The 223,060-nt window shown below is 30.7% G+C and overlaps 1 protein-coding gene across 10 annotated transcripts; it reads left to right on the forward strand.

The window, feature by feature from the left end:
• The first annotated feature begins 14,238 nt into the window (after positions 1 to 14,238).
• On the forward strand, positions 14,239 to 215,836 carry LOC130896033 (myocyte-specific enhancer factor 2). Of its 10 annotated transcripts, none has more exons than XM_057803836.1 (11): positions 14,239 to 14,747; positions 41,488 to 41,534; positions 91,455 to 91,489; positions 134,211 to 134,246; positions 167,586 to 167,611; positions 192,723 to 192,893; positions 199,715 to 199,918; positions 203,468 to 203,614; positions 204,058 to 204,423; positions 204,730 to 205,031; positions 205,271 to 215,836. In XM_057803836.1, the coding sequence occupies exons 6-11, from the start codon at positions 192,840 to 192,842 to the stop codon at positions 205,431 to 205,433; spliced, it is 1,236 nt and encodes a 411-aa protein (XP_057659819.1). In that variant the 5' UTR covers positions 14,239 to 14,747; positions 41,488 to 41,534; positions 91,455 to 91,489; positions 134,211 to 134,246; positions 167,586 to 167,611; positions 192,723 to 192,839; the 3' UTR covers positions 205,434 to 215,836. The 10 variants fall into 10 exon arrangements, with proteins under 10 accessions (XP_057659819.1, XP_057659765.1, XP_057659800.1 ...); XM_057803782.1 differs by having other exon boundaries at positions 14,529 to 14,747; positions 203,456 to 203,614; XM_057803817.1 differs by lacking the exon at positions 167,586 to 167,611 and having other exon boundaries at positions 14,529 to 14,747; positions 203,456 to 203,614.
• The last annotated feature ends 7,224 nt before the right edge of the window (positions 215,837 to 223,060 follow it).

Consider the following 223,060-nt stretch of genomic DNA (forward strand, 5'->3'; position numbering starts at 1 on the left):
TGTTTTATACTGTGAGATCAAAAGAAATGGCTACGCTTTTCATGTATTTTCAATTCTTGTTTAATTTTGTAATTATATTGTAAAATTAAATTAATTTTCCCCATTGAATGAACCACATTCTGTTGATATTTGTAATTTTTTTATTTAGGATTGAGCTTTTCAATCATCTAACTTATTTGGTCTATTTAACTACATTATAATTTCAAATATCTTCTTCAATGTTCATTTTTTTCTTCTAAAATGTGTTATTTTTATATAAAAAACATTGCTTAGAGGGTTTTCTGCATATATCATCATTGTTTGTAAGTTAGCATTGTTTTAATCAAGTGTATATATGTAAGCTATTTCCAAGGAAATAGTGAAAGTAAAAAGTTTTACTAGTTTTTTAAGGGTAAGGAGAGAGAATGTTGGATTTGTATATTTTAATTGATATATTGGAATTCAAATTTTCTTTATCATTGCAACTTGAAAGTTTCTTTTAATGATATTTTTGTACTGACTAAAACGAAACCAGTGCTAACACTCGTCAAATAATTAATGGTATTCTTTTCCTAATTTTTAATATGTTCATTTACTAACAAACGATTCTCAAAATAATTACTGACAGTATTAAATGTGTGAATATTTATTTATTTTTTCTTTAAGTATAAGATTATTATCAATAGAGAGTACAAAAATTTACTACCTACATTCTAATTTTTCATAAACCTATTGACCTTTACTCGAACTTCAAATTTTTAACTTTTAGTATACTATTCAAGGGAAACTCGATAAATCATTATTTGTTTTTAAATATTACACACAACACAGAGTATGAATTTGAATTTGAATAGGAAAATTGATGTTACTTATAAACACATTACTTAAGGACTAACAAATATAAAAGCTTTTAAACCTTCCAATAACACAAATAGATTCCTCTTTTTTTGTTTTTAAATTCGAAATACATTATTCTCAACTTGCTTTAAAAATATTCTTAAATTTAATCAATGTAAGGCAAAAAATTCAAATTCCTACATTACCTGCAAAACAATCTTGCAAAAGTTTATCTATTAATATTTATAGATAGTTTTATAATCACTTTTATGTGTATTATATTTTTATTGAAGGCTTCTAAACATTGTAATTATTGTATTTGTTATTGTATATATACATGTATTTATTAGCTTTAATAATTTCAGTTCGCTTGCTTTAGCATTGATCCTAACTCTGGCCCTAATATTTGATGAATAGTCTGATTTTTAGAGATAACTGTTGTAATTTATTAGGAGAAAGTACTTACAGTGATTCATACTAACACTAATATGAGAAATACAGTGCTCTAGATTTATACACTATATATTACAAAGATATTCATTTAATAATGCCGTGATTTGATTAAGAATAGTGACTCAAATTAATCTATTATACTCTATAAGAAACAATGTGCCAGAAGTACAAATTATTGAAACAGGGCAGTTTTTTAGCTACCTTTTATTTTTTGTCGCACTCTGATTTCCAAAATTTGAAAACAAAATATTCAGATTGCTTTTTAATAAGCATTTCTCTTGGAATGAGCACTCTGCTTATTACTCCTACGCCAACACACAATTACACTGTTTAATGCCTGCTAGATAGATTATTTGTGTTGGTGTAGTTGTAGTTAACAGTATTCAGAAAGGAGGTGTAAGAATAATTTTTTCTCTCCTTTTATTGGTGGTACTTCCACTTAAAGGCACTGTCGATAACTGTTATATGTCTAGGAGGACATTGTCTGTGAGTAGTGCACTTCTTTACTAATCTAGATATTTTCTGGTTCTGCTATTTTTTCTGGTTTGTGTAGATTTCCAGATTCGTTTTTCGATTTATCATATATAAGGATATATTAAAAAACTACTCCAACTTTTTACACTGACATCTCTATAGATGGATTAAAGTTAAACTGAGTTTTTAGATTTTTTTAATTGCAATAGAAAAGTGGAAAGGTAAATTTTAGAGTTTGTATATATTTATATGTATTTTATCAGTATTATTAATTTAAAACACTTATTATACTTTATGTAGGAACTTAATTAATGACTTAAGAAAGCGAATCAGCTTTAATTTCAGTTTTGACAAATATTCTACTTATGTATTTTTCTTAGTATGAATGACTGACATATTTCCTTATAATTTTTTTATTTTTCATTCTCGCTCAATGTTCCTAACAGAAATGTGATCCTATATCAAATCAATTCCACATTTTCCACTGGGAAATGTTAGAGTTTTCTGGTACTATAATAATTTTCAGGTAGTAATTAAGAAAAACATATTGTTTCTTATCATATTTAAACAATTTGTCAAATTTTTGAGATTTGACTACTAATAGCTGTAATTTTCTGTACAGTGTTATTCATTAAAAGTAGGAGCAACTTAATTTATTCAAGCCTAATATATTTTTCCAAAACATTGTCGTTTTTTCTCATCTCACACTTGATATTTTTAGAGCACTAGATTTTTTAACGAGGTTATAGAAAGTAGAGCCATTTAAAGGTATCAGACATACGTTAAGAGATGCTTTTATTGTTACTGAACCACTCGTATTACATTATTAATTATTGCGTGCAAAAATATATGTTAATAAAAATGTTTTGTATATATTTTGTGTCAGTATATGAACTTTATAAGAATATATTAGTATAAACGAAAGTGTTTTAAATACTAAAGAAATATATAAAATATATATTTTAGAGATTTTAAAAATTGAATAACAAAATTCCGTCCTCATTTGGCAACTATTAAAGAAATATTTCAATAAAAGATTAACAAACCGCATTAAAATATCTAAATCAGCCATGTATTCAATTTTTTTTGTAAATTTTACTTTGCTGCTTTGTAATTTTTAAAGAAGTCATTGACTGATGACTTGAATTGCCTTGATTTCATAGGCTAGAAACGTGACAGATGTCTTCTAATAAATAATATGGCCCATCCTCCTTTCAAACAAATATGTTTTATATATATATATATATATTATATATTATACATGAGTTTGTTTGAAGTCGAATTGAGGTGAATATGAATATAAAATTAGTGCTTTATGTCATGTGTCTTCAATACACGTAAAACTGCATTAGTATAGCGTTATTACGATAGAGGCCTTTTAGATTAAGAATATATTACTACTTTACTACATAGACTATTTTTTGAAATGTATAAGACCATTCATATTCTTGAAGTATACCAGTGTTGTAAATTTGCAAACTATTTTGCTAAGAACATCTTTCAATCAAAATTAATAAACTTTACAAATTTGAAATCATAACCCGCATTATTTCATTAACAAGAAAAAGTTCTCGACTAAATATGAATAGTTCAAAGTGTTATAACTTGTCCGGTATTGCACTAACATAGTTAAAGAAGCATAGTTAGTGTTTCAAACTGTAAAAATCGTAATTGTCCATTTTCTGTTTTTTCTTAGAAATCCCTGCTGAACACACTGTTTACACTACCAATTCACACTCACAATTACACTGTCTGACGCGCGTTTCGATAACGAAGTTATCGACTTCAGATACTGAAGGTAAAATAAAATCTATTAACTTGGCTTTCCTGTTTTATACTAAATCTTCACATTTATTTCTTGACTTCTAAACTGTAGAGTGGGCTGTAAGGAATTTGATTAAGAAAAGCACTAATAAGGACAAATGGCGAATTCCTTACAACCCACTTTTATAGTTCAGTAGTCAAGGAATAAATGTGAAGATTCCCGCCAAGGAGGTGGGAAAATTTAGTATAAAAGTTAATAGGTTTTAGTTTACTTTCAGTATCTAAGTCGATAAATTGGTTATCGAAACGCGCGTCAGATTGTGTAATTGTGAGTGTTGGTGTAGTGGCAGTGTAAACAGCGTGTTCACTATGAATGTCACCAACGGTTCCAAAAATTCCAACTTAATTAGAAACCCCTTACTAAGTGAGAATTTTCGAAACCTTTGGTGATATTCATACTGAAAATACTGCTTACTACTACTACACCAACACTCACATATTCATACAGTGTGAGTGTTATCCTAATGATAGTAAGCTGTGTATTCAGTACCCTTTAGAGATTTGTTAAAATTAGAACGATTAATTAACTCTATACTATTTTGCTATCCGTATCATTGAGTGGAAGCTGCCCATTTTATAGGAAGAAGCAACCAGGATATATTTGCATTTAACAGTGATTATTCATTTGAAATTTGAACCGAACCTATTTGTAATTACTAATGGAATATCATCTGTCCATTATAAACGAATTTTGTATTTGGAATTAATTCCTGTTTCTATGTAAGCAATTCAACTTTACTACCAATTACAAAAATTACTATATTTGCTATAAAAACCTATCTTATTTGATTTTATGTTTTCAACTGCTTGCCTCTCATGTATAGAATGGAATTTTGGGAGATGAAGATACATGTTATGAGATGGAGTAAGTTTATTATACTTCTGCTCCTTCAAATTATATACATAAAATCGTGATAAAAAATACCTTCTTAGCAAAAAACGAACGTGGTAGAACCAAAAATATTCTAACTCCTCAATCATTATGTATCAAAGAGTTTTGTTTTATGAATTACTTCTAGTTTTGTACATATTTAGGAAACATTACTTGGTAGTAATGCGGGTTGTATCAGTTTTTAATTAGTTTACATTAAATTGATGATGTGTTTCTTTTTATTTTGAACTTATTTCTAAAAATGTTGAAGACTAGTGTCTAAATAAATTGCAAACAAAATTCAAACCTGAATTTCATTATTGTGTGTTATATTTTCAAATAATTTATACCAAAAATATGCATCTGGCGGTTTTTTTCTCTCTTTTTTTTATTTATTTCCATTTGTTATAAAACAAAATTAAACTTTAGGGCTGTCAATCTAAACATACATATTCTATTGTACTAAATAATCCCTGAAACTACATTGAATTGCACAAGCTTAAGTAGACAAAGCTATTCATGTACAGTGACTATACGCCTAGCTTTTTTGTTTTAATGTAAGAATAACAACTAAGATCGAGCTGTACTCAACATTGGGTATCCAAATCTAATCTGAAAAACTTGATGGGAAATTAGAAAATCCTAGAACTAGAACTTTACATAGCTGCTGTACAATAAATGATCAAGGTATTAATTTAATTAAACTTTAAATATTAGAAATAAAGAAGAAAACCCCAAATTTATGCAATCAAACCTATTAATTTCAATTATTTTGCAAAGTATATTATACTAAGTTATAAATTTGTAACATTTGAACTACTGCGGTTGATGAAAACGGGAAATACTTTAAGTTTGATCAGTATTTGCTCAAAATCTTCAATAGCTTTCGATACTTCTGTAAATAATACAATAATTTTAGTTCATTATTTCACTTTCTTGACTGTTTCAAGATTTTTAATTAGTAATTCTGACTAGTATTTTGTGATATTTATAATGAATTATACTTTTGTTAACTAATGTTTATTTTAAATAGCAATACGTAATCATAACAAAATACTTTTGCTTCAATTTTATTCATAAACCTACATAGTTTTAAATACTCAATTCTATACAGTGTGTCTTAGTAAATTGGAATTGAGCGGTCAACTTGTATTTTGGGTTTATGAAACACACAACTTTTTTCTACAATTGTTAATAAAAAAAATCATTATTACAAATTTGACTTGTAGTACTTGTTCAGGATTCTAATTTAGCTCCAACTGTTAAAAATAGAATTGTTTAACTTTTGGAAAATCTAGTTCACTATATGAAACTGATAAAGATATATATATCGATTAAGACAAAACTTATCTAATAAAATTGAAGAGCACCAAACTACCAACCTCAATATACATCATTGTTAAATCATTTATTTGGATATGTTATGATTGTTTTTTGCTGTTTGAAGTAGAATCCTATTGAATATAGATTTAGTTGTTTGATATTTTTAAAATTATTAATGCACAAATATATTGTGAAACATAAGTTTTAGTGTATTTGTACTTTTAGTATGATGGAATATACTGAGTTGTCTGTACTTGTGTGTTTGTGGCTACATGATATTATAATTTATTAATAATATCTGTATTAACTCTAGTTTATTTATTTAATCGGTAGGGTAAAAAGTATTTTTGATTTAAATTTTCACTATAATAGTATTATTAAGTATACCTCATTAATACTAAATATTTTATGTTCGAAAAATACATTTTATGTAAAAAAATTGGTTTTTATCTACCATTGTACCAATTTTATATTTCAGGTTATCACTTACGATATCGGTTAAGTAAAATTAATAATAAATGAATTTGAATCAAATCAATGTAATTCTCAAAGATTTTTCTAAATGCCTATGCATTTCACCTATACTAAAGAAAACTTTTTTTATTTGATAAATAATGGTACATTTAGATCAAGTGCCAAATACGAAAGTTAAAGATCTGCATATGTTCGTAATATTGATTCAATCAATATAAAGGAGAAAATTTGAGAACATTAAAAAGTAAAGATACGGTTTTAACTTCGGTAAACTGTCTAGAGTTTCTGAGTACGAAACCGAGGTTTATAAAGGCTGGACCAATGATAATATAATTACGCTCAACAAAGTTTAATATACTATCAAACGTAACACCAACATCTTTGAACGTTGCAGATGTTTTAAGCACATTATTAGAAATGCGATAATTAAAATGAAAGGTGTTAAGTTTTCTAATGAAAGATATCACATTTTGAAATATTGAGAGGAAGTGCATTTTTATCGCACCAATCACAAATTGTATCTATATCAGATTGGCGTATCATCAATATTCGATATGGAATGATATAGCTTCAGATCATTTGCATTGATAATACGCATAGACCGCCAGAGATTATTAGCGTCATTAAGGTTTAAAAATAATGTTTTATACGTAAAATTTATTTATATATAAATGATTTTTAGAGCATCCATCGATTTTAAAAACTCTTTTAAATTATGCACATCACATGAGGATCCTAGAAGGTATAATAGTTCGCCAAAAGTAAGTGAGTCTGTTATTATTTCATTGTCTATTTCGGACATTGAGTAAGTAAATGTTTCATAGGAAGTATTTCATTACAATAGCTGCATTTTGGTTTAGGATTCTTGCTGATGAGATAGCCGGGTGTGTGGCCAGTGCAATTTTTGAGGATTAAGGCTTGATAAAGTGTATACAGTTCTGCTGAGTAAATAGATCTAGTTAAAAAAAGCTTGACCATAAGAATCGAGGCTGATTTCACTATAGCTACTCCGTCTTTATTGGAGAACTTTGAAGCGTCATTGTAAATGTAAGAGTAATTTAATTTGGGAACTTTTCAAGTATGCTTATAAGCATAGATTTTATGTTATGGTTCACAGAGTATTTGTCGATTTGCCAGGGTGCTATGGGCTGAGCTCTTTAGGATAGCATTCTGGAAAAGAGTTCTAGTTCAGTCGTTCTCCTCGATGTATTTCAAGCATTGGACAAGGTTTGGCACATGGACGTAAGTGTGTATGGAGCAATGTTATATCTCTTGTATACAGCAGATTCTCTTATCATTAAGAGAGAGAGAGAGGGATAAGCTTTATTGTCACAAGAAAATTCTACAATTTTATGGACAAAACGATAAAATTTTATATTAGATAATATAAGGTAACAATTTGGTGTAATAATTATTATAACACAAAATTAATATCTTACTCCTTACTGAATATTGAATTACAATAGTCTATGGTAGATTGTAGAATTCTGCCACAGAATAATAAGGTCTTTAAGCCTTTTCAATCTCCGGAACTTATTAAATGTGTTTGACACTTTTAATTTTGAGGATTGAATAATTTTTAAGCATTGAAGGTGATGGAATTTTTTACCAGATCAGAAGTGGATATTGTTAAATAAATATCTAAATTTTTTCTTCTAGTAGGGTTATGAATTGGTGTCTCAGTTGAATTGTGAAAGTGATGCGAATTAAACTCACGGGTTCTTGAATGAAAAGAGCGGGAAGAGTTAAAATTATATTTAATCGATACTGTAAACCTGCCTCAAGAAACCATCAAATATGATTTAGCAAAGGCGAATACGGATAGTTTCTTGTGTGGACGAAATTTTTCTTAAAAAATACTTGGCTTTTTATAGAGTGTGGCTCTAGAGATACATTTTTACTACGTCATTAGAAATATAAACTAAAAAACCTGCTCCTAATTAATAAGTGTCTAAATAGTCATTAGCAGTAGAGGTTTAAAAAAAAAAGATGTCATTTTAATTTGAATTTTGTTAAGAAATTTCTAAACTTTTCCAAAGCATTTCAACTCCTAAGATTGGTTATTACACATTTAGTAAGAAATAGTTTTGTTTTTAATGTATTTAACTGGTTAGTTGCATATACATTTTGAAGAATTTAATAAAAAGTTGTATGTATATATAGTTTTTATGTCTCCTGAAACAAAAATTAATTAATTATTATAAGGAACTTAAAAAGTGATTAATCGTTAGGAATTAATCAATTAGCTTGCTGAAGACATTTCATATCCATTTTTCTTTTTGATAAACAATATGTCTACTAGTAAATACTGCCCACTTCACATTTTATAAAAAAGGGAAAAACCACTTACTTATACAGAAATTCTTGAAATATGTATAAAAAATTAGTATACTTTAGGCCTTAAGGTACAGTTCTTAGACTGTTAGTATGCCCAGTATGTATCAATTATTTACTATCCTTTAACAATACCAATAAAAATTATAATGCTTCTCCGAGGAAATAATGACCGTAAAATTTTATAAATCTCCATTTTCTTAATTAATTTTAAATTAATTCCTTATAATATTCAGGTGTTTAAATTCCATCGACGTTGGAATTGACATAGCGCAAACTAGGTGCTTATTATATAAATTTGAATATTGAAAATATATTATTTCAACTGCATATTCTAGACAATCGAAATTATATTATTGCAATTATTCATATTTCATCAATTAATGTATTGCAAAACAAGATATTGAAATTAATTCAAGGGGTAAAATTTCGGGATATTCGACAACTGTATATCTTCAATATTATGGTTTGATATATATATATATATATATATATATATATATATATATATATATATATATATATATATATATATATATATATATAAATATGAAATTGAATTAATCTTTTCGGGAAGTTTTGAAAGAAACATTATTATTATTAGCACTGGTAAGATTAGAACAGTGTGTAGTGTGTGTGAAATGAGGAGATATTTCTAGGTGTGGAGGAATTTGTAACAGACAAATGTTCCTTTGACCTGACGACGAAACTACGTCGATTGGTTTTGTCTATGTAAGAACGGGAGCAATTCAAGTAAGATATGTTATTCATTGAGAATTTTATCTTTAACATATCTGATTAGGTGGGAGAGTTTCTGTCGGAGTTTGAAGATTGTGGGAATACCCCGAGGGGGTATATTCTGTAAATTCTGGCTATCACACCTTTGATATGACGGCGGGATATTTTTAATTGAGTATCTAAATAAATTGAGACGGGTAATGGAGTTGGGTATGGTCGATGCTACTAGTGATTTGGAGTTTGTTGTAACTATTTTGAATCAATTTTTGTTTCAAAAAGTTGATCTCTGATAGTCTGGATTCATCAGGCAGTTAGAAGGAACGTGATACGAGTGTATTAATGGTGGAATTAGGTTTGGGTGGATGTTGATGGGACTGGACATGGTCGAAACATAAACCGCATGGAAAAAGTTATTTGATCATGCTGTCAAGAAGTGGTAGATATGAGTCTTCCTCCAATTCCATTCAGATAGAGTAGGAAGGAATCTAAAGTATCTCTTCCGTGGAATGAAATTTTATTAACATCTCATAACTAACATACAATCTTCAAAGATATTTCGTTATCAGCAAAGACAGATTCATGTTTCACGACAAAAATGATATTGCCAATATGGCTGTTAACAAGCCGGAACGCGTTTAAACTTGTCACTGCGTGTTTCAGCTCATGAGGGTATAAGACATATCAGTTGAAATAGATTCAGCGTAAGTAACTTCTAGTATATATTTATTATATCCTTGCCAATAAAACTGCAGCTAATTATGTTGTGAAAGTATACGGAATAGGAAATACCACCATTGAAAAATTGTTTGAGTATATATTAAAAAGAGGTGCAGTTTAAAATAAAGTTTTTTTCTGTTGTGTATGTATGAAAAAAAAAAGAATAATATAAGATGAGGCTTTGCATTCCTTATACTTACTCTTTTGAAACCTTTGTTTATGTTTATAGAATCACGTTCTTATTTAAATCCAGTTTGTTGAACTCGTCGCATAATTTTGAAATATAGGTGTGATTGATTAAAAAATTTTACTTCATATGTTCTAGTTGTAGCACATGCAATCTCATTATACGCTCCTATACATATCAATTGATTCGTATAATAACATTTAATTTTTAAAACAATTGTAAAAAATTTTTATAGTAATAATGACAGAATTCAAAGACCTGATCATAAGTGATTGAAATCACTATATCTACCAATTATAGTCAATTTAGATATTGGTTTTTATCAATAACCCAAAAACGAAAGACAAACCACAAAATTGGTATTCTTACGATTTAGCTTTGTAACAGATTTGGAATAGGTGACACCTCGTATATCTTAATATAGTTGTTGCAAATAATTCGCTGATCCTTCAAAACGTAGACACCATAAGCATAAAATACCAAAAGTAGGGAGCATTTACAGACAAGTTTTTGGTTTTTAAAAAATCTAACGGGGTATAAAAAGGCTTAGCTAACCATTATCTTGTATAATATTTGATGGTATTCAGTTATAGGTATAATGAAAAAAAATTTAATATGTTATTAGATAGATAGTGCGAAACGAGTATCTCATTTTGAAAATAATACGCTGGATGTACCCATATAGAATATACTCCTATCATTCCACTGCTTAATAATGAATATATACTTTTTAGTTTATGGTATATTACATATTTTATTTTTATATTCAAATACTTGAATAAAATTAATAATCTCCGTCTTGCCTCTCCATCAATGTTGTTTTCAAACTTTGTTATTATAAATAGAACAAAATTATTGGATCAATATACATTTTTATTCAAATTTAAGAGAGTTTTTGGAGATGTTAAAATGAATATTATGAATCCTTTAAATATCTAGCAAACGAAAACAGTACAGGATATTTATAATATAAACGATGGTTGTAATGAAACACAATATTTCTATACAGATCATTCGTTACTTAGAATTGTTTTAATTTTCCTATATTATTTAAATTGTGAGATCTTAAATAATTTGTAGGTATAGTTGGAAATTAGAATATGGCTATTTTGATAATTTACTGATTAATCAACTTTATTTTTAAAGATTCTCAAAAATTAAAACTAATGAATGTAATAGACTAAATAAATAATTTAACAAGTCTTCGAAATTTTTTAATTGATGGTTTATGAATTAATATGGGTATAAATACGAGTTCATATTAAAGCCTAACTTATTACGAGTACTATGTATTTGGTAGGACTACTTCCCCTAAGCTCACGGACCTGTAAAACAGATGTTACACACTTGTTTTCTGTTGAGACCTTCTCATTTGACATTTTCTTTATTAAATATTAGTCGTAGAAGAATTTATATTTACAATCATTGTCGTATAAGAAATTATTTTTAAAAGGAATACGAATTAAATGGTGTATAGATTAACTGACTGCCGCACGACATAATTGTATTTATGCTCTTTAGAAAACACCAGTGGTGCTATGAATTATGCAATATCTCCATTATTATCTAATACAGTAACAGTAAAGGATTATTTCTTTTATTCTACTTTTGTTCAGACGATCTGGAAGTTTTGATGTTACATTTTATGTTTTCATTAAATTATTTCCTAGAACGTCTCTGTATAAATATTTATTCATATAATCAGATTACCAGCTAATCTGAAAAAGCAAGAATCCCGGGTAAACAGCGATATATTCGTTCGCTTGGAGGTATCCTTGATTTAATGAATTAATCGGGAATTTCATATTTGATTCAAGAAATAAAAATTCCTTCATTTATCTTATCTCTACCATGTCTAATTTGAAATATAATTAAAGCTACAGTATATTTGTCAGAATATTTTTCCGTTAAAATTTAAAAAGATTTACAAGTATTACCAAAAACATTGCTTATATTGGTATATCCCAGGGGTTGGCGACCTTTTAAGTCAAGGGAGTCAAAAATTACAATTGACAAAATGTCAAAGCTCATAAAGAACCACAAAATTTTTTGTTACTAATAATGAAAAGTACTCGCATAAATAAAGTTTTTTGGTAAAAAACAACTAATCTTTTATTCATAAGAAAATATATCTATTTATTCATATCTTTGTAGTATTTTTCACAACAAATTAGATAATGTACATACATATTTTTATAATTATTAGATAACTACTTTTCATTTAAGTGAAAAAATAAAACAATTAAACCTTTACTCACAACCCTAGCTTGTACTTTAATAACAAACAATTGTGCGAACAAATTCAATCGAAGCGATGGCTTTACATGGTTTTCAATTAGAAAATTTAAACTTTACTAAACAATGTAACTTAAAATAAAAAAACAACAAATATTTGAATACCCAAGTTCAATGGGAGGGTTCAAAGCGTTGGCTTTGCATGGTTTTAGAAAGTTTGGATAAATTTGGCTTATAACTTGTTTTAAATATGACTCTAAATTTTCATTTGTTAGTTGGCTTCAAATGCCACCTTCTTCACCTGACTGTAGCAACCTCGAAACTATTGCATGAGTCAAATATAAGAACCTGAACTCGCAGCATTTCTTTTAGAGCTCTCCACGTTTATTACGTTACGTACATACATTTCTGGACCTCTAACCCTTCTAACTTTAAGCTCTATTAATTATTAGCTTTACTTGCATATCTAGAGATCCAGTTTCAATTTCAAAAGGTTCAATGTCGTTGATAGGATTTACTATGAATACTAGAGTGGTTTTGAATTGCTTAAATCCGTCAGCAAATTCATCTGTAATTTTTTAATAAGTATGCTGAAGTGATTCGTGTCAACAGTTAGTAATTTACCGCTCTAAATATCTTTCATTTAGGAATGTATTTATTTCATTGAAGCAAAATATTTCAACATCTTACCTTTGAAAAGCCATCGCACCATATTATGAAGCAAGAGGTCGGAATACTGAATTTCTATTTCGTTTAACAATTCTTTAAACTGGCGATAGTAGAGTGCTTTTTGTTTACCAAATTCAAAACCTCTACTATTTTCGTCCAAAATATTTGGACACAAAGCGCTTTTTGGTGTATTAAGCAGTGGAGCTTCAGGATTACATGCTTTATTTCGCTCCTAAGAATCGTTGATGCCCCTTTATTTTTTCCTGTCATACTCCTGGATCCATCATTCAAACGATTTCCTTAAAATTGATCCTATGGTCTTCAAGGCATTTTTGCATGGCACTCACTATATCTTCCTATCTAGTTTGTTTCGAGAACGGTAGCAATCTTAGAAGTTCTTGTTTTTGATCTTGAGAAGGCATATATCTGATGCAACTTGTGCCGTGTCTTTTATGACGCATGCTCATCGGTAACAAGTGCTAAGGCAGAAGAAAGTTGATCTTCCACCTGCAAATATGTATAATGGTAAATCTTTGATCTTACTCAAGATTTTTAGTTTGTTTTTGAAATCCCGAAACCGTTCTTCATTTGCACGTATGAAGCAATCATTGCCGTTTGTCATGAGGGGGGAGGTGATAAATCCGAGTACAAGTCGCTGAGAGATAGAATCGATGCCTAATCCTCGTTAATATATTCAGAACGATTTATTTATTTATTTTTTTTTTTGATAAAATCAATAATATTTGCATTTGGAACCGTAGCTTCACATCTAAAGAGTCTGATCCTAATATTTATAATTTTTAATATCATATTATAATAAAATTATTGTATATATTTTCATGATTCCATTTTTGCGATGAAATTAACGTTTTTAAACAAAATTGTCAAAATTACATAGAATTTATGTTTACTTGTTAGCTATAGTAATATCCTTTGAGTCAGTTCTAGCCGCCACCTATGTTTATTCATACATAAAAGATTTGTTAATGTTAAACTGGTTGCAGAGTTTGTGGAGTTATTTTGACCAAAAGGCAACTTGTTGATTGATTACCACTTGTTGACAAAAATAAGAAGGGAACATTTTGAATACTGAGATGAATTTATATTCATTTTTAGAGTTCAAGTGAAATTAGAATGTTTATTGTAACAGCTGAAGGGTTTAGAAATTTATTGTACTTTATGAATAAACAGTTGTAAGCGGAAGGTTCTAAAACAGCAATGAGAATCAAGGTCTTAATTTTGCTTCAAGCTATTAAATGTGATGTCATGATGACATCATCGGGAAGCGTTGTGTCTCGTACACTTCATACATTACTTATTCGTTTAATAAAAAAATAAAACAGAGCGGTAAATGTGATTTCTGTTCACAAGAGTGGAAATTATTTTGTGAGTTATTGTCTTTGCAATTATTAGCATTTCGTTTTGTTGGTTTTCGCCATTGGTGTTCTCCAGAATCAATAGCAGTTGACGTCACGGTGGGTGCTTGTTGGAGCGCCGAGCGGCGCTATCAGTAAGCGGGGGGGGACTAGTGCACTTGTAACTTGGCTAGTAGTGTCATGTATTCGCGCAAGTATCTCGAACTCTCTTATGTTTTGTTATTGATGTAGTGAATACTGTGCCGCTAAATTTCTGGTAAGTTTTATTTTAAATTAATAAATACATTATAATTTTCAAATTTGAAACATGAATAATATAGGTTAGATTGTATCTACTGTCTATTAACGTGTTGAGTGGCCTTCAAAAACGTTTTGCTGTTGACATTGAAGGTCTTTGCGCAAAGACTGCAAAAGGCCAATAGAGGTCAACTATTCAAATATACTATTCTGTAATTATTAATTTGATTATTAAAAAGTATTTAACTCTGTATCTATCCGGTTAGCCATCCTGTAACCTATGACCTCTGTTAACGCGCCAGATAGGACATTCAACAACAATATTTATGTTTTTACGAATAATATTCCGAGTTGAACTGAGACCATTATTTACTTTGTTCGTGTGTTAATTAAACAATTTCAGGGCAAATAAAAATCTCTTTTTTCTCCATAACTTGCTTACATTTTAGATTCCTTTAAACACATCCTTGCTGCAAAACTTGAATTGAAATTAACATACTATGCCATTAGCAAAACAGGTTTATCACTTTAGCTGATGAGAATAAAACAAAATCCCTTGCTTCACAGTAAACAATAATAGGAAAGAAAAATTTTTCAGTGTCACATAACGAAAGCTTAACAGATGGCGTTGTCGGTGGTGTCATTTGGGTTGCAAACATTTTGGCGAAATTCTTACCACAAATAACACTTTCATGGTTTTCAGTTATTCCTCACCTGTTAATTCAATACTTTTACATAATCTCGTCTTTATCTTACAGTCCAACACGTGCTAGCCTACCTTGATTTGCGCAATCGCTATAATGTTTATACCTGCCAAATAGATGAAAACAACTTCATTTATTTGAATTGTGAACTGTTGTTTTTTAAAAGTTTGTTTCTTAATAGAAACATACATTAATTAGGGATTTTGCATAAATTAGTTTCTGGCAAACACAATTTGTAAGTAAACAAAACCCTCGTTCTTAATATCAAAGTAATTATCTGCATTAGAGATGGACAGTGGCGTTCTATTTTATATAAAAAATTAATTTTCATGTTCAAATCATTTCAATTACATAGCACAAATATCATAAAATATAATTACATTTTTTTGTTTATAATAATATTCATGCTGCATTCAAGAGAGGATAACTCTATTTTTAGTACCTTTTACTGTTTGCCAATAAAGTTTTTTATTTTTGTCCATTTTTTTTAAACAATGTTTCACCATTTTGGATGTGAAGTAGTCAAACTATTTTCAAACGTCTCAACATTGAGCCTTCTTATATATTTTTAACCATTGAAAATAAAAAAAAAAACAATTTTGTTTCTATATGTATGCTGTTTAATGATAAACGCTTGACCACAGATAATTTACAAAACTGATAATGAAGTTCACTATCTCTAACAGGTTTTGTGACATTATCTTATTCCCTATTCCACTAAAAGAGAAGTAATTAATTAATAAATATAGAGTGGTAGTAGTGGGAAGAAGTAATATTACTGATTATCTTTGCCACATTAGTACTCTACATTAATTAACAATAAATTTTGTACATAAAGTTGATTTATCCTTTGTATTACTGGTTGCCTATATTCATTTTCACAAAAATATAGGACCACTGTTTTTTCTTAGTGAACTTTTTCGTGTTCTTAGGTGTTTGCTCCATCAATAGTTACTCTGTCTATAGTGTATACCTAGGGATTTAATTCGTCTCTCTTATTATACAGTACCATTTTCTGTTCTACTCCCATATTGGCGCGTCGTTTTGGAAGCGAATTCTCATTGACTGCTTCCCAGTTGGTGTGCTATAGCACACCTTTTAGTCTTTACATCATGGTTATTAACTTATACCACAGTTTTACTAAAAGTCTTGTACGATACTTGGTCTTACATAAATGATGAATTATGTATATATGTAAATGAACAAATATCTATTAATTACGAGATTCCTACCTGAATCATAGAATGCAAATATTTATACTAAATTCACAAACTCTTCTATACACCAATCGAGGGGAGTACATAGAGCAATCTGACTGGGAGGTCTTTCATTTTGTATTTATATTTTGATGATAGAGAAAAAATTTAAAATCATAGAAACTAAACAGGAATTGAAGAAAAAATCTTGAATGATAATTGTAACTTTCATATATACATTTATCATACATAAACAAGTTTTATATTAGATACATCTCAATATCAATTAATTTTTCACTTATTTACAATCTTTTATCCAAACTATATTCCTGTACTTTGTACATGGCGTTTTTCTATTTCAGATATAGCATTACTGATAATGTATAGTATTTTTATTTGCTATTGTTCATTTTAGTTGTCACTATTTTTAAATTAAAGATACCAATAAGTATGAGGATTTTGTCTTATTGATCTATAGGAGGATGCACTTATCAATTACAATATATTATTCTAATTAATAAGAACAAGTGTTGGTTTTTGGATTTTTTGTCGGTGGTACAATAAATTTATATTTTAAAGGTAACACTTATGATAAAGTACAATAAAGTCCTTATTATCATCTATTGTTTAGTTATAAGTTGGGTAAAATTTTTATTTATATATTTTTTAGTATAATATGTCATATCATCATAAATTTCTTTCTACAGTGCCATTTTGTTTTGCATACTATAATTTCGTTCTTTCAGGCACCAATTGTGTTACTTTCCTAATTATGTCTATTGACCTTATTGTCTGTCCAACTCATTTGTTTGTTTTTTATTCAGCTTGTACTTTCTTATCCTAGTTATTGTTTTATTTCTGATTGATTCTTTTTCTGGTGTCAAGTTTGGTGCTTATATTCTTCACACATTTCTTTCCATAATTCTTATTTCTACTCTTTTCTCTCAAATATGTGGTTTCTTGGTGTCATTTTCATTTGCTGTCATATGTTTTACAAATACAATGTGGAGGATAATTCAATAAATATTGCTAATCACATATTTTATTGATAGTTATACTGTTGAATTATTAAAGACAGTTTATTAACCGGCGAACTTAACAAATAAAAATAATCATTTATCTTTCAAGCCTTGAACTTAAACATCAATATTGCAAATTCTTTGTTGCATGTTCAACATTATATTTTAATAAATATACTCTATATGAAAAGTCTGTGTGACTGACTGCCAGTTCTTAAGATTTGACAAGAAATGAGCAGTTATCCGACGATCAGTCCTCGAGGCAAGGTCATACTATAATCTTTTCATATAAAATCAATTTCAGGCAATAGATACACTCAGTCAAACTTGTCCCTGGTATTTGAAATGTTACGAAAGACTTCAGTTTAAGTTATACCTTTGATAGTGATTGTTAAATAGTTTTAGACAAGGAATTATTTTCAATTATCCTAGTAAACATTTATAATTCACTCATTAAAGATTTTAATTAAGAGATATTTTATTCGTTACAAATTATGAGGACAAAATTTTTTGAAATGATGTCATAATGTTTTATTAGTACCTATTTTGTAACACATCAAATCAGACTTAACAAAACTAATCAATTATACACAAAATACAAATAGCCCATTTTCTGTGAACACAACAAAACTTATCTATAGAAAATGAAGAATCGACAATAGGAAATAATCTGTTAGCTCCAAAGTTACTAAAACAATCGGAAAATCGGAACCAACAGCCAATTTAGAATAAGAATAAATGTTGTGATTAATAATTAAAAATAGAATTTTCTATATCTGATAGTATCATTAAAGGCATATTTGCAAATAATACTAGTGAACGTACAAGATTACTGAACACTGAAGTACGGCTGGGAACACAGAATGAAAATAATTAAAAGAAATGCACCACATAATCTTATTTTATGAATTGCGTGTCCTATTGAACATAATTCGTAATATTCGTAATAGCAAGTGAGAACTGCTATGGACTTTTATAAAAAAGAAATTGTAAAGTTCTTGCAGCCGACACTCTATAATTCTTTGGCATTAGAAAATTATTACGTATTTTAGAAAACTTCATGATGATATATTTTATATATCACGGCCATTCAATTCATCTTGGTTGAAACATTGAAATATCGTTTCAAAATCACTGTCACCTTCAGTAGTGTTGGAATTGGCACTTCTTCTGAGTGAGGGATAGTCCACTTGTTACGGTTCTTTCGATTGATTCCAGTAATATTCACTAGGCAGAAATAACAATCATCGAAGTGATTTTTTGCTCCTCTCTGACCCATTGGTACTCCGAATTTCAGACTTTTCCTATTCCCGGTACTCCACTGTCGTAAATGCTCTGTACAAGTTTTACAGACAATATGTGGTGCCCAGTTTTTATCCTGATCACCAAGCTTAACACCAATATATATATATATATATATATATATATATATATATATATATATATATATATATATATATATATATATATATATATATATATATATATATATATATATATATAAGATAAGCAAGCCCTCTTTACAAAGTCACTAATAGTTTTTTTAGTTTCCATTAACGTGTATTCTCCGCAAACAAAAATATCAGGATGATGTACACAGCTTCTTCTACTCATTCTATTTCTATTCAAGAACACAAATACAGCAATTCACATTAACAATTTACGTTTTAGATTTACTTTTCAACAACTCGTTACTAAAGAGAAATTTCATACGACGCTAACTTATATCTATCTGCACCGCGAGAATTCACAAACTAACCTCAACCCTCAACTGCAGTTGAAGTTTTGAAGGTCACTTCAGATACTGGACAGCTCCATCTATCAGATTTCTACGGAACTAACTGGATGACACTAATAAGTAGCATTAAATCCCACTTGTTAACAGTTTGTCAACCAATCTGTTATATATCTCATGTCTTGTCTTTGTAATAAATGAATTAAAATGATAATTATTTTTTAAAATAATAATAAGTTATTTCATAAATATTATTATTTTAAATTCAATTTGTTATAAAAGAAGACTGACAATAAGGAAAATATACCAAAATCTATCCCTGTATAGATTTCACAACACTCATACTTGAAAGTATTAAATAGAAAAAAGCATTGATAGATAAGTGAATTTATCTAAAAATCTAGAGCTGATACAGAAAAACTGCTTTCATATTTAGATTCAGCAACAAAAATATAATTAAAATCAGCTCAAAAATACTAGGCACCGAAAAAAAATTTGTTTTTGTAGGCCTGTGTAATTGAAGTATGTATGGAAAACAACCACAGATATCTTTAGCATCCCCAATACAATATTTATTCGAGTTTCAAATCAGTTTGATGTTTATTTATGGTGTTTTGTGATCCTCTCTTCAGTTTCACTTCTCGGCGGCGAATATTTGTAAATCTATTTTTCTATGTTTAATTCATTTGAAACATAGAATTCTAAGTTGTAGAAGAAATTCGACGAATTGAAAAAATCATCGACCGATAATCAAAATTATGGATCATATCGAGGCCTCAAACAAGTGTTTCATAAACGTACCTGAGCGACCTGTTACTTGGAACTCTTTGATCATAAAAAAAGCCAAAAAAAAACACCAAAAAACTGAAAAGTCGCATCAATAATTTATTAATACTGCTACTATTAAAAAAGACTAAAAAAGGCCTAGAGGCATAAGAAATGATAAAAATGCATACAATAAACTGAAAAGAATAAAAGTCTTCATTTTAGGATAAAATGACAGATGAGAAATTGCCACTGTTTTAAAAGTGTTGGGTGCTCAATATTAATCGATATAATTTTTTACTAGTTTTACTCCAAAAAAAAAAGATTAACTTGAAAAAAAGGTCCTCCATGTTTCTTACAGTGACATCATTTTTTTGTCAGTATTTCTCTTATATCAAGAATTTTTTTCTGCTTTAATTAACTATAAAAGCTTAGTTCTTAAATATATATTTTTTAAATCTTAGAAGTAGAATATCAAGTTGTCTTATGAACCATTTCAAAATATTTCATCTAATACTTCACCCGGTGTCATATAGTGGGCGTCTTTGCCAGCTAGATTATGAGCGTTGTCGTAGAGGGATTGTGGCAAAATAGTATGCCAAACGCCAAAGTGTACTCTAATATATTCCGAACCTTCGAATACTTTATATTCATCGTCTGGGTTTGAAATTATGGTCAAATACAATATAAAAATATGTGTAAAAGTATAACAATATTAGAAATTACTTAAATCAATTAGTCAAGAATTGTGGTCGGATAAATTTTTTCCTAATAAACATTAGATTCTTCAATTTTAAAATTTAATATTCAAATTGATAGAAATATTAAGCGTATTGATTCTGGTTACTATAGAAATCGTTATTAATTTTCATTGGTTAGATTATGAATGACGTTGCATTTTATAGTTTGAGTCGTTAAGAATGGAGCTGAATATTTATTGGTTCGATTATGAATAACATTAAATTTTATAGGTTCGGTCGTTATAAGTGAAGTTGATTTTATAGGTTAGGTGAGGTTAGTTGGTTATTAATGAGGTTGAATTTCTTTTATAGAATTGGTTTTTTTTCAAAATTGAAAAGATATGCGTATGTTACACTAAGGCTATTTGAATCAGTTTTCTTATTAATACATTGATCATTTAGAACCATATATATTGTTTCTAAACTTACGTTTTTTGTCATTTTTTTAAGTTATCACTTTGGCAGATCCATAATTTATATTATGTCCTTCATGGTAGACATGTGGCGCTAAGGAATACCTGTCAGGATATAATTTACTATCGCTTCTGTCGGAGGTTATGCGAATGGTGAATGACCTCTTCGACTGACCAATGTACTTCTTGTCACAATTTAAGGAATTTTCTATAATATTTTAGATATTTATTGGATGGTGTTTTATCTTTTATTCAGTGAAAATGCATTAAGGGTTTGACTGTACGTTATCTAGAATAAAGTAAGAATAATATATATTATTAAAAATGAATGTTATTAGTTCTAATAGAGTTACATTAAGTTTGCAATTTTTCTTATATCACTCCATTCATGTGGTAGGTAAGATATAATATTTAAGAGGACATTACTAAATAACGATATTACATCTAATCCTAATAAGACGTAATTTTGTAGCAATACCATATCATTAAGAGTTTCTTCGATGTTAAAGGAGTTTTCGATATAAGAATCATTGTTATAGTCATAAGATTTTGTCAATATTTCAGTTAACCAATAAGAAAGAGGTTCAATCGGAGTGTGAATCGATGCTACAATGGGTCTAGCTGATAGAGTAGGTATATGCATTTTTGGTAAACAGTAGAATTTAACAGAAAAACCGTTACATTTCGTTAATTTCTTATGAGTTTCTTGTTGTTTGATTTTTTTATTAATTTGAAACTCTCAAAACAACTAATTATTATAATCAATTTAATTCGTGCTTAATTTTGCCACACACCACTACGAAAATGCTTATATATTCAAATTAGTTTTTTTATAATTCCTGAAATATTGATAAAAAATTGACGTTTTGACTAATTTTAAATCTTTATCAAAATATGATATTAACACTGACAAGTTGCGTATTAATCAATAGATCACTTACATCATGAACATCAAAATAAGAATAAAATCAAAATAGAAATTTGTTTTAATAAGATAAATTAATTTTTTCCTCAGTCCTTAAATCTCAAATACTTATTCGATCAAATTATTTGTAGTTCTATTATAATTTACAAAATAGAGCTATAAGTTTTACTTAAATTCTTTAGGTCTTTTTTATCATTTCTTGGTTCTTAAGAATCTGAACCAATTCTGAAAATTCTCTTTTTCGTGTATTAGATTCTGTTCTAAGAACTTTTGAATTTTTATAATTGAATTTTTTAATTTTTCATGGTTCGTTAATGCAGTTTTATTTTTTTGTATCGTATTGATGACCGTTCAGTCTATTTTCTAAATATTGAGAGGTCTGCCTCACGTAATAAAATAAGAACAGAATGGTATACGAAACCAACTTGGTGCTCAAGATATTTGAATTTCAATTCATGTCATCCTATGCCACAAAATAGATCAGGGATAATAAGTTTGGCCGATAGATCTATCCAACTACCAGATCCTGAATTCAGATGCTTAGCGATTCAAAAAGCAAAAACTGCTTTGAAAGAAAATAATTATCTGGAAAAATGATAAATAACATATTCAAGAAAAGTATAAACAGATACTACAATCAATTAAAAAACAAAATAGAAACGAAACATCAAAACATAAAACGTTTTTCCTTACCATATGTACAACTATCAAATTATTTTAATAAATATAAAATAAATAAAATATAAAGTCATAAAGGACATAATACGATATCCAAATATTTCACTTAATTAAAATCTAAAACACAAAAAACAAAAAAAGCAATATTATATATCATGTACCTTGTACTAATTGCAACGCTGTCTACATAGGGCAAACTTCTCAATATTTAGAAAATAAACTAAAAGATCATCAATACGATAGAAAAAATAGAACTGCATTAACGAACCGAAATATTAAAAAAATATAAATTCAATTATAAAGATTCAAAAATTCTTGGAATCTAATGCACGAAAAAGAGAATTTTTAAAAATGGTTCACATTCTTTAGAACGAAAAAGCTATAAATGATAAAAAAAAGACCTAAATAATTTAAGTAAAATTTATAGCTCAATTTTGTAAATTCTCATAAAACTACAAATAATTTGATTGATTAAGTGCTACATATTTGTATGGACTGAGGAAAAATTTATTTTTCTTATTAGAACAATTCTATTTTGATTTTATTCTTATTTTGATGTTCACGATGTAGGTGATCTATATTATATTTTGAGAAAGAAAGTCAAGTCGAAACGTCAATTTTTATCAATCTGAAAAATTATTAAACAAAAACCAATTTTCAAACAGAAGAGACCTAAAATCAACAACTTAGAAGCAGCGGTTTCTTATTCTTTCGAATGCTTATATTCATCGTCTCCCTCTCTCTCTCTCTGTATATATATATATATATATATATATATATATATATATGTATATATTTATATATATTATATATACATGTATTTACATCGAATATTACTTTTGTTATACAGCATACATCATACTTCATATTTTGTTTCCAACGAGACGTCACATTGTGCGAAAGAAATAGCGCGTTCCTTACACATAGGCATAGGATTCCTATTTTCCAGTACGGTATATAAATTTGTGAAACCATCTAAATAGTTAATTATTACATTTTTAGGGTTAGCTCATTTCATTGCTTCATAATTATTTTATTTATAAGCTTTTATTACATTTGAGGACAGTTTAACGGAATGACTTTCGTTATGCTGATTATATTGTTAGTTTTCTGAATAAAAAAACACTTGAAGAAACCAAGGAAAAGTTACGAAAATTTTATAAATAATTGGTTTTCAAGAGATTCTTTATTTTTAAGAAAAGGGACAGTACTAAACGTCAGGAAGCGTTATTTACTGCAACTTCTCCAGAAATGATTAATAAAATTTGTACTCTTTTGCTTAGCGATTGTGAATAAAAGTACGTAAGGTAAGCATGAAGATAATATTTCAACCAAAATATAGAAAAAGCTATCTACAAGGTGTTGCCGCGATCGCTAAATGCTGATTAAAAGCTCACTTAGATTAAAAATCAATTGTAATTGAATGAGTTTTTCGGCCTTTTCACAGTAAATATAGCTTGGATACATAATTATATCCCAATAATACTAATAAATTGATATGGTTTGGACACATACCCGAAAACAGAAAACCAAAAAATGGGAATCTGACTCAGTGTCAATATTATATTTTGATAAAGACTTAAACTTAGTGGAAACGTCAATTTTTTATCATTCTTTTAAAAAATTATTAAAAAAAATAATTTTAAAACAGAAGAAACCTAAAATCGGGAAATGCTTGGTAAGCTAGTGAGCGATAGATTTCGCCCGGATTCCTGATCCACCAATAATAGAAAGCCATATTGAATGTCTCGGGTTTGAAATTGTCATGCAAATTTGTTTGGTCTATACGTATTTTGACCTAGAAATTGAATAAAATAGGTCTCAGATCTATAACTGTAATAGTTAACTGACGTAAAATACAAACAACTCAACTCCAAAATACACTTTTTTTACGTTTGGAGTAAAATAACTTCGTTAAATGCCTAATAAGTGCATGAAACTTCCAAATAAAACTTACAGCAAATGATGTGTACAACGTTAGTAGAAAGTAAATGTAAGTTGAAAATATCTTTATTTCATTGAATGGAAATAAAAACAATATAAGTGTAATCTTTTCCACAATTTATGATTCATTTTTTCCATTTTATTAATCAGTACTATGTTTTAATGTAAACAAATTATATTGCATTTTATTATTGTTATTCATTAAACAATTAAAAATATAGCTTAAAGTTAAAATATTATTACAATCATAAAATGGAAACAAATAATTTTCTTAATATTATCCAGACATCATTTTTATTTTGATGACGCAGCAGAAAACCTAGATAATCGTCAGTTTAATTGACCGTATAGCATCTTATGAATAGTCGATACCCAAGTCAGAAAGACCATTTTTAATTGATAACTTTTTCTCTTTATCTAACTCCATTTTCCAGTAAATATTAATAAAATCATTTATATTATTTATATTTATACCGTCGATATAGTAGGAAAGGAAGAGAAAAATAAAAAAATACGTTTTTATCACTCTCATGAATGCGGGGGTGTCATAAGAAATCATAACGATTTATATTGAACACCCCACGCTTATGGAACAGAGACATTCATTTTCTGGTCAGTTATTTTATTCTTATACCTATCAAGAACTAGGTTTATGAGTTTTTCACGAATAGAATATCCAGTAATTTCATGAAACATTTCAAAATCAAATTATTTCTATTAATATTTCAATATTACATGGGACTCTGCTTGTTAGTTTTTAGCAGACCAGTTTTTCTATTCGTCGAAGGTATACCGTACGCGGTTAAGAGCTACTACATAAGGTTATTTAGTTGTAAACAACCGAGAATCTTTTGGGTGATCGATTCGAACTCAGAATTTTTCGGCACAAATTGATTCTATAAGTTCGTCTGGAAAATTACTAATTCATTCAAAATGATCAAATTAGTGTATCTTCATATGTTCTTGACAAGTATACCAACATTGAATTTATCCATTATTTGAAGCAGGCAATTTCGAGTCTAAAGATTCCTTTACATGCTACCCTGGTTAACCAGACAAGGATAATGATATAAATATATGAAATTATATTGCTATCGATCTTTGATAAGTGTGAAAAATTTTGAATTTATCTGCTCGTTTAATGTGGGCAAGGATAATTATACGAATTCAGGAAATTATTGTATTGTCAAGGGTCTTTACTAAATGTGCAGATTTTCAAATTGATCCTCATTCTTAAGTAGGAAATATCGAGCTCAAAACTTCTATCATACAGATAGATGTAATCGCGAAGATAATAAAATAAAATAATGCAAAAGCGTATAAAATAACATATAAAAATAAATTTTTGAACATTATTCTTTTTCAGTACATCAGTTAAATAAATTGAATTCTCATTTTACATTGATAAAAAGTTTATTGATTATCGTTTCGTTGATCGGAATAATTCTGGTCATATCACAAATAGAATTACTGTTCCAGGAATTCATCTCCTATCCAATCTAAATTATCAGGTAGTCATTATGCGATTACATACAACTTAGTTACGCATTCTGTATAAAAATTATCAGTCTGTTTTGTCATTGATTCTTGCAGAAGTATCTAGCCAAAGTAACTCCAACCGATTGGTGGTTTAAATATCAGTTATAGGGCGCTTGCACGAAGAAAACAATCTAAAAGAGCATATTTTCATTTTTGTTTACTAGAAACTAAATTTAAATCTATCAACTACTATCGAATATTTAAATTGGCAGCAGAATCTGATATTTTTGACATAAATAAGCTTCACTGTATGCTATTAATGTTTCTTGTGAAATTTTTCTAAACATATGATATAATATATTATGTGTCAATTGCAAATGGCTTGATATCAAGCCTAAAAACTATGTATTTGTACAAAAAATATTCAAGTGAAAATAATGATAGTGCTTATTCTGAATAATTAGCGTGGCTATAGTGGAGATTTTTCAATCAAAAATTACACCCAATTAAAATTTTCCTGTTTGAAGAGGATTTGAGGTACCTTAAAATTCAAATTAAAATTTGGTCGCGAGATTGCTGATTCACGCACAAACAAACAACGAATTGAATATCCTTTGTTCTCTAAATAGGTATAGATAAAAACAAAACGCTATTCAATTTTTAGTCAATGTCATTATCACCTTATTTCAAAAAAAATTTTTCAATTTTGGAATTCAATGAAAATTGTTTTACTCTTAACACTTTAACGACCGGGTAAATAAGGCAAAACTTCACGTACGGACCAGATACATTTTATTTTAAAAACTGTTTTAGTAATATATGTACAACATAAAAACTCACTTTTAACATAAATTAAAAAATTTTTCTGCAAATAAATTATGGGCCCTTTTTGGGTACACGCGGTCCCGTAGAGAGTTAAAGTCGGTACGGGCTCATGTGTACCAAATTTGGACACGTTACTTTTTTACTGAAACAGTATGAGTAGCAAAAAAACATTTGCTACATATAAAATTATTAAGATCTTGCATGGAATACATGTTGTGGACACCTTTTTAGTACCAGTCATAGCCCGTGCCCGTCTAAATTTTTTAGCAATATTTCTATAGCATGATGAGAACACCTTCCACGTTACTTGATATCTTTGAGACAGTGATTAACTTCTGTTCGTTATGATGTCCTGTCATCTAGTTTAGTCAAAGCTAGTACCAGTTCTTCACGAAATTGTGTAATGGACATTTTCTCCCTTGTGACTTGAATAAAAAGATGGGCTTTTACAACTCCCGTGTTTGTTAATAACTCAAAAATAATTTTACGGTACCACTTGATTCCTACAAATAAACAAATATTATTACGCTTTGTTTTTACAATAATGCTTCACTTTACAAATCTTTTTGAATCGTAGATGCATATACTGCTTTCTGGTCATCAGAAGACATCAATGAAATATTTACTTTTATTGTATTCCAGTATAGTGGAAGGTTTTTTCACAGTGCCTCTTCTCGTAACTATATCTTGCATTTTTTGAACATCTTTAGTGGTCAAGAACAAAATATCTCTTTCATCCCTCCATTTGCCTACAATTACATTTGTGTTGCTCTGCAATGCAGTCATTTCTCCTCTTGTTAACCTAGCAGATACAACAGATTTCTTTTCGGTCTTAGAGTTCCAATTAAGTGAGTACTAACTGTATTTAGTTTGTGAGCGAGAGAAACACTTGTATAAAAATTATCAGTTACCAGCGTTCTGCCACTATTTAGTAAAGATGCCATAAGTACCATTACCACATCTGTTGCAACACTTGTAGTCCCTGGTCTAGTTGATTTTCCCCCATATAATTTCAGTGTATAAGTATAACCACCATCAGCACATAGTTTGTATACTTTGAGACCATATCTATGACGTTTATTGGGAATGTACTGACGAAATCCAAGTCTACCACGAAATGAAATCATACTCTCATCTATACATACATTTTCTTGCGGAACACACCATTTTTGAAAGTTTGTATTCATTAATTCAATAAATGCACTCACTTACTTTGTACAACTTATCCTCTTTATTGTAATTTTCATTGTCGCCAACATGCAGAAAATGAAGAATAGATTCAAATCTATTTCTGCTCATTCCACATTGGGTAGTAATACCATTTTTATAGCAAAGGTTATTGCTCCGATAGTCGCGTAATTTGGGTTTTTTGTCTGGACCAATCCAAATAGTCAGCTCCAAAAAACATTTTAGCTCTTTGCACGTTAAATCTTTTCAATTAGCAATCAAAGAATGTTTTATAATTTTTTCGTCAATGATACCCTCAACTAATTTTTGATGATAGTACTTATTTGATTCCTGAACAAGCAGATCTATAATATTTTGATCAACGAATAAATAATAAAAATCAAGTCATGTGGTTAGTGTTCTTAGATGTGTAGTAACAGTAATATCTTCTACCGGTTTATATGTAAATTTATTCAATTTAAGGCGATTTGTCGTTTCCCACTTAATGTTTACATCTGGTGTGTTATGTGAATTATCAGCATCTAAATCAGAATCAATATTATCTGATTCGACATAGCTAGACTCTTATCCATCTAGCACAACCCCTTCTTCAATATATCTACTTGTCGATAGAACTGGCTCTGTTGATGGTATTATATTTGATATTTTTCTTTTTTAGGTTTATCTGAATAAACATATTTTCCTTTCATTGTATGTACCAAGTCACTGTCATCAGAATCAATATCACTATCTTCTGGGTCATAACTTTTACCGTACAAACTATCATCGCAATAAAAATCACTATTTTCTAATATTTCTTCTAGTTCTTTTTATGGTAAAACTTTTTTTTGCCATTGTTAAATCAGGTAACGATGAAATTAATAGTATAGATCAAACAAAACTTACAATAGAATTTCAAAATCTAAATATTTTCATAACCTCAAAACTCTTCTATATGTCAAATATGTTATAACCTGATGCAAATGAGTATTTACCCAGGCCCAGACGAATCATCCCGCCGAGCCATTTCAATGTAGCTGTGCATCTCTCATCGCCACAGTCGAAAATACAACAGCATAATCTGTGCCCAAATATGACCACATGGTCTGGGAGAAAATTTTGCTGTGCCCCAATTTGGTGCACATGGTCGTTAAAGTGTTAAGTACCTTTCTTTTTGATTCTCTCATAAATTTTCTACCTGAAACATAAGACGAAACTTTTTTCTGATATATCAATAGATAACCTAACTTTATGATTCTGTTATACAGATTAAAATGTAACTTTTACTGCGTTCTTCTAACAATTTTACTTTACAAATAGTAACACATATAACATCAATATTTCATAAATGCGCACGGCACTTATACGAAATTAAGAAATGAAAAATAATTTTTACTTCCCGTATAAAATTCAGTAAATATCCAACAAACCGTCAGTCCACGTGGACTCTATTTTACCAATGAAAACATCGCATCGTAAACATAAACGCAGTTTTATTGGCCGAAAAATACAATTATACCAGTTTAGAAACATTGCGCCAAGTTTTGTCAACATGTAGTTTTAAAGACAAAAAACTGAATAAACGGATGGCAATAACAGAATCGTCAAGGATAGTTCGATGGCGACAAGATTATTTGCGTCAGATAAAAGACAACGTTTCTAATAGACTCATAATTTATCTAGATGAAACAGTCACGATGTAGTAAATTTCTGTTGGGTTGACAATAGTTTGAATGATAAACGCATTATAATTATTAATATCTGCTGAAAAAAATGAAAACTGTGCAGTTGATTATCATGAAGATATGACAGCAGAATTATTTGAAAAGTGGTGTAATGAACAGCTTTTCCCTAACATTCCACCACAGTCAGTAATTGTTATGGACAACGCATCCTACCACTCACGGCAACTCCTTAAGATACCAAATAATAGTAGTAACAAAGCTCAAATTTTAGCATTTACTGTTATTAAACGTCTTAAGTTACAGAAAATTTATTATATTAACAAGCTGTGCCAAGAACAGGGTCATACTCTTCTTAGACTACCTCCTAACTATTGCATATTTAACCCTATAGAGTTAATGTGAGCAAACGTAAAATCAGAATTACGAAATTGTAATCAGTCTCCAAAACTGAGTAAAAAGGTTGTAGAACTCGTAAAGAAAGTTTTAGCCCATGGTAAGTCAAACAAAACTGTCGTGAAGGGCTTTTATATAAGTTTTTATAATCTGCAATTGATTTGGAAGAACTTTTAACAAATGGAACGAAAACGGTTCTCTGGTTTTCGGCGGCGGCAACGCTGATTTTCTATCTGTACCGTGGCGTTCCCTGAAGTTTTTTCATTAATAAACAATTGTCCTTTTTCATATAAAATATTAATACTGTCCAAAGTTCCCAAATTTATCCACGATATTTCTCTGGCTTCTTTTACTACAATTGATGCTTATTTTCTTATTGATTTATATTTTTCATTATTCTTTTTTATTTTTCTATTCAAGTATTTCATTATTTTTTATTCTTTTTTTTAATCAACTACCTTATCCTATCTGTGTCCTTTATGTTTTTGTTGGGTATTTTTTATACTCCACAGTTTCCAGGATACTATTTTTAAATCTCCATTTTTCTTCTTCTCCACGTACCCTCTCTTCTGCATTCAAGTTTTGATTCAATATTACTTCCTCGGGAAAATATAAAATGAAATAAAAGAGATAGAATAAGAAATGAAATATATAGTATGCAGCGACAACCCTAAAAAATTATACAAATACATTAGATCATCGTTGTCATCAAAAACATCCATTCCGAAGTTTTGGCAGACACTTTTTCTAAGGTTTTCTCTACTGAAAATATCAAAAATAATTTACCCGACATTCTGTTCACAAGAATAATTTCATCCTTAGAGCAACTTCAGTTTACACCTGAAACTATCAAATGTCACCTTCACAAATTGAAAAACAACTCTTCTCCCGGTCTTCATCTAATCTCTCCTCTATTTCTAAAAAGATGTTGTAACGCTCTCGCTCATCCTCTGTCTATAATAATGCCCTTGTCATTTGATACACACATACTACCTCCTATCTGGAAAACAGCCTCGGTAACACCAATTTTCAAGAAAGACAATGAATTTGACCCCAATAACTACCGCTCCATTAGCCTTACACCAGTCATCTGTAAGGTTATGGAATCAACAACAACATGGATTTGTAAAAGGACGTTCAACAATGACGAATCTACTTTGGTGTGTTAATGAATGGACAAAATATTTAGACAGGAAAATCCCGACGGACATCATTTACCTAGATTATGCGAAAGCGTTCGACCAAGTGCCAAAACGAAGATTACTGTATAAATTGGAACATCTTGGCATACGAGGTGATCTACTGGAGTGGATTGACTCATTCTTAACAAACAGAAAGTTGTGTGTGAAAGTGGGAAATTGTTTATCAGCTCAGAAACCCGTATTAAGCGGCAGGGATCGGTACTGGGTCCTCTCTTATTTATAATATACGCAAGTGATCTCCAATTTCATATTCAGTGCAACAAAGTTTTCTATACCGACGATTCGAAAATATTCGCTGATTCATCTCTTCATATAAATCTTCAAGAAGACTTGGATTCGATATCTAAGTGGTGCTCAGACTGGATGTTGCCTCTTAATGCAAATAAGTGTGTAGCTCTTTACTTAGGCAAAAACAATCCGAGACATACATACTTCTTAAACGGTCACGCCTTAAATGAAGTGAATTCTTGAAACGATCTCGGTGTTACAATTACTACGGATTTGAGTTGGTCCGAACATGATATAAGTATTGCCAACAAAGCAAAAAGTAAGCTGTATCTTCTCCGTAAGTCTTTCGGAAGGATATCATTACATAATTCAACTCGTTTATATAAAACTTATATTCGCCCAATTATGGAGTATTGCGGAACTGTGTTGTGTACGGGACTAGTGCGGGATTAAAATCTCGAAAAAGTTCAGCGTCGATAAACCAGATTATCCCTCTCGCGTACAAGACCTAGTTATACAGAAAGACTAAATATAATGGATTTACCGACCTTTGAACAACGTCGTCTTCGTGGGGATACGATAATAATCACCTATCGCATTTTAAATTTCAATTATGGTAACTTAAGAAACATATTTAATGTGGACACTGATAATCGGCTTCGAGGACACAGATGGAAATTGAAAAAAGAAATATTCACTTGTCGGACAAGGCAACATTTTTTGTGTAATTGTGTTTTTTCAACATGGAACCATCTACCTGAGGATATTGTAACGGCACCGTCTGACAATATTTTTAAGAATAGATTGGACACTTTTCTATTTTCTAGTTAAATCTTTTTTTTCCTTTGTAATTTTTAATTTTCTAACTAGGTACTTTAATTACTTTAATTTTTATAATATATATATATATATATATATATATATATATATATATATATAGTATATTTCAGGGCTTATGGATCGTAGGGTCCCTGCCCGTACCTTAATGTAATAATAAATTAAATTTAAAACATATAACATAAAGTCAAAGATATATAATATTTGAAGCATATTTGAAATGGTTTGGACAAATATGCCGGATGCCCGGTAACGCAATACTAAAAAAACGTTTAAATCCAAAATAGCAAGTAAAAAAGCATATATTGAAAATGAGGAAGAAGCAGTTGAGACAAAGGGGATGTAATGATAAGGAGTAAAAGATCATACTGAAGACAGAAAGGTATGGAGATACAAGTATATATCAAATAGTCATACACCTCTAAGTATTTGGCTTAGGATTGAATGGAAAATAAAGTGTTGAATCAAAGAATACACACAAAACTCAAAATAAACTACTCACATTGTAGGCAACACGACATTAACGACTTTTGGCATTATGTATTAGCGTGACGTAGAAAGTTAGCTTAGATCATTTTAGTTTCCAACAAAATTATAATTATAATTGAGATGAATACGATTTTTCAAATGAACAGATTGAATTGATTCATTGTTATACAATGATACCAAAACTATTTTATACACATTTATAGCCAAAACAATCCAAATCGAAAAGAAATTTAAATTATTTATAATTATTTGATTTCATTTTAATAATTAAAAGCTATCAAGAGAATCAATCTACTTCGAATGATAATCTGATACACCTAAGTTTTCTAAATTCCGGATCCGGATATTTAAAAATGGTGACGTTATATCACCACTACCTGAAAATCGTAATATGCCAAAAAATTTGTAAGAGGTAATTTCATAGCCTAGTTTCCTATTATATTTGATAATGATTTTTAATCAGAATGTCTCAACAATCCGTTGGCACACTTAATGTATGTGTAGCGTAGCCGTCCTATTTGTAACCACCCCTTTCTGTAATGGATTGATTTTAAATGTGAACATATTATATTGATCGAAAATAATCGATTATTTTACAAGTAACGAAACGTGAACGATATAAATGAATGAAAGATCCATTTGCTTCCCTTATTTCTAAGTTTGAAGCTATTACGAGTGATTCATTGCGATTTTAGACGTTTTCTGATTTTTTGAGAAACATCAAAGCAGCACACATTGTTGAACCCACCGAAGAGGTTTAACCACACGGCCAAGCGTATCGCTTATCTATACGCCATAACTATAATCATTTAGAACTTTCTATTATATTATAAGCTATATCTTAGGAATTATAAATCAATATATTCACTCAAATTTATCAACATTGAGACTATCAAACTAATTTATTACAGTAACTAAGTACGTTCTATCTTAACGGAAATCTAAATAATCAAAATGTGAGTGACGTAAATCGGTGGACTATTATTTAAATAACAACTCAATCAATAGAGCTCCTAATCCAGATAAATTCGGAAATTTGGAAATAAATTTCGATAAAATAGTGCTTATTCGCATGACTACCACAGACCACTTACCACTAGACTAGAACTTTCATACTTTACTTTACATATTTGTTCAGATTTTTAGTTCAGCTAAGCACAGATAATTTTTATTATATTTTTGATAGTTCCATATGTATTGGCGTTGTGTATTTTTTATTCAAGTGTACAACAAATTGAATAATATTGTCGATAAACTATTCCTGATAACCATAAATAACACAAATACAAACAATACAAATTTTTTGAATCCTACGAATCCTTGACTTTCATTTCGCGCTACTGAACGAGGACAGGAACTTAATCTATAGTAGTTCTCATTACCATAGATATGTATACCTAGTCGATTCTATACAAATTATTATATTCATTGACGATCGCATTTCATATTGTTTGTATGATACGCGACAAAATATTTTTCATTTATCTATTATTTTATTATTACGACCGTATAGAGTCTATACGTCTATACTGAATATGTCTATGCTATAGACATATTCAGTATCTTAGGCGGACAATTGAAAAAAAGGTTATCCCATCTTTAGGTTAGGTCAAAAACTGGAAAATAAGAGATGCTTACTCGTTATTTGTAAAATTAGATATTGTTAATCAAAATATAGTCAAATGTTGAATTCACCGACATGTCATTAATCTTAGACGAGTGATAAGGAAACTCTAGTATAGCTGGTACGCGTTATGCAGAAAATTAAGTTGTTGTGAAACTGGGAATGTGAGAACAAAGAAAAATATTTATTCTGGTAGGCCAATAACAACAAAAATCATTAATTAAGAAAATATTCAAAATTAGTTGATCCAGATCCAACAGGTGGCATAAGAAATATGACAAGACAAACAAATACGTCTTCTTTAAGTACTTTGAGGATACTTAAAGAGTAGCAGCTACATCCTTATTATTACAGACATGTCCAAGAACTCTCGTCAGACGATCTACCAGACACTACTAGTGTGATCAGAATCTAGAAGCCAAATGGGTAGCACATTACACACTTATTTAAAGTTAATGTCTGGGCAGTAACTTTATATAACAAATAAATAAGTTTTCACATTATGCCTGGAAATGTAAATGATAATATTTACATGGATTTTTTAAACAGTCACTTATTCGAAATACTATAAGATTTAACACTAAACGAGCAAATATCTTTATTTTGTATGAACGATGGAGCTCCACCAAAATTTGATAGTTGTCATAATTGGTTGATTGGTAGGGGTGCAGAAGCTCCAATTCATTGGCCTCCTCGATCATTCGATTTTGTTCCTTGGTACTATACAGTTTGGTCGTATTTTGAGAAAAAGTCTATGCTACAGAGATAAATTCACGTCAAGAATTGGAAGATTCAACTTCACTTTAATAAACTCATATTATGGATTAATGGATTCTTTAGAAAAAAGGATAGACTTGTGTATTTGTGAATATTCACTTTCATTGAAATTCATTTTATGTTCTTAGTTTTTATTTTTATTTTCCTATTGGGATTAACTAATAACTTTATCATCATCACTTTATATCAGCATCGTAATTCCGGAAACTGTATCTTTTTGGTGTAAACTTAATTGATTTTTAAGATCACTGTAAATTTTTTATTAATAAACCTAACCATGAAAAAGTTTTGTTCAATACTACTTGGTACGAACCGTGTAACCAGCGTCCTCTATGAGAGGCAGATATAAAAACAATTTCATGGAATTTATCATCTTTCGAAACATATTCGTGCCTAATTTCATTAAAATGTTGCTAGTAGTGTCGGCAAAATCGTTAAAATTTGTATAATTTTTTTCTCTTCAACGTCCTTCATCTTGAATAAGGATAATTGAAATAAAATGTGAGGCGTTGGCCCATTATACATTCCAAAAAATTGTGAAAGTAAACAAAAATTTATTTATTTGAAATTTTTTTACGAAACTTTTTGAAGCCCACGATTTACCTCGATACACGCCTTATGTAAAATTATTTATGTGCACATAAAACGAATAACAATGGAAAAACTTGTTTATGGCGGGCAGTCATCATTAATGGAGTTATCTGTAGAGGACATCGAAAAGACTTAGGCGAAATTTAACATGTGATGAATGTATTTGAAAAGAAAGTGCCTTTCCATCAGGACAACGCACCTTCTCACACTTTGTTGATCTCCTTGACTAGTATTCACGAATTGCATTTCGAATTGGTGACCACCCGCCATATTCACCAGATCTGGCGCCCGTCATCATTTTCCTTTCATAACCTTGTTTCACTATCAGGAGAGACATTTTCATCAGATGAGGGTGTTAGCGCCTATTCTTCGAAATGCTTGAAAATGTTACTGTAGTGCTGGAAACACTGTATACATTTGAAAGAAGACTATATAGAAAAATAAAAATAATTATGGTATAAGAATGTCATATTTTTTTGTTAGATCCGAAACTTTTCAGGCAATCTCCTATATTGAGCTTTTTGATTCGCGAATTTCATTAATCATTTGTAGTCTTTTCTGTGACGCACAATTCGGAGTGATTTCATGGTCATACGGGAGCTATTTTTTATTTTTAAATCCACAATGAATTAAAATGTCCCGTTAAGATTTATAATTATCATACGGGAATTTTAAAAATTATTTCTGAATGATTTCCACAGTTGCAACTTTATTCTGTTTGTGTTAATCATAAATCTGACGTTTCATCAATCTTACTTTACTCGGTGTTGACTTTTTTCTTTTCATAGGATCATCTTCCACTAATTTCTCCGTAAATACTGGGTATATTTAGCTTCGTAAATTAGGCAATTTTTTATCATTTCATTTACACTTCTTTCCCAAAATTCAGGTTTTAGACAATTAAAAATTAGTCTTTGGATTTGTATATGCAAATCCTAATTTTGTAAATTTCCACAATTTGTTGTGGTTTTGCTTTTTATTTGATTTCTTCATTAGGTTTCCCATATGCTATATTTATAATTAAACGATTCACTATTTTACAAACTCAATAGATTGAATTAAAATAGCTTTATCAAATTATTAACGCGACACTGACAATGTTATTTGCACAGAAGTAGTATTAAAAATGATAAAGTGCTAATATGTATTTCGAATCGTCCAAATAAGTGCAAATTGACCCTGTTTTCACCGATTTTTCGGTAACGTTGATTATATTGTGAATATTGGATGGAATGGAGACTCCTGGTACATGAGGGTTTCTTCGCTAACTTTGAGCAATGTAAATTTACAGTTTAAATATCGATTCTCAGTACTACGACGCTAAACCTTACAGCATTTTTTGTATAGGTTAAGCCTGGCGAATACCGGATTAATATTCGTAGTCGTAAGCGTGGACGTGCAGGCCAGACCTTACGCAGAGCAGAGCGCAGCGCCAACGTTACGTTAATGACGTTTGCGACCAAGTTTGAACACTTACTTTTGCTGTGTGTTTGTTCTACGCGCGTAAGTGCAGTAATTTGTATTTTTTTACAAAATAGCACGTAGAGTACTGGTGGTTTATTTTGATTTCATGATGAATAGCGATAACAAAGAAAATCTTATTAAATTTGTGCGTAAATATGAATTGTATCTACAAAAAAGTAAAGAGTACAAAAATTGATCGTATAAAAGTTTATTATATTATAGTATTCAAGCAAAAAATATTCAAAATATTCACATGAGGTACCCAGATCTCATTAAACATACGAGCACTAATATAACAGTCGGCACCTGCACCAAGACAGTAATCGTTTGTACCAATGCCCTAACTGCTTTTCCCGCAACCTGGGCCATCGTGGCTGTGTCCTGAACCTAAAGTTGATGACTTTTTACGATCAATATTAGAAACACTTGATTTACCTTCATCAAAACCATTTGCAGCATCCGCCAATAACTATTTTATAACCGTTGCCGTCGCCAGCGTCACGTACAACGAAAAAATGAAAGTCGTAACTTGGTAAACAACTTAAAATTAGAAAGGAAAGAGAATGAGATGACGCAGACAACTTTTAAAAAATTACCAGTGAGGAATGAAGGTAAAATAAAAGTAGCTTTGGCAAAATTATAGATATTACAGAATAAGCAGCGGCTTCTCTTCTCTTCTATTTTCTTTTTTTACGTAATTGAATAAATTCATATTTATTATAATAATTGCCACAATCCCACTACGAAAACGCTTATAATATAGAAATTATTACGTTCATGTTGTTCTGTGATTGGTTGAACACCGTAGCTCCTAGTGTTACCTAACGTCATATCTATAAACTGTATTAAGATATTAGTTGCGCTAATGTACTCAGAGAGCGCGCTATGTTAAATTTTCCCCTCCCTCATCCAAGTTTCCATATCCTACCGCAACAGCCGGGTACACAGATCTTGCATTGCGTACTCATCTCGAAGCGTAAGCCCTTTGTGACTCTTACTCTTACGAATAATAAATCTCAAGTCTCAGAAAAAGTCAGGGATGAAATATATGGAAAGACTTATTTTCAATTAACTATCCACTTACCGAGATATGTAGCTTCAGGAAGAACAAACTCTCCTTCATATAGCTGAAGACCATCAACATCAGCTATTGAATTTGGTGCATTCACTACATCACCTTCTCAGTGTCCAAAATACTTACTGGTCTTGACTTTTGTAATAGAGTTCACTGTCCACTTGCGGATAAGCTCCTTATCGACCTCGATTACTTGAAATGGGGAAGGTTTTACTCTAGCGCTTTGAAACTCTTCATCCCAATCCTTAGGCAGTTCTAACCACTTTTTTTGATTGATGCAGATCGTGTTTCGATCACATTCTAAATAAGAATGATCACGAATCGGAAAATTCATCTTAATCTTATCAAGTCTTTTTATATGGTGGACAAGATAGTGCACCATTCTAAAAACGGTCCAGTTTTTATTCTGGCCTCCACAGGAATCGCAGAATATATTCAGTTCTTTGACTTTAGGCTCAAGTTTAGTCATAACAAAAATGAAGCAACTTCATCTGGTCCTTTTTTGCAACTTTTTCGTCATAAAAATGTGATTCATTATTTAATAGGACATGTATATTGAACATGCACACTGTGAGCTGGCGTTTGTAATAAACATCGTTGGTCGTTATGTTAGGGACCGGCAAGTTTTTTTGAAAGTCCATGGCTATACTCTCTTTACTTTCATCTTTTTCACTACTTAGTTTTGATTGTTTCTTCCTAACATAAAACATATTTGCTTTTGTTAAATGTAGTTTGTTCTCTGTTGACAGTTTTTTAAATTTTGTTTCTGCTATGTTCTTTTCTTCACTTCCTTCTTGACAAGTTCTTAATCCAGTTTGTATAGCTTTTACCTCTGCTCTGTATGAGTCACAGTTGCTGCAAGAGGATATCCAAATTCTATGTTGAACTTTTCTCTAAAAATTTGCCTATATCTTTCATAGATAATAAATTGTTTGGGTATTTTTCATTGAACAACTGATACATTCTCTTCACACTCAACTCAGATGGCAAGTATAGTTTTTTTGTCTTTTTAAGGCTGTAATGTGCTTTTTTCCCTTTAAAAGAAGCAATATGATTATATACTGCATCAAAACTTTCCTGGGACAGTTTGTGTTTTTTTAAGTATCTTTGTATTATTTTTATTTTTTTCTTTGACATCCCATGTAATGAGCAGACTGCTTCAAAGCAAACAGGAATCTCTACAATGCCACTATCTTTAGCAACTTTTACTCTATATGAATATGAAACAGTGTGAAGCTTAGCGGCATCTTCATCTTGTCTAGGCCTACGTTGAACCACATGTGAAACAATTATAAGGCCAGCCAAATAACTGTTTTGTTCATTTATGGTTAGCTCATTAAATTTACCAACAATTTGCTTCCTGTCCGTGTCATCAACTTCTTTAAAGCATTTAAGTCTTTTACAATTACAATCTGGTCCTACCTCATGTGTACTTGCTAACAGTTTTTTTCTCACATCCCTCAACCTTCCAGTACTTTTCTTTTTAGGTTTTGTTTAACTGACAAAATCTTCATCACTACTCATTTTACTAATAAATTACGATCACTATTTCGAAAACAATAAACTAGATAACAAACACTTATTCATCGAAAAACACAGTGCTAAGTGGACAGCATAACCATAAATACAAATAATTTGCTTGATTAAGTACTGCTACATATTTGTAAGAACTCTTATTTTGATGTTCATGATGTAGGTGATCTATTGATTATATATATATATATATATATATATATATATAGAGAGAGAGAGAGAGAGAGAGAGATGCTTTATTGTCAAAAAATTGTTACAATTTGTACAAAAAAGCTTGTAAAAACTGAAAAATAAAAATAACTAAATATAAAGATAAAACAAATAATATAAAATTTCAATATACATAATTAAAACACAATGAGTAACTAAATTATAGGTAGTAGTAATAGGTAATACTTAGTATATAAGTTGTTTATAAGTCCATAGCAAAAATTAAACCAATATGCAGCAAGTCCGGAATTAAATATTATTATTAGAATAGAAGTCGTTCAACAGAGTAGAAGGCACTTTCCAGTAAATATGCCCTCAAATTATTTCGGAATTCGGGAAAAGATGATATCGATTTAATTTCAATTGGCATCTGATTGTACATTTTTTGCATTGTAAAATATCGAGCTCTTAACTAATTCTGAACGTGGAGTAGGTAGGTTAAGGTCGTGCTCCGAGTGATTTAATGTGCATTCTGGCAGATTTGATTTTTGATGTAAGTCCATCAGTTCCAGATGAGTATTTATTTTTGATGTCATTAATTGTACTGCGAAGCACTGCTAAAACTACGGACATAAAGACGAAACTAGGAAAGTTAGCAATATTCTGATGCGCGAAAGAAAAGAAGAAGACGCATATATTAAATATTAAACGATTCTATTTTTTGAGGATGTACCTTGAAACTTATCCAAGATTACATCACCAAATTTACACGTCAGATGGTTATTGGAAAACCCACTGAAGATTACCAATATGCTATGCCAAAAATTATGAAAATGTATTCTTTTTGTGAAAAATTTTTTTTCAGAAAACTGATACCAATTCGGAAAAATGATACCAATTTAACAAGACGTTATCAAATATTAGTAAGCTGGGTTAGATTGACTTATTTTCATACTAGGGGTTTTTTAGTAAGCTATGTTCCTACATTTCGAGAAAAACTGTATGCTCTATTTACCCATTATGTGATAACTGCAATCCTAGAAAAATTTATCAAAATTTATATTTATAAAGATGTCTATGGTGCATTTCCATGAGCTAAAATTAGGATTTTTAATTTACAGATTCGACGTTAATTGGCAGTATGGAAATATTCTCCAGATTTTTTGAAGTAAGTCATACTTATTTTCTGTTTCACTAATAAAAAATATCTCACAAATGTTGAGTAATTCTATGTAGATATTTTATATTTTTAAGAATAACTAAAAAAATATAGTAATTAAAAGGTGCATCATGTGATCTACTCCCAGAGTCTGTTTTCATGCGAGAAATGTTTAATTTATGAATCGGTTTTTTGTGATTCGTCATTATAAGATTTAGACACACTGAAAAGGGAAAGCGCATTTTGTTTACTGAATGGTGTCTAAAACAACTTGAGGGTTGAAGATATAATTCGTCCATTTATTAATACAGAAGTTCACAGACGGCATCGATGGAGTAGTAGTATATTTCATTTGTGTACCGTAATATTTTTACAAATTGGAACCATATATCTTAACCAGGAGGTAATTTTTTATTATTAGACAGTCGAATAATTGGCCGATAAACCACGCAACAGATTAAAAGCAATTTTTTTTTCAAAGGAGATACTTGAATTCAATAACCGTACTATCTATTTAATAACATAAAACATAATTTCTTTTTATGATAAAACTTAGTAAAGTGAATATTAAAATTAAAATGGAAAAAAAATTACCTACTTATGAGGTCGTATCAGATGAACTGAGCCTTTTTTTCTCCCTGGTCGAATATATTTCTGGTAAACTAAATTTCACACCAAAAACCCAAAAAAATTCTTCATACAAATCAAAGTATTCTGGGTCAAGTAGGAGCAAAAATTTGGTAAACAAAAAAAGTAATAGATTTCTACTACTACTACTACTAAGTTATAATATAATAGTGTAAAAGAATTTTTATATTGGAATTTTCGATTATTAAAGCTTTTCAAAAATTACTTTGCAAATTGAAAAAAAAAAGAGTTTTTGGCCCATGACTGGCTTGGGTTATAAAAAGATGAGATGAAAGATATATTTCCGGCTTTAGTCATAAAGAGGTTTTTTAACATTGACAAACGGCTTGAATTTTCATTCAAATTCGCAAATAATACGGGGAGACATAACAATGACTGAATAACTATTTGCTGATCGGTGAACCACTTTGAAATAATGCCGTGGTCATGTCTTCGTAGTAATCAACACAGAATTGATAAATGGTTTTAGTGAATAAAAATACAAAACTTTGTTTACTGCCCACATGAAAAATTAACTTCTAGAGTTAATATTAAAGATAAAGAGAGCGGCATTCAAGCAGAAATGTACTATTATAAGAGAGACAAAGAACATCGATTTACCACGTCGTATTTGAGGAATTATTTACAATCTTACAAGGTGCTCCAGAATGCTGTGCCAGTGTTACAATTTTTTAAATAAAACACTCTATATTTTATTGTCTATTTGGAATCTTCTCGATTTCTCCATTTCATTAATATTCATTTAATCTGATACTGGGTGAATCAAAATACTAATACATTATTTTCTCGGTTTTTTCTAAGGAATCAACCTGTATTTTATATTAGTGTCGGAAATTTCTACTCTCATACTTTTTTTCATCGAGCTTTTCCTATAGCTAAAATTATTAGTTCTTGAAATATTTCGATTTTTCTGTGCGAAACAATGATTATTTCCCTATATACGAGGCATATTTTTTAAGTAAGTACCGTTTTGCGATTCCGCCGCCGCAACTACAAGGTCGGCGTTCCACACATGCTCGCTGGTTACCTACATCTCTTGTCCACGCACTGATGCCATTACAGTCTGATTCTTCATTGTGTACGTTGTTTAGTGAGTGTTTAAGATGCTTCCGACAATCGTGAGTCCCGCCGATTGTGAAGTACGGTCTATTATACGATTTCTTAGTGCTAAAGGCGTAAAAATGATCGATATTCATCGTGATATCTGTGAAGTTTACGGATAAAACATTATGAGTGATGGAATGGTAAGGAAATAAGTGAGAGCAGTTAAAGATGGCCGCAGACGCTTTACAATTTTATCATTGTGCGACTTACTTTCCTCAAATCCTCGTAGTTTTTTGTATCGCATTGTGACCGAGAACTTGAAATACCGGAAATTGTGTTCACGTTGGGTTCCAAAAATGTTGACGGATTTGCACAAAACCTTACGTTTAGGCAGTGCATTGCCTTTCCTTGAGCGGCACCACAATGAAGGTGAGGATTTTTTAGACCAAATTGTTACTGGTGACGAAACATGGGTGGCCTACGTGCACAGTTTTTTGGGACAGAAAAGGAGTGTTGCTAGTGGAGTTTCGGCTTCGTAATGAGACAATCAATGCAGCGTCTTATTGAACAATCTGCAATCTGCGATCTGCGACGTGCAATCCAGAACAAAAGACGTGGCAAGTTGAGTAAGGGTATCGTTTTGCTACATGACCATGCCCGTCCACATGTGGCTAATCGGACCAAAGATATCATCAAATCTTTTCAATGTAAAACTCTAGATCATCCTCCCTACAGCCCTGATCTGACGTCCAGTGACTACCATTTCTCCTGCACTTGAAGAAACACCTGGGCGGTCAGCGTCTTCAAGACGATAACGAAATCAAAACAGTTGTGATACATTGATTAACAAGTCAGGCGTCAGAATTTAATGAGGAGGGTATTCAAAAACTGGTGCCACGTTATGACAAGTAACATACATGCTTTCATGTAAAAATAAAATTATTCCGATATCTTTGCACTTCTTTTTTTAATTCCAAAACGGTACTTACTTGGAAAAACTGATATTTGACAATGACATGAAATGATAATAGGTACATTGTTGTTTTTTGATTTAGCGGCATGGTACATTGTTTGGTATTTTGAGGAATTTGAACTTTGATTGATATCATCTGGATATTGGGAGAATGCAATAAAAACACCTTCGTATTAGCAAGAGTAGATCATGAAGGCGGCAATCTACAAAAGCAAGCTTGGAAAGATAAATGTTCAATCGCACGGGTTCAGTTAATTATGAAAAGCATGAACGATTAAAAACTTTTGTAACAGAAGTAAATGCAAAAAATGTTTTGCTGCAGTTACTGAAAACCCACACAATAGTGTATTTATTGCGAACAAGAGCTACTACGATGTGCAAGGAATCTTTGACAAAAACAAAATGCCACCTTATCACATTTACTTGCAACAGATATTAACTGAAGTTGATTTCGAAAAAAAAATACTAGCATTTTATAGATGAGCTTTACGAAAGTTTAATCAACATAGAGACTTTTTTGTATTGTTGTATTAATTGGCCAAACATTCATTATTATTTATCAACTAATCCAAATCACTTAGTGACACACGGTGAAACTATGTTGTCGTTAAATGTGTGAGGGGAATTACTTGCTATTGTACAGGGTATTGAGTTTGTTACGATTTTCATGATTATAACTTTTTAAATATCCCGTCACAACCCTAAATTATTGAAATGGGAAAGTTAGATTGATTCCAAATATGCAATAAAATATATTTAAAAAAATGTAACTTTGATATGGCACAGCATTCTGGAACACCTTGTAAGATTGTAAATAATTTTAGAATGTGAAGACTAATAATGGCTATGATGATCCCTTAAATTCTCAGATTAATATCTAAAGGACAAAGGAGGCACTGAGCTTTATCACACCAATCAATCACCCTGTATATCTGTTTGAGTCTCAATACTTCATCATTTCTCTTGTCACAGTTCGACGTGTCGATATGATTTAATGAACATTTTGTTGTGAAATTTTTTATGTTTGAAAGACGCCTAGGTGCCTCTAAACATTCACACTCATAATTGAGGTACGTTCGCAATTGGTTCTGAATCATGTCCAATGTTGGCATTAAATTGACTCATACAGTTATCGTCGAATAACATATTTCTTTGCATCATTAACTTTAATCAGTTTTCGGTCAACTTTCGTTTTTAGTGTGTGATATATATTTAAAACATGAAATTAACGTTAATCATATAATCCGTTTAATAAATTTTATTTTCTGACTGATCATCATCTTCTTGTATAACATATTTGAAATAACCTTTTGTAACTGGAAATAAAAATCTTTGGACATAAATGTTTTTCCGACTTTTCTCACTAATATCTTCCACCTAACCAAAAAATTATCACCGTCAATGTATTTTAACAATTAATAATAATTGAAACAAAACAATTAAATTAAATACAAAAATCTCAAAACTAATGTGAGGTCCGAAAAACAATTTGAAATAATTATAACATGCACTTAATACAATACTGCTAACCACCACAGTTAACAGAAAAACTGAATATTTTATTTAATTCAAATAATGGTGCGGCTTCTTTGACATAATCAATCGTCCTTTTTATATGTTCTCCGGCGACACTTTGATTTTTTACCGGGGAGATTACGAATCGCTACTTCTCGTGTGAATGGGTATTATAGGCGTTTCTCTAAAACTCGCCCCTTCAAGCAAGAATAGATAAAATATACTTACAGTCTAAGATCCCACCGCTTGATCTTTTAGGTATCTGTTTTTTTGATGAAATTAATTTTAAAGGAATCTTGAGGATGTATGGAATGGTTGCCTTATGAAAATTAGTCGCAATTACCTGTAATTAAATTTAATATACTAATATGACTTGCAGCTATATGTTTTTTCAATCAATCTTACAACATTTGAAAGAAAATAGCATTAGGGTTCTCTTGTGTAAATACGTATATTATTGTAAATTAACTGTATTCACCGTTTGTTTTTATATTTTTATGCACAATTAAAGTTTTATATACATTTAATATGAAAATCCATGGTTGCCAGTTGTACAATGGCCGCAAACAGAGGTTGCCATGATTTTTGTGAACGACTTTCGCTCCAGGTAAGTGTAAGCGCAAGAGAGAAGATGCACGCACTGTTTCTGTGCTATTAACAATAGTATAAAGCTGTGAAAATTAGGCTTTATTATTTTTTCACTTATTATTTATTAAACATAAATTTTTGAGCATAATGACAATTTTCATCGCTTGGGTAAAGACCCATTATTGCTCTTATTTCATTAAGAACTACATTTGCTTTTATTATTTATTTTAACAATATTATTTTTTATTGAAAAAGTAAAAATCCATTTCGTTTTTTTGTCATTTATTTGTCGGACATTAGGTTTATTCTAAATCCAAATCATATAATTGAATACATCTTTTAGTTTTCTACTTCATCGTTTGTGTAACTATCAACATCATCGGAATCATAACAGCTATTGTCTATTTCTATACTTTCTTCTATATTTTGTTGCTGATCGTCTAAAGCTAATTCTTGTGATGCTAACAAGATGTCTTCGACTGTCATTGGTGTTGGATCGCCAATGAACCACGTTGGTTTTAAATTTCCTTCAATCACTGACCAACCGAAGTCTTCTTGTTTGACGTTAATACAACTTGGCTCAGTTGCATTTTGCCACATACAATTTATGAAAATAGTTCTTAACATTTTCTGCTTTAATGATTTCCAACAAGGTAGAATTAATTTTAAATCAAAGCGAGTGACTTTCTTTAAAAATTTTTCTTTTGTCTGCATAGCTGAATATTGCTTCTGGAATATTACCTATGTATCTTTTTCTAATACTTCGCGACGCATCTAACGCTATCTGGGTGATTCCATTATAACTGTGATATTCAATGTCCTGTATTGTTTTTTTGTACTAGTCATTAATTAATAATCAATTAATAAAAATTTTGTGTTAATTGAATAATTCTTAAGATATTTAAACATTATTTTTATACAATATAACTTGCCACTTAAAGAAAACTTATACTACATCACTTGAATGTCAGTACCGTGTCATGTCCATTCCTAGAATTTACCGATAAATTATTAATTTTTTTTGTCGTAACAAATGATTTAAACTAATTACCTTATAAATTCTAATGTTTATGATCAAACTGAGGAAAATTGATGCACTTGTTGTTTAATATCTTAAGTTACCATGTCAGTACCGTGGATAAATGAGTCAGTACCGTGGAACTCAAAATCCGACATTTGTGTCTTGCTCGTGATACTTTGAAGTTGTAGTAAATTCCTCTTAGAGTTTTATTTTTACAGTAAAATAGATGAATAATATGCATAAAAAAGATAGAAAAGTTAAATTTTAAAATCTTGAAATTTTGAATACAAAAAATCACAGTTAGAACGGAATCACCCATCTCCCTCAGAAGCATGGGAAAAAAAAATAAGCTTCGATTTTCAAGTTGATCACTCGTCGGAATGCACTAAAAAACATTTATTATAGTTGAAAATCATCTAGTTTTTAAGAAAATTTTGGAGCAAATGCCCATAGAGGAAAGTTCCAAGGGTACAAGCCTGGGCCCAACTATGTAGAACTCTGGACCAAGCTTGTAAGCCAGGCTTGGCCCAGTCTTGGTAAAACTCTGGAGTGATAACGATGGGCTTGTTCGCTAAGACTGGGCCACGCTTAAATGCCAGGGCTCGGCCAAAGTTAAATGCCAGTGCTGGGCCAACATTAACTGCCAGGACTGGGCCAAGCTTAACTGCCAGGACCGGGCCAAGGTTAAATACCAAGACTTATTCATTACATAACTTTTTCTTCTTTATCTTTATTTCATTTCTTGATTTATTTTTTATGCAATATGATTTTTTTATTTTAAAAATAAGCAAACATAAATTTTTATATTTAATTTTACTCTTACTTTAATTAACATTTAATTAGTTACATAAAAATATTCACTAACTCAACCACTTAAATTAAGATTATTAAACGTAGATTACACAAGTCTGTAACACTATATTTAAGCTTTGTCCGTACACAATTGAGTTTTTTTTCTCTATTCAAAGCACGCCAAATTTGAACTCGAAGATACACATCAGACATGGTTACTTTCAGTAGTAATAAATAATAAAAAACACACACACTGAATAACCTAGAGATCGGATTGATCAGACCCATAATAAAAAAAAGTATGGCTGCCGACGGGTGCTGAACGAAAATACTCGAACCACGACGTATGTGACCGAACAACCGAAGCTTGGTCCAAGCTTCGGTTATCAAAGAATGGCCAAGGCTGGGATACCAAGGATACTGGCCAAAGCTGAGTTATGTAGCTTGGCCCACGCATGGGCCAATAAAAGTACGCCGAAGCTAGGCTTCCCAGAACTGGCCCAGGCTTGGTCCTTTTGTCAACTCTGGCGTTTCCTGTATGGGTGGAGCAAACGCTTCTCATTGCACTGGGCTAAATGGAGTAAATGCTCCTAAATTAACTGAAATATATTTACATTACAAAAATGAATTAATTAAGAATAATGATTTACTTATGGTTTGTATTTGGCAATAATTTTTGTATTAATTTTTATCATTTTCTTTTAAAACGGTAAGTTTCTTTTAACACGGTAGATGATAACCATGTGCTTCTATCATATCACTATTGAAGATTATGTCGCTGTATTTATAGTTTATTTTAACGAAACAACGACATAAACTCACACACTTAAATGATTCACTATTAAAATTGGTTAAGTTTCCACCTTCGTGGCACAAAAAACACGTCATCATTTCCATAAAGCACAAATAAAAAACACTAAACAATCTTCAAGAAATTGAAAACGAAGTGTTCACCTTTCGGAAACGAGACAAAGTGGCGTACTCACCTTTTGTAAAATACGAAATGCCTAAACTGCACATGAACAATATAAGTGTCGTAGCTACCATGCTTTGTCCTTATTCATCACACGTAACAATGCGTGCATCATGGCAACCTCTGTTTGCGGTTTGCGGCCATTGTGCAACCGGCAACCATGGCTTCTCATGTTCAATGTATATAAAACTTTAATCTTGCATAAAATTCAAAAAAAAAACAGTAAATGCAGTTAATTAACAATAGTATACCTGTTTACACCTGGCAACCCTAATGCTGCGGCCGACTGAGAGTTGTCAACCATTTTTATTTTGATTTGTGACATCATTTTCTTTCAAATGCTGTAAGATTGACTTAAAAACAAATAGCTGCACATCTTATTATTATATTAATGACATTAAAATTAATTACATGTAATTGCGGCTAATTTTTACAAGGCAACCTATCCGTAATCCATTCCATACATCCATAAGATTCCTTTAAAATTAATTTCATCAAAAAAACAGATACCCGCAAGATGAAGCGGTGGGATCTTAGACTATTACTATTATAAAAAAACAAATAAATGAGATCCTAAACCTTTCAATTTCAAACGCATCATCATGAAAGTCAAAATAATGCGTGGTGCAAAGTTAAACGGTTTTCACTAAAATTATTTTTAACAATTCTTTAACAAAATATATTGAAATCTTGACAATATACTTATCATTTCATTCCTATGTTTCAATTGTTTATTTAATATTAATGTATTGTGTTATTTTTAAGTCAAATTTTCGAGTAATATCAGTAAGGTATACTTGTCTAATATGTTTTTTGCTATTTCACATTTGGATATGAAAAGTTTTCACATTATAATAAAGGATAATAAATAAAAGTACCTTAAGAAAAATTAAGTATAAATTAGTGAAGTGCAAATAATTTCAGAATAACATTAATGGATTTACACATCCCATCACTATTTTTGTAACTAAATTATTGTAAAAATAATTTTAAGTACCTCGTTAAGTTGTAATATTAGCTTCAAACTACATAGTTAATACAATAAGTCAAAGCAACAACAATCATATCAGACATATAACCTACAAATACAAGGTCTGGCTATTAAGTAACGAGACTGGTTATGAAAAATGGATTTATTATAAAAAGTATTCTACATTCGATTGCTCCCTTTCAATATACTCTCCTCCCCTCGCCACATACCTTTCCATACGTTTTTTCCATTGATAGAAGCAGTGTTCGAAGTCTTCTTTGGTGAGGACCTTTTGGAGCTCTGTCGTTTTTTGCTTTACCGCTTCCATGACTCAAATTGGCTCCCTTTCAAAGCAGATCTTTTTCTAATCTTTCAAGGAAATCTGAGCAAACCCGTTGACGCATGAGCTTTTGATCAGGAGTCAGATTTTTTGGCACAAACTTTTTTCATATGTAATTTTCTACTGTAAAATTTTTCCAACCGTTTCTTTATCGGCGTTTACAGCTTCGGCAATCATCCGGATGCTCATTTGACGATCTGCACGCACAATTTGGTTGATTTTGGTCACTGTTGCCGGAGTTGAAACAGTCACAGGGCGCTGGTCATTTTCAGTGCTCTCTCGGCCCTAACTAAAGCGCTTACAACGCTTAAAAACAGAATTGTCCCCATAGGCCTCTTGCAACAATCTATAGCACTCAATCGGAGTTGTTTTCAATTCAACGAGAAATTTGAAATTGATACGTCGTCTTCTGTTTTTCGTCACACATGGTTTTCGGCAGGAGAAAAAAACACAGACCTTATAGACGTTTACCTCTTTATGCTCATTATTTAAACTAAACCAATGAAATAGTGTATAATTATGTTGTTGAAATAATAGATTCTTACTTAGCAACCCACAATTGAGTTTTCTATTCACTTGATTTGCTTAATTGATTAGAACTCTCGGGATTTTTTGAACGTCAAACAACAAACAAAACAATGGCCATTTGGGAAAGATATATTGATGTTTGAATCCATGTATCATTTGGATCCTTAGTAAAACCACTTATACATCTTGCTCATTCAGAGCATAACCCATTTGATTGAATAGAATGAATTTCGAACTATGTATCACAAAAAGAAATAATGAGATTATTAGAATATTTGGTTTTTTTTCATAATACGAAAATAATCTTGCTACATTGTACTATCCTTGGTGATTTGGTAATCGCAACGCTCTTATCAACTTTTTTGTGTTTAAAACCACAATTCATTAGAATTGGACGCAATCACTACATGTTGGGAGAACTGTAATCTCGCTAATCTGGTAAATTTTTCTGTTCCACTTCCAATATTGCAAATATGTTCTTATATGTATTATAAATGGTGGTGTCGTATATAAACTTCTCATCAATTCTTCCAAATTTTACCTTACTATTTTTAACATCACCTAATACTACAACTCAATAAACAAATTATAAATTCAATATAGTCCTTATTATTTTAACAAATTGGTGCTTCCAATAGAAGCAACAAACGATAAATGGAAGTTTTAATCATTTTTTGTTATTTTGATTGCATTATTAGATTAATGAATATTTTCTTTCTCGAGACAATGAAAGATATCCAAAATAACTTGTTGGGTTTGTGCAAGTCTCTCACATTAATATGAACATTTGCACAGACAGTACAGCGGCACTAATGTCTCTGCCAAGCATGACCACCAGATCAAAGTTGGTTCTTTGAAGCTACTCAATAAGATAGCTGGCAAAACGGCAGTAAAGCTACTATGTAATCCTGTATATAGGGGTCTCAGGAGCAATCAAATTTCCGACGACCTGACCAAGCTTGGATGCAGTCAACCATTGACAGGGTCCGAACCTGCAATGGGAATCCCTTACTCACAGATTAAAATATGGCTTGAGTTGTAGGAAAGAGTTATGGAACCAATAATTAGGCTAATATTCGTAAGTGAGACAAATCCCTCATACAAAGCAACGAAAATATTGCAGCTAAGTAAACAGATACACATTCTCTGAAACTGGCAAGCTCTTATGGTCACTCAGAAGAAAATCCTAGGATGTGGATTAGTGGAAGAGCCTTTCTTTGAAGCCATCAACATTCGAATAATTTCCCAAATTCGGAAAGCTTCTATAGGTGCCTAAGGAGACTGCGAAGGGATTACCTAGGCAACTAAGACCGGCGCATTCTTAGTAATACCACCGAATATTAATAATAAAACTCTGCGGAATGATTGATTCGGGTTCAAAAAGGCGTGCTGACGTTCGGAGTTATCATCAGTGTTTTTAAACAAGATTGTTACAGATAGGAACGAATAAATTTTCACCTATCGAGGTGATTCAATACTTTGTGTGCATTAAAAGACCAACGGGAAAAAATTTAAGTTGTTTATTTGGTGGATTTAACAAAAAGTTTAATAAAAAAGTAATAATGTGTGACATTTATAGTTATAAAAATTCACAATAAGAATTTTGCAAATACCAAATCGACAAGAATTCTAATTTCCAAATTATCACCTTTATAAAATTTGTTCCAAATTAGCGAAGAGTTCTTACAACAGTGAAATACGGGTTACGTAAATAAATGAATTCAATGTTTCCCTAATTAAAATTAACAGATTATTAAAAATGTAAAATATTCAATTTGATGTTGGGTTTTATCGAATTTTGTGAAGAATAAATATGTTTCACATTTCGTCTTGCAAATTTAAGTGTAAAATAAATACACAGCCTGATCTTCTAATTGTTTGACATATTCTATATATATATATATATATATATATATATATATATATATATATATATATATATATTACTTGGAGGTAAATTGAAACGTCCAGAGCATTTAGAATTATAATGTTTTATGCTCTTAAAAAATATCAACTTCTTTTTTGAATGTATTTTCATTATACAGGTAGTACAAAAGTGTTGCAGAATATATTTTTTAAATAGATAGCCAGTAATATAAACCAAAGCATTACCATCCGTACTTGAAAGATTTCTATATTGGCATGTGAAAACTTTCAAAAAATTATTAATAGTTACCATTGGTACATCGATATGTTTATATTTTAGTAGAATATCAGAAGATATATTGAGCCAAACTGTATTAATATCTTTTTTGCAATTTGCACCTTGAACCTCATTGAAATATTCAAAGTAAATAGTTTTTGAAGGCCCTACAAACTTGGATTGGGGTTGGATTCGAATTTCCGCAACAATTTCTTGCCAACCCAAAAGAATTCTTCAGACCATCCTGATTTAGGTTCCTTGTTAAGAGAAATTAATATTTTTTGCATTTCAGGGTTGTAAACACACAAGTTTGAAAAGAAGCATCGGTGCGGATTTGACAAACATTGTCTAAAAAAATAATATAGCATTTATGCATTTCATTTTATATAAGTACTTTTTTTGTATTAAAAGAATAATTTATTTGAATATGAAACAAAAAAATACGAAATTATTATTCTGATTATTCGGCATTACTTTTTCGATATTTGTTTGGGTTGCAACATCTAATGATATTATTGGAGGCACATCTGAAATATTGAATGCTATATTTTGATTGTTTACAAATCGCTATGCCTGTTTCCTACGTTGACATCTAAAATTATTAGTAACAACTTTACTTCTAGATGGTCATAGGAACAAAAATAAACAAAATTCGAAAGATGAATCTTCTTTAACATAGTAAATTGTTTAGTATTCACATTAAAAAAAATTAATCCAACTACTTACCGAATTTAATCTTTCGAACAACGAAATTTTATTGCAGTAGAAAATACTGAGCGAATGGTTACTTTAATTTAAAAAAGAAATGCTATCACTACGTCCAGTAAGGTATAGTCCAGTAAGTATATTTATGCATTTTCTCTACGACTCGACGTGTATGAATGGTGACTTCGAGCGATCGAAAGTAGCATCCGATATTCAAGTAGATAGGCATAACAAGGGAAGGAGCCTAGATGGAACCTTCTTCTTTTAATATTCGGTGGTAATACTAATAATTTGCAAGTATTTGTAATTAACTTTATATGTGATAATATTTTCTCATTATATATACAATTTCATTATTAATTTGGGCAATTCCTTTTGTTCAAAAAAGCCTATTTTTCAACAGAAATAAACAACTAAACAAAATATTTATTCTTTTCAGACTTCAGATTCTTGGTTATTGAAACGAGCGTCAGACAGTATAATTGTTAGTGTTGGTGTATTTGTAGTATAAACAGTGTGTTTAGGATAACTCACATTGTCACTAGAATAATCTTTCGTTTATTAAGCACAATATTTTATCCGACCTAGAATTTTCAAAAAATGAAGGTGTTGTTTGGGTATTAATATAATAGTATATCGGCTTTTCCATTTAAATAATGATTTTTCGTTAAACTTTGATCAGTTAAAAATACATTTCCTGCGTTTACCTCCATTTGCAACACGTGCAGAAGCGCGAAACAAAAAACTTATGTGTCACGTGTAAGTATTAATGTTACCAATAACAGCTGAAAAGTTCAAAATTACCTCCCTGAGAGTACATGCACATTTATTCGTTTTATGGATGCTATGTATGGTTAAAAAATATATATGTGCAGGCTCAACTTGCCCAAAAGCACTACATCATAAATATGGTAATAATTATATGAACATACGAGGGTTGTTTGGTTATTTGAAAAGTTTATACCTCTACCTGAAAATGTCAATTTTTATCAATATAATTTAGGAAATGTATTTGCGCATGCTTTGAGAGATTCTCACTAAAATTTGAGCCATTTGGATGTTTCCGTTTAACAATCGTATAAGTGAGTCATACATCAAGATTTTTTGAAAATGGAAAAAATTGAATTTTACTTTTTAGTCAAATTAGTTCGATTACTCCAAAAAAGGCTAAGGCGTATGCTTCGTTTGGAAATGTAATGGCGACAGTTTTTTGAGCTAGTTATTGTGTTCATCGACTATTTTCAAAAAGGTGTAACAGTAACAGGAGAGTATTACGTATCATTGCTTGATTATTTAAAGGGAGACATTGTAAATAAGCGACCGTATTTGAAGAAAAAGAAAGTGCTTCACCTTCAAGACAACACACACCTTCTCACACTCACCCACCGTATTCACCCGATCTGGTCCTGTTTTCTGACCTTGAAGTTTCACTTACAGGTGAAAAATTTCCATCAGATGAGGACGTTATTACATATGTAAACACTTATTTTGAAGGGAAAGACGGGTAAAAAAGTTAAATCGTCGCTGTCAAATATTTATACACTTAAAAGGACACTGTGATGTAAAATAAAAATTAATTTTTTCGCAATTAGCGGACTTGGCGAATATTCGTGAATACACACATGGAAATGATTCGTATATTTCCCCACTTGTTAACACACATATTCTAAAAAACGTGATCTAGTTTTATAGAAAAAATTCTAGTTTTATTCAACATGCCATACGACATTAAAACAATTGGAAATACAACAAGAAAAATAACTGTAGTCCAATCCTGTATGAATAGTTTCTGCTAATTTCTTAACCCTACTTGGCTCTTCATTTTCTTGGCACCGGCATTGCCCCTAGTTAAAACACACATGTACACCGTAAATATGTCTCCTGGTGTCCGTGATCCAGCTGTGAACAGCCATCTCTCCCGTACACGTGGCGTTGCTCAACGCTCCCCAGCCAGAAACGGGCCCCGGACCCCGCCGCCGCCCTGGCCTCGTCACATCCCTCATTTCATCATCTCCCCAAGAAGCCAGAAACCAAGACGCAGCTACTTTCCTGCGCAATTGCATCTCATGTTACACATTAATAGTATAGTCGTAGCGGTACTTTCTAAAAAATATATATATATATATATATATATATATATATATATATCTGTTTGTAAATAGTCTTGGTTTTAGGTCTGTATATTTTTTCAAAAATTATAAAAAAAACCTATATATCTAGTTTTAATAATTGATATCACATGGTATTTTGTGAAAATATGTGCATTACTTGATGATTCAATCAATTTCAATTACATATTTTAAATATTTTTACGTATTCAAGAATTTTTAACTTGATATTAATTACAACATACACAGATAATGTGAAACTCCCTCCCTTAATCGTTTGCTATGACTTACTTCTTTAAGAAAAAACCTCAGAATTCATCCTCAAACTGAACTTTCCCTGATGGTGGGAAGAACACTTTACACTTCTCGAAAGCTTGGATTTTTTACTTTAATAAAGAGTTCACAATTTCCAAAATTTGCTGCAAGCAACTTGAATATATTAGTTTTTGTTTTAGCTGGTGATCAAAGACTATCAATCCGCCTTATTATATATATATATATATATATATATATATATATATATATATATATATATATATTTATTTAGTCGAAATGTCAATTTTGTGTGTATGTTTACTACAAACATTCTAAATAAATGAACGGATTGATTATTCACATTTAAAGCGTTCATAACGTAAATAATTATGTAGTAAAGGTCACTAAATAAGGGCGCGCATACGATATGTTTAAGTCATTCTGCCGGAAAGTTAGAACCGCCATTTTACTTCAAAATAACAAAATGATGCTTAACTTAATAATAAAAAGTTTATTGCTTCCGTGACATATTGAGGGTGTTCTGCCACCATTACCACATTGACAACTAGATATATGAATTAATAGATTACCTACCACATGAATATAAGTTTTCACTATGTATAAAAATTTTCTATCAATTTATCAAAATTAAGTTGTATTCAGTTGTTAATAACCTCATATTTCCATCAAAAGTAATGGGTACAGTCTTTGGGTAAATATGAACGATCTTGATGTTATAATTCTAATAATAATGAATATGAAAGCATAATTAGGAAAAAACACAAACTATGACTTTTCAGTTGAACTTTTCTTAAATAGCATTTGATCATATCAAATCATTAATTAGACTAATAAATTCTCGGTTCCACATACATATTACATCACAAATACAAAATTAATATTTTTTTAGTAAGTACCAACGTAAAAAAATTTTATGTCTATCAGAAGTTTGATTCATAGTGGCTTACCACGTAGTTTAAATTGAGTATTCTGGAACCATTGGTGATACTCATACTGAATACCCTGTTTACACAGTATAAACAGGATGTATAGGTTTATCGATTTCAACAATACCACGATGCCCTGGATTTGGTTACAAAAAAGAAGTGATTAAATAATTGTGACCATTTCCTTAGTTAACAATGGGATTTTCAAGACTACTAGTGTATGTTCTGCGGCAGACATGGATATGTTTGATTTTTCCCAAAAATCAGATTATATTAGCTGGCGTAACGTCGAACTTACAACTTAAAGTGACACAATCTCAATTTGTATCCCTCAAAAAAAAAATAAGATTTGTGGATAGATCTTTGGAATCAAATCGTATTTTCCAAATTGCTATTGAATCGTTTTTATTTTTTTGTTAATAGTTAAAGTGGGTTATACTGTGTGCATCCGAGAAAATAGTTGCAATGACTTCATTGTCTGTAAACTCTCATTGGCTTTCTTGAGAAAAACCTACTATTTTGACTGCTGTTTGGATTCTGGTATACTACAGTGGGTCCATGTTCCGTGTACGGTTACAAAAATGAGCAAAAACTCGTCTACATTTCGATTATGTCGACCATCAAACACGATTGTGTTTGTGATCAATTATATGCAAAATCGACACCCATCTTAAGTCAAGCTTTCTCAAACTCAAATATGAGATTCTTATGATTTCCACACTTTCAATCCCTAATCGTCAAACACCATATCGTGAATTTCTTCCATTGCTTCTGGTGTGGAAAACTGGGCGACAAGAACGTTTTCTATGCTGCACAAAGACATTCAGTAAATCACTATTGAATTGGATGGTGCAGAGGTCTCGTGGAATTGACCAAACTTAATCTTGGTTTGAAAGGTAGTTCTTTCGCAAAAATGCCTGATGAGCACATAAAAGACACATTTTTAAACGCTTTTTGTAGCTTGGTGTATGTATTTAAGTAACGGAATCTTTAAATTCGATTTTTGAGCAGTTTGCAATGTTGGATAAATTTTTCACACTTGCCAAAGACCGGTGAAAATACATAATTTACAAATTATATATAAAATTAATTTAAAAATTTCTAAACACAGAGGATGCAATCTCTATCCACGGTTTAAAAAGTAAACCGAAATCTAGTAATATATATATATATATATATATATATATATATATATATATATATATATATATATATATGAAGTCTCTGCCATCTATATTATGAGCGGTTTCTTATTGGGAACGTGGCAAGGAAACACCAAAGTGGACTAACTTTAATATATTTTTCGAGCTTCCATATTATATATATTATATTAGTTTATAATAATTTTATGTCTTAAGTAGCTACATACTTTTCACACCGTATAGCTGTCAACTTTTGTAAAACATATTTTTATTGATTGTAAAACCCGAACGTTAATGAAATGAGGACCTATTCAGTTTAAATTTATGACCCTTTTCAATTCTTGCCACTTTTCTTTTTCTAATGAAATCATAACTTTGATAAAGTAGTCAGCCTGGAAGTCTTCGTCTACCAGTAAAGCTAGTAACCACGGACACGATCGCATACGGGTTCTTTAACCGAAAATACCGTTCAAATATTCAATACCATTCATCTTCAACATATTTCTAACAATCTTGATAATAAAAATTCTAATTGATAAACTATAAACTTAATATTAATTCATGCAGTTAATTTCGTTGACTTCATTTTTAATCCCTTTAAATATAAAAAAAGTTGATGATTAACGTCAACGCAGGGATATATTTGCGTGTCTCAATCTTTGTAGATTATTCCAGTAACTGCTTTTTTGCTATTCATTGAATTGAAGATATCAACTATTTTCTCTTAATAACAAACTTGAAATAACTCATATTCCAAACTATGTTAGTACAACCTGCAGCATAATTGTATTAGATAAACAATACTAGACATTCACAATTTTTATGGCATCTAATTCAACGACCCGAAATTATTTCAACTCAACCCAATTTAAAAATTAACATTAAACTAACAAATTAAAATTACTTGATGACAGATACTGAAATGATATTTGTATTTCATGCACAAAATTAACAGTAACTTTAAATTAAAATCAAACTACGAGTTCGCCAACTTATTTTAATTCCTCAATTTTGTGAGGTATGAACACAGAATACATTATTTAAGTCTGTATTGGTGGTATGTTTTGTTAACAACAACCTTGTCTTTTGCTTATAAAAATATTATTCGCGATAATATGCCGATTTTCGCCGTGGTGTTTTATTTTCAGAATTGATATCAAAAAAATAGAAAAAAGCAGTATCTGAAAGTCAGCAATGTCCTTGCATGGAACACTAACGGACAATAACAGGAGTTTTCCACGTTTGTATGACCAAAAGGATCCATAGAGGGAATTTATATTGGTTATTGGTTTACCGGTAATTTATAATTATCCTTAATATAGTACATAAATCAAAAAATTACCACCAAGAAAATTTGGTTTAGTTTTATTTTGGTTTTATACTGTATCTTCGTAATTAATTTCATATTTGGGAATACCACTTCTACTAATAATGTTACTGCCAGCATTACGGTCATTGTAGTTTGTTGTTTGTGTAGCACACGTCAACTCGACACAGTCATGTTTTCTCTGAAAAAATAGTTACTCTAATTATATTTTCGATGGTCGAAAATATGTTTTTAAAAATTTATTTAACTAAAAATTACAATTAACTTCACAAGCGAATTAACTATAATTTATTGAATGAACTATATATTCAAGAACGATACATATATTCATTAAAAAGTTGTTTACAATCATTTGTATTTATAATAAAATAATTGCTGACAAAGTGTTTATAATATTTAATACAATTGCGTTTTATTTAAATTATCTTCTGGGATTTTCTTCATGTAACTCCTGCTTCCCTATGAGTGAAAAATGACGGAGGGATTTTTCATATTTTGTTTTCTTCCTTCTTCTAATTCGATGTCTTCTTTTCTTCAAATTTCTGTTTTCTTACAAATTTTCTTTTATATTTTCGAATTAACCATAATATTATTAAAATTAACAAATTATTATTATTACTGTAAATAGTCCTATTGATACATGGCTTGCGGATTATAAATTTCATGAATTGGTTTGATATTTCATCAATTTTGTTTGTTTCATATAATTTTTCAAAGTCTATTTTAGTTAAATTTGGAGATTTATAAATTTGATTTTTAAAAAATTTGAAGTTTAATTTCGGTAATATTATCGATTTTCCTTTTTTAATTTGTATGTTGGTTGAGAAAATTTCAGTTTCTATTTGAATACTACATTTATTTGGAATTTTTATAATTGATGGATAACTTATTTTCAAGTAACGGTCCGAAACACATTTGGAAATCATTTCAGTCTCTAAATTTGGAATGACTAAGAGTTCATTGTTTGTCACTTGTTCTAATATAGTTTCTTAGAGATTTATATCACTAACAACACAACTTTTAGCAGAGCGTCCATTTAACAATTCAACAGTACAATTGTCTTTTAACTGTTTCTTTGCAATAATATTTTTCTTCTAACGCTGGACATTCTTCTTTGATAAAATTGACTTTTTGATTTCTGGCCAAGTTTGGTTGAGGAGGAATAAATATTGTGTGATTTTGAATTATAGGATATAAATGGAAAAATTCGTAGGTTTTGGGTTTCAGGATTGGAACATGGGTAGCAAAAATAATTTTGGATTTGGAAAAGGTTACTTGTGAGCCCAGAAATAGATAATATGTTAAAATATTATTAAATTTTGGGAGTTGTTCTTCTTTATAAATAGTGGTTAAATATTTAATCATTTCTAAAATTTCTTGACTTGATATAACAGAACTGTGAATTGTATTTAATTTGGAAATGTTATCGCGTTTTCAATATTATCAATCAATAATTGAACTCTGACAGTCCAGATTAATCTGTGAAATTGCACTATAAAATGTTATAAAATTATTCAAAGTTATTATTTTATTTTCTATTTAAATGTGAAATTTCTCTAAATTATCATAAAGTTTCTTTTGATTATTCCATAAAGTCTTAATCGATTTATTATAATGATCAATCAATTTTTTGGGCAATGATATTTGCAAATTAACTTCGTGAATTGTTTGTTTTTGATTTTGTTGTAAAACATTTATAGCGTTATCATATTTTTCTTCATCATCTGAATTTGAAGTTCCAAAAAGCCATTTGTCTAATTTTTTAAATTGTTAATCTGTTCCTAAATTAATAAGAATAATAGGTTATTTACTTATGTAATTTCTATGTCTTCTGTTTTAGTCTTCTTGTATAAATCGCATAGATATCAATTAGTTTTTCACATCTGTTTATGAATTTATTTAAAGTATTTAAAATTCCGTCGTACGGTTTGATATTTTCTAATTTTAATTTAAACAATTCCCAATCTAGGGTTTTTGGACTTAAAGTTACCATTTTTTCGGAATCTGAATTATCTTTTAAGTTTAATTTACAAAATGTATTTAATAAGTTATCTAAATCGTTCATAAAAATTATATTTTTAATGTTGAATATTGCTTTAAAAATCAAAGATAATATTGATATTTCAAAATTTTATGAATTATTTGCTCTTACAAAAATAAAAGCAAAGGACACAAAGGTAAGGAATCTAAAATTTTGGAAATATAGGTACTTACAATTTACAATTGTTACCAATAAATTTCTTATAAAAAAATTCACCTTCAATCTTCAACGAAATGTTATCCTATGCGGTTGTATAGGTACTCAAATTTCCAAATGTTTTATTAAGGTCTCTGGAGCATAATGGCTAAAGTTCAATACTCACATGAGAGAGGTCTCCAGGTTCGAGTCGCGGTCATGCCTTTTTTAGAATGTTTTTACTTATTTAGTAATAAATATTTAGGTAGCATTTATAATCGGTGTTTACGGTGCATGCCAAAGAGAATAGTTTACAAAACTAAGAATCGAAGATATTGAAGATAAGCAAACAATAAAAATGAGACAAAATAGGTTTTCACATTTTTAAATCCAACTAATTCAAAAATAGATTATTTGGTTTGTATTAGAAAATATATTGCTATAAGACTTCCTATGGTAGATACTTCTAAATGCAGATCTCTCTTGAAAATGCCAGGCACTGGACCAGGCGAAACGTCGAGTACTAAGTAAACCAACGACGGCGACCTAAAAACCCGAGAATCCAATTCTCATAAGACGATGGCCGCGAAAGCCTTAAACAACTGACCTAATCTTGTATTTTAATATTTCTACAATTAAATTTTATCAGACTCTTTTAATTAAACGTTATGTGAATTACCCGTTTTGTTTCAATTTCAATTTGTACCAGTTGGGAAGTTCAATAACTGCACAAATTGTACTTCTAATTGGTATTGGTAATAATTGAATTCTGTTTTGTTAAGTCTAATTTTGATTAAAATTTCAAAATATTCAATATTCTTATAATATATTTTATTAGGTATCAAAAGCGTTATCGTTTCTTCTACAGAAAAATTTAACCTATTTCACGCCCTAGTGCGTAAAGAAAATTACTATATAACGTTTGTATTTCGATAAAATTATCGGTAGTAGAAGAAATATTGTATGCATTTTCGACTCATGAGATTCTCGCACGATCGCACATTCGTCGAAAAAAGGCTACTTTACACACTAATTACATGAATAATTATTTTATGCGTATAACCTACCTTGCTCTTTACTGATTTACGCAAGGTTTTGCGAAATATTTACAGTTAAAATTGCAATATCCCTCTTATATAAATCCGAAGCTATATTTCATAAATGAATTCATTTGTCATCTTGAGATGACATTATACAATTAATGAATATTGATTGTATTAATAGATACAGTCTAAAACATAACAACTTAAACAATAAAATCAATGTAATGTAACCTATGTTTAATAGTATACAACTCAAAAATCGTTTTGTATAATATTTTGATATAGAAATAATAAAGTTATGCAATAATGTGTTCTAATAGAATACAACCAAATCACCAAACTCTTCGCAACATTTATATATTATTAAAGTGGGACAACAAGACGACAAAAACAATTGGCAATAGATAGGTGAAACCAAAAGATACAAACTATACTGATAATAGTTTCAAAAGATTAAGCCAATTTTGATGCTATCGCTTATCAAAATAACGGCAACATTTCGTTTATCCAAATAATCAGTTACTGAACTTATCGACTATTCTATTATAGCTCTCTATTTCAATATAAATTGGAGCTAATAAAAATATAAGACATAAAATCATGCAGTAATAAAATTCTTAGTTTTGGAAGGTGAAGATTCAAAATAAATTCAGGAACTATATCAAACAAGTCTTAAAGATAATATAAAAAAGCATCAACGCGAAAAAATACAGAATATGATTATACAAATCGTCAATTAACTTTTTCTATTTATTTAACTGAGATTTAGCATTCTTAGAATGAATGCGAAACTGTTAATTTTTGGATGATGGTGAAATGATTTTTCTAAATAACTTTTTTGTATCTCATAAAGGCATCTTAATCTTAACGTGGATTCTCCAATAAGTGTAGATAAATAATTTCTGTACTATTCACTTTAAAACTTATATTTATATGAACAATTATTTATCTATTTATATTTTATTAATAACAGCAGTACTTAAAAAATGCAAATAGTAAATGAAACAGAGATCAAGAGATCACTTAGAACCGATTTTGAATTTGTAGGTGGTGAAATGTGAATTTTGATATAGCTGATAAAGGGACACATTTATAGAAACATATTAATATAGAAAAAATTATCTGGATTTATTCGTAGCATATTTCAAGAAAAATCGATGCGAATGCTTCAAAAGGTGATGACAGAAAGCGGCCGCTTTCAAATGCTAGACCAGGATACTACAGCCGTTGTAAGTTGTAATTTAACTATATAAATAGCAGTAATTCCGAATAATGCATATTGTTTTGCTATGTCAGAAAATAATTGAAAGCGAGCGAAGTTGTGAGATAGGCTATGCTGGAATGGATTAACACCAAAAATCCAACTGTGAAAGAAGTATCACTTGTTTTCTGAAACTGCAACTAATATGTTGCGAATTCATTGTACGTTTACATTTCAGATGTAACTCTAGAACCAACTGAAGAAGAGAATACTTTTTTGATGATTTACTAAATGAGTGCAATGAAAAATTCAATTTTTGATTGGGTTTTTACTTTTAAAATCTGTAGTCCCATTTTGTTGTAAATTTTAATCCTCTATTTTTTTTTAAATCTTATGTACCTTATTCTGAGAAATAATTTGGCTTTAGTTGTGTTCTTAATGTACAAACGCGACTTATTAATGTCTTTTTTTAGCTAATTTTTTAGTTTTCTTGGTGAACAAAATACAGTGTAGAGTAATCGATCGAATTTCGGTGGAAAATTTCAAGTCATATTTTGATAAAGACCGATATAGGACGAAACGTCAATATTATTATTATTTCCAAAAACGGATTTCCAATAAGAAGAGACCAAAAATCAAGACAGTTTATCAAGAAAAACGTAAAAAGGTTTACAAAGTAAAAGCAATTTATAGAATAACATAAATTCAAAAGAGTCTATTTTCTTTCTCATAATGCTGTAAACGCTGTTAAATAAGATTCCTCCAAGTTCATTTGTTCCTCCATTTATTACTCCTCATTCTCTAACCTATTTGTGTATGAACTTCTGTATCAAGCTTTATAAATTTGTATTTATCATTAACTACAGCTTCTGTTTCTATTCTATTTGATAACCTTTCTTCCCGTCAGAATGAAGTTTGCTATCATCTTCAATGTTTTCAATACATTTATCAAAAAAAGTAAAGCCAGTTCTATTAGGATCATTAAAAATAATGAAACATTTGTTTTTGGTAAATCTTAAATACGCACTTTCGTAGCACTAAAAAATGATCTTAAAAATAAGCAAACAATAAAGCAACAAGGAATCCAAAAGATAATTACGTGCTCTTACTTTGGTCCGTGGTTATTTGACAACGCAATCCAAATTTGTTTTGAACAGTTATAATGACAATGTTAGAAATTGATCTGTATGTACTCTTTCCTTTTTCATGCTTTTGGGGTCTCTCTCGTTTTTTTTGGATTTGCTTTTCAATTATCCCTATGGAAAGTCCTAAAGAATGAGATCTAATGATTTCGTGATCCAATAGGTCCTCTTCTACGTATTGATCTGGAAATGCACCATCGAGATACTTAGAACAGGCTTTGCGAAAGGGGGAGACGCACCATCTTGTTACAACTATGCGCTTCTATTCTAAACTAGCGGCACTAATTCTTCTTGCAAGAGTTTCAAATATCGAACTGATATTTCTCCTATGATCTTTCACCTTTTCTGGGTTTTCATTAAGGCCTTCCCTTATTCATCTTAGATTTTCAACCATAACATTTAAAATTCTTTTTTACGCTTTGCTTCGATGTATTTTATTGTTTGTAAATAAATCGTAATCTTCTGACACAATTTTGATTTGAATTTACAGGTACTTAAACACCCTAAAATCATTTTTGAAATTAAAACACTAATTTAAAGTGTATCTATTTTCTGTTGCCACAATAATTAATTAAAATGAGCACTAATGTTTCCAGGTGAAAATGAATATTTTTTGCACAAAAATATAGTTTCAAGACATGATATTAAGTCTACTACATTAGACACACAATATATATTATAACGTATATTTAGGATTGATTTTATTAAATGTCTTTCTTTTTCACAAAATTCACCTAATCTTCTTTTGACTACGCGAACGATATGAAGCAGACTGACAATTTTTTATATAGAATATGGAATTATGTTATATGTAAGTAATTGCATAATCCCTTGATAATTTAGATCAGATGTATTTATGTGGAATCATATACACTGCAACCTAAAGGATCTATTGTGGGGATCCAGTGTTTACATCTACTCTGTGAATCCGAATCCTTTTAGATTTAGATCAGATAGGAGATTAATTCCTTGAACAGTAATTATTTTGTTTATACTATACTAACAGAGTTATTCTGTTTATTCATACAAAAACAAGAAATTGTCTTACAATGTGAAAGGTGAATTTAATTTTGCTACTTATGACTGGCTATTTCAATTAGGTATCTCCCTAGTAGATATATTAGGACTTTCTTTAACAAACAGTTGTACATTTATTTTATTATCTTCACTAAGGGCAGTCCTTCTACTTGTTTTTCTTATTTACCCGTTTTTCCCAATTTGCGATATGGGTGGAAGCTTAGGGTTTATATTGTCTCAGTAGACATAATTTTCTTTGTGTGCATTCCACTCAAATACACCATAACGAATTCTGAGAAAGAAAGAAAAAAATTGAGAACATCTTTGACATATTAAATACCACAACAAAACCACATTTTGTAATACCTATATTGCTGATTATTTTTTCATAAAATTATCATTATACACATTGGCAAAATAAATGAATGTCATATCTGTAAATTCTGACACATTGTATATATTAATATTGTATTTTAGAAATCATGATTGGAAATAATTGAGGAGTTCGGGCAATAAAATCAGTACTTGGAATAAGTATTGAATTAATTTCACTCATAGGGAACATTTTTTAAAGCAAATTATCAACGTACATTTAACCAAAAACTCATAAAATCAGTCACTCAACGTCGGCAGTTCTTGGCGTAACAATAATAATTATAGAAGTTAAGTGGCTACCATTATTTTTAATGTTGAGCTCTTATCGCCTTCTTATGATTTTAAACAATTTGAAACAACATAGGCGTTATCTTTGTTGATTTCTTTTTGAGTTTTCACATTAATGGTTTCAAAATTATGATTGTTTAACCTCATGATTACATTATTGAAAATATTAGAAATTGGGCAACTCTTGGATATAGATAAAAAATACAGAAATTATTTAATATTTCATAACTTTCGTTATTCAATACAAATTCTGAATTGATCCAGAGTTACATATTTCTTGTCTTCCTTTTATAATTGGTTTTAATTTTAAAATTTCCCAATGCATGCATTCCATAATATTCAAAATTAGAATTCAAACGTAAAACTGACAAAAATTTAGGCACTAACACAACAAACAATAAAATCGACATCAGAATAGATGAGAAGTCAAAAAAGAAAAGTCACTTGAGAAAAAGACATGTATAAAACTTGAAGTTGAAAAAATAAAAGGAAAAAACCCAATACACTAAATCGATTGTATATTTCTATAGGAATAGTAGCCGCTCAATCCAAAGTTTTTGACTCATTTCACGTGGTGACCCGAGTTCTCAATAATTTTAAGATTAGTACACTGAATATGATTTCACCATTGCCACATCCGCATTTCGATAAAATCACTAATTAATCGACTTTTCCATTTTCTATTTGATCCTCCTCTGAACCGGTTACCTAAAGGTTTCCAATCAATTATTTTTTTAACTTTGCTACTATTATCTGCTAGTCTATTGTGTCTCACCCACCGTATTTGCTAAATGTTTATGTAATATATAAATCTCATTCATCACTGATTTCTTTCCTACTATAGGTACTCAGTTTTCCCTTCATTTCCCTATAAGTTTTTCACATTCCTTATTATTATTGCTAAATTATCGGCCCACAATTCAATATATATCATAAAACTATATCAACATTCAATTATATAATTAAAAATTACTTATGTTGAGACAAGTATTCACAAGTTTGAACCCATTCAAGCTTACCTCTTGATCAGATTTGCGGTGTATGTCCTGAAAGGTGGATCTTGAACAAGGCATTAGTATTAGGATCAAGTTGAGAAAACTGTCATAAAAGCCCACGGATGTTAAAATCTGTTTATGTGTCCGTAAGTTGTGGGATCAGAGCTCGTCTCAACTGTATTCTCAGAATTTACAATGGAATATTGGAACGTTTGCGAAGAATAATGCAAAAACGGTTTTCTTCATTATGACATCGCTCCGTGCCACTAGTTGTATTTGATTCTCCCTTCGGAATGTGTTTTCAATAAAATAATTTACAGTATTTCTTATCACATCTCTGAGGATGATAATATGGTGTAGGGGTAGTAAAAATCACCAATGATTCAATAATTTCAAGTCAATAAGAAATACTATCAAAAAAAAAGAAAGTGCCAAAAATCGAAGCAGATGAATAATAAAAATTGAGAAGGCATCACGAACAGATAAAGTAGAATTACACAATTTCGATGAGAATCCAAAAAATCCTGTTTAAGATACCTGAAGAAGACAGTAGGAAGTGTACAGACTATTGGCTATATCCCTACTTAGGTTGTACAAGATATGTAGTTGGACATTCGGGGCGGTCGAATAATAAATATGGAGGTATTATTGGCATTAATTTTATATTTATAATTAAGAAAAATGTCTTATACATTCACACCACAAGAAACGAAAAAGGAATGAATTATTAGCATTATTCGATGGTTGAGGCAACACTAATTCGATATCTGGCTGTCATAGGTACTGCATATTGTAGGGGTTTACCGCAGATATTGCAAATAACAATAATTCATTTATTCATAAGTGTAATTGATTTCTCTACGAGCCCCTCCTTATTTCATTTTGAGTACCTATCAATATTTTTTCTCAGTAACAAGAACAACAAGTTTTTATATCATAAATAAAATAATGTATCAATCAACTTTTTTTTAATAACAGATGGGGTATTTATGCAATATTTAAATTTGAATTTATTTAATTATATTTTATATTATATTATACTTATATTATTATATAAGTCAGAATCGAAAAAAAAAATAACGCAACTGTTACACCACAATCCAACCTCTTTTAAGCTAATTCTTGACAAAAAACACGTATTCTAGAAAATAAAAAATAGAAATTTTAGAAAATTCCAAATGTATTCTTATTTTGACAACATTTTCAATATTCTGGAAGGAGATCGATGACCCATGTATTCAGAAGCACTAAAACTGATTGAAGACTTTGTTATCCAACTTTTGGAAGAAGTAGTAGAAAAAGTTGTGGCATGAGAAAAATAAGAAAACTTGGATCTACATTTCAACATTTTGCGTCCCATACCGCTAAGAATTTCCGATATGATAAAAGATAAAGATAAAGGCCAGGTTAAGTTACTGAGTGGTTTAATTAATTCGAACTGTTTCTTCAGGGTTTTATTGTTTCTACATATTGTTAGGAATTAAATTATTAGACATATTGTGTTTAACGAATAAAAATTGGAAATTAGTGACAATATTAGTAGAAGATAAATTGAATGCGAAGCATTTAAAATAGTTATCTTTCTCTATATTTTATCATATTTCTTTTAAATTTTGTGATTGATAAATTTCTAGGTTAAGAAAAGGAAATGTTGACATTGAATATTTTTAAATGCAGTTTCATACCTATCATTGTGCTATTTTTATAATAGCAGTAAATAAATGCAAATTACTGATATGCAAAAAAAAATCAATTTCAAATGCGGCAACTAGGACACTCTGTAGGTAGGTGACCTTGACGTTCCACTCTGACAAGTCCATTAGCGATACGCATTCTAGAATCGATAACGAGCAGTGACGCACACGAAGGGTGGATGTCCCCACCCATTCACCTATCATCCCCCCATTTCCACTTTTCGGGAAGGACACGTTGAGGGACACGTGTATACCACCCCCGGAAATTCATTCAATAGCATTCTCTCACTTATTTTATTGTATATCCATGCTTTTCTTCTCAGTTCAAAAGAGCTTGAAGCTTGAGCTTGAACGTATTTCGTTGATTATTACAACTAGGCGTCGCGAAGCCTGTTAAATATATGAACCACTGTTTCAAGCTTCTGTCCTTGATTTCTGCAAGAATTCGCTATGTTTGAAGAAAGTAAAAAAATAATCAATACCTATAGTGGTAAAGATGACGTAATTATTTTAGAGTTTGAAACGGATTATAAAATTCAAGGTCACTTACATGATATTAATTCTGAATTTATTAAAATTCGATCTGATTCGATATTCAAAAATCAATGGAACACAATCTTGAATTTGTAATTGTATACATAATATATAAACTACTCCAATGAAAACTATTCCCTCCAATTGTATAAAGAAAATGAAAAAAATACGTCGCAAAACATATAAAATGTTTTTCTTGCTCTATGAATTCTGATATTCCCTTTTTCCCCATGAGAAATAAAACCGTGTAAAATTTAGAATTTTTAGATTCTCCTATAAAAAGATATGTTCCTTTGTTCGAACCTATATTTATTTTGGAATGATATATAGTTATAAGTTATTACTAAATTTCATGTCTAAACGTCTACCCAACAAATTAAATCAATAAAATTGCGATAAAAACATGGTGACCCAAAAAACTGATTTGCGACGTATTATAATCAAAAGTTCAAATGAGTAATTTATTTCCCCTTAAAATATAACATTTACGAGTACCTAGTACTTTATTTGGTAATTTTATACTTTCGCGGTCCCCTCGTTTTTTAGATCTATAAAATCGAAAAATCATCCGATTTCGATCATTTTTTTTAATCTTCGTTTTTGCGGCGGATTTACGAAAAAAATTATGGGTATAAAAAATGAATACTTATATTAGTTTCAAGGCTTTAAATGTTCATGAGAATGCACTTATTCGCGTATATTTGCTGATAACTTTTTTCCAAATAATCAAATGAAGTTGTAATATTTTTTTTCATAATCTGCACAAAAAAAACGAACACATTGAAAAAAAAATTATACAAAGATGTTTTTACAATTAAAAATAAAAACAATTTCTCTGTTCTCACATATAATCGTTTGTAGTACCTTTTTATTAAGTAATCATTGAAGTTATATGAATATTTTTTTCATAAATTCGCCGTAAAAAATGAGATTTAAAAAAAATCATCGAAATCGGTTAATTTTTCGATTTTCTAGAGCCAAAAAACGAGGGGACTGCGAAAGTGTAAAATTACCCTTTATTTACCAGACACTGTCGTTCCGCTGCATTCTCCACTTTTTGTGTATCTTTATTATTTAAATCTAAACCAATCATTATAAAAATAAGAGCGGAAGGGTTTACGTTGAGTTTACAAAGATATGAATGTTTCTACCATCATTATTTATGACAGAACATATCACAGTTAACTTGAATGCATAAATATGATGTGTTAGGTTTTTGAGTCAGCATTATTGAAAGTTTTTGGTCAATCATGTGAATTTGAGGATATTTTTAAATCGTATTAGGCACTAAATCGACATATTTGAATATATTCATTGAAATTTCATTGAACTAGAGAGAAAATAGATGAGTTTTATTTTGGTGTTACTTCTTTTATTGGATTTTTGTGATAAGCAGATAAAATTAGAATTGCTTATTTGGAAAAAAAACTAATGCTAATTGAAAATCCAAGCTACTTTTAAGCAGAGTACCAGTGACACCTGCCCATAGCCAACAAAGATTAATTGGGTATTGGGACATTAACACTGGAGAAATAATTGGAAGTAACGCTATCATCTCAGTTGAGTCTCTTTATGGATCGTTTTCAGAAAGTAGACTAGAAAGAATATAGATAAATCCATTAACACTATAACATACAAGAAATATTACAGGAGTGGTGATTTATAGAGTGACCAACATTTAAAAAAAGAAAATTAAGTTTTTTGTTCATCTACTGGTTTCTTCCAGGCTATTTGATCTGAATCCTATAAAACATACTTGAGATCAGTTACAAAAGAAACACTACAATCCGCTACAGGAAATATTCTTCAACAACTTCGGGCATAAATCGTATAAAATTTATTGGACAACTTGGCTGAAAGCATGGTAAAGAAAGAAAGATACTGTGATACGTGAAAATGAGAGTCCCACAAAATATTAAATGTTTAGATATTCTTTGTTATTAAATGTCTTAACTCCTCAACTCTGGTTATATTATTCTATAGTAGTACTTTATTTAATTGCAGTATCTAAAATAGGAAAAAAAGATGATAACCGATTGAGTTACACGAATCAAAGAAGAGTAACTTTTTTTGTAGAATTTAACGCTTTTTAATATTTTTTTATTATTTTAGTTGTAAGTTTAGCCCAAAAAAAGTTTAGCTTGATTTAATTAACACAAATAAGTGTAACTAGCGCCCTCTATTAGATCTATAAATTAGAGTGCAAATTATGATTCCTCATGTCAAAAAACGTAAAATTGCCAATTTTCAATGAGAAATTGTGAAAACATAAAAAATTATTGTGAAAATCAAAATTTAAATTTAAACTTTGAACGCCCCGTATCTCGGAAACTAGCAATATTTGCATAAGGCATGTTGAGCAGAATTATCATATTTTGAGGTCTAGAATCTATAGTTCAGAGATTGGACATTCTTAATGAATTACCCTATATATAATAATTGTCCTATTAACACTCATATCACTTAATATTGCTCAGTTTTACTAAATAATTCTTAGTTTGAAATTGTTGATGAAATAAAAAATCAAAAGTATTTCCTGCGTTCGTAGTTAAAGCTTAATGAATATAGGGCGTTTCTCAAGTAAATGAGGTATATGTTTTACATAGCATAAATTATTACCATCAAAGGGTGGTAAGTTGGGGCAATCGATACCATTTTGGTAATTGTGATTTACGTCACAGTACAAACAGTGTCAAAATGATTTGTTTATAATATATAGAGATGGAAAAAATATTTCGTCTTGACTACAATGAGTGTTAAACATCGGTTACTTACCTGCAATTATAATTCAGTAAGAAGTTGGAAATTTTAAAAAAGTAGTACAGGCACACGACGTTCTGTAATACTTAGATAATGACAGATTGGCGTATCTCATCTAAGCCTCAATAGAAGGGTAGCCTAAGCGGGGATTTCAGGATTTACTAAAGCGCGGCAGATTAATACCTAGTACCAAGTACCTCAACAAAATATGAGCCCCATATGTAAGGCCGCCCATCAAGAATCAAATATCAGATTAGCAGAAAAAAATTGATCATCACAATTTCTTGAGCGCATCAGATTGAGGCAGGGTGAGTTAATTAGATGCTAAAAAGTGTCTATTCCACTAATCTGACAATTTGAAAGTGGCGTAATGAAATATAGGTGGATCAAAAAGTTGTAAGAAGGAAATAATTCAAGGATAACGAAAAAGATATAATCTGACTATTACCTCAAGTTACAAAAAGCAGTCGATAAAATTTCCCTCTCCACGAATCTATTCCTCTCCCAATTTCTCTCTATCATCACAGCTGATCACAGAGACTCGTTCGTGGCAGCTACAGGCAGCTTTGTTCGCGGGTCAATTTAGAATTGATTCCGAATCAGTTGCTAACCAATTTAGGATCACTGTAAAGCAAATGTTCAATTACATACCTATTCAGAATGCTGATTTACCGCGAACGATTTAGGGACCACAAGTAGGAATGTGAGAATATATTTTTCAACTATAATAAAATGAATAAAATTTGTTGTTTGCTGGACATACGCACTGGAAGTTGACAGCGGGCATAGTGTGATCGAAAGAGCGAAAAAAAAATTAAAAACCACACTATTTTTACTACAAATGACTGGGCTAATTTTATTGCTTCATGCTCTAAAAAGAATCCATCATCCAGAAGGATGCTTCTCAAAAACTTCTTAGACTTTTTTCACTTGATGAATAAAGACTCCCCATTTATTTCAAGGAAGAAAAATACCTACTATGAGTCATTTTTAATATCACATGCAGTCTGGTAACAGCTTCGTAAAGGAGATACTAAGCTGTATTATAAAACCAGCTTTACTAAGGATACCTTCCAAACTGTTGATCTTAAAAGAAAGCGGAGGGAAAAAGGGATTGTATTACCAGCATCAATCCCACCAATGAGATTAACTAAAAGACCGATAAGTAGTGAAAAGTACAGAGAGCTCAATAACTTATTGCAATGGGTTCCTTTTTTCAAGTTGTAGTCTGCAATAATTTTAGGTTATTTTATCGATTTTATTCTCATTATGCATGGTAGACAATAAACATTTTTGATTGATTTTGATACTTATGATTCCGCAATTATTAGGTTTCACATCATGCTGTCCTGCACTAGATTGTAGTCATTTCACAGAAATTTTAGGTATTAATTATAGTCGAAGTTGTTTCATCCAGTTCTACTTATCGTTTCTTTTAGTCGCTGTACTGCACTTCCTGCATCATTTTTCATTTAAAATGGTCCCTTAATTCTCAACATTGTCTCTTTCTAAATATATACAATTAGTGGCATCAATGCTTTAATTTTTTTAACCATTCCAAATAATAATTGTCGTCTTTCTTCCTAAAATATGCGATAACGTCCTCGTTTGATGTAAATCTCTATCTTACAAGTGAAACTTTTAGGTTATAAAATAGAAGTTGCTGGGGGCCAGATCTGGTGAATTCGAAGTGCAATTGGTAGATTTTAACCATGCGACCACCGAAGTGTGAGAAGTGCGTTGTCCTGATGGAAAAGCACTTTCTTGTTCATAATTCCTGTCGCTTTTTGCGTAATTATGCGTAATATTCTTCCCTTATTGTTTCACCTTTTTGATGAAAGTCGATGAACATAATCCCATGACTAAACCACGTCAATAAGGCCTGGGAAATGTTCATTCGAATGCGTTTTCGGTCGAAAGTGAGCATAGGCGGCACCCAATGCGCGGATATGTTACGTACGCGTAAGTCTCGAGCCAGTATATAGCAACTGCGTTCTTTTAATATGACGATAGCCTCTCTAACCTTACTTCGACAGCCGATCAGTACCATTTGGTTGTCGCAGTTTTTGGCCCTCCCCAACGATCGATGTCAGTCTAGCTAATACAATCATGTTTGAGTTCATCTGTCGAAAATTTTATGGTCGCAAAAGATGGTGCTCCGTACACAGTGTTTGACTCATTTTTTATGTGCGTAGGCGAATTACCTTTCTAAAAAAATATTTACTGGCAACTCGGTACTGAATTTTTATCATTTTCAAAAAAGTTTTCACAACAACTCACACGATTGTCAAACAGAAACTAAGCTTCCAAAATAGCTGAAAGTTCAATGAGAACCTCTTAATATATATTTCCCAATTTATATCCATAAGTACCGACATCTTCAAGACGAGGTCGGAAACCTTTCAGACAGCCCTTGTACTATTTTATAAATTTTCGCTTAGATCCCTGGAGCACGCATTTTATTCTGTAATTTTATAAAAATCAATCAAGTTCTGTGCATTTTTATGGAAATGGTAGTATTTGATTGAACTCATTTTTTTCACTTCATTATTTCTCAAATATTTTAAATGTGTTGCCTGTTTTTCGAATTTTATTATTATTACTAATTAAAATACCAATAGATACGCCTTTTGCAACATCTATTTTATATCAGTTTAATCTACAGAGAACAAAAAGTTTGATTTACCAAAACATAGAAAATATCAAAAAAATAGTACAAAACATCTATACATAAAAATGAACGGTGCTTAAACTAAAACCAGCCAATGAATTTCCAATACAGTGTGTTGTCGCCCCTTGCTCTAATTACAGCTTCCATTCGTCTTGGAAGGCTTCTAAACAGGTTCTGGACGTATCCTTGCGGCATGTTTTACCAGAAGTTAAAAGGAACATTTTGAAGATCATCTAGTGTTCTTATTGCTGCCGGGTGTTACTGAATTTGTCATCCTAGATGGTCCCAGACATGATCTACTGGGTTACGGTCCGGGCTTCGTGCAGGCCAATTTAGGGTGGGTATCTCGACCTCTTCTAAGTACTGCCGAACCACTCTAGCATCATGTGGACAAGCATTATCGTGCATTAGCACAGAGTTGTCACCGGTATGAGACATATAGGGCACTACATGGGGTTCTAGGAAATTATTATGTACCTGTTAGTATTTTTTAATCTTCCATCATTCACTGGTACTAACTCCGTGCGACCCTCGAAAGAAATTCCTCCCCAAACTATGATAGAGCTACCACCAAAACATTCAGTTTGACAAATATTAACCTCATCGTCCGTTCATCACGTCGCCTATATACTGGTACACGCCTATCTGATGAACACAGACAAAATCTTGATTCATCCGTGAATAAAATATTGGATCAATCTTGAATATTCCAATTTGCGTGTTCTCGAGTAAATTCCAATCTTGCTACTCGATGTTCTCTGGTAAGACTTGGACCTCTAGCTCGTATACCTGCTTCTCTCCGCCTATTTCGAACTGTTTGCAGGCTTCTTCGGACATTACGAGCAGCCAACAGATCTGTTTGCAGCCTTCGAGCGGTGGTATGCCTAATTCTTAACGCCGTTAACCTCAAATAACGATCATCTAGTACCGAAGTTACCTTTCCGCGGTCTTGTCCGGGTCTTCTGGTTAGCAGCCCTGTTTCTTCTCATCTCAATGCATTCTCCAATACAGAAATGATTTACTCGAGCATTTTCGCTTCCAAAAAAATTTGTAACATATTGTGATATTGTTTTGCCCATGATAAGAAACCAGAAATATCTATTAAATTTATACATATACAGATTGTCCCAAAAAACTAAAATTAAGTGTTAAAAATATCCTAAAATACCAGTGATGCGATAATTTTTGTGGGATGGGTATATATGTTTCATCTCCAGATTATTCTATATTGTTTTGGTGTTCATCATGTTCCGAAAACCTATCACTCAAATCTTCGTCTAAATCTAACGGTTCCGCCACCGTCTTAATCTACATATGCCATTTCAACATTCTTTATTTTGCAAAAATTATTTAAAATATTGAATTTCATATGTAATAAATCTTTCTAATTGTAAATACGACAGAAAAAAGAAGTACCTTGTGTTTACTTTCCTACTTTGGAATTTTCAAAGATATATTGTTGGTTTGCAAGAAATAAGTCTAGCCAAAATATTTTGGAAGGAACTTGTTTTAAGTGTATTATTCATTAAAAACAAAAAACGGATACTACATAAAACAAAAAAATAGGAGATTACTGAGACGATCTGGAAGTAACTTTCAGATGAAAACTCTTGGATCATATATAAAGAGGAAAAATCGCCCGAATAAAACGACATAATTGTGATAAAAACCCAATAGAATAATCGATACTAAAACGACATGATCAAGTATTGATAAGTATTCGGGGACATGAGAATCCTTGAAGTTTGAAAATAAAGTAACATACTTACTGTAATTGATTTAGATATTCTATTGTTGAAAAAATTTGAATATTTATCACCTTTAATAGGGATAAGGTGGTAAAAGTAACCTATCCGATTATTACAAAAACATGTTTACACTGAATTTCTATCATTAAATTAGAGACTCTTTATAACAACACATAAAATAAATTAATTTAGTAACAATGTTTAAGGGAATAATACTCGATTCTCTTATAAGGTTTCTGAAGTTCGTCTCGATAACATCATTAAGTGCAGCCCCATTAAATCATTTCCTATCTGTTATTTCAATTTTCATATTAATTTCTCTTGTTTATATAAATGATTCAATTGACAAGTTCCTTCAAAATTGTTAATCATTTAACTATGACGTAGGTACGTTTCATTTACTAAATAATCTAACGTAGTGAGAATATTCTATAATTATTATCTATTATGTAGTGCATAGGGAATAGATTAACTGACCATCACAATCAATTTGTAATTTGTAATTAATAGGCTGCAAAAGCACGATTTCGTTGATTGGAGCTTGTCAATACAAGGACATGTAGTCTTAAGGAACGAGACCACTAAATACTTTTGTAGCGCAATGTTTTGTATGTTGTGCTATATATGGGACACTCTGAACTGTACATTTGAAGCCGGCTTTACAACAAGGCAACAATTGGTAATAAGTAGCATACAACATTCTTCTGCGAAATCGTCAGTCGCTTAAACCAGTTTGTTGCGACTTAAGTAGTATTTATATCAACGCAACTGAATTTGCCTGCATCAAGCAGTACTAGCCGAAGGTAAACTAATTATATCAGATAAAGTAATTGCAGTTGCGGCGTATCTCTTTTTGATTCAACGACAAAAAAACCGTCACTTTCATTTGTAGATATTCACTCTCGTGATAGATCAACATTTAATAGAAAATGTTAATAATTAATAATAATAATATTAAATAGTAGAAATAACACCATTTCATCTTGTTCTTTGTGAACTGTTGACTTCCACAAGTTGGTTTTCAGAGTAGTTTGTGTTCTCGATGTGTGCGACAGTTTCTAATTTTTTTCTTATAAGTTGCAATATCACTTTATGTTTTTCACTCAAAGTTTTAAAAATAACCAACTTCTTCCTGTTATTCTTGAGTATCTCAACTAGTGATTCCAAAGAATTTCGTTATTTTGAGAAACTTCTGTGAATATTAAATTTTTTTCATTTGAACATACCCTAACTACATTAAAACTGGCCTTATACTATAGTATATTTTAAAAAGGTATAGGGCAATCAAAGCTCATTAGATATGCAAAGGGACCACAGAGTGACTCAACGAATATTTGAGCCACTTTATAGTTTGGCATTGATTTCATTGTAAATTTTTTTTATCAAGTGCAGGTAGTATCACCCGGGTTGGGGTCAATATATGGGGTTTAGCCTATTATATATATATATATATATATATATATATATATATATATATATATATATATATATATCCATTCTTAAACACTGAAAATAATGTGCCTAAGGCGTACCGGTAGAATACTAGTAAAAAGGAAAGAATTTTATAATAACAAAATAAAAATTAGGTATTATTGTACATAGTTTTAGGTACAATTATTTTTTATTGAATATTATACAAAAAATACATTATACAGAAATTAAATTATAGAAAATCATAATATTTCATCGTCATCTGAGGAACTGCCATCTCCTGTTGACGTTATAATTAACGGGTCGATGGTCCGATCGATCAAGTAGTCAAGATCCCACATTTTCTCCTCTTTTTTAAGGACATGCTGGACTACTTTTCGCCAGTTCTCTAGTATCACCTCCTTAATGGCTTGATCAAACAGTAGTTTAACGTCTTTCATTTTGAATGTCGTGTTGTGTCTTGCTACAAATCCTTCCACTTGCGTCCATATAAGTTCTATAGAATTTAGTTCGCAATTATATGGCGGTGTGCGCAGCACAGTTACACTATGTTTTTCTGCTATATCTTCCACGGCGTATTCCATAAAACGATGTTTGTGTAAATTTGCTATAGCTAATAGTTCTTCAAATTCAATACTTTTGGTGGTTAACCAGTCAATAATTTCTTGTTTTCTCCAAAATTAAGTTGGAATTTTCTCTATGCGTCGGTCGAGAATGATAACTACTACTGAATCAGCTGGAAGATATTTTATCATTTCACCAAAATAGTCTTCAAAAACATCCGAATCCAGGTCTTCCATGTGGCAAATGGATGATTATTAGTCTTTTCTCTTTACCTGAAGGCACCTTAATACCCGTTGACAGACCTTCCATGGAAGCTTGGCGAGCACTGGTTATATACTTGTCTTGCCATATTTTTGGTCCTGTATAACCTTCATTAATTCACGTCTCATCAAGATGAAAGATTTTCTTCTGCTCGCTTCTGTTTACGCAAAACGTAACTGCATAATCTATTACCTAAGTAATCCTTACACAATATTTCAAGACGTACACCTATGACTAACACCGAAATTGGGCCGAACTGGACGGAATTCCCCAATTCATTGCTATATACCTTTCTGAAATAGACTACAGGGCAACGGTTGACAACATGTAATAAACAGGGAAATCCCATACCACATGTTTATTAAGTATTGCCAATGACACATGTGACCTTGCTACTTGATTTTGCCGGTTGCGACCTGTTGCTGCCGATCCACAACAAAATGGAAAATGGAGCAACTATTCGTGTAATTTTAAAGTTCTCCCGTATATTTTTGAATACTTTTGATGTAGTCATGAAATGCACAAACAAAACAACATTTATGTTTTTAGAAGATTACCGAAGTAACGAATTTCTTTGGAATCTGAGATTTTGAAAATAACAGAAATCTTCGCATACAATGTTTAAAACATAAAGCACTCACAAAAAGTGCCAGTGGACACTTCTCAAAGAAAAAGATGAGATGATGTTATAAAGGTTATATATCATTTCTAATGGATGTTAATCTACCAGAAGAGGAAACATCTACTGACACAAACAAAAACTAACATGTATGTTGACTAGAGGTAGTTATTTCCAGTATTTATTATGAATCTTATTACATTTTACATCTTTAATGTTTTCTAATAAATTTATTGAAAAAATTATAATTAATTAAAAATCAAAAGTTTTAAATAAAACAAAGATTTTACATTATACGAGTAATTTTATTTCATAAAACTTCATCTTGAAAAAAAGTTTTGGTATGAAATAAAGTAAGGATCGCTAATTTCACCCCCCGTATAATGTAACAGAAATATTGAAAAATACTTGTAGTCCTTTGCGAGATTATGAAAATTACAAAATTTCTAGCCTTGTAGTAACAAAATCTCAATTTTAGACACCACCTTTTAAGGGTAATATCTCGGAAAGGTATAGGCTGAGGAAATTTTGTTATAGAAAAGATTCATCTTAATATTATACGAGTAATCGCCTCCTGAATTTTGTCACATGAATTTAGAAACAAATATTCATTTACAACTTCTCAGAACAGCGTCAATGTCAATCGACCTTTTAGAAGATATTAACATCCCCAATGGCTCGCAATTGTAAGGAGAGGTTCTAACTACTGACTAGTTTCGACGTCATTTCGTCTCATCAGAACTGTTTAACAACCCTCGTATGGGTTTGAGACCCGAACGTCAAAGAGTGTCATTATTTGGTATATTCCACAGCGAACGGTAAGTGGGCCAACCTCACTTCCAACTGCGAACTACTCGTCAAGTAGAAATCTAGCGTAGTCGCCGATAATATAGATTCCGATGGTAAATGGGTTGTGTAAAATGTATCAAAATAAAGGATTTCTACTATTCACCTCTGATATAATTACGACATTCGTTTTTTCGACAATGTTTTCCACCGTTCTTCAAAGGAGAAAACAACTATTTTGCTGGCTAATGCCTCGACGAATATAGAATTACAACTCCTCTGAAGAGCGTGATGTCAATCGACCTTTTTGTCGATAATAACATCCCCAATTGCTCGCAATTGCAAGGAGAGGTTGTAACTACTGGATAGTTTCGACGTTATTAAGTCTCATCAGAACAGTTTAACAATCCTCGTTCGGGTTATTTCGCTACTTGGTACATGTAGTTAAATATTTCTCACCAGCAAACACTAAGTGGCGCCGTATTACTTTTCGCATATATATATATATATATATATATATATATATATATATATATATATATATATATATATATGTAAATTTCTTCAATTTCTTATTTCTTAGACCTTATTTAATTTTAGGTCTCTTCTGTTTCAAAATTATTTTTTTTTATAGTTTTTTAAAGAAAGATAAACTTTGACGTTTCGACTTTTCTTAAAGTCTTTATGAAAATATGATATTGACACTGACAATTTGCTTATTTATATAGATCTCTAGATCACCTTCATCATAAATATGAAAATAAGGATAAAATCAACTTTGTTCTAATAAGAAAAATTAATTTTTCCTTGGTTTCCACATCTCAAATATATTAAATTTATTAGAATTGACAAAATAGAATTAAAAATTTTATTAAATTATTTAGATCTTTTTTATCATTTATAGCTTTTACGTTCTTATGAATTTTTAAAAATGGTTACATTCACAAAAAACGGTTCACGGGTTGAACCGCGTTGGAATTTTGAAAATTCTGTGGTGGTGGTGGTCTCAATCTACTTACTCCAAGCAACGACGAATCACCCTTTTTTGGTTGATTCCAAGACCATGTAAGATGTTCTCTTTCATTATAAAAACTTTTAATTCCAAAAAAAGTGGCAACCGCCAATTCATATTATTTATAGTTTAATATTAAAATATATTAAATAAAACCAACAAACAGTATTTGGCAATTCTAACATTTTCGACAAGTACTATCGAGGAAGATGATATTTGCATTTGTGCTACTCCGATTCTGATTAAGTGTTGTTAAGTAAAAGCCGTGTGGGCACAATCAGCTGTTGGATACGAGGTTGATGGAGCCGTTTGAGTAAGTTTACCGCGAATCTATGTATAGATAGATATTTTTGTTTGTTTATGTCTATAATTAACATTAAAAATTGTTCGGGCATTGCTGTGTGCAACTTAGTCAGGTCAAAAATACTCAAAAAGCTGTGCTATGGGAGTACTGAAATAAAACTTGTATTTTGAGCGTTGATGAGGAGATCTGGTTTGGTTAGTGGGACTCGGTCGGTCGCAGAATATCGGTGGTAATTTTTTGATTTTAAGCCGCGATAAACAGTGCCAAAAATGGTAAAAAAAATTATTCTGCTGATTCCACAAAGGTACGCGAGTGCTTTTCCAACCGCGTTTCAAGTGCTTTCACGATATATGAAGGCAGTGCGTAAGAAAGACTACTGCCACTCCCACGTATAGTCAGAGAGCTTCGTAGTAACACGAGGAATAAAATGATAAACAACATTAAAATATTCAATATTACACGAATGATAATATTGTCTAGTTCTTAAGGTAACACATCGACAGAAATAATTTCTTATAATAATCCACATATATGAATTATTACTTAAAAATTTCCTATATTTATACCAATATGACAGTTACGTCTCGACTGAATAATGTTGAATGGGTATTCAATAGAGGGCGCCACGTTACGTTGATTGTAAGAAATAAAAAACTTATGAAATGAAGCTCAACTTATTAAAGTTCTCAATAATTACATCACTAGTGAATTTATAACCTAATTTATATTTGATTACTGGTTAAAATTTTCTGTAAAGAAGACGTTTCACTTTTTTTGTGAAAAGATTGAATTATATAATATAAAACTAAATACTACCGACGTGAAAAAATATTCCTTTATCTTTTGTCTATAATATCCTGTCGACGTATTTACAATAATTGTTTTCACCGATTTTATTCTTAATTTATTCTTGAAACCAACTACGAGGCTTTGAATTTCTTTTTTTTTTTAATTAATCTTATTAATCATTATTAATTTGTAAACTGTGATTCTGCTCTTTCAAATCTTGTTGCTTTTTCTCGTTTTTGATTTATATTTAACCTATTATAGTTAATTTATAACTACTATTTAATCGGTAAAGTAGTTTTTTAGCTAATACTAGCTTGAAAGTCAATTCAGTCAATTTTATGGCCTTTTGAACTATTGAAGAATCCATTCCAATACGTTTTATTACCCATATTCTATTCTTTAGATGAGAAAAATTGTAATACATGAATTTGGAAAATTTCAAATTAAGACGAAATAACTTAATAGAATCATAGAATAGAAATCAATTCAATACTGTAAATATTAATAGGAGATATCAGATACCAAAGATCCCTTGAACGAATTCTTATAGCAGCATTTACTTACTTCATCCTAATATGTCTTATTACCTCATGTGTGGAGATGAGTAGTTACATAGTTACAGGTTTTTACCTATTCAGGCATGTCAATCTGCTACTCTAGCTGCTTTAATGAGATCATGTTGTCAGTGTTTGTAGTAAATATGTTTCTTTGAAAACGCTTAACTTTGGAGTTTTGCTTTAAGTTAGAAAGTGCCATGGGAACTATTAAAATCTGTATACTAACAATGTAGTAACTTTCAAGACTAGCTACAAGTGGTTTGAACGCTTTGGAAAAAAAGAGAAGCAGCAGTTGAGGATGAGGAACTGTCGAGCATCCTTCGCAGATACGTGATTGACTATTCAAGAGTTTAATGAACTACTTGAAATCGTTCATCCAAAGTATTTTGTGTGAGTCAAATTTGTTATGAGACTGTTGACCGATGAACAAAAGATATGTTCAAATTTGAATGGAATTGAAGTTTGTCTTTTAATAAATCTGGATCACATTGCCAAAATTCATACAGGTAATTGAAGTTGGATTTGTAGCTATAGCCGTAAGACAAAAATTCAGAGTGGAAAACCAGTTACTCATTTCACCCTAGGCCGCCTAATAATCAAAGTTAACCCTCAATGTCATAGCAGTCATAGTTTTTTCCGAGTATGCTAGTTTTTGACTCCCGAGTTTTTGGATACTAAAAGTCTTTCCATCTGTCCAGATCTGCATTACTCGCCCGATTTAGAACCGTATCACTACAATTTTTTCCGAAAATACCGGAAGAAAACGTTTTACGTTGTAACTCCATTTTTGACATTGAGAAAGCTACGACACAACAGATAAAAGTCATTTCGAAAGATGAATTGAAACTATTGAAAAAAGTAGAAAATCTACTCCTTTATTCAATAATACTCATCCTATTTAAGACTAAAACATTTTCTAATAATTTTTTATAATGATCAATCTTCAGTTAGGCGCTTTTTTTCTAAATTTCTAAATTTGACAGCTTACCACGACGTCTTGCGGACTAATTAATCAAATTATAACATAGAATTAGCGGCAACAAACAAAAAATTTGTATTTGTAGATCTGTCTCTATAAAATTGTTTTTTACTTTTTCTTTTCAAGCTCTATTCAGTACTTTTCTCGCCGTATATTCCTCTTTCCCATATCTTCATCGATCTTCTTTAATATCGTTGTATCGTACGCATATGTAGCAGTGGGTCTTATTATCGATATATATAATCATTTCAGATTTTTTTGACACGTAATTTGATTTCATCAGTGCTCTTACAGTTTCAACTTTACTGTTCTTTTGCTAGCCTGGTTTGCAGATCTAATTTTTCTTTTTCCTTTCATTCTTATACATACCGCTAGGTATATAAAATTGAAAATCCTCATACTGTTTGTTTTTTGTTGAAATAAAGGATAGACATAGCCTTCTTTCCGAGTATTCGCGATTACCACATATTTAGTCATATCTTGATTTACCTCCAAATATCCCTATCGGAGTTTTGGCAGTCGTTGTTCAGAATTGTCTCGAATCTTTTTTAATCAGGATTTTCGGATCACGTCAAGGACTATATTAAATAATACCTTGAAGACCAGATCTCCCTAGAACTCTGTTGATGTGGAATGTTTCGGACTAATACTCTTTTCACAGTACCTCATTTTTTGTTTCATTTAGTGTCATCATTACTGGTATTATTACTTTTGTCGGTATTGCTATTCAAGTTTTGAGATAGACAAATAAAAACAAATATTTATAATTAGATATGGTTTTATGGCTTTTCAGATTATTCTAAATTAAGATCAATATATTTTTTGACCAAGATGTATATTTCAAGTATCTGTGAACAACTCAAATATCACTCGTATGACAACACGTTCCGAGTATATTCACCATGAAAAATATCTAACTTAATGGTGACAATGTCAGATTTGATATATTCACATAATTGTTGACATATCTCAAAATCTAATTAGCATCCCTTGTACTACGAACCATGCACGAAGAGTTACGTCGAATTCATAGAAAGTGGTTTATAATTTCTTTGAGGTGTATCACCGATCTATTAGGTCTTGCTTCATGTTTTCCTAGTTCTTTTTCGATATACGTATCTATTTTCTTTCATCATCTTATAATGCAATTCCTTCATAATTATCGCAGAGTAATTTGTAAACTTTTTAAGCACATTAGAACTTCAGAAATGTATTCAGTTACGGCGTCAACAGGGCGGAATTTAGGGTACTTGTACATTTTGATTTTACTTTACTAGTAGGCTTAGTGGTGAATCTGGCACTGCGTGTAACCAATTACATAATTAATTTTTTGTATTACTATTTCCAAGAAATCAATGTTGACAATATTATAATTATTCCTTATGGTTGTAAGAATTTTAATGTCATTGAGTTTAGTGTATGTTGTTCATAACGAGATTATTTATTAGAAAATGAACACATGATAAAATTTCATTTGTTTGAATTTATTGACTTAACGAAAATGACATCAACTCTACTTGTCTCCCTCAAAAAATTAATTAATAGACTTGTTTCTCAATTTAATATTTCAAGTACGCCAGTGGCAGCTTCCTTTATCTATAGTAGACAAAACTGCAGGAACACATATAAACACACATGTGTCATGTATCAGATGTTTGTGTTTATTAGTTGGAATAGTACATTTTCATGTGGGATCATCCTGTTCCTGGTTACATACGAATCGGAAATAAGATAAAACTCCTGGGGGATATGAAAACTTAATTGTCGACTGCGACATTCATTAGTTTAAGTTATGTAGGTATCTATAGGGCTTCAACTTTTAATAAACAAAAACAGTGGTGTTTCTTCGAAGCATTAGTGTCGACAAAAGTAAAAAAGTATAAAAAAATCACATGATATTTTATATCGAAATAATAATTTTGTAAAATTTCCAATTGCTAAGTAGTACATTATTACTGCGCGTACGTTAATATGGTTTGAATATACATTTTAAAACTAGTTCATTCAATATGAACATAGATACACACACACATACACACACGTACCCTCCTCTATATTTAGACCCTATTTACAGAAAAATAATTTATAAATCAACATAAACAACATTTCAAAATGTTGAGAACAAATACCAACGTCATAAGAAACTGTTATTATGACGTCAGAAGATGATAATGATAAGATTATTAGATGACAAGGCCCTTCGATTTTCATATTGAAAAGAAAATAATAATTTCATTCGGTTTTCGAAACTTTTTGCCATGCTCCTAAAATATACAAAAACTGAATACGTGACATACCTGTTTATATATAATTATAATGCTGTTAACATAGAACAGGGGTCTCAATATTTAGAGAATAGATTAAAAAGTCATGAATACGACGAAAAACAAAACTGCAATGACAAACCAGGCAACATAGAAAAAAAGATTCTGATTATAAAAATTCGAAAATCAATGAACCGAGTCAAACACAAGAAAAAGTTTTAAAAATGGTTCACAAACATACAATTTGGGTAAAATGCATAAATCTATTTTATTTTATTTCAATGTTGCTTTTTTCTGTAATATGACAACTGATATTGATATAAACAATGCACGACAGACTGATCCGATATGTTCGAAATTATAATATATTGAAACTATTGACATAAACTTTTCGAAAATGATCAAATCGTTGATGACACGCATATTGTATGAAGCTAATGTGCCAATTAGTAGTTCAAAACTCGATTCTTAACTGAAAAAATACATTACGTAAGAGCGTTATGGTAATTTGTTTTTTTGAAATTATTGTTAACTATGAACTATTCTCAAACATTTGTAATTATAGTCGCGTCAATGAAGCCTTTACTTCGGAAGTCCTCAAGAACAGCTCCGTTTTTGATGAGTTTTTTTTTTAAATGTATTTTTTATATTATTCAAAATCAGAAACCTCTTAGAGCAGGGACGGAACTATTTATATTGTTTAAACAATATCAACGACATTTATATAAAAAATTCAGTTTGGTCTCTATTTTTTTGTAAAAAAATCTCCATATATCAATCTTATTGTAACAAATAGTTTTTACAAAAAAGTTTTTAACAATAATTTAATATTAAAATAAAAAAAAACATTCATGTGTTACCTGCATACGCTACAAATACTTCTTTTTGCTTAACATATGTAGACGAGCATTTCTTCATTTAATGTTGGAATTAAATTAAGAAATAAAATCAGAGGTTTTAACTTCAAAGATATGAAAATGACCACAAAAGATACTGTTAAATCTTTATTGATCATGAGCAGTGAAATCAAAGTGAATAATACTTCAGTCGCTATAGATCCAAATTTAATTTTCTAACGTTTATGCTTTTTAAGAAAAAGTAATGATGAACTTCGCCAATATTTTTACTACGAGCTGGCTACGACTACGAGGAAAACGACCAAATGAACATTATAAGATGCCTTTGTACAATGCCAGACGGATGTTAGTGATGTTACTAAATTTTTCTATATTATTAATGGTGATAGATTAAAATGGGAAAACAATAAAAAAATATGCAGATATTTGTCAACAGTATATTAGATATTTATTTGATGGATATAGTAATGATGGAACTAAAGTGTCTGAGAGAAATCGTAGATATATCGGCAATACTTCCATTGATTATTTAGTTGAGGAAGACATGCCTTTAAACATAACGAAAGAGAAACTTTTAGGTAATAGCAAAAATAAAAATAGGTTTATTAATCTTCTCTGCAAAAAACTAGGCGAAAATAATACTGAGTGCAGTCAAGCCGAAAGTGATGCTGATCGATTAATTGTACAATCTGCTATAGATTTTTCCTCTCTTCAAGTAGTTGTTGTAGATGAAGATATTGATGTGTTAGTTTTAATGATGGCCTTAGCACCTGATGATAATGAAATGTCTTTTTTAAAACCACTAAAAAATAATATCTTGCAACGAGTTTACTTAATAAAAACAATATTAGAGAAATATCCAAATATTAAAAAAACCATCTGGTTTTTATTCATGCATTCACTGGATGTGATACTACATCCGCTTTCTATAACAAAGGAAAAAATAGTTTTATCAAAGTTTTTGATAATAATCAAAAATTACATGCAACAGCTGAAAATTTTATGGTTGAAGAGCAAAATGAAGAAGTGCTTTTTAATGATGGTATTGATTGTATTCTAACAATGTATGGGGCTAAAACTGCCAAATGCTTGAATGAACTGCGATATAAACGTTTCATAGCATTAGTTTCAAAAAATAAAAGCGTACAACTTAATTCCTTACCTCCGACAGAAGATGCAGCAAAACAACATAATAAAAGAGTCTACTTACAAGTTCGGCAATGGAGAAATAATTCATCGATACCACCTGAAGAATGGTGTTGACGAAAAGAGAATTATTCAAAACCAATCATATTGACACAACCAGCAGCACCTGACAACGTTTTAAAATTGATATTTTGCTCTTGCAAAACAGGATGCGGTTCAGCGTGTGGCTACAGAAAAAGTGGTCTTCATTGCTCACCAGCCTGCATAGTTTGCAGTGGAAATGACTGCAATAACCACTCACCACTTGAAGAAGATGGAGAAGTCTCCGAAACGCGAAATGAGAATGAAAATCAAATGTACTTTTTTTGTATATAAAATAATGAATTTTCTATGGTCAATAAAATATTTATATTTTGGTCCACAAATTAATTCCATACCACACAGAACAAACTTATAGGTAATTGTTTATAACATTGATTAATATATTTACAAGTTTTTAATGGATATTGTATAGTAGAAATTTTTTTTGTGCCTAAATATCACAGATATTCTTTAAACAAGATCCGTCTCCACTCCAAGAGGTTTCTGATTTTAAAGAATATAAAAAAATAAAATTTAAAAAAAACGTAGCTGTTCTGAGACGAAGATTGTCTGTTTTATGTATTCATGACGCGACTATTAAATAAATTTAAAAATATCCGAAAATAAATTGTCCAGTGTAGGAAGTATCACTCATTTGAAGGGATATTTTTAGTTCCAACAACAATATAACTAAACGTACATTACTAACTATAACTGCAAATTATAAAGAAAAATAATTTCTCTCATCTGTAACATTAGCTCTGTGTTTTTTCCATTAATTGTAACCTAAAAATTAACACTGAATAAATTATAAAGCAGCTATATAGATATGACATTTTGTTATGAAGTAAATCACAGTACTCTTTTTGTTTTACAGACAACTTGATTGTGAACGTCTCACTTATTTTATTATTGTATTAGAATCAGGCATTTACAAAAAGTGACGATCATCTTAAGCTCTAATTCTTTTTTTGATTTGAGAAATACGTAATTTTATTGAAAATTCAATTTTGGTTTGTTAGAACTACCACGTACTTAAAGGTTCGTGAAGGTAGTTATTTAAACAATTCGATAGTCTAATTTCAGTTATCGAAACTAGTAGATTATTAGCATAGTTGCGGATTCACGTTTTTGAAGGTTTCGGCGACATTTTGAAGATTAATTGAAACAGACTATTATCCTTTAATTGACTAAGAGGCAGTACGGATTTTTAGTTTTTCAAAAGTTCAATTTCTAGCACCTGCTGAACAATATAATTCAATCCTGACAACCTCCAATAAGCTACCTGAAAATTTTAAATAGCACGAAAAAAAATTAAAATTGATCACAGTGTCAGCCATAAAAATATTCTAAATAATAAACCAAATACGTAAAGAATTTCTCAGAAAATTTTCTTATCTCTTATTTGTTGACAGAACTCTATGAATATTTATGGAAATGGTTTTAGTGTTGTCATTTCATTACTCTTCAAATTTGTACAAGGTGTGATCGGAAATTTCGGCGATCAACTGGCAATACACCTATCCGAACATTGATTTCATGATTTAAAACCTTTTTTCAATCGAAATGGCTTTCATTTACTCAGTCGTAGCCTTCTCAATGTCGAAATGTTTTCTTCTTAGCACATTTTTCGAAAAAAAGTAAAAATTACGTTGTGCTATTTCTGGTAAGTATGGTGGATTTAGATAGACTTTTAGCGGCCAAAAAGCGAATTCTAGAACGGCGCGGTGGTGTCACATGTATTGGTATATACATTTTCCTACTTAACTTTTTTATAAACACTAGAAATTAATTATACACTTTTATTCGACTCATCCTTTGCAAAATAAATTCTAATTATAGTTGGCGTTTCCAATTTACTGACCAATTTTTGGTTGCACACTTTTAATAATAACAGAAAAACATGACCTATTTTCTGAATTGTTTACTTTTTCAATATCTTTCTACAAAATGAGGTCACATTCGACATTTTTCCTTTCCTAGGTTATGAGAGACGCGTGCCACGACCAGGGAAATATTTAATCACTGGCAAATATTTATTCGTAATTTCCTGTTCTTAACACCGTGTGCATGAGATTTTTTCGAATGCTGTTCTTCATCGTCTATAATTAGTAAAAACTTGATTAATAGTCAAGGCGTTAAAGCTTTAAACACAATTAAAATAATATGTTCCCATTTTTGGAAAGGAAAATGAATTTTTTGCATATAATAGCTATTTTTTTCAGATACATCATGTAGCACTTTAACATTTAACCTTCTAATTTAAGAGGCGAAAGATTCATTCATAATTTTTCTGTTTCATGTCACAAGATAAAAGGTTTATCTAAAAAGTATCTTCATATCATATCTTCATATCTTGGCGTTAGTGTTATTTTCTATCGTCTGGTGAGTGACATCCTTCATTCAAAGAAACCTCTATAAATTGAATCATATCTTTTTCCAATATTTTAATTGTAAGTGGGTCTGGGGCGAAACATGGGGATCAACTGTATATGTTTTGAATATAAAAAATGGCTATGGTGTACAAGATAACTGTGCAAATATATATTAATTCGAACTTCGAAAAAATAAAACATGTATTTTTTTGTTTTTCATGTGCTTTTTTCTGTTTTTCAGATGGTTAGAACTTTTGAAAAGAAATAGGAACAGGGGTAAGTCATTTTGTTTCAATTCTTTTTAGTTGAATTTGAGATACAGTAAACTAAATGCGAAGATTCTAACCTAATAATTTTGTGTGGAGTGTCTGTATATTTAGAAATGGATCAAAGCGCTTTTTTTCTGATTTCAGAAATTATTATATTTGACCTTCACCTAGTAGGCGTCAAATGCGAAGGTGGCGAATTATTTTGTATTCACACACGTTAATTAATAGAGGCATGAAAATATTGGCTCATTATTTATCCAAATCTTGATTCTGAATTTAGGCAAAATATATTATATCACAATACTTCGTCCATCCAATTATCATCTGCATTTGAAAATCATGATTCAACTACATTCGCCCTCATAACTTAGGTAGGTGAATATATTCATTGTTTTAAAATGTTTTGATAGTTATCTCATAACAGCGTATCTCGTATTATGGTAAAATTATAATATTGACTACATTGGTCAGTCGAAAAGGTCACTGATCAGTCGGATAACTTCTCAAAAGAGTGATAGCAGATTATATCCTGATAGATGTTTATTAGCGACTCATGTCTATCACGAAGGACACAATATGAATAATGAAAAAACTACAAAAATAATAAATTGTATATATATATATATATATATATATATATATATATAAATTAATGCATCTAAATGTTCTTGGTTTTAGGTTTTTTCTGTTTTAAAATTAGAACATTTAGATGCATTAATATATCAAATATATAAGGAAATCAAATGAAATTTTAAATTACCTAGAAACTTAATTCACAAGAAATTGCAAGAATAAGGACTATGAGTGTCCAATGTATGTGAAGCCAAATTCGTGTACAGTAGCCAGTAGCCCAGTTAGAAAGCGAAGCAATACTGGAGCACACCTCGGCCGCTTTTGCCATGCCTTAGTAAATCTAAATAAATATGCCGTGTTCACGGTTGTATTTGATCATTTGAAATCAATCAAAAGGATGATCTCGCAGTCCCAAAATATTGTAGCCACCGCTTTGGTGCTTTTCGTTACCTTTGCTTATTTTGGCACGGGTTCTTTTTTCTGATGCCACTCCATGGCATCTCTATTTGTTGAAATCATATATTTCTTGGTCTTCGCGGCAAAGCTCTAAAATCACCTATAATATTCTACTCGACGCTGCTTTCATAGTGTGCTGAGAATTCGAGGCATCCACCTCGCACTAATTTTTGTTTTATTTAAATGCTCATGTAGGATTCTTAGAACGATAATTTTGGAAATGCCGGTCTGAGCTGCAATTTCTTTTGTTTATAGGCGCCGGTCACTTATGGATACAAAAAGTCTCCAGTCTGTTTTTGATTTGAGTTGCTGTTAATCCATATTCAGTAAAAAATTTTATAACAACGCGAAACTCAATTTGAAACATTTTTCATAACAGATTTACTAAATGGTCGTCCGAGATCTTCTATAACAAAATGGATCGAGGTAGCAGGTTGGAACTTTGTGTCAAGCATGTTTAGACTTGTCACTGACGCGAGCATTAGTATTTTTGCGAACCCATTCTATTTACTATATGAAGCCAAGAACTCATAGATCGTACTACGTAATATTACATCTCATATACTGTGGCCCTTCGATGTTTTCTATATTTTATTCTCATAGGTGGAAGGAAATTTTTATTTATCTAAACAATTGGAACGTTGGAAATCAGTGGTTAGACCAAGGACACTTACTTACCAGAACCTGTCGCCAAGACAGGTCGATTCGAGCGGAAATTCTTGTCGTATGTATGGTGGAATTATGAAAGATGATAAGTGTACTTCGAAATCCTTCCAAATGGTCGAGCTATCAATGCCGAGGTATATAGTCAACAGCTGAAGCGATTGTATGAGGTATTATAGGTATAAAGCCGGTTCTCTTACAACAAGACAATGCTAAACAAACAGCGCGAAAGTTATGCCCAATAAGATCGAAGAACTTGGTGGTATATAACTCCTACCACATCCAGCATTAGTCTCGGCTTTATACCTTCATATTATTATTGTGTGGAAAAAATTGTATCCAAAGGAGATGTTGAAAATGCAGGGCGACAATTTTTTTTGTTTAAGCCCAAAGAATTGTTTTACCAAGGTCTCAAAGAGCTTGCTATACGTTGGGCTAAAACCATAGAATACGATGGGCTTTACTTCGAATATTGAGGCTTTCTTTTTATAACTTTGGAAACCGATATTATTTATTTGAGAAACCCTGTATCTATATTTTTCATAACTTTTTATGTAGCAGTAAAATCTTTTCTTGGAATATAAAACTTGAAGTCCGTCCAAATACAGTACAAATAGTGTTTAAAAATTTGGTTAAAATATGGACACGAAAATTAACCAACAGCCACACTGTGTCAAAACAATCTGTTGTAGTTTTTATTCGAATATCATGTTTGGTGGAATACATTCCCGAGGAAGTGAACGTTTGGGCGGGAATTTATTGACTGCTGAGGTTTATCTTGAGGTGTTGGAATATGCAATAAAGCCATTAATCCTTGAAATTTTAGAAGATAATTTATATGGATTCGATAATTTGGAACTAACAGTCACAGGTTATATCGTGCTAGATAGATTGAACGACAAGGTTCAATGAAATGATCAGTTCGACAATGGATTTTTTCTGTGCGGGTATCGTAAATCGAAAGAAGTAGGGGAAATTTTCGGGCAAGCCATAATATAAGGGAAAACATACTTCAAGATAAGAATTTTACTTAACTAAAATAATGGAAATAAACTGTAAGATATAATTTTCCTATAAATATACTTGTGAGAAGAGCAATTATTGTCAATTGCTTTTATATGCAAAATATGCCATATACAGTCGTTAAACAAAACTTTTGCTAGAAGAATAAGAATAGACTTGTTCTTAATTTATAGATTATAGTATTCAGTTAAAATTTAGCTTAGTTTTGTAAAATTTGTTAAATCCAATCTAAACTTACTTTTACTCGCAAAAAAATATGAACTCCTTTAATAATACATGTGATCAAAAAATACGACTAAAAATCTCTTGAGAATTTCAATAAGTAAATCATTAACTTATAAAAACGACCAATATTTTCATATTGCAGATCTACCAATTAAAAGAAATATATTTTCATTTAATTTCAATCTATTTATGTATTCATTCATTCACCAATTAAGATTTGAGATATGAATATAATTCTAATATTGACATCAGTTGTTAATTTTCGAAAAGTAAGCAACTCCAACATCTATCTACCCCAATATTTATCAATTTATAAAGGTATTCAAAAACTGCAATGAACAAAAGTACTGCTTGGCATTTGATGAAAATCCAAAACTGTTACTCAAATATCAATGCGTAATTACAAACACATTTACAGAGCATTTATAAAGCAAACAGAATTTTTTCGTCTAAAGTCAGAATTTGTTACACTTTAGAAGAAGGTGTTTTGTTTGTCTTTATGGAAGCTAATTTTAGAAAACATAAATTTTCAAAAATGAATAATTTTTCAGACGAAAGTACTTTTACCTCAAATTAATCAACAAAATTCCTTTGAATATTCGACAGAGTCATATCTTTCAATATGACGGCTGCCGTACTTTTTGAACACAAAGAATTACTAAATGGCAAAATATTCAGTTTGGTAAAAGTTGTTTTAGTGATGAATTTTTGTGTATGGAACATATTCCCAACGAAGAATATTAAAAAAAAAACAGAAAATCTTGCATAATTCGATCAATGACTAAAGAAAAATTAGAGGCAAGTTTTGGACAATTTTGAAAACTTATTGAAAAATGATATAGTCTGATCTGAGGTTTTTAACTTATGAGTAAAGTTAGTGTGAAGTTTTTATTATAATACAAATTGAAAATTTTGACAACTTATTTCAAAATTTAGAGTATGGCCTAGAGGTTGATTATAAATTTTTTTCCATATTTGGCACATGTGAAATTTCCGAGGTATACTTGATTTTTCGAAACTAAAATTATATTAGACATTTTGTCAAGGGCTAAACCTGAAAAAATAAAAATTGAAATTGAGAATTTTTTATCTCTAACAAGAGTCGTTTTACCAATTTCGAAGAAACATTGTATACTATAAAGACCTGTTTATTTTTGTTAGCCAAAAGAATCAATTAATAAGCCGAACATATTTTTAGTCAGTTTTATAGTGTTTTTACCTAAATTATAACGACAGTTAACAGTATTTTATGATTAGAATGTTAAATTAAGTGATTCGATATTCACTGAAAATTTTCTTAATTAACTGAATATTCTATTACGTTTTCTATTTGAGTCGAAACCGCATTCAAAAAATGTTAGAATCTATTTCTGACAGGTGTATATTCTGAGATACACAGGGACGTAAAATTATTATCATTTTTCATATCCAAATTCTGTAAAGCATTAGTCAAGGAACCAAAGCCGTGACGGATACAAAAATGGAGTTGAAAAAAACGCCCTAGTGCTATACAATTTGAATAAGTAATTGATTTTACTTAACTAATAGTTATTTATGATACAACTACGTGAAATGATACTTTTGCGCACTCGTATCATACAATATTTTATCTACGACTACATCAAAAAATACTTGTGTTGAAAACAGAATTATAAATATATATTTGTGACAAAATTTTACGACTTAAGTTACATAATCTAAGAATCTACCATAAAAACTGATTTTATTCATATCTTCAAATTCTTGACTTTCGACATTAAAAATTTTTAGGGCCATCTCTTTTTTATTGTTGACAAAATTTTCGGTGTAGCCTTCTGCGACGGTAGAAGATTTCCACCCGCCGTATTGTTTAACCGTCAATATATCCACTTAAAGGGTGTTCAAGTATATCTATGAAGAAAATATCTATATTTATATTTAGCATTGGTCTCTTTGATGTCCAGAAATAAATCCACCGATTGTTTAGTTCTGTGCCTCCATTAAATCAGTACTTTAAAACACGAAAAATAGTATAAAAAGTACCTCAAATATATTTTAATACGTTCGACAATCGATGATGTCATGTTCGTCGTTCATGTATTTTGGCTGGAACGTCCATCATTTAGGTATTATTAGTCGCGTCAATGAAGCCTTTGCTTCGGAAGTCTTCAAGAACAGCTCCGATTTTGATGAATTTTTTTTTAATTTTGTTTTTTTTTATATTATTTAAAATCAGAAACCTCTTAGAGCGGGGACGGAACTATTTATATTGTTTGAACAATATCAACGACATTTATATAAAAAATTCAGTTTGGTCTCTATTTTTTTGCAAAAAAATGTCCATATATTAATCTTATTGTAACAAATAGTTGTTACAAAAAAGTTTTTAACAATAATTTAATATTAAAATAAAAAAAAAAACATTTATGTGTTACCTGCATACGCTGCAAATACTTCTTTTTGCTTACACATATGTGGGCGAGGTATGCTACTTCATAGATTAAAATGGGAAAAAAAAAATAAAAAATTTGGAGATATTTGTCAACAGAATATTAGATATTTACACAATAATTATGGCACTAATGTTAAAGTTGTATTTGATGAATATAGTAATGATGGAACTAAAGTGTCTGAGAGAAATCGTAAATATATCGGCAATACTTCCATTGATTATTTATTTGAAGAAGACATGCCTTCAAACATAACGAAAGAAAAACTTTTAGGTAATACCAAAAAAATAGGTTTATGAATCTTCTCTGCAAAAAACTAGGCGAAAATAATATTGAGTGGAGTCAAGCCGAAAGTGATGCTGATCGGTTAATTGTACAATCTGCTATAGATTGTTCCTGTCTTCAATTAGTTGTAGCTGAAGATATTGATATGTTAGTTGTATTGATGGCTTTAGCACCATCAAGATAAAGTTTCCTCATTTGATGTGATTTTGATTCGATTGTATTTGTATTGATGTTCGTATTTATATTCATATTTTATATTTTCATTTCATTATATTTTAGATATTTTATATAGCTTAATTCATGCGAAACAACTCCATATCAAACGTATCACACCCCTAGCCCTGCAGAGGAGAAGAATACCACAGCAGGACCATCCAAATTCAAGCCTAGTATGAATGTTTCCAACCTAAAAAAATCAAGCTCAACAAGCATCTCTCTCTGTCTCTCTCGCAATAATCAAATAAAACGCAGTTACATATTAATATAATTGGATCTTTCTATATTTTATTATTTGTGAATAATTTTAGTTTTCAGCTCATGATATTTTTTTGAATCCACGTAGGTTATACAGAAGATCCGGCTACTCTAACATCTCATTTAAGCTAAAAATTTAATTTACCGTACCTCGGCATGGATGGGATTTTAAATTAGTATTCATTTTTGAGAAATTTTCTATCTAAAACTATTCAATAACCTATATTTATAAAACTTTTATATAACTACAAGATAGAAAAATATATTTTTTTAATTGGACAATATCTACAGGTGAGTCGGGTGTTTCATTTATTTAAAAACAAATCTTTGCCAATTCTATAACTTCTATAGAGAAATACTTGCAGATTTTGTACGTCAAAATAATAGTATATCTTTTGGATGCAATTTTTAAAACACTCTGTACGTGCGAAATAATTTTTATTTACAATTTAATAATGAACAATTTAAAAATATTACCATATGTTGTTGTTTATTGCAACAAAAATTATAATAATGATAATAAATGAATAAAAGCCTGCGAACTGAATGACTCAGTATATTTACATGAATTAGTGATCGACAGCAGGCATGCCGTCGAGACCTGGCGAACTCTCACGCAGGAATACAGCGAGAAGCGCTAAACGTAAAGCGCAGGCAGGCAAAGTAACAAATCAGACTAGACCCCTTCTCAATTGCCCTGAGTGGACGGCCAGCCATGCCTTTTAAGGCGCGATTCAGATGCCAACTGCATCGGGTTACTTGCTCCCTTTTCTCTTCCCACTTATCGTACACAAGCTTCGTTTTACAACTATATAATCGCATTTTTTTGGTAGGTTCCGTTTCCGAGTGATTACTTACCAAATGTAGGAAAATGCTCTTGTTTTGGTTTCTCTGTTACTGTAATTTTACACAGCGGCGTACGTGAATAAGCTCGTCTAGACCCGAGTAGTATCATTGTGTGTCGCTTTTTAAACTAAATATTTTAGAGTGAGATATATACTTCCTATAAATACTTCATATATTCGTGATATTTTTAACTCAGAAATATATGATTTTTAACGGAAGCATAGAAAAATTATTCAAATAATACCGTGAATGAAAAAAAAATATTACATTTTTGTTCTATTTAATTATTGAATAAAATTACAAGAAGACCTTTTTATACGTTTTTGTTAATTATCTAGTGAACAGAAGAAAAATCATTTTCTGCGATTTTGGTGGAGTGTGAATGGCAACTATGTTAATAAATGTAGTACCAAATAATTGATTTTCGAGTACATTTATATAAATTTTGCAGTGAATATTTTTCAACTTTTTTGAATGGGAGAATGAAATAACTTTTAAGCATATTATTAATAACAAATAAAGATAAACAGTAGACTTAATTCAAACATAAATTAAAGTTGCACGATCTCGTTTTACATTTTCAAATGATAGCGTAAAGTATGAAGAATTCGTGTGGAAATTGTGAAGCTGTTAACGTGAGAGAGACTTTTCAATATGTCATATACATGAAATATATGATAAATTTGTCAATGAAAATAGAACTAAATAAACTTCACAATAAAACCAATGAATGTGCGACTCAAAATTATTTGAAGCAATGACATTGTTATGAAAAAGCCAATATTAACCAATCTAGGCAAATCCGGCTTTGTGGTAAAATTGGAGCTAAGTAGCTGAGAAAAATAAGTTCTATCTGTATACAATAGGTTTGAATATTATTTATCAATAAATTATTTTCATATCATTAATTTTTTTACATCTTTCACATCCTTTTGCTTCGTTGCTTGTTTCTTTGTAAGTGAATATTTAATGACAATTTTTATTTGAATTTTGAGGTATTATTTTCAATTCTCGTGAAGTATTTTGTTTTAGAATGTTTCTGTTTTCAAGCTATTATAGCAAAGAGATCCAACATTTTATTTTGGGTTGAAATATTTGTGACATCTCCTTAGAATTAATGTTAAAGATAGGGAGAGCAAGGTGTGGAAGATTGTTCAAGTGGGTCCGAACTGCTAATAAAGAGAGAAAAAACATTGGTATGCCACTTTCTAGTTTCGAGAGATGGGAACATTTCAATAGCGAGTAAAGAGATGTAGATCTCTTTCTCTTATAGTACAGTTTAACTTACATGCCGCTCTCTCTATCTTTAATATTAACTTTATTGGAATTGTCAAAATAATTATGAAACTTTGAGTGTAGAGTGAAAATAGAACCAAGTTTATTATAATTTATTGCGACGTTTTGGGAAGAGGAAGATACACTAGGAGTGTACGGAGGGAGGCTGGCGAAGCTTTACAATTTGGTGCTTTGATAAGTATTGCTAAATAAAGCAAACTATCATCGCTTTCTGGTGTCATGAAATCTTTTTTAGTTTAACATAGTAATCTTCAATGATCATGTGACTTCTCGGAACATGGTGCACATCTTCATAATCTAGGAAAACAATTAATATTGTCTTCACTTTGCTCCATTTTTATGTGGTTTGAAGCAAAACTTAATGCGAACTCGTTGATGCAAATTTTAAAATAAAAAAATGTGACAAACAAAATGCATAACTGTGAAAACGCCGTTCTCGAACTAACATGTCCAGTCGTAAACTACGCACATCAAAAAATTCTTGAAGACTTACTGGTTATGCCCCTGTTCCACCGAGTTTGCTCGGAAGTTTGACGCGAAGATTTTTTTATAATTATAAAAGAATAGTGGGAATGTTATACAAATTTCATTGCGATTGCGGTTATTGTGAAAACAATCTAGAAAAGTTTTTAGTTATCATTCAGTTGAATTAACAACAGCATTTTCTTTGTCAGCACAGTTGTTTCATTCAGTTAGGTTAAGGGGGTTATTAGGTACGACCTTTATTTCAAATGCACAGATAGTCGGCTTCAACATTCTTAGAACATTGATAAATGGAAATTGAATATAGTTGTAGGTAATAAATCTAAACTTTATGAATTATTTGAGAGAGAGATGCTCATTTGAGTTTTTCATTAGGTTAGAAATGATTTGGTTGGGAATTTAGGATTATTTTCTTGTGTGGATGTTGTTTAAATGGGTACGTTACGTATGGTGTATTGGTATGAAAATGGGAACTATTATCAAGTGAATAGATAGAGAGCCGGGTGCTGCTACAATTACGTTAGTCCCTATCGTCGGTCATTCCGCCGATGAATGAGATCAGAAGGCTACAATCCTTAAAAAACCTGTGATTGGGGCAACGGTTATCACATTTATGTATGGTCTGTTATGAAAAAAATTTCTATTAGTAACCGTAATAGTAAATTTTATGATCATTTTTCATTATATGGATGAATTCTCCTTATTTTAGAATTGTAGAGCATACAAGTAATGTAGCATATTCACTCTCACAACTGATTCACAACCCGAATTCACCTATTTTTAGATAGTTCATATTATTTTGGCAAATTAGTGCTATCTTAAGAAGTAAACCTAAAGTACACATACGTCATAAAATACTAATAAATGTAAATTTCCTAATACCGTGAAATGTAAATGTTGTTTTACGGTAGTTCATACACCTTAGAACAAGTACTTAATAATAAATTTCCAAATATTTCTTTTTTAATTGAAACCGAAGTCAACGTTGCATATTTTTGAGGTATATTATAAAAAAATAATGGAATTTTGAGTACAAAATGCGGAAAGTTATAATTTGGGAATGATATTTTTAAGGTTAAGTTTCTAAAATATTGTAAAAGCAATAATTCTCTCACTTAACTAAAAATTTTGATAAAACCGTGATATTTTCAATTAATTATAATAATGACAACCTCATTTATTTATAAGAAGGAAATTAAAATATATATTTTCAAAAAGAAAACTGCACAAAAAATTTTCCTTCAAAATATATTACATAATATGTTAAGATATTAATTCAGTATTATTCATTGCCAGCAGTCATCTTTATAAACGTAAAACATGAAATTCACCAAATAAAACAGATTATCACTACAATTACTCGAAAGCAGCACAGTCATTATGAATTAATAACCAGAAAAAGAATGCATTATTAACATAAAATCATTTATTTTTGTCATATTGATTTCTATTTATGCTAACAAACACAAACTTACATTTTTACTGATATCAACACTTTGATACTACTAGATAGATAATTTTTTAATGCGTATCATAGAAAAACTCGTAAATACTCAAAAAAAAATCCGTGATAATTTGAAAGTTTGAATAGAAAACCTTGCAACTCGAGACCACCATTTTGTTTAAAGCTATCCGCACTCCGTGTTAATTTGATATCTGGCTACTATTTTAATCTTTTATTAAAAACAAAACAGGTTTTCAAATTTTTTATCGCCAAATTTTTTATTTCTACTGTAAAAGTTGGTTCTATGGAGTTATATTGTTAGAAAAACAGAAAGTAACACAATGAGAATGAACCTCACGAAATAGCCAAAGTTTTTGAGTTGGATCTCAACCAAGTCAGTTTTATTCTGAAAAGTTTAAGATTGTAATGATATATTTCATTAAAAATCTTTTATTATTTGACATTCAAATATTATCCTCTCGTGGTACATAGGTAATTAACATAATTATTTTCATTCGGTCTCTAGCCTCTGTGGTATAATCGCTGGCACAAGCTCGAACTAGAATACATTACTTTTGTCGTAAACTCAGCTTTAAATCATACACCAGACTAAAGTAAAAAAATTCGGTTTAACTGTTAAATCTAGGATGTATAGTATCAATAATAAAAAAGCTACTAAACGACTAAAATAACTTTGAAAGATTTAATAGTGTTAATCTTCATTTTTATTAAGGTAGGATCAGGGCCGGATTAAGCTAGGGGCTTGGGGGGGCTATAGCCCCGGGCCCCAGGTCCAAGAGGGCCCCATCATTTGGAAATCATTCTGTATTTTTTGATGTGTTGATACTACAAATCTAACGTATTGATATTATTTTGTGAATTTTTCCGGGTTTTCGAATTCCTTAAGGGGGCCCCGTCATTATTTTAGCCCCGGGCCTTATAAATCTTAATCCGGCCCTGGGTAGGATCGTTCTTGTATAAACTGCATAATAAAGAATTCTTTTTGCGCCTTTGAGGTTATGTTTAATTGAACTTGTTTTTAAAGATATTCATCTGATTTTCTGAAATTTGGATAATATGTCATATATAATTGTATGTTTTCTATTAAATCTAATAGGATTCAAGATTCAAACAAAAAAAAAACAAAATTGTAGTTATTAGCTCTGCCAAGTTCGTACCGTTGAATTTGAATAAAACCGATGAGTTATTTTTATGTAAAGCGTATATTCTACGGAAGTTAGTTATTCAGATCGAAGCACTGTAAACTTAACAACGCGTGTGGTAGGTAAAATAACCAGATCAGGACCAAATATAATTTGTCTGAAAGGACAACCGCTTTATAAACTTATCGGTAGTTTGCTACTTTTATATACAAAAAGATTGGAAATTTCATCCAAACATATTTTTTATGAATTTAAAATTGTACAGAGATATTTACTATACTTACCATCACACTTTTTCGACTACCCTGAAAATGGTGAGGCTTGATTTACATTTCAAATTGCTATTCTCCAGATTTGTCCTCTAGGAACTTTACTTGTTTGTAGAACTGAATGCTCACACAAAAAAAAAACAGATTGACTTTAGTGGAAAAGATGTAAAAAGCCTGTCCGAGTCTGAAGAAAAATAGTTCAACAAAGACATCGAAGTAATGTAATTATTATATCGCTCTTGAAGAAGCCTGTCGATTAAATTAATCGGATAATTTTTTTATTAGAACTAGACAAAAGTTTGATCAATATTATAGTTTCAGATCCTCAATACTCCACTTTTGCACACTATAATGTAAAAGTTAGAAAATTATTCTCTATATACATGAATAATCCAGAGTAACTCTAACTTTCTAGAATTGGGTTCAGCGTGTTTCATGAAGACAAGACATCTCGATAAATTATTAATTTATTTTCTTGATTCGAAATTCAAATCGAGAAACTGTGATCTGGTCTCACAGAAGGGAGACACATGTAACCAGACAATATATATCAGGGATATCTAGACTACTTTGGACTCCTTTTTCAAAATAAAGGATATACAAATGAAAAATTCACTGTATATTTCACCACTTTCTTTCACAATCAAAGTTTCTGATAGCTTGGTTGAACTTCTGCTTAAGCTCCTTCGATAAATTACGGATCCAATAATAAGATTTTACATCTCATACTCTTACAAAAAATTAAAACTCTACATTAGGAAATCTTTGTATAAATTCTTGGAAAATTATGATAAGAAGTCATAATATGCTTGCATGAAAATGTTCATCAGAATTTTTTTCTTTAACATTGTTTAAATAGGAGGCTCAAAGGCGTTAATTGCATCTTTTGCTGTCAATTGTGAAGTTCCAATTACATCCTAGTCATCTTCCTGATACATTGTTATAGATCATATCAGTTGCTTCACAATTTATTAAATACATTGCACACGAAACCCATGGGCTCGACGCTCCTGAGCTTAGCTTACATGAATCAATTGGAACAAACTTGAGATATTTGATTCACAAACTATTAAGTAGAGAGGGAGCTTCGGTGATACCAAAAATGTCCATTAAGTTATAGAAAACTTCTTCGGCTTGTTTAGTTTTCAGAGCTCTTAGGAACACAAATTTAGTTGAGTGATCTTGGTAATTCATTATAAATTTATAGGGACCATCCGGTTCAGTCTGCATATCAATTAAACCTTTCTTCTTAGATTTTTTGAACTGACGCATAGAACATAATTTTAAATATTTTTCGAGAAACATTACAATAGTTTTTAGCAATTTCTTTTTCAATACCTAATATTCTTTTGTGGCCAGTTCACCTAATTTTTAGTCTAAATTGGTATCTGGAATTGTGGTTCCACTAAAGTCGTGCTTTCAGCATCCCAAAATACGGTTAGGATTACTTTTGAATCTTGAAACCTCGATGTTTCCACCCTTTACTCTGCATAGTAATGGATCCAAAATTCAATCATTCCTACTAATCTTGATAATTTTCTTAGTTGTCTATATTGGTTCCACCCACAAGGGGGGTTGCGGGGCGTTAACAATGAAAATTTCTTAAAAATAGTTATTTATCATACAAGGGAAGAGAAGTACTAGATTTTAGCTTGAGGTTGTATTGTCTTTCGCCGCGAAGCGGCAACCGAAAAACAAACCAATATCAAGTAAAAGAGACAAAATAGATGAAATCAAAATATAACACTTCTTCCAACAACTTTTATTTCTGGATACCTCATTGCCTATCAAGTTCAGGTCATAATTCCTCGATTTACTTTGAAATAGTGCTTCACGAGATAAAAAAAAATATTTTTCTCTTGTTCCGACTTTGTTTCGAATTCTATACAAGGTCGAGTAAAAATTCTTTTCTGGACTTTACAGGCATGCCCATAATAAATATTCCGGTATCAAGATTATTATAAAAATCCTGGCTCTTTTATTAGGAAATATCCTCGGTAGAAAAAACATTAGTTATCTCCAAAGTAAGTTATTCGTTGCTTAACCTTAACGAAACGTACGGAGATAACAAACAAAGGAACTTTCTTTTTTTGCTTATACATATAGAATAAGTAGATACTTAAAGCTATTACCAACATCAAAGGAAATGAGTTGGAAAACAAAGAAGCATTTTTCAAATACAGGTCAACCATAGTCCGTTTCATCGCAACAACTTCATATGGTTTGCAATTTTCCAATTAGATTAGGGATTTCCAAACGGGTGACTATCGGCACCCATAATTTATAATTTCAAATACTTTTAAGAATATACTCACTCGTATGTCCGTTGTGTAACTTGTTGATTACTTTAGTCATTGGATATGAGAGAAGACTTTTAAATAAAGACGATTCACACGGTACCTGTTTTCGTTTTTACACAATTCATAAATTACATACCAAATGGTTGAAAATGTATATTTGGCTGCGAATTCGCATATAAATATATTTAACCAACACTGACGGCAAAAACGGGGGACTCACCGTATTGTGAAATAAATTTTCGAAAATACCCTTAATAAGTACATACGAGTCCATGACAAGTATAGAGTAGTTCACGCGAACGTAAAATAATTTTCAGTAAAGAAAAGCTCAAATCTTTGACTGTTGCGCGTTTATTTGAATTGGTAGGTTGTAAATTTTATAGCTTTTTTGGAATCCATATGTGTAATTTGTATAAATTTTCCAAACTTTAGAAATGCCAAAAACTTTAAAAAAAGCAATCAAAAGGAAATTGATATCTTTGGAAACAGTAAGAGTAACGATATTGCTGAAGTTTTAATGATTGCCAATAAAGAACTAAATGAAGATGATTGAATAAACCAACAAACCAGACAAAGTCACGTTTACAGAAAACAGTGTGGGGTTTGCTTTGGGAAGAAAATTTTCTGCAATGTGATACAAATGTTAAACGAGCTATTCGTTTCCAATGAGATATTAACAGTTGTTTATGAGGAAGTTTATAAAGATTTAAATAGAAAACGTTGACTTATGAAACAGGATCGCCCAAGGAATGCTCAAGTGATGAAAGTGACATCATGCCAATCAGGAAAAAAATACAGATTATTTACAAAGTGATGACAGTGTTAATGTTTACAATTTTTTGTTTCATTGTTCCTAATATAGAGTAGGTGAAGTAGAAACGGTCTTCCATCATGTGACTAATACGTCAGCAATAATATTCATATAAATCAAATCTAAATATCTGTCAACTCAGTAGAAATAATCGTTATGACTAATATTCCAAAGGTCGGCCTTTGCTATTTGATAATTAAAATAGAAATTTAACTTTTTCAATTGTTTGTACAAAATCCAAAATTAAAATTAGCCATGTTGGTGACTGGAGTGCTGATTTTTTGCAAGATGACATATTTATGTAGTTCGCAAAAGTGGCGTTGTATATCAACACTTTATTATTTTTTCATAAATTCACGCTTTTTCTTATACAATTTTGGTCAAATTTTTAAATATAACTTATAAATTTAACCTCAATTGAGTAAACATTCGCAGATAGTAATCAACTTAGAAATCAGCATATGTAGAAGCTATAATTTATCACAATCAAATTAAAAATTTGCAAAACTTTTGAATTCTAAAATTTTCATTATTCAGAACCCCTATGATCAAACTTACATTGAATTATCCGTTTTATAAGAATATCAGATACCAAACTAAAAGCAACTATATAGATACATGAACTTTGATGTGCAACCCTGATTTTCCTTAATTCTATTTAAACTGTAAGCTGACTTTAATCTGAGGGTTAAGAACATGGCACGGTATTGTATTACTGTTACACATGTTTAATTACTTGTGTGTTATAATGTTCTCGTCTCACGGCATTTTAGGTATTTTAAAATATCAAAGTTTACTAGTTAAAGATTTATTATATTTATACTTACCAATGTAAAATTAAAAAAAGTCAAATTACTCGTTAAACGAACTGATTCGCTGAAAACAACAAAGTCAAATTATATAGTTCTCTCTTTTTACAATTACTACTGTCAATTTAAAAAAACTACTAAACATTATCGTCTTCAGAGACAGATGGTAAATTAGTTTTAGACTTTTTACATAAATAAATAACGGAATCATTAAATATGGATAAATTTATTATTAAAAGACTGAATTGAGCATATACTTTTCATTTTACACGGTTTTACAAAGCAAGCATTTTACATGGTTTTGCCTGGAACGAATCTTCCACGTAAATCCTGGGATAGATGTTTTGACATCGTGTATGTCAATCTGGAATTTCATCTTTTTGTATAAGGATGGAGGTTTTCTCAAATATATTATGGCATAATAAATCATGCAAGCATAAATGAACATACGTTATTTTTATTTTTAGCCAGCCCCTAGTTGTCTGAGATGTCTAGTTGAAGACTGTATTCGCCTGATGCCGCTCATGAAACACACGCAACAATTATAATAACAATAACCTGTAAAAAGCAAGATTCATATACTACATCTCATCTCATCTCCCTTGCCCATTCCTCATTTATTCTGAAAAAGTTTTTGGCAAACAAACATTCCAGCAAAACCTTTTTGCCCGATATTTCCTATTATAAAGTCATGCCTGAATGAACTCAACATGATAATGTAGAGGCAGTCAAAGAAGCTTTAACCGTATTATTAAACAAGTCAAGTTTATTATAATTTCCACGGGAAAATGTATAATTTTTGGTCAAATACATACTTTGTAGCTTTATATCAAGTCTTTTACTTATCTCTATATGTTACTCAAAGAATTTGATCGTATAATATTTTTAAATTGGTGAATGACCGATACAAAATTTCATTTAATAATAATCTGATTTGAATCATTGATTTTATCTTAGAAGCATACACCGAAAAAAACCTTTATTCATATGAAAACCTATTTTACTTATTTTATCCTGTTCATTTGAGAAATAATGTTGAGTGTTTTCCGCATGTAAGTGATACCACACCATTTAAAATATTTATGAAATTAAGCTGAATGAAGAATATGTAATAAAAACGAAGAATGAAGCTCTGGGGGACTCAATTTTCTATGATTGCCATCTAATAACTTATCAGTAAGTATAACTAGATCGATATTGAATTAACTTATTATAGAAAAGTTCACAACAAATAGGAAATGCTCTTTTACCAACTATATTACATGCACGATAATAATATATAGGGAATGGAGATATTTGTATGAGTTAATTAAATGTACGTGGGTGAAAAGAAGCATTAAAAGGTTTCCGAAGCCGAAAATGAAAATCTTTATAAATTGAATGTTTTTTCATTGAAATAAAGCTTGGTATCGTATCGGCGTTCTTTTTCATTATATCTGAAAAAATTATTAAAATTCTTTGCAGTATTCCCATAAGAATGAATAACAGACCCAATATAATAATAATACAAAAACATGTGGACAGTAGAAGTAAAACAGAAATAAAAATTGGAGAATACATATTAAAACATGTTTGAATATATAAGCAATAAAAAATTAGAAGAATAGAAATATAGTACATAGAATAAAATCAATGCTACACGTTGTGCTAGCCGTTGAAGTACCCGCATTTTCATTTCACAATATTATACATTTAATTGACTATAAAATGATACAATTTATGGAGCTTTAGAAAAACAGACATGTTCCACTGAAAATACAAATGTTTCTACTTGGTTGCACCCCATTCTTGGATATATCGTAGGCGTATTTGAAAACCAGGCGTTTTCGAAAACGCCTAGCGTTTCAGGCGAGTAGTACAACCGACGCTGCGAGATGACTGTTTCTCTACTTGCCTAGTATCCAAGGCGTTTTCTAAAACACTTGGTATACCAGCGATGCATCGGGCGTTTTTGAAACACTGAGCGACGTGCAGAACAATTCTATTTTTCGCATAACTTTTAAGCTTATTTTGATGAATGTGCTAAGTCTTGATTTTTTATGTAACGTATTTGAAATATAAAAAAATTCATTTCAGTTAATGTAAAGTGACTTGTGAACCAAGTCATACTGTAGTATAACGCACTCGTGTTATGATTCCTTCGAATATTTCGTGACATCATTTATCTATCGATTCTACTTAGTCTGTTGTGTTACACAACAAAACAGGATAACTGCTCCTCGGTATTACGTAGTCTATTCACACATGGCTTCGCGAAACGTTCTAACGTTAGGTTAGGTTAGGTTAGGTTAGGTTAGGTTAAATTTTACATATTTCTCCGTATGCAATTGTTATAGTATTTTTGATGGAAGCATATTCACACAGTAAAATTGCGTACATAATTATACACATTTTGGAAGGGCTAAAATGTTAGATGTGTCAATTTTTGGAACAGCCATTTGTTTTTTATTATAATTTGACAAATTATTTGAAAATTCAATGTATTGTATCAATGTAGTTTCTGACGATTTGAATTTGAAAATAATATGTACGCACCGAGTAGTATGTGGATAATAAAAAGCTTTTGTCTATCAAATTATATTCGTACGTAAAGTGTTTCAAAAACGCTCGACGCATCGCTGGTATAACAGACGTTTTCGAAAACGCCTGGCGCGCCAGGCGAGTAGGATAACCAAACGACTCGAGAAAGTCGATCGGCTACTTGCCTGAATTAGCCAGGCGTTTTCGAAAACGCCTGGGATACTAGGCAAGAAGAGAAACAGTCATCTCGCAGCCTCGGTTGTCCTAGTCGCCTGAAACGCTAGGCGTTTTCGAAAACGACTGGTTTTCAAATATGCCTACGACAGATATAATAAATACAGAGATATGACAAAATTTATAAAACGTACAACGTTCATTTTTGAAGAAAATGCAAAAACCCCGAGAGAAATAATAGAAAACAAAATAAAGTTGATATTCAATTTACGGAAAACTACATAAGTAAAAGAATGATAATTTTAAGTTACCTAGTACCAACTGTTTTTATTAATTTTTTCATTCGCTTTAATTAAAAAACTGTTTGTCAGTGTCAGTCACAATTAGCATCATACCAATTTTATTATTATGACTCTTTAACAGAAAGACGAGAAAAATCGATACCATGAAACAGTATGGGCTTTAGTCAACGTGACACGTTTTAAAAACTTTCAATTGCTAGAAGCAAAGTGAGGAGAATTATTGCAAAATTTAATGCAACTAAGAGCGCGAGGATGCCAGGAATAAGCGACAATGCTAACTAAGTTAGATATTTTGTTGTCATCAGAAGACATCCCTCCCACAACTACAACAGAAATTGCATCACAACAAAATGTTAGTAAGTCGTTTGTAGTAAAGTTTTCAAACAATGAAAAACTGTACAAAGTTCAACTTGTTCACGAACTCTCATGAGATGATCTGGATAGAAGTCTGGAATTTTGTGAAATCTTCATGAAATTTTTTTCAGTACAGTAGTGTACAGTAAATCAATTGGCTCAGGAAAATCTCCACTGGACCAAAATATAACCAGCACCCTCAAATACTAAATTTTGGATTCCAGTATGGGGTTCCAACTTGAAAGGACTGAAATAACATTGTTAGATGTTTGATTTCGATGCAGAATAAAAGAATTGTTTTCAGCCACGTCTATCAAATCGTAGAAAATACTTAATGGCCATCTTTGTGTTTTTCTATCAACTGCTTTTTAAGGACATATCCTGTCAAATCTATCGACCCCTTCTTTAGTCGAATTGTAGAACATTGTGATTTTTGCTTTTTTGTGTCTAAATTTATGTCATCGTCATAATGCATAGAACTTATTAGTAGGACACACTTCTTCTTCCCCACAATAAACGAATCTTTCGCTTGAAGAACACGCTACCGTCTTCCAAGCCGAGGTATTCGCTGTGATGGAATGCGACGCCAAAGGAATGCAGTAATCTCAATCTCCTAAGACAGTAGAGCTGCCATAGAAGCCATAACGGCTAAGAAGGTGTGCTCTAAGCTAGTGTTGAAGTGCAAAAAAGTTCTACAAAATCTAGTGAGTGATGGTTGCAAGATCCAGCTCATTTAGGTGCCCGGTCACTCGAGCAACAAAGGCATCGACGAGGCGGACTCACTCGCTAGACTGTAAGGTTGTGATTGGTTCCGGCTATTATTTTTATCAGCTTCATGATATACTTTGTTCGCATCGAATTCTCTTTAAGACTTCTGTTTGCGTATAATAAGTGTTTAAGTCCCAAATATTTCTTATCGTTATAAACTTGTCCACTGAACGCGTTGCTTTATTATCGAAACGCAAGCAATTTAGAAAAAACTCAAATCGGTTTTTTGGCATTGTGTTACAAAATATTGCTACACTAAATTTTTCTGACTACATATTTTCTAAGGTTTTTTAAGATTAGCGGTCTTCAACATTCCAGCGAAATAAAACATTCCAAACAAAGGCACTTTCTCCGTTTCTTGGAGATATCGCTGTTCCGATTTTGATTTATGAATTACTACTCGTATTTACATATTTGTATTTTCTACAATTATATCTAAAATCTCGTCGATAAAAAGGTGTCATGTTTCTTTAAACCCGTTGGTAGTCTTAATTTTTCAGTTTGGATCAGGTAAATGTACAACAGAGCTTTTTGTTCTCTTCGAAATTAATGGCTGCGAGTACCATTTGAAATCATCATGGTTCAAGAAAGCATGCACGCTTTGCCAAAGAAGATTCGTTTATTGCAATTATTATTTTCTGTACCTCTCTATAGATGCTATATTCACAGTTTTTTGATTATTGACTACTCTCCTTTCTATCGGTTCGATGTTTATGACCTTCTCGTTATTCATTATCTCTCCATCTATAGGTGGTATATCCATGATCTCAGTACCTTCAACTTCCTCAGTGTATGATATCTTCTCCTGTAGTTCTTTCCATGTCATTTCGTCAGGTATTGAATAGTTGGCTTTATCTTCGATATCTTCTTCATCCAAAGGCTGTTTTCCAGTGCAGACTCAATCACTTCGTCCTGTATAACTAATCCATTTTCCTATAATTTTAATTAGGAAAAACTAGTAGTTTACTGTGAAAAACTTCACGTAGTAAATCACAACTTGGGGTCAAAATCGACCACCCAATTAATCTGAAGCTTACTTTTACCAAAAAATACTTGTGGTCATCGCACACTGTTAACAAATACTGAAGATACATGGACGCACAGACCTGTACCTTTAACGCGCGAAAGCTTATTCAAGAAATCAGTATGGCTGGGTCATAGGAGACCCAATAAAAATGGTAAATCGTTGTGTAGTCGATGTTTGCGTCATCAAGTGATCATCATAACTATAGCAATACATCATTATTTACTGTGTCACAAGTAACATACTTTATTTTTTTATTTTTAATAAACTATTAATTAAAATATGAGTGAAATAGTCGTAATATGAGAAACGAACACCTCACGGTTTTGTCTTAAATCATTATTAACATTATTTATAAAAATCATACCTTTCATATAAAAATGTAACAATAAGGAGCCAGAAGGCGATAGCCAATCTACATGCTTAATTAGCAAATTTAATTTTTTAAATTTAATCAATTTGCTATCAAAATTCTAGTTAGTTTGTAATAAGTGTTTTTTTTTGAAAATAAATAATAACTTACTGTTTTTAATCTTTTAAAATTACAATCATGAAGCTAATAAATTAATTTTCAAAATTTTTTCATTATTTGTGCAGCAGAGATAATATATTTTTAGTTCAATAAGATTATTGAAAACTTCTCGTCCTCCTCTGTATCTAGCCTTCATGGATTGTTTAGTTAATTTAAAAGTTATATTTGTATTGTAAAAATGTTGGGGCCATATTAATTTATTCTGTCATGATATAGTTTTCTATCTCTTTTCAGGCCCTTTTTGTTTTTTCAAATTCAAAGTACCAAGATAGGATGGTCAATTAGAAGAGAATAAGAAAGAAAACAAAAATGGGAGTTTTCTTTTATCAATTAAAATTCAAATACGATCACTCAAAATTTGGAAAACGATATTTATGGAACGCATCGTCGTCTTGGCAGCATATTTACGAAAACGATGTATCCTTCAATTCTAGGACGCTTGCAATACATGGCGATCGTCCTCCTCCGTATCTAGTCTTCATGGACTGTTTAGTTAATTTAAAAGTTTTATGTGTATCGTAAAAATGTTGGGGCCATATCAATTTATTGTGTCATGATATAGTTTTCTATCTCTATTCAGGCCCTTTTTGTCTTTTCAAATTCAAAGTACCAAGATAGGATGGTCATTTTACCCTTTCGCTCAGGGTTATTTAAATGTAGTGCTAGATTTCTGTGCGAAATTCAATTATCAGATATAATCTGGCTTGACAAGACCAAAATATGAACTGGGTGTTTTGCGTCGTCAAGTAAACTTCCCTGTGGCAAACAACTGGCTACTCGGGAAACTCCGGACTTTTCAAAGTAGTATTTCACAGCCACAATAAGTAAAAAGCTCCCTTATTCAATATATATATTACCGGCCAAACCCAATTTCAGGACAAACTAGTTTTGCATAGGCCAAACTAGTTGTTCTTGATATACGCACACTCTAGAATAAACTAGTACGGCCCAGTCTAAACATTACAGTATATCTAAAAAATCAATAATACTCGGTAACTGGAAAAATAATCATTTTTATTATAACAATAATGATCGTCGTTAAAAGCTATGGATAATTGGTAATACAAACAATCATACAATCATAACAAATAATAAGTGTTTTTATTAATAAAAGTAATAATCATATCTCAATTTTTAAAATTTTTATTTATTTTTACATGGTGTGCTTAGGTGGCACTTAGAACTGTAGAGTATCTTTGCCTAACCTAACATCATTGATAACACATTATAAGGAGAAGACTTTTTATTTTCACTTTTGTTCTTGATCTGCTTGTCGACTTAACGAAGGTTCATCCATATTGAAAAAGACGAAAACTTTATAGTGTAGTGTAATACGTAAACTTTCAGTTTTAAAGTGCTATCATTAATTAAATACATTACGCACGGCTGGTAACTAGACGTAAAATGCTTTTAAAACGACAAATCTAACTCCCGCAAGTCCTGACATGTTTGCTCAATCTTCTAAATTGATTGAGACTAGACCATACTAGTTTATTCTAGAGTGTGCGTATTTACATCAGGATCGACTAGTTTGGCCTAGGCAAAATTAGTTCTTTCTATACGTGATAGGATTAACTAGTATGGCCTAACAATGCTTGACCAACGAATCAAAGAAATGAGGTTGTCTTGAGGCGCATTTCAAGATTAAACAAAGTGCTCATAATGATCGTACTCTTAAGACTAGTTGTCATATTGCTTTATTCATCGCTAAAATCAGAAAAAAATCATACTATAGGAAAAAATATATTAAAACCGTCAATATCAGCATTTCTCAAAACAGTTCTTGTAAAGATGACTCTACTATGCTAATCAGTAACAATAAGCAGGACAATAGACAAAATGAGTGAAATATTGAAAAACAACTTATTGAAAAGCTGAAAACAAGAAAGTTAGAATTGAAAAAGGACATTTTGCATAGGTATATATACATCTACATTGAATCAATATTTCTAGCAACGTCAATTTGAATATTGAATTTTTAATTCTATGAGTTTAAAAATTTTTACAAGCTTTAATATTATCAAAAATCTCCGGAAATCTTAATTACTTATTTCCCAGACGATGAATACATAAGTATTCGAAAACTCGAAAAATATATTGAAGTTAGTCCATTTTGGTGTTTCCTTGCCACGTTCCCACTACTCATATATAGCTGGCAAAAACTTCTTTACAATTCATATATATATATATATATATATATATATATATATATATATATATATATATATATATATATATATGAAATTACAAGAGTACGTAATCTGATTAAAAGTTATAGAACACGTGATTAAAGTTATTGGGTTTCTATTCAGAATATATGTATAATATTTAATTTACAATATAAAATTATAGAGGATATAAGGTGGTCAAGCCCACATACTATAGATCTTCTGTGTGAAAATTAGTTTTTCCTAATAATTTAGAAAAAATTATTAGAAAAAACTAATTTTGAAACAGAAGAGACCTAAGATCAAGAACATCTCTAAATATATATATATATATATATATATATATATATATATATATATATATATATATATATATATATATATATATATATATATATAAATATTCAAGCTAAAAATCTACTTAGATCACGATACAATGATATATCAATGAAAAATATAAAATCTTATGCTGCAAATGATGGGTAAAAAAAAATGGCTGTTTAAAATTGAGGAAAAATGCGATTCCAGAAATTATTCTTGTACATTGTGTTATTTAAAAAGAAAACATCTCGCCTGATCTAAACGAAATACTAAATTCAGTAATAAAGTATGTTATTGCTTTTAAAGCTAATGCCAAAAGTCTCTATAAACTATTTTGTGAAGACCATGTGAGACTTTTAACTGTTTGTTTCCATTAGTAATTTTTCAAGCGACATACCTGAAATGAAGTACCTGTTGACAATTGATGGTAAGCATTTGTGAGTTATTCAGCCGATTTCTTTGAAAAACTAAATATATTAAATCAAAGAACAAATAAAAATCTTGTCGATGCAAAAGCAAAGATATTTGGCTTCATTGAGTTGAACAGTTTCTTGGCTTCAAAAATGTAAAGAGATCCATGCCACTTTTCTTAACATTTTCAATCATTTGAATATTTTATCCGTTGATTTGAAAGAAAGATTTTTTGATTTAAGGCAAATTGATTTATTATCATGAATGGTGCAGGCAGTGTTAGTGTTACTCTGCTTTGTTAACAATTACTTGGTGATTTCTTCGTAAAACCTATAATTTAAGTTTCTTGAGTGAACAATTAAATTTTTTATGTATGTTACATAGGGGCATAAGAAGTTTAGAAAAGCCAAAGTGGGGCATGGCACAAAAAAGGTTGGGAAACACAACTCTGTTCTAACTGATTGGCGAGGTTTTTAAATGACTTCAAAAGTATTAGAGCACAACAGTCGATTATAATCTGTTATTTGGGCAATAACGTTAACCGAAGGAAAACTACAATTGAAGAAAACGGGCATAAGAGTTTGAACCTTCTAACTTAACAAACTATATCGTGGGTATGAGATGCAGGTATATTTTTTTTTCATGCAATAGCTATTGTAGGCCTAACGAAATGGGTAAGCTACATATTTTGACTAAAGAGTAGAGTTATTAAATTTAGGGCGTGTGGAATTAGATGTTTAGCTCTACATGCGATTTCTTATTTCAGTGCTAGTCATATGGTATGGTTTAGTCTTGGCGTTTTACATAAAATTTTTGGTGCGATATACAAGAATATTTGTTGTTTCTTGGTTCAAATTAATTTGAGGAACGGTTCATTCTATATAGCACTGTTTCCTATAATTCATTTTATGGAAATGATATACTCGTATATTAATAATTTTATTATTGTAAGGAAAAAGTTATTTGATATGGCCTTTACAATGATATTTTTTGCTTTTTTGAATATTACGACCGATTACATTAGCTGGTTTTTAATTTTGTGAAGGAAAAATAGTGAACTAGACCTTTACAAATATACTTATTCACTGCAATTTTTTTTATTGAAATATATCCTTCATAATAAGCTTAACGATGGTAGGAACATCAGTTGATAATACGTCAATAAATCTTGTGATACTCAATCGTATTTCATTTTTGGAATATAATTTGTTTCATATTGAAATATGTACTAAGACGGGTAGGTATTTTGTACCTATCTATTAATGACATTTTTACATTTACTCAATTGATGTTTTTGTACATATACACCCTGTTAGCTGCCTTTTTCAGCCATTCTCACAGAAGGAATATTTGTATGTTTTGGATAAAAAGCTTCTTCCAAAGAATTAGCTTGCTGTGAGTGATTTGGAAGAACGCTCCTCGGTTTCTAGACTATATAATGTTATATTGAACCACCAGGTAATAATCACTCAATTTTTGTAAATTTGGGTATGTCTTAAATTTTGAAAATATTCAATTGAAATTTTAAAATAATTGAGAATTTATTAGATTATCAACTACAATTTATTTTTTTATGTATGTAGCTGTGAGTTATTGTTTCTAGTTTATAATTTTGAGAGCGGTTATAAAAAATTTTCTTTATGCATGTAATTTAAAATTTTTGATTGCCACGATTCTGGAAGAAATAAACATTCTAAATAGGTTTATAAAAGTATTAAATTACCGAATTTGCTTTTCCATGTTGGTGTACGTCATCGTGTATATTTCTTTTAAAGAAAAATCCAGTTGGCATTTGCTAATGTGAAATTTCCTGTAGAATGATTCATGCCCTGTCTATATTTGTTACGTACACTACTGCACCATTTTCAAAATAAAGAAGATGCTTTTCTAGAGTCACAATACAAGTAAAATATCATTATATCATAAAGCGTATGTACCGAGGGGACCCAATAAGAATAGCTTCAAGTCATATACCAGAAATTGTTTATGTTACGGCTGCGAGAAAGTAATGATCTATCAATTTTGCAGCTTCATTGACAAATGCTCGGCTTTGTAAAATCGATTGATTTTTTTTCACATTCCTAAGTTTTTTTTCTTATGTTTCCTGGTACTGGTTTTTCATTATTGATCTTAGGAGAGAAGGTTTCTACGTTCATAATTTTCTTAGACAATTGACAAAGCGATGAATGATTTTACTGAAAACAAATTAAGTAGGTAACATGAGATTCTTAGCACAATTTTTATTTTAGTCAGAAGTCAAAACAGTAGTGATGCTAAGTCGTGAGTATGGACAAAAAAAGACTTCTGGAGGCCAAACACTCGCGAATCAAAGCGACTTGTAGCATGATGCATTTTCATGATGAAGAAGAAAGTCTTTGTTCCATTGTCACCACTCTTTTTTTACACATCAATTCAGTACCCTCTTATAAAGTTTGAGGTTTACAATTGTTCCCTTGGAACGAATCTAATGCTCTAGAGATCGCAAAAGACTGACCAGTTTCTTGATTCGATTAATAAACCGTTTTAGAGTAAAATTAGTTCCTGGTTTTCCATTAATAATTTCGATTTTTTTATATAATTGCTATAGCCGTAGACCGAATTTTCATCTTTAATAACAACTTTTGCAATTGGAATACAATTTTTATTTTGTTGAACAGTGAAAATTTCCCGAAACCTATTTCGCATGTACTTGCCTCAATTGCAATCGTTTGTTTAAATACCTGTGCAATATTTCTTAACTAAACTCAGTCGTATGATTGAAGTAACGAGTTTGTCCACTTTTTGCACATTTGTATCTGTATTTCAAGTAGAAGGACGTTCTTCTTTATTAACTCATGTCAACTGATATCACTTGTGAACAGTCCTCAAAGTTACTGCATTATCACCATTGACATATGGGTGATTCCATTATAACTGTGATATTCAATGTCCTGTATTGTTTTTTTGTACTAGTCATTAATTAATAATCAATTAATAAAAATTTTGTGTTAATTGAATAATTCTTAAGATATTTAAACATTATTTTTATACAATATAACTTGCCACTTAAAGAAAACTTATACTACATCACTTGAATGTCAGTACCGTGTCATGTCCATTCCTAGAATTTACCGATAAATTATTAATTTTTTTTGTCGTAACAAATGATTTAAACTAATTACCTTATAAATTCTAATGTTTATGATCAAACTGAGGAAAATTGATGCACTTGTTGTTTAATATCTTAAGTTACCATGTCAGTACCGTGGATAAATGAGTCAGTACCGTGGAACTCAAAATCCGACATTTGTGTCTTGCTCGTGATACTTTGAAGTTGTAGTAAATTCCTCTTAGAGTTTTATTTTTACAGTAAAATAGATGAATAATATGCATAAAAAAGTTAGAAAAGTTAAATTTTAAAATCTTGAAATTTTGAATACAAAAAATCACAGTTAGAACGGAATCACCCATATTTCTCAACATTTCGTGAGCTTCTTTGGTACTTATTTTGTACTTGAAACGAAGCTTGATGTCAATGCTTTATTCAGTATTCATGAATAACGATAGACAATGATCTCATTAATAAATACATAATAGCAGATTGACAAGGCTGAAAAGATTCAGAAGTAGTTGCTGTTGTAACTCATTTACCATATTGTTGATCAGGTTCCGTAAGTATGTACTTTATAGTCAAAAATCATATTAAAAACGTTCCTATAGTGGAAGTGTAGAACCTGCATTTAAAAATGTTTGTGTATAAGAATAATAATTGAATGATTTTTTAAACTTCATCACTTTCAGATACTTCGTCTTCGGAATCACTGACTAAAGTCCATTTCTCGTCATCTTCACTCTCGTCAGATTATCTCTTTAGCTCCTTTATCATTAGAAATAGAAAATGTAAATAAAAGATTTTATTAAAAAACTAAAAGATATTATGAAGCATGTAAACTGTTCATAATGCAAGTAATTGCCTAAACTTTTTTAAATCAAAATTTCAATCTATCTATACGTACAATACGGAATTTTGAAAGAAAAACCAGATTAATAGATAAAATAATTGATGTAATTATTACCTGAATAAGTAGATGTCTCTCAAAATGTGGAACATCGCTCACCATTCAACCAGAAAAACTCTGAGAAAATTCTGAGAATTTACCATAAAAAACTACCATAAATTTTAAGAATAAGCCGCGAGGTAATAAATTTTTTGTTTTCATAAATTTGACAGATTTGCCGTGTCCGACGCGTCAAGTGATCCATTATTTTTTTTGCTGATTATATGATAGAAACTATTGATTAAAATATATATGATAAATAATGTGGTCATTAACTTGTTTTTGTATAAAATTGGCAACTTAATGACAGCTTGAAAACGCCCCACTACCATGATACGCCAACTTTTACATTTGTCCGACTCCGCCCAGATAACAGATACAATAATTTACAACGGTCATGAATAAGAAATTTGACGGTTGGCCCAAAGACTAAAAGCAAGCAATAGAAAAAATAACAAGATAATTGTAAATTTGAATATTTGGTTTTTATATACGCAACTAAAAAATTTAGAAGTCTATATTCTTTTTTTAAAACTTGTTCGGTACGTAATTCTAGAACTTTTCTCATATTTCACTGATCGTAACTAACGTACTTTGACTCATTTTTATTCAGTTGTCACTACTTTGCTACGTTTATGACTTATGTGAACTGATCTGGTTTCACTTCCCATTTTTGGCTCTTGGCTCATCATCGAAATCTCGATTTGATGGTCGCACATGGCTTTTCCGGCGATGGTTGTGATGGTTCAAACAACGATGCTGCGGAGGTGACTAACACATAAAACGTTCAGTTTATCATTACTTTTAATTTATTTTAATTCTTTCAATTTTTATCAAACATCTGTATGAAACGTGGATATAATATGATTGAACAGGAAGTAGAATCTGTCTATGTGGTAAGCAATTAAATCCAGGGTAGTAGTATAAAAAAGGGTTTGTGAATAAGATAATTAATCCATAGTATTATTTTATTAGTTTTTGGAAATTTGAAAATAAATACTAAAAATTAAATTAGAAATAATATGTACAATTGATACTACATAAGTTTTTGATATATTATAATATATAACTTGTTTTTAGGGAAATAGAAATGATTTTTGACTTCTCGTGCTATCTTCGATAATACCTAATTGTAATAGATAATGATCAAATATATCGGAGTCAGTAATAACGTAACTGTGATTACTATATACGAGGCATATTTTTTAAGTAAGTACCGTTTTGCGATTCCGCCGTCGCAACCCCAAGGTCGGCGTTCCGCACATGCGCGCTGGTTACCTACATCTCTTGTTTAGGCACTGACGCCATTACAGTTTGATTCTTCATTGTGTACGTTGTTTACTGAGTGATTAAGATGCCTCCAACAATCGTGAGTCCCGCCGATTGTGAAGTACGGGCTGTTATAAGATTTCTTAGTGCTAAAGGCGTAAAACCGATCGATATTCATCGTGAGATCTGTGAAGTTTACGGACAAAACATTATGAGTGATGGAATGGTAAGGAAATGGGTGAGAGCATTTAAATATGGCCGCACAAATGTGCATGATGAAAAACGGAGTGGGCGTCCTTCGGTCATTAAAGAAGATTTGGTGCAGAAAGTGGACGAAAAGGTGAGAGAAAACAGACGCTTTACAATTTCATCATTGTGCGACTACTTTCCTCAATATTCTCGTAGTGTTTTTCGCATTGTGACCGAGAACTTGAAATACCGGAAATTGTGTTCACGTTGGGTTCCAAAAATGTTGACGGATTTGCACAAAACCTTACGTTTAGGCAGTGCATTGACTTTCTTTGAGCGGTACCCCAATGAAGGTGAAGATTTTTTACACCAAATTATTACTGGTGACGAAACATGGGTGGCCTACGTCAAAACAACAATCCATGGAATGGCGACAAACCCAAAAAAGTGAAGTTTAAGCAAACAATTTCTGCCCGGAAAACCATGTGCACAGTTTTTTGGGACAGAAAAGGAGTATTGCTAGTGGAGTTTCGGCCTCGTATTGAGACAATCATTACAGCGACTTATTGTGAGAGATTGAACAATCTGCGTCGTGCAATCCAGAACAAAAGACGTGGCAAGTTTAGTAAGGGTATCACTTTGCTACATGACAATGCCCGTCCACATGTGGCTAATCGGACCAAAGATCTCATCATATCTTTTTAATGGGAAACTCTAGATCATCTTCCCTACAGCCCTGGGCGATCAGCGTCTTCAAGACGATAACGAAGTCAAAACAGTTGTGATACAGTGGTTGACAAGTTAGGCGGCAGAATTTTATGAGGAGGGTATTCAAAAGCTGGTGCCACGTTATGACAAGTGCCTCAATATTCACGAAAATTATGTGGAAAAGTGAATTAAGGTACAGGCTTTCATGTAAAAATAAAATTATCGCGATATCTTTGCACTTCTTTTTTAATTTGTGGAAGAAAAAAATTTTATAGCAGCAATTACTTACACTATACCTATTAGAATGTCTAATACCTTCGTGTGTTATAACAACCAAACTGTCAGCTGATCAAATTTACCCCTGATATATTAGGATATAAACAATCCCATCATATGGCGCGACCTAAAACTTCATTCAGTTTCTTAACGACAGTGAATGGAATACGGATTACTTCCCGACTATTCAGATCATGATCAGTATGTATATAACCCTGGTCATTGTCATTGGTTCTTTTGATAATAAGAAATGGAAAAATGAATTTTTGAATATTCTTTCCATTCAACACCTCAGTGGAATAAATTGAATGTGCCATAAATTAGAATTAATCCTAATCATATGATATATATTAAGTATTAGATGTAAAAGACTTAATGTCAACCCAATAAGTTATATATTCTGCACAAGATATTGATTTTCAAGTGGAAATTATATGGTATGTTTTCATTATTATTGTCGCTAAAGTATGTTCTGTTAATAAAAATATAAGAAACAAATAATACATTCATTTTAATTGATTCAAATTTGAGAAGTATTTAAGGTATCTCAAAAATCAAATCAAAATAGTGTCGAGTGATTGGCGGATTCATTCACAAACAAACAAATGACGAAGTAAAGTGAAGAAGAGAATGTAAAAATGTGTTAAAAAGGTTAAGATTTGACACAAAAAACGTTGGTATAAGTGCATTTCTAGTCATGAGTAATACTTTGGAAGATATCAATTAACCTATATTACCTTTATATTTCGTATATGAATATGATTATTAAATATTTCTAGCCCATCAAGACCAGAAATTTGATATAATAAATATAAATATTCATATAAAGCAACTATTCAAATCTATTAAAAAGTACTTAAATACTATTTATGATGAAGCTTCGTTGCTACAGAAGATTTTGGGTTCAAACTAGACTATAAATCACGTTAAAATATTCTATTAAACGTTACAATAACATCAAATATCAATCTCTTGAGCATATTTCTGGAAATAATATGTAATAAAAATCTCAGATTTCTGGGGATATCGGATATAGGAAACTGTTGAAAGTAAAGGTGGGCTCATTGCAGTCTTTAGCTCAAATAGCTAAAGAGCTTGAAAAGATCAGTCAAAAGATCAAACTAAACTTTTTTTCTATAATAAATTGCATGGTTGAATTCATTAAATGCTCCAATCATATCAGTATAAATATCAGTCTTTTATCAATATAGTCTGCTATGCACTGACATATTTTGTCCCCGTGCCTAATTTCGTCCCCCCAAGTTTCTCAGAGCTGACGCTAGATGCGCCATCAGCTTTAGTTTTTCTTGGTTCAATCCAGCAACATTAGTCAGTTGTGGAAGTTTCATGTGTTTACGTCGGATGGTTCCCATTTGGCAGCGATTTCAAGTTCTATAATGTGCTGAGGGTAACCCTAAAAGATTATAAACAAAGTGGAAAGGCGAAAGTGGTTGATAAACAGCTTTAGAAGCTGAGCTGAGGACATGGAGCAAAACTTTTATGGGCTAACGATTTAAGGCGGAAGATAGGAAGAGACTGATCTGTTCAGAACAATCCTGCATACGGAAACTACATGTATGTGACTACAGTTTGATTCATATAGCTGACTTTTTTAACTAGAGCTACAGAACGTCCTTTTTTCGTGATCAATGAATTACTGAGCGTTAACATTAGCAAATTTAAGTATCAAACTGCTTTCCGAATTCCGAATCTACCTCACGATCTCTTGTAACAATCTTAATATGTTGAAGTGTGTATTTCCAAGCGACTTACATTTGTAGGGTTGACTACGTTCTATTACTTGACAGCTTCTATAAGACCATGTCATCATGCTCTTGGAAACGATGCAATCTTTACGCATTATAATGAGCGGCATTACAAATTTTCATTATTTTATTCAATATTTTTTTATTTACTGTAAAAACCTCCGTTATCAACAACATTTTATCATCTATTGAGCCAGTTTTCAATGCCGGATCAATTTAAATCAATTAGTTTTTGAATATCTCGAGATATCAGATTGGATATTATCCAAATTTACAAATTTTTAACACAGAAAATAAAGCAATAAATGGAAATCCCAGGGTGCAATATGATGCATGTGTTAGGTGATGCAATATTTCCCAGCACAATCCAATAATTTTCGCAACAATTCGGTTTGTACAATGCTGTCATGTTGCAGACTAATGTCGAAAATCGCCAGATACTTTTCGAACAAAGATTGATTCACTCGATTGTTCACAATAAAATCAGTGTTAAAAGTTTGTCCAGGCTTCAGCACTTGAAAATTCCAGGCTTCGCAGTACTTCGTGGTGATTAATTTATAGAGAGCCATTACCATTTCCATTTTGGATTATCATATAGGACCCACTTTATGTCTCCAGTGATGAAGCAATCAGAAAACGGTTCTGTACGGTGCTGTTGAAGCAATAGTTGCATGTTATGGATTAGTTAACTTTCTGGATAGATTAAGGAAGACTCACCTGCTCTACTTGTTTTTCTAATCTATTATTAATGCTCTTGGATGGTCCACCAAAGTTGGTTAAGGGTGTTCTTTATGGTCTATAAGAGTCAGAGAAATCAAAATTACCGGAATATGAACTTAAAGAATCATCTTATGCCCACGGATAACCACCCTAATTGTTGCGTTCCTACTCTTGTGAAATTCAAAAAGCATACTCCAAATTGAAAAAAAGTCTAATATTTGATCAATTGGAAGTGAACATGTCACAATAATCAGTGTTACAGTGAGCTGACAATTGAAAAAATATTAATATGTGCAGAAACTACAGTTTCCCTAATAATTATGAAATATATTTTAATAAATATTTTCATAAATAATACAAACTAACTACAATTGTTTTTACCATATTTTCAATTCTAATTATTTTATTTAATTTCTGTCACTTCTCAACTCAAATTTTCATTTGTTGTATTTCACAATAGTTAATTTAAATATTAAATTTCAAATGTAATATTATCCATTTAATTGTAAATGGGACAAAAATACGGAATACATTTATTTTTAAAGTATGCAATTCTTAACTATTATACCATTTACATTTTTCACATATTTGTCGGTTTACAGGTAATAAATTTCGAAAGAATTATACATTGCTTGCTTTTCTATAATTTCTGTTAACTGTTAATTTAATTTTGATAAATGATCTGTCACTTATCAATTGCATCAATTAATTCTCAGAAAATAAAACGTAAATTTTTCAATTAAACAAAAAAATTTCTTATATAAAAATCAACAGTATGTTTCCCAGTCTTTGTTTTGAACAAATATTTTGTCAGTCCACCTTGTTGGCTCATGTCGAGATAATGAATCCAAGGAAAAAAGTGAGCCGCGAGGGGCCGTGATCTAAAGATAGGTTTGGGCACGTGTGCACTAAGAGAAATTCACGGTTGGAACGTTGGAATGATGCCTGAGTTCAGTGGCAAAACGGGTATAAGGGGCAAGGGGATTGTAAAGGAAAACAAGACAGGCGGAGCAGGAAGGGGGAAATTACGACGTACACTGAAGGCGTCACGATGCGTCGTCGTCGATTCAGATGTTTGGCGTACTGCTGCCGACTGTCCCTTCATGGGGTATTCAACTATACAGGATGATTAGAGAATTATCCGATTAAGATAATACGAGATACGAATTATACAAAATTTAGCAAAATTAACTATATACACGAAAAATAGTTTTCTTTTATAGATATGATTTTTAATAAATATGAAAATTGGAATTTACTCTTTATAGTATCAGTTGAGAAAGGTATAGCTGTATCATAATATTAAAATATATTTAGTTTTTTGCATTTTGTTGTTGTAGTCATGAATAATCTTATCTTTACGAATGCTTCATAAGACAATATTAAATGCATTAAAATTCAAAAAACATATTTTTTGTATTCTGATACTTTGAACCTGTGTGATCAAAAAACTAGATTGTTGACTTTTCTGCGTCGTAGTCAAAAGCGCATTACTGGGCCTTGGCGCGGAACTAATATACTGTTTACCTTAATATGTCATACCATCTAAATTGGCTTGTTGCCGAACGATACTAATTTGAACTTTTCATGCTATGATTGATTACAATTATTTGACTGTTGAATTTTCACTTCCTTATATTACTTATTATTAATATGATTTAGTGAAAGTTTCAGTCAAAAATATAATTCCCTTTAAACCTTATTCCTGTTTATGAAATAATCCTCTTCTATCTGGCAAATTTAATTTTAATCGCTAGATTGAACGTAATTTTGCAAATAAATTGTTTCAATCATCCATTGATTGTCCATAAATTAAATTTCTATGTATTATCAAACTGATTAAAATTTAAAAATATAAAACAGTTGTTAACAAATACAACTGAAATTGATAAACTATAACTCCTTGACACCTAATATCTCGAAGTTATTCGAATAAGCTAATTTTTTGCTTCTTTTTATTTTAAAGTAGCCTATTTCGATTTGCAATTGCGAATTCCAACAAAGAGTAGTTAATTGAATTTAAATTTAAAGGTTCAATAAACAGTAAAACACTTTACTTAACTTCTCTCTTTGTCTGTCTCGATGTAATTTTACAAGTAATATTGAGCATCTACAATTAATCTGTTGACTTACGCACTCTTGCTAATTTTGATGACAATTGAAGACAATAGATGTATTTTAAATAGACGTTTTGTTGAATAGTTTAAAAAAAATAACCTCGTAAATTCATAGAACCCAATTTCACAGTAGACACAAAAAACGATGAAAAAAATTGAATGAACATACTTAACCTGTTTTTTTTAACAAAGGATGAAATACTGGAGAAATATCGAATTTTGAAAAAATAATTGAATAGAAACAGTTCATGTAAATTAACACGAAATGGTGGTCTCAAGTTGCGAGGTTTTCTATTTAGACTTTCAAATTGTAACGGATTTTTTTGAATCTCTACGATTTTTCCTGTTAGATAGGTTCAGAAATTATCTATCTAATGGTATTAAAATATTGATATAGGAAAAAATGGAGTTGCGTGCTTCTTGACTTACGCCAACGAAAGATTTGAAGAGAATTGTGAACTTCTGTGAATATTGTCACAATATATATTTGTCATATAAAAATTGTAACAGATAATTATTTGATGGCTTAGAGATAGAATTCACGATTTTTATCCTCGATGTCATTGGATTAAGTTCCAAAGAATAAACAAAACTCCAATACAAAATATTATCTCAAATACGTATGAAATTATACTTTTATTGTGCTTGATAATATTCTGAGATGTGCCCTGAAAAATATAAATAATAAAGCTAAAACGTGGGTCCTAATTATTATTCAATTGACCAAATCTGTATTTTTTATGTAAGTTTATTTCAACGTACATTTAAAGTAAAAATTCATTTGAGGAATTAAGAACTAGTCCAACAATCACATTTTGGAAAATATTTCAAAAACATGAAAACATGTTATTAAAATTTTCTATAATTATCTTGAATTACTTGTGATGTATTTGCAATAATCAATTGAAATTTATAGTTCTGTGTGTGAAAAATAAGATGTGAAATGTGATGTGATTATTTATTAATATATTCTAAAGCTGTGCACAATCGTTTTTTTTTTTATAAAAAAGATTTTTTTTAATTATATGCTCAACATTTTTACAAAGGCACAATACCATTATCCCTATAAAAGTATACATATACCTGAAATTTCAATCGTCATGTTAATCTATCAAAAAAGAGACATATAATCTAGTTTTTGGTGTATTGTGTTAGATCTACATTCTATCCACGGTTACGAACGAGACAAAAACTTCTCCATATTGCGCGTAAACAGAACCAAACATTTCAAACATTTTCAAACGTTGTCAAACGATTGAGTTTGTGGTCTAATGGGAGTACACGGAGCATGCATCTTAAGAAAAACTTTCTAAACACAAGTGATTGTTTAAAATTGAAACCACTGGGCCATGTGGGGTAACTACAGATTCCACTTTTTTTGCACTTTCAATACCTAGTCAGTTAACATTATGGTAACTTACGTGCTCGTACGACCAGAACCGCTAAACGGATTTTCACATTTGAGGTATCGTTAGATTCGTTTCATTAGCCCAAGTGTTCTTAGATAGGAGACATTTAAAAAAAACCAAAATGGCGTATTTTGGACGCCATGTTGTGAGGTAAAAAAAATTTTTTTACTACCAAGCATAACGATTTGGGTATCAAAATGAAGGATTTTAAACACTGACTCTAAATATGTATATAACTTGCAGTTTTAATATTAAATGGAACGATAAAAAATAGCTAATTAAAATAATTTAGACCTGTGCGGATATATGGCACCACTAGGTTTTTTATTAAAACGCGGTATCCTTGTGTTTTCTTAATATTACTTATGAAGCATCAGTCAGCGCGCAACAAACAATTCGGATAGATGGCGCCACTAGGTTTTTAAAACGCGTTAACGTTGTGACATCTTGTTATCTAAGACTAATATATTTACTACGAGGACGCACCTACGTTGTTACTATAATTATAATAGTCTTGTGCGATTTAAATATCTTCATTATTGTGAGTTGCCCCAAAATATGAAGCAAGCTGGAGTTACAACTTTTGTGGACATATTAAACAGTCTTAGAAACAGTCAGAGAACTTACAATGCAGCAGTTATTTATCATAAAAAACCGTAGAGTACTGTTGATAGGGCCATTTGACGATGGAGAAGCTGTCAGAATTTTCCCAACAACTAGACTGGTTGATGCATATAACGCGACTATGACAGAAAAGTTAGAAAAGCTCACAAAAGTATACACCGTTAGTGCTGTAGACATCTCATTGGATCCTAAAACATATGGTCAAAAACCACGAGAGGAATACTGAAGATCCCAATAAAACAGGTGGTACACCAAACGAACTCAAATTAGGTGTAGGCTCTCGAGCAATGCTAAGACGGAACATCAATGTTAACCATGGGCTGGTTAACGATGCTATGGGTGTTATCCGACGAATTCGGATTCTCCGTTCGGAAACGTCACTGTTCTTTGATTGGTATACCAATGTATACCGATGTTTGTGATAAATTGCGCCAAAAAATTATCGAGAAAGGGCTGAAAAGTTACGAAGAAACTCTGAATATTCGTTCAACGTTCATCAAAGACAAACTGCGTGAAGTAGCAGGTGAAAAAATAAAATTTTATCCACATACTGGCAAGCCAGACATTGTAGCTCCTTCCAAGTGGACTTTGGGTTTGATTTTGCATAATTTTTTGGATGCTGAGAAAATAACGCTGCCACATACATTTCTCAAAGTACTGAACGTAATGAAATGAGTATTATTCATGAAGCGCTCAGCAACGAATAAAAGAAATACCTAAATCAGTAGATTATCCTCTACCTGTATCGCAACAACATTCTTCACATTTCGTTCCAGATATCTTGAAAAAATTAGTTTCGTGGCTAATTCATGATGAAGCTTTTGCGAAAGCAGTTGAAATTCCCGAAACTCGCATATTGAAATCGCTGTATCTTTTTTTCTTCTACATATTAAGATCTGAGACTTTCCCTAAAACTTATTCAGATCATTAATTTTAGTACCATGCATTCAGGAGTAGTAAATTTTAAACTTCCTCACTCAACTTTGTCAATCGTATGCACAAAGTCGGGAGAGCCTAAAAAAATTTTCCGGAATTTTCTATACAGCCGTAAAATTTTTTGGAGGATTCGGATGTTTTTATTTACTTTTTGGATTGGTTCAAGGGTACGCCAAAAACATTTCATGAAAAAATATTCATTATTCGCCAAAATACAGCGAGTAGAACAGCAAAAATCACGAATTCATTTTTTCCAGACTTTCGACTTAAAACTCAATTTGACCATATTCCCCCAACTTTGGAGAAAAATAAATGTCATATTCGTATTTAGCATCCTCGAAACTATAAAGATTAATGGTTTTTACGACTAGAACGCGATTGGTCGGTACATGAAAAAAAATGGGGGTTATCCGCTCGCCAGAGATCTTAGAGAAAAATTTTATTTTTGACAATATAATATAAAAATAACTAAAAAACACGCTTTTAAAGCACATCAAACTCTCGATGTATGAGAAATATGGAACAAAGCGCCTCACGCTTTTTTCACAATATTACTAGTATTTTTTATTATTATATTATTGTTTTAAGCTTATTTTGAAAATTATTTTCAACTTTCTAGTTTGATGTGCTTTAGAAGTGATCTTTTTAGTTTTTTTAACTATATTTATTTTTACCACATTCGACAATTTTTTGTTTACAAAATTCTAGGAAGAGTTCTATTTAAAATAAATATCAATATTGTGGAAAGGTGTGTGTATTTTGAAATATGTGTATCTTGGCCGGAAAGAAACGTTTTTCGTATTTAAGTGACATGTGGTTTTTGACCTATGCTAATCTATTTGTGAAATTTTCATACTTTCCGTTTTTGATAGTATAAACAACAATTCTTATCCAAATAATTATCGCTTCAACTTTTATCGAGGAATTTATCTTGATAAAGTAAACCACTTAACTTATCCACCTTTATCATAAACGATGGACAGAGTCTGTAAGCCTTTTGGCAAAAGGTGATTAAGTTTGCAAAAAATATACTTTCTATAGAGGTGTATCATAGCGTATTATGCAAGGGAATAAATAATTCATTAGTCACAGAGTTGCAATTTCTCTTATTTACAAGGTCATTGTAAAGAAGCTGGATAAAGGAGTATTCATTAACAAAGACAAAAAATACAGAGAATTAAGGGCATACATGCCTTAACAAAACACCAACTACAATTAGACATTTTTCATAACGCAGAACCAACTTTTTGTTCATCCTGTCTTGATGGAAATTAGATACTTGTCTTAAAAAAGCCGAGAACGTTCAGCCTCATATTCGCTCCAGGTAATATTAGGATACCAGACGAATCAACAAAATTCGCTGCTTTATTTTTGGGTAAAGGTTTCTTGAGTTCACAGTAAATTCTTCGAATCAAAAAAACTTATTATAACATATTATTAATATGTTATTTAAAATTAAGAGATGAAGAACCTGTGCTTGCATCAGAAAAGCTAATAGAGAACTTGTCTTAGTGTTTTTTAATTTATCAAGGTCGCAGAAAAATTTAAGTCTACAGTGCCCAAAGTATTCTATTAATTGATTTCTCAAAATAATTTTCAATCCCTCTAATAGTTTCCATAAAAGTATATAGAAAATAAAACTCTTCCCAAAAATGATTAAAATAAATATCAGGTGATTAAGATGTAAACTTTGATTATTTTTTATTAAATTAAAATAATCAAGTACTGTTAGGATGAACGCTTAGGATAATTATCTTTTGACAGAGAATTAGGATGTTAAATTGACTTGGTTAAGTGGTTGTGGAGAAACTTAAAAACAAGCCTTCCCCTTTCATTTTTTCATAAAATATGATAAGAAATGAAATCTAGAGAAAAAATATCGATAATACGACTATATAATATATGCAGCAAAGAATTGGGAGATACGAGAAAACGGGAGCCAAAAATTGAAATAATATTTCAGAAAAATGATGAGAATAGGGATAAGTGGATTATAAATAAGAGAACGTAGAAGGTAGAAGGATTCAAGATATGAAAATGTTCCCTTATTTGGATATAATTGCAACTAGAAAAAATTGCAATTTTTAAAATTTTCAAACGTAGATAGAATTTTTGGATCTTATTAAAATCGAAATTAAACATATTTTCAAGTTACATTGAATCACCTCATATTTTATATTGATAATCATAAAGGTCATTTTTAGATCATGATTTTTCAAGGAAATCAAGTTATAATTTCTCATCAATTATGTGGGATTTACGGTATTGTTTTTGGAACTGATTCAAAACGTTCGCGACAACATATATTGATGACGTTACGATATTTCAAATTCTCATACAAGGTTTTTAGGTTAGAATACCTCATGCAACATGTACAAATTTCAATAGAATATATTTTAGGCCAAAAACATCTATAGTAGTACTGAATTGGGACAGCTGTGTAACTTATATTTTATAATAGTATTATTATCCGTCAATTAATCTCATACATATTCGAATAATTCATGAATATTGAGAAAATTCCAGGCCATTACTATAATAGTATCCTATCTGGCATATTAAGCATTTTGATGCTGTATCGAATTTGAGAATGAAATATATGTACAAATTGATAGTTGCACTATGGGAACATCCATATCAAGTGTTTAAGTACAATTAGTAATGGAATATCATGAGAAAACTGTTTTAAGCAAACTTAACGGAAATATTCCTTTCTTTTATGTATATGACTGCATTACTGCTGTACCAAAAAATCAAATTGAAAACAGAACTCCACAGTTCAATTCTTATCATAAAAATAGATATCGAACAAAATAAAAAATTGATTTTATTGATGTCACAATATATAAAATAAACCAGTATGGTATACAAAACCAACTGACTGTTATTTAAACTTCATGTCATCATTACACAAAAAAAGCTCAGTAAAGTTTGGCTGCTAGATCTATCCAACTATCAGATCTTTAATTTAGATTATTAGCTATTCAACAAGTAAAAACTACATTTATAGAAGATATATAAAAATGATGAGTTATCAAGGAAAGGATCAACAAATACTATTATCAATGATGGAAAAAAACAGAAACGAAACACCAAAATGTAACATATCAGTATTTAGAAAATAGATTCAAAATCATCAATACATTAAAAATATATAAAACTGCATTAACAACCCATGACAAATAAAAAACGATTTTTTACTACAATGTTCTAAGAGCTCATCACATTTGTAAAATTATTAACTTTCAATTGACAAACACGTCATATAATTATATGTATCTAGGAGATACAAGGAGGTTCAAAACGAAAATTCCGATGTGAAATTCTTTGAGAATTGGATTATTGCGTGAGCTCTGTTCCACATATTACATTAGTTAGACAATAGCAACTCTGCTGTTTTAGTTGTTAGTAGTTTCTAAATTTTTATGTTTTTTTTTTGTAGCAAAATTTATATGTACATACATCCTGTGGAATATTGAATTATTGTGAAACATTTTTCATCTAGTACGATTCTGTAGAAAATCTAATCGGCTTTAATAATTGTTTAACTACGTTTAATAAAATATTCCATTCGCCTCATGGAAATGAAAAATTAACTACTAATTCCATTATTTTCACTTTATGGATGAAAACTTTTTAAATCAGGCCCCCAACATTGAATATTTTATAATTTTAGTGTAGTCATACGATTTCATGTTTGTGCTTATTTTATCCAACGAGAAAAAACTAACCCAGAAATGGATTTTGAGGTTATATCGTTGATTGACTAAGTGCCCTCATTGTTCAATTTATTTGACAGTTTCAGTCTTCGCTCTGTTTTATTCGGTGGTTATTCTTACGCTCCATGCTTTGCTTTTTTGTATTAGTGGAAAATTTTGAAATTGTATTCCAAATTAGTAATTTTCTAAAGTTAAAGTATGTCTGTATCTTGTCAACACTTTTATTTATTGATAAGCGTATGCTATGAGTAGAATTGTGTTCAGAATAAAAGTTCAGAAATTATCAATAAGAAATTGCTTAAAGCAATCATTTCCTCTTCAAAGGAAATTGTAGAATTTAGATAGCTCGAGTATGGCAAAATTACGACTAATTATGTAAAATAGTTTTCTCATTGTTTGTACTCTCCGTTATATTATTAGTATGGTTTTGTTAACTTTCTTATGAGTAAAGAAATGAAAATACGTGTAATAATAATAATACTTTGTGATAATTCAACTACTAATACAAATAAATCATACTCAGATCGTGCAATCCAAATGTCGCAAAAAATGAAAAGTAAACGTATAAACGCTCTTATATGTTTTTGGTAACACTATTCGAAAATCAAGAATAATGAAACAGTTGAGACATGGAGTTGTGTCACGAACATAACCCCATAGGTTAGTTGACTTAATGGTCAATTCCTTAAAATTATTCGTATTATGCGTTTATCGCTTGTCATCAATTCGTATAATAATGAAGCAATAAAATTTAAGATTTCTTATATTAATTATTAATTTAAAATATAGAAATGAGTTTAACACAATATTTTAGAAAAATATATTTTTTTTCCAGGTGCCAGGAGTCTATTCCATGGTGCTCCAATAAAACGTGAGTAAGAAATAAATCCTCCTTCTAGCCGAAAAGCAATACAATAAATGTGAGCAATTTATGCTTGTTTTTTTTATAACTGAAGACATCTATTTGACAATATATTTACAATAATGTAAAAGGATCATCGTATTTGTAAAGATATTGTTTCTATTGTGAGAACTACAGATCCCCCTGAAATAATACACATATGCCAACAAATAATTACTCATCACAACATTGTTTAAATGCATTTTCAACAATCAATATCATTATCGTCCGAGGGAATGAAAAGTATCATTACACAGCGTCGGATTTAGGGCGGGTCTATAGGGGACTAAAGGGCCAGACCCCAAGCAGGTAGGGGCCCCGCAAAATGACTAACATGATCATTTATTTTAAACCAATATTGGATCTATTATCAAGACTGTGATTGAACACGAGATGTTACAGAATATGAATTTTTAGAAGATAATGAAAATTTTGTCGCAACTAAATCGAGAAAAAAGTTGTTTAAATAGAAACTTTATATAGTTTATGAAATAAGATTTTAACTTATTCTGACTTATAATTTATTTAAAACTAATATATTACATTCAAATCAAGCTAATTTGGATTCCTTCAGTAGGCCCCGGATCGATTTTAGCCCCACGCCCCACTACTTCTAAATCCATCGCTGTCTCTAGATAGTGATTTGAGATCACAAATATGTGGAATATACGATGTTTGTCTGAACAGTTTCTAACCTCAGCACTTATAAATATAAGGTGAGAAATATATTTACGCATGCGTTGAGAGATTCTCATTACAATTTCAACTATTTTGGAAAATTATTTTTGAAAGGCAGTAACTAGAGAATTATGCATTAGTAAGCTATACGCGCTAGACGGTCGCGTTTGCTTATTTTAGGCGAAAAGCGCATTCGAATTAACATTTCTCAACTGTAGGTAAAATCTGGATCAACCACTACACCTCTGAAATAAAAAAAACGGTCAAGACAGTGGGCAAAGGGCGAATCCTCTCTGAAAAATGGAAAGACGGTTTCATCGGCCGGATGATGATGGGATTGGTATAGTAATGGGATTGTATTCATCCATAGCTACGCGATTTAAGCACCTTATGCGCGGAATTTCGATTGACGAATTACCATCTGAAAGGTCAGAAAGTGGTAATAAAAGGTTAGTGCATCAGTGTCAGCGTTAGGAAATTTTTTATCGAGGTTTAAAATTTTTCGAGATTATTGCGAAAAAAAATAAAAAGTTCAACCTATGCGCGATCGAGAGGCATTCGCTAATAATTGGTAAGCTTATATAAATACATGGATCGCGGAACCTTAAAAAGTAAAACAATAACAGGAGAATAGAACGCATAAGTGCTGGATAAGGTAAAAGACGACATTGTAAAAGAGCGACCACGTTTGAAGAGAAGGAAATTGTTTTCCATCAGGACCACGCACCTTCTCACACTTTGGTGATCGCTATGGCTAAAATTCATAAATTGCACTTCAAATTGGTGGATCGCCATCCGTATCCACCGACGACATTTTCCAGTTTCCTAACCTCAAAATTTCATTTGCAGGAGACGAGAACGTTATCGCATAATCAAATGACTATTTTGTTGAGAAAGCCTGCAATTATTATTTGGAAATGTTGAAAAGATTGAGGAAATGCTGGAAAAAGTATATAGACTTAAAAATAAAAATGATTATGGAACAACATGTCTTGTTTGTTTGTTAGGTTAGAACCATTTCAGACAACCCTCTTAAGTTGCCATAATATTTACAATTGCAATTCCGCTTTGTACCTAGCCCATACTGCTGAGACAAATACATGTACAAATAGAATTTCTCTACACTTTTTCAATAAAGGGAAATTCACAACCTAAACATATAGTTCATAATCTTATTTATTTATATTTGTATATTTTTATGTATAAGTATATATGTGAACTATATTCAAATTAAATTTCAATAAATAAGAATAATTCTACACCTGACCAATTGAACTAATAATAATAAAATTTCGCGCGGCTATGATTGAATTTACCGCATTTTGATTTTCGAATAGATAACAAACTATCGCCAAAATAAGTATGATAACGTAAAAAAACCTTCGTACAGTTCACAGCTCGCTATCAGCAAGCAAAAAATGCGAAAATACGTTACGTTTTTAGATTGTTTGATAACGATGTCGTCCTTGATACCGACATAAATTTATGATATCTTCATTAAAGGTATAATATTTTAAATTTAATAACAAAATACGAAATTAGTATCGAAAATTGGAGTGTAGATATTTCATTTCATTTTTATCGTCTGCGTTGATTTCTTCTAGTTATCATATTTGTATATGGATTATTTGAAAAATGCAGAAATAATACCTAACCTAACCATTACCAGTTAACAGGATGTAGAAATAGACTAAATGAGTTTAGATCACATCAAAAACAGAACTGGTTCAATGTTCTAAATATCTGTTTAAATATTTAAATTCATACAATATGAATCTGTAATTTCCAATAAATTCAATAGTTCAAACACAATTTTTTTCAAAAATTGGTTGATTAGTATTTTCAATCGCGATATTTAACATACATTAATAATGCATGTAAATTAATGTATCTAATGCTGACATCATAAACAAGGCGATAATTAATATAATGACTATAGGGCAAGGGTTATTATCATCTGCCATTAAACCGCCCTCTTACATTACATATTGTGATTATTGGTAATATACCAATCCCACCAATATATTATCAATAATAAAGTTTTTATCCGTGAGCACAACTACTCGTGGAGTAAAAACAGTACGAGAACCAGAGTTGAAGAAAATAAAATTCCACCCATTACGATTTTTTTTTAAACTTGATAGTATAACTGCAAATATTGTTTGTGGCGTAAACATGATAATGACCATCTTGTAGGAACTTAAATTTCCAACAACTTTGAATGACACCATTTTTGCCCTAAAGTTGTAAATTAAGGAGTTATTTGAGAAAAACGAAAATTGAACTTTAAATCAAGACGGCGGCGACGGCCGGATTACCCCGAAAAACGATATTTAGACTTCCAACTCGCCCCTCCCCCGACTTTAAAAAAAATCGGTGCCATTAATTTTTTCTATTTAAATGTCTATCTCGACTGGATTAACTTGTCTATATATGTTGTGTGTGTTACAATCAAATATTATGCCGGCACCATTTGAACCATTTCGGTAGCAGAACAATTCCCCAGCAGACTCCTGTTAGTAATCATAGATTATTTTTGCTCAGGTTGATATATTCAATAGATGTTTTGGCATTGGAATTTAGTGCTTTGGTGGCTGCTTGTCTATCCAACAAGATAATAATCTTCTGCTTGCAATAATTCATTGCCAAATAGGAGTAGGCACATTTTTTGAATATGGTCTTCCAGAATTATGAGAGCCATCGAGAAACGTCTCTAAGCATCGAATTTTTAAATATTCAGATGGAAAAAGGAAGGAATTATATATTTATATTTTGAAGAATTTATGAAATATTATATATTTGAACTAATAAAATAGAAAACAATTGTTAAAAACTGCCAATGAATATTAAATAGAGAATAATTTGGATAAATTACAGAAGACGTACAAAAATATTAGCCATATTGAGATTAGAGCAGAGGAGAAGTAGATTTTTATTTTAAATTCACTCAAGTACAACCAAAGATCGTTAGAGTTTCTAAATTGTTTCTCATAATTTGGTTTATTCATATGTGGGAAATTAATTATATAATTTAGTGAAACTTTGAAATTATATACACGAAATTTATCAGCCATTGTATAGTGTATGAGGGTTGGCTGAAAAGTTCCTGACCTCAACTTGAAGATGTCAACACTTATGAATATCAGCTGGGAAATATATTTACGCATGAGATGAAATTTCAGCCATTTGAAACGCTCAGTTTCTGTTTGACAATCGTATAAGTGAGTCGTTGTGAAGATTTTTCTGAAAATTGAATATCGAGCTATCACAATACTTTTGAAAGGCAATGCGCCTTCGCAAGTGAAAGAGTACACACTGTGTACCATCATTTACGACCATAAAATTTTGAGCACCTGAATTCAAACATGGCCACGTGCGTTCGGGACGGCCATAAACTGCGAAAATTATAAATATCATCGAAAAAGTTCACCAAATGGTACTGGACGTATCCAAAGAACGCATTTGACATATATTGACTAAAGAATTATGCAGGTTTAAGCTATCCACGCATTAGGTGCCGCGTTTACTCATTTTCGACCAAAAGCGCTCTCGACTGAGCATGGAAATTTGGAAATTTCCCTCTCAAAAAACAAATGAATTTTTTTTATTCGTATAACACTTTATGAATTTATAAATCTCTTAAGGATTATAGGAAATGTGGCATTTGATTCGCGAAAACCTTCAATAGGTAATAAATTCATAATTATGAAAAAAATTCAAATTGAAACGTATTGGTAAATAAAAAGATCTATATTCAGAAAATATCCTTTCATACTTTATAATTTCTCATAAAATTTTCAAATGATTAATTAGTAACCTTCAACTAAATTAATTGATATTTTAATTTCAATCATCAATAGCATTCTCAGGTATCTAATGTAAAATGCATGACTACCGCGTTAGAATCAACTGAAATGAAAGAAACTAATAATAATTTTTAATAAAAATTGATATAAACAATAGATAATTTATCAATGATCCTAGCATAATGTTTGGGTTTGAAAGCTAATTTTATTAGTAGTTTAAAAATCACTGATTTTAGAGACGATGGTATGCGAACAGCTGTAAGCGTCCCCAGGCCCACTCCAACCGGAAATCCGCTGATATACCGAATGCCTTGTCTATAACTTGTCTAGGTCTATACATTCATTAGATCATTTAAATTTTGTTTTGTAAAGAGTAACGTTGCTTATTTAAAATAATTGTAATTCTATTAAAAGACATAAAAATATCACAAAGTGTATTAATGCGAATGAAAGAAATTGTCATGAATAACAATTCCAAATATTTTAATGAACAAAAATTATTTGTGTAGAGTATTTCGAGACGATTCTAAATTCGTTGATCCTGTTTAATAGAATGAACAATTTTTTCATTTCTAGAATGTCAATACCCAATCAATATTATTGTCTACAAGATACAAAATAAAATCTAGAAAAAACCATTCAAACTTGAGCGCTAGTGGTTGAGGTATATAAATTATTTAGAATTTTCTTATGTAATTATAGTTCAAAACATAAAACCAAATTTATATGGTATTTGAAGTGCATAATTGAAAATTAACTACCCTTGCCACTTTTATCGGTATCGACGTAGTTCAGTAACCATATCCAATTGAAAATCTAATTCCTACATGCAGTTTTCCTATTTTAAAACGTGAATTATAGCATTATCTCATGCTATTGATGTAACTTCATCTATTGCAGTAAATAGCAAATGCTACACGTCTGCTATAATAAACCTTACATTGTAGCGTACCTCATAACTCTTTGTCTGTGCTCAAATTAATAAGTTCAATAGTATTAAGCATGTAATGATTGATACGTCATAAAACTGTAATACCGCGTCTATGTGCCATTCAAAACTTATCGAATATAATTGGCTCAGTGTAATTTGATAGTTGCGTTATCCATTACAATACATATTTGATAATTGACACGTTGCAGACACACTTAAACCACCATTCGTAGCTATCTGCGTTCATATCCACGTCAATAGTTCTCCTTTTACTTTCCTCTATAAATCCATTGTCATTTCCAATGTAGTTCTATAAGCTGCTGTCCTTTGGTTAAGTTAGGTTAGGCCACTTTATGGTAGCAGTTTCGTCGCCGGATGATTATTTCTATCAATACTTACTAATATCTTTGTCCTAAGTCATTGAAACTAACTCAGATCGCGTTTATAATGTTTTCAAATAGTGAATAGACGACATCGACAGTCTCTGCTTGATTGAAATATTTAAATTTCATTATTCGAATACTTGTTTCTCATAATTGTTACTGATAATTATCTTGTAACTGGAAAGGAATAAACACTTGATGGAGGTTTTCGCAGTAGAGTGGAATAGTGCTCTATTTACTAACCATTTTGACCCAAATCACGCAGTCACATATACCCTATAAAAATATCAGAATGATACGTGGCATATTTTTTAAGTAAGTACCGTTTTGCGATTCTGCCGGTTACCTACATCTCTTGTCTACGCACTGACGCCATTACAGTCTGATTCTTCATTGTGTACGTTGTTTATTGAGTGTTTAAGATGCCTCCGACAATCGTGAGTCCCACCGATTGTGAAGTACGGGCTGTTATAAGATTTCTTAGTGCTAAAGGCGTAAAACCGATCGATATTCATCGTGAGATCTGTGAAGTTTACGGACAAAACATTATGAGTGATGGAATGGTAAGGATTTGCACAAAACCCAACGTTTAGGCAGTGCATTGACTTTCCTTAAGCGGTACCACATTGAAGGTCAGGATTTTTTAGACCAAATTGTGACTGGTAACGAAATATGGGTGCCCTACGTCACACCAGAATCGAAACAACAATCCATGAAATGGCGACATTCGTCATCACCCAAAAAAGCAAAGTTTAAACAAACAATTTCTGCCTGGAAAATCATGTGCTTAGTTTTTTGGGACAGAAAAGGAGTGTTGCTAGTGGAGTTTCGGCCTCGTAATGAGATAATCAATGCAGCGTCTTATTGTGAGACATTGTACAATCTGCGGCGTGTAATCCAGAACAAAAGACGAGGCAAGTTGAGTAAGAGTATCGTTTTGCTGCACGACAATGCCCGTCCACATGTGGCTAATCGGACCAAAGATCTCAATAAATCTTTTCAATGGGAAACTCTATCATCCTCCCTACAGCCCTGATTGGACCCAGCGACTACCATTTGTTCCTACACTCGAAGAAACACCTGGGCGCTCAGCGTCTTCAAGACGATAACGAAGTGAAAACAGTTGTTAGTGGTTAACAAGTCAGGCGGCAGAATTTTGTGAGGAGGGTATTCAAAAACTGGTGCCACGTTATGACCTCAATATTCACGGAAATTATGTAGAAAAACTGATTAAGGTACAGGCTTTCAAATAAAAATAAAACTATTCCGATATCTTTGCACTTTTTTTAAATCCAAAACGGTAATTACTTAAAAAATGTGCCTCGTATTTAACAAAAACGATAACATGATATCCGTAAATTGGGATACCCTGTACATTATTGTATGTATAAAATCGCAATTGAATAATATCTTTATAATTTGTGTTACTGATTTTTTCTATATTTTCATTTTGCAGTCTTCTTGTAATATTTTCTAAACGGTTTTATTATTCGCCCCATTACTTGAATTATTCCAAGTAAATTCTTGTATGTAAATATTTACTTCACATATTTACAAGACAACCTGGCTTTTACTGTGATGTTTAAATTTCTATCAATTTTTATAACTTATCTATTGAGATAGGGTGACGTAATCTTATCACTTAAATCGTAAGTAATGAAGCATAATTTTCAACTTAGTTTATCGTTGAAGACGTTTCTTTCGGTCATTCTATCTTTTTGAATTTCGTGAAACTAGTAGTTTTTTAACACTTTCAGAAGATATTGTGATGAGGGTATACTTAATAGTTTTTCTTTATTAATTATGCGGTGTTACAGAGTGGTTATAAAAAGTGATGAACAAATGGCTTTGTGAGTTCATTAGTTCAAAATTGTGAAAACATAGAAAAATAAACTTCATATTTTGAAATTTAAGTACGTTCCAGATCAACATTCGGTTACATATATTGAACAACCACTTCGATTGCCATCTAAAAGCTAAGAAATAGTAAGATAATATTAATTGAAACTATTACATCGAATACAATTTTTTTTATATTGGTATAGAACTAAAAGTAGAAAAAAATAAAATATACCATATGACAACTTAAATTACTAATTTTTCATTCTCACTTTTCCATGTATATGAAGAAGTGTTTTAGAATACTTCTTATTTATGAATACTGGAACCAGGAGATCGATTTTTCACACTGATCATTCTATCTTCATTTCGAATGGAATAAAAAGTAAACACAAAACACAAAAAAATATTTTGTTGATATGATACATATTAGACGAATATTATAATCGTCTGTATATGATGGAATTCTAAAGAAAGTTAGAAACTTTTCAAACTCTACTATTCCATCACCACATTTGTTGGTTTCAGATTTTGATTTATCATTTCCAATAAGATTTTTGTTGGTTTATTGAGTATATTTTAATAGTGGTCCGTGTTGCTCATAATAGCTCAGTTGTAATTCTGGAACCGTTGGTGATATTCATACATAACGTATTGTTAACACTGCCACTACACCAACACTCATATTTACTCTGAGTCTGGCACATGTTTTGATAACAACGTTATCATCTTCAGAGACTGACGGTAAATAAGTTTTAGAAAGTGTAATTATGAACGTTGGTGTAGTGCAGTCAACTAAGCTATTGTGATCAACACAGAATATTATAAAATAGTCTACAAACGAAGGAAAAATCGTATTTTCTTTAACAATACCACACCTACTGTTCATTACAAACTATAGATGCATCTTAAAAGTTTAATATTTCTCTAAATAAACTGAGTGTTATAGTAATTTATGCTGCAGCTAAGCTTCAATCTCGTTTCTCGTTTAGAAGCACTAGATTGGAATTTGCCAGGCCTTTTCCTTTCTTCATTTTTCCCTGTGTCTTCTTCACTGGTAATAGTCCAATGAACAAATTTTCAAGAAGTTGTTCTTAAGTGTTTTGAACTGATTGAACTAAATTTGCTACATAGCGACTGAATAATATTGGATAGAGAAAATATCAAATAATTTCCATGAAATTGCATCATGGTTTTAGGTAAAATACGCTACTGATTATATAAACCCGTCTTGCTTCAAAATCAAGGAAAAAGCTTTGTGGTTCCAACATGATAGAGCTATACTACATTATGCACCAAAAGCATGAGGTCATCTCAATCAAGAAAATACAAAGTAACTACTGCAAAACCAATTTTTTCAAAAATATCAAAAAAAAAAACGATTTTTAATTCTACTTTAATATTCAATGGTTTTTTCTATACGAACTCAATAAGAAATTTTTGATAAAAATTATTCAAAGAAATTTCTAATTTCTAAATATAGCGCCACTGCCTTATAATTGAAACATTCTTTATTAACACGCCTATATACCACAGCTTATTCATAGAGTAATAGATTAAATTTGTGCCTCGCTACTTTTTGTGCCCCTTCTTCAAATCCAAGGAACAAAAAAATTAGTATCGTGCTTTGTTTTGCTCACCATTTACTATAACGGATTGACCATCGTCTATCATAAATTATTTTTCATTGTAATTAGAAAGATAGGTACTGAACGTTAAAGGATACAGATTCTTATGATGAGACGGTGATTATAGTACAATAAAATTACTAAAACTACAGTTTGAAGAATTGTGGAACTTTTGTAAGAATAAGTTCAAATAAACATCGCTCTAAAACTAGTTCTGTGATAAATTCTAGTACATCCATTCGGAAAACTTCGTTACAATGGGAAGAATAAGAATAAGTAATCATTCATACTAAAAGATATTAAAAAAACAAATGTGAGGTGGCTGATTTATGAAGGAAGCTTGAATGAAAGCAGGGATAAAAATGTAATGCTGAGAAAATAGAATGGAAGAGATCGAGTCAACTGGATGAGTTGGAGATTAATTGTGAAAGAATGGGAATGAAAAACTGGAAATAAATGGGTAGGGATAAGAAGAAATGGAGAGTGCTGGTAAACAAGTGTAAGAAGATGGGGACTTTCCTCTGAAAAGAGGTCCGCAATGTTCGGAAGAGAATCCAAGTTCTACATAAATATCATCATGCAATTACATAATTATACCAAAACTTTGGAGGATTGTGAAACTTTTTGGTGAAGTGGCTTCAACCAAACATTACCCGAAAACTTTGTTTTGTAAAAAATCTTTGGTATCGGTTTACGATAACGATGATAGGAATTCCAACATCCTTATTCATTCGCAAGGAATTATGCATAATATGATAATCACTAGAGAGTATTTATTGTAGATGGATAATAGTCACATCACATAGTGATGTCCTTTCTACCTGATTGAATGTTCTATATTGTAATTCTAGTCAAAATTCATTTAAATAAAAGTTGAGGATTAAAATATATCGGATTACACATTATCAAATTAGTTTTTGATTCCGGATAGGTTACAATCTTCATCTTCCTGTTCTGATTCAGTGTAGCTATCCTCATCATTTAAATCAATAACCAGATCATCTACGATAATGTCTATTATGGGTTCATTCGTCATGAAATCGTCCTCAAATTTCTTCGCTCTTTTGCTAAGAGATTTCCACTGCTCCGGAAAAAATTCTTTGAAAAAATCGTTGCAATGTTGCATAACATCGTTGAAATTGAAAGATACATTTTTATATGCAACATAGTCTATGAGTTCGACCCATACGATTCGATTGGATTCAAATCCGGATGATATGGTGGTAGTCGCACAACGTTATGATTTGCTACTTGAAAAAGCTATTTCATACCGTTTATCAATTATCAAAATTCATCTCATTATGATAATCGCCTGTATTGCAATTCGATTTCCATCTTATATTATATATACCTTTTTCTATTTTTTTTTCATCTCTGATTTGATTTTTCTTGCGGTTCTTACGTATACACCTGTAGCCTCCGCTACTCATTTTTGAACCTTCGATGATAAAAAATAATTATTAGTACATTTTGACTTATTTCTACCATCACTTCTTACCTTCGCAAGAGGAATCCTTATTCCATCTGCCGTTGCTTCTCACTGCATAAATCTTAAAACATTGTTGACAATTTCTCTGCTTTGTCAACTCAGAACCTTATTTTTCACTTTACTGTTTAAAGGCATTTTCAATATAACGAACACTGAATTATCACAACAGTTTACTAAATAATTTCTGCACTGACTGTACTAACCGATGTTGACTGCACGAGATCCTCGACATTAATGAGCTCTTGCCCCACTCCACCGACTAGTCTACTGCGCATCCAATTCTCAGAGGCAAAGCTATGTCGGTCGATCTTTACATGTATCCAACAGACTAATAAGAATAAGTTTCATCCTTATAGAGTAAAGCTGTATTTGTCTGATAAACCACCACGAATCGCTTTGGTCATAAAGAGATGAAATGATTAGAGTTTTTATAGGACAACTAGCTCGAATATTGAATTAAATGCTTTTTTTGCCATCAACCTTTGTTAGATAGGAAATATAGAATTCAATCTATCCGTATACACATTTTATTTAATGCATTACATCCAGTGAATAAAACTCTAGAGTATCACTACTTTGCTTCAAATCTACCTGACAGGCATTTATTAAACATTACTTATTATATATTAGCTTCATATAAATATATATAAATATAAATTTTTTTCCTCCAATATAGTTCATTATTATATAAATATCAAAATTTACCAACGCGTAAGCTGAAAAGCAGCATTCTTTGGTACTGGAATCGCCATGATTATTGTTGACGATACTGGTGACAAATTAGGATATTCACTTTCTATCTTCATTATGTGTTCAACACATTTATTTCATACATCAAGTTTGAATTTCTATATAACTTGTATGTTTTCAATTACTACGGCACTGGAGTAGAGAACTCATTATATTTGTGTGGTTTACTTTTAATTTACTTTTAATGCACAATTTCTATAAGATTAAACAAATAAAACGGAATGCAATAAATAACATACTCTTTTTTCACATTATGAAATTTCAAAATTTGAAGTAGCTCCTTTGTTGTGGAAATATTTTCCAGAATATTTATGTTCTTAATTTTTGTAAATGTTTCAGTGATAATCAGCATCATCCTTACTGCTATAAAAAAGATAATTACTCGTAAGAAGTAATTAAGACACAATTTTTAGAATCGTCAATCCGGCCATACTTAACGTCGGCGTTGTGTGTATCAAACCAGATTTTGTTTAAAAACTCTATAGATTCGTTTATGTCTCAGTAATTCATAAAATATACCGAAATGTCTCTAAAAATTTATCATGTCCAAGTTGACACGTTCAATAACATCTTTGGACGCATCAACAACATCAGGTTTTGGTAAACTTTCTTTAGTGTTAATGTATGGTCTATAACATCCCCCACTTGTACAAAGCTATAAACAATGGAATATGAAGTTAATTCTTCAATCCGTTGAATAATAGTATTTTCCGACTGATGTCCATGTTTTCGTTTTAGGCACGCAAACATAAAATAACCCTTAAGTATTAAACATATATCAAACTCTGGATCGACATTTTTTTCAGTATTCGATACTATATCATCTACATCAAATGGTCACCACCCCCAATAAATTCAAATATTTAATAATAATGAAAATAAAACATTTACATAATTTAATACAAAAATCGCAAACTAAGATCTGAAAAACCAATTAGAATATTATAACATGTAATTAAATACAACATTGTGGACCGCTACTGTCAGCTATCGAATTCAAACTAGATCTTTTATTTAAGGCAAATAATGGGACGGCTTTCTTTAAATAATCAGCCGACTTTTTGGACTATGTTCAGGAGCACTTGCTGTTTGATACTTTTTACAATTCTCCAAGGTACAATACAAAAAGTAAATGCAGACCTTCAAATTAGAACTAAGATCGTCTTTCCCAATCTATTCACAATTGTAGATTTGATATATTAATCCTGAATGGATGCGGAATCTTAGAAAATACTCAAACATTTGGAAGTTAATGTTTGAACAGCTATTATCGACACTGTTATTGGACCAATCTTTGTAGGAGGCAATTCGAACGGAACAAAGTTATCGAATTTGTTGAGAAATTAAATAGGATATGCGCTAGACATTTGGACGTGGTGCATCATCAAGCTTCAATGTAGCTATTCCAAATTTCTTATATGAAGTTTTCTAAAACAAATAGATGGAAAGAAGAGGCAAAGTAGAGTTTATCATCTTCAGACTATTTTTGATGAATTGAGAAATAGAATAATAATAACAGCAAACAACTGCCGCGTTCCATATCAACTTTTTATTATAAACTTGGATACTGTTAAACAGAAAAATCGTTCCCATCAATTATTATTCTAATAACGGCAGATAAATAAAGTTAGAATTATGCGTACATGATAGTTGTATTTGTAATTTGATCGATTATTGAAAACTGAAAATATACATAGGGTGTACTATTCGGAAATATATGTTATTTTAAAGTAACGATTCCAACTCTATACTTCTAATCGACTTACGCCATCGCCTAAATTATTTGACACAACTTTTATTAAAAATGTGTTTTCTATACCTAATCGAAATCGAAATTCCTGTATTAGTATAGTTCTTCCAATATCAATTGCAGATTATAAAAACCGGTTCGTAACACTTGCCGACCATATTGTTTGATCTACCATAGGCGTAGATACCTCATTTTATAAATTTATTATTTTTATAAATACTTTTAAAAATATTATATATACCTCATTAACTTGCTACAACTGAATATTAAATTATAAAACGTAAATAGACGAATAAAATGTATCTGCTCGTAAGGGAGTTTAGTTTAAATAACTAAGGGCTCAGTTCACCATACGTGAACTGAGCCCTTTTTGTACCCTATTCGTTTTTTTTTTCAGGAAAAAGAAATTTTAAAGCAAAGACCATAAAGGGTAATTTTTTGCAAATAAAACAAAAGAAAAAATATTTCAATTCCAATGTATCTTTATAAATAATCATGGCAGTCAGAATCGTCTGAACCAGAGTCATCATCTTCTTTGATAACATGTTCAACACAGTTTTTCCAAAGCAGTCTGCTGCTCGAACTTTCTTTACGAGTTCTACAACCTCTTTACTCAGTTCTGCAGACTGAATACATTTTCGTAATTCTTATTTTACGTTTGTCCATATTAACTGTGTAGGGTTAAATCTGCAATGATAATAAGGTAGTCTGAGAAGTTCTTTGCACAGCTTGTTAATATAATAAATTTCTCTAACTTTAGACCTACAATAACAGTAATTAATCGTTTGTTTGTTGGGCATTTTTTACGATCGCTGACAGGAATAGAAATATTTTTTTCAGACATAAATGCTAAAATTTGAGCTTTGTTACTACTATTATTTGGTATCTTAAGGAGTTGCCGTGAGTGGTGGGATGCGTTGTCCATAACGATTACTGACTGTGGTGGAATGTTAGGGAAAAACTGTTCATTAAACCACTTTTCAAATAATTCTGCTGTCATATTTTCATGATAATCAACTGCACAGTTTTTAATTTTTTTAGCAGATATTAATAAAGCACAAAACCGTCTTTGCTTTCAGCGTGTACTATTCTAATGCGTTTCCCTTTAGATAATGGCCCATTCAAACAGCAATTTTTACTATTGTCAACCCAATCGAAATTTACTACACCGTGACTGTCGAACCATGTTTCATCTAGATAAATTATGTGTCTATTATTATATTATATTAGAACTTCGGTAGTCTTTTATCTGACGCAAATAATCTTGTCGCCATCGAACTATCCTTGACGATTCTGTTATTGCCATCCGTTTATTCAGTTTTTTGTATTTGAAACCACATCCTGACGCAATGTTTCTAAACTGGTATAATTGTATCCTGGATAATCTGCTACCTTTTGTTGTATTACTTCTAATGTCGCAACTCTGTTCTCCTTATATAAACTATAAATTGTCCTACATATAAAATCTTGAGTAGCTTTGTCAAGTGATTTCAGTTTTTCTTTACATGTTTTTCGATCCTGTGAGTGATCCACAGTAATTACTCGATAATTGGAAAATTTATTTACTCTAGTCAATTTGCAAGTCTTATTATGATTGCATTATCAGATTTAAATATTTAAAATAACTTGAAGTGTTTGTATATCTAACTCTTTATTATTAAATCCATACCTGTCTTTATTCTCACTACACTATGCAAGAAATTTATGAATTAAATGAATCTCACCAAACGTCGCCACTGTTTATCGCACTGTCTGGTAGGAATATTTCGAATAAATTCTCTTCTCTAAAATGCCTTCCAACAGCTTCGGCCAATAGAAATGCATTTATGTTTAAGATTCAATGTTTTCAAGCAAAAAACAGTGGAGATGATGAATTTAGACACATTCCACGTGGACTGACGGTTTGTTAAATGTTTACGGGAAGTAAACATTATTTTTCATATCTTAATTTGGTATGAGTGCCGGCGTATTTGTGAAATATAGATTATTCCTCGCATAACTGTCTTCTGTAATTGATATTGGAACAACTATACGTTATGTCTATACATATAAAGGAGAAATCATAATTCATGGATATAAAATGAAGTAATAAGTGAATAAGTAACTTGCACCAATGGTGAAAATATAAAAAATGAAAATATTTTCTATCTATCTAATCCTTTAGATTAAAATTATTTATCTTCATAATATGAAACTAACCTTCAGCGACCTTGTCAGTTCAAAACTGTATTTACTACTTTGCATCGCGTTCCTCATATAAGTTTGTTAATAGCGAGCGAATATCTGTTTAATAATGTAATCTCATTTGTACGTTTATTTATCATCAAAAGGTTTTTTTGACAATTCAAATGAGATTATATAATATTCTGACCCAGCAACACTAGTAGCGATAACGCTGTATTTTGATTATATTGAAACACTCATTCGACATTCAATAACCTAGACATACGAACTGTATTAATCTATGAAACATGTTTGTGGCATACAAGTCGATATCATTTGATTTGAAATGACTACAATAAAAACCATCAATAATCTGGAACAGTTGTTAGATAGTTCACCAACTGAATAACAAGAAGTTTTATATTTGTCTCTTAAGGACCCACTTCTAATTATACACATAGTTTCTGATGTTATATAGGATATATATATATATATATATATATATATATATATATATATATATAGGATATATTTATATATATTTATATATATATATATATATATATATATATATATATATATATATCTGTTTTTGTATACATTAAGTAAAAAACCCGAAATTAACGGCTAAGAAGTATGACGTCGTTAAAAACTCTGATAGGTTTTTAGGTAATACAGTTTTGATGAAGAATTTTCTAATCCTGTAGGTTTCTCATTAAAAATTAATTTTCTCGATTCCCACTTTTTATTCTTCTTGATATATTGGAACTGTGAGTGGTGAATCAAAGGAGGATTAGAAAGGTTACTTAAGATTATTGAAACGACAATATACTTTTTTCACAAACTTCAGAAATGATAAAGTGCGCGAATGGATTGCAATGTGCTTTTTCATTTTCATATGTTAACTCGGCACCGAGCACGAAATAGTGTGTGATATTGTTATATAACTGTGGTGGTTTTCATTAACCACAATCCAAGAGATCGTCTGTTTTTAAATGTCTAACAAATCTTATGACAAACCACCTAATTTTCTTTTTTATTCACAATACGAAAATTGCATTCACAAAAATCATGATAATTTCAAATTCAAACTCAGCTCCTGATATATAATAGTTTTGGGAGTTGGGAGCCTACCCAGTTTGGACTTGGATAAAACCATCGTAGAAATAATATCTCTGATCCTGAAATGTCACAGTCCAATAATTCATTTGATATTTTATTAATGACAGTATCTTCCACGTATCCTTCAGCCACGCTTTATGTCATTTCAAAACATATATTCCACATTAGCAAGAATTATAGCGAAAATCTCCGAATGCAATTACCAATATAAGTATAACAATTTGATAATATGTGTTTTACTACCAAGTTAGTATATTTTTGCAAAATAATCGATTTCAACAACGTGGTTAAAACTTCATAGAACGCATATTTTTGGTAAATATTAATATCAGCAGCTTTCATTTTTTCATGAAGTATGCTCCTCAATTAAAAAGAAATTATTCAGTTTGTGATTTCTCAAAAGCTTTTGGATATTTTTGTTCATGAAATATAATCAAAAACTGCTGTTTTCTAGCTCAGATCTTAGTCCAATTCTTTTTCTGATATTCTCTGATAGTTGGTAATATCGACTATATTACCGATAAATAAGATAAATCAGATACTTTATCCTCTCTTGATACTTATAAAACATAGTCTGACTGTGAGAAACTGTTTTGATACTCTACAACCTTTGAACAAATCAGTTACATTTTTGTGTCTTTATATTGGCTACCCACTGTAATTTTGGGTTTGGAAAAAACACATTGCGAATTCTACTTGAATAAATATCATGTATTGTTTAGTGTAGAATCTGTATGTCTCCTTCAGATATGAGATATGCCCAATATATGTATAGATACCCATTTAAAAACACAAAAAATGTTCAATCACAGAATAAAAGCTGTAAGTTTGATTTGTTTTTGAACATTTGAAGTCGTTTTTTTATATTCAGCACATCGCTACACTATGGTACTTTTGTGTTTCACAACCAGCAGCAATAAAAAATTATTGATAGATTTTTAAATTTATTTGGGTTCATTAATTTTTTCTACATTCCTTTTTCACTTTGCTGCTGGGGTCTTTTTCATTTAACACATTGTATGAATGTTTAGGATTTATTTCTTAATATATTCAATCAATTTTCAAAACACTACGGAAAAAATATTTCACAATGAACAATAATATGAAACTTTTTTAAGTCCAAATGTTAAAAGTGCTATCAGTTTTGCTATCAACTCTTCAAATACTTTCGGATTGTTATTACATTTAAATTTGGTTTCTAAAATGAAATAATTGAAACATTCCGGATTTTTTCTTTATTATTTACGTTTGAACGCAAAAGTGGTCAGCTAGATAGTTACCGTGTACATATATTACCCACCAAACTCTTTTTCAGGACAAACTAATTTTGCCTAGTCCAAACTAGTTGATCCTGATATACATATGCACACTCTAGAATAAACTAGTACGGCCTAATCCAAACCAATTTAGCAGAGATGAAAGTAATTGAGCAAACATGTCAGGACTAGTACACGCGGGAGTTAGTTTTAAACGCATTTTGCTTCTAGTTGTCAGCCGTGCGTAAAGTATTTAGTTAATAACTGCAGTTTAAAATTAAAAGTATACGTATTACACTCCATTATAAAATGTTCTTTTTCAATATGGGTGAACCTACGTTAGTCGATCAGCAGATAAAAAAAATAGAGGAAAAAGTTTTTGACAAAAATTTTACAAAATGAAAGTAAAAAGTCTTCTCATTATACTGTGTTATCATTTGTTATAGTATGATTGTTTGTATTACCAATTATCCAAAGTTTTTATGACGAATCACGATTGTTTTAACAAAAGTGATTATTTTTCCAATTACGGAATATTTTATTCAGTTTATTTTGACTTTATAGATACTATAATATTTAGACTAGGCCGTACTAGTTTATTCTGGAGTGTTCGTATATAAATACGATGAGGATCATCTAGTTTGGCCTAGGCAAAACTAATTTGTCCTGAAATCGGGTTTGGCCGGTAACACATACACGTTCGAATTCTAGTTTAAGCAATGATTAAGATAAATATCAATATTGATTAATAGAAATCAATGAAAATATGGGCTATTTTGATAATACAGAATCATCCATCACTTTTCTAACAATGTAACAGACGAATTCAGTCAGTAAGGATATTGAAATTTGAAAAGAACGTGAACAATAATTAGAAATTTAGGTCAAAAAAGGAATATGTTTCACCGTCTGCTTCTCTTTGAATTGATTAACCTACTCTCGAGTTAATTCCTTAGATTACTGACAATTTTTTTAATTATAAAACTCAACTGACAAATTTCTTGAAATTCACATATTCTTCACACTAAATTGTACGCAGAGTATATTGACAATAACCATAACGTAAAAGAGTCACTGCTAATTATGCCAAGAGCTGATTTTTATTTTCTTATTGGAACCTCGATATCTCCAGTGAAAAATATAAAATTACCGTATTTACCATATCTATCAAATAAGTTAAGCTTAGTTCATCGTAATTATTTCATGGTTAGAAATATCAGCAACTAGAAAACTATTTCGAGGGAAAATAGTTGTCAACCAATGCCATTAAATTTAGATAGTTTGGAAAAACATTTTGATCCTGTTCGAACTCTTTTTTATAAAAACTTCACTCATTTCAGAACAATTGTAAGAGATCTACATTTTGAATTTATCAGCTATGCTTCGTTAGAAAAAAATTAGTCCATTTTCACTGTAGATTTGGTGTACACTATATATAAAAATAACTATTGCAACATAAAAAATAAGTTGAAATTTCTGCATTTTTTATTCACAATATACACTTTTTGAAAAATAATTTATATTTGACTCTAGGCAAATATGTGTTCTATCTTCTTTCGAACGAAACATTCGCAGTTTTCGTTGTGTTACTAGAAAACTATGAACTAAATTAAAATAATCGGTAAATCCACCGCCGACGGTAGTAGTGTGCACCCGTCGAGTGCCGCTAGCTCCAACGGAAGTTGTGGAATCCTACAGTGGTAACATTTTTTAGTATAATAACTTTCTCATACGACGGCGACGGAAATTTTTCCGCCCAGTATGTAACGTTTACCTTGAGCGGCGACAGTAAATCCTTCGCCCCGAAAAATAAGTTGTGTGTGTCACCGACCTCGTGTATAAGCTGTACATTTCCTCAAAAATTAAAGCTGTTCATAGAAATTCAATTCGTGTTTCGTGGTGGATTGGTCCACATTGTCTTTCGTTCTTCCTCTTTTCATAGATCTTGTTTGCTTTTTTAACAACTTTTTCACATTCTTTTCTATTATCTATTTTCAGTTTTTGATTTTGATAGTACTTGTTTGTCCACCCTAAATTCAATAGTTCGCGTCCCTTCGGTCTTATATTTGGTGGTTTCCAATCAATTACTATTCTTGTTGACGTTTTTTCCTGTAACTGTTTCCATACTACATAATTCATTGCGCATTATTAAATTCTAAAATGTTAGGGTGTCAAAATATTGACTTTTGAATTTCATTCTTGTTCTGAAAGTTCCCAATCATCTTTTTTTTTTCTACACTAGATTAATATTTACTGCATAGGTTACTATTGGTCATGGCATTGTTCTATTTATCTGCATTCTTTTGTTTATATCTAATTTCTTGTCTGTAAGAATTCTCTTATTGGCATAAATAGCCTTGTATATCTTTTGCATTCCATGTTTTATGCGTATTATTTCATCTCTTATATGTATTTATTCATAATTTCATGTTTGCTATATCAATGCCAGTATTTTGTTTGCTTCGTTTATTATTATTTATTGTCAATTATAAAAAGGAGTGCTGATAATGCGTCTCCTTGTTTCATTCCCTTTCTTATCTCAAACTCTACTGTTGGACTTTTCCTGAGAAGTATTGTAGCTTTAGAGTCATCGTCACTGTCATTAGTTGTATTAGATTTTTCCATGTGTTTCTATTTATTTTGTATCTTCTACCATTCTTGTTTTTATTGTTTTGTTAAATGCTAATTGCTTATATATCTGCTGTTGTATGGAGTTATTATTGTTTTATGCCCTACAATACAATATTTTTCATTGCTTTTCTTTTAATTTTATTTTATTTATCTTATATAATGTTCATAGCTGCTTATGTTTGTTATCTTTTATCTCTCTTCAACTCTTATTTATATTTTTGTAACACCTTAGTAACTTCTAGTTTGCCAAAATTTCATTTTTTTGTTACTAGTTTTTTTCTACTTTGTTTATTTTAACTTCTATTACTATCAGAATCTGGTCTAAATCTATGTTTACTTCTTTTTCCGTGTTTCTTTTGACTTCTACATGATTGATCTAGATTCCATCGTTTCCACTTTGTTGGATCCATGCTATTTTTGAAAATCATTTGTGTTTAAACTTTGTTCTCATTAGGCGTAACTGGGTAATTGTTACTAAATTGCGTAACATATCTAACCGATCTTATCGTACATAAAAAATGTTTGTATTCATTGAATAAAAATTGAGTAAAAATTGTTAACACTAATTTGTAACGCAGTGTAATTAAAACTTAGAAAGTTGAGTTATTTTCTGACAACTGTATATTTCTTTAAGAAATCGTTTGTTAAAATTTTCCAAAATTATACTTTCGATATCTTTCTTTGGATTTGAATGTTCGACCAAGACACATATTAAATATTTGGGATTAGATTATCGCAAAGATATGATAGGCAATATAATTTAACATTCATATTATATTATACGTAGCTTTTGTTAAATGATAACACGTTTTCCTATTCATTCTACTGCAACGAAGTATTAGAACAAAATAAAACATTCTTTTATAGTTTTTTCATTCACTATTGGAGAACATTGTCGGCTTCGGTATCCTTTGAGCAATATAAACGGGGATTATTAAGTTTCTCCACATATTGCAGGATTTGGCGACGTTATATAAGTGATCAAAAGAATTTTTTTGAACTTTTAAACTATATTTCGTTAAGAAAAAGAATAAGTCTATTAGAACATGTTTTTTTATCTTATATAAATAATATTGTCGTGACTGAACTATCCCTTATTATTCGATAATCGCCATGCACTTGTGAAGTTCTTTAATCTACTAATTTTTTCTGTACAACTGTTGTAATCCTGCTTTCCTTATAAAAATTACTAGCTCTTTCACGGCTTTATTAGCTCCGCGGTCTTAGCATCTCATGTACAGAATTTCAATTGACCCATCACACTATCTGAAAGGCCAGCGTTCGAAAATTTTTTATTACTTTTACTTTACTTTAGTTCACTTCGAATTAGACGAAGTGGGGAAATGTTTTTTTACAATTTCTATTCAAAAACAAAACTTAGACATCATGTACAAGTATTAAATATATAATAGTGGAGAAAGAAATAGGGTATTTTTATTAAACTACGTGAAGGTCAAAGTGCATGGGTGGTATTTGGAGAATGATACTTCATTAACAAAAATGTCTAGTATTTATTGGTAAAGATCAAATACTAAGTATGTTCATAAAAAATACAGTTTCCCTTTGCATTACTTTTAAAAGAAGTTTTGAAAAATCAGTATCTTTTTGAATAAAATATAATATTACCTTCGCCTAGGCTACACTCCAATGTCTAGGGTCTTAGAAGTTATCACTTAAAAATGTGATACGACGTAAATTCCCCGTTTACTTAGTTGAACATAAAAGATTGTGCATTTTGACATCAATCAAATCCACATAAACCTTCCTTTGAATGTGTACGTGCAGTTAAAATTATTTTTAGTTCCTTACTTTGGATAAATACTCCTGTTGGCGAAGCGAGTTTTTCATTGCTCGTTATAAAAAAAGTTATTTTAGCTGTCAGTATTATTTTGATTGCACTAAAATAATCTTTGATTATTCGCTTATCATTTATGACCAGTTTCATTACGAATAGAGAATATCATATATGATAAAATAAACATAGATATTTTGAGACCAGTATGCTATGTGCGCATAAGAATCCTCATTTTTGACAGAAACTCAAAAAATACTATTGTAGATTTTCGTCGTAAAATTTCTTCATTAATGCTCACACGGAGCAACTAGAAAAGGGTAGTTCTAAATTGGTTGACGTTTTAACCAATAGAATGTCTAGTAACAATTGAAAGCTGAGAATAATCTAAATGTAAATGTAATTACTTCAATTTCGAACAAATACACTTAAAGTACCGTAAAATACATCTATTTTAGATGTTTTCAATTGATTATAATAAATACAAAGTTGAAAATCAAAATAATCAATAGAGTAAAATATTTATCTCGAATCCGGTGGAAGAAGAAAACAAAATATTGGTTTCAACTTAAATAGAGATCAACTCTTAAACATTTTAAATAAATACTCCAGTACAATAGCTCTACATTTGCCTAAATTTGAATTTCCGGAGCCGTTGGTGATATTTATACTGAAAATACTAAACTGCTAATTCAACATTCACAAATGCTTAACTAGTATATCCATATAAATTTCCAAGAGCATCGAAAATAATTTATGCAAGGAATAATCCGAAAACATTATAAATCAAAGCTCCCCACAAACAAGTTACAGAAGATACGGGTTAATTTCATTGAAAAATAACATATTTCGAACAGCACAAGTTAGAACTGGACAATCAGCACTGACAGCTTTTTCACTGTAAATTTATAGGTGGATAGGTATTATCATGTGTGCGGAATATTTTTTATTTTTCCCGAACATTTGATCAAGATTTTATGTTTGGGGTTTACAGGCACTCTTTGATTAATATGAAATGAGAGAAACAAAAATTATGTTCGCGGTTCAAGGTTTTTAAGCATTTGGGAAAAGTTTTAGTTCGATACACTCGAATCTGAACAGAATAAAACACACCTATCAGATACTTGGTATAAATGAAAAATAAAGCTGACCACTATCACGTTTCAAGGGAAATGTTATTTAATATAGCCAACTAATAATTTTTTGTATTCAATCTTTGTTTGATGGTATCACATAAAGAGATGTTATTTGTATTTACCTATCTATGAAGGTTGTTTACTGTGAATTCTACTTGTGATATCTTCTGATATATCCTTTTGTTTAATATACGAGGCTTAATAAATTATTTTTATTATCACTCTTATTATATTACATCAAGAATGCTTGTGTCATGGGATTTTTTAACGATAGACGGTCTTGTAAGTCGAACTTTGATCATAAGAACAATAATACTGAGAATGAAAATACATTGATTTTTGTCAAATTTGCATTTGAAAGACCAAGTCATTCATTAAAAAGTATCATTCAGCTATATATTACCAGTAAAAACCATATATTATCAAATCAAATTCTTCGAACGGAACTGTCTGGGGCAAATACAACGAAATCAATTCACTCTTCTGCAATACATGTAGAAGGTATTTTATGAAATGATTGAAAATTAATCTGCCCAGAAGAGCCATTAGCAGCAACTATACACATCACTCCTAAAAGTCCACAGCATGTATGCTTCCATGAACTACAGTTGTAAGTAGCAAAACAAATCCGATGAACAAATAGACCGTCTTAGAACATATGAGAAAGAGAGACAGAAATGTTTTATTGTCAAAAAATTGTTTCAATTTTTAAACAAAAGCTTGCCTATGTCTTCTATGTGAAGTAGATATGAACCTAATCTGGTTGAAACTAGCAGATAGACAAAAAACCTTTTTCTGTATTGGAAATTCCATCAGTAATAATTAAAATTTGTCTTGGTATTTTTCAATACTTTTTTGGTGTTTTGTATATTCTCTAATTCATTTGTAGCTCCAAGTAAGTTTTCATATTTTTCATGTTTCATTAGTTGCAATGAGTTCGAGCCCATTCTTCGTTTAATTTGTTAGAGATATCAATATTTGAATTAAGTATTAGCTTAAGTAAGAGTTCATTGTTTCTCGATTGATTTATATCAGCGCGTGCTCAATTCCAAACAAATTCAACAGAGGAAATATTCAATGATTGATTCCAATTGAACGTTGACACATAGCGTTAAAAAATTGTAAAACTATGTAAAATTCTGAGAACCAGCTGCATATTAGATACAAATGTAATATAACGGGTATAATACTTTAGTAGTAGATATCAAAATGTTATTATTAAAAATTTATAAGAAAAGATCTCATCACAAATAAAATTGCGATTAATTTTATTAAAAAGAATATAAGGAATGTAATTGAATTTTAAGTATTTTCGACCTTTAATATTAGTAATAGTACAAGCGATATTGACAAAAAATATAAAAAAACTAATTTTAATACAGAATAAGACTTAAAATCAAGAACATTTAGAAACATAAACATATATAAAAGGTCTAAGAAATAAGAAATTAAAGAAAAAAGGTCAACCTCTGTGTGGGCCAGACTTCGAATTGAGTGGAGTACGCCAGCGTTTGGATAACTGGAAATGTACTAAAGAATTGGTCTATGTAAATATTGGCATTACAAGAACTAAGATGGAAGGATGAAAGAAGAATTGATGAGGAAGAATTCACGTTATTATACGCAGAAAAGAAGAAATAAGGAAGAAATGGAACAGGATTCATAATGAGCAAAAAAGTAAGGGATAATATACTGGAGCACAAGAGAGTAAATGGCATATATAACACTGAAATCCAAAGTAGCTAATATTACAATTATAACTGTATACGCGCTTACAAAAGAGGCGAAAAGAGAAGACAAGGATGCATTTTACAAATGACTCATAAAAGTATGTGAAAATGTCCCAAGACAAGATAACACTTTTATAGTGCGACTTTAACGCTAAAATGGGTAAAGAACAACATATAGTGAATGTAGCAGGTTAAGAATCGCTACATGAAATAACAAACGACAATGGACATAGAGTTTGTTGTATGGCCACAGAATTGAATATGCAGATAGTCAGCACCAAGTTTAAACACACAAAATGGAACATAAGACACCAGGGATGATCCGAGTACAAACGAGAGGAAATCAATAGACCACGTTTTGATATAAAAAAAAAGAGAGAAACTAAAGAAACCAGAGCAAATAAAAACACATGGGACATATAAAAGCCGAAAAATAGTCCACAGGAATTCACCAATAAGTTGGATCGACTTTTGAAGATAACCTGTGAAGAAAATTACGTGAACAGGAACATAGAAAATATAAATAACAGTATTCTTGAGCCATATGGCCCATATTCAAATAAAGAAAACCCAAAAATGTGCTCTAATTACAGACCTGTCACCCTACTAAATAAGGTTTACAAGATTTTCACTTCCATCGTTAATACAAGATTAAAAAAGTATACGGGAAACAAAATGGTGCTACACACAAGAATATAGCGATAGGGAAATATATATTTGACGGGGTTAACAATGTTTAATATTTGGAAGTAACAGTTAACAACCAAAATGAACGAGGAGAGGAAATCACTCAAAGAATCTGACACCTTCGAAAGAAACATTATACGGAGAATATATGGACCAAAAAAATTAGATGACCGACAATATAGAATCCTTATGAACACTGAAATTAAATAAATCTTAAATGGGTTATTTCATTTGTCTATGGTTTATTGAACTTTGAAAGTTATTTATTCCCCTTAAATGATGTGTCTATTATTAATTCTCACGAGCAGCATTATTGATAGGTTTTCTGAGGTAAGTCGTTTTTATAGTTTCAGTATAAAAGTAGATTATTAGTGCAAAATCTGTATGAAGGGGTAAATCGTTGTCAACTGCTGATAACAATTATTAAACATCTATAATCTATTATACAACAAAAAAATCATGGAATAATTAACGCACAAAAAAGTAATAAAAATCCAAAGTCCTTGTAGTCCATGTTTTAAATTTGAAATTTCCACCGAAAATTGAACACGACGTTCGGAAACTGTGATCTAAATTTCCATCTGGGCTAGGAACTACAATCAGCTGATAGGTTATAGTTTCCAAAAAGTTCTATAGTGATTTTATTCATCCATTGTTTGTTATATCTCGTTTATGTATGTTTCCTGCTAAACAAGCTTTTATAGACAATTTGATTGGTGAAAATTAACTGTGAAGAATTATGATTTATAAATAACTGTAATCATATGATTTAATTAAAAAATAAATTACAGTTAAAAACACTCATTTACGAGAGCGGTTAAGGAAAAGTGACACACTCTTGGAATCATACAATACTATGACCGAAACGTAAAAACATCTTTGTTTTCTTGAGACCATGTTCTTCGAATGAAGTTCATTGTTTCAACTTAATTTTTTGTTTATGGGGTATAATGGTTTACTCAAGTTTCATCTACGACAAAAAATTTACTTCCAAACTTTTGATTCAACTTTTAATGCGAGCGAGCTTTTTATCAGCTTCAAACAATGGTGTCACCCACCTCGCATACCTCTTCAGTTGAAATATTTAATTCATTAACCACCTCACGATCGCTAAGTACAAGTACACGAATTTTAGTAATCACTTTTGAAATACTTACAGGCAATGACGGTCCTGCACGTTTAGCATCATCCATGTTCACATTGCCTCTATTCCACCACCCACACAAGATACATTATTACCAAATATTCTTTATGGTTCACAAAATAATTTTTAGGAGATACATTCACATTATTACCAAATAATGAATATGCTTTTCAAAATAATGTTTTAAAATAAGTTTTTATTTGGTTAATAAATATATGTCTATTAATATTTTTTATTATATACATACCGCAATGTTACTCTAAGTCTTTCTTCGGGCGAAACACAATTCCTGAAGTTTGTATCCTTTTTTTGAAGCATAGTTCTTAGTTTTGTCAGTAACTTGCAAAATGTCACCTTCTTCATTCGATAGCAAAGTTTAAATTTCTGATCGTCCAAAACCTTTTTATAAACGTTAAAAATTCCAAATTTTTTATTTTTCTGACAGAGAGGATGAACCCAAAAGTGTTTTTTCTTCTTCTCCTGATTTTTAGCATTTAGGTTAGCAAGGTGTACAAATAAAAGAGCATCATCCTCTGAGGACATTCTGGACAGAACTGATAAATCGGTGACACCATACGTTGTTTGCCACTGCAGTGCGCATTAAATCACTTTCATACCACTTCGCCGCTATTCCATCGCCACGCCAAATTTTTACCATCGCTATGCCACGTACCATTCCAATACCTCACCACTACCACACGCCTTGGTTTAAAAGCAGAATATATATATATATGTATATATATATATATATACCCTCTTTATATGAGAAACTAATTTATCTGTCAAATTTATACAAAATTTTGACAAATCGCTCGTATAGCCAGTTGAACTAAAAAAGAAAAGATAATTTTCAAATATGAAGAAATCTCGTCTCTGTCTAAAGCGTAATGTGCTTTGTACGATATTTCTTCAAACTAATTCTGCATTTAGGAATAAAATTATCGAGAAATTACATCAATTCATAATGAAAACCCCACGCGTTTAGAACATTGACATTAATTATCTCGTAAGTTATTCCATTCTTATATCATCTTTATCTTGATTGAGTATAAAAGCGTGTTTTCTTAAGCTATATATTTTTTCAATTACAGTCGAGAAACATGTCATATTGACACGATAATCTTGGAGAAATAAGTTTGAAGTTTATCTAATTTTTATACCTGCCACATCTGATTCGTTCTGAAACTACCATAAGCAGGCTTGGCCGATCACAATTTTTAAAAGATTTCACTTGACGAAACTTCAAATTTAGTCAAATATGTGTTGTCAGATTTAAGATAGCTCTTGGACTACAACCTTACATTATTTATAAATCAGACCCCACACTTTTGCAATGTATCTAGAGTTACAAGCATTTAATTTTTATTTATTATATTTTCAGTATTTGACTAATCGACTAATATTTTGTCTCAAAAACGTATTATTGTTTTTATAATGTTGTGACATTGAAATTAGTATAAAAAATTAACGCATTTCATTCAGTAGTAATGGTTGACCTATGATGTAATGCTTGGTATGGTGTGAATTATTCAACTATTAAATAATCATTTTGAATGAGGTTTTTTACGGAAAGCATAGGCGGAGCTTGAATAAAAACGTCGTTTCATTAAATTTCATTCTGGAATAATTTTGAATGATCATATATTGATGTATTTTTACAGAGGCTCTATTATCTTATGAAGTTATGGATAATGTATAATGAAGAAAGTGAATACAATCTTGTTTATAATTTGCTGTGTGGTGTAGCGACGAGTCTGCACTGTGAAAACAATGATTACACCCAGAAAAGAAACAAGAAAGTAGTGATAGAAGTTGGATAGAACACTGCTAATGACAGGATAGAATGTGTAAAAAATCATAACAAACATATCAATTTAATCAAAGAAAACTATAATAAATATTGTATAAATTTCAGTATATACCTAATAATTAAATCAGTTTTCTTAGTTGGTTTTTATTATTTTCATTTTATATAATTCAATTCAAGGTGAGTATGTTGAAGACTATGTGAAAACTAAAATAGTACTGAACTACTTAACTGTACATTTGTGAGTACAAAACTGTATTTCACTAATTTTTGGATATTAAATGAATAATAATCCATTGGTCCTTGACGTGTCCAATTTTATATATTTTTTTATAGAATTTCTAATTAATTTATTCAGTATATCGATCTACATAATTTTTCAGTACACGATGGCGTTTCGACTAGATGAATACAGAAACTGAAGTTTGACGTTCTTGTTCTTAACTAACAATTGTGTGTCAGACTGCCCCCAACAAACTAATTACAACACTCTATTTTCTATACAAGGTATAAGAAAAAAACTTCAAAAATTCCTTTTTTATTTTTCTTTAAAGTAGAATTTGCACGTTCTTACTTGACCGAAACTCTACCAGGCCAAGTTTAAATAAGTCGTACTCTGCTAATTGTTAAGGGCGACATTTTTATTTTTCATTCTATTGATTTTTTTCGTGTATTATATAAATATATATAATATATATAATATCCTAAAATCTAAGCTTGTAAGGATTGATACAACGATGTCTTCTTGCAATAGAATTTGGAGTGTTTCTTCTGTTTATCAACGATATTGCCTATCTAAACATCAGCGTTTAAATATGTTTCTTTGTGGTCGATACTAGTTTCTCTTGGAGAGCAACACTTATGTCACGGCACTTCATAGAACCATAATAGAATACGCTCAACATGTTTTGAAGAAAGATCGACCCAGGTAAGACAAAGATACTGACAAAGGTATTGCACAGTCCGGAGCTTGTCACGTATTCACACAGGATGTTGAATCGGTAAAATTGGCCCCGTATCTTCAAGCCAGTGCTATTTATCATAAAACTAAATTATGCGTCCATAATTTTACATTATGCAATTTAGAAACTAAGGAAGTAATGTGTTTTTGGTTCGATGAGTCAAATAGCACGCTTGAAGCTTCTGTTTTTGCTTCATGCTTAGTAGACCATCTAGAGAAGATTTTGAGTCAGAAATTATTGCCTGTAATTTTATATTACGAAGGCTGTTGTGCTCAAAATCGCAAGGTTACGTTAAGCAATGATTTATTACGTTTAGCGTTTGAAAAAAATATTGTGATTACTCAAAAGTACCTGCCAAAAGGCCATATCAAAATGGAATGTGATTCGTTACACAGTGCAATAGAGTGTAAATTAAAAGGTAAAGAAATTTACCTTCCACAACAATACATGGCTATAACTAAAACAGCTAGAAGTGATCCTATGCCTTACGAAGCTCGTTATTTGGACTATACCTTTTTTACCGACTTTTCGAAAGAATTAATCTATAAATCTATACGGCCTGGTAAAAAGACAGGTGATCCAGTCGTCATAGATGTAAGTGTGCTAGAATACAGACCTGATGGCACTATTTGGTATAAAATTGGTTTTGATGATGAGCTTCAGCCGTTGCCATATCGTCCCAAGCCAAAATAAAAAAATAATATTTGCACTTACGCTCTAAAGGTTCTTGTATCACCAAATAACTTTAAACGATTTATCTCAACAATTTGATTCTTAAGTTTTAGATTATAGATACCTATGTTATAACAATTGTTAATTTTTCTTGAAATATTGCTCAATAAAAACTTTTCTTTGTAAATCATCTATTAAAACCTTATTTCCTAACATTTCCGCAAAAAACACAGTTCAAGTCATAAAATAAAAGTTAAAATAAAGCAAATCGTCAAAATAAGTATAAATAATTATTTCTTAGTCGCTTATTAGAGTATTTATTAAGGAACAGAAAATTTCCACCGATTTGCAATCGAACTAGAGTCAAAATTATGAAAATTTTTCTTTAGTTTTTATTTACTTCTATGATTGTAAAACTTATAGAATATTTAAAGTCTCTCTAAGTTAATGAATGTTTATTTTTTACACTGTATAACCCAATTGTATATTGTTGGATTTTTTCAACTTTTTCTTGGTCGTCAATAAATAGTGGATTATTTAATGACGCAAATACAAAATGATGTAAGTATGTATGTAGATTTGGGGTATCATATACACTGTGATCTAATGGATATGTTGCTGCGATACTGGTTAAACCAATGTCTACAGCTGATCTGTTGATCTCACTCCTTTTAGAAAGTCCAACATGTGGGAGGTTAAAGCTGCCAGAGATCTTCATCTTCTATACTATACGCTCCTAGGTGTAGTACTCTTGAGCTCGGTAGTGTTTAACACTTCTAGAGAATGTGGAAAGAGGTTTCGTCCTCTGTGCAACTACCAAGTCTAGTCTAGCGGCTTCAGGTGTCCACTGAAGTGACAATGCTCCGATAAGACTTCTGGTAGTATTCGTAGATTGATATTACTTATGTTGATATATTCAGCAGATCTTCTCTGATTATAGATTTACAATAGAGTCTTTGCTTGTCTCAGCCCCTGTAGATTGTCCTAATAATTGCTTCTCTTCCTATCTACCTTTTTTTTTAATGTTTTTTCTATTGCCCTGTAGCTGATACCACAGAAAGGTTCAGGTCCAATGAAGTGCTTTCATTTCCCTTCACTCCGATGTGTCACGGAATCCATCGTAGAATAACTCCATTTTTCTTGCCAAACGAGTTGCTTGGCTATCGGACAGAAAGATGATCTCCTGTTTGTGACAGTTCTTCTCTAGGTTGAACTGGACACATTTTTCAATTGCATACACTGTTATCACAGTTCTGTCACTGCTTTAGATCCGTCCATATACCATCTAATGGCATTTCTGTTCATTTCTTGTATGGTGTTTCGATCCCTCTTACTTTTACAATTTAGTATTGAGGTAAATATTGTCTCAAAGTTGAACTTTTTTGATGCATCATCCTGAGGCATGTCTCAGGTTGAGTCATAACTTAAGGGCGGATTTTCTTTGAAAGCTGATTCTGAGTACTCTTTTTAATATAACAAAAGGTTTCTTTTTGTTTTTTCTGCAAAATGCCGCTGTATAATCACTACCAGTTAAAGCGTGAAAATCCGTCAATGTTCTACATGAATAAAATATATTTTTGGACTTATTCTGATTGACCATCCTTTCACGGCGGTCGCTGCTTGCACTATGAACGCATTAGAAAATGTGAAAGAAATTGTGTAGTTTTAATCATCTATTAAAGATGATGAGCAGGAAGAAGTTATCCTAATGTAAGAGAAATTGTAATAATTCACTTTTTACGAATTCCCTAATACGTATGTCAAGTATTACCGAAATAAATCCTAAGCAATTATAGTATAATTAAAAAATCTGTAGACCTCTGTATGCTAGAGAAAAGATGAGGCCACTTATCGGCAAAGGTTGCAGCATTTAACTAAGTCTAGCAGTTGGTGATGATTAAGAAATAGTTGTGATCCATTCATACCCTAGCTGTTGCTGAGTATAAAAAACTTCACCACAAATTCATTTGGATTTAATTATTGTTGCCACAAAAAGTATGTTTTTAAAATAAATACAACTGTGTATAAAATTAGAAATAAGTGTAACATGCATTAAATACAACACTGAACCGCCACTGTCGAATTAGATCGTTCATTTAATTCAAATAATGGAACGACTTCTTTGAAATAATCAGCCGGCTTTTTTGATTTGAACGCTTTAAAGACTACATGTTCTTTGGTGATACTTCATTTTATACCGGTGCTAAAACTCGCCCCAGTACATCAGTTTTGTGATCGGAATTCTTTGATACTTTTTACAGTCGTTCATGAAAGAATAGATAAAGTACTACAAATCCATTTCACGAAATTATCAAATTATTTTTATATAATTATATAAAATAATGATAGCAGCTTCGCATATAAATCAGCAGTTGCCTAATTCCATATTAGGTTTTCACAATAGACTTGGATTTGAGGTGTTTCAATGCCTTAAAATTAAAATCAAATCAATACAATGAACCAAGTTTAGAAAAAGAATGTAGTAAAATAAATACGTTATTTGTTTAAGTAAATTAGCTTTGCACGAGGTTTGGTACTTGTATTTGTAATTGTATTACTGAAAAACTGGAAATATATTCAGTTTACAATTTAAAAATACGTTTTAATAATTTTAATCGATTTATGCAGATGGCCTGAATTGTTTGAAAAAATTTCTATTCACAATTTTTATCTGTAAACCTTAGAGAAATACAAACATTAGCAATACACTTTACATCATGAATAAACACACTGTATAAGAGTTAATATTCTCCGGTTAAACATTATAAGCAATTTGAATTATTTTAATTTTTAAGAAATATATCGAAATTCGCGTATGCCAAAAATACTGGCCTACACGATTTATGTAACACCATGTAATTGCCATCCAAAACCTCATATCCTCCTATTTGTATGAAAAACCTAAACCATTTAACAAACATCTCGGAAGTAATTCCAGTTTTTTCTTTTTCAGATTAAGATCTGAATTTGGTGCACAAGGTAAGACCAATTTTATGTTATTTGTCAAGCTGATTAGTGCTCTAATCCTAAACAGAAAGTTACTCTTGTTTTATAGATGGGATCAGTTATAGAATTATTTGCTCATGTTTTTATTATATGAAAAATTTTCTTCTCTAAATATGTAAAATTCAAAGTATATGTTCAAAGTAGACATGTGTTAGTCTTAGAGGAATCGTGATTATATTATTTGATAATAATGAAAATAAGACTAATAGAAGGCATTCTCAATTATAGCCTAATCTTATTCAACACAAATCCATGAATCAACCAAATCGATCAAAAACGAATTTTTCTTTTAGATCACCTCCACATGGGTGAAACAATAAATACAGATTATTATTGTAATGTGACAATTAGTGAAAACAGACCTTAATTATATAAGAAACAATTGATATTTCATCAAGATAATACTTCCTCTCGTACAGCTCAGAAAACCATCGTGAAATTGTTGCATTTAAACGAATCAAGTAATAATAACAGTTATGGAAACGTTTTTTGATCTATAAATTAGAATACCACTGGAACCATTGCATTGAAGTTTTGGAAAACAAACACACATTTGAAATATTTGCAATAAAAACTTTAATATTACCATTTGCTAAGGAACAAATAGAAATATTCTCAACGTATATTTTGTTGATCTCAAAAGTAACTTTCTTTTGTACATTTATTCGCAACGTTTGGGATGGATAACTGCCAACTTGACTCTACGTATTTATAGATTCATGCTTAACCGATCTTAATTCTACAGATTTACACTTCTTTTCCGGAGAATCCATGTCTTTCATTTACATTTCTCAATATTACACTTCTAATTCTCAAAATTAGTTCAATAAGGTATTTGAATATTCCGAACAATAAATAGGATGAATTCGATATGAATTCATCCTATTTAATATAAATATAAGAACTTTTGGTACTTCATGATGAAAATGTGTGCAAACAATTTTTTCATGCAGCTGTTCTAATAACATTTGAAATGTTTTATACATACAGTGCTGCTCTGAATGGTATACTAACGCAAAGGTGGATCATGTAAAATAAATGCTCGTATGAGGTTCTGCACAAATGGGATCTGTTTTGTGTCCGGTTCCTTACTTCTATAAACACTCAGAAAGGCATAACAATTGCCAGCTCAACTGGTTTGCAATTTCAGTTAATTAAGATTGTTTTCCATCTCCTACTTTGCGTGAGAAATATGACATAATACATACAGTAAAACGAAGTATGCTGCATAGAACAAGTCAAATTATACATATTATGTATGAGGTGGATACATTTTTAGAGCAGCTACACTACACCTATTTCAATTGATATGTATCATACCTTTATACGTTGAGAGTTTGACTAGCTATTTTATTGATTTACTTTATTGCCTGTATGTACATATATATATATATATATATATATATATATATATATATATATATATATATATATATATATATATATATATATATATATATAAATTTCTTTAATACCTTATTTTTTAGACGTTTCATATATGTTTATGTTTCTAAACGTCATGAAAAACGTTATAAGGCAGAATCTTGGACTGCTGTTCCAAGTTCAAATAAATATATCCTCCGTAGACTCTGGAAGTGCAAGGTGCACACATTTATTAGTTTTTTTTTGTATTGTTTTTGATAACTTGTAGGCTAACCAACTAAATTTTTTTACATTTCAATTTTGGAGCAGTCCAAGACTCTGCCTTAGTGTCACAAGCTATCCATGATTAAATCAACTTCAATTACATATTTTAAATGTTTTCAGTATTCAAAAATATTTAAACTAATATTAATAACAACATACATTGTTAATGTGAAATCCAACTCAATATTTTACCATAACTTACTTCGAGAAGAAAATACCTAAGAATTCATCCTCAAATTGAACGGAAGTCTATATTCAATATTATATATTATATATTTTACAGCGTGTGTGTGTGTGTGTGTGTGTGTGTGTGTGGTTTGAATTTTTTATTTACCTTTCCTCTTATATTTTAGTTTCCCTAATGATGGAAAGAACACTTCCCGTTTATGTTATTAAAAAATACTAATTTTAAGGGATCTAAAATCATTTACAACGACTTTATTATATCGAATGTCTTGATGTTTTTTCAGAACAATCCGATTTTTACCCGTTTAGTTAAAATATTAACATTTAGAAGCACGAAAGTGGTAATGTCTCAAATTTTTTGAAAATTGTTTCACAATTTATGGTTTGTCATATATTGTAAATTCTTCTTACTACTGTTGTTTGTATCGCAAATATTTTGTTGATAGATGTACAGTTATGTAGTTTATATAGTTTAAATAATATAGTTCCATATATTGTATACTACGAAAAATAGAATAACATGCACACCTTCACAAACAAATAGATATACATGATTTAAATTGACGTATTTCTGAAATTTAGTTTGTTGAACAAAGGAATTTAACAATTAAATTTGTTTGGCTCTTATTTGTTGGCTCGTTTGTCTAACAAGAAGGTTCTTAAATTTACTGTCATTTAGTTTTAACTATTTACCAAAAACTACTGATTCAATAGAATATTGTTGCTCGCCTGAATATCATCCGATGACATTGTAGTTTCGCCTGCGAATAAAATGCAAGTATAGTTTAATAATATTATAGCTATGTATGTGCCTTTTTTGCTACTAGCAATAAAAATTTATGAAAGAGCAGTTCTTGGTAACACAATCGAAAGCTGTTTTTAAATCTCATAACGTTGTAACTGGCTAACGTCATCTTTCAGTTTTCGAATAATTTCTTCCAAAAAATGTGTAGGTTTAATTCATTTACCATCGTATCCGTTGTATTTTTAAGCATAATAATATATATTTACCCAGGACACAACACGTCAACTAAATTATGAACGGGCAAGCTTGAAACTAATTTTTTCTACTCTTGCCCTCTCATTTTCCATCCAATTCTTTTTCACCTGGCAGCTTCTTCATGCAAGCGTTAATATTTGTTTTACGTGTGCCACCAAAAACATAATTTATTTTGTTCTGTGTTTCACTAAATAGAAGGGCTGCTAAAAAAATTTGGTTTTCTAATAATAGACTATTTAAAAATGATAATCATTTTCACACATATTTTAAGTGGAGTGATAATAACAGAAAGATACTGATAATTAAGCTGTATAGTACATTGATTAATATCAAGCCAATCTTTGAAATATATTAAATATCATTCTGTGCGACTCAACTCCTACATTCCTAACGAAAATAAAAACACTTTGAGACTTTCTGTAAACAACTTCGAAGTTTCGAAACATTTACTATATAAAATACATCTGGAAGTCGCTCTCCACATGTACAACAATTTTCTTGTATCCACATCGGCAGTGAAATGAGGTAAGAAAATCCCAGTTTCAGTTCGCGTTGTTCTGCTTTCAGCTGTCACTAAACAGCATCTTTCACCTGCATGTTAAACTCCTACTTCCACACTGTTGCCAGACATTGGCCCATGTTTCTGTATATTCTCAAGTTTCAGATCATAAATTGAAATATAGGCATAGAATTCATCGACTGAACTTACGCTATGGATTAGGAATATCCAAATGTATTATACAAAAGTTGATCACCGATTGTTTACAGTACACAAATATTAAAGAAATTATTTGTCCCCTATTATCATTAACGAACAAAAAAGAAATAAAGCAAGTCAACATAGTTTTATTCCTTGAAAGGGTAGGTCTAATTTCAAAATAACTTTTTACGTTTACGTATAATACGATTCCAGGGTGGGAATAGTCCAATGTTTTAGGTTATATACACAAAGCGATTTGTCATATTTTTGAGATTATATGCGGGAGGCGCGAGGCTTTATTGGCTTTTCCTTTCAATAACTTTTCAAATAAGAATCATCCAATGAATCAACTTTGGCTCTCGGTGGTCGATAGTCTAGTCTGTAACAAATAATTGATCCCAAATAATTCACTCAAATATAATTTCTGGGGAGTACCGTAAAACTTTTTAAATTGAGAGTAAATCAAGAGAGTCCTCCATGTGAAAAGCTAGCTGACTGACATTGCAGAATTCAAAACAAATTAGCAGTAACTTCGAAATTTTCGATATATCGCATCACGAACCTTCCACCCCCGAAGAATTTTGCAAAAATCATGTTGTGACTAGAAAATTTTTACGTAAATTATAATTCATATTGATTAAACCGCCATTTATTACATTTCTATCAGTTTTGTTAAAGTTTTATTTCGTACTATTGAAATACTGAAATGAGAAGCAACAAATTCTACATTACTATGTATAAAGCAATTTTATAACACATAATATATCCTCCTCTGACAATAGCGAAGACTATTTTGGGTGAAAATTCGAATGAAGTTTTGCGCAAAATTTAGTTAAGACATAATTAAAAACGGCAAGTTATAAACAAAATATCGTTCGTATGCAACTGATTTCTACTAAAGTGAAACAAGTGAATTTATTGAATATTAACAAAATTTTCAAATTATTTGAATATACAAATTCTCTGCTTATTTGTAAAAAACATGAAGTGATTTCCAATATTTTTAATAATTCATTCTATAGGAATAAATTCGTCAGAAAAATTGATATCCACAGTTACAATCAGGTATAATACGTTCCTGCTCATAGAATTCCTGCGAAGAGGATCGAATCCGGCAACGTCGCTTGTGCCATGCACACAGACGCTGACATTCGTCGTCGTCGGTCGCTAGTGCTTGGGCTTTTACCCCACGCGTCTTAGTAACCCGCCAGCTGACTCGAATAGAGTAAATACCGACATTGGTCGACTCCGGTGACGTCACGCACCCGTATCGACCAATACCACGGTCGGATATCGCTGGATCATCTCAACTTGGCACGAGTTCTGGCTAGTTCATCGCGTGGTGCGCTCTTTTTAGTACTTGCAACTCTTTCCTAACTTTCGTATCTTTCGTATTCGATCTCATTTTTGCGGCAACTAACTTTAGGTATCCAATCTAGTCAGCCTATGTGAGGCGCGTTGTTTTTAGTGAGTGTGATTTTAAGATAAATTAAGTTTTGTACAAGTTATGTGATTTGGAATAGACTACATACTTTAAAATTAGGTGAGTAAAACACGTTTCTTCTTCGTTCACAGCGATGGATAGATAGCAGGAAAAACGTGTATTTTTGTGACTTCGGTACTTGTGACAATATTTCTGAGACACGAGTACACTTAAAAATTTAAAGTGTACTAATAAGTGTTTGTGCGATTATTTAATATAACAAAGTGATTCTAATTTTTCATTTTTTGCTGATAATGTTTACCTTAAACAGAATATAATGTTAGATGTTACAATACAAGATATAATATGCCCTTCTAACTATACCCTGCCTAAAAGTAAATATCCTCTTGGCCATTATTAATTGTGGGTATTAGTTTCAAAACCATAATTAAGTGAGTAAATTCATTTAAATTCATATGAAACGGATTTATTTCTAACTTGTTACACTATTTTTAATTTAAAAACAAACATCTCGCAATGTTTGTAACTATATTTAGTAACAATGGTTTTTATCGACTTCTTAAAAATAGTCTACTATTTCTATTTTTATCGGAATTGATTCTCATGTTTTTGCTTCATTACGATAAGAAAATCTAACTTCAAAATACTTTTTACCAAAATTATTTCTGTAATTCATTTTGACTTGGAAAAATTTAATTCATTCGTGGATATTTACAATGTTTATTAGGTCCTTTGTAATATCTAGTTACTCCAATTACAATTGCAGAACTTAAAAAGCGGAATAGACAAAGATAATTAATTTTATTTAAGTAGTTGAATATATTTAAAAACTTTGAAAAATACGACATTAGCGAGGAAGTATTTATTATTTATTTTATATAATATATTTATTATTAGTTATTTTCAAAATCCAATACCATCTTTTCATTTTTTTTTCGTCATATATCTAACTTAATACATGTAAATGTTGAATATGAAAACACAAAGAAAGAATTACCTTCCTACAATGGGGTTCTGTACAAACAGAGTACCAGATTAACTGACCGTTTTTTTCTGCAAACCGAATTTTCAGAGCAGAAATCCATAGCCGAAAATTTTTTTTGTGCAAATCAGAACAAAATGTTATAGGTGCAAACTTTCAAATATTGTTTTTTGACAATCATTAAGACTGAGAGAATCTTATTATAATAGGTTATTACTAAAGGGTAAAACTCCAATCTAATCTTTTTTTTAATAACATGTTGCACACATTTTTCCGCATTTTTTTATGGTCCTTTGTCATTAGTTCTAAAAAATGTTCCATAGTTTATTTACTCATTTTCCGAAATTTTTCATATTTTCATGGTTCTGATTTCAAGTTTGTCCATATCGACTCTATAGAGTTGATTACCTGATACATAATTTGACGCTAGTTTCAGAAGGGTACCTCTATATTCTTCGAACAGTTTGTCAATACATTTTTGACTTATTAACTGTGAACTGTAACAGTAAACAATTTTTTTGATTGTGCTTATCGCGGGTAGAGGTATATTGTTTCTAGACATAAATTTCAGTTTGTATGCTGCTACTATTTCGTATCTTGCTAATTTTTGCTATATACCTTCCAATGTCGTAACCCCTTTTCTTATTCTATAAACTATAAAAGTTTCAACTTATTCCTCAGGCGTTTTTCTATTTTCAGTATGATCCACAGTTCATTTTTAAACAAATAAATGGAAAATTTATTAATTCTATAATTATTTCTATTATTGCATGTTGGCTTGTTGAGGTTGTATTCGCAAGTATTTACATTTGAATTTATGTGTTGTGATATTCACAATGACCTGTGCAATTTCTTATGATTAATTTAAAAATGTGCTAAAAGCTTGAAACTATCCATTACATTGAGAAGACCACGACAGAAATGAAGGCTATTCCGAAATAAGTATTCCAAAAAGTCTTTCAGTTATGAATTCATAGTTGATAGTATAAGCCTTCACTAGCCAAGATCTCTTGGAGGAGATTGAAAGTTAATGTTTTCGATAAAATAATTCACCGTATTCCTTTATCACACCTCCGATAATTAATTATTTTACTGTTTAAAATTTTATCGAAATATAAATAAACATTTCAATGTTTGATAAACTTACAAACAATACACAACATTCTTGTTCTATATAGCGCGTAGTAAACTCCTAAAATCGTGCGTTGTTTAAAAATGTCAGTAATTTTAATAATTTAACTGTAATTGGATTTTTGTTTTTTCACAATATGTGAATGAGTGTAAACCAATACTGTAAAAATGAAAGACATTCGAAGTAAAGTAAAAAATAGGGTATCACACACCTACGTTCAAAAATATTATTTTTGTGCCATCAAACTGCCGTCAATCTGGGTTAGCAGATTAAAGAGTCTTAACAAATTAACAACTTACCTTGTCAATGAGTACTTGGACTCGCCTAAAAATTGCTTTACAGATACAGGAATAATAGTTGTCATCTTTTATAAACACGTTTTGAAGTGAAAATCAACACGTCTGTTTTTTCTTTCTAGATATATTTATCAATAAGTGATTGACTGAAAGTTCAATTTTTTCTTCTAAAGGAAGGAAAGAGCAATTAATTTTGCAAGCCAATGTCCGTCATTTTATCAATAGTCCCGTTTCAACACCGATTATTACATTCGCGAGCTACAAGTGCACTGACTTCATGTGCTCACGTATCAATATAAACTTCGAACTTCGCTCTAGACTGTAGCGGTGATTTTCTATAGTTAAAAACTATCTATAACGTTTCAACCAATCATTAAACTTCAACGTTTATGTTAGAAGATATTGAGTTCTTCTTTTTGTTCCTCCTTTGTAGTATGTGATTTAAATATTTTTAAATTCTTGTGTTTATTTTTCTCATTTCCTCATGTTCTTAGCTAGTATGATTTCTCCCGAATCGCTGCAATTTCTGGGTTATCAGTTCTTTTCATTTTCATAACTTTTAAGTGACAGCACCTACAGTTTAATGCCGCAACGCAATTCAAAGTGTCCACGAGAGATTGATGCTAAAAGTAAATCCTGCGAAAATATCGTTTTTGCCTTTTTTGTTTTTAAACACATGTAAAAAAGGAGGCAACTTTTGTTCTTGTAATAACTTTACATTAACGCTCTATCCAGTCTTGATTGCTGATATAAAACAAATCATTGTATAGAATTAACATTTCCACAATGACATCAGAAAACGCTTAACTTGTCCTTGATTCTATCAATTTATAAAAACAACCAATATAACCATATATTTGCTGTCGAAGAAAATGTGATAGCTATTAATCAACAAAAAATAAACCATATCCTAGGTAGTTGAAAATATATTTGTATTTGATAATGAATCAGTAATCAGATATACTTATCAATTTTACTTTAATCTGGATACTGAATACTGTTTTATTTATCTAACATGAATGTTTGCGATAGCAGATCCAGACTAGTAAATAATTATTACCATTACATACGACAGAAAACTTTAAAAAACAATAACCTACAAAATGAAAACACAAAAAACGATATTTGAACATACCATTTTAAATATCAGTGAATAAGTCTAATTCTTATCAAATTCATATATTTCTAATCGTTTAGAACAATTTAAATTACGATGACGAATGAAAATTTTATCGCACTATACATGTTGTTTTAAAAGTAATATCATTGTGGTTAATTATTTATCAGGTTTTTTCAGTCCTCATGAATATTAGTCCGGGAGCCAGTGACAAATTTTCATCACGAATTACCTCTAGTGAGAAAATTCGTAAAATGCAGTATAAATTTGTTTTATGAAGCTTCGTGACCGTCAGCTGCGACTCCGGTAGTGGGGCAGGCAGTGTTTTTAGTCATTTCCTCCAATTCTAAAATATCTCGAATAGTAGTTTATCTAATATATTGAATAAAAAATAAAGTCAGCTGTCCATAATATGGCGAATTATACGTTAGCTGACCGCTCGAATATGTAAAAATAATTTATATTTTCAATGATTTCCTCTCAAGTCAAAATTAATCTGGTGATAGTTTATATGTTACTGTGAATGAAAATTAATGTCAACTTGCTGTATCTCAGTGGAAAGTTCGTCAGATGGTAACTTGAAATGTGTAACGCAGCAGCCTCTATCACCTCCTGAATATTATCAGCTCACGACTTTTCCCTTGATTTACAACTAGCTGATTTTTTTATTATTTACTAGAGTATATTACCTATTCTCTTATAAATTTTCACCCGGGAGGAAATCACTTTGCTCTAGTTGTTTGGCAGTATACTTGATTTGAGTATGTTGATAATAAATACGACGTTTAATAATGAAGGACATATAGGTATAACTAAAGTAATTAATCAATAATTTATTGTAGCATAATTTTATCAACTAATGAACTCTTATTTTATTATAATGAATACAAATAATAATAACTTATATAATAATTTACTGTCAGATTCGCTGTCAGAGGAATTACATGCGATCATGTCATCATCATCATTATCATCTGTTAAAAGATAAAAAAAATTATTAGTACGCGTTTATAGTAAAATATGTTCAATATGGAAAAAACATTGATACCTTTTTCAGGCTGAATGGTTATCTCCTTAATCGACGTTGGTAACTGAGTCCCAGAAAACCAATGAAATTCAAATCGATTATCAATTTCTTCCCAACCGAAATCTGAAGGTTCTTCAGTTATAGGAACTTTAAGGTGTGCGTGAGATCAAATTTCATGCAACACGCCCTTAAATATTAGTTATAAAGTTCTGATTCACATGGGGGTAGCGAAGAACCGTCAATTTTTTGGGCAACTTGAATTCATATGTATTGTCCAAAAACTTAAGTTTTCTGGAACATCGCAACCCTAGCGTCGTTTATCTTTTTCAATCGATTAAAGTTGTACATTTGGTAAGTAAACTCTTGAATTTTGGCAAATAAATCTTCCCTGTGGCTCTGACATTTGAACAAAACACTCAGTAAAAGCTTCAGATTTTGATATGATGGTAAATGGGCGCTTTTTGCCTTTTCTAAAAAACGCAGGGTTGAAATCACATCCAGTAAATGCATGGAATGCCGGAAGTGCTGCACTTAAACTCGGTCCCAAAGCTTTATAAAGTTGAGTGTCATTTATGAATCTAATGTTTTCCAACATCAACTTCCATAAAAACGTTAACATCGTTTGAAACACGATCCATATTAGCTAACATTATAACCAATACATCTGTGTCAGAACAACGGATCGTTAAGTTTCCTTGAAAATCGATTTGGCAAGCCTGAAAAATCATTTTTGTGTTCGCTTCTTCATGAGCTGAACACGAAAATTAATTCTGTACAGTTTTTACAACTTTTCCATCAGTGACCATGTATCTATCTCTAACAAACATCAGTATTCACAAAAATAGTTTTGTTGCTCATATATGGTGCCATATAATCTTGCTCCCAATTTTCAATAATGAACTGAATAAGAGCTTTCTTAAAATAAATATTTTTCAGCTCAATTGAAAACTATTTTTTTCGTACTTGATCGATACGGAACTTAACTTGCTCCATACCTCGAAGTTTGTGCTCGGTATCTTTGATCGATGGAAATATGTACCGATCAAAAGCAATTGACGATTATCTTCAAATTATAAAAAAAAAGAGTGATTTCCTCCCAGGTGAAAATTTATAAGAGAATAGTTAATATACTCTAGTAAATCATAAAAAAAATCAGCTAGCTAGGGAAAAGTCGTCAGCTGATAAGATTCAGTAGGTGATAGATGCTGCTAAGTTACCAACTGACGAACTTTCCACTGAGATACAGCAAGCTGACATTAATTTTTATTCACAGTAATATATAAACTATCACCAGCTTAATTTTGAATTGAGAGGAAATCATTGAAAATATAAATTATTTTTTCTTATTCGAGCGGTCAGCTGACGAATAATTCGCCATATTATGGACAGCTGACTTTATTTTTCCTTCAAAATAAACTATTATTCGAGAAATTTTAGAATTGGACGAAATGACTAAAAAACTTTTTTTTCTTCGTGGATAGGGGGCTGCCGCTGCCTGCCCCACTACCTGAGCCGCAGCTGACGTTCGCGAAGCTTCATAACACAAATTCCTACTGCATTTTACGAATTTTCTCACTGGAGGAAATTTGTGATGAAAATTTGTCGCTGGCTCCCGGACCATATTATATCACTAGTTTTGTCGTTAGTGTGTTGACTCTCATAATAAATAAGCTAAGACTGTAAGTCAGAAAGTAATTGTTGTCCATTAATATGCATGGCATGCAATGCATAATTAACAACAATATCTGCATTTACTCGTGCTTAAATAATGCATTATATGGATTCGACTTTGGTAATGAAGTTCGACGTACCATGAAAGGGAAGAAACAAAGAGGCATAGCTCCAGTCATAGAAAAGTAGACAATCCAATACCTTCATAGGTATGACAAACCCCTCAGACTGGGCGGCAGAAATACTACAGCTAAGCAGAAGGAAGGAAAAAACTCTAGTAGGTCTAATCACAGAACACGCGGAAGTCGGTTATAATAGATACAACATCGGCTCCGATAGAGGAGGCAAATGCGAAACATATCCTCTGCTCTATTCAACACAAGGGTGATAAACCTGATAGTTGACCTGATGGAAGAGCCTTACTTTAAAGCCAGCGTCGCTCGGAGAATTCTCCAGTATTGGAATGCATCCATGGGCTAGGAAGAGAGCGATCAAGGAAAATGCAAAGAAACTACCCAGCAAATAGGACCGATAAGGCATTTTTAGTATTAGTAAATTTGTTAAAAGAAAATTTATTATTTTCATATAATTTTCAATATTCTTTACTTAAAAATTATCTACTTCGTCTGCATTTTATCATGAATTTTAAGAGAAATTGATAATACCTTGTTCCAATTTTGTGGTCACAGTGATCAAAGTAGTGATTAAATCTGTCGAATGTAATCCTTTCTTTCTCTATTTTTGGGGGGATAGGGAATTACAAATACACTCACAAAAATGATAGTTTGTGAAAACTATAGCAACTACCTTCAATTTTGTTGCCAATTAGTCAAAATATTTTTTAAATTAAGAAAATCGAATTCGTTGATATTACTTGTAGATACAATGGAGTGGTGAAAATTAATTTTATTGATTATTTACTTTTAAATAGATTATTCTAAATTTGTCTCTTCCAGAAAACAATATGTATTTAAGTGTTAAACACATTGATTCCTTCAAAACATCTCAATAAATAACTGTATTTTCTACTGATTGACGCAATTGATGCAATTTTATGGACCTCAAAGTACTGACATTATACATAATTTCAATCGAACTAATTGTGCGTCTTCATGCTCAACTGAATTATCTCAAACGAATAATATATTTTATCGTTACGTTGGAAGAGTACAAGTATTTCTATGGTGTTAACGTATCGAAAAATTGTCCTAGAATAGGATACTTACCACTGTCATACGCCCCTGTTTGACAAGAATACGTCAAATAGTAATACTTCACATTTTTCAAGAAGACATCCTTTTACTTAAGGAAGAAACATTTTACCTAAAAGATTCAACGTGTTACAATATTTTCGGCTAAATATTTAACGATTCCAATTGTTAATGTACAGGTGTTTTATTATTAGCAGGCTTATAAAAGCTCCACTTTTAAGTGTGTATAAATATATGTACCAATAGCAATATAATAATTTAATAAATTCATGCCATCATTCTTACCAATTCACCGGAGTAGCATAGAACGAAATCTTATATTAAATTCAAAGAAACATACATTGAATCGGGGCAACAACCGTACACAACATGCAAGGTTGTACGGCTCTCATGTTGTTTTCTATCTAGGTTCTTGTAAATTTGCTGCTTAAGTAGTAGCACTTAGCTACATTCGTTTTTTAGATAGTATACTAATAGAAAATTAAAGAACACTTCTTCTTTCTACAACTGAAGAAATGGCTGACATTTGATTCCAAAGTTGAAATTTTATTATGTACAAATACCAAATATTATTTTTTGGAAGGGATAAATAAAAAGTGAAATAAGTTGGACAACGTGTAAACACTTCATAGAATAATACGTTGAAAAATGATGTAATGATTTATCCAAAAACCTGTGTCTCTTTCAGTGATTTCTTGGCTGATCCTCATAGATTAAATTTTATAAAATGGCATTATGGAAATATGATGATTCGTTATAATGATCTATAATAGCGATAAGAAGAAAGTTTTAGTGATAAAATGGACCTGTAGCATTTCAGAGAAATGAGTTAATAATATATCAAGAGTTTTAAATATATAAATGCAAAGAGGTGTAATATAATAATTGCAAGTTTTGCTTTCAGTAATAACGTAGTTTAAAAAAATTTGATTGATTTGAATGTCAAATAATGCTCTGATAAAAATCAAAATTAGGTTTAAATTACACGTTTTTCATTAAATTAGACTACTATTTAAGCCAATTTGTTCACGAAAATATTAATAAGATCGTCCAATATATCCTCACTGAACAATTTATACTATATATGAAAAGTCGACATTAATCATGTTTTATGTTCATCGTAACAAATATTTTAAATGTCAATGCCAAATGAACTAGTAAATAGAATAATGAAAACATATTCGTTGTCGGTAAAAACACTAACTTTTTATATAGGATAAATTTCATTTTGTGACGAAATAATTGGTGCAAATTTTACAAAAAAAAACAAAATTAAAAAAATGCGTCATTAGAAGAGGAGCTTGATTTTTTGAAAGTTAGCGGCTTGGTAAATCATTACTTCACTTCACCTAAACAACTCGCATGATATGTGTCAATATCAAGCACAACGATACAATGAAAGCAACGTAAACGTACGAAATGCAGTCTGGTTATAAAGAACAGGCATTTTCAACAGAAACAAAAGGATGCATCATTTTTATCGCTGTCAAAATAACGACACTGTTATCATTCATCGACACATTTTATATAAAATTTAATTTATCAAAATATATTGTTAGGGGGCTTCTTTGCTTTATTACACTATATCTGCTGTAAAATCCGCGAACTTTTTAATCGAATTGGTTTTTGTTGATATTATATTTCTTATGTAGAATTATTCATCCAAAATTAGGACAAATTCATAATTTAAGCGGTTCGCATAAAATTTTCTAATCTGTAGGGTTATTTAAAGATACGTAAACATTAGTAGCACGTTCACCTAAACATATAATGTATTTATAAAAACGTAACTAAATATAGATCTTTATTATGATTCTATTATTTTATGATAACATTAACGTTGAAGGTTTTACATTTAAATAACCAAGATAAATACTAATCAGACGGTATGGCGACGACATTTTGGCATATATTAAATATTTTGTAATCAGATAGGGGATAAGGTCATGGCCTCTGAGTGTTTGCACCCCTCATAATATATTATTTGCAGCAATTAAATTTAATTCATTATCATTTAATTTATTCAAAATATTTCTAAAAGTTATATTTTAAATACCTAGTTTATTAAAATTAAATTGAACCGAAAAGAAAGAAACATCTAAATATATAAGTATTATATTGTTGTACAAGGTGAGCAAGAATTATGTACATTGATTTGTTGATTCATTACGGTGTTGAATAATTGAAATAAAATGTAACCTAAAACTAACGTAAAAACTATCTTGTATTTATATGAAATGGAATTTTTGATAACAATGGAAAAGTAAACATTTATAATCAAAGTTAGCTTTATTATTTTGCAAAATATTCTTCATTAAGTCAGTACACCTGTCCATGCGATTGATTTAATTTTCTAATCACTTTGTTCTCTCACTGAGGTAGAGGCAGATTTTCGTGGTGTTGAAAATCGTTGACTAAGCAGACGAAAAGAAGTCATAAGTTTATATATAAGAGTTGTATTTGTACTAGACTTTTTGGCAGACTATTGAGCAGCGATGTAAGAGCTACTGCATTGCCGTGATAAAGAATAATTCGTTTTTCTATGACTTTTTCCGCATTTCTCCAATGATTCCTAGCAAGAAAATGGTTGTGTATGATTCGAAGTTAATTGCATTGTGTTGCTATAATGCCACTGCCAAACGATCTCGAACAGCTCTTGTTAGTTTGAAAGACCCACGCAGTTAATTACTGTTTAATTTCGAAACTTGAGGCGTAGATCCATGATTTGTCACTTATGCAAATGTAATACACAGCAATTGATACACCTTTGGCAAATTTCAATTCACCAGTCGATTCGAGGCTTCTTTCAGCAATGGTCAGGACATGTATGATCCAACGGAATACATGTAGTACATACGAACTGATGATGTAGTATCTTTTTGATGCTCGTCATATTAATGCCCAGAGACGCCTTATTGTCACAGTATGTTACATGACTATTTGTATAATCAGCAACGCTGTTTTCAGGTACTCGTTCTGTAGTGATCGTGTGCAACGATAGTTAATTTGTTATACTAGTTTTTTACAGTACTTTAAGATAGAGAGAGTATTAAGTTCACTGATTTTTAAATAGACGTCGAAAGTCATGAAAAGAATTGCACGAAATTGTCCACAAATCCATTTGATGTATTAATAGCAACTGCACTTTTCAATTAATTGCAAATAACACTAATTACACTCAAATAACCGAATTTTATGGTTGGGGTTATGTTCAACAATGTAAAGTTTACACCGAAAATATAAGTTACTGTCAGAGATGTCAGATGTCAGAGTGTTACCAAGATTAAAAATATAAATATAAATAACAACCCTTGTACCCTCTTAACGATAAGTTGTAACTTCTTTAATTTTTTTCTATTACGTATTTCTTAGTAACTTGGTTCTCTTCAAAAGTATGAAGTATAAATACAATACAAATAACTGTTTTCATTAAAAATATCGAATAATCGATTAATTTTCTTTCTTTAAACTAACAAAATGTAAATATTATTTTTGTAGCCTTACATTCTTTTCAATGCCTGCACACAGTTTCGGTGACCTTTAAAATTGATTACAATTCTATTGAATTTTTACCACCCTCTGAACATTATAGAAGGTGTAAATTTAAGGGATTAGCTATGAGGTTCAATTAATGGCTAGACCCTCCTGTCTTACAGATCCGGCATAAAATTTGTAAACCACGTTTCTTCAAATTTTTGGGTAGGTACATTAGAAATTGTTTATATTTTGAAAATAAAAAAAAGTAAATAATCATTTTTACAAGCATTGTAGTTGGGGGAAAATAGAATGACATATCAAAGTACGTATACTTTAAAAGTGACAATTACCAGTAGGCAATTTTACAATATTTTTTCCTAACCATTATACACATTCTTTTTATTTTTCCATTATTAAGACCTAAATAGGGAAAAGTGTGAACTTATTCTGTAATGGATCATAATCATGATCATACTTCCGAAACAGTTGAACATAGTTGTACATGAAATGTGCTTGAATTTTCTGAATAATTAAAAAATTGTATGCTTGACGTCATCCAGTCATATACATAATACTCTCGGTAAAAAGTAAAGCGCAAATGAATATATCAATCGATTATTTTAGTAGGTATCATATAACTTATTTTATCAATATATAATATAAAAAAAATGTTACTCGACGAACGTAAAATTTATTATTTGTGTATACAATATCTTTTTGTTTTTCCCTTTGTTTTTGTAATGGTTATTTCACAATTTCCCATTCCGTTCCTGTAACCATATTAAACTCGAATTCAGGTAAAAGGCAAGGCATAGCGATTTGCGCCCTTGTACGTAGGAGGGCCACGCGCCGGCCTTGTACGCCCTCGTTCATCGATCGTTACAATACTTATACTAAATCAGGTCACTATGTTTGCGGGTGCCCCGTTTTTTATCTTTCACTTATGTCTTTCTAGCTCTTATTTGACTCATTCTACTTCCTTCACTTTGTTCCTCGGGAACAATTCGCATTAGACGATTAAGCCATAAAACTGCCTAACCCACCTTTTTATTTCGTATAGAGGGACAAGTTTAACTTTTTTGAAGTTCACTTACTAATTGGAATAGGAAAGTGTTGTGAATTGATTGCTTCGCTATATTTAATTCATGGAATAACAATTTAAAAGCTAAAGTTTTAAATAATCAATTTTATATTTGGATCCAATTTCTTCTCATTTTTAAATATATATAAATATATATAATTATTTTAAATTATTATTTGAGGAAAATAAATATTTGTTATAGGTCTACTCGTGAATATTTATTCATATTTTGTAAATGTAAATGTTCAAATCAACAAATCATAAAATTCAATATATGCGTGGGCGGTTTGACAGAAATGAAAAAAATTTTTTTTAAACATAATCTGCTTTTCACTCTACAAAGTTAGTCCATAGATTTTCGAAATTTTTCGAACCACCTAAAAAATTAACTTTCTAAAAATCCCTAAAAATGCGTGCATCATCTGCAGCATCTGTGTTCAAATTACCAATTTTAAAAGGAAATGAACACATTTATCAAATTTTTCAAAATATGACCTGACATTGGCAATTTGTATAATTGTATAAATCAATAGTTCATCTACAACATGAATATCAAAATAAAAATCTGTTTAACCACAAAAAATATTTTTTTCTCATTTGTTACAAATCAAATAGAATTATAAATTTCACTCCAATTGTTTAGGTTTCTTTTTATAATAGAATATATGTTTTTTTGATATTCCATGATTTCTTCATTAAGTTTTATTTTTTTAACGTATTGATTGACGATCTTTTAATCTATTTCCTAAATGCTGCGACGTCTGTCCTATGTAAACAGCATCATAATCATTACAAAGTACTTGATATATAATATTCAATGAAACCATATACATTTTATTTAAAAAATTCTAAAATCCCTGATACCGTGTTAAATACATGACAATGAAAAATAAGAGTTACTTATTTTGTGATAAAAATTTTTAAGTATTGTTACGTTACGGTGCGACAATATTCATTTTCTCTCTTGTTCGAGACACTTTATCTATAATTACGCATGCTTGAGAATGCACAGAACCGAGCTGGAACCTCGGAGGATAGAAAAATAGTTGCCATTCTGTTTTCCTTAGTTGGAACAGCTTCCACTTATAGAAACTGTCCATATAGAAGTATTACATATATTGCGTTACTGCGCGTGAAATAGCTGACTAAAGGTTTTAAGAGTACAGTAGAACTGTCTATATGTACACTATATATGAGCGCATGCTTTCATTTCATAACTTTTAGGATTAGTTAGATCTCTTATTGTCTGCGGATCATTGTCGTCAACGATAGAGCTGATACATAGAATGGCAACACTGGTAGACAGAATACCGTAACATCCTATCAACTGACGAATCGCATTTCCATTTAGAGCGACGTGATATTGAGTTTTTTGCTGAAAGACATGTGTGTAGGTCCTCTGAAGTGATTTTTAGGGCGATATTGCTTATCATCATTGGTGAATGTTCGATGTAGTATCACAGCTGGGCATTGATCGTTCCCAAGTACCCTTTTAGTAAAACAACGCACGTCACAAAATATATTTTTTCCAAGAATCTGGCATTAATGTTTTGCGTGGTCACTCGAGTTACTAAATTGAATTTTCATAGAACATGTGTGGCAAATCATTGCAAGAATACTGTTGAATTTGCACCAGTCTCCACAGACTAGTGCAGTTGATCCATAACTAAATTGATTAATATACATTACCAAAAATCAGGGTCGATATATTATTCCGTCTATTGTCTATATGTACGAGGATGTATTTATATCTAGTTAGCCTAGACCAGCTCCATACATAAACAAAATATTTCGTTACCATAGCAACGAACAATAACTTATTAGAAGTGTCAGTGTTAAGTTTTTCATCAAAAAAGTAAACCAGGGTTACGCAATAAATTAAAAGAAAAAAGATGTCAACCCAAATTGTGAAAATCGAAAAATTGGAGTATCATCAAGTACCTGTATTTAAAAGGGTTAAGAAGTAAGCAGGGTTACGAAGATATGCTTTATTCCCTTGGTGATCAATATCCTTCGTATGCAACCGTGAAAAATTGAACTGCAAGCTTCAAAAGAGGTAAATTTTCCATTGAAGATGATGACCCATCGGAACGGCCAGTTTCTGTGTCAGTCCCCGAAAATATCGATGCAGTTCATGATATGATTTTATCAGACCGGCGAATTGGGCTAAAACGGATTTATGAAGCATTGAATATTTTATACGAACGCGTTCATCATATATTTCACGTCAATTTGGACATGAGAAAAATTGTTGCAAAATGGATCCCCAAATGTTTGAATGTTGAACAAAAGCGTGCAAGGTTAGAAGCATCGCGTTGGATCTGTGCTCCATTTGAAAACGATGTAGACTTCTTAAACCGAATTGTTACTATGGATGAGACTTGGGTACATTTCAACGATTCAGAAACAAAGCAACAATCGATGGAATGGCGACACTCTGGTTCTCCTAACCTAAAAAGTGTTCAAAAATATGCTGGAAAAGTTCTTGCTTAAGTTTTTTGGGATTGATATGGAGTAATCATGATTGATTTTTTGGATAAGGGTAGAACAATAACTGGAGATTACTATTCGACATTACTGACCTCTCTACGGGAAAAAATTGAAGAGAAAAGACGCGGAAAGCTATCCAAAGGTGTTTTGTTTTTGCAAGACAACGCCCCTCTACACAAATCTCATGTTGCCATGCAAAAAATTCGTGATTTAGGGTTTGAATTACTAAAACACCCCCCTCCCCCCTTATTCACCAGATTTGGCTCCGTCCGTCTATCATCTCTTTCCTCAACTGAAAAAAAATTTAAAAGGTCTATAGTTGGATAAGAATTTTTAATATATCCTAGTATATCAACTGAACAATCGCTCCTAGAGGTGAAATTCTTTGTGGGATTTAAAAATAACTTTATTTTTAAGTGCAAATTTTGAGAATATATTGTTTTTTACTGAAAAATTAATTATTTTAATAGTATTTTCAAGTTTTCCACCTCAAATTTATTTCTATAAAAAAATGGAACTTACTATTTTAATATTTCAAAATCTCCAGGTATAATAATTAATTGAAAATAATTTTTAACACATGGTTATGATGATGACACATTCAAATTCCCACCTAAATTATGGAACCTTGAATTGCGAAATATGCAAAGTCCATGAATAAAACATTGTTTTTGCGGTTTTTTGATAAAACTTAATCAAATCTGTATTAGATTGGTCGTATATCGCTATACGGGGTGTGACGCGAAGAATTTTCGTTCGAAGAGATTACGGATAGCAAATGTTGATTTGAGCTTGTAACCAATAAGCAAGAGCTTACTCGTTAACTTCATACTTCCTACTCATCGATAACAATTCATATCCACAATACAGATCATTTAGTTCTATATTTTTAACACACTTCGTTTGGTATCCGCAATTCCAATACCTAGTTCCACCCACTTTATATATATTTTCTTTAAAAAGAAATAACCACACGCTATTGTTTTAATTTTATGGCAACTTAGGTCGTGATTTTCAATATTTAATAAAACCAATAGCCAGGTAGGATTATTATACTCTATTTAATTTCATATCCCACAAATGTAAATAATTTATCATAATAATACACAAATAGCTTAGTATCCGAAATTATCAAAATCTACTTTTAAACGAGCAGACATATAATTAATAATTGACTAAATTATTTAAAAATTTAGTTTTTCTATAGAAAAATGAATTTATTGCTCATACGTAAAAATGAGTACCGGTTATTTTGAAAAACAAAATTGTTAATTCTTATTTTATAACAAAATTCATAAATATTTGTTATATATAATATTAGGTCAATTTTATTTACATTTAATCACTGCAAAATGTTTAATTGAATTAATTAACATAAACATAAAGATAAGAATTCAAGAAACACCGATATTCGGTAATTATAATTTATACCCCAATAATGAATTGTTAGAGAACCTGCATAAAAGCAGTAAAAATAATTTTTACATGAAAACAAAATGAAATGAAAATCGTATATATAGCGCGGAAAACTTTTGGACTGAACTCTTACGTAGAAAACTTTCAAACATACCAATCTTTATTGGCGACGATTCAAGGCAATTTTTAACGCGTAAAAAATAAATATGAACGAATCGAGTATTTCAAGATGCAAAGTTACTACTTAAAATCATTTAAGTCGCTTGTTGGTTTCAAAAATATGTATGTAAATACCGTACAAACAAATAAAATTATCTGTGACCTTATAATTAAAATTTTACTCGAAACTCGCAAAAATTCATTACTAATTGTGTATATCCTCTCTTATAACGCAACAGTACGCTCTGAATTAAATACATAAAGCATATATAATGGAAGTTGTAATTTCATAAACCCCCAAAAGGTTTAACCTAAAATTAACTAGTGACGTCGCTTAGGTTATCAGGTTTCAACCAAGAAATATGGATAGAATCGTAAGCATACTACAACATTTATTAGTCTGGACAATAAAAAGCTGAATTAAAATATACTTTTTTTGTCGATATGCAACAATGGATGAAATATAAATTCATTACTGCTTGTCCAGCACAACGACCAATGAAGACCAGTGAAAACACTTACTCTTCATTAAAACTCCAGTAGCAAATGTCATTAAAGTTCAGATTTGTAACATTGATTAAAAAGCTCAGGTATTTACCACTTGAAAAGACTTCATTAGTATAATTAATTGGAGCTATATAATGTAGAACTACGTAGTATATTCCAGAACGATACTTATACCTTTAGCAAATAGATTTAAATTTCAAGAAATACTGAATCTATCGGGTGTTGTATGTTATAGTATAAAGGCTCATTTGACAGGATAATTCAAAAATAAAAAAATTCATGTGAAAGCGGCCTGAATCATAACTTCTATAACACTACATGTTTCACGAATGCGTTGTTTAATTAATCAAGCTAGATTATATTCCGTTATGCCAATTCTCGCTGGTTATCAGATGACAAAACACTGGTATAAAGATTTATTGAATTTATAAAATATAAAAAGACTTTCCCTAAAAAGTCATTCATGTAACCGATTTTTAGTTATTTTATTTTAAAAAAGAATAAAAAAGTTATTATTTTTATTATATACAGTAAGGTTATTGGGTAATATTAGCTACCCTAAAATTATTTTGCAAACATATGCTTTATTCTGTGAAAGCAAATTCACGCTATTGTGAAAAACAACCTTGAAACATTTTTATAAATTTGCATTTATTAGTGATATTTCTATGTAGAAATTCCAAATGTGTGAATTAAAATTCAATGTTAAAGTAAATTGTTCAGTCCTGCTATTTGGACGGTTACAAACAGTTTTTCTTTGTTTTCATATACACTGAATTTGATTTAAACGTTGTATTAATTACTTATTCGTTTAAAAATGCAACAAAATAATCCCCGCTAAAAGTTTTTTCCACACTCACATTACTTAATAGTTACTCTTAATAGTTTTTTAGCCAAATTTCATTGTATTCGTCCAAAATTTTGACTAATTTAATCAGTCCAATGCTTTTCCATCATTTCTATCCAATTTTTATAGAACGATTATTCTTTGACCTGAAGATTACTTCCTAATTTGGTTAATTTTTCTTCCATTGAACCAATTTTTTCAGCCAGTACTTGCTGCGAACCAAATCGAGAGAAAACGGTGGGTGTGAAAGCGATCAAAATTTAACCATCGTTCCTATCGAATACTTTCAGTCTTTATCAAAATATAATTTGACACTTACAATGTAAATATAAATACGCAAATTGTTAGTGTCAACACGTCAAATTTTTCACCTGTCTTATAAAACTAATTTTAAATGAAAAGAGACCTAAAATTAAGACGATTTAGAAACATAAACATATCAATATATACAGGGTGAGGGTGAGTCGGGAAGAGCGCACCAAACTCTAGAAGTGTATTATACACGTAAAAATAATGTAAACTCATATAACTCATATGTTCTTATCCGATTTTCATTTGTTTTCAAGTTATGGAGTAATTAAAAATGTTCATCTAGCTTTCCACTTATATCTGAATTTTAACATTATCAAAGTACGCCATGTAGGTATAGTAGGTATATAGGCTCAAAGGCATTTGATAATTTTGACGTTTTGATGAACTGTCAGAATGATACATTTGTCATTTATAACTGAAAGGTCCTTTAATATGTTTATATAACTTTATCTTCTATGTCTGGTTTTATTGTTCATGTAGTTTTTTGCCTGCCCAGATTCTGATTTTATCTTTTTAGAAGGTTTTCTTGTCCTATGAGTTTGTGTTGTGTAAGTCTTGTGGAGTAGCTTAGGTTCACTTTTTGATGACTTGCCATGTAAGTATTTTCTTAGATTTGATATTTGGAAGTCTTGTGGTTGGTGGATGTCAATAACTCCTCTCGTATCATTTGCAAGGTATAGTAATCCTTCCAGTAAGGTGGTGCAGTGACGCATATTGTACTTTACCAGTAACCTTTTTTTATTTTTATCATTATTTGTGTTTTGAATTTGAATTATTTTTGATTACTGTAAGAATTCAACAGACACGTGAAAAGTTAATCGTTGACTTATTGTCAAATTGAAGTCTCTAATGTATATATATATATATATATATATATATATATATATATATATATATATATATATATATATTCCAAATCAAACCTGAAGTCTTACATCCTTTATTTTACATAACCATAACAAGTATTCTATTAACCCGGCGGGTAAATTTAGATGCATTCCTTATCAGTTATATCATTAATAGTGTTCGTATGTCAACATTATACTGAGTACCCTTATCTTAATGTCACGGACAAATTTGAGCTATAAATATTTTTAGTAGAGAATTCGATTCATGCGATTTCATTCATTCATACTTGAGAAGAACCTTGTTTGGATATTACCGTCATTTTTCAAAACGTGGGAAAATAATTAGGTACTGTTGCTTTTTCTATCGTTATTAAGTAATATAGATAAGTGATTGATTAAGTTTCATTCAACGGAAATGGGAATATTTTATCTTAATAATAATTGTTTTAATGTAATTACCCAATTGCAATAGAAATATCGAGATCCAATGGAAGTCATTGAAATATTTCATAATTACATAAAAAAACCTAATTACAAAGATGAAAAGTCCAAGGAAAATCTGGAAACGAAATTGAATAGATAATATACTAATGCTGAAAATTTGATACTGGAAAGAAAAATACCAGTGAAAAAAATAATATAATTAGATATCTAAGAAAAACTACAATAAGTAGAAAAAATATATAAAAAGAGTTAAATTTCATTATTATTGTGAATGAAGAACCATTACGAGATGATTCTGTTTCTATTTCGTATCTCGTTTCAGAAACACGAAAAAAATGGATGGAGGTAGACGGTCACTCCCTTGGAAGTAAGGAGGCGCTATAAACAAAACGATAATATCTGTCGTTTCAATAACTGTCAGCAAATCGATAACGACTTTCTTAGTGTTTTTGCCCTTGTGGTTAAGGTGATATATTACCATATCCAGGATGAAACATTGACTGAAATGTGAAGTCATCTGCAATATTCTTGTACAATACTAAATATACGCAATAAAACTTAACATAGAATAAATAAACTTAATAGCATATTTTTGTTTTTCTATCATAGAAGTTTCGGAAAGAAACAAAAAATAATATATTAGATATTCGTATTACCACTTATAGCCCTTCTGCATTTTGAATTCGAGCTAAAAACTTCTGATTATAAAGGTTTCTTCCTATCATGTTGAAATTGTATGTATAAGTTGTGCATTTTTTTAATTAATTCGACGACCTCATATTGTTTTATTGAGCTGATCCCACAGGTTTTCAATGCGACTTAAGTCTGGGAAACAAGCAGACCAGTTTAAAATTGTCACACCTTCGTTCCTAACAATTTTTTAACCTTGATCCTCGAAGGTTAAAAAATTAGCTTAGGAAAGAGAAGTTATATTTTGTTGATGTTCATTTTCAATTTATTTTTAATTCACGTAGGTCACTATTTTTCTTATGTCGAGAAACCTATTGTTTTTAGTTTTTCTCACTGAGCTATTAAAAGCTTGTTATCTTTGAAAGAAATGTTATTATACGCTTTTATTTTTTTGTTTCAGAATATTGCGAAGTGACAAAGACGCATCGTATCAACATACACATCTTAATCGTCGATATCGACGATTCGTACACTGTATACTCACCGGTGTTTAATTTAGCGGTTCAAAATTGCTGCCATGGGTCGCAAAAAAATACAAATATCCAGAATCACCGATGAACGGAATCGGCAGGTGAGATATATCATTCAATTTGAAAACTGTACCACATTTCAAATATTAATATAATTCAATTGTCATATCTAACCAACTTTTTTATAATTTTGAGTCATGTTCATCTACCCTCTTGTAGTAGCAAAAATTGACACATGTTATTTTTAACAGACATTAATATACAGATTAATCAATGCTGATTTCTTTATTTATAATTTTTCAAGTCTAACGTATAGGAGAAAAAAATATATTATTAACGTTTCGGTTCTGTTTTTTGTTCTTTTCATAATTTTTTTACATTATAAACATTTATATATAAATAGAGAAACGCGGCATTTCCTCGTTATAAAACTTTTTGACATTTATCGTAAAAGGTCTGAATTAGACTTTTAATATGCAATAAGAAGAACAAAAATAAGAAATATATATTTTGCTTTACCTATTTACATTTTTAATATTATTTTTTGGTCCTTATTTTTCAAGTATAGAGACCACTTCTAAAAATTCTTGTTTTGTGTTTGATTCTCCAAAAATTTTATTTTTTTATGATTGATTATTTCCCTTATATGTACGAGAAAGGAGCAAAACCTACTAAAATTCATAACCATGGATGAAAAGTGGGTTCATCACTTCATTCCCGAAACAAAAGGACAATCAAAACAATGGACTGAGAACCGGATTCAAAGAAGGCAAAGACTGTTTCATCTGCAGGCAAGAACATGTCGTCGGTTTTTTTAAATGCGCCTGAGATAAGAAATCAAGCAAAATCTGCCGCATTTGGCTAAGAAGAAAGTGTTGTTTCATCAAGACAATGCACCAGTTCGAACATACGTTATTGCAATGGCCAAAATTAATGAACTAAAATTTGAATTGCTACTTCATGCACCCTATTCGCCAGATTTAGCCCCCACAGATTAATTGGTGTTGTTCCCAAACTTGAAAAAATGGCTTGGTGGTCAAAGATTTTCCAACAATGAAGAGATGATGTAGGCAGTTAATGGCTATCTTGAGGAGCTTGACGATTCTTATTATAAAAAAGGTATCGAACTAATGGAATATGGCTGAAAACTAAATATATTATTTTCCAAAATTTTTTGTATTTCCTTTGTTGGGCCAGGTATTTCTGGAACCATCCTCGTACAACCTCACATTTCTTAGGCGTTACCATTCTGAGGGCCAGCACTTCATTGATGACATTGTTACAGGGAACGAAAATTCACTCCATCATTTTAGATTCTTCAATGTTGAAAATGCTGATTAATGATTACTTTGATATTGTGTATATTGACACTGTTATTCCGTGGTACATATTTTTGGAACCATTTTTACCATAGTAAGATAGAAATGAATAAGTGATTTAAACCCTTACTATTCTTCTGTGTGCTCATTTACACTTATTATTAATAATGTACTATAAAAGTAAATTCTGCAATTTGCTACAATTTAAACACCAAGCTTTTATTATAAGATATAAGTCCAAATAACCCTAGTAGTTGATAGTCAAGACGCAAACATTCCTTCTCCATTATAAAACGTTATATTAACAAAATATTAATTCATAGAAAATTTGTATATGCTTCTCTTACTTTAATTTTTGTGTTTTGCATCCATTTTGTAATTGGCGATCTTCCAATTAGCCTGCAGTCTTTGTATATAAAACAGTGCTTTCACTTCCAAGATAGCTCGTCTGACTAAATATAAAAAAATTAAAGGTTAAGGATGAAATATCTGTTTCTCGATATTAGGCGCAGGTTTATATGTAAAATCAGGACTCGTTAACATTTTACTGTATTCAGTTTATACTTTCTTTTGCTTTTAATATATTCCTTTGAAAATTTTGATATATTAAAATAATGTTTGCTGAAAATTGTTATAAACCTATACTATAGTTGGATATGCAGATATGTTGAATATTTGCTTCATATTGTATTGACTTCGCCTTTCGCATTAAAGATATGATGATTTTATGATTTTTTGAAAACTGTTTAGACACTCTCAACTCAAATATATCCCAATATAATAAAAAGTATATGGATTAGTATATGAAATAGAAAATATCAAAGATAAATCTATGTAGGGTAGGTTTTCTTAATATTAAACAAGTTTTCAAAAATGTTAGATCTTACAGTCTAAAAAATCCAGATCCGTAATCTATCTGTATGAGATCTGATTTGAACTGATCTGGATTGGACTACACTACAGAAAAAGTCCACCTAGAAATATAACTAAATTAGTGATATACCGATATCTCTAAAAATAATTTTAGAGACATTGATATAAAACTATAAGATTGCATCTGGAAAGTCTGTAAAACTATATTTAATATGGTGACAAAAATAATGAATCAAAAGCAGATTTAGGAGATAGACCAAAAAAGTCCTAGCAGTATGATGAAATAATACCTTCTGATGGTTCCGTTATACCGTCTGTTGAGAAGCAAGGAGGGGTGTTTTTAATGGGTAAAAATCCCACATATCCTCATAATTCCATCATCTGAGATGTCTTTTGAATATTTCATTAATTTACTCCATCCATATCATACCCAAAATGTGCAAGAGTTGCTAAAAAGCAAGATTAAGAGAGTAAACCCTGTTACACTCGAGTAGTTCAAGTGGTGCCTGTCGTTTGTAGATGCCTGAGGATTAGAAGCTGTTGCGGAGTATATGGCTTTTTTGTCTTAAAAAGGGCTTCAAGTTTTTATGAAGCTGTCACAGTTAATTCGGCCACGTGACTATGCCAAGACATACTGCTCTCAACCTCGATGCCCAACAGATGATTTTGCGTTGTTAGTGATATTTTATGTCTATACAGGACCAAATTCTGTGCCGCAGTGTCAGCCTTATTTGTAGAACCAGCAATCTGCGTCTGCACTGGTTACATTCTCCAGCAGACGCTCTCTGGCGCCATTCTTATTTCCAATTGCAATTACCAGTTAGGTAAAATCGAACCGTAATCGCCGTTAATAAAGAATAAATTTATTTGCGAGGATGGCTCTATATAGTGTTTGACTATCAACATTAGAAACAAGATTTAAATTATTATATATATATAATAATAATAATAATGAATAATTCAAACTTAAAGTATATTCTGATTAGGATAACCGCCTTGTTGAAAATGAAATCTCAAAGTTAACAGGAACTGTGATAGAGAAATACTTTCATTTTGTCGCAGCTTCAAATATTTATTTTCTGTTGAAATCTCATTGACCCAGAAAGGATTCATGATGTAGTCCTCTAAAATTTACTTGTAAAAGTTGATTTTTTGGGGATATTGAGTCCATAAAATATTGAATAATCCGTGAGCAATGTTTAAAAAAAAATTATTTTCGATTTTTCATCATAACTTCACAAAATTTCCACCATTTAATATTGTCCTCGGGAAATGTTTTTTGAGGCGGTTGTACTTTACATCAAGAATAACTACTTTGTTTCAAAACATTTCGAACACTTCTCGACGTACACCTCAACGCTCTTATGATACTGTTTAATGCGACTATAATAAGTAAGATACTTAATCGTCATGTTCTATTGAAATTTACATTGTTAGGTGAAAGTAAGTTGATCTGAGTGTTATATTGAAAGTAATATGGTCTGCAAAAGTTTTTCCAATAATGTATTAGGGATCGAACTAAAAATGGGTCAAAGGAGAGCTTCGCCTATTATATAGACTAAAAAAATATTTAGGCTTAAAAACATTGGATATTTTATTCACTAACAGAAATTAATAAATTAATATAAGAGAGAACGAATTAATCAATTTATCGGAAACCAATATGATTATATCCCGACAACACTTAATTAAATGTATTATTCTGAAATTTCGTTTATAATTTATTTAATTGGTTACATTGGCAACACAGCGTTTTGAAGAATGATAACCAACAACCAGATGTTTGTCGAAAAACTACTTCTACTGCTACGGGTACAAATCACACGTGTGAAATCTTCACATCACATTTCCGTCTAACTTTTTTATGTCCCACTAAGTAACATGCTATTTGATACAAAACGTTGGATGGTGGAATATTATAATGGATATACAGAGTGTTAATAAATTCAAGTAGAAGATGAAAGGAAGAAAATTTAATTACTCTTAATTATCTATTGAATACTATATTTTTTTTATATTTAAACATGTATAACTGATTATTATTATTATTAGTCATTTTCAAAATTATTGAAAGTAAATGAACAAAAATGACAAGGTCAACTAATATTTTGATTAAAATCAAAATTGTACTAAAACGTCAAAGATATATTTCTCTAAATGTACAGGGTCCTTCACGACGAGCTGAATCGATATGCATATATGCAATTTTTGGAATCTGCACGAAATTTCAATATAACTTCATATGCCTAAAACTTGAGAAAACAAAAATTAACGTATCAAAAATGAAAATACTTTAGTCAATTAAAAAATATTTAAAAACATTACACTAAGAGTAGAAGAACAAAACTAAAAATTAAACTAAAGTAAATGTTCGAAATGGTTGCCCTCCAACTTTCAAACATTTATGGATTCTTCTTAGAAACCCGTGTTGAGTGGCCATTCGAATTTCTTGCGGTGAAAGAGTTCGAAATGCATTCCGAACTATTTCCTGACAGTCTTCTTTTGTAGTTAGCAGCGAGGCATACACGACATCTTTAATACGACCCCAACGAAAAAAATCTAAAGAGGTGATATCCGGTGAACGGGGAGGCCATTGATGCGGACCATCGTGTGCTATCCAGCGGTCCTCAAAATAAGTCTGTAAAAAGTTATTTACAAGCGCACTAACGTGTGGTGAGGCTCATTCTTGCTGATACCACAGCTGATTCCAATTCAGATTTAGAGGGTGTAAATAATTTTCTAATATTTTTAGATATCTGTCAGGAGAGGTTCATGTATTGATTTTTCAATACATTGTTATTATTAAGATGCGGGTGTATTTGATAAGGTTGACCGTCATAATTTATTATAAAAACAATCTACTTTTATATTGCAGTTGCTTTTTCAGTGGGTTGCCTCGAGTTATCTCTAGAGCAACTGCTGCTACGAGCATTATATGCAAACAAACAGTACGATGATTTCAATCTGAATTTCTCCCAATAACTAAAATATGGAGACATTTTCATTTTAAATACGACACACGTTTTGGTTTGCATTTTCAAGAGTTTTTTGATAACGAGGTCTGAATCCACTCACCCCCCGTGTCATCATTTTATGAGTGTGAGGCCTCAAAAGTGGGCATGACAGTTGAGAAGAGAGACACATTGACTTATTTTTGAGAGGGATATGGATATTTTTATGGAATATGGTTAATTTCAGAAATGGCCCTGATATACGGAAACTTGTGAGTACAGTTGCGGATGTATTATTCCCTATTATCAGCCATTTGTCTGATGAACAAACTCACTACGCATGACTGTTCATGGTGGTATTTATATTCAGTTCAAAGGCGCTATGGTGCATCAGTGATAGCTTTAATAAGTATATAGAGTGAAAATGGTTTACATATTTATATATATATATATATATATATATATATATATATATATATATATAATTTATATATATAATCAATAAGAGGTTGGAAAATAATTAATCAGGATATCGGATTACCAAATTAAGCGTCCATCAAAATGATTCTAAGGGTAACATATAGGCGATAGAAGAACAACGAAAACCACGAATATGCTTTTGAAGTGCACTTTTTGAAAACAATTTTGCGATCTGAATTTCTCACATACTGTAGGCTGTGTATCTACATCTGTCGACAACGCACAACGCCAGTACCAAATTTTTTCATCTATACTTACGGTTGCTTGTGACCTTTCAATATGTCTCCGCCAATCAAGAATCCTGGCAATTTCGATCTCTATTCACCTCGAGATCTTTGCAACGTACGAAGAAAATATGAGTGATCAAATAGTTCGGAAGTGGGTTAAGTTGTTTGAAGATTGCTGTGCCAATGTGCATAATGAGGAACACATCAATACGATTTAAAGAAAGAAGCAATAGTACAGACGCTTTACAATTTCGTCAATATCTGATCAGTTTCCTTGAGTGTTCTGTACGAAATTGAAACTGACCGATTAAACTATCGGTAGTTGTGTTTACATTGGGCAGTAAAAATAGCGACAGAGGCGCGCAAAACCAAGGATATGAGCAGTGATTTCACATTCCTTTTTCAGTAATATGAAGATGATTATTTATTAAGGCAAATGTTGACAGGCCATGAAATATGAAGGACTTACGTTATTCCAAAATCAAAACAGTCTATGAAATGGCGATATTCGACATCGCTCTTGAAAGTCTAGTTCAATTATCAGTGTGAAAAATCGTGAGAACTGTAACTTGGGAAAAGAAGATGTTGCTGATGCTGGCATATTTTTACTTCGTAATATTGTGCGTCCACATGCGGCTAATCGAACCCAGATCAGATCAGCGCATTTAGTTAAGAATACATTTCCTATTCAATATCCAGTGACTACCACATGTTCTTTACATACGAAACTCTGGGTGGTGAGTGCCACAACGATGTCAAAACGGTGGTTTTAGAGGTTTTTATAAAAAACAAAGGCAATTCAATAGGGTAATTGGGCGGCAATATGACAAGTGCGCTTAATTTGGTGGAAATTATGTTGGAAACTAGATAAAAATATATCTTTGAATATGAAAAAAAAATCGCTCGTTTTTATTTCAAAATTAGAGATGAATCTAAAAGTAAATTTATTCTTAACTCACCTCAAAATACTCCCTCTTAATACCAAGTGTCTATATTGCCTGTGGTCTAATTTGGTTATTGATTCTATACGACTAAATTTAAATATGTTAATTAACTTTATATTGTTTTTTAGGTGACTTTCAACAAACGCAAGTTTGGCGTCATGAAGAAAGCGTATGAGTTATCAGTTTTATGCGACTGCGAGATAGCACTCATAATCTTCAGTAGCAGTAACAAGCTCTACCAATATGCTAGTACGGACATGGACAAAGTTCTACTTAAATATACAGAGTACAACGAGCCTCATGAGTCACTTACCAACAAAAACATTATCGAGGTACATCAAGTCCAGCAGCAACTTGCTAAATATGTGGCTGATGCAAATCTGATAACTGTTGTCCAGTAAAATAGTTTACTATTCGCAAATTTTGGCTGTGGAACGAGTTTTTGACAAGTCTTGTCATTTGTGTTGTATGCAGTTTTTAAAATATTAGTTTTATATTACCCAAACAACAACTAAAATTCTCATTAGAAACATATGTGAACAGTTTAGAAAGCACACTTTGGGCACATTATAAAATCACTTTAATCATTTTGATAGAAATATCTTTTTTATACCTATATGCTGTCCAAAAACGTATTTTTTATGTATGTGGTTGAGTTTTTTATCAAAACGACAGAAAAAATCACTAAATTGTTAAAACTTCTTGATGTTCGAAATGCTTCACACGGCGAAAATTGTTTCTACTTTATTTTTATTGGACAGTTGTGGATACTATTCTGCATAATGGCGAATAAAAGTCCAGTTATAGTGATACATATACATCATAAGTCAAGTGATGCGTTTTAAAATGATTAAAAATTAGAAACGTACGAGAAACAGCTAATTATTTTTCTATTTTGTTTCTTCAATTCTAAAAAACAACGAAGGAAAGTAAATAAGTTTGTAAATATAAACTGTTCACTGGGATAAAAAATTTTCCGTGATATGATATTCATGTGGAAGTTGAAACCACTTCGACTGTTATAGAAAGAACTTACAATTTCTTTAACATTTATTCTGTTATTTTTAACTACATTAACTGTGGTATCTTGCACAAAATTCATTGCTTAAATAAACGTATAGTACCTAAATTAAATGCGAAATGAGGGTTTCACGAAACAGTTTTTATTATAAAATCAAAATCAAAAGAAATATGAAAATTAGGGTCCAAAATTTTATTAACTATTGTATCAATACTATAGTCAAAATAAAACAAAGAATCACAAAGCACAAAGAGAGAGAAAAATTAACTATAATATAAAATTATGACAATGAAGCTTTTTAGCTTCATTATCACAATATTAAGTGTCTGTTAAGATTTAAAATATAGACCAAAAGTTCAAATGAGAATAGCGATTGTTGGAAGTAGCAGCAGATTGAGAAATTAAAAGTGTCTGGGTTGGACATATCACTCACTATAGTTACATTAGTTGCAGATGAGTGTGATAACTAGTATTTTTCAATGATAAGTGAAAAAAAAATTGTTATTTTAGTTATAAAATACGAGTGCATTGGTCAATTCAAAGGTTTTGGTATAGGTATAATACATTTTGACATGAAAAATATTTTTGATACAAAATCTCGGGTAACTGATTGTGTCTGACAATCACACCATTGAAAAATCTTTCACAGCAATTTTTTATAAGAATGAAACTGAAAGTTTGTTTTTATTATTATTTTATTCAGACCTATAATTACCACTATATTCATATATACAAATTTTAAATAGTTGAAGAAAACGTTAATAAGCTAGAATTCTAGTATTTTATAGATGTATAACAGTATTAAAATTTATAACTGAATATTGTATGTACTTCTACTTCAAATAAAAGTAATATTCTATTTTTTGTGTTCAATTATTAGCTGTAATTTCACAAAACTACTACTGCTACAAAAAGTTATCAATTAAAAATCAAACTGCCTTGTCAAAAATGTATTCGGGTCAAATATTTTTTTTATTGGATGATTGACTAACTTTTTCTAATCTAACATTTATACTTATTTTTATGCTTTTTTTGATAATATGTTATCGATTTGCTGCATTGCCTGTTATTCACACGAGTTGTTGCTTAAGTTTTGAAAAATTCTAACATAAATTAGATTTGCTAGTTGTGTGGTAGATATGCTACAGTTGTAATTTTATCATGGATGTGGAATAAATAAATGTAAATGTACTTCTCCTTTGATATCAGATTAGTTCGAAAAATATTAATTCATTTCTATTGTTTTTTGCTATGTGTAAATTGTTTATCAAACCAAATAATTCTTCCTGTATCAAAATGGTGTGTAAATTTAACGTGAATTGTATGTCCGAAAATTTTAAGGGCAGAATATCTGAAAATGAAAAATATTCCACACACTTCATATGTGTACCTATATTTGACAAATCTTTAGATATATTTAGCAATAAGCTTATTTTGGAAAATGATTCTTAGATGAACTATCTTGCATGTCGCATGATTGAAATTTCAACAACAAATTGTGTATAACAAATTTTAATAGAATAGGGCTTCATCTTAAGGAGATCTAGCTCATTTCGGTGCTAACGTTCGGCTCTAATTAGAAATGACATTTCGCAGAAGATGGATTAGTAGAAGAGTTGACATTGAATCGACAGAAAAATCCCAAGAGTAAACAATCGAATTATCGATGATTCTATTATTGTGCTGAGAATATCAGTATCGATTAGGGTATTATCAACTACACACTGAACACATATGGATCTTTTCAACCAACATCATAGAAACTGTAAATCTGACCAAGCCGTCGCAAATGTACAGTCTGGAATCTACTTATTCCAAAATAAGTTTACCCTTAATTTTGCATAGTTCTTTTTTTGCAACTGTTTATATTTTTTAATTGGGATAAATAATTTTAAAATCTATTTAATCATGGAATAGAGTATAAAATTTATAATTAAAAACAGAATCTGAACAAAGGTTGAAGAACAAAATTAATAGATAAAAAATAGAAAATATATTTCCAATGATTACTACAACTGTTTTAAACATGTTTACAAAAGATTCATCTATGGGATTGAAATGTTAAATGATTCTAAATTTAATTTCTAAAAATTCATTAATTACTTTTTGATTAATGACATTATAATATATATATATATATATATATATATATATATATATATATATATATATATATATATATATATATATATATATATATATATATTATATTTCGTAATAATTTGTTTTGTTTATGGTTCAAAATCAAAATATATGACCGAAGTAGGTTGAACCGTCGTCAAATTTTCACCTGTTATTTTATAGGTTTTTTGTATTTTTGTATGAAAAGAGACTTGAACTCAAGACAAATCATCACGAAGTATATATGAATATGTCTAAGAAGGAGAAAAAGTTGAAAAAAACATATATATATATATATATATATATATATATATATATATATATATATAATAAATATACATAGATGAATTTTATTGTTTTTATGGGGACAGTATCCACGTAAGGAGGTATAAACAAACAATCTATTGATTATTTACAATCATTCATTTGTATAATAAGAATTTTCAGTGTGAAACAGAAGATCCATAAAACTTATTTATGACAGTCTTCATAAAATATAATTACCTGCAATTTTAGAAATGATTTGCTTGCAATATGGTATTTTTTGGGAAAGGAAAAATTCATTTTTAATGTTGTTATCAATCGATGCCATACTGTAAACTTACCCTGTATGTAAATAACAAAATCGAAAACTTTTATTTGTGGATACTCACCTAATTAGAATGTGTGGCGTATGTGTGCTAACCCCAAGGTATTACTCCATGAGCTGGTCCACTGACACTTGCAGGCACTTAATAAGAAGGAGCATAAAAACGGAGTGATGAGTCCTGACAGCCCTGAACCTGAGACCGAATACCAATTGACACCTCGTACTGAAGCCAAGTACAGTAAAATAGATGAAGATTTTCAGATTATGTTACAAAGAAGTCAAATGAATGGACAAAGGGTAATTATTTTTCAAATTAAAACAAAAAACAATTCTACCAATATTTTTGATATTATTTGTTCTTGGATATTTTCTCCTGAATTGATGCAGTAAACGACTCTCTAAGTCAAAAATATATTAATAGAACCAAAAAAATGATCAAATAAAATGTACTGATGTAATAATTGTAGAGTAATAATGTTTAATAACATCTTTTCAACAAATGAATTTATTCGTTCATCAATGGTCCCAATCATGTTCACCGAATGAGAACTTTAGTCTTAGTTGCAAATATACACTTCTAATATTCATTCTATACACTGAAATTTCTGTAATTATCAGCATTGCTGTAGAGGTTCTAATAGAATATCATTTCATGGATATTCCCTGATCTATGAATATTATGTTTACTTGTTTCTGAAATGAAAAAATAATTATTTTTCTTATATGAGTTATGTTTATAGGGTAGTATGAGCTCATCAAATTATTCCCAGCCAGTTTCCGTACCTGTAAATATAAGTTACAGTGATACTGGTCTCCTACAATCTAGTCCACAGATGGCTCATACTAGTATCAGTCCTCGACCGTCTTCTTCAGAAACAGACTCTGTGTATCCAAGTGGAGGAATGCTGGAAATGAGTAATGGATATCCAAATTCAGCATCTCCAATGGGTGGATCACCTTCTCCTGGACCTTCTCCAGGTCCTGGACTCAGCACATCTAAGCAACATCCAAAGCAACACTCACCAGGACCAAGATCAAATTTACGAGTAGTTATACCCACGCCTCTAGGACCAAGTATTACAACGGACGAAGTTTCATATACAGAAGTAAGTTATAATTCTTTGTATGATAATAAAAAAAACTAGCTTAGCTTTGTACAAAAATTATGAAACAATTGATTAATAAACTAAAAATCAAATGGTAAAGACCAGACAAATATAAGAAATTCTGAACAAAAAATTTACTTAACTTGAAAAGGCAAGTTTGGTTAAATTTGAAGAAATAGGGAACTGGGTGTATTCATATTTTCTAGTTATATCTGTTGAAATAACGAAATATGAGAATATATTCTTAGTACAACCTATGTGTATTATATTTTGCGAATAATTTCCTTATATATTGAATCATTGTAGACTTCTGGGTTATCAAGTTATCCCAGTTCCTTGACATCATTTGGAGCGCAAGATTTCAGTATGGGTTCAGACATCGGACTGGCGTCAATGTCTTGGAACCACCAGATACCTACTTCTTTAACACATAACACTCCATGCCTACCGCACCTTGCAGTTTCCAGTAGTACTCCACCACCCACATCATCATCACCACTTCCTGTTAAAATTAAGAGCGAACCAATTTCCCCTCCAAGAGAGCATCATCCACATTTGAGTACAGCCGTCCACCATTCACATGTTCAAACTTTGAATTTGACTCACAGGTGAGCGATAATGCTATTTAAATAAATGATAAGAGTTTTCTATATCCAACAGTGTAAAACACGTTTATTTGTAGTATTTTATAGTTGCACAAGTATTAACTCAATTCTTCTTTTCTCTGCGCAGATCTATCAACTACTCCTTTTTATAAATCACAATTATTTGATATAATTAATATATTTTTCACAGTAAGAGTTGAAAATTGAGTTGAGCTATTCCTTAACTGATTATCTGTTTGTAGCCATCACCCTCGGCCTAGTTCTGCTGGACAAATAACACCAACGCCGGGCAGTGTGACCCCTACCAATCTCCCCTCACCTACCGGAGCTGCGAGTAGCGGTACAGAATACAGTGATTCTGTACAGATGCATAAGCGGCCCAGACTTACAGACTGGCCATCCTAGAGCAGTCACTATAATTTGTTCTCAACTACGTAGGACACTAAGTGCCATAGTGATACATAATTGTGGATGATTGTAAACATAGTGTTACTGTTTAAATTGCCAATTATCATCCATGTGATAAACTACGAGTCTTGTAGAGCTATTATTATTATTACTGAACTGCGGAAACTTTGTAAGTGAACAGATAAATTTTGTAAAAAGAATATAAGATTTTTACAAAGAATGAAATGTGTGTGTACTGAGGTTAAGCATCAGTAAAGTACTGTACTCTCGATTCAAAATAACATGTGTACCACATGGTGCAAAAAAATTTTTTTCGCCACCAATTTGTTATTGGACTGGGAAATGAAATTCATCTTTCTATATTTTTTTTATTTATGCTTTCAGAACATGCTTTAGAATTCTTTCTCTCGTTTTTTTATTTATCAATTTTAATAAAATAACATATTAACATACCTTTTAGAAAGCTTCTTCAAAGTCAAAAATCTTGTTTGACTATAAACATTACATATGGGATCTATTAAATTGTTGTAGCAGTTAGAAAAAATTAATGTAAGAAAATTGGAAATGGAGTTGCTAAAGGCTGATGAACGATATTTATAATACATATTTGAAGAAAGTATAGTATATCAACTGGTAACAAAACAAACAAGTTTCATTTGAGTTAATGGAGTATGATGATGCATGCGGTATATTTAGGTATTGAAGATATGTAATAATATTTCCCCTAAATATTTCCTGGATTGATTACAGTATGAATCTAAATCATGCAAGAAAATTACATAATTTTATTATTTACAGAATTTTTTTATGGATTCCTCAGATTAGAATTTAAAAAAATGAATATGATAAACTGAACTTTTGACAGACACTTATTATAATGTAGAGAGAAACAATTCTTTAAGCTGATAACTTTTAATTATCTATTTTAATTTGAACTGTTTCGATTGTTAGTACTTTATTATGTGTATGTATATAATAACACGTACATAACTGGAATATGTATATTCTTTAAAAATGTTTTCAACATTTTCACCACAAAAAAATAATGTATGGAAGTCCAGTATATTTTTGTGTTTTTGCAATGTTTAGTTTATAGACTTTTAACAGTGAATTGGTTAATATTAAGTTGTTATATTTAATTGGTTTCATATTATTACCTCATTGAAATGTCATTTCATTGTAACAACTTTTTTCACATTACTACTATCATAAAAAATATATTGAGTTTCATACATTAAGTAAAACAGATACAGGGTGCACTATTAAAACTCCTTTCAAATAAAATAGGATACTATACTTTAATATTGTTTATTCCTATCTTCAATGACTAACAGATTCATGAACTTGACAAAAATCAATTTTTTAAATTCAGGAAAAGAAAGGATTAGAGTATCTTCGATATTTTTTATTATACAATAAGATAGTTCTTTTCTGTATATCTATATCTATTTTATGTCCTATTCCACCTACTGCGAATTCTTTGTAAAAATAACCAATTTTTTAAAATGTTTTTGGATGGGAGTACAATCCCTTATTGTATAGGTGAGTTGGTTTTGTCAGATACAAATTTCACCAAGGAACAATTTTCTAGAAAGTACTAAATGTCTAATGATTTTTGTCTTGGTTTATGGCCATTACAGATAAATTAAGTGCAATGAGTACGAGTTAAACTCATTAATACCCATCAAATTGTATGATTTGATCTGAAAAAGATGATTGAAGTGCATAAAAAATGCCAGTGTATAAAATAAATGTTTAACAGTGCACCCTATATAAAACTAACATTTTGTTCTTATTTGAAAGAGATGATATATCTATATATAGTGCCATTATTTTCATGTAATTGTTAGTGTCTTTTTTATAAATGTTTTTAGAAAAATAGAATATTTAAAATGTACACTTGTTATATTAGTGAGGATGCAGCCACTAACAACATACAGAGCAGATGAAAAAGTTGTCTTCTAACTTCTCAAAAAAGATGAGATAAATACATGAAACTATTCACAGAGTAGAAACAATGTTATAAAGACTGCTGGTCCTTCCATAGTTGCCTTAAAATTTTATACTGTCTATTAAAATTTTAAATATGCCTTAACATTTCACGTAATCAAGGCATTTTGTACTCAAGAATCATGTTTGTAGTTTTACTACAGTGTAAAGTAACAGCAAAATGTTACCCAATACTTCTATATAATTTACATTCGTGAAGTACCTTAATTTCCATTAATTATTTAGTTTCTGCTTGCTAGTCAAGTGCTCCAAGTGAATGAATCAGTAAGCATAAAGATACTTTGGTGTCCTGGGGTTAAGTATTTTCAAAACAAAAGACAAACAATATACAACAGTAGATAGTTCATTGTGATATTTATATTGTTCATAAGCATGTGTTAATTACCATATTGTTAGACCATTTTCATTGTTTAAATACTTTACATTGTATAATTCATAAACAGTAAATCTCTAACTTTTAAGTTTACTGAATGTAGTTATTGAACAAGAAAACTTTTGTAAAATAGGTAATAGTGATAAGAAATTATATTTGAAAGACCAGACATCTTCTCCACAGTAGATGGACATAGATGGAAATTTTTTTACCTGCTGCTAACAAGTGCCTGGTCTTTTTAGGAATTGTTATTAATATTTTCATTCGTTGATACTACAAAAAATGTATTTATCTCAACTTTGGACTTATTTATGTTGGTTAGACTTTTATCTGGAGCTGTTTGTACTATGCAGGACACTTCTTTTGTTATATAACAATGTATTTGTTGTGTTGTATTGGTGCTTTCCCCATTCTAATAGAGCAGTAGAAATTGTACATTTGTAAACAAAAACCAAAGATCATTTATATTTGTTGTTAAAAGTGTTGAATATCAGTCTGCGATCACGCAACAAAGATATTGAAATTTAGCTGTGGTTAGTACAATATTCACTTTTTGTGTCCCTCTGAGAACGTTAATTTTTTCTGTTTATTATTTTCATCGATGTTTAACAAAAGTAGTATATCTCTATATAATCTATACTATTTGTTTCATATATTCCATCTCATTTATAAGTGAAAAACCTGAAGCTCTACCGATTACTCTACCAAAAACTACCGATCTCAAGGTTGAAAATCGTTTTGCGATCTATTTATTTAAGTCAACTGTTCAGATAATTTTACTAAAAGTAAAAAAAATCATCTGCAATTTGTGCATATTTTGAAAAAAATATTACTAATGAAAAAATTTTGATGGAAATCTTTGCAGATAATAAATAGAGTATAGCGAAAATTAAACAAAAAACGTCAATAGAAACAATATTAAAAACAATTCATTTCTAAACATAAATTGACCAGGGCCGTAGTTTTAGGTCGCAAGAAAAGAGACAGAAAATTTGTTCCATGAGCACAGAAGAAAACGTTAGAAAACTTTTTCAATGTCCTATCTATTCAAATTTTGAAATTATTTGCTGTAATGCACCCCATATCACGGTGTTAATGTAAGATGTGTATTCTATTCATAGAACAGCTCTTTTTTCTTTATGATACTTTGTCTTTGGTATCATAAGTTAATTCTAAATAATTCTGAGACTATCCTCTTTCTTGAACTTTTGCTCATGGCTAAACTTAATACAATCTTCTTCTTCGTTTGAACAATGGCAGGTATTTTATAAACTATAAACTCTCAACAATTTATAGGAGTTGCCGATAATTCACATTTACAAATGGTTTCACATAGCCTATAAGGTTAGATAAACACACTTTCAAAAATTTTACACACCGCTGGTATTTTTTTTCGACGTAAATTTTATAATTATTTATACATTTTAAAGAAACAGAAGCAGTGGCGAGCGGGCATCGAAATGACCATCCTTGTATTTCCACAGAAAGACAAGATCAATACATAATCCAATCAGCTCGTAAAAATCGATTTATGACCTTTTTTGAACTGAGAAGTATCAGAGGATTCACTACCGGATTATTTCCAGTGTTTTTATCTTAACTGCCTCTCTTTAATACTTCCTAGTCCACTCACTCAGCTACAGTAGGTGCAGGCTCTCAAAAACTTGTTACTAGCCCAATGGGGATACAGCCTTTCCATAGATAAGGCAAGAATTGGTATGTTGACTGATAATTATTGAATAAGAGTTTTAAGAGAACCAGGGCGTGAATATAGACTAGATGCTGTTCAAATTTTATTCTTCTTGAGTGAAACAGAAATCTTCTGAGAGGGTGTAATGTACAGTTGAAAAACATAATCAATGCACATATCAGGGACAATATTTGGCAAAATTATCTGCAAAATATAATAGACCTTATGATTCTTTCCTTATAAGTGAACATTTTTATTATTAATCAAATCACTCTAGTAGTAAGGGAAGTATTGGGAAGTGCAAACTTCAGAAAGTTAGACTGGCCGACAATATCATCAAATGAATCGCATTCAACATTGTGTGCTTATAGACTAAGAGTCTTTTTTAGGCGAAGCAATTCACCAGCGAATGCCGAAGACCTTCTAAATGCAGCTATTGAAGAGTTAAGGAACATTACCAAACATTGCAAATACAAGTTGCTGCGATTATATGCAATGGGGAACACATATTACTAATTCAATGTTGATTTAATTTGTCTGGTTTTTTTGAATTTAATGTTGTACGAATTTTAAATTTTTACATTGCTTTTAGTTTTCCACTTTCCATTTTTTTAAGGGATTACCTTGCGATATCTGCTTTATTCATTCATTTTTTTATATCCTAGTCCTTAAAGTTTTTCCATATTAGATAATAGGGGGTGTAATACTTTTGGAAGTGTAGTTTTTTAAATATTTGATTAGAACGATAATTCTAAAAAAAGGTATCATCATATGTATATTGTTGGTAGCAATGTACTAATTGTTTTTTATAAAAAGTAAAGCTGTGCCATATTGAATACAAATGTTCACATCAGTGTTATATATTGAAGTTTACATTGTTGCCAGATTAATGTTGTCTATATTGTATAGTTTTCAATATTTTATATTCCATTTGTGCCAATTCGGTCTTAAAAGGTATAAAGTTTTATTGTTATATAGATGTTTGAAATTTTTTATTAAAAAAACGGAAAAAATTAAATTTCTCATTAGTATCACATTAGCACTTTCTCAAATGTAAAGCTACAATTGTAACAATACTGTTTTTGTTATATTTACAATCAAATGTACTATACACTTACTGGCTGTTGATGTGGTGTGTCCCAGCTACGCGGATAATTTCCAATAAGGATGTATATATATATATATATATATATATATATATATATATATATATATATATTATGTATATAATTATTGTGAGGTTGTGACAATAAAATCCCAAATGTATTCCTTCTAATATAATCCAAACTTTCAAATAATTTCATCATAAATATAGAATGAAAATACGAACATGGTGTATATCAAATAACTGAAAACATTTGAAATTACATCAATTATATATTTTTGTTTTATAATTATGACCATAAATACAGTTCACGAGGAAAAATATAGTTATTTGAAATCTTGGAATAAATATCGAAGGGAATATACTTTGGAATTTTATTTCCACAACCCCATAATCATATTAGACTTGCAAGGTGTAATATGAATATATCTGACACATTTTAATCATTAGTTTCCTTACAAAATATATTTCAAAGTTATAACTGTATTATGTAAGACATCTATATCAAAAGGTGTAAACCATAACTCGAATAATATTTGTAAGAAAACTTAGTCAGAACAAGCATTCATTTGTTGTTTTTCATGTCTAGTTCCTAAATATTTTTACACCAATTTTATCTAATATTTGCGAAGTCTAATATATATAATTTTTCAACTTATTTATCTGAGAGTATTATCCGTGCCTCCTCCACACCATGATGTTCACTGTATGTACAGTACTGCTTTCCCGAGGAACCTAGAGTGTTCATTGCTGTAGCCTTTCAATTTGTTTGTGGTTTCAAAGTACATCTATTCTGTATATTGACCTAACACAAAATAAAAAATATAAATAAATATGAATGATAAAATTTTTATTATATTATACATATAATATATATTTTACTACTGTTGTGTGCACAAATCTTGCACATAGTATAAAATTTTATTATAGATGATTGCATTCTTTTCTTAGTCCGTTCATTTGCCTGCCTATATTTTTGTGAAATATCCAATATTTTAACATATTTTTCAATTCAACTCATGTATGCTATGTGAAAATGCAAAATATTGGAAAATACTTAATAACATTTGCAATATATCTGAGAGATAGAAGATTTTACTTTATCAGAGAAAGACCAACGTCCCGTCCTTCGACCAATTATGTTAGAAACTACATAGGGCTATTTTGAGTTCATTCACAATTTTTATACCAATCAAACATTTATTATAATTTAAAGTAGTATAGTTCGAAGATTAATTTTCGGAATCAAAAATATTGAAGTAATAAGATAATTTTTCTTTAATTCACATTTTCAAATTATCTTACATGTAGTTTGCATTTTTTGATCATTTCTAGTTTTACCATAGTAAATGAGCATTGTTTCTACTAAATTATGAAATACATAGATCCAATATTGCTTTTGAGAGTTTCCAGTAATATTATATCTTCAATTTTGTTAGTTTCTCTATAATTTACTAAATTTAACTTGTATATTGAGGTAAGCTAATAATCGTTAGTGCCATTGAGTTTCATATTAAAATCATCGTGCTAGGTTTGAAGTACATTTGTTTAATTAATATTAAAAATCCTTGTGATAACGAATAGGCTTTAGGTCGAACTACGAAAAGTATGCAAAATATTTTTTTGAACTGGGATATTTTTAAAAATCGTCCTTGGTATTTCAGCAAAGATGAATTGACCCTATTTCCACTAAACTATTGTAGGATTGCCTTACTCACAGTGCCTCGACAGTATGTACGTATCTTTTGTGTAGTACATAATGAATGGCTTGTATTAGTCATTTTTCGATGTTCATATCCAATGTTTGACAGCGGCTGCGGTAATATCTATCTCAAACTACTATTCTTGCGATCGTTTCTGCAATAAAAAAGATGAAGTGGCAATGTATAGTTCCACATCACTTGAAAGGAGTAATTTTTTGCAATTAGTTTATCATATGAATATCAAATAAAATGTGCTGAGTATTTTAAAGAATATCAAATAAAAATGAAATTATATTATTTTGCATCTCTGAGCTAGTTAAAAGAGGATATGTTGACAGCTAGTATCTATTCCAGTTATGTCAGGCAGCTACTCACCCCACCTTCTCACCGATCACGCTTTGTGGTAAAAATTGTAACAATATCCGTTGACATTTATGAGAAATAGTAGTCTTGAATGATTTCAAATTAAATTAAACTATATTAGAAAATTTGAGCTTTAGTTTTCTGATAAGGCGTGGTAATGGCTCCCTCCCATAGGGATACAAATTAAAAACACCAACTGTGATCATGTCATCTCATGTACAGCTTTGAGAATCTAAAGACAAAATCAAATACCTTGCACTCAAAGAAACTGCGAAAGTCGACCAATGTCACACTTTTAGGGGAAAAGTAATTGTATATCTGTGGTGAATGACTGAAGAACTGGACATTATTGTAGTGCTACTCTACCCCAGTGGTTCTTAATAATCTACAATCTGTAATAATTAAGCTTTCTCTAACATTTTAAATTATATTTGCAGATAATATTAGTTATACCATATTATTGTTTGGGTGGAAAAAAACAACTTTGCTCTTCCATTTGCTGTTTACGTGAATGAGTGATTATGTGTTAAATAATCATGTTTTCAATCCGCTTTTTCATATCATCTCAACAAATGACAAAGTTATTTAAAACATATATGCATTCCCAAACGATGAATGTGCATGTGTTGACAGGTTAATTTAAATCCTGGACGATCAAGTTCAATTTTATCTCAAGTGAAAATTATATAAGACCAGATTCATAATGAAGAATTGCAATCATTAAATACAAAACCTTCACACCAATCTTATCAAATGTACGATTCATAATTAATCCTCAATTTACAGACGCATTATTTTTCGATATTTTGTTATAAATATATTTTTTTCTGATTAATTCTACAAAGCCAAACAATTGATTTGTTTTATCATTAGTTATATTAATTGATTGGAAATGCAAAAGTGCGTCTACCCAATAAAGTATAAGCTAGATTTTTGGAATAAACGGTCATTTTGAATCGTATTGCCGGTAAAAAAAGATATTTGAAATTTATCCCGTTCAAAAAGTTCTAGGGATTGTTTATCATATGCTCCAAATGAAGAGTTTTGCATCAAAATAGATCATTGTGTCCATATTGTTTTGATTTATTATATAATGTAGAAAAAATGAGATACCCCTCAAGTTTTTGTGTAATTGAAAAAATTAAGTTACTATTAAAATTGATGTATGAGTAGTGTAGTTGAATTGAATCAAATGGGATGGAAATAACAATGAGATTGTGAGTGATATATAACAATATTAAACGAGCAAATAACGCAATTGAACTAAACACATAGTAAGAATGGAATGGAAAAAATTACTTGAATGAGTAGTAAAGAACAATGAATGGCCAGACCAAAAAAAGCTTAGAATGAATATAAGAGATGTAAAAAAAATTAAGAAAGGTGGGAAAAATGGAGTAGATTAAAAGTTGGTTATCTTGGTGTATTAGTTATAAAGCTTCGGTTTTGCTTGTGATAACAGAATTGGTGGAAGGTTGATATATTCATGTTTCTTTTCATATTCTGTTCAAGTCTTCCTGCCTTTATTTAAATTTATCATTTATAATGAATTTCTAATAAACTGCCAAGGATCAAATTGATAAAAAGTTTCTCATTTCATTCTACTTTGAAAACAATTTTCTTTCTTTCAAGCGATTAAAAATAATTTTTCCAGTTGTTTTTTGTGTACAAGAAATTTGTTATACAATTTCATGTTTATTTCAATTCAATTTATTATTCTTTATTTGTACAATATATATGAAGATATTTTGTACAAATAAGTCGAATATAATGGAAAATTTTTACAAGCTCTCCATATAGTTCTGCTTTAAATATTTGTTTTGTGGTTTATATTACTAAAATATTAATATTAATATTAAAGAAGAGTAGGCTTGATACAAAAAATCCTAACTCCTAAGCATAAGGGCAGTTAATACTGTTGTAAATAACTATTCTGTATTTTCGGAAAATATTCCATAGAAACTACACTTTTATGATTTTCTAAGTTTGTACGAAGAAATGGAAAGGACTATTCTCTATCGCTTGAAAAATTAAAATGCCTTATTTAAAAGGAAACTATGATAATATAGTGGTTTCAATTGATCATGAAAGTGGCCTTAGATTTCAAAAATACATATAGTTGTGAAAATGATTGATTGAGTCAATTGATTCTAGGAAGTATTATAAGAGATTTTATATGCGATTAAAAGAGAAAAAATTGATAGAAGATTTGAGTTAAGTTGAAATTAAATTATGAAATTCAAGTAATTATATATAGTATTTAGATCTGTTAGTTAATTTTCTTTAAAAATGAAAAGGCATATGATAAAAATATTTTAGTGTCAATATTTTTATGGTAGTTGTGAATAAAAATCATTGACTAGTTGTTATGTACCCAAATATTTTAACTTTATATCTCTGTTATTTTATGTTCTATCTATTAAACAGAATAGTTTCTAAATACTCGTATAAACGATTGTATAATTTTCAATAATACTGAATTTGACATGATTGGCATATTTATGAGTATTTCACAATGTTATAAGTTTGATTGACAAGTTTTGTTTCACAAACGTAGAGGCTCGTAGTTTGAGATAGTGTTTTATTTTTAATAATTACAGGGTATAACGCCATTCTACACCTTACACTAGGTGGCACGTTTTTACTAACCAGATAATGGTTACCGCTGCTTTGTGCCTTCTTATTATTCTCAACCCCTTTTACGATATCTCTTTGATAGCTTTTGTGTCACTGCACTTGAGTACTGTTACTGCTTCTTATATGTTAAAAAAGTTGTGAATTAAAAACTACCACCAATAAAAAAATATTCTTGGTCGTGGTATAGTCATTGTTTTAGTTGATGTCATTGACATTTGTTTTATATTGGAAATATTCTCGTCATCATACTTTTAGTTAATTAATGTTAAGTCATTGAATTTTGAGCCTCGATTTTAAATGGACGGTAAAGCCAGCTACATATGTATATATATAGCCATATTTTGTTGTATGACATCATCTTAATGTTAGCTGTATCATTTGCACATAATTATTTCATTTTATTCTGCAAATTACGTCCATTTTTAACATAGGCATTTTTTTAATCATGTGCAATATTAATCTGTCATTTATTTATCTATGATGTATTTGAATTAAAACCAAATAAAATTGTTTGTTACATCACGTGTTTTATTCAAAACAAGCATTCAATACACTAGATTTTATTAAAAAGTTAGATCACGTATTAGGTGGATCCTAACCCAGACGAAACAGCCTTGAACGGAATCTGGTTTATTTTCTGATAATTTAAATTATGTTCGGATTAACTAGATCTTAGTTTCCCAATGCCACTGGCTAAATCGAGTGTTGTAAAATATTGATATCTGATTAATTTGCCTGATTGATCGGATATGTTCGGTATGGGATATTTGTCATCTATAGTTTTTCTGATCAACTTTCGATAATCTACTACAATTCTTCATTTACTTTTACCTGAAACGTTTTTTTTTGGTACTAGCCAAAATGGTGATGTTCACGGTGAATGACGTATGTCTTAATTCCAGGTTCAACACTGATCCAATTTGTTCTGAACTTTTTCTTTGTCTATATGACGATATCTAGGTGTTGTGTTGATTTAATTCTGTTTTATTCGATTTTCAAAGGTACGAGGTTTATGGGGCCAATAAAATATACACTTAAATCCAATCGGTAACATTTTTAGCAACGTAGCTGAGAACCCTACATTCATGCATAATAACTGGTAAAGAGACGTGGGTTTATGAATATAATGCCGAAACTGCACAAAAATCTAGCGAATAGTGCTCCAAAAAGGAGCCGAAACCAAAAAAACTATATCAAACTCTATGGAAAATGAAGATGATGCTCATTATTTTCTGCGATTAGGTGGTGTGGTTGGTGGTGTGTGGTTTTGGCGCTTTGAGGCATCTACGTCAAGCACTTCGTCGTTACCTGATTTGTGAGCCGACAAATGATGTCACCACGATAATGCGCATTATTGTAAGTTCTTGGCCCATTAGCCGCCGTATTTGCCAGATTTGACAATTTTCTCTTTTCTAAACTCCAAAACTCGCTTCTAACTACGTTTCATGAAACCATAAGAAGCTTAAGATACTAAAGGTCATCCCAACCGGCAGGGCCGGATTAAGATTTATAAGGGCCGGATTAAAGGGCCTGGGGCTAAAATAATGACGGGGCCCCCTTAAGGAATTCGAAAACCCGGAAAAATTCACAAAATAATATCAATACGATAGATTTGTGGTATCAACACATCAAAAAATACAGAATGATTTCCAAATAATGGGGCCCTCTTGGACCTGGGGCCTGGGGCTATAGCCCCCCCAAGCCCCTAGCTAAATCCGGCCCTGCCAACCGGAGCTCACAAGTATGGACAATTGGATTAAGCGTTGATACGCTTCCTATATGTACAAATGTGTTTTTTGTCAGGCCTGATCAAATTTGATCACATGGTAGTAGATAATCTTTTTAATTTAAAAGGTTACTTTGAATTTAGTGCGTCAGTGTCATTGACATATACTTCGTTACTCTCCTTAATTGGACCCTTGCCATTCCATGTTTTTCGGCTAACATTTTTCGTAAATATGCACCAAATATTTTGTATTTGGTAAAAATATTGTTTCTTAATTTTCTCAGGTGGAAAAATGGGGTTTATTGAATATGGATCTATCTGAATAGAATCTGGTTGATAACATTTAATTATTAGTTGCACAGAATTTTTGTTTATTAATACGTATTTTGGAAAATCGAGACGTGCTATCAAGTAGCGAATCATCTTATTAGTCCATCAAAAATATTATGAAAGCGCAAACTTAATTAAGATTAGTTTTAAATCTTATAAAGCCTGAACACAGTATTCTTCAGAATGGGTTTGAAATCTCAGATAACTATGAACGGTTCGTGTTCAGGATTTAAAAATGATTTTGTTGAACTAGTATCTATAAGTTTTAATTATTGAATTCCAATGGCAATAAATGGTTATTTTATTTTATCAGAAAAAATATTACTTTCCATTCTTTGAATTTAGATTCGGATTTGAATTGAAAATTTTCTTCATAATAATTTTCAGTATTATAATTAGCATTTTTAGTGAATTTTTGTTCATTTTGCTTATGTATTCGGTTTAATTTATTGAAATTATGGAAATTTAACGTTTAACTGGAAGGCTGCGTGGTATACTCATAAGTCTGGGTTTAGGAATTTGTATTTCTATTCAATGTATGCATTTGTGTTACATCTTAATTGATGTGTATTTGCTCAAACGTTTTGTGGTCTTTAAGGTTTGCTAAAAACTAATTTGTTTATGAAATATCGTTAAGGGGATAATAATCTTGGATTTGTAATAATTGGAATTTGAGGAAACAGTCTTTATTGAGAGGATTGCCATTGTGGCCTAAAAGAAGATTGACAAAATGTAGACAAGGGTTGGGAGATATATGACTGTTGCCTCTCTTTGTACATACTGGATATTATTTTCTTCTCGAATATACTTCATATTAATAATCATAGTAATGAGTCGCATTAGCTTCGATTGTTGTACCTAAGGGTTCTTTGAGATTTGCTAAAAAAATGGTCGGAAAAATTATTTTTTACTCCAAATATTATGATAAAATTGTTGTGGATGTTGAAATTTTGCCTCAATTTAACTGAATCTCGTGTGAGAGAATTTTCAAATAGAACTTTAGGCCGCAAGACCTCAATTTTTGACAGTTTTCCTGTAATAGGTTTTAATCTCTTTTGCTTGCTTATTACAAGATTTAGATGGATCACATCAATGTGATTTGTTCGAACCACAAACCCCCTATTTACGTTTCACACAAATGGTTGATTCATTTTTTTAAATTTAGGTTCAGAGCCTTAGATAGGAATAGAATGCTCTGAGGTAGCAGTATGAACTACCTTCATATAATTCAAATAAAAATAATAAAATTAAATTTGCCAGTATTTTATAAAGATGTCAAGTTCAGGTCCCAGTTGACGTCAATTTGGTTATAACAAATAACATTGTCGTGATCTATCTAAATATAGGTGATCTGTGGTCGACTTGGGGAACTCAACCTGAACTACTAATAGTTCTTTTCCAATTACACAATTTGAACTCCCAATCGACCATATGAGTGTGCAATACTTCATACCCTTGTTCTAAATTATCGTTTCTAAGATCTGTGCGTCGAGCACAGTTGTTTTTTCCTTTCGCCCTCAAACACCAGATAAATGTTTGGGCTCCATGCATAGATAAATCCTCCATGAGCTTCAAAATTGTGCTTTAACCACAAACTATAAAATTGACGTGTGGGAATTTATCATAATTATTTCGATTTATTTGTCTAAATTTACATTTGTGCTTACTTTGAACTTAATGAGATTTCATAGTTTTTCTGAGCTGATTTCAGAGTTCTTATTTTTCTTATTATTTCACTGCTTACTAGTAACCATATTGGTATATACTAGATTGCATTGTCCTCTAGAGATATAATTCCTTTCCTCGCAAATTCAACGTCCGCAGCTAGTGATAAATTTGAACCGTAGAATGGTCCACCTGAAAATAATTCTCTTCGGTAGGTTTAAGAATATCGATAACCATTCTTGTAAATACAAAATTTAAAGCTAGAAAGTAAATTAGTAAGGTTCATTGCTAGTTTGTTGACAAAATTTCGAATCAATTTTATTTTTGTTTTCATCCTATTTCGTTATTTGTTATTTGTCTAGCAGTGTTATTGATTTTATCAACGAGTGGGACACACAATGAATTTTGATTTTTTATATTACTTGCTAAATTATTCTGATTATTTTGTAGTTCTTTAATGAGGGTTTCAAATCTTTCTCCATCGTTCGAATCTAAGTTTCCGGGGATAGATTTAAAAATTGATCCTAGGCCATTTATAAGTCCTCTTTTTGTTCTAGGGGGATGGGGTAATATTTCTATTAATTTATTTTCAATCTTGGCTTCTGTGAATTTTAGCAATTTACAATAACTTAATAGGTTATTAGTGTAATATTTGTTTTGGCCAGCAAAGACTTTTGCAGCGTGAGTTTGTAGTTTACCAATTTTTAAAATGATTGGGTTCAAATCATAGTAATATTCAAGTGCATAGTTATACATTTCAATTTATATGATTTCTAATTTGAAGGTTGGCTGATACGTTTGTTTTTGTTATATATCTTTTCTTATATACACCTTTCGAGGCATAAGTATTTCTGGTTTGTCGCGGTTCTTATTAAGTGTTCTCGCAATTTTCTTTTCTCGATTAATTTAGTGTATTTCCTGTGTCAGTTTTTGGTTAACTGATATGTGAGTGGATGTGTTATAGTTTTAATGTCTTATGATGTCTATTATGGTTTTCGGATCGTATTTCTTTTTTAGAATATATAGACATATTCTATAGCTTTTTCAACTACTTGTCTGATTGTGAAGATGGCATCTATGGTTGATCAATTTCTCCTGAATCCTTGTTGTTCATCCGATATGTTCACATGTTCATTTATTTAAATCGCGACCTATAGTATCACCAATTTTTTTCCAAAAATTTTGATGATTAAGAATTTTATTTGTTTTATTAGTATTAATTTCTATTCTAGATAATGCATCTGCATCAGTATTGAATTTCCATGTTTGTATACAAATTTGTAGTAGAATTCGTCTAATTTGATTTGCCATTTAATGAGTTTGGAATTTGGGTCATTTAGAGAAAAGAGCCATTGGAGTGGTTTGTGATCGCAAATAATGGTAAATTTTCTACCATATAAATAAGGTCGAAAATACCAAACAATGGCGAAGAGTTGTTTTTCCGTGGTATCATAATTACGTTCAGAATCGTTAAGTGTCCGTGATGCGTAAGCGATTGGAAGATCTTTTCAGATAGGCCCTTGAGGAAGTACTGCTACGGGGGCTACGATACTGGAGTCTGTAATCAGGTGTGAAGTCGTGATATTGGAGAATGGGATCGTTGGTCAAGAAGTTTTTTCACGTCTCGAAGCATTATAGGAATTCGGCATTGGGTTGGATATTTGCGCCTATTTTTAGGCATTTTGTCAATGGTTTCGTCAAGTGAGCAAATTTTTTCATGAAGCGTCCATAGTATCCTAGCAGTCCTAGTAATCCTTTTATCATCAGGGGTGACTACATTTCCAAGATAAGCAAGTTTTTTCAGAAATTCCGATTTATCCAACTGGATTTTGAAAGAGGAATCCATGAGTCAATCAAATACCCCTTTTATTCTCTCTAAATGTGCTTGCAGTGGAGTGGAGAAAACGATTATATCATCAAGGAAGACAGGGTATTACCAGTGTCCGAATTCGGTGCTAAAATCTGTTGTCTCTGCCTTTCTCTGCCATCTCGAGTTGATGGAATCCTGAGGCTAGATCCAAAGCTGTAAAATATTGGCATCTCCATAACTTGTCGGTCTCCTGTTTCTCTCACACAATAAGCCTTTTCTCACTCCCTCCATAGTTTTCGGCCATTATTATTGTTCATGCATCAAGCGTAGTAGTAACTACGATCAAATAATGACATCACATTGGCCGTTACATCATCGGGCATTGCGGCAACTTTATTGGATGGAGGTAGAACAGCTTATTCAATATTTAAGCTACCACTAAATATTCAAAATAACGCTGACGCAGTGTGCAATATAAAAAAACCATCATCCATGGCCACAGTGCTGAAAAAGTGTAAAATTATCAACTGGGATGAATATACTATGGCACACAAACATTCGCTAGAGGCGTTGAACAAGACATTGAAAGGTATTAAAAATAACGACAAACTATTTGGCGGCACTCTGTTAGTCCTTTCAGGTGATTTCAGACAAGCACTTCCCGTCAACCCACGTTCAACAGACGCTGATGAGATCAATGTTTGCTTAAAATCATCGCCATTCTGGCGTAATGTTGAAAAAATACAGGTGAAAGTAAATATGCGCGTTCAAATGCTTCAAGATCCATCCTCTGAAACATTTTCAAAACAACTCTTAGATATCGGTGATAGAACAGTTACTATAGATGAAACTGGATGCGTAAAATTACCGACCGATTTCTGCACAATAATTGATTCGCAAGATGTTCACATTGAACAAATATTTCCCGATGTACACACATAGTATATAAATCATGAATGGCTTGCAGAAAGAGCAATTTTAGTGGCAAAAAATGTGGACGTCGACGATTTAAATCTGAAGATACAACAGTTGTTGCCAGGGAACTTGGTATCATACAAATCTATTGATACAGTTTGCGATGCCAGCGAAGATGTAAATTTTCCAACAGAGTTTTTGAACTCACTGGATTTGCCAGGCATGCCACCGCATAATTTACAATTGAAGGTTGGATTTCCGATTATTTTGCTTCGTAATTTGAACCTGCCACGGCTGTGCAATGGTACGCGATTAGTCATTCAAAAATTAATGAAAAACGTTATCGAAGCCAGCATTTTAAATGGCAAGTTCCGAGGTGAAAATACATATATTAATACCACGAATTCCTATTATACCTACAGATGTGCCAATTCAATTTAAACGTATTCAGTTTTCGATTAGATTGGCATTTGCAATGACTATCAATAAGTCCCATGCCAAACGATGTCTGTTTGTGGCTTAGATTTGAGCAGACCATGTTTTTCACACGGACAATTATACGCGGCATGCTCTCGAGTGGGTAAACAAACCATCCAGTTTCTTTGTGTTAGCTAAAGATGGGCTAACAAAAAATATTATGCACGCTATGCCATTAAGAGATTGATATTGTTTGTATTACTGTTGTAATTAATTGATGATATATATAATTTTAAGGAATAAATTATAAATAAAATAAAAAAATGTTTTGTTATTTTTATATACCACATCCTCTTACACTTACAATAAGTTACAATGTATGAGAAAATACTTTTATATAAATGAAAAATGCTGAAGTCTTCGCACTGTGACTCCGTGGAAACAGCAGGTCATGGCTTTCTGTGGGAACGGTCATCGGTTGAGATGATTTGTGTTTTTAAAATAGGGAAATAAACCTTCCTTAGGACTTTTCGGTACTTATAACCATAGTTCAGGTAGATCACCTATCAGCGGATTGAGGATCCTACCTCAGAACGAGATTCCATCTTCCATTGTATTTATTTAAGCCATTTAAGGGGTATAAATAACTTTTTAAGTTCAAAAAACCATTTAGAAATGAAACAAACCTTCAGCTGGTGTCATTAACCCACCGGTCTATCAGGGAAGAAAGGATCAGAACATATGACTACGACCCGATTACCTCAATCAGTTTCCTAACAACAATGGACGTGATCCGCGTTAGTTTCCGTTCAGATCATCGGGTTAACCCGTTCATAGTTTCCGAAAAGTCCTTATATTAGTTCATATCTTGAATGGAATA

Source organism: Diorhabda carinulata, chromosome 1 (genome assembly GCF_026250575.1).
Source record: "Diorhabda carinulata isolate Delta chromosome 1, icDioCari1.1, whole genome shotgun sequence".
Lineage (NCBI taxonomy): Eukaryota > Metazoa > Arthropoda > Insecta > Coleoptera > Chrysomelidae > Diorhabda > Diorhabda carinulata.

What these genes read in the sequence shown, in the direction of transcription:
- LOC130896033 (XM_057803782.1), top strand. Translation starts at nt 192,840, where the DNA reads ATGGGTCGCAAAAAAATACAAATATCCAGAATCACCGATGAACGGAAT. An exon ending in CCAACAAAAACATTATCGAG is followed by an intron (nt 199,919 to 203,455) that starts GTACATCAAGTC and finishes TGACACTTGCAG; the next exon opens with GCACTTAATAAGAAGGAGCA. An exon ending in ACTTTGAATTTGACTCACAG is followed by an intron (nt 205,032 to 205,270) that starts GTGAGCGATAAT and finishes ATCTGTTTGTAG; the next exon opens with CCATCACCCTCGGCCTAGTT.